This window comes from Camelus ferus, chromosome 27, assembly GCF_009834535.1.
Source record: "Camelus ferus isolate YT-003-E chromosome 27, BCGSAC_Cfer_1.0, whole genome shotgun sequence".
Classification (NCBI taxonomy): Eukaryota; Metazoa; Chordata; class Mammalia; order Artiodactyla; family Camelidae; genus Camelus; species Camelus ferus.
In genome coordinates this window covers 11,571,856-11,854,483 of record NC_045722.1, presented here as the reverse complement: position 1 = coordinate 11,854,483, position 282,628 = coordinate 11,571,856, and the positions used below count along the sequence as shown (strand labels likewise).

The 282,628-nt window shown below is 46.9% G+C and overlaps 9 protein-coding genes, 2 long non-coding RNA genes and 1 other non-coding gene across 30 annotated transcripts; 3 read left to right on the top strand and 9 right to left on the bottom strand.

Moving 5' to 3' along the window:
- Positions 1–39,667: 39,667 nt before the first annotated feature.
- Positions 39,668–60,297, bottom strand: RHCG (Rh family C glycoprotein). Of its 2 annotated transcripts, none has more exons than XM_032468924.1 (11): positions 60,070–60,297; positions 52,605–52,791; positions 49,248–49,398; positions 47,005–47,152; positions 45,963–46,129; positions 44,381–44,518; positions 44,046–44,182; positions 43,606–43,730; positions 43,323–43,396; positions 40,779–40,868; positions 39,668–40,160 (listed from the first exon to the last, which is right to left on the bottom strand). In XM_032468924.1, the coding sequence occupies exons 1-10, from the start codon at positions 60,254–60,256 to the stop codon at positions 40,803–40,805; spliced, it is 1,380 nt and encodes a 459-aa protein (XP_032324815.1). In that variant the 5' UTR covers positions 60,257–60,297; the 3' UTR covers positions 39,668–40,160; positions 40,779–40,802. The 2 variants fall into 2 exon arrangements, with proteins under 2 accessions (XP_032324815.1, XP_006192635.1); XM_006192573.3 differs by having other exon boundaries at positions 39,668–40,110.
- Positions 60,298–91,753: 31,456 nt separating this feature from the next.
- Positions 91,754–96,406, bottom strand: LOC116660292. The gene is made up of 2 exons (XR_004315745.1): positions 96,138–96,406; positions 91,754–92,286 (listed from the first exon to the last, which is right to left on the bottom strand). It is a non-coding gene; the product is annotated as an uncharacterized LOC116660292 (long non-coding RNA).
- Positions 93,456–93,559, bottom strand: LOC116660295. The gene has a single exon (XR_004315749.1). It is a non-coding gene; the product is annotated as a U6 spliceosomal RNA (small nuclear RNA).
- A 9,079-nt stretch (positions 96,407–105,485) lies between the features above and the next one.
- On the top strand, positions 105,486–141,579 carry TICRR (TOPBP1 interacting checkpoint and replication regulator). Of its 2 annotated transcripts, XM_032469435.1 has the most exons (22): positions 105,486–106,270; positions 109,772–110,051; positions 112,277–112,512; positions 113,416–113,650; positions 114,465–114,594; positions 115,734–115,873; positions 116,882–117,097; positions 119,679–119,830; positions 120,409–120,506; positions 120,801–120,894; positions 120,989–121,068; positions 121,239–121,475; positions 121,985–122,078; positions 123,823–123,880; positions 125,914–126,057; positions 132,737–132,827; positions 133,899–133,960; positions 134,750–134,884; positions 135,506–135,663; positions 137,424–139,602; positions 139,729–139,851; positions 140,703–141,579. In XM_032469435.1, exons 1-22 carry the CDS (start codon positions 105,608–105,610, stop codon positions 140,813–140,815), a joined length of 5,718 nt encoding a protein of 1,905 aa, XP_032325326.1. In that variant the 5' UTR covers positions 105,486–105,607; the 3' UTR covers positions 140,816–141,579. The 2 variants fall into 2 exon arrangements, with proteins under 2 accessions (XP_032325326.1, XP_032325325.1); XM_032469434.1 differs by having other exon boundaries at positions 137,424–139,851.
- A 340-nt stretch (positions 141,580–141,919) lies between these two features.
- On the bottom strand, positions 141,920–158,481 carry KIF7 (kinesin family member 7). 4 transcript variants are annotated; one of them, XM_032469437.1, is made up of 19 exons: positions 158,327–158,481; positions 156,198–156,549; positions 154,696–154,896; positions 153,912–154,305; positions 153,125–153,659; positions 152,494–152,610; positions 151,663–151,890; positions 150,670–150,815; positions 150,185–150,300; positions 149,852–149,998; positions 148,448–148,650; positions 147,154–147,351; positions 146,609–146,734; positions 146,236–146,412; positions 145,040–145,255; positions 144,119–144,325; positions 143,176–143,374; positions 142,946–143,092; positions 141,920–142,734 (listed from the first exon to the last, which is right to left on the bottom strand). In XM_032469437.1, exons 2-19 carry the CDS (start codon positions 156,523–156,525, stop codon positions 142,361–142,363), a joined length of 4,059 nt encoding a protein of 1,352 aa, XP_032325328.1. In that variant the 5' UTR covers positions 156,526–156,549; positions 158,327–158,481; the 3' UTR covers positions 141,920–142,360. The 4 variants fall into 4 exon arrangements, with proteins under 4 accessions (XP_032325328.1, XP_032325329.1, XP_032325330.1 ...); XM_032469438.1 differs by having other exon boundaries at positions 141,920–142,728; XM_032469439.1 differs by lacking the exon at positions 158,327–158,481 and having other exon boundaries at positions 154,696–154,979; positions 156,198–156,333.
- Positions 158,482–167,089: 8,608 nt separating this feature from the next.
- On the bottom strand, positions 167,090–179,704 carry PLIN1 (perilipin 1). Of its 5 annotated transcripts, none has more exons than XM_032469384.1 (9): positions 179,551–179,701; positions 178,816–178,874; positions 175,882–176,086; positions 174,099–174,181; positions 172,597–172,861; positions 172,106–172,278; positions 170,117–170,329; positions 169,468–169,713; positions 167,090–168,648 (listed from the first exon to the last, which is right to left on the bottom strand). In XM_032469384.1, exons 2-9 carry the CDS (start codon positions 178,861–178,863, stop codon positions 168,307–168,309), a joined length of 1,575 nt encoding a protein of 524 aa, XP_032325275.1. In that variant the 5' UTR covers positions 178,864–178,874; positions 179,551–179,701; the 3' UTR covers positions 167,090–168,306. The 5 variants fall into 5 exon arrangements, with proteins under 5 accessions (XP_032325275.1, XP_032325276.1, XP_032325277.1 ...); XM_032469385.1 differs by having other exon boundaries at positions 175,882–176,080; XM_032469386.1 differs by having other exon boundaries at positions 170,117–170,308; positions 179,551–179,699.
- Positions 179,705–182,996: 3,292 nt separating this feature from the next.
- Positions 182,997–188,302, bottom strand: PEX11A (peroxisomal biogenesis factor 11 alpha). 2 transcript variants are annotated; one of them, XM_032468884.1, is made up of 4 exons: positions 188,114–188,251; positions 187,525–187,608; positions 185,808–185,923; positions 182,997–183,882 (listed from the first exon to the last, which is right to left on the bottom strand). In XM_032468884.1, the coding sequence occupies exons 3-4, from the start codon at positions 185,902–185,904 to the stop codon at positions 183,311–183,313; spliced, it is 669 nt and encodes a 222-aa protein (XP_032324775.1). In that variant the 5' UTR covers positions 185,905–185,923; positions 187,525–187,608; positions 188,114–188,251; the 3' UTR covers positions 182,997–183,310. The 2 variants fall into 2 exon arrangements, with proteins under 2 accessions (XP_032324775.1, XP_006192636.1); XM_006192574.3 differs by lacking the exon at positions 187,525–187,608 and having other exon boundaries at positions 188,114–188,302.
- Positions 188,226–228,776, top strand: WDR93 (WD repeat domain 93). Of its 9 annotated transcripts, none has more exons than XM_032468880.1 (18): positions 188,226–188,360; positions 195,160–195,494; positions 196,134–196,326; positions 198,152–198,216; positions 204,674–204,752; positions 206,111–206,226; positions 207,544–207,582; positions 210,657–210,741; positions 213,799–213,970; positions 215,152–215,222; positions 215,800–215,886; positions 216,931–217,050; positions 217,406–217,619; positions 219,217–219,280; positions 220,753–220,909; positions 221,082–221,131; positions 221,343–221,467; positions 228,465–228,776. In XM_032468880.1, the coding sequence occupies exons 2-18, from the start codon at positions 195,168–195,170 to the stop codon at positions 228,562–228,564; spliced, it is 2,064 nt and encodes a 687-aa protein (XP_032324771.1). In that variant the 5' UTR covers positions 188,226–188,360; positions 195,160–195,167; the 3' UTR covers positions 228,565–228,776. The 9 variants fall into 9 exon arrangements, 6 of the variants coding, with proteins under 6 accessions (XP_032324771.1, XP_006192638.2, XP_032324773.1 ...); XM_032468879.1 differs by lacking the exon at positions 221,082–221,131 and adding an exon at positions 194,636–194,864 and having other exon boundaries at positions 188,298–188,360; positions 221,266–221,467; XR_004315532.1 differs by lacking the exon at positions 221,082–221,131.
- Positions 228,777–233,930: 5,154 nt separating this feature from the next.
- On the bottom strand, positions 233,931–237,191 carry MESP1 (mesoderm posterior bHLH transcription factor 1). Its single transcript, XM_032468975.1, has 2 exons — positions 234,588–237,191; positions 233,931–234,289 (listed from the first exon to the last, which is right to left on the bottom strand). Exons 1-2 carry the CDS (start codon positions 235,278–235,280, stop codon positions 234,218–234,220), a joined length of 765 nt encoding a protein of 254 aa, XP_032324866.1. The 5' UTR covers positions 235,281–237,191; the 3' UTR covers positions 233,931–234,217.
- A 9,129-nt stretch (positions 237,192–246,320) lies between these two features.
- Positions 246,321–250,042, bottom strand: LOC106730672. Its single transcript, XR_004315589.1, has 2 exons — positions 249,907–250,042; positions 246,321–246,784 (listed from the first exon to the last, which is right to left on the bottom strand). It is a non-coding gene; the product is annotated as an uncharacterized LOC106730672 (long non-coding RNA).
- On the top strand, positions 249,837–252,180 carry MESP2 (mesoderm posterior bHLH transcription factor 2). The gene is given in 3 exon segments (XM_006195827.3): positions 249,837–250,685; positions 251,543–251,780; positions 251,783–252,180. Coding segments are annotated over 3 exon segments (1,101 nt in total). The 5' UTR covers positions 249,837–249,851; the 3' UTR covers positions 251,812–252,180.
- A 4,978-nt stretch (positions 252,181–257,158) lies between these two features.
- Positions 257,159–274,860, bottom strand: ANPEP (alanyl aminopeptidase, membrane). Its single transcript, XM_006192578.3, has 20 exons — positions 274,023–274,860; positions 273,352–273,494; positions 273,102–273,241; positions 272,551–272,677; positions 272,312–272,466; positions 271,938–272,051; positions 271,695–271,838; positions 271,451–271,516; positions 271,260–271,325; positions 269,499–269,674; positions 269,160–269,239; positions 267,705–267,838; positions 267,529–267,584; positions 266,433–266,580; positions 263,132–263,223; positions 262,556–262,666; positions 262,261–262,428; positions 261,407–261,547; positions 260,912–260,993; positions 257,159–257,761 (listed from the first exon to the last, which is right to left on the bottom strand). Exons 1-20 carry the CDS (start codon positions 274,631–274,633, stop codon positions 257,612–257,614), a joined length of 2,904 nt encoding a protein of 967 aa, XP_006192640.2. The 5' UTR covers positions 274,634–274,860; the 3' UTR covers positions 257,159–257,611.
- Between the last annotated feature and the right edge of the window lie 7,768 nt (positions 274,861–282,628).

Sequence of the window (282,628 nt, the reverse complement as noted above, 5' to 3'; positions counted from 1 at the left end):
TCTCCTGGAGCGCCTGTTCCAGATCCGCCGGCAGAGGGAGTCCCGGGCCAGGGAGGAGCGCCTTTGGATACCTCTCCCGATTTCCGGGCGCCACACTGTGGGGCTCGGTGGTTCAGATACACACTGGACTCCCGCGTGTCCCAAACTGGCAAAGTCTCAAGGAGACAGCCACAGATACGCGGGGCTGAAGGTGGGTGGATGGGGCGGCAGTGCCACCTGCAGTGGGACCTGCGCAGATGCAGGCCACTGGACTTGCAGGCCGACCCTCTAGTCTCTAACCATGCGAATGGAGAAAATTGTTATTACGTACACCGTGGAGTGTGTGTGATGTGTGTGTGCGCGCGCAACTAAGTGTGCAAAGGCAGAGAAGGGGTGGGTGGAGTCGCCCCTAACACTTGGCCCCTTCTAATTTCCAGGCTGGAAGGGGTTTTCTAGAACATTTAGTCCAAGCACCTCCTTTTAATAATAGGAAACTGAGGCCCAGGTAGGGAAGAGACTAATCCAAGGTCCTGCAGCAGTTAGACAGGGTGACACAGGTGGCGCTGCAAAAGGCTGTCCCTTGGCTGTGTTCTGAGCTTCAGTTTCTTCTGCTGTAAGCACTGAAATTGTACTAGGCCTGTGGTTTGGAGGGGCTCATCTGAAGGGCTATGTATGTGCGTGTTCATGTCTGGGAAGCAGCATGAGGCCACTTGAGGAGGAGTGTGTGTCCATGCATGGATGTCTGTGAAAGTGTGATGGGCCTGTGTGTATTCACCCATGAAGGGGTACCTGTGTCTGCAAATTGTGTGGACTTGTATTTCTGCCTAGAAAATTGTGTGTGTGAAGGGGTGTGTGTGGAGGAGTGAAGGGGTATTTGTCCATGGTGTGTGTATGTGGAAAAAAATTGTGAATACTTGCACCCTCGAAAGGGGTGAGTGTGTGTGTGCACACTCATGCTCATGCACACTGGCACCCCCCCACCCCCACCCCATCCATGCTCTGGAATCTACTGCCAGGCCCTGAGCCTGCCCCATAGGAAAAAGGAGAGAGGGGTGAGAAGGCCCAGGGACACAGGCTCCAGGGTGTGGCCCTGCCCCAGTGCCCAGCAGGCTCTAAGGGGCTGCAATTAGGCAAGGCTTCTCCTGGGATCAGGGGGAGGAGGAGGAGGAGGAGGAGGAGGATTATGGCAAATTCATTTCTATTTTCCAGCCCACTAAGCCTGCAGTGTGTTCCTGGTGTTAGCATGAGAATGGGCCAGGGCTCTGTGAACCCCTCCCGACCTACTGACCCCTCCTCCCCCCCCAAGTGAATAGCGGGACTAGAAGCCTCCCCGGCCTCTCCAACCAGCTCCTGCAAAGCCACGACTTCTAATCAGGGTAATTTAATATATTTTAAGCCCCCGGCGGCTTTATTTTCCCTCCTTTTCGAGTTTGTTTTAGGCATTCACAGCTCTCACCCCGTCATTAGACAGCCTTATTTGACGGATGGAAGGAGCTGCTATGAGACCACAGCCCTTTGTGTCCCCCATATAAGCTGGGCTTCCCTGTAATTAGAATGGTATTCCCAGCCATTGAGGCCTTTCATGAGAAGGAACAAAAACTCCCTGAGATGAATATCCCCCAACTCTCAGCCCCCTGGCCAGGAATGGGGCTTCCAGTTAAAGGGACTCCTTAGGGAAGGCAGTCTGGGAGCAAGGACAGCCGAGGCCCTGCCAAGGTGAGAAACTTAGAGGCCATGGGGAGTGGGCAACAGACAAAGGCTCAGCAAGGTTGCCTGTAAACACCAGTCACCTATACACACCCTACACATTCAGCCAGCCTGGGGACCTGCCTGGCTCAGCCTGTGTAGTCAGAGCACCCATATATGTCGATGAGATTGGGCGATATGAAAGATGCTGGGGTGTGCATGTAAAACACACAGAGTCATCCAGACCCTGACCCAAATATGGCTTCACATCTAAACACACAAACACACCTAGTCATTCACATATGGCCTTGGGATTACATTGTAAACACACATATACACATGCATACATGTAAACATACATGCTCAGCTACAAGATCACCATGTCACAAAACCAGGTTAGAAATGCTTGTAAATATATACACATATGACACACTGTCAACTAGAGGTAGAACAAGTTTGTCTTTGTCTTTGTGTATATACACATACAGACCACCCAGATTGGGATTTGTTTGTGAACACACATATACTCTCACACACTCCTATATACATATGTATACACCCCTAGGGTTGCATGTGTAGGTTACATGTGTAGACCCCATTTCTTCGGTCGCCATAGGACATTTACCAACTGTGCACACTGGAGTGATGCCATGCCTCTCCCCCAGGATATAGATTTGCTCTGGTCACATTTTTGGATCCATGCCTAGCCTATATTCAAATATAGAGACTGCCATGCACACACATGTATAAACATATGCACATCTGATAGCTCATACTGACACGTGAAAACTCAGGAAAATACTATGGAACCAAAATGTCATTACAGTCTTTGAGCATTTCCTGGCCAGCCTATCCCAGACACCAATTCATGACCAGAAGTGCAAGAGAGTTTCAAGAGTAAGCCCCCACCAATTACATACTGTGTGTGAATTCAACCTCTAGATGGGCTGGATTCTTTTCTAGGGTTCTGGTTGGGTCTACCCATGCCATTTGGGAAGAGAAATCTTTCTTTTCCAGATTTCCCCTTCTGACTGGGCTCCAAAGACAGAAGGAAGGTATCTGGTTCTCTGGTACAATCTGTAGATTTTTCCAGGTCTCAGAGAGGTTCAGAAGGTAATACTAGCTCTGAGAGGCTACAGAAGGAAGAGCCCACCCTACCAACTGACCCACAGGGGAAGGAGTCCCACAGAGAAGTAGTGAGTGCCCCATTTCTGGGAAGATTCAAATAGGGGCAGGATAATCACCAGTCAGGGATGCTTTGGGGGAATTTATTTAGTTCAGCCCCTCCTGTGCTCCTGTATCAGATCTTGTGCTCAGAGTGTGGAGTACAGTGATGAATAACATATAAGCCAGTCTTCAAAAGAACTTAGAGTCTTAAAATAGGTGACCAGACATGCACAATATCCAGACCTGGGGCAAGGTACAGGGGCTGAGTGGAAAATGGCATAATAGGTTTCTAGTTTCCACAATGGAGTATCAGTATCAAGGACTAGAGTGGCTCATTTAATGTCCTCTGCCTGAGGCACAGTTGTGGCACCTTGGAAGTCCCTTTGTTGGATACATGATGGATTAGCTGGTCTCCAAGGATTCACTCCACTCGAAGATTCTTGGACTCCTGTCTGGGTTCATGGCTTCCTTACTGTAGCACTCTTCCCAGTGTGGGTGGGTATTCCCTAACTCGCTCTGCATAGTGTATTTTTATCAGAACACTTATCACCCTGCACCAAAGCTGTCCCCAGGCCCATGGTGAGGGCAGGGATGGGGCTCATATTAAGTCCCCAGGAACAAAGGAGAGGCTTAGAAAAGAGTGTGATGGATTCACTTTGAGATGGTAGTGGTAATTCAGATTCCTTCATGTTTCCTGGGTTTTTAGGAGTGAAGAACAGGCCACTGAATTTTATTGAGCCTCATTCTCTTCTCTTCTGGAAGGAAGTACAATTTTGAAGGGATAGAAGTAGGGATCTCAAACTGCTAGTGATTTGCATGTTTTTATTTCTTTTAACTTCACTTCTCCTTTGAAATGTGGGGAAACCATCTTATGCTGGTGCCACAAGCAAACACATACCCAGGAAGTGACCAGGAAAACCCTTACATCTCTCTCTCTAAATAAAACATTCATCTGTCTCTTTCTAGGAGAAATTCACCAGGGAAATTAGAGAACAAGAGAAGGTTTGAAGCCAATTCCAATGTCTTTTTTTTTTTTAACCACAGTGTTCTGTGGTTTAATATAGTGGTTGGTGGCCTGGGCACTGGGACAACCCAAGTTCAAAGCCACTTACCAATCTATGTGTGACCTTTGGCACATCTCTTGGTGCCTGAGTGTCTTCAGTTGTAAAGTGGAGACAATATCAGTACCACATTGCTAGGGCTGTTGTGAGTGTTAAATTAACTAATACATGTAGAAAAGCCCAGCAATGTCTTGTGTGCAGTAAGTACTCAACTAGTTTTAGCCAAGGTGATTAATAATGTGCTTGATACATTATCTGTTAGGTAGATGAGTGCATTTTTTCATTTTGTTTGCATTTAGGGTAAAGTCATAGGAAAATAAGATCTTCCCAGAAGCCTCTCACATGTAACTTTGGCTGGAGGCGGGGATGGGTTCGGGGTGGGCAGACAGTGGTTGGATGTCTCCCACAGCTTAAAAAGATAAAAATAAGCTTTTGGGCTTTCACAGCTGGTGCTGGCTCAGGTCCTTACCGCGGGTGCCAGCAGGGGGAGCCCGAGTCGCCGCGGCGTGGTCGGCTCCTGCAAGCTGAGCTAGAGGAAATTGCTCTTGACAGAGCACCTACTATGTGCGTTTCACCTGCCAGGCGCTGGGCCGTGCAGCACTACAGCCGGGAAGTTGGACTTGCGGGTGGAGCAGTGAGTTGCCGTTTCTGGAACAAACGCTGACGTGGAGGCCGGACTTCATGAGAGCGAGGGACCCAAGTTTGGGTCCTGCAGGGGCTTGGGCTCCGGAAGCCCAGTTGGTGGTGACCTACGCTGATGACCTACGCTGATGGGGGGCCGCGGTGCGCGCTGCTTCTCCGCTGCGCCCTCAGCACCCAGCCCGAAGTAGGCACCCAGTACTTCTCGCTTAAAGTCGTGGGGAAACTCTGGCCTGGAGGCGTGGGCGCAAGGACCTCCTTCAGGGCAGTTAGAAAGTGAAAACCATACACTTCCCCCAGTCATTCACGCCACCTCTGCGCAGAACTGGGAAGAAGTAAAACCTGAGCCTCCTTGGCACAAGGCAGGGTGCCATGTGGTATCTGGCCTTGACCGTGACATTCTTGATTCCGTTTTCTGCCGCGCTGTTTTCTCCACCACTACACTGCGGTGGCGGGTCGGAAGCTGAGAGAAGAGCTAATTTGGGAAACCTGATATGTGTATGTATATGTATGTACGTAATAGTTGTTTTCATAGATATATAAAAATATCAGAGCTGTTGACAGTCCATCACTGAGGCTAATTAAAAACCAGTTTGAGTCTCGGTTTGAAAATGCAGAAATCAGAAAGACGTTGAGAAACGGAATGACCTAAGATGATTTTCTCCTCGCCTCACTGCAGGAAGGTTCTTCACCCCCAGCGTCCCCGCCCGAAGGGTGAGTATGAGGTGGAGCGGTGGGATCTGGAGAGGGGGAGGCGCGCCTGGAACGTGTCCGCCCTGCTGCCTGAGCGCGCTCTAGTGGCCCAAGGAACAGGGTTGGAGCCAGTGACTCCAGCGCAGGTGCGGAGGCTTGCTGGGGCCGCGGGCTCCTCGTCGACGCCTTTGCCCGAGCAGACTGGTCTGGAGTCTGGCTCCTACCCTTCCAGGTGCTAGGAAAGAACGTGTGTTGGAGTCGTGGAGCTTCACTTTTCCATTTGTGTGACCCTCGTCGGGTCAGTTAATACCTCTGAACCATATGGAGCCAAAATACTAGCCCCTTAGTGGGATGTGGGCTCCTTTGGGGAGATTGTAAATCCACCATTTAGGACTGAATGCTGGATGCATTGCTGAATTTTTATCTTATTTAATTCTCATGCTTATCTGAAGAGTCTTATTCTCCTCATTTAAAGATGAAGGAGCAGCCATTGTTCCCAGGGCCCCTTTAGAAGTTCCTGAAATGGGGTGGTGGAGCCCCTGGAAGGGAGGAGAGGCACTTAAGGTAACTCTGGCTAAGGGTAGATGTCCATGTTCCCTTCACCTGCAGAAACCGAAGTAGGACCCTGGGCAGGGCAGGAGACCTTCAGGGCCTGACTTTTCCCATGTGTACGATGGGTGTGTCTACCCAGTCCTCAATGGAGGTCACAGTGGTCTAGAGATACCAGGAAATGAACTCATGGGGGGGGGGTCTCCCTTAATTCTGAGAATCTCAGACACCCCCCTTCTTGGAGGGCACCCACATTTTAATGAGTTTTTGTGGCTGTGATAAGAGGTTTACTTTTATCTCAGTGACTCCTGATAGCAGTCCCTCTGGGAGTAATTATATTCACTCCATTTCACAGCTGGAGGAACTGAGGCTGAGAGCCGTAAAATGAAAAGGAACTTGTCCAAGGTTACCTAGTGAGTGAGGGAAAAGAGAAGGAACTGGGGTCTGAATGAGGTCTGAATCTGGTCACATTTCACAGCAAGAAACCTACTTCCAGCCACACCCCCACTTTCTGTATTCATCTCTTTGTCCCTTGGAGGCAGGGTGGTTCTGAGGCACCTGAGCCTGAGTCCTTTTGGGGCCTGCCAGGCCTAAGGGCCAAGCCCCCTCCCAATGTGGGAAAGTTCCCAGAGGACTCCTGGTCCTCCACCCTGGAGGAAAAGGGAAGGAGAGAGGGCCAGGTGGGTGGCAGGGTGACCATGTGGAATTGGGCAGTTGTGCAGAAGGCTGGAGAGCCAGATTGATGCAAGGTTTAGCAGTGTGGGGCTATTTCAGAGGCACAGGGTGGCTCCTGCTGTGGTTTACCAGTACAGTATCCCTAAGGCCAGTATCCAATTCTCTGCTCTCCTTTCCCTTAGGTGAGAGAAAGGTCCTCCTTGGGGACCCAAAGCCCAGAGTTCATTTCAGAGAGAGAAATTCTGTGGCCCCCCCTTGTCTTCCCTGACCTGACAAGACTGCATCTTAAGGAGCCTGAGTTGGCACAACAAGGTCCCTTCAGTCGGCTGATCCCAAGTGGTCCTCCCCAACTCCAAGAGAAGGAATCTTGCCAATCTCCAAATAAGAAAAATCAGTTCAAACACATCAAGAGAAACTAGGTTTGGTTAGGGCCCCAAGAGGAGAAGGGCAGGACCAGAGTCTGGGACTCTTTCCACATTATCCCAGAGAAACTCTGCTGTTGGAGGGAGAAAATATGCACTGTCTGGAACGATTCAGACCGAGTGTCCAAATCTCAGAAAAGCAGCTTAGTTCTCCAGAGCTTTGTCAGCAGAGATGCAACTCCAGTGGTGTAGAAGACCAGGGGCTGCATGGGAAACACCCCAGATTAGGTTTCCAACAGCCCCTTCCCCCAACCCCCTGAAGACTTGGCTTCATTTTAAATTCTCCAAAGTCAGGGAAATAAACTGCAGAGTCTGTATGGAAACTCTTTAAAGAAGTCTTGCTCTCGGGCAGCCCCTTTGGTATGTTCCCAAAGTCCGTGGATTGCTGGCTCCCTCATGCTAACAGCGGCCTTGTAAGGCAGAGTGACGGCATTATTACCTCCATTTTAGAGTGTAGCAAATGGAGGCTTCCAAAGGAAGGGTATTCGCCTAAGCGTAGTCCACGGCCACTTCCCCTAGCCGCTGGCTTCTGCCAGAGCGCTGAGCGCGGGCCTAACCCCGAGGCTGCTAGTTCTGAAATGAGGCAGGAGCTGTCCACCTACAGGTGCTGAAACGTGAACTATCTCTACTAGGGTAACGGGAGCGCGCTGGTTCAGGCCATACCCTAGACCCGCCTTCCAGCCTTTGAAAACGGTTCCTCTGGGGCATCAAGGTGAGGGGATCTTTATGGAAGGAAAGTAAACGACACCATCATCATCCCACCTTCAAACCTCGATAGCTCCCTAATGGGTCTCACTACTTCCAGTCTTGCCCCCACAATCCATTCCCCACTCAGTATACAGAGTAGTTTAAGAGGCAAATCTCATCATATTTAAAGTCTTCCTATGGCTTCCCACACAATTCAGAGTAAAACTTAAAAGTTCTTGCCACAGACAAAAGACTTTCTTTCCCCTTTGGTGATCTAGCCCCTGCCTACTTCTTCCACTTTAAACACCTATCAGGATGGTAGTGGTGAGTGAGGACTGGCTGATTTCTCAAATATTTTGAAGACAAAACTGCTGTGATTTGCTGAGGGGTTGGAGGTGGAGTGTGAAAGAAATAGTGGAATCAAGGATGATCACAAGGGTTTGATTTGAGCTCCTGGGAAGACAGGGTTTCTATTTCCTAAACTAGGAAGATAGAAGAAGGAGCAGAGTTTTGGGATGAGAATATCAGCTTGGCTCTGGACATGTTAAGTTTGAGAGGCCTATTAGATATCTGGGTTGGGGGGAGTTCCCATAGGCAACTGGACTTATAGGCCTGGCATTCAGGGGAGAGGTCCAGACTGGAGTTTTAAACCTGGAAGTTGTTATCTTGTAGGTCTTATTTAAAACCATGAGGCAAGATGAGGTCACTTGGGAGTAAGTGTAGAAAAAAAGAAAAGAAATGTTCTAGAGGCTGAAGACTAGAGCACTTTTACTTTGAGAGAAGGAAGATGAGCAAAATCAGTAAAGGAGACCAAAAGGGAGAGTCTTTCAGTAGGAGAGCAAAGAAAGTGATTTCCTTGGGGCTGGGGGAGGGGGTCTTTAAAAAGGAAGAAGAGATCAAAAGTGCCCAATTTTCTGACAGGCCAAGTAAGACAAGAACTGAGAATTGAGCCTTGGATATAGCCCCAGAGAAATCCTTTTTGAGAAATGAGGGTTGAGGGAGGTGATTAGAGGGAAGACCAAGAGAGAGTGAGAAGAAATGGTAGCTAGTGTTGACATAGGCAGGCTAAGGAAGAGAAAAATGAACCAGGAGCTGGCAGGGAGACCAAAAGGAAGGAACCCCAAGAGATGGTGAATCCCTGGGCTAAACCTTTTCAGCCAGCTAAATGCCCCATTAGCAGACCATGCCTCCAACCTTTCACTTGCTTCTAATATGAGTTCAGAACCTACCTGAGCCTTAATAAGATGTTCAGGGTATACGTGTTTAGGGGAGTTTTTATTTTCCTCTTTGTTTTCATTCAAATTGAAGATCCCAGCTGATGAAATGGTTGGACATTTATCCTTCTGGGATCAGAACTTCACAGCCCCTTAACCTCCTGGGGACGAGATTGGGATGGGCACTGGGAGCATAAGGGCACATTCTTGCTTCCCACCAACCAATGATTAGTTCCAAGTGCCCTTGGACCACATTCTCTTTGGAAGACCCCATGCCCAGACTTGTGGTTCTCCAGAGCCACCTCCCTTGCCCAGCCTCCTGTCAGGATTGCAGTGAACATCTCTTTTTGCCATTCAAGCATGGGCATTCAAGTTGGGAAAGATATAATGTCCTCATATGTACCCTAGCTCTGCCTGGCCTGTCTTTTAGGCAGATGGTAGCAGGTTTTTCTCTCAGGGATCCTAGGCTCAGTGAGAGTCCCTGGACCTTAAGATCATGGTGAGCAGCCTTAAGGAGCAACCCTGAGAAGCAGAAATGTCCTCTCTGGCTCAGTGCCCACCTTTGGAACAGTGGTCATGAGTTCATTATCTAGTTGGGGAGCACAATGCCCCCGAGACTGGGCTACTCCACCAAGTACCTGAGGGTGGAGACAAGGGTCAACCACACTTCCTGGCATGATGCCTCAGGAATGCCCCTTGTCCCATAAAACATCTATATACACGCTAAAACCTAGAGATGCAAGTGTGGTATGAACACTGATGGGGGACCAGGAGTCTCTCCTCTGCCTCTGTGTGACCTTGGGCAAGTTACTGCCTGTATCAAGGTATCAGTTTTCTTATCTGTCAGATGAGGGTGGAAGAACAAATTGGAACCCATGATCTTTTTCTATCTCAGAGTCTCAAGGGCAGCCCCAGCTTGCCTCCTACTGGCACATGTAATTTGCTGCTTCTCCAGCTCAGGACTTTCTTTAGCCCAGGATAACAGAATGCCTCTTCCTTCCCTAGCCCATGTCTGAATGCACACCCTTTCCTGTCTATCCTGGTCATCCCTTCCCCTCTGACCCTAGGAAGGCTCTAGAGAGGAGGTAATATTCTAACTAAATGGAGACAAGAGAAAATGGCATTCAAGCATGGGCGGAGACATAGTCATGGAAGCATGACTGATTTAGAGAAGGCCAGTGGCCCAGTGTGGCTAGAATGAAGGGTATGTGGGAAGCAATGAGGATAGATTCTGCGTGGCTTTATAATCCATGCTCATACATTTATAGCTCATGCTGAAGGTAGTAGAGAGCCATTGAAGGATTTAGATGTGGTCAAAGTTTCAGTTGAGAAATATTACTCTGGGATTGCGTGGAGAAGATCTTGAAGGTTTGTAGCAAAGCTTGGATTGTCTCCCTTTCCCCATGCATGCCCAAAAGGATGACTGCATTTCCAACCTCTCTTAGAGCTAAATATGGCCATGTGACTAAGTTCTGGCCAACTGGATGCAAGCAGAAGTATTGTGTGGAACTTCTAGGGAATGTCCCTTGTGGAAGAGAAAGTTTTTATTAACCTGTCTTGTTTCCTTCTGGCTGGAATGTGCCTTGGTGGTTGTCACTTGGACTTCCTGATCTGATCTGGTTAGGCTCATATAAGCATGGTCAGTGGGCAAGGCCAGGGCAGGATAGTGGCTACCATCTTTGGTCCACAGCTATATTCTGATATTGCAGTGTGTTCTCCCACAGCTTCCTGAGCCTTTTGCCCACCTATCCTAAAACTGGTGGCAACTGGGCCATTTCCACTGCTTCCTTTTCCCCGTATTCCTGACTGCTAGCTCTATCCTAGAGGAAGTCTTTCTCAGGGCCATCTCCACATCTGGACAGCTGAGACCATTTAATTCACTTAGTGAAAATAATAACAGTTAATATTCACTGAACATTTACTTTGGACAGACACTGTGCTCAGAGCTTTGCATGGTTGATCACATTTATTATCTCTTAACCTTCATGCCATCTTGCCTCTGAAACCACACCAGGGTGAAGACAACAGGAAGGTTCTGGTGAAGCCAGGAGTCATTATTGAACAGAACTGATGAGGCTGTTCAGGTCCCCACCCCAACCCCTGACCCACTTTAATCACCCTTCCAGTTCTAGATGAGGAACCAGGCTCAGAGATGTGAACCAAGTCACTCACCCAGGGTCACACAGCTGGAAAGTAACAGATAGGAAACTCCAGGTCTTTATTGTGCTCAAGAGAAGCAGGTAACCCTGAACCTCATCTCCAGTGGAGGGACTAAGAGGGTAGCTCTGGAGCCAGAATGCCTATGTGTAAATCCCAGCTCTGCTACTCACCAGCTTAGTCTCTCTGTGCCTCAGTTTCTTCATCTGAAAAAGGTAGGTAGTAATAGTGCATCCCTCATCGGATTACGGTGAAGAATAAGAGATAATGTATATAAAGAATTTAGCATAGTAGCTATTATTATTTCTATTGTTGTTGTTGTTATTATTAGTATTATGGGTCTGAGCCCCTCCCCTGGCCATGCTAGGGAGAATCAGGAGGTAGAAAGGAAAGCTGGAGCTGAGAATTTTCTGCTCCATCACCTGTGCCAGAGGCCAAAGGACAGAGGAGGGACCGCGTGACTGCCTGGGCTGGCGGGCAATTTACTGAAGGAGTTCATTTGGTGACTCCGACTCCAAGTTAATTAAATATGGCCACTAGGGTCATTGCCATGGCGACAATTAGGCTGAGAAGGAGCCTCATTAAGGTGCGGTTTTAACAAGGCCATTGTTTTTAACCCAAGATCTTGTGAAGGAGGAATTCTTCAGGGTGCTTCCCTTTCTCCCTTTCTGTGTTTCGGAGCCATTTCCAGAGAGCTCGTGAAGAAGAACAAGACAGAGGAGAATTCCTGGGTTCAGTCCCTTGAGAGACTCAGTAGGGCAACAGGTTTCTCTTCCTGGTAATGCTCTGCATTTGAAAGGGGGTCGGGGTGGCAGAGGTTTAAAGGTTGGGGGGGCAGTGGAGGTGATGAGAGTAAAGCAGGAGGTGAGGAAATAGGATTTTATGAAAAATGGAACTGGAAGTCTTTCTGGGAACTTAGAAATGTCTCCTCTACCACCTAATCTCTTCCTAAACTGAATGGGGAGTAGGGGATGGTGTGGATGGAAGTGGTGGTGGAAGAGCACCAAGCCTGTTTCTTTGGAGTTGAAGGAAGGAGGGAAGGAAGGAAGGAAGGAGGGAAGGAAAGAGGAAAGGAAGGAAGGAAGGAAGACTCTCTTAATTCAGAGCACTTTAAAATGTATTTTTTATTATAGCCACAGTAATATATACTTACTGAGACAAATTAGAAATTTCAGAAAAGCACAGAAAGAAAATATCCCCTACAGCCCTGCCCCTAGACTAAACGACTATTAACATTTTTGGTGAGATAAGAAGCTGAGCAGAGGCTACAAGGAGTGGAACTGAGGGAAAGGGGAAGGGAATGTATATTTTTATGTTTATACCCTTTTCTACTGTTTGAATTTTCATCAGGAGAATGTCAAATAAAACTAAATTAAAATAGCACATAATGCAACACTTTTCTATACACTGAGATGCAGTGTACATTTTTCTTTACAAAAATAGGGGTCATATTGTTCTTAGGATTTTGAAATCTAAATTTATCACTTCAGCATAACAAGATATCTCGAATGCTTTTCTAGGATGTTGTGTTTTCTTCCTGACTTTTTAAAAAAAACACATTGTAAAATAGTCCAGCTGTACAAAGGGCTAGACCGAAAAGGTAAGTTTCCTGCCTGGTTTCCCCACCCTTGTTTTCCCACGCCAGAGGCAGCCACTGACATCATTTCTTTTGTATCTGTCCAGTAACATTCTATGTGCATACAAGTACACATTTTTTTCCATGTACCGTTTCATTTAACGTTGTTAGCATACTATTCTGCGCCTTGCTTTTTTCACTATAAGGTGTATATTGGAGATAGTCCCATAGCAGCATTTATACAGCTGTCTCTTTTTCTTAAAATTTATTTGTTTTATTTTTAGGGGGCGGGGGTTGGTCATTAGGTTTGTTTGGGTTTTTTTTGTTTGTTTAATATTTTTAATGGATGTACTGGGGATTAAATCCAGGACCTCCTGCATGCTAAGCATGTGCTCTACCACTTGAGCTATATCCTCCCTGCCTCATTTTTTTTTTAACAGTTGCATTCAATACAATTCTGGACTCCAATGTATTTAACCAGTACCCTGTTTGTGGACGCTCGGGTTATTGCCACTGACAAAGCTGACCTGCTGTATCTGAGGTTGGAGTTCTAAAGGAGAGTTGCTGATTTAGAATATTACCTCATCGTTTTTAATAGTTTTATAATATTTCAGAGTACAAATGGGCATGACATATTTAACAATTCTTTATAGCTGAACACTTAAATTGTTGCTGTTTCCCACAATGGATTACCTGTGAGGAGCCCACAGTCTGCTGGGGGAGTCAGACAGGTAAACAAGCCCATGTAATAATAATACATTGCATAGCTGCCGCAATGGTGGCATGTCGAGGAATGGTACAGCCCAGCTTGCAGAAGTTAGGGAGGAACCAGGATGGAAGTGAGAGGAGGGAAGGTGGAGGGGCTTTAGGCAAAGGTACTGAGCTCTGAAGCACTTGGCAGGCCTCTGGAGCTGGGAGTGTTCAGGTCTGAACAAGATGTGATCCTGGCCCTCAGGGGGCTCGTAGGGTGGTCTTGGATATGCTGTCATGCCCAGCATTCAGCATAGTGATCAGTACTTGGTGAATGTGTATGGATGAATGAATAAGTGGGGGATAAAAGGAGAGGGGCTGAAGCAGTGGGCAGGGGCTGTGGCTTTGATGGCCAGGCTGAGGGTTTAAAATCTGGTCAGGGATGGGGTCCCGCTGAAAGCCCTCACATGGGAAGAGGAACAGTCAGATCCACTTTCATGGAACGGTTCCTCTGGGAGCCCAGAGTACATCATGGTCTCAAGGTTCCCTTTCACTGCAGATATTCCACCCCTGTTTCTCCATGTGCCCCTCTCTTAAAAGAGCCTCGCTGCTGGGAGCTGCCTCATCCTGCCCCTGCTCAGACTCTTCACCTGGGCAGGGAGGTGCCATGGTGTGAGGATGTCTGGGAGTATCTGCAGCCCTAGAGATTTGCTTCTGGCCTAAGATGTGATTTCTAAGCCTCCTTGGTGACTGGCTTCAGCCCTGGAGGTACAGAATGGAGGCAGGTCCCACAGAGTGCCCATCAGGCATCCCTTCCCTCAACATATCAAACCTATTAACATGCACTCACATGGAATATAATTTACTCTATGAGCTATGTGGCAATTAGCTGGTTGGCACCAGTTCCATTCTATAGACATCTGATTAAACATTTGCTCATTTGGATGTTGCAGTTTTCTTTTAAAAAGCAATACTTTTGTTTTCATGCCTCTTGTATTTTTGTAGCCACAGAAAAATGAATAAGCTGAACCCCGTGCCTGTCACCAGAGAGGAAACCCCTAGCCCTGTGCTCCCTAGCTCTGTGCTGGCTCCCACCCCCATACCCTCAGCCTGGCCCATGTGGGCAACCTGAGGACCAGTGCCACAGTCTCCTGCAGGTCTCCCCACCCCCAGTCTCTGTCTCTCCAATTCATCCTACACAACGCAGACAAAGTGATCTTAATTTCTCTTTTTTTCAATTATAAAGACCTTATAATTTTCAATTTAATAGTTTTTGTTTATTTTTCTGAAAGGTGATTCATTTACATGGTTCAAAATTCAGTGTGAACAAAATGCACAGTGCAAGTTTCCTTCCCACCCTGTGCCCATTTACCAGTCCTACCCCCAGAGGAAACTAATGTCTATCATTTTTATGTGTCTTCCAGATAAATTCTGTGAATACTCAGGGGAGTGCGTATACATATTCTTTATTTTTGCAGCCCTCTTCCTTTTTTTTTTTTAAACACAAATGACAGCACAGTACTTTTCTAAGTGTACCTTCACCCGGACCTTTGTGTGGCTCCCTGGTGTCCAGCATCGCAAAGCCCACTCTTTAGGCTGGGACTAAAGGACCTCCACGATCAACCCCTTTTTTGACCGCTCCCCAACGTCCTTGCTCACCTCCAGGCCTGAGCTCACCTCTGCCTCGGCTCGGAGCACCCTTCCCCTGCTCCTGGCTCCTCCTGTTACTCAGAGCTCAGCTTCCCTAGCTCTGCACGCGTGTTCCTCCGTTCTGTGTGAGCATTCAGCGCCCGCCAATGGCCACTGTCACTCTCTGCTTCCTTGTGGGTCTCCTGCGCTAGACTGTGCAATGCTCCGGGACAAGATGCTGTACCTGGAATCCCCAGGGCGGGGCACGGTGCCTGGCACAGAGACGGCGCACCTTCCGCAAACATCGCCCAGTGGGTTCGGAAGGGGCCGATAGGCGAGGATCACTTTGCTACAGCGGCACCTCGTGGTAGACCTCGGAAGTGCAGCAGGCAGCAGGGAAGGGACCTTGGGACTAGGGGCGAGGGTTCCCCTGGCTCCAGACATCCCCTGGGGTCCGAGCCGGAGCCGGTCTCCCGGCCAATCATTCCAGATCGTACTGTGCCCAACGGCGCCCAACGTGGGCAGAGCCCTGTGGGCAGTGACCCACTTTTCCATCACTCGGACTGCTGTCCTCTATCCACCCCCCATGATCATTGGCTTTGGGCAGTTAGGAGAGAGAGAGAGAGAGTTGGACTGTGTTTCAGGGCGTAGCTAACATATATCCTGAGCAGATACTTAACACCACTTCTACAAGATAAAATTACTGGCAGTAATAATAATGAAATGAATAACAAATACATGGCAGGCAGCCAGAATTTTCTTTTATTGAATTTTGTATATAAACTCATGCCATTTCAAAACCAAATGAAATTAAAAATTCAATAATCATAGTACAAAAAAGGAAAAAATGGATACATACTTTTAAATTACATAATTTTAAAACGGGGGAATATATACCTACATATAGGTCTGTCCCAGTAATGAATACGATTACATTAGAATTAAATAAGAATAAAAGACTAATGACTTAAAAAGAAGAAATTTTAATTCTAAACAAACTGTTTAAATTTAGTAAAATATTTCCCATATAATCTAAAATTTGCACTTTCCTAACAAAACTATTATGGCCTCACAACTCAAGTTCTGATTCACTGTTTTAAATTTTAAATACAAAAAAAAATAAGGATTTAAGTTCTGTTTCCACAAGTTCACTATTACAGAGCTAGGGCTTGAGACACAAACTGCACCTGAAAACACTCAGTGAATTCCAAACACCAGAATCTGTATAAGGGGTCAACCGTGAGGAGCTAGGAGTTGCTGGGATTAACATCCATGTAGAATACAGAGAGTTAATTAAAGGATAAGTAATAAAAATGTGCTGACTTGAAGTCTACATATTTATTATTAAAGCCAACAGGTTGAGATACAAGAGGACACATGTTATATGAAACATAGGCTAGGCAAATTCATAGAAACAGACAGTAGAAAGAGGTTACCAGGGGCTGGGGAGGGGGAATGGAAGTTATCGTTTAATGGGTACAAGGTTTGTGACTGGGATGATGAAAAAGTTCTGGAAATAGATAGCAGTCATGGTTATACAACATTGTGAACGTGCTTAACACCATTGAACTATATGCTTAAAAATGGTTAAAACAGTCACAGTGAAAACAATAGAAAAATGGTTAAAATGGTAAATTTTATGTATATTTTACCACAATAAAAATAATCTGGATAAAAACCCCAACAGGTTATAATTAACAAAGTAATTTGTGAAGGGGAAGAAATATCTCATCAGTGACATGGTTAAAGAATTGCCAGTGCAAGGTGATAAAAAAGCAGACTGAAGGTGTGTTTTATTATTGTTTTCAAGTTCCCCACAGACAAGGTACTTGCCTGCCTCCAGGCTGGATCCTTTGGGACACCATTTGTGTGTTTATCTTTGTCGGTCCAAGGTACGTTTGTCCCTTTTTTTGTGTCTGAGTCTGTGAGGTGTTTGTCTTTGGGTTTCCAGTGTTTGTGTGTGTCTCTCTCTGTTTATGTCTCTTTGTGTGTATATTTGTGTGTCTGTCTACAATGAGATGACCAGACACCCATCACAGTGCCTTCGATGAGGATCCAACGACTGTTATCTGCTGTATGCTTGGTTGTGGCTGCTTGTCTTTGTGTCTCCATGGTTCTGCTGGCGGCGGGGTCTTAGTGTCTCTGCATGCGTGTGGTGTGTGTGGTAGGCACGTGGCAACTGTCTCCACCTCTATTCCTTCTCTTTGGCCTGGGGGTGTGGGTGGGGGTGCCACAGTGGATGGGCTCGTAGGGAGGGGTGTTGCTGCCCCCAGTTTTCTGGCTTAGTGTTCCCCCAGGGCTGGACTGATGAAGGAGGGCACCCCACAGCCTGCCTTTCCTGAAAGCCACGCCAAAATGTCTCTGACATTTTGTCTCAGGCTGTCTTCCTAGTGACTTCTATTCCTTCTAAAGTCCCAGCTAGCCCTGCACTTGCCCATCCATGGACTCCAAACAACACCAGCAGTGACCAAGCCCTCCTGAGGTCACCTCAGTTCAATGCTTATATGGAGCTAGGGGCATAGTCCTTTGAGCAAATGACCCAGGAGCTACATAGGACTCCAATCCTGTGTCTGGAGACCTGATCCAAGCCCCTCCCTTGGGCTCATCAGTCACCTGTCTGGGTCTGAGTTTAAAGTAGGCACAGTAATTCCAGTTGGAATCTCTCCCTCCCTCTAAACACAGTGCTAAGCAGGCTTCAATGCAAGCCCCTTTCAAGGCCAACAAGATGCGCCTTGTGAGAGGTCTTCAGAGCAGTTGATGAATAGGTAGGGGGTGGATGGGGGCTAGAGGCAGTGAGCCAAGTGGACTGGGAATCCTGTAGCTTCAGAGTCAGGGGGGAGCAGGCCCAACTCACAAAGGGTGGGGGGCACACTTCCCTTTCCAGTTCTGAGGTTCCCAAGCGGGGGGGCGGGTAGTGGGAAGCCTCAGCTTCCTGAACAAAGGTCAGCCTCCCTTGCTGCTGACGCTCTTTTGGGAGCCTTGGCTTTGGCCAGCAGGGAAGAAAGGCTCCTTCTCTCTGGGTGGGGGCAGGCCTGGCATGGGGCTGCCTGGGAAACAGAGTCCAGTGTCTGGCTCCAATGGGCATTCAGAAGCTCAGGGCCTGGCAGGCTCGCCCAGCTGCCAGAAAAAGGGGGCATTGTCCTGTCCTCACTGGAGCCAATGGGCCTTCCCCCCTCTACTCTTGGGGGCCCAGTGGACCCCCTGCTCCCAGGGTATGCTGGGATTCAGTGGTGCCCACCATTAGGCACCAAGACCCAAATCTAAGGGAGAAGTGGCAGGAGTGGGCTTAGGGGATGGGCTGGATGCCTTCTGGTTCTCATTCAAGTGCTCAAGGGGTGAGGAGAAAGAGTCCTGGATTCAGAATCACCCTCTGAGCTATAGGATGGCCTGACTTGGGGCTAAGGTGTCTGCGGGCACCAAGCAGCCAGGACACAGGGCCTCTCAGATGCCCCTGGGGTCCCAATTCACATCTGTGTGGTCCCGCACAGCTCTGAAATTCTCCCTGCAGAATTCCAAGCTAGCAAGGAGTCACCAAAACCCTTCATGAACGCAGAGCTCTGCTAAGGGCAGCCCTGTGTGCACTCATGAGTTCAGGAAATCCACACCCAGTTGGAGAGACTCTGAAGCATCAACAGGACAGGTTGTTCGGATCCTGTGCCCACAGTGGAGACAGGGAGCTCTGCCTTCGAGGAGTAAGTGAATTTGATGAAGAGTGACACTTCCATTTTTCATCCATTAAAAAACAGGTGGCTAAAGGCAATGTGGACTGGACCCTGGAACAAAGAACATTAGTGGGAAAATGGGTGCAGTGCAAATAAGTGTGCACTTTAGTTTATGGTATTGTAGGAATGTTAACTTCCTATTGTTGACGAAGGTACCATGGTCATATAAGATGTTAATGTTTGGGGAAATGGGAACTCTGCACTACCTGCAATTTTTCTATACATCTAAAGTTATTCCTAAAAAATAAAATTTACTTTTAAAAAGGCCAGGTGGATACTATAAAAGGAGTCCTTATTGCCTGTCGCTTTACCCCAACACACGACGTTTGTTACTAAGGTCACTGGAAGCCTTCGTCTGAGCCCTATTTTTGGATACCACTAATTTAGAATTAATGATCATTCCACATCAAATAGGACCTGAGAAATTTAGTTGCCCTTTATAGAGCGTATCCTATGTGTCAGGGCCTGATACCCATCATCTCATGTAATGCACACTCCATCCTACAAACACTATTTCTGGACAAGTGCTATTTAGAGGTGGAGAAACTGTGGCTCAGTGAATTACAAAGCCTGTTAAGATCACAGAGCCAGAACCACAGAGCCCAGGCATGCTGACTTCCGTGTCCAGACACTTCCAGAGTGCTTCCCATAGTCCCCTGTCCCCAGGGTGAGATTCCCATCTGACAGCTCAGTTGGCTAATGACATGGCTCTTGTGGATGTGATGGGGGCGGGGGGTGGTTCAGAAAAGGAGCTCTTTCTAAGCCTCCTGGAACTGCCCCCTGTTTGCAAACCAGCCACCCCTTAGGGGGTCCATCACTCACCAGAGATTTGAAGGCCTTTCTGAAGCCCACTCTCATCAGTCACCAGTTCCAGTTGCAGTCCTGGAAAGTAAGAAGGCAGCGCTTTAGCTCCCCCATGCGCCCCTGGTGGGAGCTCTTCTGGTACTTTCTGGGCCCCCTGGCCAGTGGGAGGGGGTGTTCCCTCAGCTTTGATTAACTCCCAGCACAGCTGCCCAGGCTGTGGGTGGCTGGGGCCCAGCTGGCCCCTTGGTGGGGCAGTGGGGGGTGGGTAGGAGGATGCCTGGGTGGGCAGCAAGTGAGAGCTGGCTTCCTGGGGCCTCCCCTGGGTGCTGAACAGCGTGGCCACTTCCGAAGGCCCCTTTGTTTGCCCCTTTATCCAGAAGAGCGGCTGTGATTGTATAGGGTACAAAGCCCTGACTTCCCACCCCTGTCTGTGGCCCAGCAGGGAGAGGGTTTCCCAGGCTTCTCATGAGTCAGCCAGAGACCCAGACCTTCTACTTCTGGGTCCAAGATCTGTTCATTCATCTAGCTCACATCAGCTCCCCCGCCCTTGGGACCTGGACATTCATTTGGGCACAGGCTCCCTGCTCCCCTTGTGCTCATCCCCTGACACACACAGCAAGCAGTTCCCCTGCTAAATGCTGGGGGAGACTCCAGGAAGATGCTGCTTGCTCCAATCACTGGCTACAATGTGTTTTTGGAGGGTGTACTGACATGCAGTTGTGGGTGGACTGTGTGTGTGGGCCTCCCCAAGAGGCAGCTGGAAAGTTGGATAGGGTGGGGTCCTTGCACCTGCACATGCAAGGCTGTCCGGGGCTAAAGGAGGGATAGAGTGAAGAAGGGAAGAGGAAGAAGGCAGGAGATCTTGACCTCCACTTCCTGGCCTCAGCCCTTTAAGCACTGGTTTGCTAAGCCCTGAACCCATATTACTGCGTTTGGTGCTCCCGGTAGTACCCCTTCCTGTGACATCTAAGGCTGAGAGAAAGCAGTAACTTTCTCAAGGACTCACAGCTTATAAGTGAAATTTAAGGCCCTGGGTCTCTGACCCTTAAGATCATGCTTTTAACCACTCTTCAGGAAAGGGAGCAGGAATGCCAACGGGGGGCGAACTACATGGCCATAGCTGAAGACGCAGCTCCAGGGCTGGCTGCTTTGGCCCCCTGTCTGGTCAGGCTACCTAGCCTCAGCAATCCCCTGGGAGCGGCCACCTTTGCCTAGTGGCGAGGTTTTGGTCCTTTCAGGAAAGAGCCAGAAAAGTCTTTGCCCTGATTTGATCTCTTGCCTCTCGCCTCCAGAGAAGGGCAGAGGGGACTGCTCCGGGCGCATGCGCACATCCTGGGGGGGCTCTAGTGGACCTGTCAGCCAACGGCTCTCACTTAACCTGTTTTTCTCTGGGTCGGGGGAGGCAGTACTCAAGGTCTGCTGTCCCTGGAATCCAGAAGGGCATCTCCAGTCCCAGGAGCCAGACATCAGCCCTCTAGAAAGAACCAACTCTGCCCCACCTCCCACAAGCCAGAAGTCCTTCAGGTATCCCCAGAGCTAACTCATTCCTAGTCTCCTCTGCAGAGACTGAAGCAGCGCAGCTGAAACTTCTTTCTCATTCCTCCTCTTCTCCTCCCTCCCTCTCTCCTCCTTTCTCTGCCTCCCCTTCTACTCTCCACATCTTTCTTTACTTCCTTTTGCTTCTCAGCCCTTTCTTCCTCTCCCTTTGCTTTTCCCCTTGCTCATCCCCTCTTCCTCATCCCCTCTCTCACCCCTCTTTCCCCCTCCTCCTTCTCTCTCTCTTCCACTCTCTCCTCCTACCTCCAAACCTTCCCCAGGGCCTAGCATGTGAAGCTCATATAACAGCCACCCCTTCATTAACCCAGAGTGCCCACAAACCATAAAGCTCACACCAGAAGGAGGCCTTGAGTTTCCTTTTCTCCAAGCCCTTCAGTTTACAAATGGCCCAGAGAGGGGATGTGATTTGCCCAAGGTCACAATGCCCAATGCACTAAATTACTATGTGACCACTTGTCCCACGGAGAATAAAAAGACTCATAGCAGCATTTATTGAGCACCTACTAGATGTTAGGTCCTGAGCTAGGTACTTTATATCTATTGCATGATAGCAAACCTTTAGAATAAATACCATTATTTCCATTTTTTCAATTAGGTTTATTTATTTATTTATTTATTTATTTATTTATTAGAGGAGGTACTGGGGATTGAACCCAGGACCTCATGCATGCTAAGCATACGATCCACCAGTTGAATATATCCTCCCCCCACCTCATTATTTCCTTTTATTTTGCACCAGGGAATTGAAACACTGAGAAGTCCAATCACTTGTCCAAGGTCACACAGCTAGGAAGTGGAAGAGCAGAGATACAACTCAGGTCTGCTCAAACTCTGACCATTAATGAAATCTGCTAGGATCACCTGCTCCAGCTCCCTCCTGCTTAGGACTCATTGGTCACTGACTCGCCCAGAGGTTGCTTGAGGCCAAATAGGGGCCTCTGTGTTATGCGCACATCCTGGGAGGGGGGTGGCTCTAGTGGAGGAAATAATGGCTTGTTCTCTGGCAGCCCAGCCCTGTGGCCCCGTCAAACATCTTGCTCCTGCCTGAGATAGTGCCATCAGTTCAAACCAGGGACTCTGTCCTGCTTGCTCAGGGCCTGCAAATGAGGGCAGAGGAGCATCCTGGGAGATCAGGAAAGGGAGCCTGGAGCATCTCTCCTTCCATCTGTCCACCCACTCAGGAGCCTTTCCTCTGAGATGTCACATGAAAGCAACATTGGCAGAAGCCCAGGGCAGAGGTGGGAGTGCAGCCACAGCTGTGGGAATGAGGCGGGGAAGGAGGGAGGCAGGCAGCCAGAGACCTCTCCAACTCCTGGCTGCCCCTTAGAGCAGAAGAGGGCCTGTCAGATGTGGGAGGACAAGGAGCTACCCCCTGCTGAGGGAAGACACTGAGCTCAGGCCTCTTGCTAGCCCTAAAGAGGGCCTGACCCCGGCTGAGCCAGTTTTGGGCAAATCAGCAGGGTTGCTTGGTCCAGCAACCGGGTTCCTTCACATGATGTCCCCTGCATTCATAGGTCACAAGCCCCCTGGCTGTGGGGAATTAAGGTATCCAGGCAGCAGGGAGCTCCTGTTGTTGGCCTATTGAGCACCCCATACTAAACAGGAGCAAATATCAGGACCTGAGAAGAGGAAGAAAACTGGTCCATTTGACAGATGGGGAAACTGAGGCCCAGATAAGGGCAGGGACTTTTGTGGGTTCACACATCAGGCAGTCAGGGCTCCTGACTCTTGGAGGAGAGGATTAAAGGAGGGCCACCAGGGGATTTCCTCCTTGTCCCACAGAGGGTCACCAGCCCAAGAGGGCTCAGAGTCTAGAGAATGGGAAAATGTGAGTTGAATGAACTGGTGAATAAACCACTAGGATCTGCACAGAGAGGCCCGGGGCTGGGTGGGAATCTGGGGTGCCTCTCACCAGAGGGTGGCACCAGGTCCCAAATCCAATCAGGGACTGTGTCTCAGCCCAAGGGGCTCCTGTACCTTCTGAAACTAGCCCTGGGCCCTAGCCTCAGCCTTGTTGGGTAGGAGATGTGTGAGCCTCATTCTCTGAGCTGCTGGGCCACATCTGTAAAATGGACGTTTCAGTCCTGCCCTGGCTCCCCTATATGCTTATTTGAGGGGCTCAGACAAGATCCTGGATGGGAATGTGCTTTGAAAATGGGAAAGCTTCATGCAAACAGAAATCAGTGTTTAGTATCAATAAATGCTACTGGCCTCTCTCTGGTTCCTGCCACCCCCTCATCCAAGGTCTGGAGCTCCCCAGACTGCTGGAGACAGGGGTGCTTGGGCTGTCCGGGGGTCAGCTGCTCCCTTTCCTGCCTGGGTCCTGATGCCTTTTCTCTGTCTTTGTGGGCATGGGTTGGCAGCCTACCAGGAGATGAGGACAATGGGTTCTAGGGCCTGGGGGCCCCTTGTAGCTGTGTGCCCTAGAGCAAGGAGTGTCAGCTTACCCATGTGTAAGATCACAACCTGCTTTAGGGCTAGTCATGAAGACCAAGGAGTGAATTGGATTTAAAATCCAGTCTGCACCCAATCCCCAAGCTGTATGCCCTGCAAGGACTGCCTCTGCCCAGAGGGGGCGCCCTTTCCTAATTTTCACCTAAGACTTGTCTGGGCTGGCAGCTGGGATGGGATATAGGCTTGGTCAAGAGAGAGGGGCCTGGTATCTGAAGCCCTCCAAGACTCCTTGGGGTTAGAGCATTTTTCCAGGTGTGGACATTCAGCAAGTCTCAGAGGCAGGCAGGGCAGGGTCCACATCCCCAGTGACTCATGAGGAACCTGAAGTGTGTGGAGGTGCCTCTGCTAGGCCCTGGGCCCTGGGCTATGACCCATGATCCACCCTGTGGTCTGAGCATCACCCACAGAGGTGGCTTCCAGACGCCAGGCCCTCCTCTTCATCCTCCAACCCTCCTCTCTTGGAAAGAATGAAACAGATAATAAAGTTCTTATTTCCATCACATTTGCCATTTCCTGGTCTAAGTAAAGAGCGTCAGGAGAGTGACAAGCTAAAAGCTGCTGATTACTGTGGCTTCAAGGCAGCTACCAGTGAAAAGAGCCAATATCAGAAATAATGTGGTCCAGCCTGTTTTGGGTGCCCAACCCTGCAATTAATCAGCATTGGCATTGCTGGTAGGGGGTTGGAGAAGATGAGTGAGGGTCTGTGCACTCACCCCCAGGAGGTGGGGAACCTGGCAATTAAAGGGACAGACACGCTCCCTCTCCTGGGTGGTGGTGGTGGGGTCTGAGCATGGAGGGCCAGGGGCCAGGGTAGAGTCATCATGAAATCAGTTTGGGCATTTTGAATTAAACCCGTATTGTGAGTCTGTGACTTGGGTCTCCCCCGACCTTCCCCCAGAAATCCCTGGGATTATCATTCAATCCGATTTAGCAGCTTGCCCTCTGGGGGCCTAAATGTTAGGACAGATGAGGCTGATGGACACACACACACACACACACACACACACACTCACACACTCACACGCCCAGAGGCATTTAATCAGTCTGGCAGGAGGGACTGTTTATGGAAGTGATTTCATTTCTTTTACTCCCTATATCAAGCAGGCTTGTAGGGAGTAAACCTTTCCTCCTGGTAGGCTGGTAAACTTTCTGACTTGTTTGCAAGCTTATTTTAAACATATGGTATCATAGGGATAAGGCTAGTTTGGGGCCTGGTTCCAGCTCACACTTGTCATTCTTGATTCATCCAAGTTATTGATTTTGATGGCACTTACAGCATCATCTGGATTTGGGTTTCTGGCATTCCTGTGGCTGGTCCTGCAGTGGTGGAGGCCCTTTGTTTCTGGGGCTGTTTTCTGGGATTCAGGAGCTGCCAGTCATGGCTCAAAAGGAGGCCTGAGGCCGCAGAGCCTGACCTTGGGGTCGAGCAGCAGTGACCTCTTCAGAGGCAGGAGTGTGCCCAGGTTTCAAGGTGGCCAGGGAGAGAAAGTTGTCCAGATCCCTTGCCATGGGAGCCTCTGGGGCCATAAGCAGGGGTGGGAGTAGGGGGTGGATGGAGGCTTGATCTCCAGATCTTTTAGTCCCCTGAGGATCAGTAAATTAATCCACTAAAGAGGCTGAGTTGTTTTTATCTCACTCCAAACACCACCCCACCCCCTCGGTCCCCTTTGTACACCCTGGGGGCTGAGAGACCAGACAAGACTAAAACCCACAGAGGGGTCAGAGGGGAGGGCCTGGCAATTAACCTCACATCCTGAGCAGGGTGGGGTCAGGGGTCATCAGAGTTGGGGGAGGGGCTGACTACCAGCTGCCTTGCCCAGGAGGAGGCCTCCAGGGGCACCCACAGGTGGGATTCCAGCCAGGCCGGAACTGGGCAGATAGAGGGCCAGGAAGTTCTAGTGCTGAACCATCTCCCTGCACCCTCCCCCAGGCCTCGGAGAAGCATCTTTCTCTTTGCTCCCATACCAGGCAGGGCCCATCCTGCTTTGAGTCAGGCCTCTTCCATGGCTGGGACCCTGCCCCCCACCCCATATTGGAGCGGCAGCTGATTCTCCCCCACTGCCCCTCCCCCCCTCTACTTTCAGAGGAGAATAACCTGTGATAATTTTTTCTTCTTCTTTCTGGCAACTAATGGACTCCTTAAATAGCAAAAATTGCGGCCTGTAATTAAGATCTTGCTTTTTAAATGATTAATCATTGTAACCCCTTTGAGCAGCATCCTACTTTCCACTCTTCTCACATTGAAATGCAGATCATTGGCAAGGGAGGGAGGTGCTCCCAAGCCACTGAGGAGCAATTAAACCTTCCCAGCTGTCACTCGTCCTTGTCTGCCTCCAGGCCTGTCCAGACGCCTTGGAGAGAGCACAGGGACCCTGTTCCGCGAGCCGCACTCGCCAGTGGCCTGGCTGGGAGGCCCTGGGTGGATCTGTCTCCAAGCCTGGTGGCCCTGGTGTGGCAGCCCAACTGCTGGTGTGGCTTTTGGAAACTCCCAGGAAAGCAGATAACTCTTGTTGAGCACTTCCAATGTACCTGGCTCTTTAGTAATAAGATCTCATTCAGTGTTCACAATAGCCACCTGAACGAAATGTGAAGGCAGCCCATTTCCACAAAGTGCCAACATTTATCAGCCCAAGCCTCTCCTTCCTTTGATACATACATGGACTGACCACATGATTTGGGGATGGTGCAGTGTCAGAGCTAGAAGAAGACTTGGGACCCCTGTGTCCATAAATATCATCTTGCTCAAGAGGATGCTGGGGCCCAAGGGTTAAGGCACATGGCCAAGATCACATGTCACATGCACAGCGCTTAGCAGGACGCCAGGCCCACAGTATTTGCTCATAGATTTGTTAAGTGAGGAAACGTGGGCAGATGAACTTCCTTTCGGGCTCTGCTGCTGCCTTTTTCAGAACCGACTTGTGTGTGTGTGTGTGTGTGTGTGTGTGTGTGTGTGTGTGGTGGTTGGGGGTTCCCTCCTTTGTGTTGTTTTCCGAGGAAAAGGCAGGAGAGAAAGAGAGCAGACACGAGCAAACCTGGCTGCCATGTGTGGTTGCATAAGATCCCTGCGCGGGAGCGCAGGCTGGCAGGGCTGACAGGCTCGTGCACTGCTGGCTACGCCAAGATGGGTGCATCTAATCAGTCAGTGACCCACCCTCGCTGAGGTCCTATCAGCCATATACTGTGGGTAGGGGGTGGCACCCACTCCATGAAGGACAATTTGGCAAGATACGGCAAAATGACAATGCACACAAATACACACAAACTCTGGCCCAGCAGTCCCCCTTCTGGGAATTTGTCCTACAGATACATTCACACTCGTGAGAGCTGACTTATGAGCAAGGTTATTTGTTGCAGTGACATTTGTAAAAGCAAAAGGTTGAAACAAGGCAAATGAGCCTCAAGAGAGGACTGATTAATGTCATACTATGAAGCTGAGTAAAATGAGGGGGAAATAAGGAGACAAGTTTGTATCGGCTTGTTTATGTATCAGGAGACTCTGAAAGGAGACATAAGAAGTGAATAAGAGTTATTATATTTTTAGGGAGTAGTGAGAATGGGGAAAATGGGGGCAGGATGTGAAGGAGGCTTCTCACCGCAAATCTTTTTAGTCTTGTACTAGGCAAAATTATCAGCTTAAAAAAAAAAAGATTAAATACGAATGATCTCAAATGCCCTCATTGGTATGGTACACACTCACCTATAGGCTCACAGATGTCACCACCCCCATGGGTTGGTCCTGGTTCTCTTGGGTGCACATTCTTGTGGGGGGTGTATACATCCAAGGATGGAGGTGGTGTGGACCTGCCATTCCCTTTCCTTCCTCAGTAATACTCCCAGTTTCCTTGGCTTCTTACTCCACTAGTCTCATGTTGGGACTCAACCTGTAATCCAGACATCATTGTGGGCCCACCTTTGTTTTGCACTTCAGAGAGTCAGGGTGATTCAAGGCCTCTGCTCCAGCCATTTGTGTCCGTGGAACACACGCACATACAATCACTCACACGCAGGCACACGACATGTGCTCACATGCACGCAGGCACTCCTGGGCACAGGCACATAGGCACACAGGCATTGCCTGGGCCAACATGCAGGTCACAGATGCCTCAGCCACAGTCAGGAACAGGGCACAGAGGAATGGTGAGTGGGAACTCAGGTGACGGGGGGCTGGAAGAACCCAGGGAACTGGGCTCATCCATCCTGCACCATCACCTCCCAGGGGCCTACACCCGAGCGGGGAATGAAGCTGCTCATCCCTGGGGACCGTGGGAGGCAGCAAGCATATGAGCTCAGGAATCAGACAACCCGGCTTCAAACCCCAGCCCTGCCACTTGCTCCCTGTGTGCCAGGTGCTGTTCTAGAATGTGTCATTAACACATTCAGGTTCTGCAGACTGAGAGGCAGGAGAAGCCAACTGGCATGCTCAGGTCCCACAGCTGCTGAGTGGCAGAGCCACGACCACACCCGGCAGGCTGGCCCGGCAGCTGGGCTCTTCCTCTCACCACCCAAGGTGCCACCTCTCAGCTTTAAGGGGCTTTTGGAGGTGTCTGTGCATGAAAACACTTAGTCTGGGGTCAGGCGCACACAAGGAACTCAGTAAGCAGGAAGGGCGTTATTAGGCCCCTTCTGCTCTGTAGTCCTAGAGGGATGGCTTACTTGCTTTCACTCAGAACATGACACGTGGTGGCCAAAGGATCAGTTGTCGAGCCCTGCTGGGCAAGTTTCAGGACAGGTGTCTCAGGGAGCATGGGAGTTCTCAGGAAATACCTTTGCTGCCCAAGACTCTAGGGATGAGGTTTCCTGGGGCAAAGGCATCTCAGAGCCACCACTGTCTGGGAAGGGGCAGCCCAGCTTGCTGTGCCCAGAATCAGTGCCTCTGTCGTGGATCCTCACACCCCATCATGGCTGTCACCTCCCCTGCAGAAGGCTCTGAGTGGCACAGCGTTTACTGTCATGCTGAATGTGCGAGACCAGGGCTCTCCCAGTGTGGCAGGTAGGACTGTTTCTGCTGCGAGTAACTGACAGCCCAACAAACAGGACAGGGACTTAACCAAATGCAGGCTTATTCATCTCACACAGCAAGGGGGTGGTGGTCCTCAGGTTGGCCTGGGGGCTCAGTGACATCAGAGTTCAGCATCTCTGGTCACCCTGGCACTTCAGCCTTAGGCTGTCTTAATGCTGTCCCCTCAACAGCACTTCACGCTAGCCCATCAGGGGAAAGGACCAGTGAACACTAATCCCATCCAGTAGCTGCCAGAGACACTGGGCTACCTTGGCATCGACAACGGCTTGGGAAGGGGTCCTCGCTCATACCGGGGGATTGTGTGGTTCCCAGGTTGCCCACCCTCACCCCCATCACCAAGGCCTGTCCTGGCCTGGAGGAGAAAGGACGGGAGGTGAGTTACTCCTTTCTCTCCCTCCCCCACCCCACCCCACATTCCAGGACACCTCCGGGAGCTGGGTCAGGCCAGCCCAGCCTGTTCCCATCCTCCCTGGGCGTGATGAATGCCAGGGCTGCTTATAGAGTCACAATTGCCAAATTAGGTTGCCAAAGGCATCCCAAGCCCAGCCTGGAAGCACCTCCCCAGCTGAAAGGAGGCACGTCTGGACCAAGCAGACGTCTTTATTCAGCTGTAATTGACGTTTCACAGACGTCTGTAACTCTGTCTGGAGGGACACAAAGCGCCCCCAAGCTCGGCCCAGGCAGCCTCTTTATGTCGCCCCCTTTCATCTGGCAGTCAAAAGTGTATGAGCCGCCTGGGCCGTCCTACCCAGTCCTGGGGCCAGGACAAAGGCAGGCGCTGCACACAGAGGCCGCCTGGTGGGGCTTTACCTCCCGGAGTGCGTTATGCTAATCAAGCGCCAGCCTGGAGGACCCCTCCTGCATATCGATGGGCGGCTGCCAGCCTGGCTAGGACGGCCACTGGGGATGCAGGGAGTCCCGGCTCACCCAGAGAATGGGCGGCCCCAGCCAGTCAGGTCTGAGAGGGTGGGTTCGCCTGGACCCAGACCCGCTGCAGCAGAGGCGGAAGGGATCTTGGTGCTCAGCGGGGGTTCTTAGCCTGGGATCCCTGCCCCAAGGAGGAGGGGCATGTGAAGCGCTCAAAGCATAGGCAAATCTAGGCACAGGTCCTTTTCTCTAGGGAGAGGGTCCATGGGTTTCATCAGATGCTCTAAAAGGTAAGTCTTACTGCTGGGCTCATCCAACCTCCCAGGTTACAGATGAGGAAGCTGAGGACCAGGGACCTGGTATGCCTTGCCCAACATCACACAGTTAGTTGGTGATAGCACTTGGGCCCCTACTCCCGCCCAGAGAACTTCCCTGCATCAGAGGCCATGCACTCCTGAGCTTACAGAGGCAGGTGGGTAACAGGGGAGGCATCCAGGTTCAAGGAGAGGGGCCAGCAGGACAGGGGAGTGTGCAACGGGCCACCAGAGGCACTGCTGCTCAGCCGCAGCCCAGTGTTGCCAGGTCCTCAAGAGAAAACATAGATTTTTTTTAAATGTGAAATTTAAAAATGTAAATTTGTATTTTAGAGCCATTGGGGTGCAGGGTGGTGGCGGCGTACATGGCCCCTGAGGTGCTGAGTTTGAGACCTTTGCCCATCCCCATCCTCAGTTCCAAGACTGCAGGCAGGGGAGGCTTGAATGTAGCCACCTGCACAGATTCTCCCTTTGCACAGTTGCCCCCTGCCCAGAAGTCAGGAGCAGGCTGCCATCAAGGGCTGGTGTCCAGAAAACCACTGCACCTGTCCTCAGTGCCCAGGAGCACATCTGCAGCCCTCTGATGGTGAGGCTTCTGCTCTTCATTGTCAGCCCTGGCTGAGATGTCCCATCTCCAGTGACTGCCTTTCCTGAGCCCCGCTGTTTTCCCCGCTGGAGACATAAGTGATAGGTTAATGACAGTCTGTACTGGTCTCCGCAGGGGGCCCTGACCTTCCCTCTGGGCTTGGCATGATCCCACAACACAGATCAACCTCCATAGGGGGTGTGAGGGAGGAGGAGGGGACCGACAGAGAGAGAGAGAGAGACAGAGAGACAGCCGCAGAGAGAGAAGAAAAAGAAGGCAAGGAGCAGAGAGGGAGAGAAAGAAATAGAAGAAGAGAAAGAAAGAGGGAGCATCAGGCAGATACATAGAAACAGCAAGGAAATCAAAGAGAGAAGAGAGATGGGGATGCATGGGGGGGAGACAGAAAGAGAGAGATGAGGAGAAACACAGGGAGCAAGACTTACACAGGTGGAGAAAGCCAGGGAGACACCAACAGAGAGAGATGGAAAAGATCGCCGAAGAGAGGAGGCAAGAAGGGCAGGAGAGGAGAGAAGGTAGGGGCCCCAAGACCCCAGATCCCCTTCCCTGGCCTCCTCTGCTCTCAGAGTCTCTGCAGTTCTCAGAGGCTCTGAGGGGCAAGGATCTGTGCCCTCCGAGACGATTTTGTCTTTGCTCTGAACCCTGGGGCTGTGCGCACCTGCATTGGAATTTCAGGTGAAGCCAGCACTACCTCTACGCTAGTCAGTGACAGACCCCAGGACTGACCTGTCCCCAGGGCTCTGAAAGGCAGAATGGAAGCCCTTACTAGCATCCAGGGAGGCCCTGCAGATGGGAAGCCCCACACACCTATGAAAGGAGTTTGAATTTATTTAGGAAGGATGCGACAAAAATTTTCAATTTCTTAAAAAATTATTTTAAAAAACATTATTAAGCTTTTAAGATGATAAAGAAAAAACAGGTTTGCTGTGATCGAGTGAAAAGAAACAATTGTCCCCTGCAACATCCCCAAGCACATTCTAGGGGACAGGATTCAAATCCGGAGTACTCTAAGCAAAATTCGCAAGGGATTCCCTTAGCCTTCCCTCCCCTTGGCCAATGGGTCTGCAGCTACTGATTGGCACTCATGCCAGCTCTGCCTGTGGGACCCCTAGGTGGCATCTCTAAGGAATGTATGGTCCTTAATGAAGCACATTTTCACAAGTACCCACATGTGTAAGTGCACGAGCACACATGTGCGTGCACACACACACACACAATCCATCTTCCAGGTGCGACTCCTGGTGCGTCCCAGGGGTCAGCTAGGTGACCTTTCATTACAATCAGTGGTAATGGTCAACCAGAGGAGCCAGACCCCGTATCAGGGACTGGTGTGCTACTTGTAAGTGTGGCTTTCGGGACACTTGACCTGTGTGCCTTGGTGGTCAGTGACTCAAGGGGGGAAATTTCAGGCACAAGAGAAAGACAAACAGTGCCGGGCCGACAGGGGAGAGGTTTGAGGGGAAAGACGAGCAGATGGGCCAGACCCATCCCTTTGTGTCTTCAGTGGTTGACACCACCTTCTAGCAAACATTTACAGTGATGTTTCTCTCATGTGCATTCAGTTATGTGCAGAAACACTCAAAATGTTTTTAATTAAAAATACTGTACAGATGCATTTGAATATGTACTCTTTCTTGTATCCTACACATTAGTACACCTACTTATAGATGTATATTACTGTTCAGAGTTGTATATACAAAACCATGTATACTGACTTGCTGGGCAAATTTTTAAGGCCCACTAGGGGTAATTTTAACTATATTGGACGTTCACCTTAAGTCCTGACTCTAACCCCACAAAAGATAAGACTCCACTATTACCTATTCCCTCCTCTCTGCCAAGCCCTCCCTTATGCCCTGGGAGAGACAGAAACAAAGGGCCCACCTTGTGGATCTGTATCCTTTGGGTGGGGGGGTAGCCTTATAGGCACATGATGAGAATATACTGTGATGTGTTCTATGGGAGGAAGGTCCATGGGGAAATGGCATCCAGGAAGGTTTTGTAGAGCAGAGGACACTAAAAGAAATTCTCAGAGGAGTAGGACAGGTTATGGCAGAAACAGTTTCAGCCTTGCTCTGGATGGCTGGGAGACAGCCTGGGTTCGACTCCTGGCCCTACCACAAGCCAGTGGTGTGATCTTGGGCCAGTTACCTCATCTCTGCGGCACCTGGACCTAACGTCCTCAGCAGATGCTGTTGGTCACCCACCAGCAGCCATTCCTTGTTCTTGCTGGCATGGCTCTAATTTTGTCCCTGGCTCAGGGAGGGGGAACCCCGCTCCAGCCCCAGCCCAGCCTCTGGAAGGGTCCTGGAAGGTTTCAGTCATTCATGGAGGTCCTTGTGCCCATGTCAGTGATTGGTTTAGGCATTGAAATGTGTTGCATCATTCGCACAGCTATCAATTCATAGCTCCCTAACAAACCACCTCAACACTTCAAACAACGACACTCATTTATTTTGCTCAATCCATCCAATACTGTGGCAGAAATCGGCAGGGCAGCTTGACTCTGATCTACATGGTATCCACTGGACAGTTTGAGTGGGGCTAGAGGATTCATCACATGGCTGCAAGTTGGGACTGGCTGTAGGCTGGTCACTGAGACTAGCCTGTGGGCCAAGGCCTCCATCCCTCCTTGCTTGGACTTCTTCAGACATGGCCGCCGGGTTCCCAGAACAGGCGTCTCAAGAGACAGGAAAGAGAAGATGTCATTTCTTAAGGTCTGGGCCTGGAAGCTGATACAGTGTCATTTTGTCCTATTCTACTGGTCAAACAGTCACCAAGCTCAGATTCAAGAGGAGGGCACAGACCTCACCTCTCAATGAGAAGAGAATGGAAAAACTTGGGGGCCAGGTTTTAAAATTGCTGTAACCAGTGAAACATAGGGAGAAGTCTGTTGGGGGGATTTCTAAGAAAGGTTTCTTTGCTCCCCAGAAGAGACATAGACATAACTGAATCACAATTGAGAGGCCAACATAAGAAATGATTCTATCCCAAGAAGAACGAGAGGATCATTGGCTTGACCCTTCATGGTTAGATCCTTAGTTTCATAAAATTCAGGGAAAGGAGATCATTATAATACCTCCTGCAACTGTTGTATTTGGGATCACAACAAAGCATGCCTAAATTACATATAATTATGTGAATTATACTTAAAATCCTGTAGAATTTCAATATTTGATGGGAAAACTCAATACTGTCAAAATGTCAATCCTTCTTAAATTAAAGAATATATACAATGCAATACCGTTGAGATGAGAATTTAGAAACAGATTCTAAAGTTCATCTGCAAGAGCAAATGTGAAAAATTAACCAAGAAAATTTTGAGAGAGAAGAAATGTTCTCACAGGACACAAAAACACATATAAAGGGATGTGTCATAGCACATACACATTTTAATAACAAGAAATTGGAAACAACTTGAATGTCCATCGGCTGGGAGTCGTTAAATAGCAAGTAGGTCTCAAACTTGAGCGGGTATCACCTGGAGATGGTCAGGCCCTGCTCTCAGTGTTTCTGTAGGTTAGGGGAGGGAAGGCTCCCCCAGCTTACAGAATTTTGCATTTTGAACATGTTCCAGATCACACTTTGAGAACCACTGAATTAGACTCTCTCTACTAGAGAATATGATGAAACTGATCAAAGGACAAGGGGGATGAGCTGCAAAATATAAAGAATATCATTGCTCTTCCTCCCCCAAAACACAAAAACTAAAACTAAATCAACTTATGTAGACATATAATTTCACTTAAAAAGACGACTGAAGGGAAAAAAGACACATAAGGAGGAGATAGATGGTTGTTCTTCTTGTCCTGGACATTGCTGGCTCCGCATGTGATGCTGCAGCTACCTTCATACTGGCCTGAGGCTGGAGCCAATAGCAAGAGGAGGGAAGAGCCGTGAGAATCACAGGAAAGCATGCCTGCAGCCTGGTGTCTCCCTGGAACTCTTGTTATGTGAATTAGTATGTCTCCATGTGGTTCAAGCCTTTTTTTTTTTTTTTTTTTTTTTTGCCTTCTATTCCTTACAGCCAAACTGATACAGTAACAATTATGCAGGGGTTTTGTAGAGATTGAATAAGATCATGCATTATTCTCATCCTGAGTGCTTTCTCAGGCACTTGATATGTAGCCCTCTTCCATCCAGCCACCTTTTACTGCACTTATTCTGGAAAAGCTTTCTGTGCTGAGCCATACTGGGAGATATTGTGAGGAGGCTGGCTGATTCTCTGACCTCCAGGAGTGCAGAGCCTGTAAGGGGAATCAAGAGAAGCAAAAAGAGGAATTTAATGGCTCATGCAATTGGGAAATTTAGGGATGGGCTGGCTTCAGGTATGACAGGGTCCTGTTACTCAAATGATGTCAATCAGCCTCTTTTTCAAAGTGTCTCAGGTCTCCTCTCTGTGAGCTAACTGCATTCTATCCTGCTGTGGAGGGCTTCTTTTATGCAGTAGGAGGTGAGCATGGATTTTGGTAACCATAAGGACCCAAAAGAATGAGGCTTAAACAAATAAACACTATGAAGAAAAAGTGCAGAGTAGGCATAAAAAAGGAGGTCCTGTCCTGGTCTAGTGCTCAGGGAATCTCCTCTGAGAAATGTTTCCTGAAATTTAAGGATGAGTAGGGACTACAATGAAGAGGAGGTCAATGCAATGGGGCAAAGTGTGTAGGACATTCTAGACAACGGGCACAGCCTATACAAAGGCCCTGAGGCAGAACTGAGTATGACTAAGTCTTAGAACTGAATGAAATCCCCAAGGCTGGCATCCCCAACAACAAGGAAGATTGGACAATGCTGTTCCTGATCCTGTCACCCCTGGAGCTTAAAACTCTTCAATGACTTGTTCTCATTATCCTTAGTATAATATCCAAATCTGCCCTTGGGCAGGCCCCTGCCTTCCCCTCTGGTCTCATGCCTGACCACTCCTGAGCCAGATGCTCTGTCACCTCCCAGATGCTGGTTTCTCCGCCCCCAGGCTTTTGTTTGAATAATTTCCTATTTGTCCTTTAGGACTCAGGTTAGACATCATGGCCTCTGGAAAGCCAGGCTGACCATTCTCTTGTTTGTCTCTCCAAATCCATGGGTTCCGTGTATGATTTGCCAGGAGGGTGGGGAATAAGAATGAATCATTGTTCTTTGGTCTCCTCATTCCCTCCCTTACAGTGTCACTTGGAGGGGGCTATGGCTCCTGAGCAAAGCATCCATTGCATGACTGTCTTTCTACCCGTAGCTCTACGCTGACTGTAGACTGTGATCGCAGCACGCACCAGGGTCCCAGTGCTCAGGGCCCCCGTGACCATGCACTTCCTGAGTCATCTTAGTTCTCTGCATCATCCATGCCTCATACAGAACCAAGTGGGCTGTTAGTTGTTGTCTGCTGCTTGAAGGAAGGAATGAACTCCTGTGGTATGGGGCAGGGCAGAAGGGATATTGGGATCAGACAGACCTGGGTCAAATTTCCGCTCCTCACCTACTGGTTGTGTGGCCTTGGACAAGTCATTTAGCTTCTCTGAGCCTCAGTTTCTTTGTGAAATGGGAAGCCCAGTGCCTACCTCCCTGGATTGCTCTCAGGTTCAGTGAACAATGGCACAGCGGCTGGTGCCTGCATAAAGGCTCTGTAAAGTGATACGAACTTTTTCAGAGTCTGCACATCCCTGAGTCTGTGCTTGCTGGGACTCACCGTTTCAGCATCCCATCTCTCTGGCACTTCCCAGGTCCTGTGCACTCCCAAACCGCTCAAGCCTCAACCTGGCCCTCAAAGAACCAGGCATGAGGACAGAAAGCTGCCCACCTTCACCCTGAAGGAACCTGGAGGCCACCTCTTCTGTCCTCTATGGGGTCCTTGCCTCTTTCCCCATCCTTCATCTTGACAGGCCCAAAAACACATCCCAGAGCACAAACCAAGCTGGAAGTTCCTGAATTCATGGGGAAAAGCCCCACACTAGTTGGGGGAGAGTTCCCAAGGCCTGGGTGCTCCACACCCCTGGCCTGCCTGCTCCCTCGAAAAGGGTCCGGGTCCCTCCTATTTTCCCAGCCAGGAGGCCTGCCCGTTCCCACATTACCACATGAATGGGCCACAAGCCCCCCTGTCCACTCGAGCAAACAATTTGGCTAGCAAATTGACATAATTACGAGAGACTGAGAGAGAAGAAAGCCGCCCCCACCCCCACGGCCCTCCCAGCGGGCGGCTCCTGCCGAGCTCCTCCTGGGCTTTGTGGGCTGGGCGCTCAGGGCTGATTAGAAACCTTGTGGCCTTTTCAAGAGCCCTAAGTGATTGCCCCCTTAATCTGATTACAATTTGCAGAGCCCCTCCAGCCGCCTCTGAAGGGCCGTTCTCAAGAACCCCGCTCGATGGTGCGCACACACAAGTACACACACACACACACACACACAAGCACTTAGCACCCACTCACGCCTGCTGGTGCGGGCGCCGCCTCTCCTCGCCAGGCCTCACCTCTTTAGGCAGGGGCCTCTGTGTCTACCTAGTTGCTGCCCTCAGGCCCCCTTCCCCTCAAAGCAGGCTCTAAACTTCAGACACTCACAGGGGGCTGACGCTGCTCCTAACACACTGGTCTTTTTTTTTTATTTAATTTTTTATACCATTTTAAAGGTTACTTTCCATTTACAGTTATTACAAAATATTGGCTATAATCCCCTGTTGTACAATTCATCCTTGAGCCCATCTTACACCCATAAGTTTGTACCTCCTACTCCCCTCACCTGCTCCCCATTGGTAACCACTACTTTGTTCTCTATATCCTTGGTCACCTATCTTTACAGAGTTCCACTCAGATGCACTGCCCAGGTCAAGGGCACATGGTACACTCACCCCATGGGCACGCCTCCCCACCACCCACCCCTCCTCAGAGTGTCCATCCCAAGGATCCAGGACCAGGATGCCAGACCCCACCCGAGGCAACCCTCTCCCCATAGCAGCTCTGTTTCCGGGGATTCTCGGGCTGCAGCTCCCAGGGGATTAGGCCCAGCAGGCAGCCTGGACACAGCTCAGGCACAGGCTGCTCGGGCCGCCCCCATGGGAACTCAGTTCGCAGGGCTGCCGTCAATGGCCTCAGCCCTCCTCATCCACTTTGTAGCTCTTAATCCCCGAGGCTCAGCCACAATGGCTCCTTTTCCCATACTTGCTTCTGGCTCTCACAGGCCCCAGCCTGGCCTCCCCTCAACAATCGGAGCTCTCCTGGGCTGCAGCTCAGGATGAGAGTAGGGTGGGGGACAAAGCTGGGGCCAAGACAGAAGGGCTTTGGCCTTGTTAGCTAACCACCTCCACCCCAGGAGATGCAAGTTGGCCAAGTATGTAGGAGGGGTGACATGTATAAGGCCCTCCAGAGTAACCCCCAGACTGCTGCACCCCTATCTTTCAGGCCGTTCAGCCTGGAGGCCCTGAGAAGGGTGTTCTGCACTGAGGAACCCCACTCTTTTCTCAGACTGTCCTGAAGAATTTCATCACCTGGCTGGACCAAGAGCCAGAGAGCAGGGAACATGGAGTCCAGGTTCAGACATTGGAATCAAAGGGATTTGGGCTCCAGTCTCATCCAAGCTCCACTTTTAATAACAGTGTGACCTTGGATGGTTTACTTACCCTCTCTGGACCTCAGTCTCCCCACTGGTGAAATGGGTGCCCCCCATTTCTCTCAGGGTTGCTGGGAGGTTAAATAACAGGGCCTGTAGGGTCAGCATGGTACCTGGCACATAGTCAGTGCTCAGTTCACGGCTGCTGTCCTCATCTGTTAGTCAAGAACAGGAGGGGACTTGGGATATAGCCACTAAACATGCAGATGCTGGGTGTTCCCCTGCAGTCCTGTTGGAAACCCCAGGCTCTGCAGGATCCTGGAAAACCTTTACAGCCTCGTTTTCCAGGACAAGCCTCTCGGGTGCCAACATTAAGACCGGATCTTTGATCACGTGGCCCAGAGCTAGTTACTGCAACAGGGGCCCAGACCCAAGTCTCTTCCTCCTGGGGCCTGGACTTGGGCTCCCAGTGCTGCTTCCACATGGCCCTGAGGCGGTTGCCCGACACTTGACCTCGGTGCCCTCCCAGCACAGCCACCAGGACCCCATCGTGTCATCAGGGGAAGGGGCCGGCTGCAGAGCCCTCAAAGCCTGGTCGTCTGCCGGCCCTAATACCGTCAGCTGGGCTGTTAGCAGGATCTCAGGGCAGGGAGGTTTCGGATCTCCTCCAACAGGCACCTCGCCCAGCGCCGCCGCCGCCCCTCCCAGGCCCTCCGTGGGCGTGCCGGGCTGGGCTGGGCCCGGCCGCCTCCGCGGGGGGGTAAGACTGGGGAGCGGATCAGCTGAAATCAAAGCCGCCGCTCCCCTCCCCGCCACGCCGCACCCCTGCCGAGCCGCCGAGCGCCTCCTCCTTTGTCACAATGTTTTTCAATCCGGTGAAGCAAACTGTCCAATTAGAGCCAGGGCCTCCGGCTTCCATCTTTGCCGACGTTTAATTAACACGCTCCTCTTGGCAGCTGCTGACAAGTTCCAGAAACAGGTTGTAAAGGGTTTTTGTCTTTACCCAGCATGGAAAATGAGGGGTGTTACATCGCGGGAACATGAATAGGTTGCATTTCAGCCCCTCCTTCCCTCCACCTCCTCCCGGCTCCTCTGGCAGGGGGAATGAAGGCCTGAGTGTGTACGTACGTGTGAATTGTAAGGGGGGCGGGGAGGGCGGGTTTGGAGGCAGGAGAGACCTTCTCCTTCCTCTCTCCTCATCCTTCTGCCTGGAGTCTTTGCTCCACAAAGGATCTGGATTCTGCCTCTTATTCTCCAGCTGGCACACTTTTGCCTCATCTCTCTTTTGGTCATACCAAATCTTGCCATATTGATTCCTATCCCTGGGTCTCTGCCCATGCTGTCCCTTGGCCATTCTTCTGCTAAACTCCTATTCAGCCTTCAAAACCCTGCACAGTGACCAGCTCTGGTAAGCCACCAGGGCATTGAATGCCTGCCAGAGTTAAGGGTGGGTTTCAGGTTGATCCCTCAGCTACACTGTGAGCCCCCTGAGGGCAGGAACTGTGTGTTATTCTGCCTAGGGTGGTGGCAGGCCTTAATAAGTGATGGAAGATCTGAATTGCTGAAACCTTCCTCCAGTGTGGAGGGAAAGCAGGGCTGACAGGATAGGGAGGTGGGGATTGTCTCCCCAAAGCCCTCCCTCCATACCCCCCACCCTGCCTGAACGCCCTGGAAAGAAGGCCGGGTCATGTGGCGGGCACGGTGGGCATGGTAGTTTCACTCAATGGGTGTGTTTCTGGGGTGGTTGATGTGAACTAAGGAGGGGCCTTGCAGAAAGACCCCAGTCCAAAGGCTGGGCCCTGCTAGGAGGACTCCAGACTCCAGCACCCCAAATTCTTCCTCTTCAGCCTGGGATGATTTTCATTGCCCTGTGAGTGGCAACTTGGGGTGGGAGGTCAGGACTGGGGCAGGAGGCCCAGGGTCTCCTAGGTCTTTTTCTCCCTCAAACCGGCCCTGTTGGGGCATTCACTTCCATTCTGCAAAGAACACCAAGAACGTTTATTCATGGAGGCCACTATCTGCATGGCACAGAGAGGTCCGGGGGACTCGGTGGGTGTGGAAGGTATTGGCTGAGGGGCAGGCAGGGAGTGGAAGAGCCCAGTAGTTGGCAGCCGGCAGTTAAGTTGTCTCCTAGAAGGGCTCGGGTCCACCTCCAGCCCTCAGCCTCACTCTGGCCTGCTTTTCTCAAGCTGTGGCCACCAAGGATCCTGATGGCAGGCCTCCTACAGCCAGGACCTGGCTTGGGTGCCCACTTTGTCTACAACTCCTCCTCCATTCCCAGGCAGGCCCCCTGGGATGAAGGGGGAGGGAGGGGTGGAGGCGTCCTGGACCAGGTCAGCAGCCAGGGCTTCTGCTCGCCTTGCACTTGTGTTCCCAGCTTGATCGGCACTGGCTTCTTGGGGAGCGCCAGTCTGTGGAGCCTGCAGGGAGAGCCAAGAGCAGCAGGCCACTGTCAGGTCCTTTTCCTCTTCTGGACAGATGGGCAACATTAGAAGCAACTGGTTACAGCCTTGCTTTTCTCTTTCCTTAAACCCCAACATCCTCTCCTGCCACATCACTCAGCCTTTCACCCCAGACACAGCTCTTTCCAAGCTTTGGCCTCCAAGGAGGACAGATAACAAGAGCAATGAGAAAGGGCTTGGTGCATTCCACAGTGGCAGCAAGGAAATGTTAGCTGATGAAAAGAAGGAAGGAGGAGAGGAAGGAAGGAAGGAAGGTCTTGCCTGAGCTGATCAACTGAATAGAGCCAGACTTGTCATCTCCACTTTTATAAATGAGGAAATGCAGGCTCAGGCTCTGGGGTGAAGAGATCCTCAAAGTCCCTCTGCCAGTGAGCAGCAAAGTTAAGTGTGCACCTGGTTCACCTTCCATGTATTCCTTCCAGTCCAGAGTGCCTTCCACAAATTTCTGTGTCTGTCCAGTAGGCACATAGTCTGACTCTGAGTGCCTCTCCCACCAACCCCAGCATGCTGCTCCACTCCAGGCAGGAGTGGCTCATATCCTCATTTCTTGGTGCTTTTTGCTTCTTTGCTGGTGGCATCTGATTCCAAGAGCTGGGCCCCCACTGACAAGCCAAGCCCACACTTACCTGCTTCTCACTTGCCCTGGGAGGTTAAGGTTCTGAGGGCTTGAGGGTGGGATCCTCAGAATGGTGGGTAATGTTCTGTTCCTTGGGCATCTGCAGAGAGAGGAGGCAGCTCTAAGGGCCCTGCCCCAGGCCGGGAAGGTGTCCCTGGTGAAAATAGAACAGCTTTAGAACGGCCTGGGCAAATCAGGAGCAGCAAATGGTGTGTGGCGGGCGCCACCTTGTGATCACTGTGCAGTTTGCGTGCTGCGAAGCGGGGCAGTCCTTCACACAGGTACCCTGCCCCTGCTTCACTTAGCCACTGTCCAGGGTGCTGGGGCACTGTGAGGCCAAGACAGTCTTTGTCCAACTAGAGCAATGGGCAGGTAGTCAAGTGAAGTGCACAGTGACAGTAAGAGTTGTATATACACACAAGAGGCTGATAACCCAGCCTGGGGAGATCCCGACTGTGCTGAACACACTTTTGAAAGAGGAGTGGTAGTATGCCAGGTGATGGGCAGCATGGCAGTTTCCCTGAACTGCGGGCAGGTCCAAAGGTGAGGTAGGGGGAGATGTAGGGGAGGCTGGAAGTGGATTGCTGGTGGAGTAGGGGCAGATCAGCCCAGCCTTGGCCTCAAGTCTCAGATTTGATCCTAAAGGCTCTCATCTGTGGTCCTGGGGAACATGTGCTTCACTCCCATCCTCTGGAAAGCCACATCACCTTCCAGGTAAACCACCCAGAGGTCATAGGAATGGTTGATGGTGATTCACTTCTATTGATATGGAATTATATTACTTGATACAGCGCAGAGAAGGTGTGAACTTAGAATAACTTATAAAGATCAAAACAGAACCAAGAGTGAACTTCTACATATCAGAATTGATAACGTTTTTTAGTTTATTTCATTAGCATTAAATCTGTGTGATTTAATAGTGTCTAAAATAGTTTAAGTTCTGACTTCAAAAATAGAATGAAAATAATTATGCTGCTAAAAAAGTTTATTCAGAATATAATAACATAAAAAGACTTCTTATGATAAAAGAGAAAGAGCAGGATACCAAATTGAGTATAATATCGTCTCAGCTGTGTAAGGAAAATCAGTGCAGATTTAAAAGACTGGAAGGACGTATGCCAAAAATATTAATAGTGCTTGAATTAGGGTGACAGTGTTTCTTTCTACTTTTCTCTATTTCCAGATTTTCTCTAATGAGCTTCTATTCATGTTAAAATTTTAAAAATAATTTAAAGAGAGTGAATTTAAAAGGCTTATTAGTTATGTACATGAAATTGATTTTTAGTAGACATTACTTAAGATTGCTCTGAAAACTTTTGGTATGGTTTTTAAAAAAACACAGCCAACTCATCATCAGAGAAATGCAAATCAAAACCACAATGAGTTATCACCTCATACCTGTCAGAATGGCTATTATCAGAAAGCCTACAAATAACAAATGTTGGTGATGATGTGGAGAAAAGGGAAACCTTGTACACTGTTGGTGGGGAAGCGAATTGATGCGGCCACTATGGAAAACACTACGGAGGTTTCTCAAAAAAAACTAAAAATAGAACTGTCAAATGAAAGACAGTGATGGGCAGAACCCTGTCTCAGGAGCCACAGACACAGGCTAGGTCCTTGCCCTTGTCAGAGGGGTCAGTGCAGGAGGCAAGAAGGACCCTCTGCCATCCTCCATCACCTAACTCAGGTGAACACCTCCAATAATGATTCATGGGGAGGAAGGCCATCCCGAAGTCCCCGGAGGCCCAAATTGTGGCATGTTTTTAAAGAAACTGAGTTCTGTGACATCCCACTACTTTCAGCTTCTAGAACAATGTTTCTCAAGTTAGAGTTTTGTACTGACACTTCTCAAGATGCTGGGAGAAATGTTGGTACAAAATCACCCAGGAGCTTGTTCCCATGCAGAGTCCCAGGACCTACGAAATTAGAACTTCTGGGCTGGCATCCAGGGGAACCTGAGTTTTTAACCAGGTGTCTAGGTGGTTCTCATGGATACTGAAGCAGAGCACTGCTCTGTGGTTCTTAACCCAGGCTGTATATTAGATTCACCTGAGAAGCTTTAAATACACTGGCAATGTCCAGGCCAATTAACTCCAAGTCTCTGAGGGCTGGAACCTGGGCTTGGAAAGCATGTAAAGCCCCCACGTGATCCCAATGTGCATGTAAGGGCCAAAAACCACTGGTCATGGGCAGTGGTTCACAGAAGAATTTCTCATCAGAATCACGTGAGGGGTTGTTAACAGAGTGCTGGACCCCACCCTGTGAGTTCTGAATTCAGGAGGTCTGGGTGGGACCGGAGAATTTATATTTCTCACAAGTTCCCAGGTGTTGCTACTGGGGAGCACAGGAGACCATGCTTTCGGAATTACTGCTCTGGAATGAAGCCTTCAACCCCCAGGAGACACAGCCTCCTGGATAAAGAGCAGGATGACACAGGCTCTGTCCCCCAACCCTCAGCTTCCAGCTTCTCAGGCCCCAGCCCAGCTAATGTGGCCAGGGGAGAGGGGAATGCACCTGCCCTTGTGCAGGGGGACAAGTCAGTAGGACTCACCTCCCAGTAGACTGCATCCTCAAAACAGTTTTCATCAGCGGCTTGTCCCCAGAATGGTAATTTCAAAATGAACCCTAATGAAGTTGAAAGTCACAAGAGATCAGGAACTACTTCCTCTCTGTCTATCCAGCCCTTTCCCTCTGCTGGAAAAATTCCCCCGGTCCCACAGCCATAAGCACAGTGACAAAGGATTCCTGGGAGCTCCGGCTGACTTCTGGTACACACTCTTGGGTCCCCCCACCCACAGAGCCCCACCTTCTCTGGCCCAGCCACCCCTACTCACCTACAATGAAGCCGCCTACCAGGGCCATGGCCAGTGACACGAAGAGGCCGGCAGCCTGGAACTTGCCCTGCAAGCTTGCAGTCCAGCTTGCTTTGAAACTTTCAGGGTCAAAGGCGTGGGCAAGCCTGGGGTGGAGACAGGGGGCAGATTAGGGCCCCAAGAGAGGCCAGATAACCAAGCTCAGTAACCAAGCTCAGACATCAAAGCTCAATTGCCCCTGGGCTGCAGCCTTCCCATCTGCAAAATAGGGGCATTGGAAAGAGTAGATGTCTCTGAGATTTTTGTGGAAGGACAGAGATTGAGGAGAGAGCTCATGAAATAGTGGTCCAGATTGGGCAAGAAAGGGAATAGAGACACAATCCTGGACCCCAGAGGAACAGTAGGAAGGAGGAATGGAGAAGGAAGGAGGGAGCACAACCTCCCCACATCTCCATTCTTACCCTTTCTGCCCATACATCTCAGTGTTGGCACAGGCCGCTGTCACAGCACCCACAATGCCACCTATGATGCCAGGAATGCCATGCAGGTTGTGAATGCCACATGTGTCCTGGATCCCCAGGTGGGACTCCAGGAATGGCTAGAAAGGGGAGATGGGTGCTGCTCAGGCGGGGAGCTGTGGCAGGGGTGTAGGGGGACACCAGGATTCTGGAGGCCCCAAATACATAGAGATCTAGGATTCTCTAGCCCCCTCCCCCACAGGGACGCCCCCCTTACTGTCAGGAACACAGAGACCCCAGCATTCTCCAGCCCCCAGCCCCTGGCCTGGGGCCCTCACCGTCAGGTACACAAAACCCAGGGTGGAGATGATGCCGCAGATGAAGCCAACGATGAGGGCACCGTAAGGCATGAGCATCATCTCGGCAGCAGTGCCCACGGCCACCCCTCCTGCGAGCGTGGCGTTCTGGATGTGCACCTTGGTGGGACAGGCAGAGGGGGCAAGAAGTCAGTCCTCTCCCAGAATGCCATCCTGGAGAAGCTGATCCAAAGCCTGCGTTGACTCCCTATGCGTGGGTGCCACGTGGGAGCCAGCGATGGCCCAGAGTGCACCTCAGCCAGCCAGGGGACAGCAGAGGGCTCCAGTCTGGGGCAGGCAGCCACCTCTGCACATATGCCATGGACACCAGCATCTGGACATCTTCCGTGTCCATGCCAGTGAGTTCCGTCAGCACGTCTGCATATTCTCTTTATATCTGGGTGCCACGCATCCCCGTGTGCCCAGGTTCACAAGTCTGGATGTGCATGTGTGCTGACATCAGGCACCTGGGAGGCCTATACATTCACACGCCCCCAAGTCAGAGTCTGCGGGCCTACACCAGCACCCGCTGACCCTCTAAGGGCCTACCTGCACCACGTACTGTGTTGCCGGCTGGTGGGGATTATTTTGTTTCATCTCTACAACAAGACCAGGAGGTTAACACAGTCATCTTTTGATGTTTGCAGATGAAGCAGTTGAGGTGCAGGGAGGTTAATGGGCTTGTTGAAGACCACACAGGTAGCAAGGGGCAGAAAGGTGTCCTGATCCAGGTCTATGTGGAGCCAGAACCCCTGACCTTGACCCTATTCCATGTGCCTCCCTGCATGTGCCCACATCAGTGTGTCTGATTCTTCTCCCCGGTGTCTGAGTCCCCACCTCTCTGCGCGGTGACTGTCAGTGCATCCAGGGGTTCATGGCTGTGTCCCAGGATAACAGGCACTCCTGGAAGTGTCTGAGGACACATATGCCTGTGTCAAGAAGTTAGTGTCAGAATATGAGTCAGAGAGAGGTGGTCTTCTTTTTACAGAAGGATCTACTGGCACCCATGGAGTTTGGACCCTTCCCACTAATGCTGGAAACACCTGTCCCAGTGTGTGATATGAAGGACACTGCTACACCACATCCCTACAAACCTCCCATGTGGAATGGACAAGGCATTGAAGAGATTCCCCTTTAAGTGTGTGGGATGGGGCAGGTGGAGGCAGCTCTAAGAATGCTGAGGACCGGTGTCTGGAGGATAAGAAGCTGGCAGAGAAGAGGTGCCCCTGGTAACCCTGCTGGGCATGTCTGATGTGGTGCTCTGCCCAGAACAGCTGTCAGCACCCAGGTTGTGGGGAGCAGAGCCAGGAGAAGGAGCCAGCTCATCCAGAGTAGCTGGCATAATGGAACCTACAAGAATCTGGTTCTGGGCTCTGCCAAAAGCCAGGTATGTAACCTGGACAAATCATTTCTCCTGCAGCCTCAGTTTCTTCATCTGCAAGATGGGTGCGATGATCCTTACACAGCCTGCTTCACAGAGTTGTTGACAGGACGTGGTGATCAGTGCCTACTGGGTAGCCACACCTCCCCCACAAGGTCCCCCGCTGCTCCCCCCACTGCTCACCATGTCCAGTTTGCCCTTCTTCTGCAGGGCGCTGGATAACGCCACCGAGGTGAGCACACAGGCTGCCAAGGAGCAGTAGGTGTTGATGACAGCTCGGTGCTGGGCATCCCCATGATTGGACACAGCTGAGTTGAAGCTGGGCCAGAACATCCACAGGAAGAGGGTGCCTGGCCAGACGAGATAGGGCCAGTAGGTCCAGAGGAAGAGGCAGTGGATGGGCCCAACAGAGCTCAGGCAGACATCCTGCCCTTTAGCTCCAGGGATGTCACATGACTCAGACACCCCAGGTATCATCACTCCCATAGCTTTATTCATGCTGGCGGCTCTTCCTAGAAGGCCCTCCCTGCTTTACTCACTACCTAATTCCCACTTAGCCCTCCACGCAGCTCCAGGAAGTCTACCCTGATCCCATAATTGAGCTAAATGCCTCCCACCCTGCTTCAACAGTGCCTTGAGGGAGAATGTTTTTCTCCACTGTAGGGAGATTACCTGGTGGCATTGCCATCTCTTCCACTAAACTATGAGGAGCTCCTTGAAGGCAGGGCTGGGTTTTAAGAGACCAGAGAGGGTGTCCAGAAACTAACACAACATTGTAAATCAACTATTTTTTAAAATGTTTTTAAAAAAGATATTCAGCATTAAAAAAGAAAGAGAGAGACCAGAGAGGGTGGTTGATATGTATTTTCTGGAATGACTGGACACAGGAAATAGGGATGGACACCTTGCCCTAGCCCAGGGACAAGTGAACAGTTCCTGGTTACCACTGTGTCTGCTCTGGGCATCCTAGGGAACACATGGGATGAGTAACCAACACCTAATGGGGGAAAGGGACAAGCATCTGGGATCCTGGGAGTATCTACTGGCAATCTCTCTCTGCTCTTCCTCCAAAGCAAACTGGCAGCCACCCACCAGACCACATGGGGACCAGGTGTGATCATGGCGGCCAGAACTCACGGTGACCCTCACCCATGATCGTGGTCCTCACCCCTCATGACAGCCCTCAGTCATTGTGGTAACCCTCAGTCATTATGGAAGCTCTCACCAATCATGGCAAAGAGGTCCGAGTGGTAGACAGAACTTTGCCTCTCCTTGCTCTGATATAGGTTGGGTCGGTAGAGGATCCGGGTCACTGTGAGCCCAAAGTAGGCACCGAATGTGTGGATGGTCATGGAGCCCCCTGCGTCCTTCACCTGGAGTACAAGGGGCCTGTCAGGCTCTGACCCCTCCTGTCCCTCCCTCCCCACAGCACTCCCCTGCCTCCCCAACACAGACAGAGATTCTGCTGTCTCTGACTCCACAAGCTGCAGGATGGAGCCCAGGGCCCCCACAGACCAATCAACTTGGAAGGGGAGAAAGTGGGGACCCCTGGACATCAACTATACTTCAATAAGAAAAAGAAAGTGGGGATCCCTGAACACAGGCAGTGAGCCTGTCAGCAAACACCAGGTCATCCTCACCCAGCAGATGGGATTATGCCCAGATGGGGGACCCAGGCTTGGAGAGGGACTTGCCCAGCCACACAGCTGGAAGAGGTAAAGCAGAGCTAGGACCCAGGGCAGCCCAGTATCTAGTTTGTCACTCACTAGCTTCCACCTTATCTGAAGTCCTGGGAATGCTCCTCTGCCCTCTGAACTCTCCCTTCTCCACATTTCCTTCTCCACAACACTCCTGGACCAACACCGCCCCATCCAGTCTGCCAATACCCCTCTCCCCCACATCCTATCATGCTTCTTGCCCTCCAACCTCCCAGCTAACCTCCCACCATCCACCCCCTCCCTCTCCTCTCCCCTGTCCCTCAAAGTCAGAGCAGGCCGACTTGGTGCACTCTCCATCTGTCCCTTCCTGGTCCTCAGCCCTACCTGACTCAGCCTATTGCACCTTTGAACTTTAAGTCTCAAGTTCTTCCTTTACACGGGGGAGACTATAGTAACTTAGCAGAGCTGCCTTGAGGATGAAACTAGACAACTTGTGTAAAGCCCTGGGCAAGCACCTGGCCCTCAACAAGTGCTTGATTGATTTAGCCTTCCTCTACTCCCCTCAACCTCCCCTCACTTCCGCTTCCTCTTCCTCCTGACTCAGGACATTCCCATCAGAATTACAGACTTGTTTCTTCACTTTAGATGGGGAAATCCAACCTCTGACGTAGGCACAATTATTACCTACATGTTACAGGTGAGAAAGCTGAGACTCAGGAAGGGTAAAGGGCTCCCCGAGGTCACATAGCTAGTAGAGGCACCCACCAGGCTGGGAGTCAGGAAACTCAGCTCAGTCAACAATTCATTCGCTAGCTCTGTGACCTTGGATAACACACTTAACCTCTCTCTCACCAGAGTGACTCAAACAGCCTCTTAACTGGGGTCTCTGCATCCGACTGTTCTCACCACTGGATATGGATTTTATTCGAAGTGAAATTTTAAAAACCATTGGAGGGTTTTAATCAGGAGAACAGTCTTATATGCATTATTAACAGGTCATTAAGGCTGCTGGTGGAGATTGGCTGAGGTGGTGGGTGAGGCAGTGTTGAAAACAGGGAGATGAGTCAGGAGGAAGAAGTATGATGGCTTGGACTAGTTTGGTGGCTGAGAAAAAATGACAGAATGAATGGTTGAATGTAAGGTGGTCTAAAAAATACACCTTGGGGGTTTCCAGGCAGAATACAAGTACAGAGGAGTTGGGGGCTAAGAAATGGATGGGGTCCTTGAATAATCCTCACTCCTGCAAATATACTAAAGACATGTCTGAGCCAGAGTCAGAGGCTTAAGGTGCCCCTTACCTGGGCCAGTGAATTGGCCAACCCTAGAGGTCATCATTCCTGCCATAGCCCATATGAATGGTACCTCTGGAGTTGTGCAGTGCACAATTTGTGCCGCTGTACATGTCCACCTTGGCCACTCCCCTGGGAACCTTCCTTACAGATGTGTCCTCTCAGTATACTGGGTCTTTTTCTTGGCAGAGCAATGTGAGAATGTGTGTGAGAGTATGTGCAGGAACATCCCATTCTTTCTACCTGATGTGAAGGAAGGAGAAAGGAGGGAGAAAGGACAACATGTGATGAACCCCTTCTCTGCCTAGTTTCTGGACTGATTTACCAGATGGACTATCATCCTTGTCTAATAAATGTCATTACTCCTACTTTAGAGATGAGGAAACTGAGGTTCAGAAGGTTAAGGGACTTGCCAAGTTTGAATTGAATCCAGTGGGCATGTCTCCCCAGCCCTCTCTCTATCCCCTGTTTTCCCCCCAAGAGTCCCCTCCACCTCCATCCCCATTCAGAGCCCTGCTCACCTCTAGCAGCTCGAGGAGAATGTACTCATTCACTGCAAAGAGGGTCACTTGGAAGAGAGTCATGATGAGAAGCTGGACAGGGCTGACTTTGCCCAGAACTGCCCCAAAGGCCACACAGACAGAGCCCACGCAGAAGTCCGCGTTGATGAGGCTGTGGGGAGATGGGTCAGGGAGGGGCTGAGGCAACAGCAAGAAGTGGCACTCCAAGCCCTGGGGCTGAATCTGGACTTTGGTCATCTGTGGGTTTGGGCCTGTGACCTAACCTTCCTGTGCCTCAGTTTAATCCTCTGTGGTAATGGGCACATGATACCTTAAAGCTACTCTCAGAATTAAAATAGCATGTGAGGGATCCATCACAGCAGTGGCAGATACTAGATGCCACACTCTTCCTTTGCAGCCGTATCACAGGCCCCACTCCTTGCAGGCAGCTTGTGCTCAAGGCATCCAAGTGGTCTGACCGATGTTGTTGAACATGGCCCATACTTGGGGCCTTGTCCTGCCCCCCATCTTCTACCTGCCCTTCCGGAACCTCTTCTCACTCCCTCCTCTTCAGGAAGCCTTCCCCAAATCCTCCAATCAGATGTGGTCTCTGCCTCCAGACCCTTATCTCTTACTCTCCTGCTGGCTACCAGGGCCTTGCTTGGGTTTGAGGTATCATGACCAACTCTTCACCTTACCTGGGAGAGAGGACCTGTGTCTAGAGAGAGAGAGGGGCCTTCCTGCAGCGGGGAGGAAGCTGGGGGCTGGGTGAGGGAGAGGGCAGGAAGGCCAACAGAGGGGATAGAAGCAGAGGAGCACAGAGGCCCTCCTTAAGGCTACACCCTGAAAGCCCAGCCAGCCGGCAGAAGCAGATGTCACACGGTCAGAGTAGACCCTGGTTGCATTCATGTGCCTGCTTCTATGTCACCCAGGCCTCCTTGTGTCCTGCCAGCAGCAAAGCTGTCCTGGATTCCAAGGCAGACTCTCAGCATGTCTCTCTGAGTCATGAGAGTTGGTGTAGGGACAGTAGGGGCTACTACTTCCTTAAGGCAGTCACATCCAGAGAAGTCCCCCTCTCCCATGCTCAGGGTGTGTGTGTGGGGGCAGAGGGGTGGGGGGTGAATCAGGAGGTGAGAAACAAGAAGTGAGCTGAATGTAGGGCCAGTGGGTGGAGTCGGGGCAGGACACTACTCCCTTAGGGTCCCTTCCAAGACAGAGGATGTTCACTGGAAAGTCGGCTTCACTATTGGTCACTGCTGCATCCCCAGGGCCTGGCTGAATGAATGATGATAGTTGCTAAGTGCCAGGCACTGAAATACCTTCTCAGCATTGCACATGCCCTCCTGTACGGCACCCAAACCAATGGGACAGGTACTAGTATTAGCCACATCATAAAGATGGGAAATCAAGTCTTAGAGAAGCCGAGTTATTTGCCCAGATTCCGATAACTGCAGCCAGAAGACCATCTAACAGAAGTGACCAGTAGGCAGGAGTGAGAGAAGCGCAGAAAGGCCCGCAACTGGGGCATCAGCTCCTGGGACATGGAGATCTGGCTGTCGCATCTTGGGCAGGGCCGGCAAAGGGACACCACCCTAGAGTGACCAGTGGGATCTGGAGGATACTTCAGCAGGGACACGACAGAAGCTATGAGAAGGGTCCACAGGTCAGGTCGGGGGAATGACACACTCATCTCAGCCCTGGGCACCCACCAGAAGTCGGCTCCCTGAAAATCAATTCCCTGAAAACCAATATGCCAAAACTCAGTTTGTCAAAGACTGATTTGCTGAATAACTGGTTCATCAAAAACCTGTTACACAGAAGTTTACAATAATTCCCTTTGAACATTTTTTAAAGTTGTATACTTTTGTTTTTCATTTAGCCATAGCTATTTTGCCATGGTGGCCAATTAAATATATTATAGGTATTTTTATACTTTGGGTCTATGGCTTTGGGAATGAGAACTTCTTGTGTATTTTGAACGGCAGGGTGATATGCAGGCCATGGATTTTATATACAAAAAGACTGGCTTATTGGTTCCAAAAAATTTTCTATCTAGTTGACTGTTTTTCCTGTTTCTCTTAATTCATGGATTTATTAAGTGGCTTGAATGAATTAATATTTTGCAAATATTGGACACATGTTTTAAATTTCAGGCACCTGGCCTATGATACTTGGCTGGTGCCCCGTATGTGACAACAGGGATTTGCACTTTAAACTTGGTTTTATACCAATTTGCCTCTAAACCCTTTCTAAGGACTTGGTTTTCAAGCAGGCTAATGAATGCTTGTTTCTACATACCAATGACAACTTTCTCAAATTACAAAATGTTTTTTTCTTTAGGCAAACGTGTCATATGTCTACAGAAATTGAAGACAGTCTAAACTGGACTTAAAGAAGAACCTCCAGTAAACCAAAACTTGACTAAAATTGGGGGGGGAAAAAGTCTCCCAAAGGCTGTTGATTTTGTCCCAGGCAACAGAGATTGCTATAGGTTTCCTAAGGTGCCATGGCCTAGAAAATTTGATAAATGAGTCATTCAGTGAGTTGACTACTTGGCAAATTGGTTTTGGGGAAGTTGGCAAATTTATTTTACAAGCAGGTGGTGGTGCTGGGGGGAAGGGCACGTTGAGGCTTCTAGGAGGAGGGAAGGACCGCGCTGCCTGATAGGAGAGGGTGGTGGTATTCATCAGACCAAAAGGTTATCACAGAGAAAAATGATGAGGGTAGAGTGAGAAGAAATGGGGATAGGGTGCCCCCTTGTAGATTGAAGCAGGGAGGGCCTTTCAGCCTTAGGTCTCCACACCCACACCTGCCTCACTGCTCTTTCCTATGCCCACTCTGTGGGTGGGATAGGGGCAAGACAGGGAGAGGGCAAGGCAGGGAGAGGCACCTCCATTTGACTGGATTCCCTGTTCAATGTTCTCTCCACAGTGAACCTCATGGGACTGGTGCAGGCAGCCCCACACTCCTCCCCGTTGCCTGCCACCCGCCCCAACATGGGCTGCGGTCTTTCAGGGCGATTTTCATGTTCGATGTGTCAGGGTGGAGGATCCGGACCCAGCCCACGGAGGGAAGGCTGGCCTTGTGTCCCTGCAGCCTGCGTCTTAGGAGGGGGTAGAATTTCCAACAGCACTTGGGCATCATCAGAATTCCCACTCTGGAGGTTCGCTGATCAGGAAATGAGTGAGTGGGTGAGTGAGTGAGTGAGTGAGTGTGTGTGTGTGTGTGTGTGTGTGTATGTGTGTGTGTGTGTCTCAAGCTCGGGTACCAGATGATGAGGAGCCAGCCCCAAGCCCCCGGGCCCTGCCCTGGCTCCGCCCCTTACCCGGGTCCCGCCCCATACCCGGGTCCCGTACACCCGGCCCGCACCCCGCTCACTTTTCCACGCCCACGAGAACGTAGTTTCCTTCAAAAGAGTTCAACCAGCCCTGCATGAGCAGCGCCCACTGGATGCCGAAGGCCGCCAGAAGGAAGTTGAAGCCCACGGCGCTGAAGCCGTAGCGCTGCAGGAAGGTCATGAGGAAGCCGAAACCCACGAAGATCATCACGTGCACGTCCTGGAAGCCTGCGGGGAGAGCGCAGCCGGGGTTCTCGGCGGCCTAGCGAAGCACTGCCGTAGCCCTCGGTCTGGGCCCTCGCGGCCCTCTACAGGGCCAGTGTCTTCCCTGCCAGTGGCCGGGCCTGGGCCGCCCCGCAAGGCCGGTCCCATCATCCACGCATCTGGGTGTGGGGGCTAGGTGTAGTACTGAATGGCTCTGCTGCGGGTAGAAGAGTCATAAGCGCCTCCGGAGGGGACTGGGCTGGAGGCACCAAGGTGAGCTCCCGACTTTAGGCCACTTAGACCACTGGGTTATAATGCCAGGACATGCCTGATCGCCCCCCTGGGGAGATGACAGCTCCCCCTCTCCACACTAACCCAGGGTTGGGGTGGGCAGCTGGGCATTTGAAACTGGGGCCAGCGGATTACATGCAGGGTCCAGGGTCTAGAACCTAGACTTTCCAGGGCTTTGCCCCCTCCACTCTATTCTTTTACTGTGGAGAAGTTAGTCTCATCTGGCGGTGGAGTCCCTTGACTGGTCAAGCACGTCAGTTGATCACCCTGAGGAATATCTCTACATCCCACCCTCCCTCCCAGCAAGTACACTTTCCAGCATCACTGAGACCTGAATTGTTTTGTTTTCTTTTTGTTTTGTTTTTTTGTTTTTGTTTTAAATGGAGGTACCGGTGAACCCAGGATCTTGTGCATGCTAAGCATGTGCTCTACCACTGAGCTATTACCCTCCCACCCTTGAGACCTGAATTTGAACCCCAGTTCCTCCATCTGCCGGGAAGATGATTCTGGAAAGTCACTTAACGAACATGGGTCTCAGTACCTTGTGTAATGCTTACTCATAAATGTTCCTGAGATTAAATGCAGATGTGTATGTAAAGCACCTAGCACCCACAATCCACGCACAAAATGGGCAAGCGTCATTATTTATTGTTACTTTATTATTTATTGTTACTCAGACATAATCTAATTAGTTCTGACTCAATCCTTCTACCAACTCAGTGTGGCCTTGACATGCTACTTCCCTCTCAGAGCCTCAGTTTTCTCAATGATAAAACTAAAAGGATGGCTTACAATGATCTTAACTGGCTCTCGCCGGAGAGGACAGATAGCTGAATTGGAGTTAAAGAGTATATAGTGTTCTTTGTACTATCTTTATTTTAGCAACTTTTTGTAAATTTGAAATGACTTCCAAATTAAAAAAAAAATTTTTAAGGGAACTGCAGGGCCCCAGCCTGGCCCCACCCACCTGCCTCCTCATTCTTCCTTTCCTCCGTCCTCTCCTTCCTCCTGTGCTCCAGCTGCGCTGGCCTCTCTTGTGCTCAGTCCCACCCGGGGTCTTTGCCTGTGGCGTTCCCTCTGCCTGGAATGCTGTTCCTGCAGGATGGCCAGCAACTTCTCTTCCTGCAGATCTCAGCAAAATGTCACCTTATCACAGAGGCCTTCCTAACCCCCCAGTTTAAAGTCGGTTCTCTCCCTCGTGGCACCCTCTTCTTTCTTTTCTATTTTTCTACAGTTTGTAGGTAGGTTTGTTTGTCTAGCTCACTAGATTGTAAAGCTCCAAGAAGGCAAGGCCATGCCTGTTTTGTTCACCCTGGTATTCCCCAGCGTCTATGAGTGGGCCCAGGTAGACTCTCCATAAATATCCATGAATGAATGAATAAATGATTATTGTCATGATCTTAGCAGCACCCAGATACGGCAGCTGAGCAGCAATCAAGGGGCCCAGGTGGGGTTTCACCATCAGGTGAGACGGCAGGCCCTCTCCAGGCCATCTCCTACCCACAGAGCAGATAGACCCTAGTGCCCACTGCAGCCTGTCCAATGGAGGGGCAGTGATGCTTGTGCTCCCGCTGCCTTAACCTTGCCTGCCCTCATCTGTCTCCCCTGAAGTCTTCCTTGAGGCCCAGGCTACAGCCCTAAGCACTGGGCTAGCAGCCACCTGGATGAGGCCCAGGACGGAGGTCCTGGCACATTGTTGGGTAAGAGCTGGGGGCATAGACATTGATGCAAGAGACCTGGGGGTCCTGCTTCCGTATGGTGCTCTGAGCTTTGAGCTTCCCGTTCAGACTTACACAAACAGCTCGCCTTAGGTTTAATGTGTGCAGCCGATTTCATGTATTACTGTGTTTCACGGTTTATCACATTTCCAACGGTTGTGGAGGAAATGGAGCGAATGTATGTGGTTATGGTTACTCTTGGGAAGAAGTGACAGGTAACAGACAGGAGGAGAGGTGTGAAAGAGGGAGGAGACACGTTCAGACCACAGTAGCAGAAGCGGGGAGGGGAACTGGCAGGAGGGCAGGGCTGTTGGTAAACACGGGGAAGTAGGAAGAGGTTGCCAGGGTGGGAGCGAGGTGCTGGGTCTAGTGCTGTCTGTGGGAGTTCGAGATGACCACGGGGAGGGTGGTGGTGAGTGTTAGGCAGGGCAGTGTGGGAGGAATGGAACCTGGCTGTGCAGGTTGGAGCTGGGGTCTGCCGGGAGATCTAGGAGCCACAACGTGGGAATGGTGAGGGAGAAACAGAAGCGGAGGACTGGCCTGCCTTGAAGCCAGCAGACCAAACAGGGAAGGTGCTGGGAGGGAGGTGGGAGGAACCCTTGGAAAAGTCAGTGTGTGGGGGGGGGATCTTTCAAGGTGAGAGGTTGTCAGCTGTTTGGTGGCAGAGGAACCATGTGGGCAAAGGTGGGGCTGAAGAGGACTGGGGGTCCCCCCAGGGATGATTTGTACTTTCAGGACTGCCTTCATTCTCCCTGGGAGCAAAAGCAGGGAAGCCTTGGCTTCCCAGGGCTTCTCTGAACCTGTGGTCCTCTTGCCAGTTCTCTGTCCTTCTCAGAGACTCCCTGGCTGTCCTGATCTCTGTCTCTGACCATCCCTGGGGTGTCTCTTTCTCCTCCCTCCACATCAGGCACACAGACACCAGTTTCCCTCTCCTTGGTCACCTTCCTGATTCATTCTCTGGCTCCTTACTCTTTATCTCCCAGACTGGTCCTCACTTAGAACCCAAATGTACCACTTTATTAATTTATGCTTCATAAAGCTTGGTACTATTGAAAATGTTTTTAAAAATAACAGTCTGAAGGTCCAGATTGTATGACCTTCAGCAAGGACATAACCTCTCTGATCTGCAGTTTCTTTTTCTGTAAAATGGGGGATAGTAACAGAGTTCAGAGGTGTGCGGTGTACATTTAACAGGTCATCCAACCAAAGCCCTGGGCTTGGCCTGGCTCTTTAGCAACTGCTCAATTATATTAGCTACTACTTCTCCCTTTCTCTTTCGAGACTGACCAGGTGCTTTGCATTCAGTTGGATTGAGCCACTGCCCCACTCCCCGCTCCTTCCCCAGCCTGGAGTGACTAGCCCAGAAGCTGCTCTCAGCCTTGTAGGGTGGGGATGGTGTTCAGCCCTAAGAGCTGCCACAAGGGGGCACCAGTACACAGCTGTTCTCCACTCCCTCACTCTTCCCTCTCAGGATGGGTCCCCAATGAGGCTGGCCTGAAGCTGGCCAAGTCTCAAAAATCTGAGGACAAGTTTCCCATGCCGGTGGGCCACAGCAGCTCTCTCCCCTCTGCTGCCTCAGCACAGGAGCAGTGCCCTGCAGTGGCCTGGGTACCAGCCCCTTTCCATGCTTTCTAGGCCGGCCCAGCCTAAACTGTTGCCTTTGAGGCCTACTAGCCAGTCCCTCAGTTCCCCAAGGCTCTGTGCCCACCTCTCCCACACCTCAAAGCCAACCACAGAACCACCCCATAACTTCAAAGTCTCCTGGGGAGATGATCGGAGGAGGGGATGGCAATGCTGCAGAGACCTGGGGAGACAGGTGGGCTGTGCAGAGGGAGGGCTTGGCCTCGTTTCTGCCTGTGCCACTGACCAGCTGAGAGTGTTGGGCAAATCTCTAACCTCCATCTCCTGTATCGTAAAATGGAAACAAATAAAGTCCCTGACAGGCATGCAAAAAAGTACTTGTAAGTGAGGAGAGCACAAAGGAATTTAAATGTTAATATTCAAGGAGACATTCCTTGGCCACATTTCTAAAGCGATGCTAAGCCTCCATTTAAACACCTTCAGTGGATGAGTACTCACTCCCTTCTGAGGAAGCGCGATGTCAGCATTTACTGTCCTCTCGTTTCATACCATGAGATATGCTGTCTCAGCCACCCGCCATCTTCGATCTGGGAGATCTTGTGCATTCCCTCTTCACAGATGAACATACTGAGGCTCAGGGTGGTTAGGGAGGTAACTCACTCCCTTTAGTGACAGGCCCAGATCTGTTTAATTCCAGAGTGGGCCACCAGGTTACACTGCCCTCTGCTTGTGGGAAAGCTCAACTTTAGCTAAATGGAGCTAAATCTGAGGTTCAGGTCCCCAGGAGGGCAAGGTGAGCCTTACTGCCTCAGTTTCATTAAACAGTCCTTCAGGTGTTTGAAACTGTGGCATCCTCTGCCTTGGGTCACCTTCTGGGAATGTGGACCACTCCCCCCTCAGTCTTCCCAGGAAGCTTCCTAGGAGCTCAGATGGCCCCTCCTCAGGACAGCCTACCCCAGACTCAGCCCCCTAGAGCACCAGCCCAGGAGGAAGTTTGTGTTCAGCAGCTGGTGTCTGCAGCATAGCCTCTGAGGGCACTGCCAGGGCGAGTCCTTAGCTGGCTCTACCTGCTGGCTGCCAAGGGGCCCACACCAGGGGAGCTGTCCTCAGGCCCCCGAGCCCCACCTGAGCCCGTTGGAGCTGGACTCCTCTGGAAACTGAGATGCCCAGCGGACTCCACTAATCCCCTGGGCAGAAATGAGGCCCGCACAGGTGTTGACAGCCTGGAGCCAAGAACCTGGAAAATACCACAAGGGCCTGCCCTCACCCCATGCCCCTGGGAATTGCCTTGAGGCCCAGGAACCCAGGTTTGGAGCCCCACCAGGGCCAGGAGGCCACGGGCCTCCAACTCCTACCCACAGCCACCACGACCAAGTAGGGCAGGAGGAAAGGTGAGACTAAGGGGAGGAGAGTGATCCAGGAGAGTGGGCTCGGGTGCCCAGGGCTCCTACCCTGGCTCGCTAGTTTCCTAGCTGGGTGACCTTTGCAAGACACTTCTCCTCTCTGGCCTTAGTTTCCTGGTCTGTAAAATAGGGCTCATAACATTGCCTTCCTCATTCAGCAGTGGTAATGATCAAGGGAGGGAACGCATGTTCGGTTTGAGTTGTTGCCACTACTTCCTGCCCTTGCCAGGGAATCCCGAGGCCAAGATTCTCTCCCTACACTACTCTTATCTCCGTCACTTCCTGCTTAGATGACAAAGAGCTCCCCATGCACAGAGGACATGGCAGGAGAAACTCAAGGCGGTTGTTGATGGCTGGGGCTGTCTCTTCCTCACGTAGTGGCCTCCCTCCTATCCCTCTCACAACCTCTGCACTCGGGCCACATCGAGCCACTCAGCCCCTCTCCCAGCACGCTCCTTCTGTGGGCCCCTCCCCTGCCCTGCTTTTCCACTCCTCACCATGCCATTGCTTTCCAGGAAGCTGTCACAGATCTCTTTTGCCCAGAGCTCTTGACCCCTCTGAGGCCAGGGGTGTCGGGGTACACCTCTCTGTCCAGGGTGGCCATAAGCCCTGGTTTGCTGGGATAGTCATGGTTTATGCCTATGTCCTGGCAAGTTACTACTAGCATGAATCTCCTACCTCTTCACTCTCAAAAGTGTCATTTGGTTGATAAATTATCTGGTCACCCTCTAGATAAAGTGATTGTTGAGTGAATAAAGGTCGAGCATGAAATGTCAGTGGGTGGGTGTGCAGAGAGTGGGGATAGGAGCTGGGGAGATACGATGCCCAATATTGGTGCTGGTTCTCTAGCTCCTATTTCAGGATCTTGAGACCTTCCACTGCCCAGACACAAAGAAGACCTATGGAATGCCCATGGGAGGCCTTGCCCTCATGCTTTACCAAGGGGCTGGCTCTGTGGCCATCAGCTGGAGGGAAGAAATGAAACAGGCAGGGGAGGGTCTCAAGCTTGCCTGCCTCACCATTTGCCAGGTCAGTTCCTCACCAAGGGGCATAAAGGTGGGCAATGTGAAGGGTATATTTGGAATCTAAAGTCCAAGGCTGTGACTGTCAAGATCTCTTAAAACACGGCCCCGTGTGGAGCCTCCTAGACGCCGTGGTCTCACCAGCACAGAGCACTCTCTTCTGTCACCTCCTTTCTTTTAGGCACCATATTTCCATTAATATAGCCTGTGGTTTTGCTAGCTTTTTGGCAGCCACTTAATACAGTTGTCTCCCACTGAGCCTGCAACCTCCCCCACCTCCAATTATTTTTTCATGCAGGCCGCATCCTGAATGTGTGCCGTTATTTAATTGGATCTAAGTTAAATGCTATTTCTGGAGGTAAAGAATCCCAACACGGAGGATATACAAGCCATGGAGGGAAGACCAGTTTGTATAGGTGGCCGCTGGAGATGAACTTTATGGTCCCTTCGAAAACTAACAGTCCATGACTATGTGAGCACCAACTGTTAGCAAGATTGTTACTGGCTGCTGGTAGATGGTATGGAAAACCAGAAAGCACAAGGGCAGTGAATGATCCTAGGCTGGGAGTCCCGAGGTTGAGCCAGCCCGAGTGACCTTGGACCAGTTCTTCTAACTCCTGAGTCCTAGGGCCTCTGTGTTTAGTGCTGTTCTAGTAACTGCTCTAAGAAGTGGGGATTCCATGCCCAGCACTGTGCCAGAACTTTCTGTGCAATGTCTCATGCCAGCCTCACCCCACCCCTGTAAGGTAGCTCCTAGTGATTTCCCCATTGGACAGATGAGGAAACTGAGTTTCCACAAGGTTGACGGTTGCCTGAGGCCACCCACGTGGTTAATGGCAGAGCCATGATAGAGGAGAGGTCTGGTGATTCCAAGGCCATACTCTTAACCACAGCATCACAGATACCAGAGAATTCAGAGATGCTTTTTCTCCCTCCCCAAGCCAAGAGAACGTAGATGTCATGGTCCCCCATGCCTCTCCCAGCAGCAGGGCTGGTAGGCCAACGCCATCTCTACAGCCCTTGACACTGGAACTATCCCCTTAATTTGGAGAGCATGGGCACAGCTGGACACTTCCCGAGCTTGATCTCCAGATCCTGGGGAGTTCCCCTGGTGGGGAGCCTAAGAGGGGCGGGGCAGGGGGCTGTGGGCAGCATTCCCTCCTCCAGCTCCCGCCCCGCCGTTGTTCTGGAGCAACAGGCCACGGAGGTGAGGCCAGGCAGGACTGTCGGCCCGGTGGGGACCGCTCGGATATGTCGCAGGTGGGCCTGCAGGGTGGCGGGACTTACTCGGGTAGCGAAAGTAGAATTCGTTGTCAAGGTCGCTGGACATATTCTTAGACAACCTCTCCTCGATCCAGTGGGCGTCGGCATCCGGGTCATAGCGCACGAACACACCGAAGAGGACCACCAGGACCACCTGCAGGAGCAGGCAGATGACCGGCAGCCGCCAGCGGAGATTGGTGTTCCAGCCCATGCTGCAAGGGCGCCTGGCCGGGGCGGGCGGCCGGCAGTTCGGTGGGTCCCAGGCGAGGCGGGAGCGGCTTATTAAGACCTGGGCAGGGGCGGGGCGGCCGCGTCGGGTTGCGGAACAGCTGATCCGGGTGCCGCCCACGCGCTCGCCCAACCGACTAGGGGACCCGCGGGCCCGGGATTCGCCCTTCACCCGAGGGCCCCTGAGGCTTCCCGAGTTGGGGTGGGGGGACAGTGGCGGGAGCAAGAGCCAGGCTGTGGGCAGGGATTAAGGCGCCCCAGCTTCGGTGGATCCCATAGATACTGAGCAGCACTGCCTTTCCCCTTTTGTTCCAGTGAACAGAGAAAGAAAAAGCCGATCATTTACCTCCTACCGAGATAAAATCGAAGGCATTCCTGGACATAAATCATCCTTATCATCATCATCATCATCACCACCATCCCTTTCTTCTTCTGATTACAAAATTCATACAGGGTACAAGAAAAACCAGGAAAGTCCAAGAAACTGTCACGGACCGGGGAAGCCTGAAGAGACTTGACAACTCAATGCGATGTGTTACCCAGGATTGTATCCTGAAACAGAAAGATGTTCATGGAACCCACCTGGTGAAATCCAAATAAAGTCTGAAGTTTCGTTAACAGAGATGCACGCATGTTGGTTTCTTAGCTGTGACTAATGTACTCTGGTTACCTAAGATGTTAATAGGAGGAACTGGGTGAGGAGATGCAGGAACTCTCTGTACTATCTTTGCAACTTTGCTGTAAATCTAAAATTATTCTCAAAGAAAAGAGTATTAAGAAAAAACATAGATAAAGGATTGCAGGAACAGTTTAAGAGTTTTTCACAAGTTCATTGAGCTATGATCAGGAATTATCTGTTGGTTAATATATGTGATCTTGATATGAGTCAAGATAAAATTTAACCATAGAATTCAGGTTAAATCCATGTTTAGTCTGTATTTTATCAAAATAAATTTGATTTTTCTAATTTTTCTTTAAAAAAGGTAATACAGAAAAGAAAATGCAGAAAAGCACAAAGAAGAAACTAAAAACCATCTGTAATCACATCACCTAGAGGCAACCCTAATATGAAAAACCGAGGGTGAAAGATTCATACTATAATAATGATTTACAGCTGCTTTACTCATTTAATATTTTGTAAACATCTTCCCATTTTCTTCTTCTACAACATCATTTTTAATGGCAGGATATACCATATGCTTTATTTAGCCAATCCCCTAGTGTTAGACAATGAGGTTATTTTTTTGTTTGTAAGTTTTTTGTTTGTTGTTATAAATAACGCTTTCATAAACATCCAGGTCCATAAGTCTTTACACAGGTTTCAGTGAATTCCCAGAGGCTGAATTGTTTTGGTACATATTGCTAGATTTTCCTAAACCAAGCATTTCATGCCTCGTGAGCCAGGTGTGAGAGTGGCACCCATGCACCCTCACCAATGCTGGATTTAAAAAAAAATCATTTTCAGTTTGTGGAAGGTTTTTTGTTTGGTTTTTTTTTTTTGTTTTTTTTTGTTTTTTTTGGTAGGGGAGGTAGTTAGGTTTATTTATTTAGTTAGTCATTTTAATGGAGGTACTGGGGGTTTAACCCAGAACCTCGTGCATGATAAGGATGTACTCTAACCCTTCCCCCATTGCCAGTTTGAATCTCAGATCTGTAAAAGTGATGAATGCTGTGTAGAGAACACCTGAGGCTGACTGAGTGCCCCATCAAGGGGCTGGGAACTGGAGTGTGGCTCCTCATGGGGCACCAGGGTGTCACGAGAAGCAGCCTGCTTCAAGACACAGCCAGACACCGCAGGAGCAATACCAGCAAGAGGGGCCATTCATTACTGCCTGCCTTGGTCAAACCCTTTAGACATCTAATTTCAGTGAAACTCTTGCAAGGTAGATACTGGAGCCCCATCCTACAGATAAAGAAACTGAGTTCTCAGAGAAGCCAGGGAACATGCTTGAGATTCAGACTCTGGGTTGTGTGATCTCACTACACCACACAGCTTGTCCATTCTGGGCAGAGCCTGAAGGAAGGTTTGCTTTCAGGTTTGTGCACTCACTGTTGCAGAGAAGATATCTAAGCATAGATGGAGGGGGTGAATGGAGGGCAGGGAGGCAAGGGCTAGGGAACTTTGGGGATGAAGTGGTGGGGCACCCAGGTGTCTGGACTCATCCACTGCCATGGGGGGCCAGGAGCTCTTTTAAGAGAGGAGTGAAGTCTTATGGATGACTTTCTCCCCCTGTCCACAGCACGGTGTGGGCCCAGAGTTGGCACTCAGGGAGTATTTCAGAAGGATGAAGGAAGGGGTGAATAAGGGGCACACAGTAGGTTTGAACACCTACTGTGTGCCAGGTACTGTTCTAGATGCTGGGATATAACAGTGAGCAAAAGAGGCAAACCCCTGCCCTCATGGACTGGAATTCAGGGTTTTCAAGGATGTTGACAAAAGCAAACACAATAGATAAGTAAAGTACATAGCATATTAGAGGGTGATCAGTGCCATGGAGAAAAATAAAATGGGAGGTGGGAAAGAGAGAGGGCTGGGAATGTGATGTAAACATAGTGGCCAGGGACGGTCACATTGGAGGAGGAAGGGAGGAATGAAGGAATGAAAGAAAGGAAAGAAGGAAGAGAAGATTCTTCTGCTGCCTCTAGCCCCAGCTCGCCCCTGACCTTGGGGGAAATGGCCTCCTCGGCAGCATTTTGATGCTACTGGCCTTTTCTGAATGTCCCAAGGCGGCTGTCTCCTTCACTAGCTGCCCTGGGTCTTAGTGGTGGATTGAGCTCTGTTTTTCCCTTGAATGGCCAGCAGTTTTATTTCCGGTGCGCCTGTGTGGGGAAATGGTCACTGTTCCAAAAGCCTAGGGAAGCTATCTCCTCCCAGAATATTTTCTCTCCAGCTAACATAAAGCTAACATAACACCTCAGGCGGGGCCCAGACTCTGCAGAGCACCTGTCCTCCCAGGTGATGGCAGGAGGATGGGAGCTCTCTCCCTGGGCCCTTCATCCACTTTCACCTCTCCCCAATCTTTACTTCATTCATTCATCCATCCACTTGCTCTTTCTTCCTAGTGTTGGCCTCACGTTATCTGTTTATTTATCTGTCTGTGTCTGTCTCCTTACACTAGAATGTCAGCCCCCGAGGGCAAGGGCCCCAAAGGAGAGCCTAGCTCAAGGTAGATGTTCTTAATGATTTTTTGAGCGAATGAATGGATGAATAAATGAATTCTTTCAATTTATTTAGCTAATCAAAGCATATACTGAGCACTTGCTGTATACACAGCTCAGTATTTGGCCCAAATAGCTGTACAAAGATGCCCCCAGTTAGTACTATACAAGAGGAGGCACAAATAACTTGCCCCAGTGATTAGAGCAGAATTAAGCACTTTCCTCTATACTTGAGGAGAGCTTGGTGGGCACTGAGTGATCAGGGTAGGATTCATGGAAGAAGTGAACTGATCTAGGATTTGCAGAGCAGGTAAGAGGTCATCTTTCCCTCTCTGCCCTCTGGCTTCCTTTATCTCTACCACCTCCCACCAGATGATCCCAGATCACCTCCCCCATCCTGGCCTGGTACTTCCTCTTACCACCAGCAGGCTGGGATTCTGGGTTTATCCTGAGTTCAAGAAACTGGCTGCTCAGGTCTGTCAGGCTGGGCAGGGGTTTACCAGAGCCAACCACTTCCTCCTAAAATGTGGCTGCCATGACAAGTAGGGATGATGAGTGGGGATGGCCAGGACAGGATAATTCCTTCCCCAGCCAAAAAGAGGCAGGACTTGGTAGCCACATGTCCTGCTATGAGGTTGCATCTCCCTGCTCCAGGCTGTGCAGGGGAAGTCACTGCTGTTGCCCTTCCTTCTGCCCATCCCTCTTGGCAGATCACCATTAGCACCCTTGGCATATTTTGCCTCAGTCCCACAAGCAGCCTGAGGTTGTGGCAAGGGCACTAGGTCAGGACTGAGAACTTCTTGGGGTCAGTCCCTATTCCACAAATTTAGTCAGAACATGCAGCCTCACTGGTTCCATTTCCTCCACCTACAAGTGGGTTCCTTCATATCTGCCCTGCTCGCCACCTGATCCGCCATGATGCTCGAAGGAGAACATGCAGCATTGTGCTTATCTTGACCCAGAGGTTCAAAGGGGCCAGTGCTTAAGGTCCAGACAGTGAGTAACAAACGGAGGGATCTTGCACAAGGATCTATCCCTCCACTCCCATGCAGGGCAGCTGGAGTTCACTCTGCAGCCCAGACAGAGATGCTGCTCTTCAGACTATTTTAAAAAGTCCCTAAGACCTTGGGTAGTCAGGTCCGTAGGAATTTGCCATTCTTGAATACGGTGTAGTCATTACACAGTGGTATGGCCATACCAGAGTGCCTGTCTGCCCCAGCTGATCAACACACCCTGGCTTCCCTCACCTCAGCCACTGAAGGGTTAACTCTCCTAACTGGGACCCTTCAGGCAGATCCTCCCCACCTCTTATCCCCCTATCCTACTGCTGTACTGCTCCGTAGATATTTTGACTATTCTATTCCCTCACTCCATTATTCAGCAAACATTTATTGCAAACCTACCATGAGCCAGGTCCTATGCTGGGTGCTGCCCTCCGTGTGGTCCTGGGCCCACTGGGGAGAGAGACATCCAAACATCACAGAGCACGGCAGTTGTAAAGGTAGAGGCCTCTACCTAGTCCCCTGGGAGCATCGTGGAGGCAGAAAGTTCTATATTTAGAGGAGTCTTAAGAGGTATGCAAACTGGATCTTGAAAGATAAGTGGAAGACTGTACTAAAGGACAAAGGGGAAGGGAATTCTCGAAAGAGGGACCAGCCTGTGCAAAGGCAAAGAGGTCATCCATAGGATGTGGAGAGAAAATATTAGAACTTGTATTTACATTCATTTTTAGTCTCATACTTCTACATTTTCTATTTTATAGACATTTAATGATGCACATGACATATTAACATAGTGATATATATGGCTTATTTTTTGTCAGTTTTTTTGTAGGGGGTAGGTAATTAGGTTTATTTATTTATACATGTATGTATGCATGTATGTATGTATTTAGTGGACGTACTGGGGATTGAAACTAGGACCTTGTGCATGCTAAGCATGAGCTCTACCCTCCCCCCATATGGTTTATTTTTTAATATACATATTTTGAGGCACACACCCCCACATTTTCTACTGTTGCATGACCAAAGATGTTGCCAAGGTTGGTTTGGGACATGCTGTATTTGAAGGGCCTGTGGATGTCCAAGAGGTAATGTCTAGGCTTGGAGCTAGATATTGGTGTGGGTCAGGGAGACAGCCTTAGAGATGAGGAAGGGAGAGGGATTTAGACTGTGAGTCCACAGGGACAATGCAGGGTGGAGGAGGGAGCTTAGCATAGCTGCATCCTGGGGAGCTTTTAAAAAGTATTCACACCTAGCTCCTTTGATTTAATTGGCCTGGAGTGAAGTCCAGGCATCAACTTCTTTTAAACTTCCCAACTGATTATTCTAACTGCAACCAGAATTGAGAACCACTGGCCTCGACCAGTGTTCTTCAAATTTTCATGCTGTGTATCCACTAGAAGAATTTTGGAAAACTACATACTCTCATAGTCTTAAGTTGACATCTACATTTTTTTAATCATAATTTTAATAGCTGCAAAAATATAATTTCCTGCATGTATGTTTATTTTCTCCAGAACCTCAGAGTTGCAGATTTGGTTTATTTAATTTATGGGAAATGTCTGCCATATAAGCTAATTGGCAAAGCCAGAATTCATTGTCAAACCAGTCAGCCCAATTAGACTTACTGTCTATCCAAAGAAAATCTGGATTCATTTTTCAATTCAAATAAATGTATTAATACACAGCCTCATGACAACCATCTCACTCCCATATTCTAATTCTAAGCCAAATAGGTAGATAGCACAGAGTCTTGTCACCTAGAAATTTGTCCCTTAGGTGGAATAAGATGCTGCCCCTTCAACATTTATAGCCGACGCTCCCTGGGCTTTGTTGAGCAGGTCACTCCCTCAGGTGTCAGCACTCTCTAATTGCTCCTTTGTTTGGGATTTCAGTGGTTTGCACTTGTCTAGATGACGGACCATGGTCCAACTGGGATTGAGTGAAAAGTCTTACTTGGAAAGGGAAGTGAGGCAGAAAAGGACAGCTGGCTTGATGTTTGACTGCAGAGGCAAATAGATCCATTTTAGAAAAGAGGACATAGAGAAGTTGAGGATCTGGAAATTGATACCTTTAGTTGTTCATGGTAGATCCATCCATATATGGTAACTTGATTTACAATAAAGACATCTATGCAATTCTGGGGGTGGGGAACCAATGTTTTTTTCTTTGAATACTCATAAGGGGAGAAAATGAGATCTGATGCCTTCCTCACACCATACACATTAATTCAAGATCGATCATAGACCTAAATGTGAAAACTAAAACAATAAAGCTCCTGGAAGACAACATGGGAGGGGATCTTCATGACCAGGCAAAGATCTTTCAAGCAGGACACAAAAGGCACTTACTAAAGCTGCCAAGAAGTTGAACCTAACTTACTTTAATTCTATCATTTTATGTGACTGGCATTTTTGTGTTTAAAATTTAATACAGCAAAACAGTATAAACTGGTAAAGTTTTTGTCTCCTTTTTAAACAGTTAACATGCTTAAAAAGTATTAATCCTTTTTTGGGTGGTATGGAATATTCTAAAATTTTATTGCTGGCGTGGTTACATATACACGGAGCGCAATAAAATTAAAATGTCATTGTGTTTCTTTTCTTGCCATTATTATTATTACCAATTTCATTATTATTGCTGAAAATAATTTTGTTGTATAGAGGACTGGAAACATTAAAAACAATCCATTCCAAGTGTCCAATAGTCTAGGTATGCCACAAGATATATTCAAGAAAACTGAATGTATATGTCCATCAAAAGATATGCACAAGAATGTTCATAGCAGCTTTATTCATAAAAACCTCAAACTGTAAATATCACAAATGTCCATCACTCGGAGAATGGATAAATAAATTGTGGGTTATTCACACAATGGAATGCTACATAGAAATAAAAAAAGAACTAACTACTTATACATGCAACCACACAGATGGCTCTCAAAAACAGAAATGAAAGAGGCCAGGCACAAAAGACTCCACTTCTGTAAAGTTCAAGGACGGGCAAAATTAATTGATGGTGAAAGAAGTCAAGATAGTGGTTACCTTGGGGAGGAGGAGGCAGTATTGACTGGGGATGATGGATACCCAGAGGTACATATTTATAAAAATTTATCAAGCTTTGCAGCTGTGATTAATGCATTTCACTATATGTAAATGCTTCTTCAGTACAAAACAAAAAACAGTGTTAGCTCCAAAAGGACAGCGACTTCTGTTTTGCTCAGCTCTGTATCCTCAGAGATTAGAACAGGGCCTGACACATGGTAGCACACAGTAAGCCCTGAATGAATGAACTTAAGATTGGTCTTATCACACTATCATGTAATCTTGCAAGGTTACATTCATTTGTATCTCCCCCAGTGGATCTCTGGCCTTGGGGATCAGGGACCTGGTGGAGCAAGGCTGTTCCGTGCCCGGGATTTGGGCAGTTTGACTATCTAGGTAACTTTTTTCCTCCGACTCCCTTTCCAGGTAGGTAGGTTGGGCTTTGGAATTGGAGAGCATTCAGGATGTGCTCCAAGGACTTTGACATGGACCATCAGTGAAAACAGAAGAAAGGAAGGAGAAAAATAAAGACCTCTGTAGCCTCACAGACCCCAACATCTTTTGCATCCCCCAACCTTAGACCACACTCTGTAGGCACCACTCCTTCAGATCAGGGTCACTTTCCCTACCGCCCCTGGTGGGAGATCTGTGCAGCCAGCTCCCTGGATTCTGCTCCATCCCACCCCATCTGATGCAAGCCCCTTCCAGCCTCATTCCAGCTTTTCTGATTCAACCTTCACGGTGGATGTTCCTTTTTGATTGCCTCCAGCAGCTTCCCCTCCAATCCATCTCTCTCTCTTTTTTTGAATATAATTTATTGAAATTTTATTATTTTTTTTAATCACACAAGCATGCATGTTTACTTCTTCTTCTTTCTTTAAACAGTTTCAGTGCCCTTGCTTGAAACTTCTCATTCTGGTCTCCAGCTCCCATGTCTGACCTTCAATGGTGACTCATCCTGAAACTGACCTCTTTAGGGTCTATGTTCACTTGGAGCACCTTGTAAAACCAGGAGAAATTTGGAGAGGTCAGTGGCTTTATCCACATGGACTAATAACCCCTGAATGGGTCTTTTATCAAATTACGGTCCAAACATGGCAAGTGGATCAGGACGTCCAGGAGGGATCCTTGGTAGAGGTGAGAATACAGAGAAAGATCTCAAAACATACTCCTGCTCCCTCACAATTTTGCTTAAAGTGGCTCCAAGTGCTTAACAATGACTGAGAAACAAACTTAATCACAGCTTTCTAGAAGATTGAAAGCTGTTCTCCTACAGAGAGAGGAGATCAGTATTTCTTTATTTTTTAAATTCCTGGGGATAAAACAAAGAACACAGGATTAAATACAGCAGGAAGGATCTGGGCTTAAAATAAGAAAGAACTGTCAAACGGACGGTGAGAACTGCAGAACGTGGGCATGACCTGGCAGGAGCAGTTGGTCCAACCCCTCTGAGAATCCTGAGCACAAAGACAAGGGCTGATTCAGTCACATTTATGGAGTGAACCTAAGCCAAGCCCTGCAGTCAGGGCTGACGCCATTGTAGGGGTGGGTGCACTGGGTTGCCAGGGAAGCAGTGGCATAAGGTGGCCAGGCAGCCTGCCCCAGCCAAGGAGGGATTCTGGGCAGGGCTGGTCTGTGGAGCAGGAGGGCTGGTTTGTGGAGCAGGAACCTGGGGCTACAACAGACTTGCCCATGAGGGTTGAGCTCTTGACCATTTTCTTTCCTGACCAATTCTTCCTCATTTGTTAGGATTCAGCATAGGTATCACCTCCTCCAAGAAGCCCTCCCCTGGGACTCTGAACTTACAGCAGTGAACTCTGGGACTCAGCTGCTTCCTTCTCCTTGTCCCTTGAAGGGTGACAGTGGGTAATTCATGACTGTGTCCCTTGTGCTTGGCAGGTGCTTGGAGATGTGGAGGGGATGAGGGAAGGAAGGAGCAAGGAACGAGGGGCAGGAGAAAAGGAGGGAGGATGAGAGGAACGGAAAGATAACAGAAGGGAGGAGGGAGAAGGAAAGGAGGACAGGAGGGAGGGACTCCTGTGCCCAGAGCTTACATAGACGCCCAAGGCTCACCCCTGCTAGAAGGGCAATGGTTTATCAACAGCAACACTACTCCAGGCTTTGCAGCAGCTGGGATTTAAGCTGCTACACATTTGCCACCCATTCAGGCTCAGCTGAAGGACAGGAGTCAGGCCAGGATGGTGGTTGCTGAGCATCAGAACTTGAGACCATGGGAGGTTGGGATGGGTATAGGCTGACCAGTAAGGGCAGACAGCTCTGGGGGGGCCAAAGGAGAGCCTGGAACAGCCAAGACGTGTACATTCTTATTAGATCTAGTTCTTGCTCATTTCTATTTGCTTCATATAATTTCAGAACTCTGTTCTTAGAGGGAATGTGTTTTCATTTAATTTTAATGATTTCCACAAAATGACAGCAGTATCATTGTTCTCCCTGAATATAAAGAAAGCTCATGATTACCAATACAAACAAAGGAAAGAACACTAAAATGACCTGAAATCCCAAAGATAACTATTGCCGAAGTTTTGTTGTATATCATTCTAGAATTTATATATATAAAAGATTTTTAAGGCAAATAAAAATTTGATCACACCATACACAGTGTTCTATAACCTGCTTTTTCCATTCAGTAATGGCTTATGAACACTTTTCTGTATCAGTAAATAAAATTTCACATTATTTTAGTGGCTGCAGATATTTTAGTGAATGAAGGTACCATAATGTATTTATTTAACCTCTTTGGACACTTAGAATTTTCCCCCAATTTTTTACTGTTAAAAACGAGTTTTGGAAAAACGTAGCCCTTGTAACATCATTTGAAAACAAACAGACACACAAGCACACTATAAAAGATAGCAGATTTTGAATCACAAGTTTTAGAAATGACTGCCTTGTAAATTAGCAGCAGTATCATTCATTAAGTCCAATGTTGTGGGGGAAACAAAGATTTGAGCAATATCTGAGATTGAGACGATGGATAGTGAGATGTGGAAAGGGAGCAGTTTTGTCCTGAAAGGAACACTGGGGACTGTGTGTGTGTGTGTGTGTGTGTGTGTGTGTGTAAAAATAGACCTCTGTGAATGTAGTTGTTTCAAACATTTTGCCTGTAATCATTCCATCTACCAATCTCTTTTTGTAATTGTGCCCTCTCAGGGCACCCATGGTACAAGCGTTAGTTTGTCAGCAAACACCAGGGATCCCTCCCTATTGCAAGCTCTGTGCTGGGCTCTGGGAATGGAGCAGCGAACAAGATCCACCTGCATCTTACCCGCCTGTTCTGGGTTGGTGGAGAGACCTTCAGTAAAGACAGGCATGCTGGGTTTCTATTAGCCAGCCTTCTGCCCTCTTTCTGTGGCCCTGAGCTGCAGCTGGGATTAAGGAATTCCTGGGTGCTGCCCTCTCCCTGGGAATGAGAAGATGCTTCTCCCAAACAGATCAGAATGTTGAAGTTCCCTGCCTGCTACGTGCAGCTGTTCCATGATCACCTGCCCCTCCCTGGACGCCACTGCACAGTACATACATGCCACTTGGACTGTTCGGGCACAAGGTGTTTGTACTACCATTCTTGAGATCAGGCACATTTCAGATTTGTTTCCATTAGGCTAGAAGAGAGCTTAAAGGTCCAAATGACCTTGTCCAAATGACCTGGCCTGCTGACTGATTGAATTTTCTCTCTGTCCATCATCGCCCCTTCGAAGGACACCTTAGGTGGTAGAGAAGCATTTTACCTCTTAAGGTGGCCCAATTACTCATTGGATACTGCTATTCATCTGTTCAATCAAATGGTATGTTTTGAGTGCTATGTGCTGAGTGTTTACTATGCACTAAGAAATAAATCAGTGAATAAAACAGACAAGTCTTCGCTGTTGTGAATCTTACCTTCTAATGGCATGGGGTGGGGAGGACAAACATTAAACAAAATAGGTAAATTACAGAATGCTAGAAAGTAATAAATGCTACAGCAAAAAAAAAAAAGTGTGCTAAAATGGAACAGGATGGCAAGGATTGGATTGAATGTTAAGTAATATTAAAACAGTAATAAGTGTTATTAACTAGTAATAACTAGTGTTAACTAATAAGTGAGTTTAGAAAGGTCACAGGACATGAGATCAATATACAACAATCAAAATTATTTCTATACATTAACAATAAACAATTGGAAACTGAAAAAAAAATTTAAATGTTATTTCCAATAGCACCAAGAAACATGAAATACTTAAGTAGAAATCTAACAAAATATGTGCAAAAGCTGTGTGCTGGAAACTACAAAACACTGATGAAAGTAATCAAAGAAAACCTGAAAAATGGAGCAGTAGATCATTTTCATGTGATGGAAGACAGTAAAATTCTCCCCACACTGATTCTGTAGATTCAATTTATTCTAATAAAATTTCATCAGGATTTCTTATAGAAATTGACAAACAGATTTTAAAGGCTATTTCGAAAGGCAATGGAACTAGATAGCAAAAGAATTTCAAACAAGAACAACAAAGTTAGAAAATTCACACTAACTAGTTTTGTGACTTCCTCTGAAGCTACAATAATCAAGACAGTGTAGTACTGGTGAAAAGATAGTATAGATCAATGAAACAAAGTAGAGTCCCGAAACAGACCCACACATACATGATCAACTGAGTTTTGACAAAGCTGCAAATGCACTAGGCATTTCAATAAGCAAAGGATAGACTTTTCAGCAATTGGTAATAGAACTATTGGCTATCCATGTGAAAATATATATTTTTTAAAAACCTCAATCCATATCTCATATTACTTTCAACATTTAACTCAAATGGATTATAAACTTCAATGTGAAACCTAAGATTATAAAACTTTTTCAAAGAAACAGGAGAAAATCTTTGTGACCATGGGTTAGGCAATGATTTCTTAAACATGACGCTAAAATCATGACTCATAAAAATTTTTTTTGATAAATTGTACTTCATCAAAATTAAGAACTGATTTTTGAAAGATGCTATTAAGAAAAGAAAAAGATAAAATGACAGACTAAAAGAAAATATTGGTGAGTTACATATCTGAAAAAGGACTTGTATCTGAATATAGAAAAAGAACTCTCAAAACCCAATAATACAATTACTAAAAAAAAAAAAAAAAAAATAGAATTATCATATTAACCAGTAATTCTACTTCTGGGCATATAACCAAAAGAATTGATAGCAGGGTCTTGAAAAAGTATTTGTATACCCAAGTCCATAGTAGCATTATTTATAATAGCCAAAAGATGGAAGCAACCCAAGTGTTCATTGATGGATGAATGGATAAACAAAATGTACAACGCAATATTATTCAGCCTAAGAAAGGAAGGAAATTCTGACGCATGCTACAACACGGATAAAACTTGAGGACATTTTGGTCACTGAAATAAACCAGGCACAAAAAGACAAATATTGCATGATTCCACTTTCACCGAGAGGTACCTAGAGGGGTCAAATTCATAGAGACAGGAAGTAGAAGAGTGGTTGCCAGAGTCTGGGGAAGAGGAAAATGAGGAGTTGTTGTTTAATGCATACAGAATTTTAGTTTTGCGAGATGAAAAAGTTCTGGAGATTGCATAAAAGTGTGAAGGTATTTAACACTACTGAACTACACACTTAAAATGGTTAAAGTGGTAAAAAGAAAAAACATTATTTCTTAAAGCAAATTATAGCAACAGATAAATCTATAAAATATGCATATTCAGCCCCTAGACACTGAGCAGCCTTAGTAAAGCCCTGGTTTATACAAAAGCCACAAACCAGCTGTCCAAGCATAAAGAGGAAGGAAATTCTGACATATGATATAACATGGATGAATCTTGAAGATATTATGCTAAATGAAATAAATCAGACACAAATACTGTATGATTTCACTTGTATGACGTACCTAGAATAGGCAAATTCATAGAGACAGAAAGTAGAATCATGGTTGCCAAGGGCTTGGGGAAAGGGAGGAACAGGGAGTCACTATTTAATGGGTGCAGATTTTTAGTTTGGGAAGATGAAAAACGTTCTGGAGACAGATGGTAGTGATAGTTGCACAACAATGTGAATGTACTTAACACTATTGAGTTGTACACTTAAAAATGGTTAAAATGGTAAATTTTAAGTTATGTATATTTTACTACAGTTAAAAAATAAATTTTAAAAAGCCCAAAAGGGAAAAAAGAAAACCCTTTGGGCGTATACACAAGGTACTATTAAAATGAATATCTGGAGTGTACGTGGGGAAGCAAGTGAGAGGTAGGTGGAGAGGGAACAGTAGTGGGAGGGAGACTTTCACTGAGTTCCTTTTTAATATTTTTTCACTGAGTGTACTGCCTATTCAAAACATTAAAAATAGAATAAAAAGTTTTTTTAAAACAGAAAGTTCTTTCTGATATTCAGCCAAAAATATGGGCTGTGCTATAACCATGCTGAACAAATCAAATCCTCCTCTAAGTGACAGTCCTTTAAGTCCTTAAGATAGTATTCTGCTCCCTCAGAGGATCTTCTTCAGCTCTCTGTTTCTCCTTCTAGGACTGGGGGCACCGATCACTAGTAGAGGGGTATTTGGGGCTGTGGGATCTCTGGTGGACACTTGTGGTTTGGGGATACCCAGCATCTACACTCCTTGTCCGAGAGGGACAAGGGACCCTACATCTCTCTGGAGACTCTCCCACTGTGTGTGATCTCTGTGGAGGACATCCCAACTTCCCACTATGAAAGCAAAAGGTGCCAACGAGTCCTCCCTCCGTCTACGCTCACCCGATCAGGAGCCAAACATGTAACTCAGCCCATCAACTCACCTTTCCTGGGCTTTGCTCTTCAGAGTGCAGCAAGGAAGCTGAGTGCCTGGTGGTTGCATTTATTCTGACAGTTGTGGGCTAGGCTATTGGGACTGGATAGTTCTTATGCTCCTCCTTTATGGGGGTACCTGCTGCCCAGGTCTCCAGTGGTTCTGGCCCACTGGCCAGTCCTGGTCTTCCAGCTTCCATCAATTCTGTGAGCCCAAAGTGTCTTCTTCTTTTTTTTTTTCTTTTTTCTTTTTGGCTTAAGCTAACCAAAGCCAGCTTCTTCCGTTTATGACTGATAACAGCCCTGATTTATATATGAATTTGGAGGAATGTGACAGATTGTATTTTCCCAAGATGGCCTCATCAATTTTTCTTATCCCATAGACTGATTGACAATATAACCTTGCTATTTTTTCCATGGAGAGGTGGGGTCTATGCCCCCTCCTCTTGAACCTGGGCAGGCTTCCACTGCCAATAGAGCATGGCAGAAGGGATGCTACGTGACTTCAAAAACTAAGTGACAAGAAGCCAGGCAGTTTTGGCCTGGTCCCCTTGAGATGCTTGCTCTGGTAGGGAAGTCAGTCCCCACATAAGAAATACAACTACCATGAAGCAGGGCAGGCATGTGTAGGCAGTCTGGTTGGCAGTCCCAGATGGAGCTCCCAGCCAATGGCCAGCATCAACTGCCAGCCGAGCGAGAGAGTCATCTTGGACATCCAGCCCAGCTGAGCCTTCAGATAATGGCAGGTCCATTCAACAACTTCCTGGGATACCCCCAGCAAGAATTGCCCAGGTGAGCCTTCTCACATTTCTGACTCAAAAAATTATGAGCGAAAAAAAAAAAAGAGAGAGAGGGAGATTGTTTTAAGCTGCTAAGTTTGGGGACCATTAGTTATACAGCAACAGAGACTAGAAACTCTGGCTTGCTTGTTTATTTTGCCCCACAGAAAATGGTATAGTTTCAGCAAGAACAAAGAAAGAGAACAGGATAAAAGGTAATGAAACCTGCATGTACTGAGACCTGCCATAGAACAGATCTTTTTTATAAACCACCTCCTATAACCCTCATGATTCTGTGAGCTGGGGACAATGATCCCCTGGTCAAAAAGAGGAAATCAGGGCTCTGAGGGGACAAGAAGGGTTCGTTAAGTGTCAGACTGCAGAGCTGGTGTTCTTTTTGTTGGAGCAAAGCACCTGAAAGCAAGACTAAAGGAGCAAATGAGAAGAAAGTTAAATTTGACAACATGATATCACAGGAATAAAGCTTCCTGAAGCCATGTGGTCATTTTAAAGGGATGCAAGGACCCATAATGTTTCAGCCCACGCATCAGTGACAGGTGGAACATGTAGTCCATGAGGTGGGGCTGAGGAACGAGAGGTTTCACAGACCCTTCCAGTTACAGAGAGTGACAGGGAGTGACCTCTGGTGCCTTCACACTTGTACATCACTATCTTTGGCTCTCAGACAACTCTATTAAAACCTTCCAGCACCTGGTTAAGTTTAAGATGGAAAGAGATAATGCATTAACATTACAGTGGGGACGATGAGGTTTAGTATTATCTTGGCAAGTTCCTACTATGAGCTGGGGGCTCTGTGAACATTATCTCTAATCCTACAGTATTGACATCCTGCCTCCTGTGACAGGTCAAGATACAGTTGCAGGTGATATAATTATTTGTCTCAAACATTACACAACGAGGAAATGCAGGCTAAAGAAGCATCTCTCCTGGGTGGGGTATAAGGGAGGAGAAGGTGACTGACAGGCAGTGAGGCCCTGCTGGCACAGAGCCCTGGACAGAGACACCAGCCTAGGGCCCCTGTGAGCCAAGGGCACAGAGATAGGACCTGGAGGCAGAGCTAGCAGAATATAGGTCCTCAGAGGCCATGGAGTCAAAGATGCTAGAGAATGGGCAGTGTCATCATCAACCCATTGATGGGGCAGAACCCCCAGGGACCCACATCTCACATTCACTAACTCCCCAGCTAGAAGGGGGCCTATCTGATCCAACACCTTCCATTCAGAGATGAGGCAACTGCAGTCGGAGGGGAGTTGCCCAAGGTCCCCCAGCTTGTCAGCAGCAGGGCAAGACAAGAGTTCATATTCCTGACTCCTGGACCAGTACTCTTTCAGAGTCACCTTCACTTAGTTCTAGAGATCAAACTTGGTTATAACTAGGGTGACCCTAGTTATCATCCAAACCAGAGTGAGAAGGGGCATCATTAATAATTATACCAGGACAGCAGGTGTAAACAGGACTGCTCTGGGCAAGTGGGATATATGATCACCTGAGAAGGACAGCTAAACACCACCCACCTGCCCTCCAGGAAAGCTTCTTTGTAGCCTTATTGCCGAAGGGGCCTGAGAACTCATCATCGTTCTCCACACTCAGTGAGGGGCCAGAGGACCAAGCAGCCTCAAGGATCTGGCCTTCCTAGGGAATATCAAGGTGTCCCAGAACTGGCAGCCCCATAACTAGCCTCCCTCCCACCTGAAGCTGTGTACGGATAAACAGAGGCCCATTTGTATTGTCCGCACCCATCAGAGGGCAAGTGCCCTGCTGAGGCCAGCAGAGCTCCGGTTTCAGGTGCTTCCCTCTGGAAGATACTCAGTGAACCAAAGCCCTTCTCACCGCAGAGCTGTGACCATGGGGCCCTCCAGTGGGGCCCTGGGCAGTGCGGGAAGGGTCTCTCCCAGCCTGGTATCCAGGTCACAACAGGAACTTTAGGACTGAGGAGCACACCTGAGCGTCTTGGGCTAGCTGTGCTGTTTCCTTTCCTCTTTCTCACACCTCTGCCTTCTCTCTGATAATCACAAACTTCTCAGAGTTTATACTGTATGTACGAAGGCCCTGGGGAATCTTGTTAAAATGCAGATTCTGATTCAGCGGGCCTGGGACAGAACCTGAGTTACTGCTTTTCTAACAAATCCAAGTGATACCAATCCAGGGACCACTTTGAGTAGCAAAGTCATACATGTCCTCCTTTCCAGTCCTTTCCCTGCATTCCTGTGGCTTCTCCTTCTTTAGATATCAGTGCAAATGGCCTTCTTCAGAAAGGCCTGCCCTGACTACCATCTAAATGAGGTCCTTCCTGTTATCCTCTCATAGCATCCTGCTCCCTTCCTTTACAGTAGTAATCAAAACTTGTCCTTGGAGGGTGGGGAGAGGTATAGCTACAGTGTGTGCTTAGCATTTACGAGGTCCTGGGATCAATCTCCAGTACCTTCATTAAGAAGAATAATAATAAATAAACCTAATAACCCCCCCCAAAAAAAACCTTAAAAAATAATAAATTTAAAAAAAATTGTCCTTGGTTTATGTGTTTGTTACTGATTGTGGGAGATTGTTACAGTCTGTCCCCAACAGATCATATATCTCCATACATTCTTGGGAAGCTTCTCATTGTAATGACTCTGTGCCTGGCCCTGTGATTTGCTTGGGCCAACAGCACATTTGCAAGATGATGTAATCACAGGCTGGAAAAGCACATGTGCATTGGGCTTATCTTCTTGGAACACTGCTGTCAAGTGAAGAAGCTTGGGCTAGCCTCATGGAAACCCCTGGCCCAGCCAACACCAATGGCTGTAACTGGGAGTAAGTCCACCCTAGATCAGCCAGCACCAGCTGCCCCACAAGCTGACTGCAGACACAGAAGTGAGTCCAGAAGAATCACTCAGCTGAGCCTAGCCCAAATTTCTGACCCACACAACGGTAAACAAATAAAATGGTGGTTGTTTCTTAAGTCACTGAGTTTAGGCGTGGTTTGCCACACAGCATTAGATAACTGATACACCGGTTTAATGTCTCCATTAGGCCTTGGACTAGGTCTGTTTTGTTTGGTACCTTATACCCACTGCTTTGATTCATGAATAAATGAATTAACCAAGATCTGTCTGATTCTAAAGCCCATGAGTTTCTGCTCCACCACTTTGTTCCTAGACAGGTTGCTCATCCTGGGACCAACAGGGTCAAGGGTAGACTGTGTAATCTAGCCTAAGCCAATCAGTGTTTCCTAGTTCACAGTGACTGGTTAAGGGATGTGTATGTGACTTAAGCTAAGGCAGTCAGATCGAAACTCAACACCTCAAGCTAAGGCAGTCAGATCGAAACTCAACACCTTTGTTGAGGATGCTAGGGAAAACACCTCTTCCCCAGTCAATATAAAGGAAAAATATAGTTAGGGATAATTTGCAAAATATGACTAATCAGAACAAGCCAGATAGTGCAAGAAACAAGGGTTTAAAGGCTCCTGGCTATGCTGGGCGTTAACGCTTTAGTTGCATTTTCGGGACGTCTGAGGTGTCTAGGTGTATTAGTCAGAGTTCTCCAAAGGAACAGAACCAATAGGAGACACACACGTGCGCATGTGCACACACACACACACCAAGAGATTTATTATGAGGAATTGGCTTACATGTCTATGGAGGCTAAGAAGTCCTACAATCTACTGTCTACAAGCTGGAGACCCAGGAAAGCCAGTGGTATAATTCTAGTCTGATTTCTAAGGACTCAGAATAGTGTAAATCCCCATCCAAGAGCAGGAGAAGACTGATATTCTAGCTCAAGCAGGCAAGTAGGAAGCAAAAGGGGTGAATTCCTCCTTCCACCATCTTTTTGCTCTATTTAGGCCTTCAATGGATTGGATGATGGGGAAGGCAATCAAGTTTACTGAGTTGACCATTTAAATGCTAATCTATTCTGGAAACACCCTTACAGACATAACTCATAAATAATATTTAACCTACACACCCTTTGGTCTAGTCTTGTTGGACACAAAATTAACCATTATACTAGGGAATACTAAGATAGCTTGGGATGGTGGCTTTTTACCAATGAGTGTAGAAATTTTCCAACATTATAACTATTTGTATCAATGTAACAGTATGGCGTGCTGTCAGTTCTGAGAGTTGTTGGATCTGTCTAAGCAAGGAGCCAACACCAAGGAAGTGGTCCTGAGAAATGTAGAGAATGAAACTAGGCCCTGCTCAGAGCACTTAAGCCCTGAGTAAAGCCTTGTCTGATGCTAAAGCTACTGCCGATCTTTGCAGTCACAGGATCCCAGAAACGTCACTTTGTTTTAGTCATAGGTTTGGAGTTTCTGTTGCTGGCAAATGTCAGGATCCTAACTGACTTCTTTTTTCTGAAGGTCAACCAGATGATCCTGATTCTCTAAAATTTACCCAAGCTTAAACCAGACAACAGGGGAATGAATAACACACCACTCCCTGCAGAGTCATCTTTACTCTGCTGTGCTTTGCCAAAAGAAATGCTGTATAAAACTCGTCACTGAATCTGCTGTAAAGCTGCTATTGAAGGGGTAGCTCCCTACTTTACACAGGTCATTCTGGTCTTTAAACTGTGCCTCCTAAGCAGTAGATTCACTTTTTACCACATGCACAGTATGAAGTAACTAACTAGTTGGCTCTTTTTCTCGTGCCTCCCTGGAAACCTAATACATACCCATTTGCAGCAAAACTATAGAATTCCACTGTGTTTTGCTTTGTTTTTCAATAGTAACCTTGTTTCTGGTTTAATTTTTTGTCCCTAATCGTATTTTCTCTATCACATTCTTACTTACATTTACTTATACAATCTTGCTGCATTTCATGTATCCCTATATAGAAATAGCAATTATAAAGCTAAGAAGAAAATCACTTTGATTTAGGTTCGGTTAAAATGAAAAGATAGTACAGGGGAGAATCCTGTTATTTCAATTACTTTGAATTTCAGTAAATGAAAAAGAAGGGGGATGGAAGAATACTTAAATTCCAGGGATCTCAAGAGCATAAGGAATCAAGACACCAAACAGGTGGGAGAAAGCTCCCATTTGCATTTTAACCTCTGCCTCATTTAGGTGCCAAGAAGAAGCAAGACGTCTCCCAAGCAAATTAATACAGAGTTCCTCCTGAGACAGTTGTTTAGTGTTAAGTACAGAGTCTCCACACTGGGGAAGCCCAGGAGACAAAGTATTACTCATTTAATATATAAAATGTTGCAGGAACTAGAATTTGCTAACTTAGGTTATAAAAGAAATAACTATAGGCCCTTCTGTTATAGAAATCTCAGACTCCTGGGTGTATTTCCTTCCTTTACTGGCTGTACAAGTTAAAAAAAAAGAAAAAAAAGGAAAAAAAAGTGGCTCTGGTAGATTTAAACTCAAACATAACATAGAGCTTGGGTTCTCTAATAATCTTAAACTGATTTAAGGCCTTTCTGAAACAAGACCTAATACAAATAAGTAAAAAAAAAATAATAATTAAATGAGCAATATTGTCAGTTGGCATAAAAAATGTGAACACTTGAGGGAAACGGGCAGTAGAAAACATGGAAGGGGAATCCATGAAGCGCTCTAGAAGGAAGTACTTTCTGAGGGTTGGACAGGACCCAACAGGAAGGGAGAAGAGAAGGGAGAGGAAAAGGGAATCAGGAAGGGTGAGGTTAAGATGCACAGAATCAGAACAGAGACGGGAACATCCCAGGTAGTAGGTCCAAAAGGCAGCAGTCTGCAGGGAGATGAACCTTCCAAACACCACCTGTACAGCATGAGGCCTTTGAAGTACCGTGTAACATGGCCTCTGTCCTCATGTAGGCGCCCATCTGAAGCATCCCAGGCATTAGAAGAAAAAGATTCCAGAATCCTCCATCCTGCCTGTGACTTAAATTGGCTGAGCCTGCTTGCTCCCACCTTAAGGTGGGTCTCCCCATGTGTCACATCCAAAAGAAACATCAACCTTTGAATGTCTTGTTTGTGCACTTCCTGGAGGCTTTCCTGGGCTGGGGGCAGGAGAAGCAAAGGAGAAACCATCTCTACCAATGTCACCCAAAATCCTCTCACCCAGCTCTACTCCCGACTCATCTGGGGAGTTTCTAAAACACATGAACATCCAGTGCCATCCCCAGGAATTCTGATCGAATTGGTCTGGAGTGGGGCTCAGGCACCCCATTTTCAAAAGCTCCATCTCGGATTCTGTGGCAAGACAAGAAAAACTTAAACATAGAAAATTCTCCTCTGCCCTTTTGCCTCCTCTCCCCACACTGTGCATTGTATATCTGCATAACACGTCGACCAAACCTCCCCCATCATCAGGTATACCTGTTCAACCACAAAGAGCAACATTCTCTCTAACGTCAACAAGACAACTCCTTAAAATATAACATTCCTTCCTGAGCTTTACAGGGGTCACATGACCCACTAGGATAATGCTTAGATCTGAATTATGTAAATTGTCAATAATACATCATTTGATGTACAGCCCTCTGTCTCAAAAAAATTATATAACTGTGCCTTGATTTCTAACCTGTGGAACAATTCTCAGAGCTAAGATGCTCTTCCCAGGTTATAATCCTCAAATTTGGCTTGAATAAAATTTTCCATTTCTTTCTTAGATTGACTGATTAATTTTTCATCAAATATATACACACACACATATGTCACAAACCCAAGATTGCAGGGCAGGGTGTGGATTTAGTCATACACTCCTAGAAGAAAGGATCTTGGAGAGCACCTGGTCCAGGCAGGACCACACTCTTCTGAGGCCCAGAAAGTGGACATGACTAGTCCAAGGTCATACGAAGAACAGAGCCTGAGACAAAACCCTAGTCTTCCATTTTGAAGCCATGGTCCTTCCCTCTCTCCCCTATTTCACTCTGACTCTGTTCCCTGAGTTGGAAAGTGGAGGACTCCAGGAAAGGATCTGGCTCTTTAAATCCCTCTCATCACCTCCTCAACCCCTTCCTGCCACCCCCCACCTCCCCACTCCCTTACCCCCCAACCTCCTCTCCACCGCCATCCCCCCAGCCCCTTCCCTCCTTGCCACCTGCCCACCCCGTTTCCAGGCAAAGGGGGGCCTGTTCAGTGAGCAGCCACCAACTCCCCTGGAGGTGACCTTGGGGTAGGGGGGAGCGGGGAGCTGGCAGGAGAGATTCTGATGGCCCAAGATAAGGGAGATCTGTAGGGGGAAGGGAGGCAGCCAGCTGAGACTATCCCTTGGAAAACAGAAAGCAGTAGCCCTGCTCCCAACCACCCACCCACCGCCCTGGGTAAAAGGGATGGAGAGAGGAGACGGGGAGGGGCAGGGAGGCTGGTGGAAAGGGGAGGTAGCGGCATGGTGCAAGGACTTACAAATAAATAGCTTCCTCCCCACTGCAGGGGCCCTGGGCTGACAGAGGCAGGGAATCGGGGTGAAGGTGAGTCAGGTCAGTGCCCCTCTTCACCCACGCCCTAATACTTGCAGATCTTTCCCTCCTGTAAAGGGGTGAGTTGAGGGAGGAGGACTGGGCAGGAGAGGACTCAGCTTCACTGCCAAATGGCAAGATTGGGAGCGGTCAGCCGTGTGGTGTCCTTAAAAGCACAGGCAGTATTTGGAATCACGAAGACACAGGTTCAAATCCCAAATCTGCCATCTCTTTCAACCACGTGATCTGGAGCACGTCTCTGAGTTTCCCTTCGTATAAGACAGGGATAACAATGCCTGGGCCTTGAGAGGATTCTGAGAAAATCCATGTACACGTATGTACATGGAAGGGCTCAGGAACTGGAAGGCAGCATGAGGAAGGGTTGCAGCTGCCTGGGGTTCAGATCCCAGCTCCGTCCCTTTCTAGCTGGCACAGGACTGCCTGGTGCCTATTTCCTCTAACAGAAAGTGCGGCAGCTTCAGCATATAGCTAATGGGAGTAAGTGAATTCATAGATGTGAAAGGCTTCGGACACTGGGGCCTGGCTCAGTGGGTGCTCCAAAGTGTCGGCTTAATTTTGTTGCTGCTTCTGCTCTGTGGCGGGCACAGCCAGCCTGCTGTGTCCTTCAGAGATTCCGGACAAGTGCTAGGGCCTAGGAGCTTTCCCTATCAGTAGAAACATTCACATGACCTGGAAAAAAAAATTTGGCCTCGAAATGTGAAAGGAAAAGTACAAAATCAAAACTAGTGAGTGCTTTGTTAAATGTCCACAAAATACTATTATTTTAACTTTGTTAACCGTCTTTGTAAATGTTTAATAACATTTGAAATCCATCTATAGGTTAGATTTTCTCATTCTACAGGAATTTAAGTGAGTGATGATGACTAAGAATCAGAACCCATCAGAGTTTAAGTAACTTGTGACCAAATAACTTCAGGTGCAAACTTTTAAAAATTATTTTAGTTGATCACTGAGAGTTGAAAATGCAAAATTTTAAAACATGTTTAAGAAAAATATATACAATTTAAGGAAATCAATGGGAACAATACAATAGAAGCTCAGGATGGTAGTTTCTTCTGCAGGGATGGGAGGGGGTCAGAGAGGGGTTTCAACTACCTCAGTAACATTTTATTTCTTAAGCTGGGTGTTAAGTACCACAGGTTTTTATTATATTATTCTTTATTGCTTTTATGAAAAGTGTAATAAAAATTTTAAATGTTTTTGTAGCAGAAAGAAGAGAAAGAAATATCCTCACATCATTTCAAGTGATTTTATGGCAAATTTATGTTTAACATGAAATGTGGGGCTATTTTAATATGTTCTGTGGGGTTCCAGGATAAGTAAGAGGTCTCATAGAGAGCCAAAGGGGCTGTCACAAGATGCTTGCCTGCGCCCTGAGAAAACAAAAAGAACATTCCTCTCTCACCATATAATTGCTTTAGCCCAACTAACAACACTGAGTTATGACCTAACAAACACAACCCTGAGTTATGACCTAACAAACCCCCTCCCAAAAATTCCTCAAGCGTACCAGACTGCCTACCTCCTACCTAAAGAGACACTTAAGCTCTTAGATAATGAATCAACTAACATCTGGAAACTTTCAACATCGATCCCCTTCCTCAAAGCACATAAACGGTTAGACCCTTCCTTACAAAATAAGCCCTAAACAGCCTCCCTGGTGGCACACACAGGCACCTCTTGTCTGCGTGGCCCGCTGTTGTCTGTGGCAGAGTACCCTAATAAACTTTTTCTTTCACTTTGCTTTGTCTCTGGTAAATTCTTTTACCACCTGTGGTACCGGACTGTCTTGTCCCACAACATGTTCTACATAACGTAAGGCAGGGTTTACAAAAGTCCAAGTCCCCAAGGCCCTGACTCTACCAACGGTCCTCCAAGCTCCAGACCCCTTACCTGGGGGTGCCCACTGTGGACCCTGCAGAACCCAGCAGGAGTTCAGTTTCCTTATTAAGCATATGTCTGTCTATGAAGTACAGATATGTATATCTCTCCTTAGGTACTAACTAGGGAGGTCTAGATACATGGAGCTGTGAAAAGGCAAGAGAAAGGCCATGAGGTCTGGGAGACACACATTCCATAATGTGGGTCATCTTACTCAGAAGGGACAGCATGGGTTCAACTAAGAAAATGAGATCAGCCCCAAGGTGTGGGGGTTGTTAGTATTTATGGGCTCAGCAACTTCATATGCTAACAAGTGGGAGGATTATTCCAACAACTCTGGGAAAGGGACTGGGATTCTCTACTGCCCACTTTTTGACATTTTATGGTCAGCCTCAGAACTGTCATGGCGCTTGAGGGAGTGCCATTTACCATGCTAATATATTACAATGAGTGTATAATGAAGCTCAGGGTCTACTGGAAGTCAAATTCTGCACCATCTTGGGCCTCAAGGTCTACTAGGAATGGACTCTTCCGCCATCTTGGTATAATTGCTGTGTTACTGTTTTAATGGTTGTGCCCTGTCCCCTTCCTTCCTGTCTCAGGTCCAGCTTTGTGACAAGGTGCTGGCTCAGCCAAATGGCCTGAGAGGACAAGTTCCTTCACACCTGGGGAGAGGAAGCATCTGCCTGACTCTTGCCAATTATAAAAAGACTGATAGGCATGCAGGGTAAAGCGTGAACTGTGAAACTTCAAGGCCAGGCCATGATGGACAGGGAGGCAGAGAGGGGAGGACTGTGTAGGGGTGAAGGGCCTTAGAGTTGAAAGAGGGAGAGAAGGTTGTTTATTATCTACAGTGTAAGCTGGACTCCCCAGAAGGACAGTGGGTCCCACCCAGAACCTCACCTGTTGGAGCTCCCAGGAAAAGGAAAAGACCTCAAATAAGAATTTGAGGAAGACACCAACTGACCTCTGGGCCATTCCTCTTGGCTGGATTTGATTTGGGGCCTCAATTGGCTTCAGATTAGGAGTGTTACTGAACAAAATTTCCAGTGCCCGACAAACCAAAACGTCGGAGTTTGGAGCAGAGAAAGGTTTATTGGATGGCCAAGCAAGGAGAACAGGCAGCTCCTTCTGAAAAATTCTGAACTTGACGGTTTTGGGGGAAAAGTTTTTATAGGTAAAATTTGTGGTGAGGGCAGCAGGGTATGTGACTTTCCCCTGATTGGGTGGTGGTGAGGGAACAGGGTGGTACTCCAGGGATCTTGTGCTCAACCAGAAGCTTCCATTCTTCACCTAGGTGGGGGACCTTAGTTCCTGCAGAAGGACTCAAAGATATTGTTATGTATATTCCTTGAGGAGGAACCAAAACCCTGCCCCAAGGCTACACTATTGACTCTTGGCTGTTTCTCCCTTGTTCTGCATTTCTTTCCTTCTCTGATTAACAGCTGTTTTAATCTGCCCTTTGGAACTCAAGGAAGGTCAAGGAGGCTGAAAGAAGCCTATGGCATACTAACAAGAAATGGAGGCCACAGGAAATATTTGTACCAGGGACCACCCCACAGGATTCTGCTCTGTTTCCGGAGCCAGCGTCCAAGGAAGAGGTTAGCCAGTCCCTGATCCCTTTTGGTCATCTACTCCTGGGTGTGAAAAGCAGGGTAAATTGGTCTCTGCCCCTGCTCCTGACACAGGGAAACCCTTGTTAAAAAACAAACAAGCAAAAAACCCTTGTAAAAAAAAAACTGGTAAGAGCAGTAGGAGTATCTTTTGTTCTAAAATTTTGTCTTTGACCTGTCCCTGACACTGGGCTCCTAAATATCTTGGAATTTTTGGGGTGATAAGAGTGTCCTTTGTTCTAGTGAGGTGACTCTGGGTGGGCTCCTGGGTGGGGTTAGTCACCAGAGAGGCCAAGCCATGATTAGAAGCTTGAAATTTTCAGCCACACTCCCCACTCTCTAGAGAGGGGAGGGAGCCTGGAAACGGACTCAATAATTGATCATGCCCACATGAGGAAGCCTTCATAGAATCCCAATAGTGAAGGAGGGTTAATAAAATGGCCGCACTTAGGCTAACAGATGGCTTATTTTTATGCTTGCCCTTAAAATGGTCAACTGAACTGACTGTCCGGTTGCTACTCACAGTTCCAGGCCCGTTGTATAAAACTAAAGCTATTGATCTTACTGTTTCTACTTTATTCCAGTAATCAAAAGCTATAATCGTGCTTGGTCTCTGGTCAATCTCCAGGGAGAAGGTCATAGGACTTTAACCTTACGAAATAGCCTGAATTACCAAGAGGACCACACCTTTATTGCTTACGAGATAAAGAGATCTAACTGCTAAATTGGTCGCCTGGTGGCATCATGATGCAATTCTGTCTTCTGATGAGAAAATGGTTCTGTTGATTGTTATGCTTTATTGTTTGAGCTATGGCTATATACCCACCCCACCCCATCCCCAAAGTGGGTTCACAGTTTTGAAGGCACTAGCCTGCTGTGAGTCCCCTTTGCCCGGCAAAGCAATAAAATTGCCTCTTTTCTTCTAAGCTCCAAGACCTTGTCTCTGGGTTATTTGGCTCGTCAGGGATGGGGGCCGATCCTTCGGCAACAATAGTATGGGTTTGGGGGAGCTTCTAGAGTGGTGAATACACCCCAACTCCACCGGGACAGAAGATTCTGTGTTCACAATCCTCCCAGAGCTCACCCTATGTATCTCTTCATCTGGCTGTTTATCTATGTCCCTTATCCTGTCCTTTAATAAGCTGGTGAAAATAAGTAAGTGTTTTCCCAAATTCTGTGAATCACTCTAGCAAATAATCGAATCCAAGAGGGAGGAGGTCATCATGGGACCCTCTAATTTGCAGCCAAGTAGGATAGAAGCTGTGGGTAACCCGGGGACTGACTACTTGCAGTTGGCACCAGAAGTAGGGGGCAGTCTCACAGGACTGAGCCCTTAACCTGAGGGATCTGAAGCTATTTCCAGGTAAGTAGTGTCAGAATTGAGCTAAATTGTAGGATACCCAGCGGGTGTCACCGAGAATTCCTTGGTTGGGGGAAAAACGCACATATCTGGTGTCAGAAATATTTTGAGTGTGGTAGTAGTGTGAAAGTAAAAGAGAAGCACAGGAGATGGACAGAGGTTTTCTTTACCCAAAAGGACAGGTGAAATGAATAAACAAAGTCCTGGATCTTAAAATTCAGCTTAGTGCCCTTACCTGCAAGTCACTGGAAAGTATCAGTGTGGTAGAATGATTCTCCCAGTGAGGAAAAAAAAAATGAATGCTGAATAAAGTATTAAACAAAATATATTTTAAAATGCATCACTGAACTGATACAAAAAGGAGTAATCCATGGATCTCAAAACTGGGGTAAGGGAGCCCCAAAGCCAGTTGGTACTCTGAGGGTTTCTGATGGACACTGGAGCCAATTTGATGGCTGCCCCAGGAGAGAGATCAGAAGACAAATCTTGGGGTCCACCCAGTAATGTGAAGAAAAAGTGTATATAGATATATAAAGGCTGTAGAGTACATAATTTACAAATAATAATAAAACATACAATTCTCCTTATTGTAAATTCAATATAGAAAATTGATTCACATAAAACACTTGTTGATTTTCGCCAAACTTGTATCCATAGCCAAACCCTATGCTTGCAATTCACCGTAGTTCTAACATGAATGTTGGCTGACACTTTTATTTACATTAAGGAGGGAGATAAAATGAAACAACAAAGACATATGTTGGCACTTCATTCATTAGTCAATAATATGAGCTACTTCTTTGCTAAATCAGACAATTTTAAATAGTGGAAGAATATTTCCTCAGTTTTTTTTGCATGTTATTCTCAATGTAATGGCTACAGACACAACACACTTTTAAATTTACTCTGAATTATTAACATTTTCCATCACCGTTTTAAAGGCTAGACAATTAATAAAACATTAAACCAAACCTTAGTTTGTAGCATTTATTGATGTAAGGAAGTTGTAAGGAAGATTTAAAAATGGGACTCTGCAAAGGACAGGGGGTGAGCCATGCTAGGCGCCCTTCTTCAGCATTGAGGTCTGCAGCCTCATTCGCTGTCCTGTCCCCTTTGGTTCTCCATAGATGGGGATAGTGTCTTCTCTACACTCTGACCCTACAGTTCCTTATCCATGGTGCAGGGGCCTTTCTAGAATCCTCTCACTGCTTTGTTTTGTCTCTCTCTTCCACTTTCACTTGTCTTTTACGGTTCCCAACAGCAGGCCATCATCCTGAAAGTGTTTGTTCAAGGCCAGTGCTGTCTGGTGACCTGTGTCTTCCCATGGTTTGCGGAGGTTTCCCAGTCTCTCGTGGGGTTACAAAAGAGTTACACAGCTCAGAGACTCTCCATCTGTCCTGCAGTCATTACATGGAATGTAACTCTTGTGTGTGGATATGGACAATAGGGAAGACAAAACATCTAATAACTACGTGAACATTCAGCTCATCTGTATAAACACCTGGCGTGCATTATCTCATTTAATCTTCACAGCAACTCCATGAGCTGAGCAGTAGTATCATTCCTAATTTACAGATATGGAAACTAAGGCTCAAAGAGGTGGGGGTGGGGGGTGGGGTGGGTATAGCTTGGTGGTAGAGTATGTGCACAGTAGCATGCGTGAGGTCCTGGGTTCAATCCTCAGTACCTCCATTAAAAAAGAAATGTTGTTATGTTATGTTAATAAATAACAACTTAAAATAGGAAAAAGAAAAAGAGTGAGCTAAGGCTCAAAGAGGTTAAGTGAGAGGGGGAGGGTATAGCTCAAGTGGTAGAGCTCATGCTTAGCATACACAAGGTCCTGGGTTCAATCTCCAGTACCTCCTCCAAAAAATAAATAAATAAGTAAACCTAACTACTTCCCCTTGCAAAAAACAAAACGACAACAACTAAAAAGAGGTTAAGTGAGGCCGCACACGGGGCCAGAGGAGAGCCAGGAAGTCTTACCAAGATGTCAGGCTTCTCTGGCTCCTTATGTGTGCTGGTCCAGGAAACTGAACACCCAGAGAGCCACTGAAAGCCCTTGAGGATCATGAGAAAAGTCCTCTCATGTGTTTACAGAAAGCCCAGAGAAAAGTCCTCATCCTCCAGACATTCTCAGAGTAAAAAGGAATTCCTCCCAGGAATTAGGGTACAATTCTACAAACTCACTTCCCACTCTGCTTATTACCCTTATGAATAAGTAGACAGTGGAGATTATGTGAATGAGATGATGTGACTTTGGACAAGCCACTTAACCTCTCTGTGCCTCATTTAAATGGAGATTACAATGGTACTTACATGGAGTTATGAAAATGAAATGTTAATGTATGTGTAGTTCTTAGGATAGTGCTTGGCATATAGTAAGCACTATGTCACTGTTGGCTATTGTTAAGTTATCATTATCTGCAGTCCAAGTCACCCAGTGACTCATCCCGAGTTTCAGTATGTCTGGCTGCTGGATTGTCTCCACATGTTCCTGGGAGTTAAGTTCCTGCATCAAGTCCCAGAGGAGGTCAGGAGGATGGGCAGACCCAAGTGGTTAAGGAAGAGATTGGGCTGGGTGAGCTGAAAATTCAGTGAATTCACCAGGTTACAGAAGTCTTCCTCTTTCACTCATTTTTTTCCTGTTCTTTTTTAATTTTCGTGCAGCCCCCAGTGCGGTGGGAGGGAAGGGATAAGACTGAGCTGCCTGGAATAGGCAGAGGGGCCCCGCGAGGTAGGGTAACCCAGGGGGCGGTGGAGTTGAGGAGACTCTGACAGGTGACCGCTCAGAGCCGGCAGAGCTCCTCTTTCACTCATTGTGTGCTATGAAGTTACCCCTGGATGGATGGCTGGGGCCCAGGATGTGCATTGGTTTCATTCCCACAATGGTATCAACAGAGTTGAGTCAGAGAGCATTGCTTAAATCATCTGACTGATTTGGAATCCTATGTACTCTTTCTCAATATTCTGAATTTATGAGTGTGGTTCTCTTCCTTTTTCTTCTATTTCCCCCCCAAATCCGCTGCACTTTGTCTCTGGGAATCATGGGGATCAAAGGATCATGGTGTCCTGGGACCAAGGTTGTCCTATTCATTAAGCTCTGGGAGCATCTGGACAGATGTATTCATCACAGGAGATTCTTAAATTTCAAAGAGACCCAAGGGAAAATCTGCTAGGCTGGCTTGAGGAAGTTCAGCTTTCATTTGTCTGATCTAAGTAGTGAGAATAACACTTCCTAGCCAAGAAACATGACATTAATTGCCAAGGTAGATAAGACAGTGCTCTTTTTGCAGACTTCACCAATGGGACAATGACTCCCTCACTAAGCACCTCTCTTGCTGGAGCCTCCCCAGCACCCTGGGGCTTCACATCTCATTGGGGGTTGACTCCTTAAATGGCCTGGGGTTTGGGGAAATGGAGAGCTTGGGTGAAAAGGGCTCTGAATGCATCCAGGCAATGCTATCTCTTTCACTCCTCAGTCACAGACCTAGAGAGATGAAGTGGCAAATCACTCAGGGTTCTAGGTTGCAAACAACACAACCCATTCTGAGGAGCTTAAGCAGAAAAGGGTTTAGGTGCCTCTAAGAATCTCTGTGAGGGCATGAGGCCAGGCTTAGGAGTTGTGACAAAGCAGAAATGCTGTAAGGAGAGACCACTGCTGCCCCAACTGAGTGCGGGCCAGGTATGGCCCCTTTCAAGGCTGATGCTGGGCTCTGGAAGCTGGAGATTTCGGCAGCCACCCTCGCCATACTAGGTGGGGCTCCCTTCCCAAATCATAGGCTCTGAGGTTGCATCTGATTGGTGGACACCAGGTCACATGTCTGGGCCCTACCTGCAAAGGAAGTTGGGAAAGTATGTTTCTGGATTTCTATTTTATGGATGCACAGAGTAAAAAGGTGGAGGAAAACTTTAACATAAGAAGAGTGTTTTGGGCAGCCAAGAATGAATGTTCACGTATAATCAGCAGCCTAAAATCACACAGCTAAGAACGTCCCCAGAACCAACCACACTGCCTTGAGAAAGGCCTTTGAGCCCTGACCTGCTACGTGGGTGTGAACCCACCTTACGTGCCCTCAGGTTCTCACTCTGCCCCAGCAGTCTACAGCATAAAGCTGGATCCTCCTCTTTCCCAGGGTCAGTTATCCCCTATGTATCCCAGAAGCAATGGTTTAATTGTTGCTTTTATGTTGACTGGCCTTTTTTAGGCAAACTCAAATGCCTTCAAGGGCCAGGCAGGTAAATAAGTGGGTGAAGTGAGCAGAGGGATGGCCATGCTGAGGACAGGAAAGGAACTGTAGGAGCAGCCACTGCTCAGTGTCAGATGTTCCTATTGGGAAATATGGACCTAGTGGCCAGATACTCTGAAGTTTCCAGAGAAGTCCAGAACCTGGATTTCATTACATGAAATCTCCAGACATTTGATCAAATATTCTTGATCATTTAAAAAAATTTTATTAAAGAACTTCAAATATACAGAAAAATAGAGTGATGTTCATCACTCAGACTGAATACTTTTGACATTTTGCCATATTTGTTTCATCTATTTTTTTCTGCTTAGGTATTTTAAAGTAACAAAATCAAAAAAGCTAATAAAATACTTTCACCCTTCAATAGGTATCTCTTCAAAACATATTTTCCTGAATAGCCAACAATATTTAAGAAAATGAACAAATACCTTGTCTTTACTCAAATTTCTTTCACTCTCCCCCAAATGACTTCTTTAGATGGATTGTTCAGACCAGAATCCAATAGAGGACCAAGAATTCCATTTGGTTGTTATGTGTCTTAAGTGTCTTTAATCTAGAAGAAACATTGGTCTATTTGTTTGTTATTTTTGTGTTTCTACTGACATTGATTTGAAGTAGCCAGACCAGTGTCTTGATGACTGTCCTGTCTGTTTAGACATATGCTGATTGTTTCCTTGTGACGTCACTTCAGTTGTTCCTTTATTCTCTGCATTTCCTGAAACCTGGAAGTTATAAAGGCTTTGATTAAATTTGGCAAGAATCTACCCAGGTGATGCTGAAGCTGCCTAATTCATCACCCAAGAAAGCATGGGTTGACACCCTACTAGTAATTATGCTAGATGAAGGACGAGGTTAAAATAATCCCTCCCTTTATAACTTTATATTTTCTTCCTTAGACCAGTCATTTCCCCAAGAAAGGTTTTACCTAATGGTTTTAGCATCCATTGATGCTCCTTGCTGAATCATTTTGTTTCATTAGGGATTGCAAGAGGGTGTTTTTCTAATGCTATAATTTCTTCGACACTTATTAGCTGGCATTCTTCTGTAAAGAAGAACTTTCCCTAATGAATTGGGGCTACTAGGTTATCCTGAAATGGGAAATATTGGCTCCTACTGGAAGGCATTGTCAAGGAACCACATCACAGGCTTCCAAGAGGTTATCCCTGGGTGATTATTTCAATTCATTCAATTTGCTTATCTAAATTTTGCATAATAAGCAATATTACTTTTTAATAAGAAATAATATTTAAGAAAAGAAATCAGGATAAACACACAAGGTCACTCAAAGAGTAGTCATACTAGGTAAGGAAACAAGAACTGGGCTGACCCAGGACCACGCCAGTAAGGTTAGAGATGCTTTGACAGGAGGACACCAGGCCCATAGTTGCCTGTGGGGACATTAGGCACTTACTCATCAGCTCTGACTCCCACAGTATTCTCTGTCATCCTCGTCACTCAGAGTTACCACACTAATCACAGGGAGGGAATGAGAAGGATGTGTTGATGGAGGCAGGAGGCCACTGGCCCCTAGCTGAAAGAGACAAATCATCTCCATCTTTGCCTTTGAGAGCCTTTTAATTATCTGGCCCTGCCCATGAAGAAGGGCTTTTCCCAGTCAGCCCTACCCAAATCCAGCCCCTGCTAGTTCTGACAGGTACAGTGCTGTCAGGTCAACTGAGCAGTCACCCAACCAGGTAGTGAAAGCCAGTGGGCCAGGGGGCAGGGTGGTGTTGCAGTGACCTGTGGTTTTCAGCATGTAAGTCTTGCACATCTTTTGTTAAATTTATTCTTAACTATTTTCTGGGTTTGTTGTTGTTGTTGTTGTTGCTGTTGCTGTTGTCATTGTAAATAGGAATTTTTTAAAAATTTCACTTTTCAATTATCTATGCTAAAAAATATGGAATGCTTCATGAATTTGCATGTCATCCTTGTACAGGGACCACGTTAATCATTTGTATCATTTCAGTTTTAGTATATAGGTTGCCAAAGTGATGTTATATGTGTTTTTAATAAAAACATAACATGAACCCCTCCTGTGAATTTTACCTTTTACCTGAAGTGCAGGTAAGTACCTTCTCTCCTGCGGACTCCCACACCGTCCTAGACCCCTACTCGGGCGTTACGGGATCTCTGCCCAGAGACTACACCTTCTGCCTTGTTATTATCTGGCTCTTTCAGCCAAGGTGGAGCCTGTATTCTCCACTGCAAACTTAACACACTCATACTGGCTGTGATTCTGTAAATTGGTTCAGCAGTCCTAAAGCAGTGTGCAAAATGCCTGGAACCGACTTATTGCCTCAGTCCTCGCATTCATTCCCAAATATTACTGGAGAGGAGAAAGAGAATCCTGTCTCATGGACCTATGGACAGCCAGAGAGGCTTTAACAATCCATTTCTAACCCAGGGGGCGGGGGGTTCTGAGCCTTGAGGGGAAGATGCTGCCTCCCCCGGAAACCAGCAGACATTTCTGGAAACCTCTCCTGAGCCTCAGATAAGACTGGCCTGATGTGCTTTCTAAGCTAACCACAGTGTCACCTTTTTTAAAAATTGCACTGAAATACACAAAACATAAAATCTGCCATTTTAAAGTATACAGTTCAGTGGCGTTAAATGCATCGACACTGTTGTACAACTCTCACCACCATCCATCTCCAGAACTATTTTATCATCTCATATCACAGTTTCATCTTACAAGATATTTTTATCTGATGTTAGGCTTTACTTATTTAAATATTTATTTATTTAAGAATGAATTATGGTCAATTAATCTACAACAAAGGAAGTAAGAATATACAATGGAGAAAAGACAGTCTATTCAATAAGAGGTGCTGGGAAAACTGGACAGCTACATGTAGAAGAATAAAATTAGAACATTCTGTAACACTATATACAAAAATAAACTCAAAATGAATTAAAGACCTAAATGTAAGACCAGATACTATAAAACTCCTAGAGGAAAACATAGGCAGAATACTCTTTGACATAAATTGCAGCAATATTTTTTTGGTTCCGTCTCCTAGAGTAAGGGAAATAAAAGCAAAAATAAACAAATGGGACCTAATTAAACTTAAAAGCTTTTGCACAGCAAAGGAAACCATAAACAAAATGAAACGACAACCTACAAAATAGGAGAAAATATTTGCAAATAACAAAACAGACAAGAAATTAATCTCCAAAATATAAAACAGTTCATACAGCTTAATATAAAAAAAAAACCAAACAACGCAATCAAAAAATGGGCAGAAGACTTAAATAGATGTTTCCCCAATGAAGACATCCAGATGGGCAACAGGCACATAAAAAGATGCTCAATATCACTAATTTTTAGAGAAATGCAAATCAAAACTAGAATGAGGTATCACCTCACACTAGTTAGAATGGCCATCATTAAAAAGTCTACAAATAATAAATGCTGGAGAGGGTGTGGAGAAAAAGAACTCTCCTGCACTGTTGGTGGGAATGTAAATTGGTGCAGCCACTATGGAGGACAGTATGGAGGTTCCTTAAAAAGCTAAAAACAGACTTACCACATGATTCAGCAATCCCACTCCTGGGCGTATATCCAGAGAAAACTATAATTTGAAAAGACACATGCACCCCAATGTTCACAGCAGCACTATTTACAATAGCCAAGATATGGAAACAACCTAAATGTCCATTGATAGATTAATGGATAAAGATGTGGTCTGTATACATATGTACACACACACACACACACACACACACACACACTGGAATATTACTCAGCCATAAAAAAGAATGAAATAATGCCAATTGCTGCAACATGGATGGGCTTGGAGACTGTCATATTAAGTGAAGTAAGTCAGACAGAGAAAGACAAATATCAAATGATATCACTTATATGTGGAATCTTAAAAAAAATACCAATTTTATTTACAATCCAGAAATAGACTCACAGACATAGAAAACAAACTATGGTTACTAACAGGAAAGTGAGGGGAAAGGATAAACTGGGAGTTTGGGATTAACAGACACACGCTATATACATGTATGTATATATACACACACGTATGTATGTATATATACACACACGTATGTATGTATACATATAACATTACTGCTTTGCTGTACACCTGAAACTAAAACTGTAAATCAACTAGACTTCAATAAAAAATAAAATTAAAACAAACAAACAAGCAAACAAAAAAGAATGAATTAAAAGCAGGTTTCCCCAGCCTTCCACTCCCAAACCATTTGGCAGCCCCGTGATAAAGGATGTGATAGAGATCTTTCCTCGTGGCTCCTATTAGCTGGTCCAGACCTCACTGACTTAGCCCAGCTGGGGGTTGTGAAACTACAGGTCTACTCACCTAAGTGGGGGTAGGTGAGTTTCCAGGGGAACAGGGCCTCCGGATTAGCTCCAGCCCTCCCCTATGCTCTGGCCAGGGCTCCATTAGAGAGGCTGCAGTCCTGCTGACCCCTCTAAGTTGTCTAGGGTCTGCATTACTTCCCGCCCTCCACCCGGGACCCATGGTTTCCCGAGCCTCCACAAGCCCCTCTGAGTGTAGTGAGGGGACTCTGAGCCCCTTCCTCAAAAGTGAGGCGCTCTCACCTTGAGCAGAGCCTGAGGCTGGTGGTCATCAGGGTGATGACTGGGCCCATCTGTACACACACTCTGGTTCTTGGCGGCATAACTGGCTTCAAAGAAGGAGTTTGATCTTATAAGGAATTTCAGCCCTGCTTGACAGCCCTGGGGCTCCCCATCTGCTCTTGTCTCATCTCCTGATGAGCTTCCATGAGGATCCTGGGCTGCCTCCCCTGGGGACCTTCCTTTCATCCTTGGGTTCCCACAACAGTGAATGAATCCAGTGTTCCAGACCGTTTCCACAAGACCCAAGGTGAGGAATTTCTGGGCTCTGTGCAGTCCCGATAAGGCAGGCCTGGGACACACCTCACTGGCTTCAGCCACAGCTTGGCTCTCCGTGCCAGAATAGGGAGGGCCAGTTCCACGGGGCTCTGGGATTATACTGGCCCTCAGACATGGTTTGCCAAAGGACTACTGCTGAGTGGGAGTGGGGATGGGGGTTTGAGCAAGAGACTAGGGTCCAGGCGTCAGGCTAGCAGGGGTCAGAGAGATGATGGGACAGAGGTGAGGCAAGCACCACCTAGCCTTATCCCTACACATCTGTATCCCACTCCACCCTCCATCACATCCCTGAACCACAGCACTGCCACTCCAGTAAATAGAGGGATCATTCAATCAGCTGTGATGTCCAGCAACTTAACTTAAGTTTTCTGAGCTGTAAAAATAGGGATTCTATAAACTATTTATCCAGAAGGGTTTTGGAAGACTGAATATGAATGTTCCTAGTGTAATACTAGATACTCAGAAAGTGTGTAATACACATTATTTTCCTTTCTGCTTTCTTCTCTGGTTGAGCTTTATGCACATTGCTTTGTCTTTATCAAGGAAGCTAGACAAGCTGGCAGTTCCCAGAAGGGGTGGGAAAGCCACTGTTTTCTCTTTGTGCCCAGAAACACTGCCCCAGATGGATGGCTTCCCCCAGAGACCACCAGGTACCACTGGAGTATTGAGACCCTGGAGATTGAGCTGAGTAGAGTGGACAGTTGGGTAAACGGGTACGGTAGAGGAGAAACAACGTTCCCGGAAGACCCATCCCTTACCAAGACCCACCAAGGACACTTATTCTTTATGTCACTGCCACTAAAAATTTCCAACCTGAGACCTCAGTCCAGTTCAATTAGAACCTTCGGGGGTGGGGCTAGCTTTGGGTAGTGTTTAAAAGTCCCCAGGTGTTTCTAATGTGTAACTTGGGTTAAGAACTACTGGTCCAGTCCAACCTCCTCATTGTAGAGATAAAAACACACATTTACAAGCAGTAAAATATTTAAAGTGACAGACAGAATTTAGTGCAAAGTAGGTTCCCCAAAGAGGGAAGCTATTATTATTTCATTATTTCTGTTATTGCTCTAGACAGAGCTGGTTTTCAAGGGCAGGTGACTTGTACCGTCACATAGGTCCTCATGCTTAGAAGGGCCCTATGCTTGGTTTACTGCTCTGCTGTTGCTCTTTTGAAACTATGATTTTTTTTTTAACAAGGGGCCCCACATTTTTTCACTTTGCACTGGCCCTGCAAGTTGTGTAGCTGGCCATGGCCCTAGGTCACACAGCTCTTAAAAGCAGAGTGGATTATCACCCCATTAGAGAAAGATGAGGGACACACACAGGGCTCAGAGGCTTGCTGGCTGTGGGGCTGGCCTGGGTTCACTGTCCAAGGAGGTTCCTTCTCCTGTTCATTCCATCACAGGGAGGAGGCTGTCTTTGCATCTCTTAGGGGAAGCAGTGTAAGAGCCTCAGAGCTCCTTCTTACCAGCTGTGAGAGGCCCTCTGAGCCTCAGTTTCTTCTTCTGTAAAAGGGGGGAACAATGACTGTGAATTATGGTGAGGAGTGCCCAGAATTATGACTGTCCCTCTAGATGCTACAAATATGTGACTTCTTGTCCCTTTATTGGGAAGAGGGGGACCCATGCGCTCCAAGTGCCGCCTTGTCAGGTCTTTTTTCTTTTTCTCCTGGGAGGCCCAACTACATTAAGTTCTCAGATTTCTGCTTTTCCCATAAACTAAGACGCAGTTCTGGGGAAAGATTTCATTCTGGAGCAGGGCATATAGGCTTCAGAGCCATTAGTAAAGAGTTGCTGCTACTGCCCTCTGGTGGTAATGTATCTGTATCTGCACAGATTCCTAACATCCTTTTGGGAATTACAAAAATGCTTGGTAATACACTACAATTCAATTAAAAAAAACCTTGCTACTCTACTAGGCACTAGGGATGCAAAGACAAATAAAACAAAGTCTTGTTCTCTAATAACTCACAGTTTAACATGTACCCCAATGTTCATAGCAGCACTATTTACAATAGACACGGCATGAAGCAACCTAAGTGTCCATTGACGGATGAATGGATAAAGAAGCTGTGGCATAAATACACAATGGAATATTATTCAACCATAAAAATGATATAATGTCATATGCAGCAACATGGATGGACCTAGAGATTATCATATTAAGTGAGGCAAGTCAGAGAAACATATATCATATGATATCACTTATATGTGGAATCTAAAAAAATGATACAAATTTACAAAACAGAAAGAGACTCACAGACATAGAAAACAAACTTATGGTTACCAAAGGACAAATTTGGGGAGGAACAAATTTGGAATTTGGGACTAACAGATACACACTACTATACATAAAATAGATAAATGATAAGGACCTAATGTATAGCACAGGGAACTAAATTCAACATCTTGTAATAACCTATAATGGAGAAGAATCTGAAAAAGAATATATATATATATATAACTGGATCACTTTCCTGTATACCTGAAACATTATAAATCAACTATACTTCAAGAAAATAAAAATTTTAAATGATAAAAAAAAAGAACTCACAGTTTAGAAAGTGAAGCAAACTCTTAAGGAGATAGCTTGAACATAGGACGATATGATAAGTTTTAATAAAAACAATGATTCCTGAGTTCTGGTCCCAGACAAAAGGGAGTAGACCTGTTTATTCTTATCCTTCCCACTAAGGAGAGCTAAAATTCCCCTGCAACTTCTATATAAACAAACATAAGACTCTGAGAGTTTGGGAGAAGAGGCAGACTGCTTAGGGATCACTTGAGACCCAAGAAATGTCACGGCAGTGAGTTCCCTGGGTTTTCTTTTTGCTTTTTATATCTGACTAGACACTGAAGAAGTTAGCAATCTAATATACCAATGGATGCAGGCAAAAAAAAAAAAAAAAAGCCCCCAGAAAAGTTTGCTCTGTCTAATCCAAAGACTGGAAAGGGGCAGACTAGCAAAACATAAAATGTTTAGACAATAATTAATAACTCCAGTCCAGCCAAACTAAAAAATACATATATATGTGTGATAAAAATATAATACATATAATTTATACTTCTAATCATGTTTAAATGTACAGTTGAGTAGTGTTAACTATATTCACATTGCTATATAACAAATTCCCAACTCATTTTACAAGGCCAGTGTTCCATGACACCAAAACCAGACAAAGATAATGTAAGAAAAGAAAACTATAGACCAGTATGCTTTGTGAATATAGATGCAAAAAATCTTTACAAAATATTAGTAAGGAGAATTCATCTATACATAAAGAGACTTACATACTATGACCACGGGGATTTATTCCTGGTATGCAAAGCTGGTTCAATATTTAAAAATCAGTCAATGTAATTTACCATGTAAACAAACAAAAATCTCACGATCATATCAATGGATGCAGAAGAAGCATTTGACAAAAATTCAAGACCTACTTCTGATAAAAAAAAACTCTCAGGAAAGTAGAAATAAAGGGGAAATCTCTCAGCTTGGTAGAGAACATCTATAAATCAGCTAACAACATATTTAATGATACAAGGTTGAATGCTTTCCCCCTAAGAAGCAAATATGTCTGCTTTCATCACTCTTATTAAGCCATCTCAATTAGGCTAGAAAAGGAGATAAAAGGCATATAGATTGGAAAGGAAGATGTAAAACTGCACCTATTTGCCCGATGCGTTACCTACAAAATCCCAAGGAATCTACAAGAAAATTAAAAACCCCCAAAGCTCTCATAGAACTAATACATGAATGTAGCAAGGTTGCAGGATACAAGATCAACATGCAAAAATTGATTGCATTTCTATAAGCTAGCAATGAACACACAGAAACTAAAGTTTAAAAAAATGTGCAGTTGTTCAAAAAAAAAGACTTCAGGTATAAACTTAATAAAACATGTACAGGATTTGTATGTTTAATAACAAACCCTACAAAACAAATCTTTTTTTTTAAAGAAAAAATCAAAGAAGATCTCAGTAAATGAAAAGACATTACCACATTCACATATGTATTGGAAGACTTAGAGTAAAGATGTCAAATTTCCCCAAATTGATCTATAAGTTTAAAGCAATTCCAGTAAGGTTATTTCTAAACATAGACAGGCTTAATCTAAAATTTATGTGGAAAGGCAAAGGAACTAGGAAAGATAAAACACTAGGAGAGCTGCCACGTTATCTTAACAGAGAGAGGTTGCCTCCTCCCACTTTAGGCCAATACTCAGTGCCCTGTATTAAATTCTTCCTGCTTTAAATCCTAGAATGGTTTTTGAGTCCTGCACTGAATCCACCGCCCTTTTTTCCCCAAGCCTCCCAAGTCATCCTCATCATCTGGATTTTAACCCCTTACAGCTCCCCTAAGCTGACCCCATCTCTCATCCTTCCTTGACCTTCCTACAGTGTCTTCTAGAATGGCAGTCTCCCAGAAATAAACTCCCTTATGTCCTCGCCCTTCACCTTCTTTCTCTATCAGAAAACTGGCTAATGCCTGTATACATCATGTCCCCTACATTCTCCTCAAGTAACGGCTGTTTACCCTCTCACAACCCTCATTCCACCTGGCCTGCAGGTTCAGGTAGCTGTTCTCCTTTTTCCTCCTCCATAAAACCCCAGCCTCTTGGTCATTAGACTATACCCTGCCTCCTCGTCACAGTCATCTGCAGATCTCTTCCTTACTTACTAAACATTTTGACCACTGGCTCACTGTCTCTCCACCACTGCCCCTGTCATCATTCTTGGTAACTTCAGTATCTGTATAAATGATCCAACCAACACCAGGCTCCTTTGCAGCTAGAGGTAGAACCATGTGACTCACTGAGATTTACATCAAGATCTGAAGATGGAGGTGGTTTCTGTGAAAACTTTTCTTTCCTGCTGGGGCACCTGCTCTCTTCTTCCTACCTTGAATGCCAATGGGGTGTATGCAGTCTTCTTGTGATTATGAGCATGTGGAAAAGGCAGGAGGATGGCACACTTGTCGGTCCTGACATCATTCAACCAAGGAACCCACACCAGCAGCCACTTACCTCCAATCTTCTTGTTAGGTAAGGGAAGAAAAAAAAAAGGCTGTATATGACACTGTGGTCAAATTTTCTGCCCTTGCAGCTGAAATAATTTCTAATAAGTACAACCTCTTCCTGGCACACATAAATCAAATCTCTCACCTTTCTCTTTTACCTATTGTTCTTGCCCAGCAACACCAAATCCTGGGGTGTCTAAGGCTGCTAGTTATTCCCCAATACCCATTCTCATCTTTTCCTTTTAGTAACAGAATGCCAAAGTTGTCACAGAGCCCATGATCATCCAGAAAACAGGTGGAGCCCACTCACCTACACAGAGCTGGAGATACTGAATCACCTTCTTCCTCCATTCCTATTTTTGTTTCATCAGATTTTCACTCACTTCTTGATCACTCCCAACCACACACACACAATGTAGTGTCTCTTACCTTAAACACACACACACATACACACACACACATACACACACAAAACCTTTCCTAAACTCCTCACCTCCCTTGGCTTACCACCTCATTTCTCTGCTCTCCCTTATGAGAAACTTGTTGGCCAGTGAGAGGCAGTGAGGTGAGTGTCATGGTCAGTGGGGTGTGTTTGTCAAAACTTGCAGAATGGATGAGAATGGCTTGAAAGTAACAACCAGAGGCAGTAGTGGAGCACTCTTTTGAGAAATGTCACATTGCCAGCACCCCTGATGGCAGAGAGGATGATATTTTATGAAAAAAGATGGACATTGATGAGTGAATTGAAAAGTGATTGAGTGGGATTCTGAAGAAGTTTTAGGAATACTTCAACAAATTAATTTTGCTTATCTTTTTTTTCTTTCATCTATGCAAGAGAGATAAATGATTTTTTAAAAATTATTCCTTCATAAACCTAAAGGAGATTTTTCATATATAAACCAAAAAATTTGAAGTGATTGGGTTACTGTAATTGCCTGCATTTTTCTTTCAATGACATAAAATAACTAGTATCTTACAATCTATATTATCTTATAGTTGATAAACTATAAAAGCCCAGATAAATGTTTACCTTCACTATGAAACCTCTGCAGAACACTGTCTAGTACATAATGAGCACTCAATAAACTAGCCTTCACTATGATGGTATCTTCTAGGGGAAGTATGGGACTGGGAGAGGGGGAAGTTTTCCTAGTATTTAACTGAACAGTCCAGTGCCTTAATCTTTTGTCTGATAAAAATTTTTTAAAAGATAAGAAGAGACATATAAATCTCTATTTTTAATCATGATTTTGTACTTGGCCTCAATTTTGGATCATCTTAATCAGCAGTGATGTGGAACATTTCCTCTTGTTTATTTCCTGGTATAGAAATGAGCATTTAGTAAGTTGCAGTTTCAATTGATTTATGACCTCTTTAAAATAGGAATCACTTGATTTTTGTCACTAAAAGAAAGGTGCTCAGCTGCTAGTTTTTACTTCAATTAAGCAGTGTGGCAAGGAAGTTTTTTTACTTTTATTTTAAGTAAAATGTCTTCTATTTTAAATGTCTTATTTTAAATAGAAAGACTCTGAATGTCTTTGGGCCACAAACTCACCCCCTCCATTTCCCATTTATCATTAATGCCCACCATGTCTCATTTCCTTTACATGCCTAAAAGCACCCAAATTTTCCACCAAAGATGAAATGTTTTTCTTGCCCTTCCCAGTCTGGCGTGAGTGTTGCGTATCTCGAAACCTTAACTCAGTGTGATGGTTTCTTTTTGGATGCTTTCTTCTTTTGGCAATACTAAACATTCGGTTTACCATTGAACTGTCTCTAAAGCATTCTGTGTATTGTTGCTTTTAATTCCCCTGCTTTTAACAAATATTGGGACAAATATTAAGCTTATTTCTTCTTAACATTGATTCCTCACTGCCACTAACAGTGGGCAGATAGGCAATAACTTTACATTAACTAAATAAAAGGGTAGAAGACAGGGAGAGAAAGAGAAACAGATATTAAATAAACAAATAAGCTTTAAGGGAGATTGCTGAATGGAGAGGGGAGAAGAAATGCAGATTAAATAGCCAGATCCATGTCATTGTTTTAAATGAAGACCTGACCAAATTTTACTCTTAAAAAGTGTTCTGAATGGGGGAGGGTATAGCTTAAGTGGTAGAGCACACACACACAGTCTTGGGTCCAATCTCCAGTACCTCCTCTAAAAATAAAGAAATAAACACCAAACTACCCCCCCCCCCAAAAGTACTCTGAGTCCCTCCTTTAGAGGCTGGTTTTTCACTTGAGGTTCCAAGCATTGTGCCCTGGGAACCTGCCTTTTGGAATCAGAATCTGATTCTATTTGTGGTTCTGCTATCTATAAAATCATTAAGGAGATTCTTCAATTGCTCTGAACTTCAGTTTCCTCTGTTTGTAAAAGCATGAGTTTAATAATAACTCTTAAGAAGTTAGCTTGGTGAACAGGGAACAAATTCCTGTCTCAGGGCCTTGGCACTTGCTGTTCCCTCTTCCTGGAACCCTCTTCTCCCAGATGCCCACAGGGCCTCTCTCCCTTGTGTCTAACAGTCTTTATTGGAATGTCACCTCACTGTGGCTTCCCTGACAATCTATTTGAAACTGTATATTCATACCTACTTCTTACCCCTTTTTCTGCTTAATTTTTCTTCAGAGCACTTTTCATCGCCTAACATACCACATCTTTTACCTATTTATTTTATTGTTTGGCTCTCTCTACTAGAATCTAAGCTTCCCAGGGGGAAGATAGTTAATCTCTTTTACTCCCTGTAATGACTGATGAACGATAAACAGCATAACTGGTGTGGGCATTTTTACCAAGCGCCTGACACATTAAGATTCACAAATATTTGTTGTTCTAAAATGACAGTGGGTGGATCAGGAAATGTCAGTTTATTTTATTCACAGACAATCTACAAAGTATCAGTGGTAGTCTTTCCTGAAACAACTGGCTCAGACAATCTCAGGATTGGAAGGAAATTTAAAGGTAGGTCAGGCCTTGTTAGAATTTAAATTCTCCTCTGCTGTTACCAAGAATAGGAATTGTTCCCATCTAGAGTCACAACCTTTTCTACAGTTGAGGATTCTTCTATTTGCAACAAGAGGATCCTTTTCATTAAGAATCTCCCCCCCTCAGTATAGCACAGGGAACTATATTCAGTATCTTGTAGTAACTTGTATGTTCCTATATGACCGAAGTACTGTAATGTACACCAGTAATTGATACATTGTAAACTGACTATACTTAAATAAAAATATATAAGAAAAAAAAAACTCTCCCAAGAATATAAAAGTAAAATAAGATTGTAGAATACTTACAAAATTTTAAAAAAAATTAATCACCATAATATCATTACTCAGTTAACAGTTTAAAAATACACACAGAAAATTTAGGGCTCTCACTACATGTGCTGTTTTGTAGGTTTTTTCCGGTCGAACATCACGTATAAAAACATTAAAAGGCTCTGCGATGTTCCCCTTGGGGGTTTACCATACCTTATTTAATCATTCGCAAACTGTTTCCTATTTCTCTCAAGTTAAATTTTTATACGATCTCCGATACCTTCTTCAGAGAAACGCCTAGAAGTTACTGAGGCAGGGTAAGTGAACTTTTACTTTTTTAATAGTTTTTTCTTATATTACTGAAGATTAAAGTCTTCACCATCGGATCGCACTCCACAGAAAGTCTAGGGTGGCTTTAAACCAGTTCGATTCAAACCATCCCAAATTCTCTTCCGGTACTGTTTTCAATCACACACGGTCGCAGTCCTCCTTCGGAAAAGAGAAACTTAAAGACAGCCCCAAGCACCACCTCTTTAAATTTTAAACCGGAGGTCCGGGCCAATGAACGCTAAGTTTCTCCGACAACACAACGTCCCGCCCGCAGCCCCGCCCTCCACCAATAAAGCAGAGCTCTTCTCCACCGCCCTTCCAATCATAGCCAAGAATGGAAATGACTCACGTAACTTACGTAAGGCAAGCGGCCAATGGGAGCTGACCTTGGGAGTTACCTCCGCCAATGGCAACAGCCCTTGAAGAGCGCGGGAGTCTTTCGACCAGGGTTCCTGAGGGAAGCAGAGAATGGCGCTGGTTCCCTGAAGCAAGAGCCTAGGGAAGAGTGGCACAGGCTCCGGCCGGAGCCCAGAGGCGGCGGCGCGGCCAACATGGCCTGCTGTCACAACGTAATGCTGCTGCTGGACACCGCGGGCGGAGCCGCTGGTCAGAGCCCCGTCCGGCGGGCTGCCCTGCGCCTCCTCACCTACCTGAGTTGCCGGTTCGGCCTGGCCAGGGTCCGCTGGGCCTTCAGATTCTTTGACTCTCAAGGGGCGCGGAGTCGGCCTTCCCGGGTGTCTGATTTCCGCGAGCTGGGGGTCCGCTCCTGGGAGGATTTTGAGGAGGAGCTGGAGACCAGGCTTAGGGAGGGCGCCCGCGGCGCTCACCTGCCGGGCCCGGCACCCAGGGCCACCCACACGCACAGCGCTCTCATGGAGACGCTGCTAGACTATCAGTGGGACCGGCCCGAGATCACATCGCCCACGAAGCCGATTTTGCGCAGCAGCGGGAGAAGACTGTTGGACGTAGAGAGCGAGGCCAGAGAGGCCGAGTCTGCGCTCGGGAGCTTTGTGAACGCCGTCTTCCTCCTGGCCCCTTGTCCGCATTCGCAGAGGGAGCTGCTGCAGTTCGTGTCTGGCTGCGAGGTCCAGGCCCAGGGCCTGCCGCCTACTCCTAAGCAGGTGATGGAGAAGTTGCTGCCCAAGAGAGTCCAGGAAGTCATGATCGCCCGAAAAATCACTTTGTACTGGGTGGATACCACCGAGTGGTCTAAGGTAAGATGAACTCAGATTTAGGGAGTGGTGCTAGTTCTGGTGAACCAGAACTTGGCAGCGTCTGCAGGGCAGCCGGTAGACCCAGAATGAGACTAACATGACCAACAGGTATCTCTTCAGAAGGAAAGTTCTGTGGTCACAAGCAAATAGGGACAGCCATCCCAACGAACTAAGTAAGGCCCTCGGTACCTCCTGAGTCAAAGCATTTGTGGTCCTTAACAATTTGAGACCCATCTGCCTTCACAGGCTTAATTTTTCCTACACACAACCTATATTCTATCATATTGAAATATAATCTAGTTGGCCAGCAGGTCATGACTGCTTGTTTTGTCTTATCCATCACCTGAAATGCCAGTGCTCACTCTTTTGTGCCAATTTAAACTGCACTCTTTCTTTAAAGCCTTGCCCACTTGGCAGCTGCTCAGTCTCAACCTCTGAATTTCCATACACTTTCGTGGCGTTCACCCTTTTCTCCATTATATGTCCCGTTTGTGCAGTCTCTCACCTTCCATCTAGGCTGAGTACTTCAAAGGCAGGTACACACATCTTTGTATCCCCTGCAGGTGTGTTTCGACTATTATAGGTGTTCAGTAAATATTTGTTGACTAAATGAATAAATTCTTAGGCACTTACAGGCCTAAATGCCTAATTTGGATCTTTATCGAAGCTGTGGAGCCCCTGATCCAGTTAAGCACTATGATAAGTGTATCTTTTTACCTTCATCATTTTCTTCTTTTACTTCACTTTGTCAATAAGTACTAATTTGAGGAGCCACTACATTGAGTACCTACTACATTGATCTAGCTGCTGGGGATGTGGTGGTCAGCAAAGTGGAGTTTACCTTCTAGGGGGAAACAGATTAAACAGGTAAGTGATAGGATTTCAAGTAATGCTCTAAAGAAAATAAAGCCAGGTGAGGAGCTGAGGATGGGACAGAGGAGGTAGAAGGGGGAGGCAGTTGTACATCAGGGGTTAGTCAGGGAAGGCCTTTTTGAACAGAGAATTGAGTGGTGAAGGAGGAGGTACCTGAAGTTTGGGAAAGAACAGTCCAGGCAAAGAGAAGAGCCAGTGTAAAGATTTGAGCTGGAAATGAGCCTAGTTTGTTTCAGAAACAAAAAGGCAAGGAATGCTGAGACCTAGTTGGCAAGAGCACAGTAGGAGAGGAAGTCAGAGGTAGCAGAGGCCTATCTGTAGAGCCAAAGTAATAAATGTTAATTTTGTTCTTGTTGTTGGGAATGCGATTGTACCTATTGGAAACACATGTTGCTAAACTAGGAGTGGGTTAAACTGCAAGATTACAAATAGAAAATGAGCAGGTCCTTTATGAGCTATATAGTGTGTTGAATTTTCCAAATTACTTTCACAGACAAAGCCTGAGAAAGGTGTACCAAATACAAAATAAGACAGAAGTGGTTAAGGGAATGGTAAACATTGATGGAGAACACAGAATCCTAAAACTTAAAGCTTGTTAAGGCAGCAAGTCAATTGTTGGACATAACACACAACACTTATGTGCTTAATTTGGGATAAATGATGTTCAGTCACCTCAGAGACTATTCTGGAGTTAGGTTATATCAAATACTGGCTAGCAATAAGTCTTAGCAAATAGGGCCTGGAGATTCTTTTTCTCTCTTTTCGGAATGATATTAAAATCAGTAGGTTGACAGGATCTTTTTAAAGATTCCTTCCTGGTTTCACATTCCATCATCTGAGGAGATGTGTCTTCTCATATCTGGTATGTTGCTTCCCATAAGAAAAAGCCCATCAGACAATCTTAGGCTTTTCAGGAATTTTTTTTCCTGGTGAATATCTGTCTTTTCCTATTCAAAAGCCTCTGCCTAGCCACACTGGAGGCAAAAGGGAGACTTGGGCTCTGCCCTTGGGGAACGCTCCTTATGAGGGTGGAGAGAAGGGAAGAAGAGATAATCCAGGGCCAGCCTTTCAGAGCTCACCGTCTGGGAAGTAGAACTGAGGGAAACAGACTGGGGGAGGAGGGATCCAAGCACGTAGAGCTCTTGCAAAGATACAGGATAGAGAGGAGCAGAGGAGACCCCTGTCACATTGTCAACTTTATGCTTTTGACTTAATCAGCACATATCTGCTGTTGAATAAACTGCTAGGTGTGCTGGGTGCTGAGTGCACCATTAGTGAACCAGACGGGTGTGGTCCCTGCTCTCTTGGAGTTTATAATCTTGTGGACATTTATAAATCCCCAGATTTGAAACTACCACTAGGACTTCTCTGTTACTTACTCCATAATATGCATAAAGATGAAAAATACAGCTATACTCTATATACTGATTGTGAGTTTTTAAATAATATTCATATATTATTTTTTAATCAAAGCTAATTACCTTTTCAGCTCATTTTAAAGTTTTATGTTTTATTTGCTAAGCACCTTTTTTTTTTCCTGGCTGGACCTCTGGCTGGAACAATTTCAACAAATTTTTTGCTTCCCTTTGGAAGAAAATCCTAATTGGGTTCTGTGATATCTGAATTAGCTTACCATTCTCCCACACAGCAGTAAGCACAGGTGTGGACACATAAGTGGTAACAGCAAACTACTGATTAATCTTATCACAGTATTTTCCAAACTGATATACATAATTGAAGCAAAAGTTCTGCAGTACGTTGCTTATCTTCACTACATGTGACACTTTATATTGTGCTCTGATATTTTTTGTTTTTTCTTTAACACTGATCTTAAACCACTCAATTGATACAGAGTCCATCCAAGTCCATCAGAGGGCCACGGCCCTCATTTGAAAGCATTGTCCAAGAGACTTCTAGGTTCTTGGACTAGATAATTATCATTGCCTTGCTGTGAACTTTGGCACTCTTATGCCCCTCTTTGAATTTTAATACAATGGAAAGTTTGGAGATGACCTAGAAGACACTTCTAGTTCTAATTTTTCACATTCACATAGCAATTTAAGGTTTACAGTTGTTCACTCACCTGTGTAGTAGGCAAACCAGCATGATAGATGTATTCTAGGGTAGGTGCTCCTTCATCTTCCCATAGTACCTTCACTGAATATTTTCATGGTATATTGTGATTCTAAGTTAAATATTTCATTTTATTGCTGTTTTACTCCACCCTTGACTTTAAGATCCTAGAAGACAGGGACTACGTCTTGCTAGTTAATTGGTCCTTCGGACTTTTCAATTAATAAAAATTGGTAAGAGGCCAGACAAGACTAACATTTTATGATTTATCCCTAGTGATTTGCATCACTTCTGTTCCTTGGCAGAAAATCGAAGTGCTATTTTCACTAAATAGATGCTTTCTTGGAGGCGTATTATATAGTAGTTATATTCGGGGGCTGTACAGTAATGGGATGCTGGCCATAACTTGTGTTTGGTTCAACAAATACATTAATTGTGTAATTTGATCCTTTAATATATGTATCTATCAACTTTACTTTCTCCTGATTTCCCTTAGCTTTATTTAATAATGCCTAACTTACAATAACCCAAGTTTCTTTGTAACTTTAATTTTAGCTGTGGGAATCCCCAGACCACCTTGGTTACTGGACAGTATGTGAACTGCTCCACCATGTAGGAGGTACTGTCTTGCCATTTGAAACTTTCAGCCAGGATTTTACCAAAGTTGGGGAAACACTTCTTGGTAATGAAAGAAAGCTGTCAAGGGAACCTCACCTCTCTTCATGGATTTCAGCTCTGCCAACTGATTCCACTTTAAACTGTTTGCTCTATAATTCTCCTGAGTATGAAGCCTCATTTCCACGGATGGAAGGAACGTTATTTCTCCCTGTTGAAGGTAAGCAAATATTATGGGGGGCATTTGGTTAGTCTCGGTTTCATTCATTTCTTCAAGGCAGGCCCATGCTTTTAACTTCTGAAAGATTTCCAGCAGCCTAGGCATTCAGTTAATGCTTGTAATTAAAAGGTGTCTGAGCAAAATCAAAGATACTGCAGGAAAGGACTAAATTCTGGCACAACTGCAAGTCCATGTAAATAGGGCCAGTGAATGATTTTAAAGAGTTTCCCAACTTTTTTGCAAAGAAGGATGATGTTGTTCAGGTGCCCAAGCAAATGGGTGGTAAGATTTCACTGCCTAATAGAAGAGATTGATAAATTGAAGACCATCTAAAATCAGCGACTCAGAAGAAATAAATTACTCCATTGAAGCTGAAAATGGTGCTTGTTACCAGGAAGAGCCAGCATATTGGAATCTTCATAAATTTGCTTTGTCATATGATTTGCTATAGTGAATCTAATTTCTGAGTTATAGATTCATACAAATAATACTATATAGTGACATATACATAAAACTATTATTATACATTATGGGCAATTTAAGGAAATTTCAAGAATAGTTTTGTTTAAGCATTTTGTCTTATATGGTCTTTAGAATTTAACTTCATGAGATACAATGCACTGTTACAGATTTAAGAGACAGTGGGTTTTTTAACATGTGTGTATTGCTTGAACACTTACTTCTATCATAATTATTGAGTTCTGACATCAAGTCACGCCCTTATAATACCAGTCTTATACAGCTTTTCCTATAGAACTAAATGGACTTACTATGAGAACTTCGTGGCAGTAGAATGAGGGTTGAAGTGTGAACTAAGTGACAATACTAGTGCTTCAACTGACATCTAATATTTTTCTTCTTACTATTAAATCTCTTTTTAGGAACTGTTTTTGGTTTTTTTTTTTGAAGTTACAATGTGTCACTTTCTGGTACAAAGCATAATGTTTCAGTCATACATATACATACATATATTTCTTTTCATATTCTTTTTCATTATAGTGCTACAAGGTATTGAATATAGTTTCTTGTGCTATACAGTATAAACTTGTTGTTTATTTATATATCGTAGTTAGTATCTGCAAATCTCAAACTCCAGACTTATCCCTCCCTCCACCTCTGGTAATCATAAATTTGTTTTTTATGTCTGTGAGTCTGTTTCTGTTTTGTAAATACGTTTATTTGTGTTTGGTTTTTTTAGAGTCCACATATAAGTGATATCATATGATATTTGTCTTTCTCTTTCTGACTTACTTAGAATGACCATCTCCAGGTCCATTCATGTTGCAGCAAATGGCATTGTTTTATTCTTTTTTATGCCTGAGTAGTAGTCCATTGTATATGTACCATACTTTTCATCCAGTCATCTGTTGATGGACATTTAGGTTGTTTCCATGTCTTAGCTATTGTAAATAGTGCTGCTGTAAACATCGGGGTTCATGTATCTTCAAATTAGAGTTCCCTCTAGATATATGCCCAGAAGTGGGATTACTGGATCATGGCAAGTCTATTTTTAGTTTTTTAAGGACTCACCATACTGTTTTCCACAGTGGCTGCACCAAACTACATTCCCACCAGCAGCACAGGAAGGTTCCCCTTTTTGCAAACCCTCTCCAGCATTTATTGTTTGTGGACTCCGTTCTGACTGGTGTGAGGTGATACCTCAAATAGTTTTGAATTTTTAGTTTTGATTTGCATTTCTCTGATAATTAGCGATACTGAGCATTTTTTCATGTGCCTACTGGCCAATTGCTTGTTTAGATCTTCTGCCCATTTTTGGATTGGGGTTTTTTTGTTGTTATTAAATTATATGCACTGTTTTGTATACTCTGGAAACTAAGCCCTTGTCAGTCTCATCATTTCCAAATATTTTTTTACCTGTTCTGTAGGTTGTCTTTTTGTTTTTAGTTTCCTCTGCTGTGCAAAAGCTTACAAGTTTAATAAGGTCCCATTTGCTTATTTCTGCTTTTGTTTCTGTTGCCTGGGTAGACTGCCCTAGGGGAACATTGCTAAGATTTATGTCAGAATGTTTTGCCTATGTTTTCTTCTAGGAGGTTTATAATGTCTTATGTTTAAGTCTTTAAGCCATTTTGAGTTTATTTCTGTGTATGGTGTGAGGGAATATTCTAACTTCATTGATTTACATGTGGCTGTCCAGCTTTCCCAGCACTAGTTGCTGAAGGAACTATTTCTTATATTAGAATTTCAATATTCTTTATTTTTAACAGGGAAAGAGATTCAAGAAACATGGACAGTTACCCTACAGCCCTTGGCCATGCATCAGAGACATTTTCAGAAACCAGTCAGAATTTTTCTAAAAGGCACAGTAACCCAGTGGTCTCTCCCAAAAAGCAGCACTTTGTGCACTGACAGCTGGATGCTACAAAGTCCGGAGGAGAATAAATCAACTCAAAGGATATTTCAGCAGCTGGTAAATAGGCTGACTGCTGAAGAGTTACATCTGGTAGGTATCTTCCATGTGGTAGATTATTTTGGTCTAATAACACACTGGTAAAGTGAAATACATGCATTTATGAAATGCCAAGGATTGCCCTACATAATACAGCCTCAGTGAAACAGATGATGTTTTTGCAAATATTTTAGCATCATGACAATGCTCATTAGTGAAGAAACAGTTAATAAAATTGCATGTACCTTGAACCCAATTAAGTTAAATTATATTCACATAGGGAAAAGGCAGTGGGCCAAATGGAATATTAGGGCAGTGAAGTGATGAGTGAGTTCTTTCTTTTGGGGGAGGGGTGGGTAACTAGGTTTATTTATTTATTTATGTTTAGAGGAGGTACTGGATTGAACCCAGGACCCGTGCACTGAGGTCAGGGAGTCAGGTGACCTGAATTTGGTCTCAGCTCTGCTGCCCTCTGTGTGATCTGAATAAATCCTGTAAGTGGCAGAATCGCCTTACGGTTACGAGCATGAGTTTTTGTTTTGACTGTCCCCCCTTTTTTAATTACAGTACAGGATTTTTAATTCATACACACTTGGCTTCTGCCTCTTATTAACTGAATGACCTTACTCCTCAGTCTCAATTCTTCCTCTATAAAATGGGGATAATAATAATTTTTACCTCAGTGGTTGTGAGGATTCAGTGAGTTATAAGTACATAATAAGTGCTTAGTAAATATTCCTGGTAACCTTAGGTTTTTCATATTTGTAAATTGAAGGCTTAGGATTATATGATCAGTAAGTTCAATTTAGCGCTAATACCCATCAAGCCTGTCTTTTCCACAGTTTTCTCTTTTATATTAATCATCACCAGAGGAAACTATCATTCTGGCTTTTAGTAAACTACATGCTTCTTTAGACATGTCAACATGTTCTCAACTAATTAGAACTTCTTGTGTAGGTTGCCAGTGTGGACCCTGGTGAAGGCTGGCCCCCCGTCACTGGAGTCATTTCCCCCTTCTCTACCAGTGCTACAATTCTCACTGTGTTCCACACCAAGGAGGCTGAATTTCAAAGACATTTTCTCCAAACAGTCATGACAGAGAGCCCCCAAGATTCAACTTCCCTTTTTTCTGAGGTTATGGATGGTGTATTGAATCAGATTCACAATTCACTTGAAGATTCTGCTACATCTGGTAAACTTTTTAACCAATAACTACCATACTCTAGGGCAGTGTTTTACCATCTTTTCCAGCATCATAGCATTTTTTCAATATGCTCTTAATAGAACCTGATACCTGTTATAGAACAAATAAAAGCAAGCTACAATATTTCTGATAGTTTAAACCACCATTATTTATAGAAATCCTGAGGTACTTCTGAGGAGGCCAAAGGCTCTGTGAAACTGGTTTGAAACTGAAGGTATAAGATGAAACCTGGTTTGAATATACTTAATAATAGAGTGTGTAAAACCATTATGATTCTACCTACCACTTCATTGTTGTTACTAATATGATGAAAATCTTATTTATGCTAGATAGAGATAATCAGTTTGATATTTCTTCCACTCACTTACTCAACAGATTTATTGAGTGCCTGTTGTGTGTCCAGCACTGTTTCAGGTACTGGAATATATCATAGAACAAAACAGACAAAGGTCTGTGTTCTCACGGAGCTTACTTTCTAGTCGAGGGAAACAAGACAGTAAACTAAATAAGAACATTTCAGGTAGAGGCAATAGCAGATGGCAAGGCTCTGAGAAGGATGTGTGTCTAGTGTGTTGGAGGAACAGTGAGGAAGCTTGTGTTTATACACTTCCAGGGTTGCATTTTTCTTAGACAACATGGGCCTATTGGAGTTGGTGGTACAGATGAAGTAAGGTCATTAATGATGCCACTTTGTCCTTTGGAAGAATGCCATCAGTCCAAGGGAGGAACAAGTGCTTGGAGTTCTCTGCTTTGGTTCTAATGACTTTTTAATTCTTCCATCTCTGCTCCTTTGTTCCTGTAGCTCCTCCTATTCCAGAATGGGCCCAGCAGGAGCTGCGCCGCTCCATTCCCTGGAGTGCAGCTGTTCTGGAGAAGTGGTTTCCTTGCTCTAACCTGAGTGGCGCCAGTTCAAATTTGATGGAGTCATTTTGGTAAAATGTTTTATTTGGTATCGGTTATTGAAATCAGCTCTCACTGAATAAACTAGAATTATTTATATGCATGTGAAAAATATGTTGAATACAAACAGAATTGCAAAAGGATGATGTATGATACCATTTTTATAAAATTTGCAACGAAGTGGCAATTTATATTGGTTTTGTTACATGTGTATGCCTCTGAGTAACAGACATACAAATCTAGGAATACCTCTGGGAGGAAGGAATGGGAAGAGATTGGGTGAAGCTTTCTCTGTGTTTATGATGCTTTATTTTATCGGAAAAAGATCTGAAACATATGGCAAATTATTAACAAGTATTTAATCTTGGTGGAAGGTACATGCTTATCTAATAACTTTCTCTACTTACCTGTAACCTTTGAAAGATTTGTAAATTTGAAAAAAAAACTAATAGAAAAAAAAATGGCAAAACTTCCTCACTGTTAAAGGAAACACTAATATACTTAGAATTCATCTGCTTCATGAACTGCATGTATGAACTAATTCAATTAATGTCACCATAACTTTCTCCTACTTTTAAATCAAATGATATCAGATAATATAAAATAGTGAAATACAAATAATATATTTTGAAAGCTGTGCCATTTTCATAATTTCCTTAGTGACTCATATTTAGCTGTAGGTGGAGAAGTATTTAATAACTAATCATCTCCCCTGCCCCATTTCCTCCCCTTCTCATCAGTGCCAAATTAGTTTACTAGAGTGTGAAAGAATTATTCAGGAATCATTGTGATACTTACTATGCTGTATTTGCATCATCTTGCACTTTAATGTATGGACACTGAATGATAACTGACTATGGAAATCTGGAAGTGAAGTAGTTGCCATAATTAGACATGTACCCTAGGATGTGAAGAATCTTATTATTAAAAAAAATCACTGTTGTATGTAATGATTAAAGGTTTGGTGAACAAGTAGCTTCTGCCTCTGAGTTTGTTCAAATCTTAAGTGAGAAGGAGATTTTTCCCTCCTGTGAAAATATTTTTGAAGGCTTCTTGTGGGGACATCTTTTGATTAGTTTTTAAAAGGATAATGAATTTTGTTGTTTGTTTTTAAAGCTTTTTAGAGAATCAGAATTTTGGCTTTATACTAGGTATCTTGACTTGTTCACAGGTTACTACAGGCTGCCTCATCTAATAAGGAAGAGTCTTCCAAAACTGAAAGTGAATTAACACGTTGCCTCTCTGAGTTCTACCAGAGAAAGTCTCGTGAAGAATCCACTGTGTCCAATCAGGAAGACAGCAAAAAGAAACGTATGCATATAGAAAGGCTGTTTCTTGCAGTCCTTTTTGACACTGTATGTTTTTAAAAGATTGACATTCCCTAAAATGAGGTTGAAACGGTAAATGAATAAAGGACACGTTCTTATATTTCAAATTTGAAAATAATTACATTAGTATAATAGTGATTTTTAAAAACCACCTACAATTTACCTCTTCTGAATAAATCATTTTCATTTTTAGTTGTAACTTAATTTAAATACATCTTTATATGCTGCTTACAAATATTTGTTCATCAGCTACTTTGCCTTTTTAGTCACTATTCTACCTCATTGCTTAACAATTTACAAATTTCTTTTTTCTTTTTTTAATATATTTATTTTTATTGAAGTATAGTCAGTTTACAGTGTGTCAATTTCTGGTGTACAGCATAATGCTTCAGTCATATGTGAACATACATATATTTGTTTTCATATTCTTTTTCACCATCAGTTACTACAAGATAGTGAATATAGCTCCCCATGCTATACAGCATGAACTTGTTTACAAATTTCTTATGTTGTTGAGTATTTAGATTGTTTTCAGTTTTTATCATTATAAATAATACTATAATGTACATCATGCATGTGATTTATTCTTTGGGTGATTTCCTTAGCATAAATTTCCAGGAATAAATTACTATATCAAAAAATGGGAAAAGATAGCTCTGGATGCAGACTGCTAAATGCCTTTCAAAAGAGTTTTATTACAAGTCTCTTGAGTACTGGGTAACACCAAAATAAGTCTGTTTGGTATTTGCCTTACCTAAAAATCATCTAATCACATTGATTATTTCCTAAACTTCTGTTAAAAGCAGAGATCTCTTTCTCCCTGTATTGTAGGTAGAAAGAGATGCAAGAGCTACCTAATTCAGATCATTCTGAAGGGATATACTTCATTTCAGTACTCTTACACAGGATATTTAATCTGAATTAAAATAGTTCTTGATTCCACAGAAGTAAAAGTTATTTTACTTTTCTTCCTATGACATTGTTTTGGTAGGAGGTGTCCCTCGTACTCCAGTGAGGCAGAAGATGAATACCATGTGCCGTTCCTTAAAGATGCTGAATGTTGCAAGACTGAATGTAAAGGCTCAGAAGTTACATCCAGATGGCAGTCCAGACACAGCTGGGGAGAAAGGGATCCAAAAGATGGCCAGTGGAAGAACAGATAAATTGGAAAACAGAGGGAGAACACAAAGGAGTTCTAAACCCAAAGGTATTCCTCAGTTTCATTACATTTTGGTGTCTGAATCCATGTTTACTTTTAATACCCTCATATTTTTATAATTTTTAATTATATTCCTTAATGAACATTTATTCAATATCTACTACATGCCCACAAGTGTGTTACAGGGAAGATAATAAATAATAAGATAATGTCCTCCCTTGAGATTTATGATCCAGCCACAAATAACAGTAATACAGATACACACACCAGAAAACACTTGCTCATTTGGGAAGTAAAGACATATTAGGAGAAACATACTAGGAGAAAGGGAAAGTCAGCTTTGGGCAGGAGGAGGCTGAGAAGGCTTCTAAGGAGCCACTGGAGCTCAGGTGAGACTTTGAAGAATGAGCAGAGTTCAGATGGCAGGAAGAGTGTGCTAGATGGGGGATTAGTATAAGCAAAGTCACAAAGAAGGAGGACTGTGGCTTGGCCATAGGACAAGTGGTTAAAGAAATTTTATACATTTGTGAATAAAAGAGAAAAGATTCATGAATAATCAAGGGTTAGGTTATCGAGGTCATTCAAAGTTGGGCAGAAGAATTTATTCCAGTAGCTTTTATTTTCCTATTCTTTTTTCTTCCTTTTTAAAAAAATGTATTGAATTGCAGTATGTTTCTCATTTTTAGGACACATTCTTAGCTCACACTGGCAGTGCCAGTCCTGTGGGATGATTGTGACAATAGCTTATGAACTTGGGGCAAAAATTGAAAGGTGACATCTTTGAGGGTTTTTTTTTTAATTCTGAAATAAAAGTTTTCTGCCTCTTTAAAGATTTGTTTCCTGTGGAATGCTAGATCATAGATGATAATCAGTTTAAGTGAGACATCTTTGAGCTAATAAGGTATATAAGAATGTGAATGATACATTTAAGGGAGAGCAAAATTAACAATATGTAAGGTGATGTGGTATTCGCACAATTTCTGGACTAGATTATCTTTAGAAATAGACCTGCACAATTGTAGTTAATTGATTTTTGACAGCAGTGGCTCCAATAATTCAATAGGACAAGGGTAATCTTTGCAACAGATGGTGCTGAAACAACTGGATACATTCATGGAAAGAATGAACCTTAACCTTACCTCTTAATAGTATTTCAAATTTCTCCTCTATTTTTTGACTTCTAATATTGTTTATACCTTTTGATCTCTTTTTAAAAATTGCTTAGTCTTGCTATAGATTTCTCTCTTTTATTTGGCTTTTCAAAGAATCATCTTTTGTTTATCTCTTTTTTTTTTCCCTATTTTATTTTTTGGATTTATTCTTTTGTGTTATTTCTTATGTTGAACTCTTAGCTATTTTGGTTTTTAATTTTTCTTCTTTAAAAAGATAATTTAAGTCTACAGATTTTCCTTTAAGTCTAAATTTAGCTGCATTATATAAGTTTGCTGTATTCTGTTTTCATTGATATTTAATTCTGAATATTTTCTGACATCTATAATATAAAGGAGTGTTTTATTTTTGTCATTAGCTATTTTTGGCCTACCTGCAGACAATGTGTTCTGTAAAATATAGACTCTCTAATATTTGCTGAAACTCTTATGGCGTAAAGTGTGGTTAAGTTTTGGTAATATTCTGTGTGTACTTTGAAAATAATGTGTATTCTCTAATTCTTGGGTAGTTGGTTCTATATATACCCATCAAGTTTATTAATGTTTGAATATTCAACATTCGTACTAATTTTTTCCTACCTCTTATCTATAGCTGAGATGATTGTATTATAGTCTTCCACTGTGTAGTTTTGTCTAAATTCCCTTGTAATTCTGCCAATTTTTGCATCATATATTTTGAGGCTTTCTTGTTAGGGCCATACAAATTCAGAATTATTTATATCTTCCTTGTGATTATGTCTTTTGTAATTATTCCTTTTCTTTATTCCTAATAACTTTATGCCTTAAGGTTTGTTTTGGCCTGGCAGTGATATAGTTATACTAGTTTTCTTTTTGTTAGTGTTTGCCGCAGCACCTTTTTTTATTCCTTTATTTCCAATGTTTCTTTATTGTGTGTTTTGGATATGTCTCTTATAAACAGTATAAATTTTTTTAATCCAATCCGACAGTTTCTACCCTTAAAGCAGCAAGTGTATTTGTAAAATAAGTATTTATGAATACTGATAAGCTTGGGCGTATTTTAGTGTCTTATTTTATGCTTTCTATTGTTGTTTTTCCTTTCTAGCAGGCTATGGGATTAATCAAATTTTCTTTATTCATCTTTTTCTTTTTTTGCTAGGTTTGAAGGTTGTATAGTTTCTTTCTTTTCCATTTTTAACTACCTTTAAATTTATAATATGTATGCTTGATTTGCAAAAACTTAAAATTAATCACTATCTCTGTACTTTCCCAGCCTGGGCACTTTTGACATTTTAGACTGGATAATTCTCTGGTATTTAGCAGTATCCCTGGCCTTCACCTATTAGATGCCAATAGTACCCTTCCCCTCCCCACCAGTCACGGCAACCCAGGCGTAGCCAAAAATCCCCTTGGCAGCAAAACTTCCCAGTTGATGATCACTGGCCTAAAACTGCAATGACTTCAGCTGGATCTGATAATCAATTTGACTTTTTTCCCCACAGATTTTAAAACTGAGGAGGAGCTACTATCTTACGTACATGAAAATTACCAAAAGACCTTGGCTACAGGAGAAATTGTGTTGTATTCATGTGCTCAGAACATGATCTCAAACATTAAAGCATTCCTAAAATCCAAAGGCACCAAGGAATTAGAAGTAAGGGAGTCTGGATGTTACTTGTCACAAATGTAGTGGTTGCTGCTTGTTGGTGGGTTTGGCTTATATGTCTTGGAAAATGTCTGTTATGCAGTGAGTACATGGTTCAAAAATAATAAGTGAGGGAGGTGAGCACAATGCCAGGCCTTGGAAGGTGGACATGGTGAACTGGTAAGGCAGAAATCAAGGAAACGGGCTAGGTTGGGATAATTATACATACTTCTCTTCTGATGAAAGCTCTAGCTTCGTCTGAGCTGCATGTATTAAGCCAGTGTTTCTTAACCCTGACTGCACTTTAGAGTCACCTAGAACATTTCTTTGAAATATGAATGCATTTTGCTTAGACTTCTCAGTCACCACTTTATGAAAGTTGAAATTTACAGGCTTGCTATATACATGCCCACTGCTCTCAGATACTTGTTTTACATGTTCTTTTTAAAGATATAAGAAGAATATTTCACTGTTTTTCATTCAAGTGGAAAAAGGGGGGATGTAATTCCCTTCTTAGAGCATTAGCTGTGAAGAAATTAGAAATAATAAATAACGTAATATTCTGTGTAATAATTTTGTATTTGCAGATGAACTGCCTACATCAAGTGAAAAACAGCCTCTTAAAAACTAGCAAAAGTCTTCGACAGAATGTAGGAAAACTGAATAAGGAAGACAAAGTGAGAGAGTAAGTAACTACTTTTTTTAAAATCATTACTCCAAACAAAGCTAAAATTTGTTTGTATCAGTTTAAAATAGATTGCCAATTGCTCAAAGAGGCTTTTGTAGCTGATTCTTTCTGAAGTTCTAATGTGCAGTTTGTCACCTGTTTACCTAATAACAATATCATTATTTGGAGAAAGCAATGGCTTTTGTCCTTTTTGATTGTTATTTACAAATAGATCTATGCATAAAGAAGAAACTTTAATTTCAGTTAGGTAACACTGCAAGTAGGTATGACCAAGTATTTTTTTCTCTCAAGGTGCCAGCTTCAGGTATTTATTCGTTTGGAGATGTGTCTGCAGTGCCCTTCAATACATGAAAACATAGATGATATGGAGCAAGTAGTGGAGGAGGCAAGTATACTGCTTAGTGCCACTAGGAATATGCTATAGATGCTTGCAGCTTCCCTGCAGAGGCCATGTAGTAATCTTCTAAATTCTTGTTCAGGTGACAGATCTGCTGCGCATGGTGTATTTAACTGAAGACTCAGCATACCTAGCAAAGTTCCTGGAGGAAATTTTGGGATTGTAAGTTTGATGATTACTAATGGAAATTTAAAATGATTTTACCAAGAACTACATAGGGTGTTGCCTCAGAATTATGGAATTGTTAGGACTGTTTCTCATGTTGGATGGGAAGGGAGTAGAGAGGTGGAATGGTGACTGTCTGTTCCATGTTTAACCAATCTGTTCCACAGGTATATTGACTCAATCCCAAAGACACTTGGAAATCTTTACAACAGCCTAGGGTTTGCGATTCCTCAGAAGCTGGCTGCTGTCCTTCCTACAGATTTTTTCAGTGATGACGCCATGACACAGGAGAGCAAATCACCCCTTTCTGTGCCTCTTACATCAAGTGCTCATAGATCAGCATCGGGTGGCACTGAATCTGACCAACTGGAGGAGATTCGTACCAGATCAGCTAAGAAGAGAAGGTAGGAGCCCAAGGAATTAAATTACTTGCACTGTTACAATTCTGACATAGGGCATGTTGAAGCCATAGTCTAGTTATCTTTGTCTATAATTTTTTGAACTAATATTTACCCTTCTGTCTGAATCACAGAAGCCAGTTATTGGAGTTCCTAACAAGGAGCATCTGGCACTCTTTATATTATCTGGGGAACATATAGTATGTATTGTGTAGTCCACAGTGCCCTTCTTGACAGTCCACGTGGGGTCTCCAAGAACTAGGAGCCTTCCATGAGATAAGCTTAGAGTTTCAGCTTTTTATATTTTCCATGATGCTTTATTGTTTCATAACAATATAAATCTATAGTAGTTACTCTCAGAAATTCTAGAGTTGGCTTGTTTTGCTGTTAGTTCAGGCCCACCTCATGATAACTGACTTTTATTTAAGTGTTTTGTTTCAAAATTTAATTCCATTCTAATCTATTTGTAACCTGTATCGAGTGTATATTGACTTGTTTCTTTCTATTTTTAAAAGGAAAAATGCAATAAGACATAAAAGTATTGCAGAGGTTTCACAAAATCTTCGACAAATTGAAATTCCCAAAGTGTCCAAGAGAGCTACAAAAAACGTGAGTCATTTCCAGGAAATGAGAAATGGTACTACCAGAGTTCTTCCTTTGTGCATGAGTTCATACAATAAATAATGAAAGACATTGTCTTTACTTTTAAGAAGCAGACATTGGAGGATACAGAAATAAAATTAGGATGAAAAATAATATGAAAACAAATATATGTATGTATATGTATGATTGAACTATTATGCTGTACACCAGAAATAGACACAGCATTGTCAACTGACTATACTTCAATTGAAAAAAAAAATCTCTTAACCCCACAAAAAGAAAAAAAGAAAATTAGGTATCTCTATGAATGTATATACAACTGTATGGAGTAAAGAAATAAAAATTTGTTAAGATTAATCATTTTACACAAAAATGTGACAGAAGTAATATTTTTTAAAAAGTTAGGAATCAATAAGTTAATTCAAAACCTTTAAGGTAGTTTAAAAAACTCATGAAATAATAACTAACATAAGCAAAGAGGCCATTGAAAAATAATGTACAATCACAATAGGACTTTGTGTACCAAAAAGTAGTTTTCAGTACATACGTTTTACTTCAATAACTAGTTAAAAAAAAAAAACTCTCATGAAGCCAGGTGGTAATTATTTTTCTGCGGCAGTAGATGTTAGGACTTGCCTGGTTGCAAAACAATCCAGCTGTAGTCTACATTAAGTAGAATTAATGTCTTACTAAGGGAGGAAGAAAGACAAAGAATGTGTTGAAACTTTTAAACTGCATGAATTATGGAAAGAGTTAAAATTCTTTGAGAACTAGCTCTAGAAGCATTAATCATTATAATAGTGTTTTGCTCTGTTTCTGGAGACTTATAGCTGTCTTTAGAACTGGAGGTGGGATTTCTGTTAAAGAATTTAGTGGTCACTTTCTTACTATATTTTAATACATGGAAGTGAATTAGACACAAATCTTAAGTACCTTGGAGATTTTGTTTGAAGAGTGTGAAGTCCAAAAGGTGTCAGACCACCTTTCTCACTAGAATTTACACAATTTGTAGCCCTTTCTAGCACTTCTTTTTGAAAACTTCTGTTTCTGATTGGCCACGAAAAAAGTTTACTTCTTTAAAATCAGATTTACTGAGATCAGGATTTGATTTTGGCTAACAAAGAATACCATTTATTAAGTTTCTGCTCCTATATGGCAGTTCATTCTTCAATTATTACTGTGGCATAATTGAAAAAAACAACAACAAAAATCTTTAAAAACAATTCTGTTGTTAAGATGCTATTTGAGTTTAGGCACTTGAATCCTCTACTATGATAGCAAAAAATAGCAGTTTAATACAGAGAATTCCTAAGGATATAGCCATCCTCTAATTAATTTATATGGTTTTTCCTCTTTTTTTTTTAGTTATAAGAGGTATACATAAACATCATTTAAAAATTGAAATTATATAAAGTTAAATGTTAGTGCCTCTTCAGCATCCATTCTTCAGAGGTAATCATTGATGACCCTATGTGTAGTATATTCCCAGGCCGTTTTTGTGTATTTTACAACTATTTATGTTACAGATTCCTACAAGTGGAATTGCAAGGATCAAAGTGTCTCATGTAGAATTTTTATTCTTTTATTTTAAATGAATGCCTGTTTAAATTTTGGGGGTAGAGGGAGGTTATAGCTCAGTGGTAGAGTGTTTGCCTCGCATGCACGAGGTCCTGGGTTCAGTCCCCAGTACTGCCATTTAAAAAAAATTTTTTTTTAAGTAATTTCCTTACTGGATTTTCTTGTGTTTCAGGAGAATTCTCACCCTACTCTTCAGCAGCCTCCACTCCCAGTAAAAGACACAGTACATGGTATACTTGTTTTCTTGCTGTACACAATGACAAATTTATTTTGATTGCATGTATTTAAGCAGTTGCATGTGGTTAAAAGTTACAGTTTTGTATAATTGTTAATGAAATACGTCCAAATACCATGTGCTAGAGGAGTAAGATGTTTGCATGATCTCAAAATACTGCATTTTGCAAAATAGCTGGCCTGAAATATTTTTCAAAAACACCATTAACATGAAAGCCAAAAAAGAAAAGAGGCAGAGGAACTGTTTTGTATGAAAGGAGTGTGACATTAATGCACTACATAATCCCTACATGGATCTAGATTTAGGGGGTTAGGGGGAAGCTATAAAGGATATTACTGAGATGATGAGAGAAGTTTGAAGATGGATTACATAATATGCTCTTGTTCTTAGGCATTACATGCTGAAATACAAGAAACTGAAGAGTTGTGATGCCTACAACTTACTCTGCAGCATTCAGGGGTGGGCAGTTGTGTAAATGTAGCAAGGTCTGGGGAGAAAACAAATTTTGACAGTTGGTGAATTTTAGTGACAACTCTGTTGTATTATTCCTTGAAATTTTCTATAGATATTAAACTTTTCAGAAACTTCAAATCAAATTTGCCTGTCAGGTTATGAATCAGTTTCATAGACAACCTAAGGCAGGTAACAGAGACTTTTATAATGGAGACAGAGAAACGTTTTTCAAAACTTTGGTGTGCATTGTTGGTGTCCTTAATGTTAATGTTTATATTGTTGATGGATAAACATAAGGGCTTCTCCCAGTTTGTGGAACCTGATTTATTTGGTTTTTATTTAAGTGACTTGCTCTTAGAAGAATTTTTTAACCTTTGGTAAATTTTTGAGTAGCCTCCTCTAGGCCGTCTTGCTTACGCTTAAGATGGCTGTCCTGCTAGCTTTGTCAAGTATTTCTTGACTCTTCAGCTATTTTTCCTAACTTTGAGTTTAGATGGTTATAACTCTCTTGCTCTGGAGTTAGGAAGAGGATTTAAAATACAGCAGTTCCCCCCTTATCCACAGGGTTTATGTTTTAAGACCCCTAGTGGATGCCTGAAACTGCAGATAGTACCAAACCCAATACACACTATGTTTTTTCCTATACATACATACCTATGATAAAGTTTAATTTATAAATTAGGCACAGTAAAAACTAACAATACCTAATTAACAAAATAGAACAGTTATAACATACTATAATAAAAGTTATGTGAATGTGGTCTCTTGCTTTCAAAATATCTGGTACAAATTTAAGGCCTTTTCCATCTTAACTAAGCACTTCTCATGCACTGTTGCCATAATTTATGCAGTTTTGAAGTGTGACAGCAAAACTAGCACGTATTTTTCCTTCACAATTTCACAGATAAATGATTCATTCCTACCATAGGTCTTAGCAACCTCAGCATACGGTTTTTTCCTTAGGAAACTTTTCACTTAATGGAAGCACTTTACAACTTCTCTTCAGCATATCTGAATTGCCAGCATCACTACTTTTGTGCTTTGGGGCACAAGAAGTGTTTTAAGTAAAAGAAAGTTTACTTAAACACAGCACTGCCGTCACAGCCGATCTGATAATCCTGCTAAGTGACGAACAGGTGTTATACACTGGACGGAGGGATGATTCATGCTTTGGGTGGGACCGAGCAGGACGGTATAAGATTTCATCACGCTACTCAGAAAGGCACACGATTAAAAATTTAGAAATTGTTTATTCTTGGAATTTTTCCATTTAATATTTTTAGACTGTGGTTGACTGCAGGTAACTGAAACTGTGGCAAGCGAAACCACAGATAAGGAGGGACTACTGTAACCCAGCAAATTAGTAAAATACACAAAAGAAGAAGAATGAAACCTCTGGAATTGAAAAGAACAGTTTTCCTAGTTGAGGCTGAATACAAATCCTGTTAGTAAATATGAATATAGCAATCAGTCTGTAGAATAGTTTCCTCAAGCAAATTCTGTTTTGGGTATCTTTCTTCTCCCAGATATGGCATTTATTAATGATAATATTTGACTTTTTAAAAATGCTTTTAGAAGTGACCAAAGTTCGAAGAAATCTCTTCAACCAGGAAATGATTTCTCCTTCAAAGAGAATAAAGCGGGGGTTACCTAGAAGCCATTCTGTGTCAGCTGTAGAAGGTCTGGAGCATAAACTTGACAACTTCAAGAGCACCAAAGGTACTAAATTTTAGTGTAACCAAGAGAAGGGGGTTCTTGAACCCAAACCAGTCCTCATTTATACACAAGATTTTGTGTAGACATGTTTTTAATTCTCAGGCATATGCCTAGAAATGAAATTACTGGATCATATGGTAACTATATGTTTAACTTTTTGAGGAATTACCAAATTGTAGTCCAAAGTGGCTAAACAATTTTACATTCCCACTCCAGTGTATGAGGGTTCTAATTTCTCCACATCTTGCCATCACCTTTCAATTGTCCTTTTTTTGATTCTACTAATTCTAGTGGGTGTGAGGTGGTATTCCTTGAAGACTAATGTGGAGCATCTTTTCTTGTGCTCACTGGCCATTTGTATATCTTCTTTGGAGAAATCTTTGCCCATTTTAAAATTGGGTTGTTTGTCTTTTTACTGTTGAGTTGTAAGAGTTTATATTTTCTAGATACTAGTCTCTTACTAGATATATGATTTGCAAATATTTTTTCCCAATATGTGGGTTGTCCTTTCACTTTCTTGATAGTGTCCTTTTGATACACAGACTGTTTTTAATTGTTAGTGTCATAGCTAAAAATCCATTACTTGATCCAATAGTTTAAACTCTTATATTTAGGTCTTTGATTCATTTTGAGTTAGTTTTTGTATATTATATAGTGTCATTCTTGTATGTAGCTATCTGGCTGTGCCGGCCCCACGTGTAGAAAAGACTATTCTTTGCTCATTGAATTGTCTTAGCATCCTGGTCAAGTTGTTACAGTGTTAATTCTTTTTTATTTTTATTTATTTATTTATTTTAATGTAATAACACCATGTTCTTTTTTTTTTTTTTTCATTGTCACATTTTTTTTTCGCTATGAGCTACAACCAGATCTTGTATATTTTTCCCTGTGCTATACAGTATAATCTTGTTTATCTATTCTGCATTTTAAAATCCCAGTCTGTCCCTTCCCACCCCCTAGTGTTAATTCTTTTTTAAATGTCAGGTAGAATTCAGCAGTGAAGCCTTCTGGGCCTGGGTATTTCGTTGTCAGAAGCTTTTTGATAACCAATTTCATCTTTTTACTTGTTACAGGTTTATCCAAATTTTCTATTTCTTCTTGAGTCTGTTTGCAGTAGTTTGTGTCTTTCTAGGAATTTATCCATTTCATCTACGTTTTCTAATTTGCTGTTTTACAGTTGTTCTTAGTATTCCCTTACAATTCTTTTTATTTCTGTAAGGTTGGTATTTATATTCCCTTTTTTGTAGTAGTTTGAGTGTTCCGTCTTTTTTCTTGGTCATTCTAGCTAAAGGTTTGTCAATGTAAAGGTCTTTTCAAAGAAGCAGCTTTTAGTTTCATTGATTTTTTTCTATTGTTTTTATTATTTCCTTCCCTCTGCTTGCTTTGGTGTTAGCTTGATCTTTTTCAGTTTTTTAATGAGGTTTTGTTATTATTAATTTTTTTTAATGCAGACTTCTTTTTTTAATACAGGCGTTTATAGGTACAAATTCCCCTCTAAGCACTGCTTTAGTTGCATCCTGTAAGTTTTGGTATGTTGTGGTTTTCAATTTCATCATCTCCAAATATTTTCTAGTTTCCCTTGTGATTTCTTTTTTGATCCATTGGTTGTTTAGGAGTGTGTTAATTTTCACATATTTGTGAGTTTCCCAAATTTCCTTCTGTTACTAATTTCTATTTCATTCCATTATAGTTGGAGAACATACTGTGTATGATTTCAGCCTTTTTAAATTTTTCAAGACTTGTTAACACTTGGCCTGTTTTGGAGAATATTCTATGTGTGCTTGAGAAGAATGTGTATTCTGCTCCTGTTGGGTAGAATGTCCTATAGATGTCTGTTAAGTCTGGTTGGTTTATGGTGTTATTCAAGTTTTCTGTTTCCTTGTTGATCTTCTGTATAACTGTTCCATCCATTATTGAAAGTTGAGTATTAAAGTTTCCAACTATTATTGTTGACTTACCTATTTTTTTCCTTCAATTATGTCAGTTTTTTGCTTCATATATTTTGGGTCCCTATTGTTAGGTGTGTATATATTTATAATTGTATCTACTTGATGGATTGAACTTCTTTTTAATCAATATATACTGTACTTTGTCTTTTGTAACCTTTTTTGATTTAAAGTCTATTTTGTTTTATAATAGCATAGCCATGCCAGCCCTCTTTTGCACAAAATATCTTTTTCTGTCCTTTCACTTTCAACCTCATTGTGTCTTTGTAGTGAAAGTGAGCCTGTAAACAACATATAGTTGGTCTATATTTACAAAAAAAAAACCCTTCTGCCAATTTCTGGTTTTTAATTGGAACACTTAATCCATATACATTTAATTAATTACTGATGAGAAAGGACTTTTGCCATTTTCTATTTATTTTTTAGATACCTTACACCTCTTCTGTTCTTCCACTTCTGCATTACTGCCTTTTGTGCATTTAGCTGATTTTTTTTGTAGTGTACCATTTTGATTCCCATCATCTTTCTTTTTCTGTATATTTTCTAATTATTTTCTTAATGATTACCTCAGAGAGTAAAATTAATATCTTAAACTTAAAACTTATTGAATAATACCAGCTTAGTTTCAGTAGTATGCACCCTGTTTCTATATATTTCCATCATATTTAGCAAGTTTTCAACCATTATTTCTTCAATTTTTTTTCTGCCCTTTTTTCTCTTCTAGGACTCGAATATTTGTATGTTCTTGATGGTGTCCCACAGGTCCCTCAGGTTTTGTTCATTTTTCTTCATCCTTTTTTCTTTCTGCTCAGACTAGATAACATTGATTGCCTTATGTTCAAGTTTACTGATTCTTCTGCCTGCTTGGATATGAAGTTGAACCCCTCTAGCAAATTTTTCATTTCAGTTATTGTACTTTTTATCTCTAAAACTCTGTTTGGTTCTTCTTTACAATTTCTATCACCTGTTTGATATTCTCATTTGTTCATACATTTTTTTCCCCCGAATTTAGTTTTTTGTTCATGGTTTCCTTGAGCTCACTGAGCATATTCAGAATATTGTTAACTCTGGAAATCAGGTTCTCCCACTTCTGAGGGGATTGCTGATCTTTGCTTACTGAGGGCTGTCCATTTGTGCCTTTTCTGAACTATTTTTACAAAGTGTGTATACCTTGTTGTGTGGTAACTGAAGTTTCTGTTCTGTTAATCTCTGTGGTTAGCCAGTGACCTGATAAAGATTCCCTTAAATGTCTGGCTCCAAAAAGGAAAAAACAAAAAGGTGTTCCAGTCCCTTAAATCTTCTGATAGGTGGCAGTTGGGGGAAGCTGCTGCAATGGGAGAGAGCAGAAACCAAGGCAAGTGTCTGCACCGGCCCCACTGGGCTCCACTCTCCAGGGCACGCTGACTGAAGCACATAACCCCAAATTTCGAAGACAGGATTCCCACTGTCTGCCCTGCCACCAGCCAGCTGCTCCTAGAATGTGGACCCCTGTCCCCACAGCTGCAGTGGGGCTGAGGAAAGGAGGACAGTAGCTGGTTTGTGCACGTCATTCCCTTGACTGAGGATCAGACTCTCCCTTCATCAAGCACCTCCCTGATTGTCACAGTGTCCAGTTAGGTTCCAGAGTTCCAAAACAGTTTATTCTGATCATTTATTTCCTAGTTTACTAGTTTTAGTGGCGAGATCAAACCCTAGAGCTTCCTATTTCACCATTTTGTGTGATACCACTTTCCCTGGGGATTACAATTAGTATCATAATTTGTCTAGTTCAGATTAATACCAATTTAATTTCAGGAGTACAAAAACTTTGCTCCTGTGTAGTTAGATTTTCCTTCCCCTTTCTTTCTGCTATATTGTCATACAGATTACATCTTTATACATTGTATGCCCATCAGCACAGATTTATAATCATTGCTTTCATTGCTTTATCTTTAACTCAAAGGAGAAAGAATTACAAACAAAAATAGTGTTATTCTGTTGTTTGCATTTATATATAGAGTTACCTTTACCAGTGCTCTTTAATTCTTCACGTGGATTCACCTCTCCAGTGCCCTTTCCTTTCATCCTGAAGGACTCCCTGCAGTCTTGTACTTGTTGGGCTGGTCTGCTAACGTCTCATTCCCAGTGTTGGTTTTTGTTGTTGTTGTTGGGGGCGGGGTGTGTGTGGTGATTTCTCCTTAATGTTTGAATAATTTTACAAGATACAGAATTCTTGGTTGAGTCTTTTTTCTTTCAGCACTTTGATTACATCATCACAGTATCTTTTTGTTATTCTATATTTCTGATGAGAGATCAGCTGTTAATCTTATTGAGGATTCCTTGTACATGATGGATCGCTGCTTTCTTGATTCTTTCAAGATTCTCTTTTCCCTTCTGACTTCTAACAGTTTGATTATGATTTGTCTAGTGTTGGTCTCTTTGACTTTATCCTGCTTGGGTTTATTGAGCTTCTTGGATATGTAATGTCTTTCATCAAACATGGGAAGTTTTCAGCCAGCATTTCTTCAAATATTTTTTCTGCCACTTTCTCTCATCTCCTTCTGGGACTTCTACTATGTCTATGTCGTTACGCTTGATTGTGTCCCATAGGTGTCTGAGACTCTGTTCATTTTTCTTCATTCTTTTTTCTTTCTGTCCCTCAGATTGAATAATCTCAATTACTTCACATTTGTTGATTATTTCTTCTACCACCTTGGATCAACTTCTGGGCCCTCTAATGAATATTTCATTTTAGATAATGTACCTTTTAGCTTTAGAATTTCTTTTTTTTTTTAAATGATTTCTGTCTCTTTATTGATATTCTCTATTTGGCCAGTTATCAGGCTCATATTTCCTTTAGTTCTTTAGAGGTTTTTTGTTAAGTTCTTTGAACATATTTCCGATAGCTAATTTAAAGTCTTGGGCTAATAAATCCAATGTCTGGACTTCCTCAGGGATGCTTTTAATTGAATGATTTTTTTCCCCTGTGTATAAGCCATGCTTTCTAATTCCTCGTCTCATATCTTTTGCTGACAACTGGCCATTTTAAATAATATAATGAGTCAACTCTGACAATCAGACCTCTCCTGCTTCCTAGCAGGGTTTGTTATTAACTGTTACTGCCTTTGTTTATTTTCCTGAACGAAATTTTTTTTCTTAAGTTAAAATTATTTATTTTGTGGGGGGAGGTAATTAGGTTTATTTATTTGTTTGTTTGTTTTTAATGAAGGTACTGAAGAATGAACCTTGTGCATTCTTTTTTTTTTTCTTTTTAACTTTTTTTTTATTGAGTTATAGTCATTTTACAGTGTTGTGTCAAACAGGACCTCATGCATTCTAAGCAAGTATTCTGTCATGTGCAGCCGCCAAGGTCTCTGCTTGCGTAGCTTAGTGGTCAGTTAAGGGTTGGACAGAGATTTTCTTATATGCCTTTGCTGAGGGGCCCTGTGTGTGCATTGGCCCATGTCTTCAGTACTCAGCTACACATTTTACAGCTCTACTTTCTGTTTTCCAGAGCCTCAAGGTCAGCTAAAGGTGACAGCTGAGGGCCTTCTTGGGTCCATCCTGGCATGCACATGGCCCTACAGCACATTGACTTTTCTGACACACTCCTGGGAACCTAAGTTAGCAGAGTCCCCTATGGACATCTCATTCCCCAGTTTTCCCATCTAAACTTTTGGTCAGCTTATTGTTTGCCCCAAGTGTTATCACCACCTCAAGCAGCTGTGATGTTGACAATTGCTGCTGATTGTTTTCAGTAAATGCTCCCTGGGAAAAGGTTGTTTGCGCTTGGTGAGTTCTGAGTCAGAGTCAGGTCAAATACAGAGAGGCCTTTTGAGTGGCATTTTCCAGGGAAACGCCACATAGGAAATAATGACAGTTATCTGGGAATGAGGCTTTGGAGGAGCTTGGACCCCATTCTGCCCCATCCAGAGGCTCCTGGACTGTTGGTTTTTGCTGTAATTGTGGGCTCTTAAGGCTACCATGGGGCTGGGAACAGGAGGTTGGGACTGGAGCAAGTTAAAGTTCCACAGAGCTTGCTATTCTTAATGAGATTCAGCTGTTTTGTTGAGTGACTACTCCCTGGATTGTTGCAAACTGGTTAAATTTCCAAAGTTCTGGAAAATTTGATTTTGACCATTTTTGCCAATGTTCTCATTCCTTTTATGGAGGAGAATTTTTTCAGAGGTCCTTACTCAACATTCTTGATGACATCACTCTTTTAGTCATTTTTATCTTCCTTAAAACCAGTCCTCCCATGAGAAGCTTGTCTATCTACCTTGTTGAGAAAATTTATGCCAGCTAGATTTATCTTTATATTAAATATCTTAACATTGCATGGCATATCACCATTTTCATCTACTTTATTTCATTTAATCATAAATAAAAGAACCATCAACTAGGTAGACAGATGTTGTAATAAGTCAGCATTTTTCATTTTTTCAGGGTTATTATTTTTAAATCTTAGAATATTTTACATTGACTTATTATTAAACTCTAATAGTGCTGATACACTGTTGTATCATGTTAAATTGAGTGCTATTATTACACCTTGGTCCAAAAGAATTAACTTAGCATGCAAGAGTACTGGTTCAATCCCCAGTATCCATTTAAAAAAAGAGAGAGAGAGATAATCAAAAAACCTTTAAGAGCCCCTCTAGCTAAGTTATAAACCATATTTAAGTTCTAACTGCTCCCTTTGCCTTGCTTCTCCTCCTTGATAAGATTAAGTGAAATATATATTGTTTACATTTTAGGTTATCGCAAGCTGCTGACTAAGAGTGTGGCTGAGACTCCAGTACATAAGCAAATCTCCAGAAGATTGCTTCATAGACAAATTAAGGGCAGGTGAGCAAGCAACATCCTTGTCTAGCTTCTTCATACACCCACACAGCCTCCTTGATGATCTTGTGGGCCACCGTTTCCCTTCTCATGACCTTCATGACTCAAGTCTTAACTGTGTTGCTTATAACCAAAGACAGACATTCCATAAACTCTTTGCAGGTTGGAGAACCATACAGGACATATGCTTTGTGTCTGTTTTCTTTCACTTGACGTAATTGTTTTGAGATTTATCCATGTTGTTGCATATATCACTAGTTCATTCCATTTTATTGCTGAGCAGTATTCCATTGAATGGATATTCCACAATTTAAAAATCTGCTCGTGTGTTGACAGAGGGAAGGAGGGAGTCTCACTGCCAGGCAAGGCTGGAGGTCTAGGATCCCAACTTGGCCTGTTCAGGCAGGTGTGTGATATGGGACCAGTTTCCATAACATTTGGTTTGGAGTAGGGCAGTTCTTGCCTGAAAGTTGGTCTTGCTTGGGTGCCCCTTTCCTGCTTTGGCTGGAGAGAGCTAGCTTTCCTTACGGCAGTTTTTGCCTGCACTTCTTGGTGTTTTGGGGTTTTCAGCTTCTTCAGCACCCAATCCAGGATCTTTGAAGCAAAAAGGATACTCCGGGAGCTCACTGCCTTGTCTCACCTTAGTCCTGAGGTCCCAAGCCTCTTCTCTCCACCTTTGAGAGTCTTCTGTTTACTTTATATATAACGTCCAGGGTTCGTAGCTGTACATAAGATTAGGGAGAAGTGCGTCTACTCCTTGTCAGGGCTCCATCTGGACATTATTTGTGTGCGGAGTTTACACACTTGTGCAAATTCATCTACAGGGTAAATTGCAAGAAGTAAAATTTGTGGGTCAGAAGATACACATATTTTTAATTTTGTTGGTGTAAAACTGCTTTCCAAAAAAAAGTTCTAACCATTTCACTCTGGACGTAATGTGTGAGAGTGCTTGCCAGCAGTGGTGTCATTAAGACCACGTGTGGTCTCTGTTACCTTGTGAGGTGAGAAGCTGTATCTCTTTGATACATGTTGATTACAAGTGATGTTGAATAATTCTTGTGCTTGTTGTTCCTCAAGATCAGCTGATCCTGGTCCTGATATTAATGTTGTTGAAGAGTCCCCAGAAAAAGGAGAAAATGGTATTACCTACTTTTGTTTTTGTGCTTTACCTACTTTCTGTGAAAGCTTTTCTGTTCTTGTGTTATTGCTCAGCATATCCTAAGATATTTTGCAGACATTATGATAGCTCTGGGCCCACAGTGTACACTAGTAAATATTTATTGGTGAGTGGTCTTTTACACAGAATGTACTGGACAGTTTCTGGAGAAGAAATATTTTTAAACGGTAGAAATGGGATTCAGAATGAAAACTAAATTACTATGTTAATATAAAGTACTGTGGCTTATTTTTAAACTATACATGATGAAGGAGGGGTTTCCAAACACTAGCTTATTTTTTTAAATCAGGTAGTTTGTTTATTGTAGGAAAACCAGAAAACAGAGAGAAGACAAAATTTTAATTATCACTTGGTAATCCCATAACTCAGAAATACTTTGTTAACATTTAGCTTTAATAATATAGGTGTTGTTCCTATATAAATATATGTAACATAAATATGAGAGCTGTGATTTTTAAGTTTTTTAAATTTTTAACAGAAGTCACAGTATACTTTACAAATCTTTTTCCACTCTACATCATGCTTAAGGGCAGCAGATTATGAGACTTGTGCAGGTTACAGACTGGTGGATTGGTGTTTTTTGTGCTTTGTTGGTGTCACCTCTTATATCCCCCTTAGCTTTGTCACAACACTTCAGAGATCTCAAAGCTAATAGCTTGTCAAATTTCCATCTTGTACATGGTGTTACATGAGTGTTGCCTATTTCATATGTGGGGAAATGCCAAGCTTGCATCTCTTTCTGGTTTTGTAGAAGTAAGTTTGAGACGAAGTCCTCGAATCAAGCAGTTGTCATTCAGCAGGACAAATTCTGGTTCCTTCTACTCTGTGTCTCAACCAAAGTCTCGAAGTATCCAAAGAGTTCACTCACTCCAGCAAGTCAAGTCAGGTAACACACTTACCTGCCTGTTTCAGAGGTCCACGTGAACTTTGTGGGAAGTGTTTTTGGGAAAAGTATGAAGTTTGACATTTTCTTTCTTGACACTGGAGGAGTAGAATAGGTATATGTACATATTGGAGGTTCAGGGTGATGATGACCAGATGAAGAATCCATTGCCACCATTATCAGAGTCATCCCTTTGAGGGGCTCCTATGGTTAGTTATGCAAAGTATCTTTGTAGGTAATTCATTCATTCAAGAGGAAATACCTATAATTTCTACCACATGTTCAGATACTACAGCAAGGTGTCCTCAGGCAGAAGATGTGTTTGTATGTGCTTCATTCTTTTATCCATTATTGGCTTAGATCGTCAGATGTGTCTTTTTATATTTGTCATTGCAAATTCAATTATTTCAGTTGCCTACATCTCCTAACATAGGGGCTGGGCTTAATGTGCAGTCTTAAAATTCAGGAGAGCAGCAGTCATTGCCCTTGCTTTCATAATTAGGTGGGATTTCCCCCAGTTGCTCTAAAAAATTGTCATCTTTTTTGTATGGACTGGCTGTTTTATGAGTATTGGGAAGGCAGGAGTTGAAAGAATTAAATATTGTCACTGTTTTTGACTTGCAGACCAAAGAGAAAATTCCCTAGTCCAAAGTATTCGGTCTCCCAAGAGGCTTCTTTTCGGGGCAATGTCTGAGATGATCAGTCCCCCCGAGAAGGGTTCAGCTCAAACTAAAAGGCCTTCAAGAAACGCATTGGGTTCTGAAATACCTACAGTTTATCAGGTACAAAACTACTATGATGTTTAAAATAGTATAGTTTGGGGAACATGGAGACATGGACAAGGAAGCCCACTGAGTCCATCAGGGAAGAGAAGGTAAAAGAGATCTGAAGTGGCTGGGGTGACTCAAGTGAGTGATTACTGGGTGTATGGGGACTTACGGCAGCGGTTTGGCTGAGGCCAAGGCGGTGGTGAGAAGAGAGAAAGGTTTCATCTGCTCTCTTGGCTTCATCTACCATTTATGTTAGGCAGTACATATATATGTTTCTGAAACGTGCAGTATCGTTTTTATCTGTTGGATTGCCCACTCAACCCAGTCGCCCGTGTTAGAAACCTGGACTTCTCCCTCTCCTCGGGCTTGGCGAATCAACCGGTCCTGCCCATTTTATTGACAAACTATCTTACACCCATTCCCTCTTCTCTATCCTTGCGGTACTTGCCCTTGTTCAGTTCTGCCTGGAACAACTGAACAGCCTTTTCCCTCTCAAATCCATCCTGCCCCCAGAGGTCAGAGTGACAACTTTATGACCCCAATAGATGCTCCTCTTACCCCATCACTTTGCTTGGAGCTCTACCACATTCTTCATCTGTTAAAACTGAATATTCAAAGTTTTCCGAAAATGAAACCTGTATTCAAAAATAATTTTTGTTTGGAAACCCAAAAAAACTGCTTCGAGAATGGGGGAAGACGTGGAGGGAACTGTGGGAAAGGTTTGAAAACCACAGTTGTATAGGACAATGTTGTCTCCTCCCTGGGTAGGCAAGGGCCTCTGTGGGCTGGTCCCTGCTGGCCTGGCCGGCCTCAGCCCTCACCCCTCTCCACTTCACACTCCACCTTCCCAGCAGCCTCGGGATGCACACAACTGTCTTTGGCTTTTGTGCGTTTGCTTATACTGTTTTCTATGCCCAAAGCTCCCTCTCCCCCACTTTCCCATCTTTTCTCTTCAGGTGCTGACACTCATTCTTTAGGACATGACTTGCTATTCCTGTTCCCTGTTCCCCTCACTAGGTTAGACAGCCAGCCCTCCCTGTGCTCCCATGTTGCCTCGTGCACGCCCCTGTTGTTGCACTGGCCACACGGTATTATCATCTGTCTATACCCCACATGAAATGCCAACTAGACCAGGATTCCCCTGAGCTGATCAGATAAGACTGTATAAACGATAGGTGTCTGACCACTTTCCTGTTGGAATATTTAACTGCATTTTTGCAAGAAGGAAATTTGGGGGGGGGGTGTCCTTTCTGAGATGTTGTCTTTGTTGCTGTGCCTTAAATATCCGTATATTCCATGTTCCACCTCATCCCCCAGCCCACTCCCACACACACACTGCCTGCCACATAGTAGGTACTTACAAGCACATGTTGAATGTGGGTGAACAGCAGATGATGTGGCACCTAGAGGCTACTGTAGACGAAGATCAGAAATAGTTGTGGTGTGATATATTTAGAGACAAAGCATGTTTTAGCTGTAGTATGTGAAGTGTTAAAATTACTTGTCTAGGTGGGGAGGAAAAAAAATATTTGTCTTAGGAGAAGAAACTAACTGGATACAGTGCTTGGTGCTAGAAAAAGTGGACAAGTAAAATCTGGGTCATGTTTTGAAAGTGGAAACGTGTCACCATATGAAATCCAATTTAAGGTCATTCCTTTGGCTGACTATAAATCTCCCATTTGCCTTTTTAATCATCTTAGAGATTAATAAAACACTCTTTAGAGATACAGATTATGATGTTCAAGCACTGAAATAAGCATCTTTCTTTACAGACTCCTGAGAAGAGTTCCTGGAAATCTCCGAGCTCTTCCAAAGCTACACCAAGAAGATTCCCTCATACACCGCCAACTCCATTGTGCACCCCTGAGAGGATGCGAAAATCCCCTGCAGAAATGACCCCTGCCAAAAAGGTCATTTTTAAGGAGTCCATAAAAGACTCCTCACACAGCTGGGATTCACCATCTCAACCAAAAGTCACTCCCCAGAGAAGACGCTCCCTGGCAGAAGGGGGCACCTCTCCTCTTGAAATGATACCGAGAACTCCCCAAAGGCCAGGCAGTCAGCCACCTAGGCTTTTGCAGAACTCTCCTTGGCCACGTTTGATGAATTCTAATCCAGAAAGCACCTCCTGCCCAGCAGCCCTGGTTTCGTCAGCTTCCCAGACCAGGAGTGAGTGTCTGACTCCCGTCAGATACTCTCAAACACCTCTGAGGGGAGCAGCCTCGGGGGTGCCAAGAGAAGCTGCCTTCGTGGGCACACCTCCAAACCAGAAAGGCCAGCTCCTCTGTGGCCCCGGAGCTTCTCAGGCAGAGGAGCTGGCGCAGAAGTGGAAGGATGCAGCTATCAGAACCCCAGAGAGATCAGGGAACACAACTCTGACTTGTTCCCCACCGATTTCCACAGAGAATTCTATTACCTCTCCTTTATGTGGTATTTCCAGGAAGAGTCCATTTGGGAAATTTTCTAGAGAGTCTCCTTCCCCTGGAGAACTGGATTGGAAAGAGGCCCGGCAGTCATCCAGCGTAGCCACATCTCCCTCCTGTCCTGCTCCCTCAACTCCCCTCAAAGCCTCACAGATAGCTAAATCCGACCCCCGACCCCCTCCACCCCCTTCTAAAATTGGCAAAAGGCACAGAAAGACCACTGATCCTGAAAGAAGCTTCCTGGAGGGCCAGCCTAACAGCTCTGCTGCCTGGAGGGTTGCCGTAACCGACAACCCAGTTGCCGTCACAGACACTAGAAAGAACCGGAAGGAAGTGACCCTCTCTCCTGAAAGACATAGTTACCCTGCGACTGGCTTCGCAAGTGACTGGTGTACATCCCCTCCTCTGCTTATTGCAGGAGACTCGGAGTATCTTACTCTCTTGGATGAAGCTGAGCGCCATGGCGGTGATAACTTCAGTAGTAACACTTCACCAGTGGAAGAAGGTGAGGGGTCAGGGACATTGGCTGCAGATGAGAAGCCTTCTCTGTGCAATCCGGGGATTCCTCCCTCTTCTCCTTCCTCTGAGCCCTGCTCTCCCTGGACACCCTCCTATGACCTGCGCTGCACCGCAGACAGGAGGCAGCGCCAGGCTGCTGCACAACTGGAGAATCTGCAGGCGTCAACCTGGCTCTCTGAAGCCTCTGCTAGCCCACAGACCTACGAGGTTGAGCTGGAGATGCAAGCTTCGGGCCTTCCCAAGCTTCGAATTAAAAAGATAGACCCCAGCCCTCTGTCAGAAGCTGAGCCCCTGCAAAGGGAGGAGAGCTTTCTGGGAGAGGAGAGTTCCCTCCGTGGTCTCGGCATGCCCAGGGCCAGCAAGTCCTCAGGCAAACCCGAAGCCACCTACCTGTCACCTCCCTGCCTTTGCCCCTCGCACAGCACCCCTGGCAAGAGCGGGGGACAGACCTACATCTGCCAGTCCTGTACCCCAACCCGCTGCCCCTCTAGTACCCCCTCTCCGTTTCAGACAGATGTTGGGGTTCCTTGGACACCATCCCCCAAGCACAGCGGGAAGACAACTCCGGACACAATTAAAGACTGGCCCCGGAGGAAGAGGGCGGTGGACCGCAGCCTCGGTTCCTCTGCCGGGAGGAGCGAGGTCAGCACAGAGCTTCCTGGGGCTGTGTCACTGCTGGAGCTGGAGGGAAAGGAACGAGGCCTTGAACTCAGCATCACCAAGACTGCCATCCTGGGGGATTTTGAGCTCGAGGGAGTGTGTCAGCTGCCAGACCAGTCGCCTCCAAGGGACAGTGTGCCTAAGGCCGAGGAAGCCTTCTTCTGGGGACAGTCTGGTTTGGGATCCAGGAAGAGACTGCTTTCTGCCAAGGAGGAAGCTGAGTGTCAAGCCAAAAGAGTCTGTGACAAGCAGAGAGTAGACTCTGAAGTCAGTAGGAGTGAAGAGAGGTCCCCAGGCACGGGTGTGCGACAGCTCCCCTCTGTGGCAGATGACGAGGTGTTTGTTTCAGGTGAGTTAGCTGCCTCATGGCTCTGTCCGTGGTACTGGGGAGGAGGCGGTGAGGAGATGCCTCTCAGGAAGGCTCGGGCTTCCGTCCTGCGGCTGTGGGGCTGTGCTGACTGTGCCGTCCCTTTAGGTGCCACCCCGCCTCCCGGCTGTGCCATGCGGAGCTGCCTCTCTGCCAGCGGCCTGCAGGCGCTGACCCACTCTCCGCTGCTTTTTCAGGGGAAAACGCCCTCTCAGTATAAAGACGCCAGAGGTAATTTGTTGAAGGTCCTGGAGGCTTTACCAGGATCAAACTTGAATCCTTTGGGTGACTCTCAAGTTAGCGCAGGGTTTTTATTTTTAAGAAGTTGAATCTTGGAGTCGTAGGGACTGCCCGAGTGTGGGACGGATGATTTTTATCCCTGCAGTGACATGTGCCCTTCCCAGAGAAACTCCATTATTAGGGCTTCTCTGCATCTAAACAGAAACCTCCAAATCCTACCGAATTACTTCAGCTTCTTGAAGACAGTGACAGAAGCAGGCACACAACCACTTAGTGCTCGTCTGCGGCCCCTGGGAGCTGAGGGGGGAGAGCAACGCCAGTGATAGGTGTGGAGCCAGCTGCTGCCCCTCGGGGCTTATACTCCCAAGTTTCTGTGTGTTCAGGCTGAAAGGCCTGGCTGCTGTAATCAGTCTTCAGACTAGGATTCCCCTGGACCCCACCTGGAACAGAACAGTACTGAGCCTGTTAACTACACCGGTTAGAGAGGTTTCCTGCTGCTGCTAGAAGGGAAGCGGGGGGAGTGCAGGAAGCAGGGGGTCTTCGGTGGTTCTCTTCCCTCAAGACCATGATATAAATCATGCAAAATAGCATAAACCTCACACATCTGAGACAAAAAAGAACGTGCCAACTATCAAACCGAAGTGCCACGGGTACTCTGCGTCTGCAGTTACGTGTTGCTGTCGGTGTCAGGGTGGAGAGCCTTATAGAAAGTAGAGGTAATGTTTCTGCGGGATGAGAGCCTACAAGCAATGCTGGTTTTCTTAAGTCCATCTTCACATGTAACCCTATGCAGTTCAAGCCCATTTTCTTCCTACATGCTGAGTCTTTCTGCCTTTTTCTAGATGAGGATGTGGATGTATTTCCTCCCACCACAGAAGACTCTCCTTTCAGCCGAGCATTCTCCAGGAGACGCCCCATCAGCAGAACTTATACACGGAAGAAGCTGATTAGCTAGTTAGGATGGAACTGGTTGGGGGACCTGTAACTACAAACACTACTGAGCTTGCCCAGAGCCACAAACAGTGCACTCCCCGACAGGAGAGGTTCTCTGAGAGCAGTCTTCTCTGGACGTATAAGGAATTCCAGACACATACCATAAGGGAATTCTTAGCAACGTACCCAGAAACTGGGTTCATCTGAGCCATGGCACCACTGGTCTGCTCATCATATGTAACTCTCAGCTTCCTGCACAGAAACAGGAATAACCAGGGCTTAATGGAACTGAGGAAATTTAAAGGATGAAGGTAAGGTCAGCCAGATCCCCAAGGGCACAAAGAAACTGGGGGCCTGGTCCCAAGCCTCCTTGACTGTGGTCAGCTTTCAGATTCCTACTAGAATGCCTTCAAGTTTTCAAATCCCCCTTGTGGGATCCATCCACCCCCAAGCCCAGCCCTAATCCACGATGCCTGCCCTGTGTCAGGGAAGTGGTACAGCTGGTGGTAGAACCCAGAGGCAGCCTGGGAGTCAGGAACCAAATAAGGAACTGAGACCAAGATCCCCTTCTAGCCCCACCCCAACCATGACTGTGGTAAGTCAGACCACACTGCTTCATTTGTGAGATGGGAGGACTGTTACACAGGTCCCTCGCAGAGCTGCTGTAAGCCTGGAACCCCAAGACAGAGGCAGTGCTTGGAGATGGAAGCAGCTTACACAAAGTAAAAGACTGTGTCATGGGGGCAGAATAAATGTTTTGCATTCTCTGTCTAACAATAAAATCATTTCTAGCTACTTAGCATTCAGGGTATTTCTGCATACTGTTCCAGCCTGAGCTTAACTACAACACCGGTCCAGCTCCAGTGGTTTCCGGAGCAGTCACATCTCAGCGTCTGCCCTGGAAGCCAGCCAGTCCATGGCACTGTTCCCACCATTCACAGGGAGACTCACTTGAGTCTTGGACCCACCCAGAGCACCAGCTTGCTGTCGAGTTTGGCCAGGTGCCTGGCCAACCATGAAGGCTGATTCAGAGCTGTCTCACCGTCTCTGAAAAGCTTTCAAGCTTGTTGTGTCCCCAAATCTGAGTCCTATTCTGCTCTTGTAAATCAGACCCTAGAAACTCCCATTTCTCCCTCCAGAGATTATTGTCATTTATTACAAAATGGTTTTAGAAAATCCTAAAACTGCTAAGCTTCCCAGCTCCCCCCATATACATAAGACCATTTAAACCACAACCCTGTTGCCACTGACTGTTCTGTGACAGGCCTTGGCTGAACCGCAGAACCAATGCATACACATAGGCTTAAGACTGGAACAGTCCTGAAACTCAAGCCAAAAGGTGGCAATCGGGTACCGCAGCTTAATGGAAGTGAGTGGTAGGAACCTGCATCTTTTTTAAGAAGTGACTTGAGTCCAGTTCTGGGCTGTGGCCCAGATTTGTTAACTCCAATTAGATCAGGACCTGATTTAGAGTTTGAGGTAAGGACACCTTCACAGAAGCAAGTGCAGGTGGCACAGCTGTCAGCAGGCTCCAAGCTCCCTCCAAGGCCAGCTCTGCCCCAAGAGCCTAGAGGGGGTTTTTCCTGACGTCAATCATCCCTGGGCTGGTCCTTCGCAGGTCCCGCCGGGGCTTGGGCAAGGATCCGAGGTTCCAGGGGAGACCCACCTCACCCACAGGTAGCACTCGCCCCACCAGGGGCTCAGTGGCCTCCCGCTGCCGCAGCTCCTCTGCAGAGCCCTGCTCCTCGCTGCACAGGCTCGAGCGTTTCCATGTCAACGGCAACGGGGCGTGGACCAAGTCCCGCGTCTCCTCCCGGGTGCGGGGGGCGCCCTCCATGAAGGGGGGATGCCAAAGTGGCTCAGGTGCTGGGTGGGGCTCGTCTTCACTTACAGGGGCTGGTCTGTTCTCCAGGCACAGGGTCCTCTTCTCCCCACCTGTCACTGGGAACAACAACACCCTTGTCAGAAATGGAAGTAGCAGCACCTTCCTGAAGTCCTAGCCTCCCAAAGCCCCAGCATGATAATTAACCTATGAAATGACCCAAGAGCTGCAATTAGAGTGGTTTCTAAGCTTTGCTCAAAACAAAGAGAACCTGATGTCAAAGGAAGGCAGAACAAAGCATGAGCCAGCCTGGTGATGGCACACAATTACCCCTGCTCTGGCCTGCAGCATTCATGCCACTCAGCTTCTGTTTCAGTTCCTGGTTTATCCACATGTGGCGACCCAGCTCCTTCTCCAGAACTTGAATCCTGGCCTCATATTGCCTCTTGCTGTCTGCTAACCCTTCACCAAGGTGGTCTAGAGGAGAAAGGCAGAAAGAGGGTGGTGAGGGGCTGTGGGCAGGCGGGGCCCATGAGCGAGTCCGGCCGGCGGGGCCTCACCTCGACTCTGCTGGAGGAGGAGCTGGATGTTCTGCTCATGCTCCTTCTGCTGCAGGGTCAGCTGGCGGTCCATCTCCAGGCGCTGCCGCTCCAGGGCCACCTCCAGCCAGTAGACCAGCCTCTGCTGCTCCTCCAGCTGCATCTCCAGCTCCGAGAAGGCAATCTGCTGCTGGTGCTGCTCCTCTCGGAGTGTCACCACCTGTCTCAAGACAGCCAGCTCAGCTCCCAGTGTTGGCTCCCTTCACCCAGGGAATCCTCAACCAGGGACAGCGGGTATTTGGCCAACTTGCCACCACCACTGTCCCACTGCAGATGTCACTGAGAAATCACCAGGCTCTCCTGCTGAGCCAGGATTTGGCCTCAGACGCCTTCTCAACAGTGTTCTAGGCAGCGATTTCCAAATGATTAGAGTTGGCTCTCAAGACGAATCTTTTTTGCCATCCCTGCCTCAAAACCCTTAATCACACACTAAGAAGCTTCAAGGCAGAGCCTCAAACTGGGATTTTAAGGAGGCCAAGATTTCTCAACCTCAGCACTAGTGACGGTTTGAGCCTAATATTTCTTGGTTGTCAGCGCCGTCCTGTGTGTCGGGTGTTTAGTGCATTGCTGGCCTCTACCCTAACTATTGCGACAACCAAAAGTATCCCCAGACATGGCCAAATGTCCGGGGCGGGGGCAAAATCATACCCCTTTGACAACCACTGTTTTGGGCAAGAGCCACCCTGAAGGTGGCAATCAGACCGGAAAGGGAGGTTGGAGGAAACCAGGTCTTAGTTTCAGTAAGTAAAATAGGCTTGAAAGAGGAGAGTCTGAAGGAGCCCCGAAGACTAGAGTTGGTCCTGATTCTGTCCTCCCACCCGGGAAGAAATCAGTCATTCTCTGGAGCTTGCTTCCCTCACACGAGTTCCAGAAGGAGGCAGAGGTTTGTGGACTGGTGACCCACCTTGTCGAAGTACTTGCAGAGAAGGGCTCTGGTCTCCGAGGACGAGAGATAGCTGAGCTTGGCCATGAGGTTCATTTCGCACTGGGACAGCAAGGAGGCCGAGGCCCGTAGCACCCGCTGGCGGCACGTGATGGCCTCGTTCTTGTACTCGATGGCAGCATCCAGGGCCTCGATGGCCTCGTCCAGCTGGAACAGTGTCCTCTCCTCCTGAAGGGACACAGGGACGTGTGGAGGGGGAGTACTGGCCTCCTGCACATGGGATGCCTGCTCCCTGAAAGACAAGAGCCCTAGGCAGACTCATGATGGTCTCACGTAGCCACAACCAAGCCCTGTGTATCTCCTTGTCCTGAGCATGCAGTCAGCAAGTCAAGCTAGGCGCCACTGCCCCCGATGGCAGAACAGGGATGGTGCCATCACAGCCTGGACCCCGGGGTTGGGGGAGGCCGGGGCTTTCCTAAGAGGCTGCTCTGAAGTGCGAGGCCTCTGGAGTGACCTGCATTCAGGAAGCTCGGGACACTCTGCACTGAAGAGATGGGATCACAGAGTTGGTGGGATCAGAGGCACACAGGGTCTGCTGGGGTAAGTTTCTCTTAACACAGGCCTTCTCTGCCATCAGGAAGGAAAACATAGATGGCCACGAGGTGCGCTGATGTAGCCCCAACTCTCATCCTGTGCAGGGAGTTGAGAGGTGTGAGCACACAGTCAACATGATGCAGGACAAAGGAAGAGTCTGGAGTCCAGCTGGGCGGGACTGAGAGGGCAGTGAGGCCCAAATGTGTGCCAGACAGGTGGACAGGAGGGCAGTCCCCATGCTCTTTGTGAGCTAGCACACAGGAGGAATGTACATCCCAAAGCAGCAAGGCAGACACTCAGCACAGCGGGGGCCGGGGGACCAAGGGAAGTGAGTGGATGGGGACGCACCTCGGGCGACAGCAGGCTGCCCTGCCTCAGTTTGCCATCGATCTCCAGCCGCTGCTTCAGCAGCGAGTCCTTCTCCTGGCGTAGAGCGTCGATCTCCCCGCGGATCTGCTGCTGGCTCTGAGCGCTGCCCTGCCGCAGCTGCCCGCTCTTCTCGGAGAGCTCCTTCTCCAGATGCTCCAGCCGGCTGGACACTCGTACAATGTCCTCACTGAGGGCCTGGGGGGGCCACCACCAGCAATTAGGGAAGGAGTAGGCCCCATCCTTAAGGGGGCCCAGTCTGGCCATTGGATGCTAAGGATGAGGTGGGTCCTTCCCTGGAGAATCCTGCAGGCCAGTGGAAAGGGGAGTCCTGACAAGGAGGGGATGACAGAGGCAAAGGCAGAGTGGGGTGGTGGAGGCCTGTCACAGAGATGACACAACATGAGTTTGTGATGGGAATTATGGGGAATTAGTGGCCAAACCCCAAAGGTCCTTCCAGGAACCTGATGTGGGAGGAAGCGAGGGCTCTAGCGGCTGAGGGAAATGCCCGATAATCCAGCAGCACCTGAACCCCCTCGGACTCCATGATGGCAGGAGAGGGTCTGAAACCCTGTGGGAATCCAGCCCAGCGGAGCACCTGCTCCTGGGACAGGCTCTGGGCTTTGTGTGTGACACACCCTCTCTCTCTAATCCTCATAGCAACACTGATTCCATTTGACAGAGAAGGACACTGGCTCAGAAGCTTCCTACTTAAGAGGGAGCAATGAAGTAGAGCTGGGGCAGGGGGGTCCAGGTTCCTCTGCCTCCAACGCCAGTGAAGGCCCTTTCTCTGGCCGTACCACCTGTCTATGCCTGCAGCTCCTTGTTCCACCTGCACAGTCCCAGAGCAGGAGGGTGATGAGGTGAAATGAACTGTGGGATAGGTACTTGCAGAAGTTCCTCTACCCATACATCAAAATCTGCATCACAGACACCTTCAAACCCTAGAATTCTTGAGGAATCCATAGGATATAGCCCAGTAGGACACAGCTTCACCTGTCTGGAACTTACCTGGAAGGGCCACCACCTGCAAGAACCTCACCTGTCTAGACCTCACCTGGCAGGGTTATTACACAGAGGGACCTCACCTGATGGAATCTCACCTGGCTGGATCTCACCTGGCAGAAAGTCAGCTGGCAGGCTCTCTCCTGGCTGGACCTCACCTGACAGGGTCTCACCTGGCTGGACCGCAGGCGCTTGCTCTCCAGCCCCGTCTTCTCCTGCATCAGGGCCTCCTTCTTGGCCAGGATGGCCTCCCGCTTGTGAAGCTCCTCCCCCAGCTCCTCCAGCGCCCGTCGCTGCTGCAAGACCTTCTCCATCTCCTGGTCCAGCCACTTCTTCTGCTCTTCAATCTTCTGAGGGACAGCGCGGGAGGTGGGGAGGGAACTCAGCTCTTGCCTCTGGCTGTGTGGGTGGTGTGGGTGGCCACCCGGGTCAGATAGGGAGAATGGTATGCCCACCGGCTGACCCCCAGGGGACCCTAGCAACTGGCCAGGCTGCCCAGCCAGGCTGTGGGTGCTCCTGGGGGTGCAGGCTCAGCCCCAGCCCCACCTGCTGCTGCTCTAGGCTGACCACAGAGCCGTTGCTGCCGCTGCGCCGCTTCCTCTGAAACGCCGCAATCTCTTCTGTTTTGATTTTCAGGATCTTTTGCTGCTGCTCGTGCTTCAGCTCCAGCTCCTGGGGATATGCAGGGTGAGAAGCTCAGTGGGCAGGGCCGTGAGTGGTGCCAGCCTCTTCCCAGTCCCTGTGATCCCCGAAGCCCGCAGGAGTGCCTGCCCTGCCCCCGAGATAGCCCTGTGCAGAGTCCCCCAGCCTCGCCACCGCTCACTGGGGGCCAGAAAACGGAAGCAAATCTTTACAAGATGCCAGTCCCCTTGTATTATTCACTGAATTCTCACCCTAGCCTTGAGTTTCCTATAACTCTCCTCACTTTCAGGTGAAAAACAAACTCAAGGAGGCGCAGTGACCCCCTTAGTAAGGTCAGGTGGCTGTAAGCACTGGGACCAGGACAGAGCCTGCCTGGGCTCCCCTGGCTGCGCCCCCAGCTTGGCCTCCAGGGCCGGGACACAGGCACCGAACTCGGCCGAGCACCCGACCTTGACACGGTGCTGCCGCTTGTTCATCTCCATCTCCAGGCGCCGCTTCTGCTCTGTCTCCTCACGGAGCCGCCTCTGCAGCTGCCCCTGCTGCTGCCGCATGAGCTGCACGTTCCTCTCGAGTTCCTGCAGCCGCTTCTCGCTCTGGGCCGACAGCGACACCAGCCGCTCCGTTGCCTGCTTCTTCTCCTTCAGCACCTGGGACCATCACAGCCTCCGCTGGGCCACGCACAGGGGCTGCTGCGAGCCTGGCGCCACCTGCTGCTGCTCAGGGCTCAACAGGGACTCAATAGGGGTGGGCAGGATGGAAGGATGACAAATAGGGACAGACAGAGGGGAAAACAGGTGGATCAAAAGACTACTAATAGTAGCTACCATGACATGGATTGTGGACCAGGCACTATACCAAGTGTTCTCTGTATGCAAAATAAACCCAACAATCTTATGGAAATGTGTATTATTCCTACTTAACAGATTAGGAAACTGAGGCACAGAGAGCTTAGGAAACTTAACCAAGGTCACTCAGCTAGTAAATGGCAGAGCCAGGATTCAAACCCAAGCAGTCAGGCTCCAGGACCTGTGCTCTTTTTTTTTTTTTTCCAGAACCTGTTTTCTTGACAGCTCCACTGTACTGTCTCTTGGACACCTGAACTGAGAAAGAAGGAATGAGTGATGGATGGACAGCTGCAAAGATATGTGGATGGAAGCGTGGATGGATGGACAGGATCACATAAAGGTAAAACACAGGATGGACCGATAATGCAAGGATGATAGAAACGAACAGTAAGACAAATGGATAGACATGTAAATGGACCGTTAGTCACATCAACTGATAAAGGGATAAACAGATGGGTTAGACAGACACATGGACTGGTGGGTGGACAGACAGAGGGATGATGGGATGGAGAGGGGAGTGAATGGAGCTAGAAGGGTAGACCCATGGGATGGAGGGAGGGGGGCTACATGATGGAGTTTAAAAAAAAAGGTGCCATTTCTTTCGATGCCCACCCCTCACCCTCTCATTGGTCTCCTAGATTGTCTTCAGATAGGCCCCTTCCCCTGCTTCTGCTGTGTTTAAAGCTGAGCCAACCTCTAGCACTGCCAACATCCATCTAATACCAGCCTCACCCTGGGAGACCAAGAGGGCGTTAGCACCGGCAGCCAGGGCTGGGGCGTGAGGGCCTCAGCATCCACAGGTTCCACAGTGAGCTCGGGCTCCAGGACTCCCATGTTTTGATCTCAGGACCCCAGCCTGGGAGGCTGCAACCACCACCCCTGGGGTCCTGACACTGACCTGGACTTGGCTCTGTGCGGCAGCAACCCTCTTGCGGAACTCCTGGAGCTGGGAACGGTCGCAAGCATCCTGCGGCTCCTTGCCCTCAAGCTCCCGCAGCTGCCTCTGGCCATCACTCAGCTCAGCCCGCACCCGCTCCGCCTCCTGCTCCAGCTCCTGGATGCGCTGGCTGTGCTGGCGGTTCAGGGCCTGGGCCGCCTTCCCTGGAAGAAAGGAGGGCCGCGTCAGCACAGGCAGCCCCTCTGCCCGCAGGGGATCATTGGTTCATCCCTCTGGGCAGCCTGGACACCTACGTGGATTCTACCATGCCTTTGTACCCCCGGGAGTTACTTAATATTTTTCTTTAAATTGATTCATTTTTAAAAATAGCCTTATCCACAGCCGTGGCCCAGAGAAATTACGAGTTAACTAGTTTTATTTTTACCTAATATATGCTAAAGTAAATATATACCTTGAGCCCATATACAACTAAGCCTCTAGAGCTAACTACCATTTGCAGGAAATATGGAAGACAGAGGAGCAAGCTAAATGGCACCACAAGGAAGGTAACAGGCAAACCCAGAACATTCGAAGTTTGGAACATTTACAGGATGACTGTGAAGAGGTGAGAGAAGGGAGATTTCAGAGACCTAACGAGCAAGTACAATGTGTGGACAAGTCTGGAGCTGCACACAGACACTGCTGAAGAACTGCTTCTGCTCGGGGCATTGGGAGGCTATTTGTTTTTTAAGATGTGCTGATGGCATATTGGTTAAAAGTCCAAAAAGAGGCAAACTGAAATGTATAGGGATGAAATGACATAATGTTTGGGATTTGCTTCAAAATATTTCAGCAAAGGCAAAAGGGAGGGATGAAACAAATGTGGGCAAAGCTTGGAAATGCTAAATCTGATGATGGTTGTGTAGGGCCCCACTGCAGTTGTCTCTCCTTCTCTTTTGTCTGAAATTTTTCCCAAAGCATTTTGTAGTAAATAAATACATAACTACTAAAATAAAAATGTTCAACTGGTCACCACCAAAAATCGTCCCCTGCCTGTTCACCCATATCACCAGTAGTAGCTGTAGCATGATCTGAGGTTATTGTTTGCTCCCCAGAACTGGGAGATCCTGTGCCTAGCACAGTGCCTGATACAGCAGAAAACTGATAAATAATAATAATGGGTAATGCTTCCTGAATGTTAGTCTAAGCACTCTACCTGAATTAACTAATTTCAACAACCTATAAAGCAGATACAATTACTATGTCCATTTTAGAGATGAGAAAACTAAAGCACAGAGGGGTTGTCCTACCTGTTCAAGGTTACACAGCTGGAAGAAGCTGGGCTGGTTACCAAACCTGAGCCATCTGTACCCTGCTCCTAACCACCCTCATGTGGGAGGCCCACCCCAAAGCCCACCCCCTCACCTGTGCGGACCAGCTCGCCAATGAGCTCCTCCTTCATGCGGATGTTGATGGCCAGTTCACGGATCTTCTGCTGGGCCTGGGCCAGCCGCCATTCAGAGGCAGCGGGGGCCTGGCGGGGCCGAGCTGGGGCCTTGCTCTCACCAACCACTGTAATAGTACAACTGTCAAGGCCACAGCCCCATCTGACAGTTGGGGAGACAGAGGAAGAGAGAGGAGGGGAGGGGCATGCACTGGCCAGGGGCAGCAGGGATGTGTGGACTATCCAAGGTGGCCAGTCCAGGACCATGAAGGGGAGAAGGGGTCAGAACCATCTATGCACCCCAGCCAGCTCACCTCTGGGCCCCAGGATGGCTGCACCCAGCTCCTCCAGGCAAAGCTCTGGGCCCTTCCTGTTAAGTAGACTGCCTGGGTGGGCCCCCATCCTCTGGCTCCACTTACTGATCCCGTTCCTGGAGGGCAGAAGAAGGAGTCCGTACCCCTCCCCAGACCCTGCCCAGCTCAGCCACCTCCTGGGCCCAGGAGGGGAAGAGACACCACCAGGCCTTCCATCCCCCAGGGTCACTATAACCCCAGGGTACCAGTCTGGCAGAACTCTGAGGCCAGCGGCTAAGCTCAGAGGACACAGGGCAGCTAGGGGCACCAAGGGCTCAGAACCAGGAGGCCTGGGCCCACCCATCCCAGCGACAACCCTTGGTTCAGAGCCCACAGTCCCTGCCCAAGGGCCAGCCATGGTGATGTAGGTGAGGGCACCCTGAGACCACAGTAGGATCCTCCTCCTTGAGCTGGTCGTTGTCAGGTGGGCAGCAGGTCCCACTCACCTGCGCAGGTGCAGAGTCCGTCGAGGCGGCTCCTCCTCCCCTTCCTCCTCCTCCTCCTGCTCTTCCTCTGATGCAACTGAAGAGCCACTTCCCAGCCTGTCTACTTCTGCCGGCAACTTGGCTCCAGCCTCCCTACCATTTGCCACCTGTGAGGGGGATGCCAGGGTTTCAGGCCAGGAAGCCTCCAGGGCATTCTCCATCAGCCATTTCCCATCATCAAGTCTTTGCTCCCACTTATGCCCTACATTGCATGACCTCCTCACATCCCTACCTCTTCACTCTCCCTTACCTTTAAGATCTAGTTCAAACGACACCTTTTCAGTCTCAAGTTGGAGCAGGAGCTTTCTCTTTCCTCCTTCCCCTTCTCTGCTCCCATAGCACCTGGCCCTTCTCAGGAGACAATCTGCCCTTTCAATCTTGTGTACAGGTCATCAGCACCCAAGCCTTATTTCACCAACAACACCCCCCCAGAGTGGAGGGGGCATAACAGACTTCTACAAACCCACATCCTCCCTTGCCTCAGTCCCTCTGGCCTTTAGAGCTCAGATGACCCAGAGCTTTCAGGCAGATGCAAGAACAGCCTTTGTCCAAAGGCCCCAAGTGAGAGAACTAGAAGCAGGACACCAGACTCAAGGAGAAGATCAGAGCTCATGGAAAAGTGAACTTGCAAAGAAAGGCATCCAAAGACAGAGAAGATGGCCTCAGAGGTGATAAGCTCCACATCTTTGGAGGTATGCAAGCTTTCCATTCAGTACTGGAAGCCAAGCAATCTCCAGCTACTCCAGAAATCTCAATGAAACCAGATCCTTCTGAGAGGCCCACTGAGTTACCCAAATTTTGGTGCTTCCTCTAGGGACACCAAAAAGGGGCTTCTCATGGCTGGTCCCATGTGAACATGGGATGAGGAACACACTCCCCAGCATCACCTTTCCCCTGCCCAAGCCTGCCTAGGCCAACAGGCCCAGCAAACACCCAGCCTCACCATCTCCTCACCTCTCTCCAATTCTCAGAGCCAACTTCATCTCCAGAAAGGCAGGCAGGGGGCACCATGCCCAGCACATGGTTGTGGGTACCCCCCAGAGGGGCTGTGTGGGGCCGGGGCACATAGGACCCAGGAGGCAGGCCCTGCAGGACCCCTGGGGCCCCCAAACCAGGCCGCACCAGCTCTAGTCGCAACCTCAGCTCTGCCATCTCCTCCTGCTGCTCACGAAGACGGTCACTCTGTAAGACACAGTCAAGGTGCTGATGAGGGATGCAGATGTGGGAGAGGTGAGGTACAGGGATGCTGATAGGTAGAAGTGTAAGAAACTGAAGAACACATCTGAGGCCACCCCGCTCTCTCTGGGCAAAAATAGAGGAGGACCAAAAATACCTCTGACCACCTCATGGTGTCCCTCCTTCCCACACACTGTATTAGGTCAGGTTCAATCTCATTCATCCTGCCACATCCTACCTAACTCTCCCTCCACACCAATCCTCCACGTCCATGCCACTTATTGCCACCAGAGGGCGCCAAGAGCAACGCTGACCCAGTTACTTTGGGTAAGGTTAAGTACCCCCTCCAAAAAGGGAGCGCTCTGGAGTTTCACCCTGCTGTCTCTCGAGTCCTGCCTCCCGTCCATGCTCAAAACCACCCCGCACACCCACTTGCACCAACCTGTTCCTCATCTCCACACTGTTGCTCATGTTGTGCACCCCGTATCTCTACTCAATCTGCCAGAATCCTGCCCTGGCTAACTTCCTCTCATCCCCAGGCTCAGCTTCTTAGTTTCAACTCCTAACGGAAGTGCCCCTCCTCCCACTGTGGAAGAGGGGTGGCTTCACCTGCAGTTTGTATTGCTCCATGGCATCCTCTAGCGCAGCCAGAAAGTCTCGGTTCTCCTCTTCCAGTCGGGCCACCTGGCTTTGCAGGGCCAGCAGCTGCAGTGCCCCTTCGTCTTCCTATGGGGCAGGGAGAGCAGCTTCAGGGACAGAAGTTGGCAAGACAAGCCTGCCTGGCCCTGGGACACCTCCCTGCCCTGCCAGGGGCTCCTCTAGTCCTGCTTGCTACTCTGCTCCAAGCCCTGCCTGCACTAGGGGTTCCAGAACCCACCTGGCTTGCGGTCCCCTCTGCAAGCCATTGGGCCATCTTTTGTAATTATTAACCATATTTTCATTAGCAATTATTACATCACCACTATTATTAAGAACACCTTAGCTTTCACCAGCGTGCTGGGCACTTGTTACAACTTCAGCCCTTACAACATCCCCAGGAGGTAGATACTAATGTTATCCCTACCTTTAGATAGAGGCCCTGAGACTCGGTGAGCTTAAGGAAAGTGATCAAGATAATCAGCATAAGAGCCTCTAAATCCTGAATGTGCTCTGCTAATGGGGCACAGCTGGCTGTGTGAAGATCTTTTTCCCCATCCCTCCCACTCCCCGCCTCTCCATCCCCGGCTCCCAGGAGCCACACCTGGCCCTTGGCCACCTTTCGCCCGCTGGGCCCCTGCGTGGCTTGCTCCTCCGCCGAGGCACTCTCGATGCCACTGTCGGGCCCAGAGGCGGAGCTCAGGGCACTGCGCTCGCCCTCGACGGCGCACAGCCAGTCGCGCACCTTGCGGGCAGCGGCGCCGGGCAGCCCAGACTCGGCCTGCAGCTCAAGCAGGAGGCTGTAAGCGGCGTCGGTGCGGGCCCGGTAACGCGCGCACTCAGCACCCAGGCGGGCAGCGGCCTCGGCCTCGGCGGCGGCAGGGCCCGTGGCGCGCCGGCCACGGTGGATGATGCGCGTCTCCGAGCGGTGCCGTGGCGGCCCCCGCGCACCGGCCACTGCCTCCTCCGGCGCCCGCTCCGCCTCTGGCCGCCAGTTGACAGTGGCGCGGTTGCGGATGTTCTGGGCGCGGCTGGCGTAGTTGAGGGTGTTGAGGGTCTCATCGAAGTCAGAGGAGGAAGGGCTGACACAGGCGACCATCACTGTCTTGGCATTCCCGCCCAGTGAGTCTTTAAGGATCCTGAGGACGCCAGGCGAGCCGTGTCAGGGGCCCCAGAGTGCCAGGGCCAGAGGTCCAGACCGCAAATCAGGTCTGACCCTCGGCGTGGTTCCCCGTGGGCCAGATACCCCGTCTGGGTGGACAGCGAGCCCCAGAAGCCAGGTGGGGATCCATCCCACAGTCGCCTCCCCCTACCCCCAGATGCCAGACAGGAGCCATGACAAACTAGTGTGGCGCTCGGGGCCCCTTCTCCATGGTCATCTGGCGGCTCACCGGGTGATCTTGGAGTCCCGGTAGGGGATGTGACTGCCGCGGCGCTGGGGGTCACCCAGGGCGCTGATGACGTTGCCGAGCGCCAAGAGGCTGCTGTTGATCTGGATGCTCTCCTTGAGCCGCTCGCCTGTGCTGCCCGTCTTGAGCACCCTCTCTGAGCCCGCCAGGTCCACGAAGTGGAACTTGGAGATGAGCAGCTGGCCCGCGGCAGGTCGGGGCAGGCGGCTGGGGGCGCGCCCCCGCTGCTCCAAGGTCACGGTGAAGACAGTGTGTGAGCGGCTGGAGAGGCGGTTGAGGTGTGTGGACCCCGTGTGCCGCGCTGCATTGCCCATCTCCAGGAGGCTCAGCACCTCGTCCAGGCCCTCCACATCGACCTCCTTCACCCCACACAGCACTGCAGGCACAGAAGGCAGTGAGCTCAGGGCAGGGGCAGCCTGAGACTCACCAGCTAGGACAGCAGGCAGAGCAGGGCTGGTCCTCTACAGCTCTTCCTGACTCAAGGGCCCCTTCCCCACGCCTGGGGAGGGGGTGGTTCCTGCTCATCCTGGTTGGGGCTTAAGGGGCTCCAGATTCCCCCAAGCCCACCTCAATGCTTCTCATTCTAGGTACACAAGTATACCCTGAACTCAGTGGAGACAAGGGAAACAAAAGCAAAATCTTCCAGGGCTTGGGTTTCCCAGTTAGGAGGTACCCTGCGCAGGACAGATAAGCCACCCTAAGTAGGTGAAACCTCCTCAAGCCAGGTACCCACTCCCAGCCAGTGGAGGACCAAGGAGTTCCTCACCAACATTCCCACGATCATCTTCTCGAAGCTGGATGTCACGGCTGGCAGTGCCCACCTCCAGCAGGTCTCGGAACTCCTCTTTGTACACTTCCAGGTAGGACACGTGCACCAGACAGTCAAGCAGGTCATTCTCATCAATCAGCTTGAATGCCTCAGCCATGGCCCGTGGAATGATGCCCTGCTCATCCTCGTGAAGGGAGGCTGGGGAGACATTGCAGGGCCTCCTGCCACCAGGCCTGCAGCTGGACATGGCACCCACAAGGCTCAGAAGCTCCTGCCAGCAACTGGAGGATGGGGCTCCAATGTGGAAGAGGCAGCAGCAGAGGGCAGGATGGGCTCGGTAGCCCAAGCCAGGCCATGCTCCAGGGTGGTCAGGCAGAATTTCAGAGTTGGAAGCAACCTCTCAAGACTCAACTATCCCCTTTCATGATGTAAGCATGCCCTCTACTACAACCTGCCAGACGGTCACTTACCCTTTGATTACTCCTGGGGACTCATTACCATAGTCTATGCTCAGTTACCTAAAGGACCTCCTAAGTTTATTCCAAGGAATTAATAAGAGGATGTTCAGAGCACACTCTTCTTCATGACTTAAAAAAAATGCAAACATTCTAAGTGTCCATCCTAACATCCAATAGGGGATCTGGTTAAATAAGTTACCTTATATTCACAATGGCATGCCAGGCAGCCATGAAAATTTGATTGAAGAATATTTAATGATATGTAGAAATGTTCGTGATGTATTGTTAAGAAAATAAAAAAGGATACAAAAGAGTGGGTAAAACATAACACCATTTTTCCCTTGTCTCTTTTTCCCTTTTTTAAATTTTAATACCATTTGTTTAAAGTATAATAATTTTCACCAAGAAAGAAACTGAAATGCTAACAGGGTGAGTGATTTCTGAAATGCAATTAGCAAGTGAAGTTTTATTTTATATATCTGTTTTTCTGCATTTCCCTAATTTTCCACAACAAACATGTACACTTTTATAACCTAAGAGAAGGCACTACTCCTGAAAAGGAGGCAGTTCCTTCAGTTAGCCCAAAGCATCTCTCCCAAAACTCTGCTCTAGAGCCTCATGGAACCAGCCCGCTTCCCTTCTATGCAGCAACCAAAGCTCATCTCTTCCAGGACAGTCCCCATTCCAACCACTCCAACTGGAACACGGATTCCTGACCCTCGGCAGCCATCCTGACAACCTCCAGAGACAAGGCAACTCCCTGTGCCCTTCCTCCCCGTGAGGTCCCCAGAACCGGACAGTGTGGCCCCATCTCTATGGAACCAAGAAGGCCACTTGCATCCAAGGACTCTTCCTTCCTGCCTTGCCCAGCCCACTGACACAGCTGGTCCCATCCTGGGCTGCAGATCTTAGGAACCCTGACTTCCCGCCCCCAGCATCCCCATCTTCAACAGGGAATGGCAGCAAGAAGGCAGGGGCAGAGATTCAGGAGACACTGAGGCCCCTCAATATGGGCATGGGGCCTCAAGCAGGGTCACTTACCCACACTGGCCTCCCCCATGGTGTACGTCTTCCCGGAGCCTGTCTGACCATAGGCAAAGACGGTGGCATTGAAGCCCTCAAAGAAAGCCTCGACAAGAGGCTGCACGCAGGCCTGATACACAGCCTCCTGCCCGGCATCCTCATCCAGCACTACGTGGAAGCCAAAGTGGCGGTCTCGGCCCAGGGTGACTCGGCCATGCCCCGGCTCCACTCTCAGGCAGCTCTGGTGTCCGTGCAGCAGCTCCTTGGGCAGCAGCGGGCGGACTCGAAGGGCCACTCTCACTGGGGCCTCCTCGGCCCCTGGCAGCCTCTGGGCCTCCAGCCCCATGTTGAGAGACGGCTGCTCCCAGCCCTGTGGAGAGAGGAAGAAGTCCTTGCCATCAGCACCTGGACTCACCTTACAGGTGACCTGGAGCCAGATCCTATAGCTCCTGACCTTGGAGGGATAAAAGAGAGGGTGCTCAAAGTTTGGAACATCCTGTGCTCCATCCTGGTGCCCAAATGCCGCAAGGGCCATGATATAGTCCTCCACAGTAACATTTCATGGCCCCCAGCACTGGCAAAATAAGGTTCTAACTCCTCTACTTGACATCCAAGGGCTTCTGTGTTCCAGCTGCATCCTTCCCCTGTGACCCCATCTCCTAGAAGGAAGACACAGACACACATGCATACAAGCAGCACCACACCAGGGATCTCTTTTCCCCAACACCCACTTTTTCATTGTCTCTGCCTTTGTCACCTCACACCCTCTGCTCCACCTTCTTCAAAAAAGTCAGCAGATCCTTTGAGACCAAGGCCCCACCATCAAATATTGCCAATTCCACCTCCTAAATACCAAGTTCACCTGCTTCTCTCCATCCTATTTCCAAAGCCCTGGTTCTGGCTGCCGCCATCTTGACAGGATGGCATTGACCTCACTGACCTGAGTCTCCCTGCGCCCTCCTACACGGCAACCAGGGGAATATTTTAAAAATGTAAATACAATCATGTCACTCTCCTGCTTAAAATCCCCCCAAAAGAAGCAAAAGAGGCTCCCCAATGCCCTAGAGATTCAAAGCCTTAACAGGAAAAAATACTTCAACAAGCCCCTTCTGCCTTGACTATTTACCTCCCGTACGCCTTTCCTCACCTTTCTCTGCCTGCAACACACTCAGTATTGCCCAGGACTCCTCAGCCTTCGTGGTTTAGATTGGTCCCATCTTTTTCAGGGAAGGGCCTCTGCTCTGTGCCCCAACCACTACACACACACACACACACACAATTGCCTGAGGTGCTGCCATCAGCCACTGACCATTCCCTTCCCTTGCAAATGCCGGACTACTCCCTGGTCTCTCCCCACCTCCCAAAACGGGAGCTGTGAGGCCGGGATCCTCCTGTCCCCTTCGTTCTGCATCTTCAGCACCCAGCACAAGATCCGAAGCTTAGTAGCTGCCCAATAGTGATGAATAATCTTCACCAAGGTTATCCTCCCTTATCTTACCGCAGTCCTCAACACTCCCCACCCTCAGGATCATAGCACTTTTTCACTATTTACCTTCTCTAAGCAAAAATAACGGTTCGTTCTTTCATTCAATCATTCAGTCCCTGTTGGGCGCCCAGCCCTAGGGACACAGAAGTAACTGCCACGCACTACTGTGGGCGCCTTCGCGCACCCCTCACCCTGAGCTTTTCCAGTCCCGTATGGCCCCGGCTTCTCCGCTGCCCGGCTCGGGCCACCGCGTTCCCTGCACCGAAGGCGCCCGAACAACACCGGTGCGGTCGGGCGCCCGGGGTAGGGGATAGGGATTCGGAGGCGACTGGCACAGAAGGAGCTCAAGGAAAGTTTGAAGAAGTGATTACAAATGAGGATCCGACTCTCACAGCGCGGGGGCTCGCTCCTCCGGGCCAGGCCCGGAAAGCTGGCCCCAGGCCACGGACTTAGGGAAGGGGAGGCTCCTGCTCGCCCAGAGAGGGGCCTCCAGAAAGCTCGAAAGCAAGGATGAGGGGTCCTCGTGCTCGGTCAGGGCTCCCCAGACGTTGCCGACTCCCAGTGCCACCCGACCCCGGCCTGCATAGGGGAGGGGGCGAGCGTGTGCCTCGCCCCTTCCATCCCGGTCCTCGACCTCCACCCATCTGGGGCCCACACCCACCTGCTAGGGGGTGAGCGTAAGCCCCCGGCTGTGCAGTCTAGCTCCAAGCCCCAGCGAGGCGCGCTCGGATGCCGTCATCAGGACCCGGGCCCACCAAAACATCCCGCCCCTCGTCAGCAACCCCGCCCGCCCGGCGCTCGGGGGCGGAGGCGCAAGCCGCGCGGCGCCGGAGAGTCTGTCCGCAGACGGGGCGGGGCGGGGACATGAGGGGCGGGGAATTGGGCGTGGCCTGGGCTGAGGATGGGGGCTCCCCGCCCTGGGTCCTCCAGCACCGCCCGGGGTCCCAAGCGCTGCGCGCCCACCCTGAGACAGACTTGCCGAATTCTGGGGACACAGCGACCAACAAGGCCGGCCTGATTCTCTGAGCTGGAGAAGCCCACCAGCTCATGGAGCGGGGCACCTAAGTCATAATGCAAGTTGTAACAAGTGAGATAATGAAAACCAACCAGGAGACTTATTCGCTCCGCGAAGGGAGGGTGGATTTTCGAACCCTGAGACTGGTTAGCAGTGGCCTAAAGATAAACCGCTATTCGTTCGTTCATCTGTTTGTTCTTTCTCTCAGGTGCAGACCGTCCCTCTTCCCGCCATTGCTACCTCTCTATCGCAACACTCTCCACGCCCCCCAGCATCCACCCACAATCCACTCCATCATCACTCAAGCTATCTTGACTGCTCTCTTCTCCTACCATCAAGCCCTGATTTCCCCTCCTCAGTAGTTCCCAGTCCAGGCAACTCTGTCCTCCACAGCCTTGCTGCCCAAGCCACCACTGTCTCTTGCCTGGGCCACTGCAAAGCCTCTTCACTGGTCTCCCTTCTGCCCCAGTAACACATGCCAATTAAAAAAAAAAAAAAAGTATTTTTAAAGAGCACTAAAGTACAGAAGGAAACAGGTAAGCACAGTCAGTGTCTTGGAGGGTACCCTTCCAACTATTATCCTCTATGTGTCTTGGTCCATTCAGGCTGCTATAACAAAATACCACAGACTGGGTGGCTTACAAACAACAGATATTTATTTCTCATGTTTCTGAGGGCTGGGAAGTTCAAGATGATGGTGCTAGCAGTTTCAATGTCAGGTGACGGCCCACTTCCTAGATGGCCATCTTTTCACAATGTCTTCACATGGCAGAAGGCACGAGCTGGCTCTCTGGGGTCTCTTTTATAAGGGCACTGATCTCAATCATGAGAGCTCACCCTGGTAACCTAATCACCTCCCCAAAGCTCCGCCTTCAATTATCATCACAGTAGGGGTTAGGATTTCAATATACAAATTTGGGGGACTCAAGCATCAGACTACAGCACTGTGATATACAAGCATGTACATACATATACACAAGTATATTATATACATTATAACCTGTCCTATGAAACCGTGAGGTCCTTGAAGGGAATGTGCCTTATTTATCTCCGAGTCTTTCTCCCTTGGCCCAAGACCTGACATAGTCACTCCATAAAGTTTTCTGGTCAAAGTTATTGAAGAAAGGAAGGAAAAACTGACTTTGCATTAACAGAAATATGGATAGGGATCAATATGGCTCATATTTAGGCACAAATGCCAGAGTGGTGCATAGAACATATTTGGATAATGAAGGATCCTCATGATGGCATCTGCTTATGTTTCAGAAGTCAAGTCCCCAAGCTGGATACCAGATAATCCTGTCCTCAGCTCAGAGTCCCTTCTTCTCATTCTTGGTTTCCACTTAATCCTAAACTACCACTTCTTCCCCCAAAAAGGAAAAAATAAAATAAAAAGCATAAACTTGCTTCTCCTCGTATCCAAAAATGCTTCCTTCATTTTAAGACTCACATTTTCTCACATTTTAACATTTCTGAAATTGAGTCACATCTGGCAGTCATTGCCAAGGGAAACTTGGCACCAGGAGAGGCAATATAGGAATGTCCACATGCTGCCTTAAAGAAATGGTGTCTTCACCTCTGCGACCTCTGATGGACTGGTTGCATTGGGAGCATCATGCATGGCTGATTTTAATTAAAATCTAGAAACATATTTGTCGCTTAAAAGGTCATTAGAAAAACTGAATTCTGAGATAGGAATGAAATTTAATTTATTATGTATACAGAAGATTGCCTGTCACAAACAGGCAGTGTAATTAAAGGCTGCAGAGATTGCCAAGTCTCTGAGGATAGATCTATATTAGGAAACCCTCAGTCTCAAGGAGCAGAAACCACAACTTGAAGCGGCTTGAACAATAAAGCCATTTTTTATCTCAGGGAACAGAGAGACCAATGGGAGGAGGGTGATGGGGCAGGTTGAGTCAGTGGCCACGTGACAAGGGACCTGGCTTTTCCATTTCTCCCCTCTGCCATCACCTTCAACCAAAAAACATCCAGAGGGGAAAGAGAGCATTGTGTCACACAGCACTCTCTTTGATTCAAGGGAACTTCTCCTAGGAGCCCTATCATTGGCTTTCGCGCACATCTCTTGTACCATATGGCTTAGGATGTCCATCCTTGCAGTAAAATCACTGGCAAGGGGGCAAAATTACTATAGCTGGCTTGGAATGTGCACATGAGATGAATATGCAAGGGTGTACAGAAGTGTGATGGTTAATTTTATGTGTCGACTTGACTGGGCTGTGAGTTGCCCAGATTTTCAGTCAGATGTTATTCTGGATGTTTCTGTGAGGGCGTTTTTGGATGAGATTAATATTTAAACTGATGAACTTTGAGTAAAGCAGCAGATGCAGAACTAGGGATGTGGAGGGCAGATTGTAAGCCTCTACTCAGATTGCCAACTATGTGTAACCCACATGTCGTCCAAGGGTCAACTGTATATTTATTTCCTACTGATATAAATTTATATACTTCCTATTGGTTCTGTTTCTCTGGAGAACCCTAATACAGGAAGTCATACATAATACCCACAACCACCTCCCAGAATTTTCAAAGCTAAGAGAGGTTAATCAACCAATTCATGTATTATGAAGGACCATCATTCAGATACCAAACATCTATCTGTCAGAAGCTGTGACCCTTCCTACAATATACGATTCAATTAAGGAGAAACTAAAAATGCGAGAATTTGGGAAAAGTAGATCAAACTCTAGTATTCTCTGACATGCTGTGGAATCACACTGTTGGTCCCAAATATTCTAAAGCAGTTGGGGTCCTCAGCTGGGATGATAGGGAGCAGCCTGTTACCATAGTGGTAAAAAAGAATCATTTAGACTCTGAATGCGAAGAAGCCCAAAACTAATCTCAGATCTTTGTACATGTAAATGTAACAAAAGGTGATGACAGTTGATGAAATCTCCTATTTAAGAGGAGGTACAATTATCATTACAAGTACATAGTAATTAAGTTTAGAGAAAATAAAATTAAAACTTTGTTACAATAAAAAAATTTTTTTTTAATTTTGTGATGTTAGAATTCACTGGAACTATCTGTATGAATTCAAGTCCTTGGAAAGAAATACTTTTTTTCTAGCTCTCACTAGAGGCTCTGCAATATTTTTCTATCACCAGGATTCAAGGGGCACGGGGAGGGTATAGCTCAAGTGGTAGAGCACATGCTCAGTGTGCATAAGGTCCTGGGTTCAATCCCCAGTACCTCCTCCAAGAATAAATAAATAAACCTAATTACCACCCCTACCAAAAAAAAAAACAAAAACAGTATTCACATGGCACACTCAGATACACATAACCCAGTGTCCAAGTCATGCTCTCTTTCACTGTTCCCCATTAGAAGTAGTTGATTCCATAGATTAGGTCCAGAACTGGAATAATGTTTAGTGGTCAGAAAACTCAGATGCTTTTAAAAATGTCTGTTGTAGCCCTCAAAGGACAAAGGCTCCAATTTAAAAAGGGGCAAAATTGTGACAATTTAAGCATCAAAAGAGTAAAGAATAATTATAGTTAATTGAAACAAGCTGAGTCTGGAAATTTATCTTTTCTGGAATTTGACAAGCTGACTTTACTATTTGCATGGGAAAGCAAGGAGCCAGAAGTTGCAAAGACGCTCCTACAGAAGAGCAGTGTAGGGGGTTTGCCCAACCAGATATGAAAACATATTTAAAGCTATTGTAGTCAGACAATGTGTTAATGCCACAGGAATAGACAAATAGAACACATCTGGAAACTTGATCTGTGACAGAGCAGAGAGTTGGGGGAAGCCAGACTATTCCATACCTGAGTCAGAACCTGGTCCCACTGCCCCACCTAGATGCAAGAAAATATCATTTAGGCATCAGACATCAAGTCAGAAGCTTCCAACTGGCTTCCATGAGAAACACTTAACCTTCCCACAGCACATAATTCAGTTAAGGAGAAACCAAAATTCAAGAAATTAGGAAATGTATAGAATATACATTACAAATTGGATACAAATAGGAAATGTATAGTTACCCATATGGGAGAAAAATATTAAATTCCAACATAAACCATACATAACAATTAATTAAATGTAAAAAGCAAAACTATGAAAATATTTAAAGAAAATATAAAGAAATATCTTCATGATTTCATGGTAGGGAGAAACACAACTCAAAATTGCAAAACATAAAGGAAAAGAGCTATAATTTTGACAAAATTAAAATTAAGAAGTTTTGCTCATTTAAAGAAACCATAAAGAGAATGAAAAGACAAGCCACACTGGAAGAAGGTATTTGTGACGCACAGAGCTGATAAAGGACTTGTATCTTCTAAATATCTATCTGATAAAGGAGCATATCTTCTAAAAATCAGTGAGAAAAGGAAAAACTACCAATAGAAAATTGCTCAAAAGTTTTGACAGACCCTTCACAGAGGGGAAATACAAATATTCAATAAGTGTAATAAACAACATTCACTATCACCGCCTATCAGGGAATTAAATCTACGGAGATACCATTATGCACACTTCAGATTCGCAAAAATGATTAAACCAAACAATATCAAGTGTTGGTAAGAATGTTGAGTGAGAGGACTCATATGCTTCTGGTGAGAGTGTAAATCAGAACAACCAAGTTGGAGGACAAATTGGCAATATCTAGTTAACGACACACATACCTTATGACTTAGCAATCCCACTCCTAATCGTATTCCCTAAGCAACTCATAACAATGTTTATTGCCAAAAGTATATAATAGTAAAAGTAACAGAAACAACCCAAGTGTCTGTTGACAGGAGACTGGAGTGGCAGAGATGGCAAGTTGCCCCTCCCGGCTAGGATACACTTCCCCTCCTTTTAAGACCTCTGATTTTTAACTAGATTTATGGTCACTCCAAGTATGACTATATTTCCCAGCCTCCCTTTCAGCTAGAAGTGACCATGTGGATAACTTTTGCCCAATAATTTATTAGTGGAAGTGGCGCATTTAATTTCTCCTTCCCCCTCGCTCTTGTCTGTGACTGGAATATGAAGTTGATGGCAGGGGCTGGAGCACCCATCTTGGCCTATGAGACAACTTGAGGAAAGGAAATCATTCACAGCAGAACAATAAGACAGAAAAAGCCTAATATCACTCATATGTGGAATCTAAAAAAAAAAAAAAGACAAATGAACTTATTTATAAAACAGAAACAGACTCACAGACATAGAAAACAAACTTATGATTACCACAGGGGGAGGAGGTGGGAAGGAATAAATTGGGAGTTCGAGATTTGCAGATACTGACTGGTATGTATAAAATAGATAAACAGGTTTATACTGTATAGCACAGAGAACTATATTCGATACCTTGTAGTAGCTTATGGTGAAAAAGAATATGAAAATGAATATATGTATACTTATGTATTACTGAACCATTGTGCTGTACACCAGAAATTGACACAACATTGTAAACTGACTATACTTCGATTTTTAAAAAAGTGAAAAAAAAAGACAGGAAAAGCCTGGCCTTCTACCTGCCACCGTAGAAGGCTATCCCAGCTCTGGACCACTCATCTCTCAGCTTTTACATGAGAGAGAAAAAAGCTTCTATCATATTTTGAACACTGTGTGCTAGTATGTATTATTGTTCAGCAAATATTTGCTCTTCTCCCTCTTCCCCTTCCTTGAGGACTTGCCCACATGACAGGCTTTGGCCAAAGGAAGGTGAATAGACATGCAAATGGAAGCCTTGTGGTCTCAGTTCTTGTGTGCCAGTGATTTGTTATGGGAAGAGCATGCCCCAGATAGCCACTGGAGATCCGAAACAGCACATCTGGAGCAGATCTGAACCCACACACAGCCAAGAGCCAAGTTCAGCTTGCAGAGCCTCTATGAGTGCCACAGTGATGAGCTGAACCAGAGTCGACCTGCTGGCCCACAAATGTAAGAATAAATGCACGGTGTTGTAAGCTGCTGAGTTTTAAGATAGTTTGTTATGCAGCAATACTATAGCAAAGGCTGACCAATACACACCATTATTTAGGACTTTCAGTTTCTCAAAACTGAATCAACTTTAACACAAAAAGACTAAATAAATTATTGCATATTTATATATACTTATTAAATATAAAATATATTTGTCTTAGTCCTTTTGGGCTGCTATAACAAAATACCACAGACTGGGTGCTTATAAACAACAGAAATTTATTTCTTTCAGTTCTGGAAGCTGGGAAGTTCAAGATCAGGACCCCAGCATCATGATGTTCTGATGAAGGTCCTCTTCTGGGTTCATATCCAGTGCCTTCTTGCTGTGTCCTCACCTGGTGGAAGACACAAGGAATCTCTCTGGAGTCCATTTCATAAGACCTAAGCACCTCCCAAAGGCCCCACCTCCTAATACTATCATCTTTGGAGGGTTAGGATTTCAACAAATGAATTTGTTGGGAGGGATACAAACAATCAGGCCATAGCAATAGTTGCATAATAAAAACTCTAGTGAAAATGAGTGATTCTTAAGAATTTAATTTCGAGTGGAAAAAAGCAGATCTCAGAAGAATGCATATAATTCAACTTAAAGTTCAAAGCATACAGAACTACATAATATTGGGATGGGTTATATACATAGGAAATAAATTTATAAACAAAAGCACGGGAATAGTAAACACAAAATTCAGGATTATGGATTTAGGAGGCAAGGCCAGGGTGGGAACATAGATATTACACAGGACGTTTTACCGGTTCTGCTCACGTCCTAGCTCTTACGTTGGGTGGTGGGTAGGAGAAAGGTCCAACAGCAGGCCGTGGGAGGAGGCCTCACTGAGCCTGTGCAGGGTCAGTCCCCTCTCTGCAAACAAAGGAAGCTCTGGATGCCCGCTAACTGTAGAGAGATGCCAGAAAGACATGCAGGAGCTTCCATTAACTCAGAGTTTATAGCACTGTTTAAAAGAAATCGACTTTTCAGTTTGTGATCCACATTTAAATATTTAAAATAATTTGATTAATGCATTTCATAAGTTTTGATTTAGTATGAAGTGCTTAAATGTTAAGGAAAATTATGCTTAATGCAATGAGCATTAAAACCCAAGTTGTAGAGGTCTCTTTCTCCAGGCACAGAAGTCCTTTGGATGTTAAGATCCCAGATAAGTATGGGGGTAAAAAGTAGTAAATGATTGCATGGATAAATGTATGCTATTATCTGTAATGGTTCTTTTTCCATTTCCAAAAGCTGTGATTGAATTGGCAGTGCATCTTGTGAGCTGGAGTAGAAAAGGGAGGACAATGTATTTCTCTAGAGAGGGACCTTGGCATCCCAGTGTGAAGCGGAGGTCCTCCTGAGGTCCTGAGCTACCAAAGATGAGCATGGGTGAGGCTTCACATCCATGTGAGCAAGAACGCTAGAGTGATGCCTCTCAGAAAAGAGAAAAGTCCCACATCCAGCCTGGAGCCAACGAAGCAAATTCCTACCATTTAGAGGAGATGATTTGCTCTCATTTCTCACCAGAAAATGTTCAGAAATACTGAGGGCCAATGCTCAGGGCACTTTGCTATCTAATTAGGAGATGTTTAATGATAAAAAGAGACTTTCTTAACACATCGTTTCTTTCCTAGGCTGTCCTGTTGCATATACTGGTCCCCAGCATCCTGGGGTGGGATGAGGGGTCTGAGCCTGGCAAGCAGGTGTGCTGATCGCTACGGTCCTGTCAAGGCCCCAAATGTCCTGGCTTGCTGAGAGGGGTATGGCCCAGGCGGAGCCATAGGATATGGAAGAATGGACAGTTAGGAGCATGTTTTCCAGAGCTCCAGGGGCAGGTGAGGTCCAGGACAGTTGGGCATTTCTCTATACACATCCAGGCCTGAGGCCAGTTCTCCAGCAGCTGCCCAGGGGAGCCCTGCCAGAGCTAGGCTGGGCTCTGTCTTCTTAGCCATGTCATATCAGCTTCTAAGAGACCCTCTTGCCAGACCCACACCCCCTCCCCAGGGAACTGCTAAGTGTGGTGTGGATTGAGAGGGTAGGGTGGGGGGCCAAGGCCAGTTCAAGGTCCTGACCATGTGTATGTCCATCAACCCTCCCCTCTCCTCATTCTGGGCATCCTCAGATTCCCAAAAACGTGGGTCAAGGACAATGACTCATTATACCAAATATCTGCCAGTGCCCAGAGTCAGCGTCAGGGACTGGACTCTAAGGTGTGCAACAGAGTGGGGACTGAAAGGGTGTTCATGGACCTGAGGTGGACCTATAGGGAATGAGTGTGTATTTATAGATGTCTAAAAGGACTGATGGAAGTGTCATAATTATCTGTGCAGCTGCAGATTACAATAACAAGAAAAACAAGTTTGGTTTGGAAAGGCTACTTGGCATTATCTATCAATATTTAAAATGCACATTTTCCTTCAGTTGGCATGTCATGGTTCCAAGTTACAAATTTACTTGGAATATGCACACATCTACATGAAACATTTTGTATAAAGACATTTATTGTAGCACTGTTTGCAGGAGCAAAAAGCTGGAAACAACCTAGAAGTCCATGATTAAGGAACTAGTTTAGTCAAATATGGCACATTTATATTATATTATGAAGTGCTTACTATGTGGCCATTAAAGAGTAAGGAGGATTTATGATACTAATACAAAAAGATTTCTAAGATGTATTGTTAAGTGAAAAAAGCATTCCACAGTTTGTGTAAACAGACTGGGGAGTATATACATGTGTGCTTCCACATGCACAGCCCACAACTGGAAGGGTACACAAAAGACTGGTTGTTTTGAGGTTGGGGAACCAGAGAACTCAGAGAGGAAGGCACATACCCTTCTGCAATGTTTGAATTTTTAAATTATATGTATGCATTTCCTAGATTGACCAAATATTAGCATTTTCAAAAATAGGGCTTGGAATGAACTGTGGCTATAGAGTCTACATATATGGTCTATAATGAATGGTCACCATTGTCCCCCAGCACTGAGGGGGCCAGCATTCAAGAGGCTGAGGGAAGGGGGAATGTGCAGGTGGAAGGCAGTAAGGGTGGAAATGGAAAAGGGGCTGTGAGCAGGGAGGTGGCGCTACAGAGCACAGGCCAGGACTCAGCCTGTGGAAAGTGCAGGGGACTCAGAAAGTGATGCTAATACGCATATAAATACTCAAGAGCTTTTGCGCTGTTCCCTTCAAAGTAGTCTGCTGAGAGCCTGCATACTCAGAGGAATCTCTGCACTCAGGGCTTAAAAATGTGTCAGGATCTCCCGCTCGGACCCTCAGGGTGGTGACGCGTTACTCACTGGTGGCAAATACTTGTCTACAGAGGATGAATGTAAATATTGGAAACAGTTAGATGTCATTTGGCCACACATTTGGTTGAAGAAGTGAGAGGTCAAGGTAGGCAATTAATTTTTTGGTAAAAAACAAGGCATAGCATCAAAGCAGACTGCTACTCTGATGCTTCTCGAAAATAGGCTCTGACAGCTAAGGCCAAAAAGGATGCTCAAAAGATGATGTGTGCCTTGTCAGCATCCTTGGAATGAGGCTCAGGACCCAAGGGGACTACTTTGAATAAGTCAAGGCTCACTTGGACGTGTAGGTTCTGTTTGTTTGCTGGAGACAGCGGCCCTGGCCTTCGGTGGGGACGCGCCGGCCGTGCGGGGTGGGGGACAGGGGGCGGGGAGGGATGGGGGCGCGGTGGGCTCAGCTCTTCTTGCGCAGCTGGCTGTACTGCGCGCGCCCCAGGATGGGCTCCATGACACTGGGCCGGAAGAAGCTGTCGCTGACCCTGCGCGTGGGCTTCTCGCGGGGCATGGCCGGGAAGGCGGGGCGCGGGGCGGCGGGCGCTTCCACCCTGTCCTCGGCGCCCGGGCCCCGAGCGCTGCGCAGGCTGCCACGGGGCTGTGCGGGGCGCGGCGCGGGCTCCGGGCTGGCGGGCGGCGCCCCAGACCCCCTGCGCTCCGCCTCCTGGCGCTCCGCCTCGGCCGGCGGGTTGTCGATGTCTCGGAATTCGCTCTCCGGCTCCATCAGCGACAGCCTGGGGAGCTGAAGCCCAGCAAGCCGCGTTAGGGCCCCTACTTGGCCTTCGTCCCTGCACCTCCCACGCACCGCTTCCTCTGGGGCTCTGGCCTCCCCGGAGCCGCTGTCAGGGGGGTACAGGCGGGGGCGTGGGACAGGAGCGGATGGTGCAGGGGGGACCACTAAGGTCCTGCCCTCACTGACAGTGTGCACAGTCCAGACCCCCAAGGCAAGGAAGACAACCACCCTCTACAGCTGAGGAGACCTCGGGTCTCCCTCAGAGGTCCCTCAGTGGGAGGTCTGTGACTTTCCTGACCCTTCCTTGGGCCTGAGTTGTGGAATAAGGACGGCTCACACCTTGCCCCCCACTTGGGTCAAGGTACCCACTCCTGGTTCTGTTTTGGGCCCAAGGTGAACACCTGGCTGCCAAGACCCCTGTCATGCCTCTTGCTGAGAGTGACTGTGTAACACCCCCTCCCCCTAGCTCTAAGGGGCCTCCTGCCCTGACCGGCCCTCCTGGTGCCTGCATGACCTGTAACTTGCTCTGAAAAGGGACCCAGAGATTCCCAAAGTGATAGTATTGACACCCCTTGGGTTCTTCCTGTTGGTGACAGTTGTTAGAATTGGTATGGGGGCAGCTGCTGTCCCCTGGAACACAACCCACCCTCCAGCCACTTCCCAGGGAGTAGCATGCAAACCTGCCAGGTCCTTCAGTCAGGAGCTGAGGGGTGTGGGCTGTCCCACTGGGGACACCCAGACTGATGATGGGAGACCTCTCCAGCAGCAGGTGGGAAGGATGGATGTGGGGAAAGGTCTCAGGCCAGGGCCACAGGTCTCTATACTCACTGGCACATAGTGGACCACGGTGTCCACCACGTTGTCAGTAACACCCTTCAGGGCGTCGGACAGGGACATGGCCCTCCCTTTGGTGGAAGAGACAGCACGCGCCGGTGTAAGGTGCAGCATCCTCCCCGCCGTGCCCAGCACAGCTGCAGGTGCCCATGTCACGACTGAGATGGTACTCTGGAGGGCCTTCTGCAGGGTGTGTGCCACACTGCCCAGGAGGCCTTGTGGGCCAGGCAGAGCTGCTCTCTGGGGGCCAGAGCAAGGTCAGTGCTTCTGCAGCTGTTCCACGGCACCTCCCCAACCCTTCCCCTTCCCACCATCCCCAGAGCTAGAGGGGAAAGAACATGGGTACCAAATTGAAAAACTATCGGCCTGGCTCTTGGGCAGGTCATTTCTATTCTCTGAACCTCGGTTCCTTTATCTGCAAAATGGGGATGACAATCTTTGTCTTGCCTATTTTATGGGCTTATTGTGAGGGTCAGCTGAGAGAACTTTGTTAGCTAGGCATTTAGGGATGAGGTGAAGAGTTCTGTACTCATGTACCACGTCCCTAGGCCTGGGGACAAAAGACCCTGTTTCACCCTGTGCCTCTGCTTCTCACCCCCTCCAGGCTCCCGCATCCTCACTCGGCTTCCACTCTCTCCCTTACCTCACTGAGCTTGTTCTCGTCAGTCTCTGATTCCTCCTCCTCCTCTGTCTCCTCCCCGTCTGTGTCCTTCTGGTCATCATGGTCCTCCTCCTGAGTGGCAGTGAGGTTGTGCAGCCAGGGCACCCGCACCTCGCTTTGCCGCCGGGACACCACCTGCATGGCCGCTGATGCGCCCCACTGAGCCAGGCTGCTCTGAGGGCGGGAAGGCAGCAGCTACTGGCTTCACAGCCCCTGCTAGTGGCCAGGCAGCCCCAGCAAGCAAAGCCCCTCGTCCCCAGGGTCAGGTGGGGGCAGGTGAGCAGGGCCTGGCCCCAGTAGACTGTTCTTCAAACTTTTTATGGAGTGATAACTTACACCCCCTAAGGTGCACATAGCTTTAGCATATAGCTCTGAGAATTTTTAGAAACACTCCTGTGTAATCACCACAGCTGAAGCTATAGACCATTTTCAACACTCCAGAAGACTCCCTATGCCCCTCCATACCCTCCAAGGGTGACTACATTCTGGCCTCTGTCACCAAACTTTGATGTTGTCCATTTTTGAGCTTCATGTAAATGGACCGATACAATGTGTTTTCTTTCACGAATAGCTTTTGTTCAACTGTTATATCATGAGATTCATCCATATTATTGAATGTCAAAGTAGTTCCTTCTTTTTCATTTCTGCACCATATTCCATTGTATAAATATAACACAATTTACTCTTTCTACTGTTGATGGATGTTTGTGTTGTTTCCAGTTCTTGGCTAAGAGTAAAGCTGATAGGAACATTTTGAACATGTCTTTAGGGGGACCTAATCTCTCATCTCTGTTGGGTGGAATTGCGGGGTCATAGGAGATATATATGTTTAGCTTTAGTAGCTATTCCCTGCAGATCTTTAATAAAGGCTGAAAACAATCAAGCAGGCCTGAGGGTCCCATGGGAGGAAACTGACCTGGGAAGGTGGGTTAGCATGGCTAGCTAGAGGCACAGCTTGGCCTGTTTCAGACCTCCAGAGAGCCCTACAATCAGGGCCTCCTTGTGACACTACTTTAGAGGACACTATTATTTCCTATGTGAACAGTAGTGTCTGAGGTTGTGCAGTACAGTGGCCCCACCCACTAGGGGCTAGGACAGGACAGAGGAGTTAGTCTAGCCTCCATGGGGAAGTGACCACCCTCCCCAGTGCAGGGGACAGAGGAGAACTACTATTGCTGTATCTCAACTGGAGCTACCAAACCTGCACATAGTCGGTTCTCAGAAAATATTTGCTTGAATGAATGAGCCAGTCCTGATGATGCTTTTAAAAATACCACCTTCATGATGGCTGAAAAGGGATTATCTTGTTTGCTGACCTTTTGGCTTTAATGTTGTTTTTATTTCCTTTTGGTTTTTTGGCCTTGTTTCTTTACTAAAGTTCCCATGAAAAAAATCCAGGCTATCTCTCACACAAAGAGGTGGGTGTGGGGTGTGGTGGGGAAAAAGCCTGGGCCTAGAAAGGCAGCTTTACCTTGGGTGCAGTGGGATACAAATTAGAAGCCTCTCAAAGGGAAACCAGAACCCTGGGGGCAGTCAGGGACACAGCCCAGCTGGGGCTGTCTTCCTAACAGAAGGAATTTTGTGCCTTGCTTATTTACAGGTGACACTCCGTAGTGCCTAGAGAGCAGATTGGGGGCTCTCTGCTTCCTTTGCCTGGGAGGATGAAGGCTGGGGCGGGGTGGGGGTGGGACTCAGGGGCAAAATGGGAGAGATAGAAGTGGGTGGTGGGGCAGGACCACTGTAACAAGCGGGACTGCCCTCAGCTCAAGTTCTGTCCTTTCTCTCCCCTTGCATCCTAAAGGACTAGCTCTCTGCCCACCCCCACCCCTATCCCCCCACCTTAGACCTAAAGTCCCAGCCCAGGTTGGAAGAGAGGATGTTCCCAGGACAGGAGGCAGAGTCAGGTAAGGGATGGGAGGGTCACATGGCTCCCAAGCCTTGGGTCAATCAGAGCTCAGGGTAGACACTCACCAGGGGTGCCACACCTGGGATCCACATGGCCAGGGCATGGCCCTGTTTAAGCGCCCGGGCTGTGGTCTGCAAGGTGTGTTGAGAGAGGGTGTTGGCCAGGGCTCCAACTCTGCTCATGAGGCTTGGTTTGGCCTTGGGAGGTTTCTGGGAATGCTGGTGTCCTGGAGCAGGCACTTGGTAGGAGTTTGAGGGAGAAGGAAAGAAAGCAGATCAGAGAGGGGCTGAGGAAAGCTGGGTTGTGTCTAGGGATGGATGGTGGTCATCCTAGCTCCACCACAAGCTCACTGGTGACTTGGGCAACTTACTTTCCCCACTTGCAAGTGGGGAGACGGGCTAGATGAGGATGGGTCCATCTGAAAATCTCGCTGGGCCCTCCCTGTCCCAGAGCAGTAGCTAGGTGAGCCCTGGCCACCTCTTGCTAATTCCCAGGCAGCATGGGTGGCTAACTCTGTCCCCAGGGTGGATCTGCCAGACCCCCTAACAACAAATACCTGACTCTTCCTTGGCTGGAGGAAGGAGGAACTCTACCACCTTCTCAACACCACCCAAGGCCAAGTCGGCCCCTCCAGAGGCCAGCCGGCCGGCTCGGGTGTTGGCGGCATATTCGGCAGTGTCTTTGGCCATCCCCCAGGCGAGCTCACAGCCGGCCAGAGCAGCCCCTAGGACCTTATCTGAAGTGCTGGCAATGGGCACACTGATGCTGTTCCTGGCACTGCGAAGCCGGGTGGAGATGGTGTCCTTCAGCTCAGAGGCGATCTGGGAGAAATGTGGAGGGGAGTTAGGCGTGTGGATCTGGCAGGCCCTAAGCCCAGTTTCAGGAAATCCTCATTTAAAAGCCCAGGGGACTGGCACCAATATTTGGGCACTTTGATTAAGCTAAACTTTAAAGAGAAAAAGCACAAGCCCTCCCTGTGCCAACCACCTGGATCTCCTGGCTTCTTTGTGCCCCATTTCTCCCTGGCAAGATCCTGACCATCCTTTGAAGACCCCAAAGACCACCTCCTTGATAACTAACCTGTCCTAACATGCACACAAGGCATGTCCTCTTCCAAATTCCTCTGCTGTCTCCTCTGTCTTTCTCTCAGAACTCACATTCCTATCTGCATTTATATTGACTTATAGGTGTGGTTGATCTACCTACAAGTTCTGCATTGAAATAACGTCTTTTTCTCCTATTAGCTTGGGAGCTCCTTAATGACAAAGATCTTGCCCTTTATCTGGAAAAAATAAGTGAAGAGCACAGGCCTCAGAGCCAAATAGACCTGCTCTCACGTGGCCTCCACTTAAGGCTGTGTGGTGAGGGGAAAGTCACTAGTTTCCTCATCTATAAAATAGGGAAACCCACCTGTATCCCAGAGGGCTGACCAGAGGGTTAAATGAGAGGGAGGAGGGATCTATAAGTCACGTTATGACCCCTGGCACAGGGCGGGGCTCAGTAAATGTTTGTGGGATGGATGGTAATTTGTCAGTGAGATGGATGAGGTCTGACACTGAAACATATCCCCCCAAAGCCCCTGACATGGGCCTTACCATGACAAATACCTAATGAATACATATCCAGGTGAAGTGACTTTTTCAGTCTCATGGTCCATAAAGTGTTGGATCTTGAGGCCATGGAACTACAATTCTGGGATCGGATGAGTGTGATCCATGATCTTAGGTGACTGTAGTCACCAAATGGTCCAATGTAGGCCCACAGGGTAACTGGTAAAGGGGAGATCAGAAGCAGTGGACCCCACCCCAAGCTCCTGTCTGAATTTGCCTCTGGGCTATGTCTGATTGTTTCAGAAAGCCTACCTTCATTTGGTGCACAGGGAAAGGAAGAAGCCCATTGTGTGGTCTTAGGGGCAGGCAGCAGTCACCTGCCTTGGAGGGTGTGTGCCACAGAAACGAAAGACTCACAGTCGTGGCATCATCAGCCCATGCTCTCTCCTTCCCGGAGAGGCAGTGACAGCTGCATGTGGGAGCATTAGAGAAGAGGGGAGGGGCTCACCTTTTCAGGAGGATACTGAAGGGCTGGGATCTTTTCCTCCAGGTGGTCTAGGCCTCGGCAGGCCAGCTCATTGGCGGCTATGACTGGAAGCAAAAGGCCATGGTGAAGTGAGCCCTGATCCCACTATGAGAGCCTAGCAGGGGCCTCTGTGCCAAAGAAGGTGCCCTGGAGCCCTCAAAACCTCCAGGCCTGCTACCTTCAAAGCATCTGGGAACCTGAGGCCCTCTGCCATCTTTAGCCCCATCCACTGTGACTCCTTGGGACCAGGATGTCTTCCCTCTGAGTAGAAACTTTGGACTCCTGCAGAGCTGCACGCAAAGCCCAGAGCCTGCATCTCCAGCATGTGGCTCCAGGCAAGTCACACCCTGGCTGAGCCTCAGATTCCCCCTTTGGAAAATGTGGATTAATGTGGGCAAATCTTGCATGGTTGTCGTGAGGAGAAAGTGACAGAAACTATGTGAATCACCAAAAGATACTGGTCTCTCCCCTCTTCTCCTCCGTCCCCTCTCTGGGTGAACATGAGAGGGGAGAGCAGAGGTGTGAGGGGGAAGGGGCAGCATGGCCCTGGGATGGGCCTTGGTAGGAGCAGGGCTGGCACTGCTTAGTTCTAGAGCTGACAGGCTGGTCTAGAGTTTCAGATGTCTGTGGCCCTTCCTTTTAACCTCTGGGAGTGAGATGGTCAACAGTGGGAAGCAGGTCACAGGGAAAAGAAAGGGGTGAGAGCAGGAAGATGCAAATGCTCCTGGGAGAGATGCCCAGGGGCTGCTGACATCATCAGCCCTGCGGTCATGACCGTGGAGATCACAGTTTTAAAGGACATCCATATATTCTCTTTCATATATTCTTTCTCCAGATATCTTAGGTTTCTTCACAAAATTCTCAAGCAGCAGAGAGCCCAGGTGACTTCCAATTGGGCAAAATGAGACCTAGGGAAATTACTGAAGGAGCCTGCAGGCAGAGAGGCTGGCCCAGGCCCAGGTCTTCTTTACATCTGTCCTCTCCTGTCTGCTGTGCCGACCCCTCAGATACCCATGATTCTCTAATTAGGACGGTGGAAGGACCTAGACTTCTGGAACTTCCCTTAGCCCTGACAAGAGCTGTGCCTTGGACACCGTATTTTCAAATGAAGCAGAACAGTCTGAGCAGGGGCAAGACTGGTAAGGTCCTCCGGCTCCTGGTCCTCCCGGTCTTCCCTGACTGGTAGCTCTCTGCTGCCCCTCCCTGTCATGGGGCTGGTACCATCAGCTGCTGGACCCCACAGGCTTCCCCTCCTCCTCCATTCCCCCCAGCCCTGCCGGGCCAGCCCCAGTGCCTCCTGCCCTTGCCCTTGAGCCAGACTCTGCTAGTTCCTGCTGCTGCTGCTGGATTTGGAGCTAAAGTGGGTGTGTGGTCTGCCATGGGCCCTACTCCCACCACTGCCCGCATAGCTCTGCCCATCCCTTCCCCTGCCAATCCTTTGTCCCATCATTGTCATCCTAGGAAAGTGCCAGCTGGGCTATAGATGAGGCAGCTATAGATGAGAAGAGACCTATATTTATATTTATATCTGTATTTATATCTATATCTGTATCTATATTGTCTATATCTATAGATGAAAAGACTATGTAATAGGATGTAGGTAGTTAGGAAGGCAGTCAGACAGACAAACAAAAAGGCAGACAGACATACTGGCAGACAGACAAACAAGCTATCAGATAGGCTGACAGATGGGCAAACAGACTGGCAGGCAGTCAGTGAGCATCAGTGAACAGGCAGGTAGCCTCCGAGTACCACAAGGACTCACACTGGGTGGATAGCCTGCGGACCACCGGCTCCATGCTCCAGGCGGCCAAGCTGCTGGCGCCTTGCACGCCCTTCTCGTAGGCATTGCATACAGAGGCCACCAGGGGGTGGGCTTCCTTGGTGCTGGTGTAGGTCTTCTGGAAGCACTCACAGGTGCCACTCACCACCGGCAGCTGCAGGACCCGCTGCAGCACGTTCTCCTGCTCCTGCCACGGGAGGAAGGCAGGCACTGAAGTCATTCCACCTCCTTCTCCTGCCTCCTGGAAGACAGCCCACTCGGGCTAGCCTGGGTCCAGGAGACCTAGGAGGAACCCAGACTAGAGAGGTCTTTGGATGCCCCACAGGAAAAACAAGAGCCAGGCTGCGGCACTCTCCTGGTCACAGTCCTGGCTCTGGAAGGCTGCTGAGGCACTCTCCATCTGCCAGGGGCCAAATGCCACTGCACTTTGCAGCAACCCCACTTAAACTTAATGGGAGAGAGCAAGTGTGCCAGCAGACCTGTCTAGCATTGCAGTCCACCTTGGAAGCTTCAGCTGAACATTTTTCTGGTCTTTCTGGGAGACTGCCTCCCTGTCTGTGTATGCTGGTCCCACCGCCGAGATGCTCCCCTCCCCTCCCCTCCCCTAGTCCTTTCTGTCTGGTAAAATGCCACTCCCTCAAGACACGGCTTGAGTATCCCGGCTTCTGTGAAGCTTCCTGACTCTCCTCCTTCACAGCAGAAGCCATCACTTCCCTCCCTGGAATGTCTCCATACTTGTCACATGGTGCTGTGCTTGTCCTGGGCATGTGTGTACTTGTCTCTCTCCCAGCAGACTGTTATCTCGGTATCTCCAGGGCTCAGCCTAAAGCTTGCACAGTAATGTTAGTCGAATAAACGAATCACGTGAGGGCTGCACCTACTAGAAGGTGGAAGTTTAGATCTGCCCAACTGCACAGAATCACAGAATCTTAGGCCTCCAGGGGCCTGTGCAGCAAGAGTGCTTCCCACAGTCCCTCTGGGAGGCTCGTATTTGGACGTCTCCTTGGATGGAGCTCACTGGTCAGAGTGGCTTATGCCCCTTGTTGGACAGTGTTGCTGAGCTGAAATCCACCTCCACCCACTGCTCCACCCTCTGCCTTCTGAAACAACACCGAGTAAACCTATTTCATCATTCATGGGCTGGCCTTTCACATATTTGGATACAAATATGTCTCCCTTTAGTGGTCCCTTCTCCATGCTAAAGAGCTCTAGTTCTTAACTTAGTTTACAAATGGCTCAGCACCCTGATCTGGTGATTTCCTCCTCTGCCCACACTACAGTCTGGAGTTGCTATTCTTAAAAATATAGCACTCAAACTTGAAGACAGCATTCCAGGTATGGTCTGAACATATGGGATATATTGAAACCATCACTTCTCATTACTGGGGTGCTGTGCTCTTATTAATGCATTCTAACTATGGCAGCAGCCACATAATTAAACTTCAGATCACCTAGGAATGTAAGTGAAAAAACAGTTTCTGAGTTTTAAAAAAATGTGGACTCTAGTCTTGCAGAGGGAAACAACATTTACTCAGTGCCATTATGCTCCAGGCACTGATCGGGGTGCTTTGGTGGCATGACCTCATTTAATTCTAACAGTCACCCTCTGAAGTCAGCATTATTACTACCACCTTGCAGAACAGAAGACAAAGACTCAGAGATGTGACGTGACTTACCTGAGATCACACAGCTAGTAAGTGGCAGAGCCAGGATTCCAACTCAGGCCTGAAAAGGCATAGCTGGGGTTTGGTTCAAAATAACACAGGGTCAAGGAATAGATGGAATGAGGATGAGGCAGGATTGTCCATGGATTATGGTTGTTGGGGTTAGTGAAGGATATTATATTTTTCTGTCTATTCTTACGAATGTCAAGAACTCTTCACACAAACTTCCCAAGTCTGACTCAGATGCTCTAGCTCTCTCTGTGGCTTTGAATATTCACTGCTGCATGGTTCTTCTCTGGATGTGAGGACCTAGCCTCTTCTATTTGTAGGGGGCTGAGTTAGAGGACCCACCAAGACTTGTAGGTACACTAGACAGGAAGCTACAATATTTTAGCTTCTGGTCTTGCAGGTGAGTTTGAAATTTGAACTAGAAGAAGACTATGACTGTAAACAAGAAAATGTTTTCTTTAACATTTTGGACAGAGCCTTCAGGGCTTGTTTTAGGCAAAGCCAAAGAGGGAGAAAAGTCCTGGTAAGGGAATAAACTACCACGCGTTAGGATGGCTCAACTACGCACTTGACCATTTTATGCTTTTTGTGTTCTGTGATTCAATACAAAACTTAACATGGTGATTCCTAGTGCAAAGGTTAGTTAAATCCTAACTTGGGACAAGATGGGTGTTGTATGGGTTCACAGTTTGTAAGCTTCACTATTTTAACTGTGCCTTAATTAGAGAGGCCTTGCCAGGAGGCATCCGGTACACCTAAAAGTGTCAAACAACTTGGAGTCACAGTGAAAACCAGGCTAGACACACAACACTGGACACACTGTCCCTCTACCTCCTTCCCACGTATAGCAGCACAGGCAGTGCACCGTGTAACTCCAAGAGGGCGCCATTTACACGGACTACAACATGCACGCCGCCTCTGGAGTTATGAGTGCAGTGGCTCAGTCTGAATATTCCACCTGGGTGGACAAAGCATGGGCTTCTGCATCTGGGTTTAGAATTCAGTGGTTCTCCTCTTCTCCTTTCCCTTCCAGCCAGTTTTAATAGGCACCCCTCACGCCCAACCCCACATCCTCTAACAGCCTCCTGCAAAAGGTAGTAAGGACAAGAATAACAAGACATCATAGTCAGTGAATTATGAATATAATTTAGATGTTTCTTGCTCTAAGTCCCCTGACCTCTTCTCCCAGCTACTTCTTCCCCCCTCAGTTGTCCACTGCCTCATACAAGCCCACGTTACTTACAGGGAGATCTCCATCCAGCAGGGTTGGGCCCTTGTTGACTGCCATCATAGCTCTTCAAGCTGCAAAGCAGAGGGTCACAAGTCCATGAGAAGCCCTCAACTTGAGATCCACAGGGCCAGTCCCCTACTGCTCATGGCCACCAATGGGGCCCAGGCTGCCTGGGAGCTCAAATTTCCTGAACAGAAGGCATTGTGTTGGAGGATGAATGTCACAGACAAGTGACCATTCGTTAGAGCCTCATAGGGACAAAATGCCCCACAGCTTACTTGTCAAGACTGATGTTTCTTACAAGGGTTCAGAGTAAGAAACACAAAATGAAAGTAGTTTTAAGAGGTTTTAGATGAACTTTAGGAGCTCTTAAGTGAGGGTCCTACAGAGACTAAAGTAAGAAGTTTCAGGTATAATCTTTTTTTTTTTTTTTAACAAAAAAGTTCTGCATTAATTCCTCTCTTTTTAAGCAAGCTCTGTGCTCAACCAGATGAGAAAGTAGTCACTCTTAAAACCAGCTATTTCAGCTATGTTCTGGAAAAGCTAGTGGCCCCGGAATATTTACTCTACACTCTTGGTCATTCACCTTGAATAATCTCTCCCTCAGTGGTTTCCCTGCAGCCTCTTCATGCTCAGAAAAATTCCCAGGAGATCCTTACCCTCAATTTATTTTCCTTAACTCTCAGAAACAAACCAGGTAAGGCAGATGTCCCAGGACTGCCCCCCGCCCCTGGCCCCGAAACTTACTCCAGCTGATGCTGCCTCAGTTCCACAAGCCCAGGCTGCAGAGCGTCTCCTCTGGCAGAAACAATTCCAGTTGCTCTGGGGAGACAAGCAAAGCTACTAACACCTCCCAGCTGGAGGAGGGCAGACAGGAAGAGAAAGCTGGGTCAGCCGGTTGTCATGGTTATTTTTGACCCAGGATCCCCCGGGCATATCCTAACTTCTGGAAGGAGATGCAGCCAACTAGGAGGTAGATCACAGAGCTGAAGGAGAACTGGGGGAGTTATTATTCCAGAGTCATGAAACATCTGTTCTGTAACACATTTCTGGCCCCCAGTTCTCAAAAAACTGTTTTCTAGAAAGGTGTTGGGATATATATATCGTTAAACTCATAAGCTCTGTAAAGTTTTATAATCTTTGGCTCCTTTTCCACAGAGGACACTGTGGGACCATTTTCAACCCATTTCCCTCATCCCTATTTTTTCTTACTATCAAGAAGGAATTTTGAACAGTTAAGATTTAAACCCACACAGGAACAGAGTTCACCTAAATGTACTAGTCTTTGATTATGAAGATAAATTGCTTTCAGTGAAGAAGAGATCCAGAGCTGGGGCTGACTCCTTGACAATCTAGCCTTTGAAGGAGCAATGTCAACCTCTGTAAATCCTAGATTTCAAGAAAGTTTACTGAACTCTACCTGGTCTTAGATGCCACCAGAATATGCAGTGGGAGAACCAACTGGATTTTGTCCAGTATGAAAAAGTGACAATGTTGACCAAGAGTCTGTTGCAGATCAACAGCCTCCAGACAACCAAGAACTATCATTTCTCATCCCTTCCTTAGCAATGAATCAGGCAGGAACCCAAGTTCTAATTCTTGGCTTCAAAGATGCTGGAGGACCATGGTGTAAGTCATAGATTTCAGATTGTCTAAGAAGAGCCTTTTAATTAAAACAGGTAATAGGACAAAAGTTAATTTCCTTATTTTTGGTAGAATCATATCTATTGTTGACTCTCTGCTAAGTTGTATACTGTGGGCAGCAGGAGAAAGGAAGCGGGTGGGAAGAAATGTTGATTTGTGACAGATCCTTTGTAATCAATTCTGTACCTGAGAGATGATAAAGCAGGAAATGAGAAGGAAAGGGAGGAGAGAGTCAGGCAGAGTCCCCCAAAGGACTAATAAATATGTGATACCTTTAATACTTATTGATCCAACCTGGGCTTTTAAAATGTAAGACAGTAATGAAGAGGAAGGGAAGTATCTGAAGAAGTGGCCTCTGCCCTCAAATCCCTTTCTTGATTGGTCACCTCGTTTCAAGATACAGGACAAGTTATCTATGAGGCTGTGTTGGGAAAGGAACCTGGGCCAAAGGGCAGTTTTAAGCCTCTGAAGTAGTGGCTTTGGGCCAGACGGAGTAGAGGGCTCTGTGCCCGAGAGCTCTGCTGACAAAGCTGGTTCTTTGGCCGCTTCAGCTGGGAGTCCAGAATGTGGGTGAGAGGTAAGAAGTGGTGAAAGGGTCTAAGAAAATCCCCTTGGGAAGAGTCTGTTTTCCAGCAGCAGCTTGAAGGACACAGTCATCTTTTCTTCCCATCTCTGCATGCACCCACTCCCTCCACCCCACTACCACATGGGTGCAGGGACCTTATCTTATGCACAAATGGATCCCCAATCTAAGAACTGCACTCAGACATTCATTGTTGCATAAATAAATTCTCAGGCAACAATGTTCAGTTGCCAATGTGCCATCCTGTACACCTATTAGAAATCTTTGGTTTTTAGAGTCCCTCATGAATGAATGTGGAGGCTTGGAGGTGGGGAGGGTTAGAGAGAAGAAAGAAGCACAGGGAAGGAGGTACCAGGGCACCATTAAGGTTTTCACAAATTCTAGCAGAGGTGGCATTTCCCAAGCTCTCTACCACCCACCCTAACTTGCAGATGACAAAAGTCCCCAGATGGACACCTCTCTAACATGCCTTCGCAGATTCAAGGCCAACTTCTTCAGAAGAATCGAAAACACCACCAACACAGAAGATACAGAGGACCCTCTCGCACGTAGCAGTCTGGATGAGATCATCTTAGAGGTTTTTCATCCCAGACATTCTACATCTAAAGCTTTCCTCACTCTCCTCCTCAGCTCAGACCTTCCAGGCGAGGGCTCATTTTACCAAAACTCACCCTACCAACTACGCAGACTGATTAAGATTATCTTTGGATCGCCCTATTTTAACTCTTCTCCATTCCCAGAACACATTCACAGATATATGAGTCAATTTTGTCTACAAATTTATTAGACATAATTAATTTATTACAGTAGAAGATCTGGACAAAGTAAAAAAGTTACATTTTTATTTGCCCTGATTTAGCAGCTTTCATTTTTCTTAAAATTCCCAAAATGTTCTTTCTCAAATCCCTTATCTTGATTGGTCACTTTAAAAATAGACAGCCAAGGACCAGAGTCTGCTTTTTAAGAATCTCCATCACATTTATGGGAAATTTATTTAGTGCACACTTCTTTTCTCACTTCCATTCAGATAAATGAGATGGCTTAATGAGCAGGACTGACACTGACCTCTTACCTGATGGCATCCCATTTCTCTGCCTCACTTGCTTCATGTTAAGAGGATCTATAATCACAAGTAAGACCCAATACGCCAGATAGGAAGCAGGAACATATGAGCAAGCGGCATGGACTCAGTATTCTAGTGTCCTTTTCACTAGCCCCTTCCTGCTCTTTCCCACCTCCCCCAACCACTCTACAAATACCAAGTCTGATTTACCATAGAACACTAAGACCCTCCTACATGCATAGTATTCATGAAGTTTCTTGGGAAGTGCCCAAACTGTTATATGGCTTTAAATAAAACGATCCAGCTGATAAGTCTAGATAGTTTTAACTTTTATAAAATATAAACCACTGACCAACACAGGTTCTAAACAGCTTTTTGCACAGGATCCTGGAGAGTCTCACACTTCCACTCAATCAGGAAGGCAGTGAAATATCATGGAAAGCACTAGATGGGAGTCAGAGAAATGAGGTTCGGTCCTCAGTTTTAAGCTCAGTCTCCTCACCTGTCACAGGCTAACTCACAGGCACCAATTATGAATTTCCAAGTTATTTTTACCTCAGGTCCTTTCTGTCTGCTTTTGACTTTTTGTTTCCTCACTGCATAATCTAAAGACATAATTTATATCATGAAGGTGTCAGATGTGTTTCTAATTTTACTTCTGGACAGAGGAAGGACAGTGATGTAAAAGCCAACAATTAAGTCCGGCTCGCCTTCATCCTGCCATTGGCTTCTGTAGAGGAAGTGGGGGTTGGGGGGTGGGAAACTGGTCAGAGAATAAGGGGCCTCTACTAAATCTGAGAGAGGGCTGTGCATCAGACCTACTGTAGTTGTGCAAAACTAGTCAGGCACATGGCCCAAAAGTCACTGCATACTAGTGTTCACTTGTTAGTTTGGATCTTTTTCAATTTTTCTCTTTCCATTTTTATTCATTGAGCAAATACTAAGTTCCTCTATGCACATAAGAAATGCTCAATAAATGTTAGATGAAGGAAAAATACTCAGAAATTCAGAAGTGACTCCAGCACTTGAGAAAAACAAATCTTCATGCTCCCCCCTCCACCATTCTTGATCCCACCTCTGTTCACATCACAGGTCACTAAACACTCACGTGGATAACTCCTTAAGTACAGTATGGCATAGTTGTGCCTAATGCAAATGTCCATTCCACTAACAGGTTGTCCTTAAAAGCAAGAACTCGTCTTTAGCCTGAAACCACGTCAGTGGGTCTTCAGCTTCATCTGAGGATATGCCACAGTGATGATGCCTGCTATAGAGGACACGAGGCCTCCAAGGCCTATGATGCCAGGATTAGACTTACAGATCCCCAGCTGGTCCAAAGGGTTCAGGATATCACAGATGTTCTTCACTGTGTCCAGGAGCAAGGGAGGATGCTTCTTCAGAGATCGGAATAAGAGAAGGAGAAAGGACTGGAGCCATTCTGTCTCCTCATCAGCCACGCTATACCCAAGAGGCTCCCGGGATGGTGACTTCTCCCTCTTTGCCCTGTCATGTGCAACCTGCTCCATCTGCAGGGAGATTTCATACAGATCCCTGACAAGGCTCAGCAGGACAGAATAGTAGTAATGGCGGGCAGCCCATGTTCGCCATTTCTCTTTGTTAATGCCAGAGGCGAGCCCTATGCTCCTCACGAAGAGGATGGTGTCACAGATGAAATAAATCACACGGTTCAGGCTGGCTAACGTTAGGCACAAGCGGGGCACCGGGTCAGTGGCATGAATGCTCTGCTGAGTCGCCTGTAGAGCATGCACCACGTTGCCTAGTCTGAACCCTGCAAGAAGAACCCACAACAGTTAACAGTTATTTAATTAGTATGGAATAGGATTTTATAAGCAGAATGCCTGTATCAGGGTGAGAGGTCAGCACTGGTATTTTAGTAACTGACCATCATTTGAGGCTCAGTCTTGCTCAGGAAAGAAGGACTTTACAGTGTGTTAAGGACACCTAAAATGATCCTAGAAGGCAAAAAAGACAGTGACTCTGTAAAATTATTACCTCCATTCCAGTGACTACATTAGCAATTACTTACAACATACTTTAAGCAAGATCAGTCATGAGTGTAATGATTCAAATCATTACATTTGAATATTAGATGCTACATTCTTTTGGAGAGTCTGATACCTTACATTTGATTTACTTTCCAGATAAAAGATTGCTTAAAAAAATACTGTTATCATTTTGCCATTTCTCTGGTCCAAACCCCCTTTGGCTCCCTACTGTTGAGAAGACAAAGGAGAGATGGTAGGATTCAGTGGACAAGACAGCTAATAATATTGTCATATGTGAGTCCTAGTTGAATTAAATCAACCACTGCAAGGGTATGTCCTTATCTGAGTGTGTAATTCAATTAATCAAGGATGCATCAATCAACAAATACTTACTAAGCACCTATTCAGAATAAGTTATAGTCCTAAACATCATAGAGGATACAAAATAAGTACAAAAGAAAGACTATATCTTAAGACTCAGCAAATGCTCAGAAGTAGCTATCCTCAGGAAGCTTAAAATCTCAGAAGAATGTTTGGTATTATTTTATCAAAAATAACACAAAACAAAATGTGTAATGAATAATCCTGGCTTCCAGTTCTGGCTCTTACACTAACTGGCTGAGTGACCTTGGGTAAGTCCTTTCTGGACTTCAGAGACTAGTGACCTCTGAAGGACCTTTGAGCTCCAACATTCTAAAGAATCTGAAAACTTCTAATCTTGCTCTTCCAAGCCAACCAAAAAGCTCACTCCACCCTTCCCATCCCTCTGCGTGACAAGTCTTCATCAAACTTGTTTCCTCATTGATCCTCCAATACAATGGTTTGTTCATAACAGTTTTAAGCCTTCACTAGAAGGAACCACCCTTCAAGAATGTTCTCCTTCCGTCTCTCTCTAGCCACACCTCAAGTTCCATCTCCTCAAAACACCTTTTTTTCCCTCTACCCCAACAAACATATTTGGCACTAAATCCTATATCACTACTTATATCATGTGATCTTAGTCCTCCCATAAAGCTCAGCACTACACCTGTATGAAGTAGGTGCTCAAAAATAACTGATCAACATCTGATGTCTACATTCCATTACCATGCCTGTGTTCATCTACTACAGCAGCCTCTGGTTCTCATCAAACAACCAGGAGTTGGACATGCAACTGCTATTAGAAGTATGAGATTTCCCGGTATGCTATATTGTTAAAATGAATTAAATGAGAACACAACACAAACCACTTTTTGCCTTTAACATAAAACAACTCCACAAATAATTTAAGAAAATGTATCCTTTCATTTTGTTTGAGCAATCCTCAAGGGAAGGGAAAAAAGGAAGGGGGTCCAGGATATAGCTAGTCTGTTCTTCTAGAGAATACAAAGGGATACCAAAAGCCAGAAATTCATGTCAGGGATTGTCAGAACATTTTTTGATTCTAAGAACTAAAGGTGAACTAATATATTATATGTCCCACTGGTTATGATTCAGCAGAAAGATATGGTATGGCACCAAATGAGAACATAGGAGAGTGTTTGTGAATGGTCTGCAGCAGAACGTTCAACCTTTTTGGCTTCTTGTTCCATAATGGCAGCCTTACTGGTGAACTTTATCAATAAACTTGATTGACTAAAAATTAATGATCTAGGAAATATTTTGTGAATTACAGGGTCTGAGGATTCTAAACCAGGAGCCACTGTCCCTCAGGGGACAGGGTACTTACATTTACGGCCAGTGCTCACACTGGACTCCAGTTTCTTGAGCTTCATTACCACCTTCTCTTTGTCAGCTTTAGGCTCTAACAAATATCTAAGCAACATGCATGAGTACTGAGTGGCTCTGAAATGCAAAAAAAAATGAGAATGATTTACAAACCAAATAAAATTTGATTCATGAAGTAAAGGAAGGAGAAACATGTTTTGCTAAAGGCAAGGTTTCCAAGACAATTTCTCATGTAGCAGCTCTTACAAGAGCAAAATTCTGCAAAGGTCACTCCATAGGGTCAAAGGGTAGAACATGTGATGGAAATGCGACACAAAGGTAATGAAAGAGAACTCTGCAATAATACAGTGAATAGTCCCTCAAAAAGCCTTTTGCTGGCACAGAGAAATGGATATAGTCAAAGCAGTAAACTGTACAAAAATCCACCTCATTTAAGTCTGCAAATACATATACTCTTTATTTACTGCAGTGTAAATTTCTAAAAGATTTCCAGATTTCTAATAGGGAATTTTTTTACCAGCTACTTATGTGACAGGACACATACTCAAACCACAACCAAATGAAAAGTCCACAGTTTGAATATCGCTTAATTTTTTATAAGAGGACCAAATACACACCAATACATACATAAGTACAGATTTGTCTTTCAAAACTAACTGGTATTTTATATAAAACACAGACTCCTGTTTAATAATACTCAATACTCAATACAGTGATTATTGTCATGAATACAAATAACAATGTCTTACCAACAGAAACATAACAAATGAAAACTCTTATCTCACATAATCAAACATCTAAATGCATTTGGAAGTCTAGTAAAGCAGGTAGGTGCCTGTTTCCCACTGTCCTGTAACTACACTGAAATCCCTTTATGTCATAAATATTATTCTCAATAAAAAAAGTGGCATGTTTTCCAAAATGGTGAACTTGTTACTGCGGATGAAGTAAAAAGAAACAATCTCTCTCTCTTTTGAAGTATACTTCCTGGCTAGAGGGCTCAAGCTGGTCACATCAATGAATCCCCCTTTCTCAATTTGGTCTAATAACAGAAATGTGTCTAAAAACAAGGCACTATTTCATGAATTGCAGTCTATTTACAGAAGCTCTAGATCACCAAAAGGGTTGGGAAATAAATACCAGAGATATCAGATATTGCTGAATAAGGGTATTCTAAACAATTATTTACTAACCAACCTCACTGATAAGCCTTGCCGGGTAGATTTTAATTCTATTTTAATGAAGCTTGTATATAATACAACTATTCTGAAAACCTATCAAATTAATTAGAAAAGTAGCATGGCTTGGTAGTAAAGAGGTGGGTCCTGGACTCAACTGTGGTTTTAAATCTCTCAGCTCAGCCAATTATTAATCTCTTTGTGCTTCAGTTTCCCCATTTCTATGAAATGGGGACGATTTAGAGTACTTAACCTCACAGGATTGTGATGAGGGTTAAATGGGTTAATAGCTGTAACAAACTGCCTACAATTTCTGGCATAAAGTCAGCTTCCAAAAGTCTCATAATTATTGGCGCTACTATTGGTCTGTGTCAATTAGCACTTATACATCCAAAAGAGAAAGAAATGCTGTTAAAACGGCAACTATAACTAATTTTTTTTATTATTGAGCAAGACTCAACCAAATTTCTAAAAGAAACATTATGAATTACTATTAAAATCTCAATCTCTGTTTAATATCTTCAGTAGCACAGCGTGTACCTTAGAGGTGCAGTCAGTTCTTTCTGAAGCTCTCCACACTGTACTGTATCTTACAGTTCACAATACTTTTTCACATGCGGTTATCTAAATGAAGTAGACAGAACAATGGAATTGTCCATTGGAAGATAAATACAATTTCTGTCACTCCCTAAGTATTTCATGGAGTCTTTTAAGCTACAACCAGTAGTTGGTTTCCCTAGATAGAAATGTCAACCCAGATTCTCTTAAATAATTCTTCGAAGAATGTCGAGCGGAGAAAACCCAGTCTTCCTCAGCTTAGGAGAGGGGGGGTTCGCCGGATGTTTTAACACAGCTAGCGGCCAGAGGATTTGGGGTGCCAGGCACCTTGGCTTTGGTGCACGAGGCTCGGGACCGGATGGGACAGGACGCGGTTCATTCGGCCCAGCCTCATTGAATTTAGCGTGAGGAGGGGCTCCAGTACCAACCCTCCTCCAGGAGCCAGCAGCGTTCTTCCTGCTTCCTTGCACTGGGCTACTACCTCCTTCTCTGGGTGTCGGATAACAGGGAACCGTGTACCCGGAGGGTCGAGGGACGGCGAAGGGGTGAAGGCCGCGGGCACCTGACTCACCTGAAGAGTCGGTCCCGGCCCTGAGTCTGGTTGGTGAAGCGGATGAAGGCGTCCATGGCGCCCACCCAAGGCCACGTCGCACTGGGATAGGTCGCAGGTCCTCAGGGGCACTGCCAGGTCCCCAGGGGAGGGTGGGTCTCGGCCCGCCCCCGTGGGGGCGGGCACACTTTTGGAGGAGCGACTTCGCGGGCTTCCGGTTGGGGCCGGAAGTTGTAGTTACTAAGGCGACGCCAAACTGCTGGCCCAGGTGAGCGAAACCCCCGGCTTTTGCCTTCGGGTGCCGCCGATTACCACGTGTCCCAGGACTCCCCTCTACCTCTAGGATCTCCTAGAGAGGGATCTGAGGGGGCCTTTCTCCCCAGCCTCAGGGGTCTGCAGAACGCCCCATACCTCCCAGCAGATCCCGAGTACCCAGGAAACCCCAGGCGGAATCCCAAGTGGAGATTCCCAAATGGAGATTCCCCTGAGCTTTTGCTTGGGAATTTAGGGGCCTCATCATTTCCCAACTCCGTGCCTCCGTTTTCCTTGAGCAACACCAGCTCCAGGTCTGGGGAGGTGTTAGAGCAGAAATAAGCCAATTCATGGAGTGTATTTCAAACATTAGAGCTGGGTAAAGTGAGAAAATTTTCTGTTAGGATTATTGAACACTGAAAGAAGATTGCTACTTGAAATTCTAAAAGGGTACATAAACAAATGGGGACCAAAAGAGATTACAATGAAATTGCACCACTGTCGTTTGTTTTGTGGGGTTTGAAGATATGAAGTGCCACTCATTCCATAGCAGTAATTTGATAAAATGAGCGCCCTATAGTCACAAAGTAGGGTCATCTGTTTTTGTAATCTTTACTCCCTTGGTCAGGCCTGCCCCCTGATATTTGCAGGCCGACGGTAAAAGTTCAAATAGAGATCCACAAACCATATAGTTAAATATTTAAAGTTTTAAATCAAGGTAACAAATTATTGAATGAGCTATGTTCTTTTCTCCTGCCTTGACAAATATACCATCATAATGATCTGGAAGTCTGGTTTCACATTCAGGATTCTTGGGCACCGTGGAATACCTGGAAACACAGCTGGAATATGTACTGTGAGGAGACCTGATCTCCAGTCCTTTCCCAACTCTTTACACACCACTTCTGGCTCCCACTATATCACTGAGAGGGCCTTGTCTGCAGTGTGTGGCTACTCCAAGCCACATCCAAGTTCTGCCCGTTACCCTGCAAACAGCCATGCCCTGTCCACCGTTCAGGTCTAGGGGTGCAGCTGGGTTAGCAGCTGGGTCTGCCCTCAGGAGAAAAGCAAGAAAGGTGCATGTAGGCACTGGAATCTTTAGGGCTATAAATTACAAGGGTACAATTACCCTGAACATAGTCTAGATCCAGAAGGCAGGAAGTCTAAGCTTTGAGTGGGTATATTCTCTTGATCCCATGAATTTCTCATCTTTTGCAGAGGGAAGTCCCTGTAAGAAAGCCAGAAGTATTCTCTAAGTTCATGTCCCAGAGCAGGGCAATACTGCAAGCAACACGAATTTGTTAAGTGTCAGCACTGTACCAACCTCTGTGCTAAGCTCTAGCCCAGGGAAATAGACAAATGAGAGAAACAAGTAAACAGAAAAGTACAACACAGTGATATATTAGATGATAAGAGGTGAACACAGGGTGCTTCTAAACACAGATTTAAATAGTCTGTGTTCTATAGCTATAATTCTGCCTTTTCCACAGTACCGTAAATTGAATTATATGGTATGTAGCTTTTCTATCTGATTTCTTTCACTAGCATAATAACATTTGAGTTTCATCCACGTTGTGTATATCAATAATTTGTAATTTTTTATTGCTGAGTGGTATTGCATTGCATGGATATACCATAGTTTATTATTTCTTCATCCACTGAAGCACATTTGTGTTGTTTCCAGTTTGAGGCAATTATAAATTCAGCTACTATAAATATTAAGTATAGATTTTCATATGAAACATAAGGTTTAATTTTTCTTGGATAAATATGTAGGAATGGGATTGCTGAATCATGTTAAATGTATGTTCAAATTTGTGAGAAACTACTAAATTGTTTTCCAAAGTGGCTCTACTATTTTGTGTTCCCACTGACTATAAGATATGAATGAGTGGGAGTTTATCTGTTCTTGTTGATTAGCATTCGGGTTATTTCCAGTTTGGAGCTGTAAACTCCAAGTAAAGCTGTATTGAATGTTCCTTTACAAGTCTATGTATGGACATAATGTTTTCAGTTCACACCTAGGAGTAAAATGACTAGATATTGTGGTAAGTGCATGTTTAACTTTTCAAGAAATTGCTAAACTGTTTTCCAAAATGTACTATTTTACTTTCCCAACAGCAGCTGGGAGAGTTGCAGTTTCTCCTCATCCTCAACAACATTTGGTGTGATCTGTCTTTCTAACTTCAGGCATTCTAACACATGGGAAGTGGTATCTCATTGTAATTTTAATTTGCACTTGACTAATGACTAACGTTGAATATCTTTTCATGTGCCTACTTGTCATCTGTATATCTTCTTTGGTTAGGTGTCAGTGCAAATCTTTTGCCCATTTTTAAAAAGTTGGGTCATTTTCTTATTACTGAGTTTTAACAATTTTCAAAATATTCCAGGCCCAAGCATTTTATCATATATATGACCTCCCAATATTGTCTCCCAGGCTTTCTGGACTACTATGTATTCTCTTTAATGTCTTTTGAAGAGCGTAAGTTTCATTTTGAAAGTGTTTCATATGTCAGTATTTTTAAAAACTTGAGCCATTATAATAGTTATGTAGTAATGATTGATAAGTTATTAAGAAATATTTCCTATAAACAACAAGTTTATACTGTATAGCACAGGGAACTACATTCATTATCTTGTAGTAACTTATAATGAAAAAAATATGAAAAGGAATATATGTATGTATATGTATGACTGAAACATTATGCTGTATACCAGAAATTGACACAACATTGTAAACTGACTATACTTCAAAAAAGGGAGAAATATTTCCTAACATTTTGAGGTTTTGTATGTTTCTAAATAGCTTCCTGTTATTGATTTCTAAAACAATTCTGTGTGATCAGAGAACATAATTTTTACGACTTGAATACTTATAAATGTATTAAGACTCGGTTTATGGCCCAGAATATCATTTGTCTTGATAAATATTTCAAATGTACTTAAAAAAGAATTGTATCCTGCTGTTGGGTAGAGTGATCTACAACTGTCAGTCAGATCAAATTTGTTAATAGTGTTCAAGTTTTCTGTATCCTCGCTGATTTTTCTGTCTACATGTTCTGTAAATTATTGAGAGAGGGTTTTGAAATCTTTGACTATAATTGTGGATTTGTCTATTTCTCATTGATATTCTACCAGCTTTGCTTCATGTATTTTGAAGTTCTGTTATTAGGTTTATAAACATTTAGGATTGTTATGTCTTCTTGATGAACTGACTCCTTTATTATTATAAAAAAACCTCTTTATCCCAAGTAATATTCTTTGCTTTGAAATGTACTATATGTGATTTTAATATAGCCACTTTAGCTTTCTTTTCATTAGTGTTAGCCTGGTAAATCTATTTCTACTCTTGCAGTTTTAATCTATATGTATCTTTATATTTAAAGTGGAATTTTTGTAGGCAATGTTTTCTGTCTTTCTCTTTAATCTGACAATTTCTATTTTTTGATTGGAGACTTTAGACTATTTACATTTGATATGATTATTGATATGGTTAGGTTTGCTATTTATTTTACTTGTCTCATCTGTTTTTTGCCCTTTTCTCTCTTTTTGACGTTTTAAAATTATTTTTATTACTCCATTTTTTTCTCCTTCGTTGGCTTATTAGCTATAATTCTTTGTTTTATTACTTTAGTGGTTGCTTTAGGGTTTATAGTATGCATCTTTAACTTACCATAGCCTACCTTCAAGGGATATTGGCATACTTCCATTTCTCCCCTCCTAGCTTTTGTACTATTATTATTACATATTTTCCTCTACATATGTTATTAACCCCATACTACATTATTATTTTTTGTTCAAACATTTTAACTATCTTTTAAAGAGATTCAGATAATGAGTCTTTATTATTTAGCTACATAGCTATCATCCAGTGCTTTTCATTCCTTTGTGTAAATTCACATTTCTCTCTGATGCTGTTTTCCCTCTGCCTGAAGGCCTTTAATATTACTTCTTGTAATGCTGGTCTGCTGCTGCTGAATTCTTTCAGTTTTTGTACGTCTAAAAAGTCTTTATTTCCCCTTCAGTTGTTGCAAGGTATGTTTTTTAGCCTAGAATTCTTGATCGGCAATTTTTTTTCTCAGTGCTTTTAAGATGTTGCTTCACTACTTCTCATTCGTGCTGTTTCCTTCAGGAAATCTGTTGTCCTTTACTTTGTTCCCTTGTGCATAGCTTTTTCTCCCTGGTTGCTTTTCACATTTTGTCTTTAACACTAGTTTTAAGCAGTTTGAGCATGATGTGCCTTGGTATAGATTTCTTCATGTTTAATTTGCTTAGGATTTATTTTTCTTTTTGAATCTGTAGGTTTATAGTTTTCATCAGAATTTGAAAATTTTTGTCCATTATTTCTACAACTTTTTTTTTGGTCTCTTCCCTCCTCTGAGGATTTCAGTCACATTTATATTAGGCTATTTCAAGTTATCCCAGACCTCACTCTCTTCATTTTTTTTTTTTTCAAATTTTTTTCCTCTTTGTTTCATTTTGTTTCTATTGCTATGTTTTCAAATTAACTAATCTTCTCTTTGGCCCATCTAGTTTGCTTTACTCTGAACTCTTGTTATAATCTAATCTAGTGTATTTTTCATCTCAGACATTGTAGTTTTCATCCCTAAAAGTTTGTTGGGTTTTTTTTTTTAATATATTCTGCATCTCTGCTTGACACATTCAGCATTTCCTCTTAGTGGTTGGTTGCTTTTTGGTTTTTTTGTGTATTTTTTTTTTAATTGAAATATAGTCAGTTTACAATGTTGTTTCAGTTTCTGGTGTACAGCACAATGCTTCAATCATACATGAACCTACACATATTCGTTTTAATATTCTTTTTCACCATAAGTTACTCCTCTTGGTTTTTGAACATGTGGAATAAACTAACCATTTGGTTTGCTAATTCTAATATCTGTGTCGTTTATGAGTCAGCTTCAATTGTTTGAGTTTTCTGTTTATTATGGCTTGTGTTTTCTTGCCTCTCTGCATACCAGTTAATTTTTATTTATTGCATCCTAGACATTGTGAATTTTACTTCATTAGATGCTAGATATTTTTGTAACTGAGCAAGGGCTTGTGTGCCTAAGGCACAGAAAGCTGAACTCTGACAGCAGGTGTTAGCAGCAAAGTAAGGGTTTATTGGCAGGGCACCAAGCAGGAGGGTGGGAGACAGATCTCAAATCCACTCCCTCTGAGTCTTTGAATTAGGGGTGTTTTAAAGAGGAAGAACAAAGAAACGGATTAATCATTGTCTTGTGACATTTCTTAATCATGGTTTCTGGAATGAGGATGTCCCTGGTTTATTATTCTCTGGCCGGATGGTCCATGGCTCGGGGGTCTGTGAGCTCATCCTGCCCTGGAGAAACAACCTGATGTTTAATGATGATATCTGTAACAGCAATTTTAGTCCCTTTACGATGTTATCAGCAACTGCAGTCTTAGTCATCTGATTTTGGTTGATTAGTGTTCAGTTAGCACAGGACTGAGGTCAGAGGGGACAAGCAAGGGAATAAATTTTGAATAAAAAGATTAATCATAAACTCAGTAAGGGAACTCAGTTATAAGGGGGCTGTTTCATATTTGTATTCCTGTAAGTGTTCCTGAGCTTTGTTCTGGTACGTAGTTAAGGTACTCAGTAAGTTTGATCTTCTGACTCCTAAGATTTGATGGGCAATACCAGAGCAGCGTTTGTCATAGGGTTCATTTTTCCCACTACTTGGCTAGACTATTCTGAGTACTGTACCCAATGTTTGTGAATTATGAGGTTTTCCATTCTCGCTAATGGAAACAGGCATTATTCCTGGCCCTGCGTGAACTCAGGTTACTGTTCCCACTTAGTATTTCAGGTGGTTCTTTTCTCCCAGACTTAGACTCAGATAGTCTCCTCTCACTTTGCACTGGAAACATCACAAATGTGCAGGTGAGAAAAGTTGATGGCAGCAGGGCCTTTATAAGACTTCCATGGTACTCTGACAGTGCAAGGCCCTATTCCACTACGCAATAAGCATCTTCAAATGTACTCTGTGTTCCACATTAAATGCCTTTTTTTAAAAAAGTAACATTTGAAACCCTTTTTGTAGTTTGTACAGTTCTGAGTTTTGTAAAGTACAAATTACTCATCCTTTTCTTATAGACTTAAACATTGTGTCCATACAGAGTGGAGCTGATAAGTTGTAAATATTTTTGTAAATACTTCATTATTTTGATTTTGTGGGGTTTTTTTCAGTCAAAGATTTTTTTTTCAAGTCTCAGACATTTCTGTATGCCCTTGAAAAATCTCATAAGCTCCGGGCACCCTGCCTGCAGAACTCCCGAGTGGCACCAGTGGGAGAAGAGAGGAAGGAACAAACAAGACAGCAAGGATTGGAAGTGCTTGAGCTGCATCTGATTGGAAGTGAGGGAAAAGAAAGCAGAGAAGTCATGGCTCCCTACCCAGCCGGCCTGAGCACAACCATTTGCAGAGATAGAAGAGCCAGGAGAAGGCATAAGTTGTAGAAGAAAGGGTGACTTCTATCTGGGACAGAAAGACAGCCAGGTGAAGAAAGGCAACAAGGATGCCAAATTCCTTTCCTTCCATCATAGCGCACATCATCTTGGCCTGGCCTGGAAGATGTGATAGTCAGTACCTGTCTCCACTGATACCCTTATTAATATGAAGAGCATATCTTAGTTATGTGTGAACGATCCTGTGGTAAATAAGGAAGGTGCCAATATCTAGAATAAATAGTTTCCATAGGCTATTCTGCTAAGGAGTAGGATGTACTGACTTCCTCTGATAACTTCTTCTTTTTCTCAAAGTACCTTGACTGCTAACTTTATCAACTTTTCAGTTTCATAGATGTTCTCAGCGCCACCTTCTGTGATGACATCCCCCAAAGGAAATCGAGCCCATAAGATGAAGCTGCCCATTTTTACCCAAAAGGGGATGCTGGAAGTGCCATCCCCAACAGAGAAAGACTGGTCTAAGGATGATGAAGACAATTGCGTCTTCAGTGATCCAGAGCAAGAGGTGGATTCCCTACCTCAGCCTTATCGAATGATCAACAAGCTGGTGAACTTTCTGTTTGACCGTTCTTGGGAAATTATTGAGGAGAGGGACGTGTTGAGGACAGCTGAGCTCAGCCGGATCCAGCCTACCATCTACTCTCCGTTTATAGAAAGCACGGTATGGAGCAGCTGACCAGGAGGCCTTGTCTCTCAGCTGAGTGTTAATAAATGAAAGCACCTGATCCTGGGAAGGAATTCCTACTGGGAACGTTCATTCAATAAGACAGGGGCATTTTTGAAAGATTATAGGCACGCTGAGGTTGATTAAAATAGATCTAGTAATTTGCCTAGGGAAATGGGCATTCTGGTTAATTAAAGATTATTTAAGAGGTCTTTTATATTTTGTTATTTTAAAATCTTTCTGAATGTATTAATCACTCTCTTAATTAAGCATTAATCTTGGTGGTTGAGAATCTGCCAGTGCCTCAGCTATAGCTCTTTCCACAGTGTTTTAGACGAATACAGTACAGGAAAGTGGGCCACTGGTCCACTCATCACAGGGCCCATGGTCACACTGAGTGTTGTGAATGAACTTTTATTCTCAACGTCTTTGTTTTCTCTGGCCCTTTTCCCCTAAAAGCAGAATGCTATGACTTTCTTGATGCTTAGGCAAGGTATTTAGATGGACACTATGTTTGGGCATGATATTATATCTAGGAAGGGCCTGCATGCCTCTTTGAAGAGTTAGCTCATAATACTTGCAGATGGTGATAACTGAAAATCATTCCTTTTTTCTTCTTTGTTTTTCTTTTCCCAGCTCAACAAAATGCCAAATTGTATGGCTGTTTCTCAAGACTATGTGTTTATTGGAGGAACGAAAGGATTCTCCATCTATAATCTGCACAATGCTAAAAGAATATATGTTTGGGAGAAACTTAAGGTTGATGTGACTTCCATCTGGGCCACAGATTTGGGGAATGAAATACTTATTGCTCCTGTGGATGAAATGGGTACTTGTTCTTCATCTTCCTTTTTAGCCTGATTTACAGGAAGCTGTAGACTGTCATTCAGTTTAATCTCCTTTCCAGGTGTGGGCAGGGCCGGACACTGAGAATTCTCCCTGGTCATACTGTTCACTAACATCTGCAGGACAGTCTGCTGTGCCAGGCATCATTCTAACATTTCACATATGTTGGCCCATTTAACCCTCACAACAGCCCTAGGAGGTAAATACAGTTTATTATTCCTGTTTTTCAGAAGAGGCATGGAGGTTAAATAACTTACCTGAGGTAACGCAGAAGTAAGTGGCACAGGCAGAATTCAAAGCAGGCAGCATGACCCCAGAGTCCACACCCTTCGGCCACTCAGCAGTCCTGCTGCTCATATAAACCAGGGCTTGCTTCTTCCCTCAGCCTGAGGATGAGCCAGGCATGGGGACTATAGTATAGAGAACTATGGACTGTGTCCTAGAGGATACTGTGTCTGCAGGAGAGTGACCTGACCCACTTGGCATTTTAGGAAGAGCACCCTGGTAGGAGTTTGAAAAAGTCAAAAGTAAAGCAGAGAGACCAAGAAGAGCTAGTGAATTCACTGAGGAGAGAAATTATGAGGGTCTGAACCAAGGCAGGGGCTGCTAAAGTGAAAAGAAAATTTTATTATGGTTATGAAAGATGTTAACACTGGGGGAAGTGAGGTAAGAGGATATAAGGGAACTCTTTGTACTATTTTTGCAATTTTTCTATAAACCTAAAATTAGTTCAAAATAAAAGCCTCCAAAAATAAAAAGGAAAATATAATGGAAAAACTCAGTGAGTGATGGAATATATGTATGGGGTCAAGGAGTAGGGAGGTAGGTAAAGAAAAATGACTCCTTTCTGCCTTAGATAATGGGGGTGATGATGATGCCATTCCTTGATAAGCAGTTATAGGAGAATGAGGTTTCAGGGGTCTGTGAGCTGAAAAATTGCACTTGAGCACACAGACCTTCAAGGCACCTGGAATGGGGATGTTGATACTCAGGAGGAGTTTGGTGTAAAGATAGGATTGCATTTATCACATTGCATTATATCTAGTTTGTTTCATGTCTGTGTGATTCCCAGTGTGATGAATTTGAGGGTTCAGACTGCCTTGGTAGCACATCCATAGTCATAGAGCAGATATCCCGTGAATGTTTGTTGGGCTGAGTTAGACTTTCACACACAGTGGGCCAGATGCCTTTACAAGGTCTGTATGACGGGTGTAGGGGCAGGTTATGAGTGCCTGGGAGGCACCAAAAGAAAGAGATAAAAAGTCGTGGTGGATGATGATCATATACTGGAGCCCTTAGTTTAAATGGGAATTAGAATGACAGAATTACTTATTCAATCAACAAAATTAACTGCATGAGGAGCTTGTTAGGGCTTGAGGGATGAGGCACAAAGAAGAGTAAGGTATGATCCTTTCTCTCAGAGAATCTGTGAACTTGCTAGATGAATAAAAAAACACTCACAGGAAGCAACTGGGTAACAGGGCAAAGCAGTATGGGATGATGTGCTAAAACAGGTGGAGAGAAACCAGGAGTGGATTGGCGTAGCCAAAGTGCTTTCAAGAGGCTTCTGGAAGAAGAGGGTAGGGCCAGAGTAGGCAGAGAGGACCCATGAGGAAGAGTAACTTGAACATTTCAAGGGAAGGGTAGAGGAAGGCAACGAGACCAAGGTATTCACGGGCAGTGGAGGAGCCGGGAAGGAAGCCTAATAATGCATGAGCTTGTGATTGTATTTCAGGACGTCAAGTATAAAATTCCAATTCTTTGGCTCAATTTTCTATCTTTCATTCTCACTTATTTTTCTGTTTCAGGTATCGTTAGACTGTTTTATTTTTATAAGGATAGTCTTTTCCTCATCAAAGCCATCAATGAAGTGGTAAGTTCTGTTCTTTTATCTATAGCTGGGCAAAAGCTGTAGCAAATTGAGTTTACTTTTAACATGGAGGCAATGACAGCCATCCTAGAGTAGAAAGGAATAGACCCCTCCCTGGCCAAAATACTCTCTTCCAAAATACCCAGTTAAAAGATCCCCCACCATCAGAGGGTACATGCTGAATGCCTTGGATTTATTTAGAGAATAAATAAATTCCCTGTTGTCAAAAGAAGAAAATCACGGAGAAACTCCAGTCCAGATTGAGCACCAAACCAACATATCTAATAACTACTTACAAGTCCCTAAATTCTCCAGGCTGCTTCACATCCTGTTCCCTTGCTCGTGCTGTTCCCTCTGCATAGAATGTTCTTGTCTCCCTACTTACTATATGTGCCTCTTATTAAATTTCTCTCATTCTTCAAGACCACCTCAAATATCTCCTCCTCTGAGATACTTTCCCTGATACACCCAAGAGGGGTTGATCGCTCCCTCCTCTGTGCCTCCAACATATAGGACAGAATATCTTTTCTTTTCTTTTCTTTCCCTTTCTTTCCTTTCCTTTTCTTTTCTTTTCTTTTCTTTCCCTTTCTTTTCTTTTCTTTCCCTTTCTTTTCTTTTCTTTTCTTTTCCTTTTCAGGGCTTATGGTACCTCTGCTTTATTTGTTTTTTATAAATACATACATATATATTTTTTCTTTTCAAATTCTTTTCCATTATGTGTTATTATAAGAAATTGATTATAGTTCCCTGTGCTATACAGTAGGTCCTTGTTGTTTATCTGTTTTATTTATAGTAAAGCATGTCTGTTAATCCCCAACCCCTAACTTATCCCTCCCCACCCTTTCCCCTTCAGTAACCAGTTTGTTTGCTATGTCTGTGAGTCTGTTTTTGGTTTGTAAATAGAATTTGTATCTTTTTTAAGGTTCCACATATAAGTGATATCATGTGACATTTATCTTTCTCTACCTGACTTTCTTCACTCAATATTGATAATCTCTAGATCCATCCATGTCTTGGCTATTGTAAATAGTGCTTCTATGAACATTGGGGTGCATGTGTCTTTTTGAATTATAGTTTTCTCTGGGTATATGCCCAGGAGTGGGATTGCTAGACCATATAGTAAATCTATTTTTAGTTTTTTAAGGAACTTCCATATTGTCCTCCATAGTGGTTGCACCAATTTACATTCCCACCAACAGTGCAGGAGGGTTTCTTTTTCTCCACACACTCTCCAGCATTTATTATTTGTAGACCTTTTAATGATGGCCATCCTGACTGGTGTGAGGTGATAACCTCATTGTAGTTTTGATTTGCATTTCTCTAATAATTACCAACATTGAGCATCTTTTCATGTGCCTGTTGACCAGCAGGACAGATTATCTATCACAGTATTTTCTCCATCCTCCGTACTTGTTTATATGACTGCTGCTTCTCCTAGGTATAAGTTCGTCAAGGGCAGGGGACATGTCTTACTCACCTGTGTATTTCTTGTTCCTAGTACACTGCTTGCATATTATAGATTCTTAGAAAGTGTTTTTTTGAGTTAATGAATCCAAAAAGGGGAAGTTATTGCTCAGAGTACATTTTTAATTGAAGTTTGTTTTGTAAAAAAAAAAAAAATGTTATTGATGGGCACCAAAGCAGTTCAGCAGGGAAAAAAAAGTATTTTCAACAAATGATATTGGAATGCTGGATAAACAAATGGGGTGGGGGAATGAACCTCAACTCTACCTCACACCATTTTTAAAAATTAATTTGAGGTGGATTATAGACCTAAATATAAAGGCTAGGAACATTATTCTTCTTGAAGAAAACTCAGGAAAATATTTTTGCAACCTGAGGCAGGTAAAGATTTCTTAGAATGTAAAAAGCACTAACCATAAAAGACAAAAACGAAAACTGGACTACACTGAAATTAGAAATTTCTCATTTCTCACGCCTTATGCAAAAATTAACTCAAAGTGGATCATATGGGGGGAAGGGTTTAGCTCAGTGATAAAGCACAGGTTTAGCATGCATGAGGTCATGGGTTTGATCCCCAGTACCTCTGTTAAATAAAAAGAAAATAATAAGTAAACCTAGTTACTTACCCCCAACAACAAAAAAAGATTAAAAAAATGGATCATATGTCTATATGAAAAATCTAAAACTATGAAAATTCTAGAAGAAAACATAGGAGGAAGTCTTTGTAACCTTGGGTTAGGCAAAGATTTTTTAACTACAACACCAAAACCACAATCCATATAAGAAAAATTGAAAAAATTGGAATTCATCAAAATTAAAAACTTATGTTCTGCAAAAGACACTGTTAAAAGAATGAAGATGCAAGCCACAGACTGGGAACAAATAATTACAAATCACAAATCTGATAAAGGACTTGTATCCAGGAGATACAGAGAGCTCTTATAACTCAAAACTCAGAAATAAGAAAACCCAATTTTTTTTAAATGAGCAAAATTCTCAGGGAAAAAAGAACAGCTCACCAAAGAATTTATATAGAAGGTAATATGTTCACCATCATTAGTCATTAGGGAAATTAAAATCATGAGCTATCACTGCACATGTATTAGAAGACCTCAAATTAAAAAGACTGACCTTACCAAGTGTTGGCAGAGATATGGAACAGCTGGAACTCTCCTACACTGCTGGTGGTGAAACAGAGTGCTACAACCAGATTGACAGTTTTTTAGAAACGTTAAGCATACATCTATGATACAATGTGACCATTCTGCTCCTAGATATTTCCCCGGGTGAAATGAAAGCATACCTCCATACAAAGACTTGTACATGAATGTTCATAGCAGCTTTAATAGTCAACACCCAGAAACCACTCAATACCATCAACAGAGGAATGGGTAAGCAAATTGTGGTACATACTGCTCAGCAGTAAAAAGGAATGCACATAACTACATGGATAAATCTCAATTATGCTGAGTGACAGAAGTCAGACAAAAAAAGAATACTACATACTGTTATGATTCCATTTATATAAAATTCTAGAAAACACTAACTAATCTGCTGACAGGAAACACGAAACACCAGCTTTTGCCTGGGGTGTGGTGAGAGAGGGGTGGAGGGAAGGTTTACAAAGGGGCAAGAGGAAACTTTTGAGGGTGATGGATATGTTCACTGTCTTGATTGTGGTGCTGGTTTCAAGGGATATACATATGTCTAAACCAACCAAATTGTACACTTCAAACATGCAGTTTAGTATATGTTATCACACCCCTAATAAAGCTGCTAAAAGATTTAAAACTTCTGCTCATCAAAAGATGCTACTACAGTTTGATCAGTATCGGGGGCAGAGAGCAGACCCCAGAGGGCTCTGAGAAACCCCACCGCTGCCCTTCCTAGTGGCCCTCACACCCTAGGAAAAGCCACAGCTGTCACAGGTGGCCCCAGTCACCATGACCACAACCCTGAGCAAGGAGGCAGAGACCCAGCAGCCCACTGCTCTCAGTGCTGCCGATACCTGGACCACCCTCGCAAGGAGCAGTGCCTGCTGGTGGGGACAAGGAGGTCATGGCAACAAAGGTTTAGGAAACAGTCAGATGGTCCCATGTGAACAATGAATATGGTTTCACCAACAAGAAGAACACCAAGGAAGATGTATTTGGACCACAAACTGCTGGAAAGAATAATCCCAGGAAGTGCCTTTGTGGTGCAGGAGTTGGAGAGACCATAGAATGTGATGTTGTTGAAGGTAAAAGGGTACAGAGGCTGCTGATGTTACAGGCCCTGTCTGATTCCAATCACAAGAAATTTAAGAACGGGCAAAACTAAGCTAAGGAAGATCAGAACCTTGGTTGCCTATAGAGATGTAATTGAAACAGAACACTAGGGAACTTTCTGGGGTGATGGTAATGTTCTATGCCTTGACAAGGCAATCTACAGATTCAGTGAAATCCCTATCAAAATACCAATGGCATTTTTCACAAAAGCAGAACAAATGATTTTAAAATTTGCATAGAAACATGAAAGACCCCAAATAGCTAAAACAATCTGGAGAAAGAACGGAGCTGGGTGAATCAGGCTCCCTCACTTCAGACTGTACTACAAAGCTACGGTAATCAAATCAGTATGGTACTGGCACAAAAACAGACACATAGATCAATGGAACAGAATAGAAAACCCAGAAATAAACCCATGCACTTATGGTCAATTAATCTACAACAAAGGAGGCAAGAATATACAGTGGAGAAAAGACAGTGTCTTCAATAAATGGTGTCAGGAAAACTGGACAGCTACATGTAAAAGAATGAAATTAGAACATTCTCCAATACCATACACAAATAAACTTCAAATGGATTAAAGACCTAATTGTAAGAAAGAAACCATAAAACTCCTAGAGAAAAACATAGGCAGAACACTCTTTGACATGAATCATAGCAAGATGTTTTGGATCTGTCTCCTAAAGCGAAAGAAATAAAAACAAAAATAAACAAACGGGACCTAATTAAACTTAAAAGCTTTTGCACAGCAAAGGAAACCATCAACAAAACAAAAAGACAACCTACTGAATGGGAGAAAATATTTGCAAATGATATGACTGATAAGGGGTTAATATCTGACATATATAAACAACACCAAAAAAACAAAACAAAACCCTATTTAAAAGTGGGCAGAACAACTGAACAGACATTTTTCCAAAAAGGAAATGCAGATGGCCAACAGGCATGTGAAAAGATGCTCAACATAGCTTATCACCAGAGAAATGCAAATCAAAACCATAATGAGATATCACCTCACACCTGTTAGAATGCCTATCATCAAAGAGAACACAAATAACAAATGTTGGAGAGAATGTGGGAAAAAGGAAACCCTCATACACACTTGGTGGGTAATTTGGTGCAGCCACTGTGAAAAACAGTATAGAGGTTTCTAAAAAAACTAAAAATAGAACTACCATCTGACCCAGCAATTCCACTTCTGGGTATATATCCAAAAAAAACCCCCCAAAACTCAAAAAACCAAAACCACTAATTCAAAAAGATAGATGCACCCCAATGTTCATAGCAGCATTATTTACAGTTGCGAAGATACGGAAGCAACCTAAGTGTCCATCAATAGATGAATGGATAAAGAAGAGGTGGCATATATACACAATGGAACATGATTCAGCATAAGATAGAATGAAATTTTGCCATTTGCAGCAACATGGATGGACTTGGAGGGTATTGTGCTAAGTGAAGTAAGTCAGACAAAGACAAACACTCTATGATATCACTCATATGTGGAATCTAAAAAATACAACAAACTAATGAATGTAACAGAAGGAAGCAGACTCAGATATAGAAAACAAACTAGTGGTTACCAGTGGGGAGAGAGAAGGGGGAAGGGGCGATACAGGGGTAGAGGACTAAGAGGTACAACTATTATGTATAAAGTAAGCTTCAGGGATATATTGTACAGGACAGGGCGTATAGCCAACATTTTATAATTGTAAATGGAGTATAACCTTTAAAAACTGTGAATCACTGTATTGTATACCTGTAACTTATACATCAACTGTACTTCAAGTAAAACAAATAACATGAAAAAATAAAAAATGTTTAAAACGAATCTCCTTTAATAATTGAGGGGGCTTACCAGCCTAACTAGTCTAGCCACCTTATTTTGCTGGTCTTAGAGCTCTGTAAAGGTGTAGTGCAACCATACACATTGAGTCTTTCTTCACCTGACCTGAAATTTGAGCAGGTTTCATACTAGGGTTACATTCAGTATCTACTTAATATAGACAGAATGTTTGTGTTTTCCTAAAATTTGTGTTGAAATCCTAATCCCCAATGTGATGGTATTAGGATGTGATTAGTTCATGAGGGCAAGGCCCTCATGAATGGGATTAATGCCCTCATAAGACCAAGAGAGCTCCCTCAGCCCTTCCACCATGTGAGGACACAGCCAGAGGTGGCAGGCAGTCTATAAGCCAGACAATGAATCTGCCAGAAGTCCTCGGAAATCTTGCACTTCCTGCCTCCAGAACTGTGAGAAATAAACGTTCATTGTTTATGCACCACCCAGTTTAGGGTATTTTGTTAAAGCAACCCAAACAGACTATGACACTACTGTAGTCTGGACAGAGCCTTTTTCAAGCACTGACCATAGAGAGTCATATAGAGCTTACTTCAACTCATTTTAAATAACTGAGCTCTGGCCTAGGTATGTAGAGTTTCAAACCTGACCAGGAAATCAGGTAATATGAAACCGCCACAAATCATCAGGACTATTTCAGACTCCAGGAAATAAGTCCAAACACCTTTAGACAGAAAATTGAGTTCCGCTTCTTTACAAACAATCTTGTCCAATTCCTGTACAAAAAATGGAAAGTCTGAGGCACCTTTTCACATCTCAGGCTTTAAAACGATTTACATTCTGTGGTGTAAACCACAGAAGGCCCTGAAATACATTCTGTTCTGTCATCAGGCTGAGCTTACTCCATCAGCATCTCTCTTCTTTTCAGGATGATACCAGCAAGCAAACCACCTGTATCAAGATGGAGATTTCTGAAGGAGGGGACTTTGCAGCCTTCCTTCTACAAGGCAAGATTAACCAAAGGCTGTTAAGAAGGTTCAAATTTGCGGTCTCTTCCAGATAGTCACTATTCCCTCAAACCTTTTATTTAGAAGTAATTTACAGAAGTGTTGCAAATATAGGACAGAGTTCCACTATACCCTTCATCCAGTTTCCCTAATACCAACATTTAACATAATCAGGGTACATTTGTCAAAATTAAGCAAATGACATTGGTATAATACCATTAACTATAGATTTTTTAAAAAGATTTTACTAGTTTTTCTTCTAGTTTTTTTGGTTCATGGTTCAATTCAGGATATCATATTGCATTTAGTCATCATCTTTTTAGTCTATACCTATTTGTGACAATGTCTTAGTCTTTATTTTTCATGACCTTGACACTTGAAGAATTCCAGTCAGATATTTTGTGCAATGTCCCTGAATTTCAGTTTGTCTGAATTTTCTCATGATTCAGCTGGGGTTAAGGGTTTGGGAGGACAGCACCATAGAGCTGACGTGCTCTTTTTGTTGCATTATCTCAGGGGTACGTGACAGCAGTGTGATGCACTGCTGCTGCTGCTGACCTTGATCACTTAGTTAAATCTGCTGGCTTCCTCCATGGCTGAGCTACTCTTCTTTCTTTTCCATATTCTTAAGTCCAGACCACAGTCAAGGGGAAAGGATTTAAGCACCATTTCCTGGATGTAGGAGGATCAAAGAATTTTGAGACATATGTTGAAGTCCAGAAGTCTGAAATCAAAGTGTCTAAATGATTACTTTTTTAAGGAAACATTTAACCAGAATCCCATCATGGGAAAGTAATCTTTCCCAGGTTGGTAGGTATTTGGTATAGAAGCTGAGCATGTTTCTTTGACAAGATAAAGCCTCACAAACCACCCCCGCCGTGGGTTGTCACCTCCTCAGCTATTGGTCAGAAGAATCCTCTTGGGGCACCTCTCCCAATTCTAACCCTTTCTCAGCCATACCCCTCTCAGTTATTGATTCTGCCCATGCCACCTCCCTTCCCAGTTGGGAATAGCTGCTGTAAGACAAAGTATCAGTGGAATTTACCATTTGGAACCTGGAAAATATGGGGACCAGGCAGAGCAGGCGGTTTGGTTACAATCTGTGACATTGGCACTGTGATTGTGAGAAGCCCCTCTTTCCTTTAGCTTCAGTGGCTTGAGGAGAGGAGCTCTGCAGCTCCCCATGAGTGAGGACTGGCAGTAACTACCACAGAACTACAGCTCCAGTTTGCAAAGTTGCTGCTCCGAGCGTGCCTGCTGGTCTCTGTGCCAGGGTTTCTGAGAAGACAGGCTGTTTCTTAGGAGAAGCTTGTTGCCTGTTTGGGGTTGCTCAATAGTTCCTTGGTTTCCCAATGCAGGAGCTGGAGATATTTGTCTGGATGTGTATAAATTGCCTAAGGAGTCTTGGCTCAAGGAAGTGGAGTACCCCCAACTCTCTGCAAATTCAAAGAAAAAAGTCAGACAGCTGCAAATGGTAGGAAACATCTCTGTTTTCAAAGGATACTTTTCTCCCTACCCTTGACCCACCTTTAACCTAAATCTTCCTTGCAATTTCAAGATGAAGGAGGCCTTCTGGAGGCAGTAAGAGAGGACAAGAGGCACACTGGCCATGTCTCCCAAATCAATTTGCTTTGGTTAAAATAAGATATTAAAAAGTAGAGATGTCTTAAGTGGTGAGAATCCAGTATCTCTCTCCAAGACCACTCCCAGGCATTTTTCTGGGAGGAGAATCTTTTATCTGGACTTCAAATCAGAGGTAATTTTTTTTCCCCTCCTGGGCAGAAACAGTCCTTTCATGCTTTGCATTCCACTATACTTCCCAGATTGTGGTATAAAGTGGTTGTTCTCAATATATACGAACACATGGATTCTTCATGTTGTTCTCAGAAGGTAGGAACTCTACTATTTCAGGTTAATTATATGTGTAGGAGGGTTCCTTTTTCTCCACACCCTCTCCAGCATTTATTATTTGTAGACTTTTTAGTGATGGCCATTCTGACTGGTGTGAGGTGTAGTTTTGTAGTTTTGATTTGGACTTCTCTAATAATTAGTGAAGTTGAGCATTTTTTCATGTGTTTACTGGACATCTGTATATCTTCCAATAAATACATTTTTTTGAGGGATTAATTTATTATCCAAGTGGGAAAAGCACCTTGGAATGGGGATGGTTTCTTGCCGTAATTCATTCAGTTTCTATACAATGAGAAACAATCAATTAATACCAGTTACAGTGGTATTTCTTTTTTTCTTTTTAAAATTTTTTTATGTTTTATTTATTATTGTATTATTTAATTATTTTATTTTGGTGGGGGGAGGTAACTAGGTTTATATATTTTTAGAGGAGCTACTGGAGATAGAACCCAGGACCTCATGCATGCTAAGCAAGCACTCTATCACTTGAGCTATACCCTCCCCCCTACAGTGTATTTCTTATATTATGAATTATGCTTAGAGTTTCTTAAATATAACTGTCAACATCACTGATGTTGCCCATCAGACATATTCACTTCACCTTAAATCTTTGTAATAGTCTCCTAACTGATCTCCTCACCTCTATTCATATTTCCTCTTATTGTCACTAACTCTTGCCTGTTTCCCCAAATACATTTTAAGATCCCGGAGAATAGAGATCATGTGTTAAAATCCTGCAGGCCGGGGGACCACACAAATGTTGGTCCTCTGGGTCTCTGGAATGAGCTCACTTCTCACGAGAATAACTGGGGGAAAGAAAGAGCATCTCAAAAGATTAAAGGAAACCTGTGGTGAATTAATTTCTCATTTTTCTCCTCAGAACACTCTTGACCCTGTAAAGACTGATAGTTTTGAAATGGTAAGAAACTTTAAAGAAAATCTCAAGAGATTTAAGTTGCATGTTAAAACTTTTATTTTGATTTAAAATTTACCTTAAATATCAAATACAAAATGTTCTATCAGGGCACTGTTTTCAGATTCTCTGTGACTTAGTTTTGTGCCTCATGTCCCTTGAAAATGGCCCCCATCCTTGAGGGTAATTGACCCAGGTCATTTGTTCAGAGATGGATTGCCCTGAAGACAAAGGAGGTTAAATTTCAGGGCCCCTCACTTGTATGGCCCCCTTCTAAGGCCCTAGGAGGGGCCCTAGCCATGTGTTGGAAAAAGTGACATCTTTTAACCATAATCACTTAAGACCACCATCTCTTTTCACTCAAACTTCTCCTCCGTCAAAATTTCCCCCAAATTGAGTGGCGTTAGGGTGGTCATGGACATTTTGTGTTCAAAATTTTATGTTCTTTTTCTTACAGAAGTCCCCAAATTATATATACTTCAGGCCCCATAACGTCCAATTTGCCCCTGCCAAAATAAAAGCCCAACCCACCAAGCCGAGGTGGTCTGTTTATTTGCTTGCTTGTTGGTTTTTGCTGTTGGGGAGCTGCCTCTATATTGGGATACCTTAGAGAACAGAGTGGCTTCCCTGGAGCTTCCTGGCCCTCCCTCTGGGGCAGAGAGCACACCATGCTTCCTAGAGGCTTAGCTCTCAGAGGGGTCAGGCCAGTCGGTAGAGAAGCGGTGAGCGTCGACATGGAAGTCTCTTTCTAGAGCCCTTTCCTTTTTCTGTTTTTGAATTACTTTATGTTTCATATTATACAAACCATATGTGAACATATCACTCTGGGAAAAGCCAGGTAATTCAGGGAGAGCAGCCCTCTCCAGAGGTCATCACCATTATTAGCTTGGTGTGTGTTTTCTAGATATTTAGTGTGTATCTGTATTCTTGTATCAGTTTATTTTGAAAAATGTAGTTTTGTTGTATGGGAATTTTCTTCTATACAAGTGGCATCATATATATCTCTTACAAAATTACGTTTTAAAAAATCAACTTATTGGCAAAATTTTTTGGCAAAATGTCAAATGAAGTTACCTTGTTCTTTTGACCTCCTATTATGGAGGTACCCTGGTTGATTTGGCTTTTAGGCCTTGGATGATATTGAGGGTGTTCCCAATTTCCCAATTTGTGGCTTTTACATAATGCAATGGAAATCTTTGTAAATTCTTCTTTGTATACCCAAGTGCTTCTGCAAGGTATGTGCATTTTTAGTTCTGATACAGATACTATTAAATTGTCTTCCAAAAATGATACAGCAATCTACATTTAATCAATATTTCTCCACAGCCTCACTGACCTCGATGTTATTAATTTTGTGTGTGTGTGAACTGATGAAACAAAATGGCATCTTGTGTTAATTTTCATTAATCTCCTCATATTCTTATTGGCCATTGAGGTTTTATCTTCTACGAATTGCATATGAATTCTTTGCTCATTATATATTTTCTTCCAACCTGTTGTTTCCCTTTTTATTTTGTTTATGTGCTTTTTGTTGTAAAGAAGTTTTAGATTTTGATATAGTCAGAATTTTCAATCTTTTTTTAATGGTGAATACACTTAAGAAGGCTTTCCCTGTCTCAAGGTTATAAATAAATTCTCCTGTGTTTTCTTCTAGTACTTTCATAGGTTTTGTTTGTTTTTTGCTCATATTAGACATTTCACTCTTCAATTCATTTGGAAGTTTCTTTTGTGAATGGAGCAAGGAAGGGATTGATTTTTATCTATTTTTTCAATAGCAATTGCCACACAAATTTTTTTTTAAATTTTTCAAGGAAGGCAGGTAATTAGGTTTTTATTTCTTTTTTTAATGGAGGTACTGGGGATTGAACCCAGGACCTTGTGCCTGCTAACAATGTGCTCTACCACTGAGCTATACTCTCTCTCCCAGCACAAATATTTTTGAGTAATCCATCTTGTCCCGTTTGTTTTGTGATCTTTATCATTCCTTTGTATATTTCTATACTTTCTATCCTGTTCCATTAAAATATTTGTCTGCCTACACCAAGAACTTTGAAGCATTATATAGGCATTTAGTGCTATAAACTTACAACTAAGTACTGCTTTAACTGCTTCCTTTAAGTTTTGATATGTTCTCATTTTCAAAAATACTTCAAAATGCTTTCTAATTTGCTTTTTTATTTCTTTTTTTGAGCAATGGATTATTTAGAAGCATGTTATTTAGTGTCTAAATACTTGAGATGTCCCAGATAGCTTTCTTTCTTTTTCTTTTGGGGGTTTCTAACTTAATTCCATTGAGATCAGGGAACATACTTCATATAATTTGAAACCTTTCAAATTTATTAAGACTTGTTTTATGGCCAGAATATGGTTTATCCTGCTGTCCTATGTGCACTTGAAAAGAATGTGTATTCTGCTGTTGTTGGTCCATGATGTTCAAGTCTTCTATATCCTTACTGCTTTCCCTTCCATATTCTTACCGATTTTCTGTCTACTTATTCTATCAATTATTGAGAGAAGAGTGTTAAAATTTGAGATTTATTTATTTCTGCTTTTACTTCTATGAATTTTTGCTTCACTTATTTTGAAGTTCTGTTATTAGGTACATAAACATTTGGACTTTTATGTCTTCTTAAGAATTGACCATTTAATCATTATTCAACGACTCTTTGATCACTGGTAATATTCTACGCTCTGAAATATGTTATGTTCAGATATTAGTACAGCCACTCCAGCTTTCTTTTAATGAGTTTACAAGACGTATCTTTTTTTCTGTACTTTTACTCTTAACATATTGGTGTCTTTGTATTTAAAATGAATTTCTTTTTGACAGCATATAGTTGGGTCTTATCTTTGTATACATTCTGTCAATCTCTACCTTTTAATTGAGGGGTTTTGGCCTTTTGTATTTAATGTGATTATTGATATGTTTAGGTTTAAATCTGCCACTTTGCTGTCTACTTTCTATTTGTCCCACCTGTTTTTCTCCCATTTTCCTCTTTTTTCTGCCTTTTTTTTAGAATGAGTGTTTTTAATGATTCTGTTTTATCTCCTTTGTTGGCTGTGCCCTTTCCTCATTGTAGGATATAAACATTTGTTTTAGAGGAGATGTTAAACTGAGTCTTCCAGTTCACATAATGAAGATCAAACCACCCAAACCAGTTACAGGTCAGTATAATTCAATGAATACTCTTTCCTTTTGCATTGATTTCTCAGTTTTTTCTGTCTTTGCCTTCTCCACATTTCCCATCTTTTCCATTTATTATCTACTTTACAAGTATAGTTCTAAAGAGAATTGTTTTAAGTCAGAGCTCTGGGACTTAAAGATAAAAAAAAAATCTTTAAAAAATGTGACAAGGGTACACTTAACTAACAGAATTCGGAGATCGGGAAAGACACATCTTTCCTAAGTGTTTGTGGAACTCCATTTTTGTATTTGTTTATTCATCAGTATTTGCTGAGTGCCAATAATGCATCAAGCACAAAGATGAGTAAGACTTATCTCCTATGTTCTAAAAACTGAAAAATTACTGGCGTACTAAGGGAGAATAGGAGGAAACCACCATAATGGGACATGATAAGCACAGCCATGGGGAACATCCAGGACCATGAAAACAGAGGAAGGAGTGACTGATTCTGCCCAGGGAATAGGCAAGGGCTTTCCCAAAGGGAAATTTGGGAAGGTTTGAAGAATAAGTGGGAGCTGATCAAGAGGAGCAGAAGGGAAGTCCATGTAGACAGATGATATAGGGTATATCCTCTCAATATTCACACATGACCTCAGAGGTATACCTACAGGAATGTTCACTGCAGTGCTGTTTATAGAGGCAAAGAGTAGTTAGATAAATATGGTACACTCACACAAGGGAATACTTTGCAACTATTAAAAACAAGAGAGAAATGCAAAAGGCCAGGAATAGCCAATTCACTCTTATGTGAATTGGTGATATGGTTTGATCCATCAAGATTTATTATAAAGCCACAGTAATTAAGACAAGGTAGAAAAATAGACGAGTGAATAATAGAAATGTACATAAAATATAGAAATATAGGTAGACAGAATATAGTAGAAAAATAGATGAATGAAACAGGATAGAGAGGACAGGACAGACCCAGGCATAAATGGACGCTTGCTCCCCGGCAGAGGTGTCGCTACAGAGCAGTGGAGAAGGGATGGTCATTTCAGGAAGTGGTGCTGGTTGTCCAAATGGACACAAAAGTGAAACTTGACCTTTGCCTCACACTATACTCAAAAATAAATTCCAGATAAATCATAGAAGTAAATATGAAGAACAAAGCAATAAAATTTTAGAAAATAATATAAGACAATATGTTTATGATCTCTGGGTAGGGAAAGACTTTTTAAACAAAACACAAAAAGTACTTTGTAATAAAAGAAAATTTTGATAAATTTGACTACATTAAAATTAAGGGCTTCTAATCATCTAAAGACATCAATAAGAGCATGAAAGAGCAAGCCACGTATTGGGAGAAGATATTTGCAAAACACATGAAACTTATGAATGGTCCACATCCAGAATATATAAAGAATTCCTACAGATTATTAAGAAAGAGACAGATAATTCAGTATAAAACAGGCAAGAGATTATTCAAGTGGCCAGTAAACATATAAAAAAGTGCTCAGCATAATTAGTTGTCAGGGAAATGCAATTAAAACCATAATGAGATACCACCCCGCACAAACCAGGATGGCTGAAGTTAAAATATATTGATCACACCAAGTTGGTGAGGATGTGGAATACTCAGACTTCCCATATATTGCAGTTAGCAATGAAATTTGGTACAACCACTTTGAAAAACAGTTTAGTATTATCTAGTAATATTGAAGATAAGTTATATTGTATGACCTAGCATTTACACTCCTAGGTAGGTCAGTCATATCAACTTGCCTGGGACTGAAGGGTTTCCTAGGGTGTAGGGCTTTTGGTGCTAAAACTAGGAAACTCCTGAGCAAACCAGGACTACGAGTTGGTCACCTTAGTTATAGGTATATACCTGACAGTCTGGCATGTAAATGTGCACCAGGAGGCATGTACAAGAATGGTAACAATGACATGATTTCCAATAGCCCCAAAAGTGAAACAACTGAAATATCCATCAACAAAAGAACAGATAAATAAATTGTAGTTTATTCACTCCATAGAATACTATACAGCAATGAAAAGGAGTAAGTCAAAATGCAAGGGGTCTAGTGTATAACAGCAATTCTCAAACTTTAGCTGGATCAGACTCACTTAAAACCCAGACTGCTGGGCCCCACCCACAGAGTTTCTATTTCAGTAGGTCTGGATGGGGCCTGAAAATCTGCACTTCTTAACCCTGTCAGATCCCTGCTGATCTGGGACCACATTTTGAGAACTGCTAGTTAATATATGCTACCATTCATTTATAAAATATATACAAATGTATATGTAATACATATAGTAATATATAATACTACAGGTATTATATAATGTTTTAATATGCTACCATTTGTTCATAGAAAGGGATCTCTTTCTAGAAAGTTGTGCAAGAAACTGGTAACAATGGTTGCCTCTCAGAAAGGGCCCCGGGGAATCGTGGGACCTCCTGGGCAACTTAAGGGACCTGGGCACCTTCCATCGAGAACAGAGTTCTAAAAGTTGGGGTGTGAACCCAGAAAATAAATCACCTAGTTTTACTGTGGATTTAGGAACAGATGGAAAAGAAGGACATGAAAGGTTATTGGGAAGAAGGGTGATAAGAAAAGTGATTGGCAGAGAAAGGAGATTTTTTTAAAGGAAGGTAGCTGGATAAAACGTAAGAATGGGAGGAGGCTGGGACTGTCTGGTGTGGTTCCTCAGCAGTGGCTGAATAGTGAGAGGAACAGGCAGGTCTGGGGCCTTGCTGGGCTGGAGAGACAGTAACAGTGATCTGACACCTATAGTGACATCACAACATTTCCTTGGCCTCCTTTGGGGATTCCGTAGTCTGGGAACAGGGAATGATGGCAGGAAAGAGATGGAGAAGTGGAAGGAAGGAGAGCAGCTGCCTTTTGCCTGTGCCCTGTGAGCTGGAGGAGTAGGAGAGAGGCTGGGGGGAAGACTGATCACCTGGGCAAAGTGGGAGCAGATCTCTGAGGATGAGGGATTCTGCAGGAAACTGAGAAGCATGAGGGAGAAGGGGATTAGAAGGAGGAAATCAGAATTCTGGAATATGACCAATTTTGGAATATTTTCAACCTAGGTACCACATTTAAGAGCCCTCTGGAAGTCTTTGCAAAGATAGAGGACTGCTGCGGGCTGGGCTCCGGGCAGAATCACTTCATCAAGGACAGTCAGTGGGAGCAGCAGGTGGCAATCTTCAACGCCACCTACAAGAAGTACCTGGATGGGGAGTGGGAGGAGGAGCTGCTCAGGTGAGCTGGGAGGAGGCCCAGCCAGAACACCTACTGCCTGGGAGCTTCCCTTTCTGGGCACATGCAGGAATCAACCCAAGGACCCGAATTAGTCCAAAGTTTCGAAGCTCTTGATAGTTTGTGAACTTTAGAAAAATGTTTTGAAAGTTATAATGAGATTGTTTAAATATAGTTAGAACAAAGGCTGATAACATGGATTTCAAAAAAGGAATAGACATCTATGAAGATAAATAGAGGTGATTTTACAATTTTATATATGATAGCATCTCTTTAAAATATTTTTCCCTGGTTATCCTAAACACAGAAGACCTAAAGATGGAAATAGAAGTCACTACTGTTAATATTTTTCTCCATTTTCACCCAGTCTTTCTAAACATAATACTGCATAATTATCAAAACACATGACTTTCTCATCTCGGTCATCAGGTAGACCTCATTAACGCCACGGTGTGATTGTAAAAACTGAGTTCAAGTCTTTGAAGTATCTGGTGGAGCTGGCTTAGGAACTAGCTCTCCTCAGTTACTGTGGATCTCGGGAATGTTCTTGCTTCACATGGGAAGTGAAACCTCTCATCTTGCCGTCAAGTGAACTTTGAACTTTCTCACTTCAGGACACAAAGTCCCAGGGCTAAACCCTAACAGCAACCACCTGAAGCCTGAACTGGAACCCAGTAAGGTTCAATAGTGTGCTACCTAGCAAGATATTTCGGAATTTTGCAGGCCAGTCATTAAACCACTGGTTTAATTGTCCCTAGTAGAAGTATTTATAGCACAAAAGCTATAAATCCTAGAAATCAGAGCTTTTTTTCTTTTTTAAAGAGTGCCAGTTTATCAGCCCACCACTGGTTGTACTGGTCCCAGGATAAGGGCATTTATGCACATCACCCAAGTCTGGTCATTAAGGGATCTTCCTCAAGGACAGAGATGGTTCTGCCCATGCTGGGTGCTGTTCCCGGCCTGTTGGTAACTCCCACTGCTCTGCCCGCCCTGCCCCCACCAACTTCCAAGGTCTGCACTCATCAGGACCCGCACATAGAATGTGATTTGCCTAGTGGTCCTAAACTCCTGGAAAGGTCCCTCCTAACTACCCATTTCTGGTCTTAGTACCAAGACTCTACCAGTATCTCTCCTTGCCAAGGAGTCTGCCGTGGCTCTGACCAGCGTCTTTCTTTCTTTCCCAGTATGGCTACGTTCCACTTCCTCCTTCCTAGCTTCATCATTGCAATGCCAGCAGAAGTCAAGAACCCACCAGGTAATGAACATAAAGTAGGTAGTTGTCCTGGACAAGTGGTCATCTTGGGGGAATGCCCCAGCAAGCCTCCTAAAGAAGTTCCGCGCTGCACACCCTGCATGCTGGGGGGAAATGAGATGGAAAGTTGGTTGCCAGCTGTAGCTTAATGGTTTCTGGTTGGACCTGTGGCCCCCGAGTCCAGATTCCCTGATGATGGAGGCTAGCACTGTCTTCAGGGAGTGACCTGCCACAGAGGATGGTATGTGCACACACACCCCACCAGGCTGCTTCTGGACACGAATTCCTTTTGTAGAAAATGTCATTTAAAACACTGACAGCCAAGTAGACATGAATTACCTAGAAAATGTGAAAGCAGCCAAGGGGCGGTTGTGACCGTCCTCTCTGCACTGGAAGGCAAGTTGGCCCTAGGAACAGCCCTTCTGGGGGTGCCCAGCCCCCCGTCTGGAAGCTCCCTCTTCTGTTGAGTGCTGCCCATTAGAACAAACCACTTTTGACTTCCTCTTGGGCAAATCCCTTCACACAAACCAAAGGCCACCTGACTCCTTACACAACGTCCCTTTCCTCTCTCCTTTCCCAGGGGTGGCCTGTGTCCTTGGCGTGCACTGGACTGGAAGTCACAACTTCTTCCTCTATTCACTTAACCGAACGCTGAAGGATAAAGTTGGTACTTTACTGCCGAGATGGGAGTTGCCCAAGCTCAGGGCTCACAGACCATGTTCTTCTTCAGCTTAGCTGACAGCATGTGACTACACATCAGCATGCTTTTAGGGACCAGAGCTGGGCAGGCAGAGTTGGGTGGCTCAGTGGCTCTGGTGTGACCCCAAGGCTATGTCTCTAAACTGTCATGTTTCTTAAGATGACAGGTCAGTAGGGAGAAAGCCCAGCCAAGTCCACAGGGCTCCTTAGGCAGCTAAAGTAAAAAAAAAAAAAAAAAGTGGGCTTGGCATTGGAAGGCCAGTCTCAGCACAACTGTCTGCAGACTGTGTAGCCTCAGGCCAGACATGTCATGCTCCAATCCCCTGTTTTCTTCTCTGAAACAGAAAGCTACTCAGTTACACCATCCCTATCTACTGCACACATTTGTTGTGAACAGCAAAATCCAGAGAGTTCCTGTATGCTAGAGCTCTTTGAAATTGAAAGGCGCTTAGGAAATATGGGTGGTGGTTGTTTGGTTTTTACAAATTCATGGAGGCTGTTACGTGAGCAAGTTCACTTTGTGATAATTCCTTGAGCTATACACTGATGTTGTACTTCAGAATTATACTTCAGAAGGAATGTTTAAAAACTCACAAAGGAAGAACTTCTTTCCTTCCAACCCTCTCCCAGGCAGCCTGGCTTCTAATCTCAACTTCTGTACTGACTGGCTCCGTGACCTTGGGCAGGTCACTTACTTCTCTGCCTCAGTCCCCTCATCTGTAAAATGGGGCTACTAATGGGACCCACCTCATAAGATCCTTGTGAGAATTAAATGAAATGATGCATGTAAAGTGCTCACCGCAGTGTTAGCACCTAGTAAGTACGCACTCACTGTTAGCTGTAGTATAATACTGGTGTGACTTATATTATCCTGAGGAAGGAGACAGCATTGCACAGAGACGGGAGAGATGGTGAGTCTAGACAGGCAGGCTAGTCTCAGGTTGTGCAGGTGGAGGTGATGCGTGGGGGTGGGGTCTGGGGGCAGCCTGTTGAGTGGTGTCCTCCCCACCAGACCCCGAGAGCACGTGGCCCTGTGCTGCGCCCATCACGGTGTCTCAGCTCAGCTGCTGCTGCTCCTACCTGGTGCTGGCCTGCAAGGACGGTGTGCTCACACTGTGGGACCTGGCCCAAGGTGAGCCCCGCCCCTGCCCAGCACCGCTTCCCCTCTGATACACCTGGACAGCTCGCAGTCGGCTGTAGGTCAGTACCTGGCTGGCTTATAGCTTCCTTTCATCCACTCCAGTGCTGACTCTGTCCCCCTCCATGGGTTTGGTTCCCCCCCAGCCCCTTTCCAGACTTAGAAGCAGTTGCCCTTTGGGGGTCCCCTCTCCCCTTGGGCATTGGGGTTTACTGCTTTCACTCTCGGGGGTGCTCGTTGCTTGGTTTTGCCTTCATGTCCCTCACATACTTGCTGGTCAGAGACCCTGCGCCCATGGCTGCATCCCTCTACCCTGTTTTCTGACCCACTGTGCCATTGCTTTCTCCAGGATTCTCTCTTGGGGTCATTGCTCTTCCTGAAAGATGTCTCTGCCAAAGCATTCACTTCCTGAAATACTTCTTGGTCCACAAAGGACAGAACATGTATCCCGAGGGGCCGGTGAAATCCCAGATGAAGTGTGTGGTGCTGGGCACAGATGGCTCTCTCTACCTGGTGGCAGCCTCGGGGACCCAAAGACCCACCCTCAGTTTGCTTGTCGAGAGGTCAGTGGCTTGAAGGCAGGGCAGGATAAGTGATCTGCCAGACAGATGACGCTATTTAACAGTAAAAAACTGACAATCTCTCAGACTAAAGTCCACTTTCCCTATAGTCATCACTTTCCTAATGAGCTTCTCAAGATCACCAGTGTCTTTTACATGTGGGCCTATATATAAAAATTTTCTGGGGGTAGGGCATAGCTCAAGTGGTAAAGTGCATGCTTAGCATGCATGAGGTTCTGAGTTCAACCCCCAGTACCTCCTCTAAAAATAAATAAGTAAATGAAAACCTAAATACCTCTCCTGGACCAAAAAAAAAAAAAAAAAAACACTCTTCAAAAAATAAAAATAAAAAAATTTTTTCTAACAAAATTGTATGATGGCACAAATGACATGTTTCATATCCTGCATGACCAAGGAGAGGGTCATTTCTGCCAAAATAGTTTTATCAGTTTCTCTAAGGGTCTCTCTTTCTTTTAAACTGTGCAATATTTTATGCATGCAAATGATCTCTACAATGATCTGTGTGGAGGGGTTATTTAGCATATATATATATAGAGAGAGAGAGAGAGAGAGAGAGAGAGAGAGAGAGAAACTCCACTGTACCCATCACCAAGCTGAAGAAATAGATCATCTCCAATTCCCAATTCAGTTAAGGCTCTCTGTGTGCTTCTCCCTATCACATCCTTCTCTCTCCTCCTCAAAGGTGACTACCTTTTAATTATTTGTTGCTACAAGCTACCCCACTACTTAATGGCTTAAGTAAACAGTCACCATTTAGCCTCTGATGCTGTAGGTCTGCAGTTTGGGCTGGGCTCAGTTGGGTGATCCCTGCACACTGGTCTCGCCTTGGCTCTCACATGTGTCTGCGGGCATCTGGCAGCCCGGTGAGGGGCTGGATGTCTAAGCCGGCCTCACTCACGCACCAGGCAGTTGGCAGCTGTTGGCCAGGGCATGCCTCTGGCCTCTCCCGCAGGCTGTCTGAGGCTCCGTCACCTAGTAGCCTAAGGGCTCTCAGAAGCCAGCAAGGACAGCAGGATGCACTGCTTTCCAAGCCTCTGCTCGCGTTACCCTGGACAAAGCACGTCACATGGCCACACCTGCATTCAAGCAGGGGCAAAACAGACGCCACCTTTTTATTGGGAGTTGCTACCAATATTTTAGCCACTTTTTTTCAATCTACCATGTTGTTTTCCTAAATTCATCATTTCTCTGTTTTCCTTTGAGAATAAGCCACATCCATATGACTGTATCTCTAAGCAACATATTGTTTAGCTGTGCATATTTTAGGGAACTTGTAGTGGAATCATATTGTCTGTGTTCTCCAACTTGTTTTTCAATGCTTTTATTCTAGAACTTGCTTTGCAGTATTGTTCATGAGAGTTGCACATGTTGGTGTGTGCAGCTCCAGTTCCTTCATTTTCGTTGCTATTGTTGAATTTTATCCCACGGTTTCATAACACAATTACTTAAGCTTTCTCCTATCAATGGATATTTAGCTTGCTCCCAGTTTCTGCTACTGTGAGCAGTCTCTGACATATCTCCTGATGCAAAACTTGAAAACTCTTCAAGTCTGAATGTCTCCGTGTCTTGTTTCCTGTAGGCCTGTGAAGCACCCAGAGGAAGCCATCTGTGCAGTGGCCCCAGTCCGAGCCTTACCCGGCATGGTAGGTTCCTCAGGCCTCTCATTCCATTACTCTTTCCAAAAATATCTATTGAAGGCCTATTGTCCACTGGGCAGACAAGCTTTGCAGTCCACAGATACAGAGAAGAAAGTCCCTGCCCTCACGGAGCTCACAATTCAGCTGGGAAGACAGATGGGTCCCCCTAGAACCTGAGACAGACTGTGATACATCATGCAAAGGATGCTGTGGAACAGAGAGAGGGGTCTCCTAACTCAACCTGCGCAAGTCGGGGTGGGGTGGGGAGGATGCTTTCTGGAGGAAGCAATGGGACAGCTGAGCTGAGGGAGTTAAGAGGGCAGCACCATGGAGGCAGGAGGTCACTGTGTGTCCCGGGCACTGCAGGAAGTTCAAGGAGCTGCAGGATTGGACTCTTGTCGGGTGTGCAGAGGGAAGGGGATGGGGGTTGGGGCGGAAGGCCCTTGTATGGGGTGGAGATTGAAGCTTAGAGGGGTCTAGGAGCTGGGCAGCAGTGTGTTCAGAGCAGGATGGAGAGTGGAGAAGTGTCAGTGGGGAGATGGATCCCACAGCTCTGGGCTGCCTGGGGCTGCAGCCAAAGGAGAGGGAGGCTTTGAGGTTGATCCTGGCTTGTGGAGCTGGTTCTCTGGTCCTGTGATTCCCAGTGTGGCCCTGCTGGGGTGAGGGGCCTACAGGGACCCCAGCGGAAGCTCTGAGAGCCCAGGGCTAAAAGTACGGGTCCAGTGCTCCCCAGCTGGTTAGTGGTGGTTACAGCCAGAGGGACCAGCATGGCCGGTCAGAGCAGGGAGGTGAGCAGCGGTTCCCAGGGCACTACCACCACTTCCAGGACAGGGGAGATGAGCTCATGAGGTGACTGAGAGGGACACCGCAGGGAAACCAGGAGGGGGCTCCTGGCAGCTCCGGGAAGACAGCTTGAAGAGAGTGAGACCAGTGTCCTGTGATGAAGAGAAACCCAGTACTCTGTGGAGACCAGTGTCCATGGCAAGGGCGACGGATGATGAGCAGAGGGTGCAGGGTGCAGAGAGGGTGAGGAAGAGGGAGGGGAAATGGTGTGGCAGCCGGGAGAGGAAGTGGGGTGCAGGAGTTTAGTATGTTTATCTACTGAGGGGAAAGAGCCCCAGCCAGAGAGAGGCCCCAGCTCCCTCTCAGGTGAGGAGGGGCCATTGGCTTGAACAGCCCCGAGGAGGTGGGGGGAGAGGGTGTCTGCACCCATGCAGAACTGAATCCCGGCCACGCGGTGGGGGAAGGGCGGCGGGGACCAGCCCCAGCCCCGGGGGAGGGTCTGTGGCTGCTGGAGGTGCCAGAGGAGTAGGCATACACGGTTCTGCAACCCCTAAACGCTCTGGGTGGATCCAGAGGCTGGGTGCCCAAGAGTGAATAAATTCCCTGTTGGTTTTTTATTTCTGGCTGCTTTTCGTATTTCACGCTGGGGTGACTGAGAGTGGGGGAGTCTTCATTCACCATCTTCTTGTTCCCAGGTACTGATCTTTTCCAGCAATGGCTCTGTGCACCTCATGGACGTGGCCACGTCACAGATTATCTGTGCCTTTGCTCCGCCCAGATCCTACCATCTGGCAGTCCCCTGGAAGCCAGTGTTTGTCGTGTCTTCACACCACCCATGTTTCCTGCTCCGAGGTAAGAAACGGGGGCCGTGATGGCTGCTGCCCAGACCTGCGGCCCACTGGCCACCTCCCTGCCTCAGTCCTCTCACAAAGCATAGGGTGACCCCACCCAATCTCCCCCTACCCCTCGCCCCTCCACCACAGACCAGAAGGGCGCTGCCGCTGAGTCCTCTCTTGGCACTTAGGTAAGACGCCAGGCAAGGTCTCCTCTCTGGACTCCTGCTCCTTCTGCCAGGTGAGCTCCCCACAGCTCCACCCCAATGACCCAGCCTTTGTGAGCAGAGAGCAGCCCCCTCGTGCCCACCCCAACCGCAAGGCCCAGGGGAAAGTAATCTCTGTACAGAACATGGTGCTCCTGTTTCATTCCAGGAGACCATCCCGATGAACTCGGATCCGCCAGCAACGCCGAGGACATCCCAAATTCTATTTTCTATTTTAATTTCAAGGCCTGTCCACTCCTAGAAAACATCACAAGAAATTGCACCATTCCTCAAACTGACATGCTGGATAACGCGGCTTTCCCCCAGGTGTTGCCTTTGGAGAAAAGATGCGAGAATTTCTTCCAGAAGAGGTAGAGTTCTGGGTCTCTTCCCTCCCTGCACCTGGGGTGGTCTCTGGAGTAAGGAATAGTGGTTTGCTTGATGATAAGATATTTTGGACTTTTAAATCCAAAATTGGTAGGCAGATTAACACACGCAGGCTGGTAAGAGAGGGGCTGCCACGTGGTGCTTTCTCCCCTTCAAGACTGTCTTTTCCTTTGCTTCCTCAATTCTTTTTTTTTTTTTAAGCATATTTGGATTACCAGACACAGCCATCTAAGACAGGGGGTGGCAAACTGTGGCCTGTGAGCCAAATTTGGCCCACTGCCTATTTTTGTAAATCAGGTTTCAGTGGCACACAGTCATGCCCGCCGCTTTACGTCTCGTCTGCTTGTGGACATGCTACAACAGCAGAGCTGAACAGCTGCCACGGAGGCCCTGGGGCCCATAAAGCCTAAATCATTTACTCTCTGGCCCTTGATAGAAAATGTTTGCCAGCCCCTGGCCTAAGTCCCCTCTCCTCTCTCCATCTTCCAGGTAAACAGCTATGTGATACATCTCTCCTCTTCCCCTCTCTGCTTCCCCCCGTCCTGCTGGGACTCTGCTTGTGTTCCTTCCTGCTGAAAAAGCATAATTAACGCCACTCAGTCCATTCTGGAGAAGCAAGTATCTCATCTAATCCATCCACAGCAAACTTCTAGGGCTTTGCAAGTTCTTGTTGACGATTTCGGCCGTGATCTGGCCATATATTTCAGGTGGAAGGGGTCATCAACAGAGCCCTGGAATCTTGCCCTAGGCCTGCCACTACACAGCCAGAGGGCTTTGGTGGGCCCTCCCTTCCAGGGCCTCAGTGTCCTTCTGCAACATGAGCTCTGAGATGCTGTGATCTCTCCAATCTCCATAATATCCCTTCATGACCATTTCTTCCTTTTCACTCTTTCCTGAAGGAATGAAGTGGAATGGCTAAGATGCTCAGGTTTGAATTCTGACTCCACTACTTACTGAGAGACCTTGGCTGAGTTACTTAACCTCTCAAATCCTCAGTTTCCTCGGTCATTCAAAAAATACTTATTGAGCACTTGCATACAATGTGCTAGACTGTGTTCTGGACATTTCGATGATGCCTGATCTCTAGGTTTTGTAGGTTTTCAGTGAGAAAGTACATGTAAAGTGCTAGGCACAGGGTGGTCCCTCAGTAAATAGCAGGTACAAAAATGGTGATGGGTCCCCTCCGCGTTGGTTCAAGTTCATGCCTGGGGAGATTGCAAATATCACCACAAGGTGGCACCACAGCTCTCCTCCACCACCGAATTTACCTGTTGTATTCAGGTCCTTCCTGGGTTGCCCTGCATCGCTCAGGCAGTTTCCAGGATCTCATGGCGGGGAGTGCGCTCACTCAACAGGAAGGGAATATGGTCCATGGGTCTTGGGGGAGGAGGACAGTGAAGAAGGGGCCAGTTGATGTTTCCTCTGTTTAAAGATTTGCCAAGAATGCTCAGCTATTCCTCACACGTTTTGAGCCCCGATGACTTGGCTTGTTCTTAGGAGACACAGCAGGAGGAATTAAGGGTGAAGTGTCATGATGCCTACAACTTACTGTCAAGTGGTCCAAGAAAACATTTGTAGAGAGACAGAGAGAAAGAGAAAGTGTTAACTGCTGAAACCCAGGAAAATATTTATAGAGAAAGAGAGAAAGGGAGGGAAGTGAATGTTAACAACTGGTGAGTCCAGCTGGAAACTCACCGTACTACTTGCAACTTTTCTGTAGGTTTGAAATTCCCGAAATAAAAGATAGGGAGAGGCTGTAAAATATTGCTTACAGTATAATCCTGATTCTGAGTAAAAAGAGGGAAGACTGGAAGTGTGTTCATCTATAGTAACACTAATTATGTTTAGGCAGTGAAGCGTGTGTAATTTTTTTTTCTTTGTATTTTCCCTATTTGTAACTTTTCTACAAAAAATATGCATTAGTTTGGAAATTTTTAAGTAACGGTTAGAAAAAAAAAAGTCGAGTATGAGGTTAGGTCACGGTTGCAGCAAGGCCGTTCTCTGGGGTTGCAGGTCATAGCATGGAGCCTTCTGGTGCTCTTGCTTGATCGGGCCCAGAGAACTCACTGTTTAATGAGTATATTTCCATTTCTGTCCTTTCTGTCTAACCCCCTCCTTTAAGTGGCCTAGGAAGGGTGAGCCTTCCCCCTTCACCTAGAGCCAACTGGCTGCCCTCCTGTGGGAACGGACTACAGGTCAGCAGCTCCAGCCCTGGCCACTCACCTCCTGCCTGGTTGCCCAGGGCCTGAGCAACTCAGGATGCCTCAGCCCCTAACTGGCAGTCTCCCTCCCTCAACCCAGGTGCAGGTAGAGGTTACTCCTCAGACACCTGCTGAACCCTTCTTAACCCAATGAGTGTAGAACTACAACTATAACAGAGCAATTCCCTGCTTTAAAAAAATGTTAGTATTTCTGATATATGTTATATATGCACTTGTAGAGATTTGGAAAACAGGACAATACAAAAAAGAAAATTTAAATACCCTACAATCCATCACCCAAAGTCAGCACTGCCATTGACCTGCTAGTTTATTTCCTTCAGGTTTTGTCCTTAGTGCTTTTCGCTAAGTTGAGATCATGTTCACTTTTTTAAGCTGGCTTTATGTTTACTCCAGAATATAACTTAAGTGACTTTTTAATTTTAAGAAAAACTTCCTTGTCAATATGTTTTTAATGCCTATGTGTTTTCCATGGAAAGGGTGTCTATGGTACACTTCCCCATCCCCCTGTTGGGTCTACTCTCATAAGGAGAAGACAGTCCCTTCTGCCCCGATCTGCTCCAGTCTCTGGAACCCCACAGGCCATCCTGGCCCCCAGTAGGAATGGGAGGGACTCCTCCACCTCTCCCTTCCCATCTATCTCTCTTCCCCTGTTGGCACAGCTTAGCTCCACAATCCCACACCGCAGCCCATCCCTGGGAAGGACCCCCAGTGGCTGGGTGAGGTGGAGGGCCCTGGGGGCCGGGGGCAGGGCTCGGGGCTGAACGAGCAGTTGGAGTTTGGGGAAGAGAGAAGCTCAAGGAGGCGCTCCCTAGGTTCAGGGACCCAGCAGAGGCTGGGACGGGTTGCACTGTGTGGTGGGGACAGGCCCAGCTGAAAGAGACGTTTACTTGGGCCTGATCACAGTATCAAATCATACCCCTCACGGCAACTCATTTTCTGAATTGGGTCCCAGGAATCACTTAGGAAACATTGATTTAAAGAAGGCTCTTCCTGTTCTACCTCCTCTGAGGTCTGATATCCCAGGGTACCCCACCTCCAACATTTTATTGTGTTAAAACATACAGCAACTTTGAGAAAAACGTCAGTGAACACCCACAGACCCACAAGCTAGATTCCGTCATTCACATTTTACTCCCCTTGTTTCTCACAGCATGACCATAGATGTCTGAAGACTAATCTTACATTTTTTTCCCTCTATTTACTCCTTGTATCTAAAACAGTTTCCAGTGGCCCTAAAACTAGGTGAAACTTTAAGGCGATGGATTCATGTGGCAATAGATTCAAAGTTTCAAACTTGCATTAAATAGTCTGCCCAAGTTGTTTTCACAAAACCTGCACTTGGGACTTAAAAATAGCCAGTGTGAAATGGAGCCTGCCTTTAGGGCTTTGAAAGGGGGCCAGTTAGCACCAAATGTCCCCCGCCAACTCCCTTGGCAAGCTGGCTTCTGCTCCCATCCAGCCTGGGCCTCCAGGGCACCATTTCCATCTGGTTCCACTCCCTGTGTATTGTCTGCCATCTCGGTTGGGTCAGACTTTTGATCACAAGACAGAAATTTCAGGACACAGGAAGCTGACAGAAAGTGCTCTGTCTCTCACCTCACCCCCTTTATGCCCCGTGGCCAAGCAGAACATGGGCTTCTGGGCTGATCTAACAGTCCCAGGTCCACACGTTTCCTTGGCAAGGGGGTGGGCAGGCCCCGTGTGGACACTAGGTGACATTTCCCTCGTCAGTGGAGGGTAAGGGATGGTATTCTGACCCTCTTCTTTACTTTCCCTGGGAGGGAGATTGTGGGCCTATCCTAACCTTTCTTGAGAAACAAAGGGGCAAATCCCTGGAAGATTATTTATAGACTCATAGAACCCAAATGTGCATGCAGTTCACTACTGGAATTCCGAGGCTTTGCACAAGGCCTCACAGATGTTCCATCTCCTCTCCCACTTTGCAGATAGGCTGCCCATCTTTTTTGGAAGAGGTACGCACACACTTTGCTTCAGAACAATAGACAGCAGTCCTATTTGTTGTGCCATCCTGGGAAGGAAAACCCTGTATTTGCTGATGGTGGAGGGAGAGGGTCTCAGGCTCCAGACAGGGCCTTTCCCAGAGGGCTGCTGACAGTCAGTGCCCAGCCTCAGATGAACAGGCATCCTCCCCTGTCCCCCATCGTGGCCCAACACCAACTGCCAAAGGGAACTGCTCTGCAGACGTGCTGGTACCACGCAACGCGCCCCACCCAGCTTTGCCTGTTCCCTACACGGCAGGTGTCCCCTGTCACCTCTGCCCTGCCATTGGTGGATAACCCCGCTTCCCACTTCCCAGAGCACCAGGCCCTTGGCTGCCCTTTCACTTGGGTCTCCCGGGTCACCCCCAACCCCACGCCCTGTCCCCTTCCTGATTCAGAGAAAGAGGCATCCTGCTCATACCCAAGGCCATTTCCCCTGCAGGACACCCAGACCTTCTTGTCCAGCTGGTTGGCGACCTCCTCCCCTCCACTGACCTAATCATGGACATATGTCCCCACCACGTTCTCACATTAGAAAACAAGCAAGAGCCTTCCCAGGTCTGCAGCCGCCTTATTTCTCCTCCACCCAGAGCCCTGCCCCCAGCAAACACAGTCCACACCCCCTCCTGTGTCCTCTTCTTCCATTTGCTCCCCAGCCCACTGCAGATTTACCATGGTGTCACCCTGGCCCCACCTCCCCAGCCCAACATTCTCACCCAGTCATTTCCATGAGTTTTTCCTCGTAGTTCCGTGGGGTAAGTTCTTAGAGGTGGACCTGCAGGGTTATGGGGCAGGCACATTTGAACTCTGGGATATTTGTACCCACCTGCCCTCCAGTGATGGTGGATTCACTCCATGTCCTCACTCCTTACCCACATGGCAAGAAATGAGGGACAAAAATTGACAGCTCATTACTATTTTAATTTGGAAATGAAGGAGGTGCAGCTTCTTCCTGTTACACAGAAACGCACATTCGTCCTGCTGCCTCCTGACGGTCACTCTGTGTTCCGACCCCTCCCCCAGCAATTTCACTTCCACTTACTTAGCAGCAGCAGTGTTATTATAATTAACCTTTACTGTGTGCCAGGCCCTGTGCTAAGTGCTGTGCAGGCACATCTTGTTTCTTATTCTGATTATTATCATCCCCACTGTACAGCAAGGAAGCTGTGGCTGACAGAGGTGAAACTGCCCGTCCACAGCCACCAGCTTATAAGTGAACGAGCTGGGTTTGGACACAAGCAGTGCAGGTCCAAGGCCCGAGCTTCTAACTTGCACGTGCTCCGCCTGCCCTCTGCCTGCCCACTCCTACACTCAAGCAAAGATGCCACATGCAGAGACCGGAAACCCCAAAAGTGTCATGAACAGGGAAAGAGAAGGAGGCAGGGCTGGGTACCGCCCAGAAGCCATTGCTAGGATGTATTTTCAGTGAAAAAAACCAGGGGCACAACAGTGTGCTGCACACTTCAAGTTTAAAAAGAGAAAGATTATATGCATGTCTGTACTTGTGTGTGTGTGTGTGTGAACAACTTTCAAGGATTTACAAGGAGCCATTCATTATAGTTGTTTTTGGAACAGAAAACAAGGATTTGAGGAGAGAAGAAGGTTGGTTTTTAATTGTGTACCCACTTGAATTCTTTGATTTTTTTTAAGCACAGCATAAATTACTTTTTTAAAGTTAAAAAAATGCTTTTTAAAGTTAAAAAAATGTGTCATGTGGAGGTGGAGAGATTCTATTAGCCCAGGGTGGGCAGCGTCTGGTCAGCATTGAGTACCAGACACATCTCCATGTGACTGTCCCACAGGCAGAGCCGCAAAACAGACCTAAAGCAGCAGTCACTGTCTTTCTCCCCAAAAACTTCCCTCCTCCCATCTGCCCTAAGCTTTTTAACATCGCCTGCTCACTCAGGCATCGAAGGAGAAGGCAGAAACCTGGGCGGCAGCCTGCACCCGCCTTCTTCAAAGGCACCTTCTGCCTGCGCACAGCGCCAGCTGGACATGCAGAATGAGGGGTGAAGAGGGATGAACCCCAGACTTCTCTGATTCTTCCATATTGAACATGCATTTATTTGTTATTAAAAAATAACCTATTATCTTGTAAGACCCAACTGAAAAATCTTACTTTCTAGGAGCGCTCCTCAGGCAGGGAGTGCCCCTCTGCATGGTCCCTCTATTGCACTTAAATGCCTCCGATTACAAATGTTCTCTTCCTCTTGTCCCCCGTACTAAGCTGGGGTGAGCAGGCGGCAGTTTTAATCACTTTGATCTTTCCACACTTCCACCAATGCCTGTCACTAGTCAATGTTGTTAAATGGAACTATTGGCATTCTGGTGTATTTAATGTTGGTCCTGCCCACAGACTTTTAGTTCCTAATTTCACCATGTCTTCTATCTGTACATTTCCTAGTTTATTTTTTTAGTTAACTATTCTTTTTTAATGGAGGTACTGGGGATTGAACCCAGGACCTGGCACATGCTAGGCGTATGCTCTACCCCTGAGCTATACCCCCGCCCCCTGTACATCTTCTAGTTTAGAATGCTAGACCTATCATTCCTTCAGTAAAGCTGTTTTGAGTGCCTTCTGTGCACCAGGCGGAGTCCTGAGAACACAGACAGGAGTCAGATGTGTCATGTGGAGAGATTCTCATATTAGCCCAGGGTGGTCAGCATCTGCCCTGGGGACCTAGGAGCCGGAGTTGGGAGGTTGTAGGGGAAGGTGGCACAAAGCAGGTTCCTCTCATCTCCAACTGTGTGGCTCACAGGCTTCAGAAGCTGGAGAAGAACAAAGCGAAAGAGCAGGAGCACTGGACCCGGCTTCGGAGGTATTCCTTGCTTCTCCAAAGAGAGAACTTCAAGAAGTGACTGGGCTGCTGCCCTGGGCTCTCTGAAAAGGTTGGCAGCAGGCAGGATTTGCCCTGGGATGCACATGGTGCGAAGGGCTGCAACTCACTAGGCCTAAGGGGCCTGGACTTGCAGTCTGGGACCTCTGCAGAGCCAGCAAGGGGAGAGAGCCCTCAGGCAGGCAGATGTATCACCCAAATAAACAGTGACATTGTTTCCAGACTTCAAAGTTACTACAGTGTGTAACCCTTCTTTCCCACCCAGTCTAGACCCCAGCAGGGCCCAGGCCATGGTGTCAACCTGAGTCCCAGGCCTTGTGAGGACCACTCGTGTTATAGGCACAGGAGACACTTTGCTCAAGTGAGCAAGACGCCCAGTCCACCCCAGCTATTGTGTGGCCCCCTTTTCTCTCCACCCACTTCTTTTCCCTCTCTTTGCTGGCTCATAAGCTTTATGGAATCACTTTGGAGAGGCTGAGGCTCAGAGTGGTTGAGTGACCGCCTGAGGTCACACAGGTATGAAAGGCAGAATAGGGGCAGGTGAGGAGGCAGGCAGGAACCATGCCATGATTGCCCCTTGCCTGCTGGCTTGGGAACCCTGGCAGAGTATTGGGAGCCTGGGGACGCAGGAGGGGGCAGAGAGGTGTCTTTTTCTTCTCTAGAATCTTCCCTTCTCAGGAAAACTAGGTGGAGGGGTCCCCTGCAGTTCAAGGCCTACTCCTGCCTCTCTGGGGACACCGTGTGGTGCCTTTGAGAACTGCAGGTGGTTATAGCCTTCCAGTTTTTCCCATGATGAACAGCCCATTAAAGCCAACAGCTTGCAGTGTTTGTGACCACAGCTGTTTTTGTGTCCCCATCCACCTCCTCCCCTGGGTCACACATGCTCCTCATTGGCACGACACCTCCCTCGTGGCACTGATACATGGAGCTGAATGTCCCCTGGATGAAGGGGTCCCCACCTGAGACACTGCCCCTCACCCTCCCCACCGTGGGAATGAAGACACAGCAGCAAAAAGAACTCTTTGACAACAACCCTTTTCCTCTCACAGTAGGCATGGCGGCAGCTCTCTCTGAGATGCGGAAGGAAAACAGGATGATGGTCTTGGCCTTCCACGCCACCTAAATGTGACAAGGCATCTCCATGGTTTATGTGTTTCACATGTAAACCTTAAGCACCTCGTACAATACAGATAATCCCATCACCTCCATTTCACAGACATGAACTTGAGACTCAGTTTACACAACTTAGAACATCCCATATCAAGTCCTGATTGACTTTGTCAACAGCAAATGTCAGAAACCCAACTCCAACTAACTTTAGCAACAAAGAGAACTTGTTGGCTCACAGTGTGAAAGTCCAGGCGTAATGCCTTCCATGTGGCTGGACCAGGTTTTGTATAACATCAGGAATCTCTCTCCACCTCTGAGTTTTGATTCCCTCTGCTTGGGCAGCAGCATGACCACCAATAACACCCACAGTGAATGTCCCTTTCTCAATGGTTCCAGCAAAGTCCTGAGCCTACTCCTCACTGACCTGCATGTAGTCACATCACTGAACTACTGACAGTGATGACCAAGCAAGCCTATGCATGTGCCCATCCCTGGAGGGACATGGAGGTCATGGCCACCCAAACTAAGGAAGGTAGAGCTGTCTGGAGAAAAGAAAATGACAGGCTGCAAGGGACAAAGGCAGGCGAGGTGCTGAGCAAGCCAAGACAAGGGAAGTGCCCTGTCCACACTCTCCAAAGTCATGTGCTGCCAACACCAGGCTGCCTCCCCATTTCCTAGTATGTTGGGGGAGACGAGCGAGGGGGAAGAAGGGAGTTGGCGCATTCACGGGGAGCCTTATATGCCAGTCCCACCAGAGGGATGAGGGAGAAGGAACCAGGGCTGGCAAAGGGCCAGAAGATGGGAAGAAGAAGCCTGGATGTTAGGCTGGGAATCCAGGGCTCTAGCCCCTCTTGGGACTGGTGCCCTTTGGGGGCTGTGCCAGTGGCCACTAAAGAGGTCCTTGCCCACTGGGAGATGGGGCCCCTTGGAAGCACCAAGAACCTCGGGTCTTCTCAGGGGAGTGTTAGAACTAGGAGGAGGCTAGGACTAGGGCGAAGGCAGCATGCAGAGTTTAGGAGGCACTAACTCTCAGGGTTGTGCACCTGGTTCTGGGGGGGAAGGATGGACAAAGTGGTCCTAGCCTCGCCCTGAGATAATTAGGGGCTTTGAAGTTAGAGCTCACTTCCCTCCCCAGCCCTATGCAACCCCGGTTCTCCAGGTAGGTGGTGTTTCAGAGAGTATCTATGTGCCCTTCAGATGGACCTGTTTATTTAGCAATGCATGACCAATTCACGGCCCTCCTCCAGGTGGATCACTTGCCCACCCAAGGCTGAGCCCAGCTTTCCAGCCCTGCTCCCACAGAGTCTGCCATCCACCAACGCAGGCAACTCATGACCACCACTTCTCTGCCCCTGGGTTCAGATTGTGACCTATGTGGCGTGTCCTTGAATAAATGTCTTGAATGTAGAACGATCAGCTTAGCTGATCCTCCTTAAAACACTGGCCCACCCAGCATCAGCATCCACACAGTACAGCTGTCTTGGCGGGAGCAACCTGCGTGGTCAGCAGGCAGAGGCAGGTCCCTACGGGGGACAGCACTGGTGGCCCACGTGCTTTAGGAACTTTATTTCACACCCCTCAACATGTGCACACACACTTGTCCACCACCACCCACCGTTGTCTCCACCCCAACAGCTGCCTTCTAGCTTTGTGAAAAGTTCCTAGACTTTTTTCTGTGCTCCAGGATCCTCATCTGTAAAGTAGGTATAAGCACCACCTGCCCGCCTCACCTGCGGCCCTGAGGCTAAAACGACTTGAAATTTGTTGGTGAATTTAAAGCCCTCAACACTGACCTGGGCCATCTAGCTGCTCCGTATATGTCCGTCTCTCCACCACGTGGGTTCTGACCGGTTGGGCTGTGAAGGCAGCTCTTCGGAAAAGGAGGGGAGGGCTGTTGACCAGCGGTGACCAGAGCGCAGGTGGGATCAGCAGACCGGCCAGCCCGCAGGTGCTGGTGCCATCCTCTCACGCCTCCCACTTCCAGCACGCATGCGCCCAGACTGCTTCAGACCAGGCCGCCTGGCCCGGGGCCCAGGTGAAGTGAGACGCCACCCGGTACCCTCTGTCCTTGTTCAGCTGTCACAAAGGCCGTGCATCTGTGGATAAGCACACAGGCTCTAGAGTTGCACATGGGTCCCAATCCCAGCACTGCCCCTGAATGTCTGTGCAGGCTTGTTAGTTAGCCTCTTCCTTACCTAACTTCCCCATCCTTAAGATGGCCCTGCTAACTGTGCTTACCTCACAGGTTAGCTGAGGACTGAGAGGGAGCACTCGCTCAGGGCTCGCCCACCTGGACGCTGCTCATGGTCCTCCTCCCTCTGAATGTGTACACAGTTTTCTCCTGGGGGCTGCGAGCAGAGCTGGCCCAGGAAGGGGGTGGGGGCGTGGGAGTGGTGGGAGGCGCCCCCTTCCCGTCTCCAGTCCTCTCTCTTATTAGCAGGAACATGTTAATGAAAATTCACACCCAGGTGCCAATAAACAGTGGGCCGCTCCTGGGCTGGGAGAGGGAGGAGAAGCTCTCTGCAGGAGATGGGGCTGGCCGAAATGAGCCTCACTTATCTGTGAAAAGACTTGCTAATAACTTTAATTCCTCATCCTAAACCACGGAGCCTTTGCCATGCAAACAGATTTTCTAAACCAGGCAGGCCCCGGGAAAGACTCCCCGCTTGCTCCAGGTAGTGTTCTGGGACAGGGGACTGAGAGGGGGTGGAGGTGCAGGAAAAGGGGCAGAGCAGTGAAGGTGTGAGGTCCCACCCCTTGCAGGGCCTCTGCTTTTGGATCCCTCTCTCTATAGCCAAATGCTGGCCAGGGTGTGCCTGGACTCTTGAATTCCGCAGCAGTGCCCCACCAGCCAACTCTGAATTACTGCCCTTTCTGGCCTGGACCAGGGCTGGGAATGATCTCTGAAGTCGTTTCAAAACAACTTATCAGTATCAGTGGGTAAATAGATAAACTGTGGTATAGCCATACAATGAAATCAATGAAATATTATTGGGCAATGAAAAGAAATGAAGCAATGATACATGAGAAAACATGATGCTCAGTGAAAGAAGCCAGATACCAAAGGCCTCGATATATGACTCCATTCATACGAAACGTCCAGAACATAGAGATAGAAAGCAGGTGAGCGGGCTGAGGGGAGGAGGAGGGGTATGGAATAATGCGGAGCTGCTGCTAATGGTTGGTTACCATCTTTTGGGGGTGAACAGTGATGATGGTTACATAACTGTATGAATATACTAAAACCACTGAATTATGTACTTCAAAAGGGTGAGATTTATGGGTACATAAATTATATGCCAATAAAGCTCTTATAAAAAAATACCAAGGTCAGCATTTCAAAGATGCTTGAGGGGGGCAGAGGGAAGAACTGAGTATCTATAGATGGTGGAGGGACCCTCAGGCAGACAGGCTACACCTCCTTGCACACCTACCCCCGAGGCCTGACTGCTCACCAGATTCCCTGACTGAAGCCAGCCTCCTTCTGGGCTCAAGGGTCCCCTCTTTCCCACACAGCACTTCCCTTATCTGAATCCAAGCCAATATAGAGAAGAGTGTGGCAGCTTGGCCTGGTTCCAAATCAGCTGTGACTCTGGATGCAAACTTAATGGATCTCTCATCTCACCGTAGCCACAGGTCTCTCGGAGGTCATGGTTACATAAACTCGGGACTGACCCACTGGTGTTATTTTATGTCTCTAAACCACATGGAAGAGAAGCCAGAGTGAGGGGAGATGGGAAAATCCCAGGGTCCAGGCCATGATGCTTCAGCACAAGGGGAATAAGGACTTCGGATACATGCAATGAACCCTCGGAGCTGGTGTCCCCTCAGGCCCCAGAATGAATGGAGCTGGCAAAACCCTACCAGGGCTGAGAGCTCAGATCCTGAAGTCATCCTGAGTGCTGATCTTTGGTTTATTCTTCTGTAAAATGATCACTTGAGCATAAAATGTATAAAGAACCCGATGCACAGGAAGTACTCACTAGTGGAAATGTATTTTCTATGGAGATGGTTGGCTTTATCCTCTCCCCACCAAGTTCAAAGCAAAGATGGACAGACTCCACTGGATGCCACTTTCTCACATGAAGCTCCACACCCTTCAAGCTGACCTATCTGGAACAGGAGGTGCTAAGCCAAGGCTGGGGGCAAGAAGAAAGGGGACTGAGCCTGTGTGCTTTGAGAGCTGAAGATAGCAAGAAACCCTCCCAACTCTCCCACGTTCTTTGGAGAAGGGGAAAGGAGCTTTGTGTCCATGTAGCATAAAAAGAACTTGCCAACTGACACCAGAACATAGTTTATTCACAAATAAATAAATACATACTAGGCAGAGCCTCCTGCCTGCCTCAAAGTGTCTACCCTATGGGTCTCTCCATCGCGGGAGGGATTGGAGAGAGCCATCCTGGATGGGGACAGACTCTCACGTTCAACAATGCCCATGCCAGTATCCCCGGTGCCCTCTTCCAGGAAAGGGAGCCTGGAGAGGGACCGCTTCGAAGGCGCGGCGGCCAAAAAGACGTCGGTGCTCACAGAACAGGGCGCCAGTTGTCCGTCGTCACTCCAACTGTTCAGGCCGGTGGCCACTCCAGGGGCATCCAGGTCTCCAGTAGTGCCAGCACGTCCCCGTCGCCGGGAAAGAGCTGTGGGGAGAGAAGGGACAGCGTGGACCTCAGCGTTGCCCGCCGAGCGTGGGTGTCCGCCCTCGCGAGCTCCACTCTCGGGGCATTCTGGCGGGGAACGGGACCCCGTCCCCTACGTGTCCTCTCCCTCCCCTTGCCGCTTGAGCGTCCCAGGCACGCCAACTATGTTGCCCGGAGAGGCTGGGCCACCGGTGGCGGGGCAGGTCTCCGGAGTGCGCGCCGGGAGCACAAGACAGTAGGTAGCGCCACCCACCACGGTGCAGAGCGAGGAGTTCCACGCGAGCAAGGAGGTACTAACCGGAGATGCGTGGTCTGGCTCCATCGCCTGCCCTTCGGGGCACGCCGCCTCGTGGTAGAGCACAGGCGGGTCGCGCGGCTTGGGCGCCTCTAGGGGTGCTGGGCAGGCGGGCGGGGACCCCCAGCACGCAGCGGCGCTGGCGGCTGAGCCCAGGCCGGGGCCGCACGTCTGCGTCTGCGCGGGGCCGCCGTCGGGGCACAGCGGGCAGCCCCGAGGGAGCGCAGAGTCGTTGCGTCGCCGGCGCCGGCGCTGCAGGCTCTCCTCGCTGAGGCCCAGCACGGACGACAGGTGGCCGATGTAGCGGATGGCCAGGCGCAGGGTCTCGATCTTGGTCAGGCTCTGGCCGGCGGGTGCCACGGACGGCGGCAGAAAGCGGCGCAGCTCGTGCAGGGCGCGGGCGAGCGTGCGCATGCGCAGCTTCTCGCGCTCGCTGGCGCTCTGCCGCTGCCCGCTGCCCAGGCGGCTGCTGCGCGCGCCGCGCCTCCCCGCGGTGGGGGCGCGGAGGGCCGCGCGGGCCACTGGCCGCCCGGGGCTAGGCACGGGACTGCCGGCCGGGGCGCTGTCCCAGGAGTCCGGGGACGAGGCGGGGGAGCAGCCGAAGTCCCTGTCGGAGGTCGGCGGCGGCCGAGCTGGGCCCCAGCTCGCAGAGAGGATCCAGGACTCAGTGAGCGGCGGACACAGGAACTGGGCCATGACAGCGGCGGCGCTTCTTGGGGCCGGCGGCCAGCGACCGCTTTATCCCGAGCCCGAGGTGTGAAGTGGCCCCTTCCAGGCCGCATCAGCACTTCAAAGCGGGCTCGGGGCCTGGCGGGGCGGGGCTTGACCCTTTGAACCAACGGCGGGGAGGCGGGGGGAAGGTGCCTGCCCTTTAGCTGAGCCAGGTTGCCCAACCTGGGCCCTCACGTTGGCACCTGACCCAGCCACTGGAGCCTCCTGCCTGCGCCAGTGGCCAGCGCTGTCTAGGGTTTTGGGCAAGCTCAGCAGGATAAAGGAAGCAAAATCAAGGAACTGAAAGTCCAGTACCTAGGTTTGGGGCTGCCTTCACCTTTTGGAGACCCTATGCAAATTCTTAAATTTTCTTGCATCTTTGTTTCCAGTTTGTATAACGGGGCATACTGCAGCCAGGTCTGTGGACTCGGGTATGGACGGGATGGGGTCCTGAATCCTGCCAGAAGGGAGAGGAACAGTAATCTGTTCCTCCTCTGAGGCAGGCTGGTCCTGGATGTGCCCTTCCCTGGTGGTGTTGAGTGGGAGGGACACCATGAGGAAGCTATCCCAGGCAAAGCCAACTAGCTGGCTGAATCTGGTAAGGTTCTGGATCGTCTTAGCCAAGAGAGGGGAAGCCCACTGCCCTCTGGGACGCCCTCAGCCTGGCAGTGTCAAGGGCTTGGCCTGGTGCCACAGCTGCCACCACTGGCCCCTAGCTGATACTCTGCCACTTTGGGGCAGGTAAGATGGGCTTTGCCAATGAAATGTGAGTGAAGATGACATAGAAAAAGCATTTAACAAAATTCAGCACCCCTTCCTGATAAAAATTCTCAGCAAACTCTGACTAGAGGGGAACTTTCTCAATCTGATGAGAGGCATCTAGAAAGAACCTACAGCTAACATACTAAATAGTGAAAGACTGAAAGATTTCCCCCTACTATTGAGAACAAGGCAAGGATGTCTGCTCCTACCCACACCTCTTCAACGTTGTATTCGGGGGCCGGGGGGGGGGTGTTCTAGCTTGTGCAAAAAAGAAAGAGAAATAAAAGGCATACAAATTGGAAAAGAAGAAATAAAACCATCTCTACTTACAGACAACATGACTGTCCACATGGGAAATCTCAGAGAATCTCTATTGCCTGGCTGACCCCCCCAGGGGTTTGAGTTTGCACCTTGTCACAATAGCTACTTCATGCCTACTCTCCAGCTAGACTGTGAAGTACCTGGTGTCTGGCATTATGTCCTCAAGAGAAGTGGTATCTAGGGTCTCATTCAGTGTCGGAGGGTCTGGTGTTTTAAATCCCCCATGTTTTCCAGTTCTGTGAGACTGATGGGTGAGCTGGTTTGTAGCAAAGAAAGCTAAGTGGCTTGGTACTTTCCCTCTGGGCATCTTTGCTCACCAGGGCCTCCTCCCCTTGTCTCTTTTTTTTTTTTTTACTGCCTTTGGCCTCCTTTCACACCCTCTACACCCCCTCCTCTGCAATCTGTCCCAGCAGCCCTAGATGCTTATGCCCATGGTCACATTAGGAGAGGCAATGCCAGCCCCTCTTTGGGGAGAAGTGGAGGAGCCCACACTGTGGGCATATGCCATAGGACCCATCATATTCCCAAGGAGAGCCTGGCCCAGGAGGACCCTGCTCAGCCTCCAGCTGTCAGCAGGGTCTGCTCTGTCTGGACCCTGGCTGATGGATACCTTCCTGGGCTTCTAGATCCAAGCCAAGAACCAGGCATTGAAGCCCAGTGATGGGCCTCTTCAATCCCACTGGACCAGAGGTAACAAACAGTGGGAAATGGTTGTGCACCCAAGCAGAAGCGGGTGCAGAGTAAAGGCTGGACAGGCCAGAGGGGTGTGATCCCAGAGGTCTCTGGGCAATCTGCTGCCAGCCTCTGAATATAAAAAATTCCTCCAATTCTACATGATTTTGATTTCAACTTTGTAGCTAATAATTGAGAAGACTCGGGATGACCCAAATTCCTAGGCAATCAGCCATCCTTTTGTTTTATTGTCATATCTTTATTTATTTGAAAATGTAATACATGCACATGATTAAAAGTCAAGAGGTGAACAAGTAGAGAGGGTATAACAGATCTCTTTACTATCCTGCCTCTGAGGCCTCCAGTTTCCAATCCAGAGGAAACTGCTATTAATGGTTTGTTGGGAACAATGCTCTGAAGTGAATTTTTACTTAAGGACAAAATCAATCAGACATTCTATGGATAAGAGACCATATGTGTGGGAGGCCAACTATATATCCTGAAAACAGCTTGGCCCCTGAGGATTCTCAGATCTGGGGCCCAACCATTCATATTCACTGCTCACTTACGTGGGAGCCACCGAGAGACCTGGAGCAGGAGCAGGGCACCATGAGCGGTACATGGCAGGAGGATCTCTGATGTCAGGTCTGAGAGAGAGGTACAAGGACCCAGGGGTGCCTGTGGAAGCAAAGAACCCACAAAAATGGCATGAGAGAGGCAGGGCAGATGGGAGGGTTCCACCCCCAACTCCAACCTTGGGGTCTTCAGCCCTAAGGCTGACAAATGGAGGTGCCACATGGGAGTCCCTCCTCCTGTTGCTCCTGGGTCTCGGGGGCCAGTGTGTGCAACAGCCACGCAACAGCTATGGTCAGTGGGCCTGATGAAGCCAAGTGGGGGCAGAGGAGGGACCCCCCAAACTGGAGCCTGGGCTCTACCCTCTCCTGTCAGCCAGCTCCCTTTTCCCTCTCCTCACGCCTCTCACCTTTGATCTCCTTATCACCAGCCTCTCCGGTGGGTTGGGTTCATTAGGGAGCTGCCCGACTTAATGAGTTCTCCGGGCAGGGCCCACATGCCCTCCCGCTGGGGTGAGGACTTCACACCTCTGGGGCCTGTGTTTTGACAAGTGCCGGAGCCAGTGGCTCCTGCTCCCCTGGCCCGAGCCTGCCTTCTCCTGCCAACGTGTAAGGCTGGGAAACGAGGCCTTGGGGCAGCCCCACTGAGCAGAGGTGGGAGTTCAGTCGGGGTCTGTGGCCAGGGTTGGGGCAGGCAGGACAGAGCAGCACCCTCTCGGGTTTGGGCTGGGTCTCAGCCTTCCTGATAGGAACCGGCCAGCTTCCTCAAGCCAGGCCTGGGTCCTGGGCGCTGCCCTCCTCCCACCTCATGAGCCTCAGTGCCCTCATTTCCCGGCCAGCCCCTCTGACACAGGAGTGCTAATCAAAGGTGCAATGTCAGTGCTCCCCTTGCAGCCCCTAATCCCCATCCCCGCCGGAGCCAGAGGCCCCAGGAGTAGGAAGCAGCTCTCTCCTACCGCCAGCCTGTTTAGCATCAGCAGGCGCACCTCCTGGGAAGCTCCTAATCTGGGTGTCCCCTACTGCCAGGGGTCTTCCTGCCACACCACAGTACCAGCCCCAGGGGCAAGCTTTTTCAGGGGAGCAGTTATTACTTATGTCCCCCACCTTTAGGCAGCCTAGGACACCCCTTGGGGGTGTGGCCAGTGTGGCTCAGAATAGAATCCCTGTCCTGTCACGTACCACCTGTGTCACTTGGGTAACTCTCCATCTCTGGTCTCCAGCCTCTGCTTCTATGCCATGAATAATACCTACTGTGCTGACAGTTGCAAGGATCAAATCATACTGCATGGACTGTGCTTCATGCAGCGCCCACATGCATGTTCCTGCTGTCACCTGTGGCTTGGCACTGTGCTGGGGCTTGGCTGGGTCACAGCTCACAATCACACTGTGATGTGGGTATCACTGCCTCACTTTATAGATGAGGAAATGAGGTGCATAGAGTTGGTCTTGTGCCATATGGCTCAGAGGGGCAGAGGTGGGATCTGTCTGACTCTGTCTGGGACCAAAGCTGGTGTTCTGTCCTCCCCACCACCTCCCCTGTCTCTTCAGGAGGACTCCAGTGGCTGCTTTCCCCCTGGAAGGCTGCCCTGGGGTGGGGACACTGCTGGGACCTATGGAGATATAAAAAGAAAAAGGTTTCCAGACCCACCCTGGACCTGCTTGAACCAGAATCTCTAGAGATTTGGGGTATTAAAGGTAAAATCTGAGAATTACGAAGCTCAGCCACTTTTAAGCAGTAATGCCCTGTAGTGAACACCTTCTCCCCTATCCAGAGAGTGGAAAAGGCACAGGGAGTGCCCAGCCCCCCACCATGGGTCCTAAGCCCCCTTGGGTCATGGATAGATGAGGCCACGCTGGTGCCGGAGAGGGGGCTGCAGCCACCTGGAGCTCAGAGCAGAGGGCCCAGCAAGAAGGCTGTCAGCTTCTCCTCCAGCTCCTCCTTCCCCATCAGCCTCCCAGCTAAGGCCTCAAGTCTCCCAGGAAGCCCCTTCCTACTGAGATCACCCCCACCCCTCACACCTTTAGCTCCTGGAGCCACCGAATTGGCAAGCCATATGGAATAGATTATTCTGGACCCACAATAATCTGATTATCTTGGTCATGGATCAGCTGGATGCGCAGCCAGTGGAAGTCACAGGAGGCAGAGGAGTGACGAGGAGGGAGGGGGTGGGAAGAGAGGAGAGAGATTTGTCAGATTCTGGTAAAGGCTCAAGAGGAAGTGCCAGAATCTCTCAGGTTCTGGGAGCCGGGCTGAGAATACAGGGTAAGTAGATCATGCCTCTCTCCTTAGGGCTGTCACATTGATGCTCCTTCACTTCACCTGGCTTCGTGGAGTCTAAGTCTAAGCCTTAGAGTGAAACATGGGAAAACCGAGGCGGAAAGGGGTTATGCCCAAAGCAAAGACGCAGACATGTGAATGTGGGGAAACTTGTCACACAGCCCCTCAGTTTCTCCAGCTGTAAAATGGACCAGGGACTCCCAACTGCTTGCTGAGACACCTTGGGAGACTGCATGCCTCGGCTGGAAGGCACCCTTCTCAGGCCAGAGGTTTGCCCCTGGGTGTCTGGTATCCTTGCATTCCCAGTCACAGACAGAAGAGGGCGCTGCCCAACCACCTGGGATCTTGGGATCTGAGCTGGACAGCGCTACCTCCAACCAAAGGCCCTTTTTTCTGGGTCCAGGATAAGGAGGTAATGAGCACCAGGAGCCAAGTAGATGTGGAGCTGGGTTAAGAAGTGTGTGAAACTGGCTCAGTGTGATGGGCTTTGTGACTCTGGACAGGCTACTTGCTCTCTACAGGCCCCAGTGTGCTCATTTATTCACTGGGGAAAACATGCACCTGTATGCAGAGAGGCAGAGCAAGATGGAGCCCAGAGGAATGAGGAGAAGGGGAACAGGTTCAGGAGGGCAGGGGCCAAGCAGGGCTTGGGTCCCCCTATCTTCCCTACACACCCCTGGGAGCAGAGGCTGGGACTGATCAGCCCACAAGCTGACCAAAACTCTAGGCAGGGGATGCCCTGAGCTCCATGCCCTCGCCAACTCCCCAGTGAGGATTTGCAGGCCCAGCTCAGTCACCAACTTGGGGCGCCTCCAACACCAGCCCCTGATGAAAGCACAGGATGGAGCTCTCTCCAGGCAGGATGCACAGGTTTCTGGCCCCTTCTAACCCCACCCCTGCCCTGGCTGACGGCACAACAGCACAGTGAGGTGCCAGGACAATGGTGAGGTTCCTGCAAAGTCTCTGGGTAGCTCAGGCCCTCAGCCAGCTCCAGGTCATCTTTCCCAAGAGCAGGGGAAGGAGCATACCCCCATCTTACTTCCCAGAGGTATCTGATTTCAGAGCCAATAAAAAGCAAAGTAGGGGCTCCTAGGACTGAGCTGGACTGCCTGGGCAGGCCCTGGGGGAGTGAGGGGCCTCTGGGCATAGGATCCTTTGCCGGGGTGGGGGTGACAGCGGCATCCCTGGACAGAGTGAAGAATATGTAGGGGGAGGGGACAGAGCATAAGTTGGCCAGATAATCAATCAAGCAGAAGAAGGGTCTCTCACATGACCAGTACTGATTATGTGCCACAGCCTGAGGACAGGATGAACTCAACCCTCAGCTCTGGAGGTTTCCCCACCAAGAGAAATCCAAGATCCAGCCCTTGAATGAGCCAAGGAAGTTTCCTTCACCCTTGGAGATTGTGCCCCACCCCAGGCCCTGGAAGTGCACAGTCAGTGCCCCGCACAGGCGGCCAGGCTGGCTGAGGCCCCCGGGAGGGCCAGCACTGCTGCTGGCCACCCACAACCAGGTTGGCCTCCACAACCCACCTCCGGGGCTCCCCAAGACTGGCCTGAGGCTTCAGAACAGCCTCAGCATCCTGATAAGAAAAGATTAAAAGTGTAAGTGAAGACCTGCTGCTGAGTGACAGAACCAAGTCCCAGAAAAATCCCTTCAGTATGACTCCACTGATAAAAGGAAAAGCAAAAGAAAACAAAAATCAGGAAACCAACCCCTACACAGAAAGGCATCAAATGATACCACACATTTTGTAAGGGTCTACTGAGTGTATGTGCGTAAATGCATGCTCAGCGAATCTATGATGATGTACCAGGACTTACCTGGTGTGGGGAGTGGGGGCAGGGCTGGGTTCTGAGGGGTGAAAAAGGGAGACTTTAATCTTATATGTAATGTCTAAAAATATAGGTATAAGGTTATACCTATGTGGAAAACTTTAAAGCATCTGTATACACTAGAGAATTTGTTACCTAAACTGTTATCACCACACTGTGGAGTACCAGGCATGCCTTAAAAATCCCACTGCAGAAATACAGCTACTGATATGGAAAGTTATTAATACTTTAGAGAGAAAAGCTGGTCACAAAACAACATGCTCTTTTTATAGCCAACGGAATTGAATGCAGGGACTAGAACAGACATTTGTACACCAACATTCATAGCAGCATTATTCATAATAGCTAAAAGGTGGAAACCACCCAAATGTCCATCAACAGATGAATGGATAAACAAAATGTGGTATATTTACAAGAGAATATTATTCAACCATAAGAAGGAATGGAGTTTGGGCACACATTACACCATGGATGAACCCTGAAGATATTATGAAATAAGCCAGACACCAAAGGACAAATACTGTATGATTACACTTATGTGAGGTAACTAATTAGACAAATTCATAGATACAGGAAGCAGACGAGAGGTAACCAGGGGTTGGGGGGCTGGGGGTAAAGGAGATTTTTGGCTTAATGGGTATAGAGTTTCTACTCAAGGTGATGAAAAAGTTTTGGAAAAGTGGTGATTGTTGTACAACACTGAGAATGTATTTAAAGCCACTGAATTACACACTTAACAATGGCTAAGATGGCAAATTTTATGTTATGTACATTTTACCACAGTTTAAAGGAATTTTAAATGTTAATATACAAAAACTATTGAATTGTACTCTTTAAACAAGTAAATGTATGGTATGGGAATTATATCTCAATAAAGCCATTATAAAAAAAGAAACTATGTATTACCAGAAGTTTCAAAATATGGGGAAAAAACTCAACATGCTCTCTCAATATCTCTATCTCCATGTTCTGTATTTGTAGGGATGCTCAGAAAAGGTTAGAATGCAGAGACAGGGACCAATGTGTTAACCTGGTTCTCTCTAGGTGGATGGAAGTGGGGGTATTTAAAATTCCCTTCTTTTGATTGTATTTTCTCGCTTTTCTGTAATGAGTATGCATTGCTTTGATAAAAAAGAAAGAAAGAAAAGGAAGGGAGGGAGGGAGGGAGGAAGGAAAAGACTTTGCAGCCTCCTCCCCCCCCCCTTTTTGCATTCCAGCCGTAAAGCCTGCAGACCCAAGCCCCCTTGTGACTTTCAGCGATCAGGCTGTGAAGGCTGGCTCTCCCCTCCCAGAGCCTGCAGGAGTGAGCACTGCTCATTCTCCCACTTTGGCCCTCCCAAGGGGTGCAGGACCACAGATGGTCACTCCTCTCCAGCAGGGAAGGCAATTCTCATGGAGTCCCATATGCTGAACACATGATGCTGCATCTAATCCTCCCAGCAAGGACACGTTTCACAGATGAGGAGGTTGAGGCTCAGATGTGGACTGAGCCCAGACATGGCTGTCCCTAGGCATAAGCCGCCTCTGCCCTAGGACCTGGACCAGGCAGTCTTGGGGCCTCTGCAGGCCCTTTCACACCAGCCTCCTTAGCTCAGCCTTCTTGTTGAAGGAAGAGCAGCAGGTCCACCTCCAAGCCCCTGGCCTGCTAAACAGCTCCATGGATGCCTGTGGCCCCAGTCCCTCCCATGTACCCCCAGCCAATAGTGGCCACATCCTCCCCACCTTTTTCCACATTCCCTCCCGTCAGATCCTCCGCCCATTCCCAGCACCCTGATCTAGTCAGCTCTTGGAGTGAGGTGACTGCTCTCTCCTGACTGGTTCCTGCCTCCAGCTCTTCACCTTCCAACCCCTCTCCTTCCTCACAGTTTCTGTGAATCTCATTGCCTCCCTGAGTCCAAACCCCTCACTCAGCAGGACTTTCCAACCCCATCTGGCTACCACCTGCTTGTCTACACCCCATCCCACCCTCCCCACCCCGATCCCAGGGTTCCAGCCGGCTTGGCATCGCCCAAATTAGTCCTGGGCTTCCATGCTTCCAGACTTGCGCTCACACCTTTCCCCTCTGCCAGGAATGCCCGACCTCCACTTGGAGAAAATCCACAATTTCAGGTCCCTCCCTTCCTTCAGGGACCCACCCTAATCACCCGGCCAGGTAGCTGATCTCTGTTACCCACGGGCTCCCAGCACATCAGGCCTCCACAGACTCAGAGCCAACTTGTCTTTTTCCTCCAACTCACAGCTCCCAGGGAGCAGCAGAGACTTGGCCTCCCTGGAGCCTCAGCCCCCTGATCCAGAGTGGTGTTTCCCAACTGGGCTACATGGCCTTTGTGGGTTTGAATTCTGCCTCTCGGGGAACTAAGGCAAAGGAAGTGGCCTCTCTGGGCCTGGGGTTTGAGCACTGAACAGGCACTGCGGGCGTGGTGCTGGGTGCTGTGCAGGGTAGAAGTGCTGAGGCCCGGTCAGGGTGAGTACAGTTCCAGGGGCTACTCTGTGACCTTGCCTGGTGTCTGTCAGCCTCTGGGCCCCCGGTGACACTGATGGCGCTCTGCCTGGCAGGGCCTGGTCATCGGGCTTCCCTGGCTGTGCCGAGTCAGGTACCTGCCCCTGGGGCCAGGGGAAGGGAGTATCTGGGCAGGCTGACTTAGCACTCCAGGAATGAGGGACTGTGCAGCACCACCCCCATGGCCTCCCCTGCTCCCTCCCTCCCCATCCCAGGGACACAGGCCCTGCCTTTTCCCTGGGCCTCCCAGGGTGGGGACCTGCAGGCTCCCACCCCCACCCTACAAGTGCTTTCTGGGGTTTCTGAGGGGACCTGCTGCCTGCTGTTTTGGAGGCCCCTCCAAACCCTCGTTCCCAAGTCAACACCTTCTGCCCTGGGGAGGCAGCCTTGTGTCAACAGGCAGAGGGGAGGTGTGAAGGCAGCCACAGTGGCCAAGGGGGAGGCTGGGCTGGTCCTCACTGCTGGCTGGTAATGAGAATACCACACAACCCCTGCAGCCCCCAGGCAACCTGCCTTCCTTCCTCCCTCCCATGTTCCCACAGCCTGACCACCCCCAGGGCCTGGAAGGGACCCAAGGGGAAGGAAGGGAAAGAAGACCTACAGGGCAGAGACCAGCCCTGAAGCTGGCTCCAGGGCCTTGGGCCTGTTCCCTGGGGCCCTGCACTGCCCATCCTGGGAGAAAGAGCAGGTGGAGAACTTCTGGGAGCAGGGCTGGGGGTAAACAAACAGTGAGGCTAAGCCACTGAGCACAGGCTGACCAGAGGCACTGCTCTCCCACAGCCTCTGGCAGAGCCAGAGCTGAATGAGCACATTCTGAGTCCAAGCTGGGCCTCTGCCTTGTCTGGGGCAAAGTCTTGTGAAGTCAACGAGGGGATGATGGGCCGGAGACCTCCATTTCCTCACCTGTATAATATGAACATTGGCATGGATACTGCCTGCCTCACAGTGCCAAACTGACTAGTGCCACACCGACAAGCTGAGCCAAAGGCCACGATGGCCTTGTAGTTCCAGCCCTGAGAGCAGGCCCAGCTGAGCCAGAGCTGCAGGCACAGAGAACAGGGGTGGGAGTGTCAGAAGCGCTGAAGCACCTGTGAGGCCTCATTCTGCCCTTCCCCTGCCCAAGACGTCCTGAAACCAAGGTCTCCTGTGGCTCCCTCACAGAGCCCTGTGGGGGCAGCTCCTATCCTCTCCCTGATTCTTGACCTCAGCTCTGAGAGCACCTCAGGGATCATAAGGTTCAATTGTCTTGTTTTATGGTACTTATCAGTGTTGGCAGAGGCAATAACAGCCATACACTCCAGCTCCCACCTGTTCCTAACAGGTACTCATCTGACCTCTTCCTGATCACTTCCAGGAACAGGCCACTCACTCCCTCACAAGACAGCCCATGTGATCTTAGAAAGTCCTTCAGACTCTCCTTGGAGTACTCCCATCTTGGCGTCTGGAGACAACTCCCGTGTCTTTTCTTTTTTGGATGAAACATTCCCAAATCCTTCAACTATTTCTCTGGTGACCTGGCTTCAAGTTCCCTCACTAACCTCCCTCCCCTAAGCTAGGGCTTGTCCCCTGCCCTCATAAACTATGGCCCCCCCAGGTTTGACCACTTACCCCGAATAGGTAATAAGACACCACTGCCTCCTTGGTGGAGGAACCCCTGTTTCTTGCAAATGTGAATGGGGTCACATGTGTCACCATTGGTGCCTGGAAGGCAAGAACTACCACGTCCTTTCCACAGTTGCTGCTGGTTATATGATGCCTCCTGACCATGAACTTAGAGGGAGGGTACAGAGGGCTCTATGGATTCCACCTTATTAGTAATTAGATCTGATGAGTTTTCCAGCCTGCCAGAATCTCTTTAGATCCTGGCTGTAACCTAGTTAACTTCTTGAGTTTGGATCCTACCCCAAATTAAATCAGTTCACATATCTTCTTTCAAGATCATAATGCTGCCCATGACAAGGTTGGGAATAGAGCTGCTGTCATATCACTAGAGACCTTCTTCCAGGTGACCATCCATCCACTAATCTGTGGGAACACTGAATCTGTTATAAATTCACTTAACTTAAGCTCACATGGCCCACGTGTTAACAAGGATACTCTAGGAACTTCTTTATTATGTGGATAGGAATTATTATGTGGCTGCTCATAGCACACATCCAAAATGACAAGGACTTAAACAAGATGGTAATTTTTCTCTCATGTTAAAGAAATTCAGGGTTACACAGTTCTGGGCCAGAATGGTACTTCCATGTTGTCATCAATGCCTCAGGCTTCCTTTTGCTCCACCATCCTTAGGTATGACTTCTGTCCTTGAGATTGCCTCAAGGTCACAAAATAGTTGCTGAAGCTCCAGCCATCACATTTGTTTTCCAGGATGACAATATAAGGATGTACAGCCACAGGAGTGTTCCTCTCTGCTTTAAAGAGCTTTCCTAAAAGTCCCATACAATATTTCTACTAACCTCTCATTGGCCATTCCATCTGCAAGGGAGGCTGGGAAATGTAGTTTTTTAGCTGGGCATATCACCATTCATCATAATATAGAGCCCTGTTATTAAAGAAGAAAGAATAGAGGCTGTAACAGATGCTGTATGGGCAACTGGAAGTGTCTGCCACACTAGTGAACATTCTACTGACCATGTTTCCCTGATCTAGCTATCACTTTCTCCTATCATGGGAAGCAAAGGGTAAGCCCAGTGTCACTCACAATGAGGCCCAGAAGTTAATCACCTTATCTAAGAGCACACAACCACAGATGTCCCTCCTTTTACCAGGTGAGTCAAATGAAAGAGAAGCAAAGACTGTCCAGTTGGAAGCCCCTATGGGCTGGGGCCCAGATGTAACTTGTTCATGCAACACCTGGGGCTGGTTCTAGCACACAGGAAGGAATATGCAAGGTTCCCAGGGCTAGGGACAGGCTGGACAAGCATCTAGGCCAGGACCCAGCCCACCAGGAGAAGCTGGTTCAGATCCTCTACTTCCTAGGCTTGAGGGGCTGGCTGGCTCTGGCCCCAGCTCCAGGCATTTGGAGTCTCCCATTGCCTTGGCATTGCAGCTCTGGTGACCCCTTCCAAAGGGAACCAGGAGCTAGAATGCCCTGCTGAGGATGACCCCCATGTTGGGTCCACAGAGAAGAAGGGCTGAAGATGGAGGATAGGGCAGGATGCCTGAGGCCTGGTGCTAGGGTGAGTCTCAGAGAAGGAAGGAATCACCCTCTAAGGCCAAGGCTGCAAATGTCAGCCTTCTTACCCACAGCCTGATCTAGTCCTTTACTCACTTCGTTCTGCTGCCCCTGAACTTGCTATATGCAAGACTTATAAACATAGGCTCTCTGCTAAGCTCTGTGGCATGTATATCTTACTTGGCCCCAACAACTGCCCTGGAGATCAAAATCCCCACTTTATAGAGGGAAAAACTGAGGTTAAGTTGCCCAAGTTCTGACAGCTGGTAAGGGGTGGAGCTGGGACTCCAAACCTAGGTCTGATTCCATCACCCAGCCTCCTAACCATTAAGCAACACTGCCTCCCTGTGCTAAGTGAGTGGGGCTGGCAGACAGTGTGCCCTGTGCTCCCGGAGCCTGGCTGAGGGGCCTAGTGAAGGGCCAGTGGCCATAGCAAATCAGCTCCAGGGGCCCACCTCCCAGAACTTATGCTCTGCCATCCCACAGTCAGTCTGAGGGCTGGGCTCCAGGGCTAGTTCAAACCAAGATAGGAGGAGGCCAGGCTACCCTAGAGAGGAATGGACAGCATGCAGGGCTTTGTGCTGATGGCGAATTCCCGTAATTCAACAAATCCTTTCACAGGAAGGCCCTCCGGGCTTACTCTAATGAGTAGGGTGTTGAGGGAGAGGAGGATTAATTCTAGAGATTCAGAACCTTCCTGGAAATCACAAGGCCATTCCACAACTCCATATTAAGCTACCTGTACACAAGGCAGCACTCTTTGGTAAGTAAAACCACATTAAAGGTGCATCAATAATGGACTGACTATGGTGTGAGCACACTATGGAATATTCCACTGCAGTGAAAAGGAGTAAGCTGGAATGCTCAATATCAACAGAACAGCAATCTGAAACTTCAGAATCCAGATAAAAAAAATATATGAAACCTGATGACTCTTGTTTAAAACTGTCAGTTACATTTATATAAATTCCTTGATGGTACAATATGTCAAGATCTTTATATTGTATTGTGCAGGTTTGGACAAATAATGGTTTATTATAAATGATTTGCCATTATTTTAATCCTAAAAAATATAAGACTGTTTTCTAAGTCCCTTGCCCTTAGGAAAAAGGATTATCTTTTTTTTTTTACCTTAGTTTAAACACTTTTAAATCATGAAATATTGCATAACTAATTGCTTCTTTCCAAAGACTTTGAAATCAAGGCCATTGTTAATTGATTCCACCTTCTTTTTGTGGGATGGACAAATTAAGAATGTCCCCTCCTCATTCATAGCGGCTAGAATAAACTAAACAACAGTTGCCCAGACCAATGTTATTCAATACCAATTATTGCTTCATCATGATATTAGAGTAGTAACTTGGCATATCTCCTCCAAAATTTAAAAAGTAAGTTCTGAGGAGAAAGTGATGCAATTTCATCTTTGAAGGTTTATCTGTACCTCCTGCCATTTAATTTTTTTCCAATTGAAATTATCCACTATGATTTAAATGGATGAATATTTCAATCAAGACCAACTAGGAGTCAGCTAAATACATGCCAAATACATTTTGACATGGAATGCTATAAGATATGCTGTTGAATGGAAAAAAGCAAGTTGCAATTATTATTATTACCATGAGGATGAGGCAACTTGAGCCTCAAAGGAGTTAAGTGAACTGTCCAAGGTCACACAGCAAATAAAGAGGGTCTGACCGAGGCCTGCCTGGGGGCCCACCTTCTCCCATTTTCATCACTCACTACACTCTGTGCCTCTTCTCCAGGCTGCTCTGTACTATTTTTCAGGGAAAGAAACTAACTATGGACAGTGAGATGGCCTTCTTGGTGTCAGCAAAACAGCAAGTGCAGGTTCTGGGAACCCAGAAATGGTCCACCTGTATGTCCCCTTTCCCCAATTGCCCACCCTCCTGCCATCACTCTGAGCAGGTCCCTCAGGGCTTGTCTTGACGCCTTATCCAGCACACTTGCAGGCACTGGGTTGGAGTTAACTGGGCACAGTCCCCCCGGGGAGTGATGATGAGGGAGGCGGCCACTCTATGCGGGGGTCCATAAGTCATTTGAGGGCCAGTCCGGCTGCCCCCAGACAATGGCACTGCCCACCACTGTCAGGCTCCCGGGCACTCACCAGCGCAGTGGATGGGGTGGGGTGGGTGGGAACACGGTGAGAAGCTTAGCAGCTCCATCCAGATGCGAATTGTCCCTCCCACACTTTCTGGGCTGCAGGGACCTCCATTAGAGCCCTTGAGGGGTCAGAATCCACACCTCCGCAAATGGGCCCGCTTTCCCAGGACCCCCCTGCCCAGACCTTCCCTGGGCTCTGTGGGTTTTGACACCTTTCTGTAACCTGGTGGGGGTCCACCTCGCACCTTGGGCCCAGATAAAAGCTCAGTCCTGGAGGTGGCCGGCCCAGCTTCCCAGAGCCCGCAGCCCGGCCATGGCCCAGTCCCCTCCTCTGCAGAGCCTCTTCAGCCACGACCAGTGGATCTTACCCCAGGGTTGGGGCTGGGCCGGCCACTCGGACTCCACGTCCCCGGCCTCCTCCTCAGATTCGTCAGGCTCATGTCCCTGCGACGGTGGCCGCGGCCCTTCGCAGCCCATGCCCCCAGCCCGCAGCTCGGCAGAGGCCTCCTCGACAGCGCCGGGACGTGCGCGGACCCGGCCGGCAGGCGGGCAGCGGCAGAGCGCCAGCGAGCGCGAGAAGCTGCGCATGCGCACGCTCGCCCGCGCCCTGCACGAGCTGCGCCGCTTTCTGCCGCCGTCCGTGGCACCCACCGGCCAGAGCCTGACCAAGATCGAGACGCTGCGCCTGGCCATCCGCTACATCGGCCACCTGTCGGCCGTGCTGGGCCTCAGCGACGAGAGCCTGCAGCGCCGGCGCCGGCGACTCAGCGACGCGGTGCTCCCTCGGGGCTGCCCGCTGTGCCCCGACGGCGGCCCCGCGCAGGCGCAGACGCAGGCATGCGACCCAGGCTTGGGCTCAGCTGCCAGCGCCGTGGCGTCCTGGGGGTCCCCGCCCCTCTGCCCTGGATCCCTAGCAGAGCCAGATGGCCTGGGGAGCAGGGTCCCCGACATGGGTCCCTGGGTGACACCCTCTTACTGCCCTGGGATACAGTCGCCCCCACAGCTGTCCCAAGGGAAAGCCCTTGACGCGGTGCTTTGGACGCCATCCCAAGCTTGTTCCGGAACACAGACACCCCCAGAGCACGGGAACCAGGCCACGCCCTGGACACCGCCGCCCGCATCTCTGGAGCTGGCTACAGTGTACCAGGTACGCGCCAAGGTTCTCTTCGCTTCCCTTGGTGTGGTCCCCAGGCTTCGATTGGAAACAGAGGGGGTGGGTAGGCTCTAGTTTGAAAAGAATCTCATACTTTTTACATCCAAGGTTATCTAATCCAGCTGTGGTTAGGAATGGAGAGAAGCTGAAGGAATAATGAAGAGTACCCTGACCTCCTTGGGGAAGGAGGTGGGGCCCTGGAAAGTTAAGGCCATCACTACCTCTGTCTAGAAGCCTTCACAGCCATGTGGAAGAGGGGTTGTTCCTAGGACTTACTTTAGAGTCTGGGAGGAAGGTAGCAGGGGCCACTTTCAAGAAATTCGCTCCAAGTGTTCCATTAAGAGTTGTGGGGGACGAGGCCTGGCTGACCCTCGCAGTAGGGGCTTCCTAAGTAGATGGGCCTGAATCTGGTGACCTTCATTTCTCCTCAAGCTTCATTCATTCATGAGGCCCATGGATGAGTAAATCATAGTCCATAAAAGAATATAGTAATGACCAAATTTATCAAACGCTTACTATTTGCCCAACACCATTCTTGGTACTTAACATGTTTTAACTTATCAGCCCTCCAGCAACCCTATGAAGTAGGTTTTATCATCATCCCCATTTTACAGATGAAAAAAACTGAGACTAAAAGAGGTTATCTGAGTTCTCATAGCTAGTGAGCGGCAGAGGTGGGATTTGAACCTAGCAGTGTTATTTCCGGAGCCTGTACTCTTAACTATGCTTCACTGCATCCATGGCACCAGGACAGTTCAGCAGCTGCCAGCCACACTGTGGGGAACATCCGGGTTCCAGGTCTCAGAGCATCAGGCAGTGGCTCACTAACCAGCTGCTCTTGTCTCCCTCAGGGTATCTCTGTGTCTACGGAGTCCTGTCTGTTGCCAGAAATCCCTCCCCTCCTGCCCTGCCCAGCAAGCCAGAGACTCCAGCCTCAGACCCAGTGGGGATGCTGGAGCCACAGTGCAGAGGTGCTGACCAGCTCAGAAGACCAGGGACCAGGCCCCGCCTTCCAGCTCAGTGATGAAGTCCCTCCCCAGAGCTCAGGCTTGCAGCTTAGTGGCTGCCCTGAACTTTGGCAAGAAGATTTAAGGGGGCCCACCTGGGCATCTTCTACTAATGGCCTTCCCTGCCCCCTTTTCAACCAGGAATCAGGCCTGTAGTGTATGATGCCCTCCTCACCTGCTATTTCATTGGTTATCAGGCTTTCCTTTAGCCAAGGATGTCTTTCCCAAATGATGTCTTTCCTGGAAGCAATGTTTTAAACAGATAGAGGGGTGGCCTCCCTGGCTGAAGTTGGGGCTGACATGGTCTGTCCACTCCTAGATGTCCCCAAGAACGACCAGTGCTTAGTAGAGCACAGCCCGAGCTGCAGTGGGATGGTGGCTGCTTGACCACAATAGTTGGTCGGGCTGGGACTGGCGGGGGAGTGGATTTTGAGGGGTGGGGTTGGGAAGAAGCCTTTATGCTTAGATTTTGTATGTCTTAAAAAACAAAAACAAAAACTTGGTTTGGTCTGTTTTTCTTCTGTCCACCTGGGTTTTTATTGCTTCTGGAAAAGGCAAAATGTTCCTATCCTGCAGGGAACAAGTCATGCTGTTTTTCTTCTGGAATCCAGGCCTACCAAGGTTGATGTTGCCCTCACTTGCGAGTTTGACAGTATTTATTGCCTGAGGGCTCCACCTGGCCTGCTGTGCCTTGTGGCACGGGTGGGCTAACACTTGGCCCTGTACACTTGTCTCAACCCCATCGCCACTGCCCTTTTCCATTCTTCTGGGTGCATTCCTGCTGACCCAAAGGGCTCTTTCACAATTATGTGAAATTGTTTCCAAGGGTCAGTAGTGGCTCCCACGCGCTAGGCCCAGTGTATTAGTTTACTAGGGTGGCTGTAAGACAGTACCACAAGTAGGGTGGCTTAAACAGCAGAAATTTATTTTCTCACAGTTCCGGAGACTACAAGTCCAAGACCAAGGGGTCAGCAGGTTTGGTTTCTTCCGAGGCTTCTCTCTTGGCTTGCAGATGGCCGCCTTCTCGCTGTTATCCCACGGCCCAATCTGTGTGTCTGTGTCTTAATCGCCTCCTTTTATAATGACACCAGTCATATTGGATTGCTCCCTGCTCCGTATGATCTCATTTTACCTTAATTACCTCTTCATAGACTCTATCTCAAAATACTTTTACATTCTGAGGTATGAGGAGTTAGAACTTCACTGTGAATTTGGGGGGGACACAGTTCAGCCCACAACACCCAGTACTAGGTGCCAGAGAAAACCTTCCTCCATTGACAGGGTAAATTACAGGGAAAGAAATGATCAGCAAGGGGGTTTATACACTTTGTGACCAGAGAGGCTGTACCAGCCTGGTTGGAGATGGGATTGACAATGCAGTTTGATTCCTGAGTTACCTGACCCATTAGTCCTGCTGCATTGATTTATGCAGCCTTGAGCAAGACTAAGAGGCACCTTAGATCTTGGGGAAAGTGTGCCATGATCCATTAGCAAAGGCTGCCATGGGCTTTGGAGCCAGCAGTGGTGGTGACTTCATCCTGTATCTGCTGACTGAGGAGGGGAGAGTTACAGGATGTTGGAACTGAGCATTGAAGGATGTGCTGCAGGAGTTCGCCAAGAGTAGGCAGAAGAAACAGTATGACCCTGGTGATGGTTGTACAGCAATGTGAATGTACTTATGCCACAGAACTGTACACTTAAAGTGGCTAAAATGGTAAATTTATGTTATATACATATATATATACATATATATCCAGATAAAATACTTTTTAAAAAGGTTTATCCTGAATAAAACCAAACTTGAAAATATTCTCTAAAAAAAAAAAAATGAAAGAGAAACCATATGAGCCAAGTTGAAACAGAGGTGGCTACAAGAAACAACAAACAAGCAGAGGTGGCTGAAGTCCAGAGCTGATGGAGAAAAGTGACGAAGTGAGTTGGAAAAGGAGCTCAGAGGCAGGGTTGTGGGCAGCCCCACATGGCGGCGTGGGGAGGCATCTAGCTCTGTGTCCTGGGTAGAGGAAGTGGTGATGGTTGGGGATAGGGGTGAACTGGTCAGAGCCCCTCTTGGTCATTTTGGCTGCTTCATAGAAATGCAGCCAGGCAGAGGCCTCTGTAATGGTGCAGCGCGAGAGAAGAGGGAGGTAGAAGACCGGAGCACGAGCTGCCACATGCAGGACCTCCCATCTGAGCCTGCACGGTAGCCCCGTTGCCTGGGGACATTCCCTTTGACATCAGGCAAGTCACTCCCTTTCTGTGCCTCAGTTTTCCCATCTCTTAAAGAGGAACTGGCTTAGGTGACCACTGAGGTGCCTCCTTCTCCTAACCTTCTAGAAGTGGGTTCTAGTTTCTGCCCCAGGGCCCTCTGTTAGAGACTGCCAGCCACAGCGGAGGATGAGAAAACCTCATGCAAAGTTACATACAGCAAGGAGACAGATACACGGCGCAGCCACCCTCGGTGCCCATTCTCCCTGCCTGTGCATGCTGCGAAACCTCCCTGAGCCTCGGTCTTGTTGGCCGTGAAGTGGAGGCAGTAATAGACGCTACCTCTCAGGGTTCTTAGACTTGGTACATAGTAATTGCTCAGTATATAACAGCTGATGGTCCAGTCCAGTGGTTCCCTAACCTGGCTGCGTGTTGAACCATCTGGTTCCAGGGTCCCACCCAGAGAGTGTGGTCCACTGCATCAGGCTGGGGCCTGGGAACCTTGGGTTGAGGCCCAGTCAGATTCAGGAGCAATGGATATCTTTTGCTCTATTTTACAGTTGAGGAAACAGGCCTGGGGCACGGGGGAGATTGGGGGAGGCATGGGGAGCAACTTCCTCTAGCTCTCCAGCTAGATTTGGACATCAGGCCCTGACTCCCTTTGTGCAGTGCTCTCTCCTTCCCAAGAAAACCCAAGGTCTTGGCTCCACAGTCCCACAGCATCTGCATCAAAGGCAGAACTGAGCAATGCCTGTCTCCTTCCTTTGGCTCCCACCTCTCTGGGTCTAGTCCTTACAGGGACAGAGAAAGGTTCTCGCCGGTCCAGTCCCTGATGGCCACGGCAAGGGCTAGAGTGGACCCCGAGTACTGGCTTTCACCAGCAGAAGTTAGAGCTGAGCATCTTCTGGAATTTGTCAGCCTTGTTCTCCCAGCTCCCCACAAGGGGTGCTCCTGTGGGAGGTGGAAAGGTGGAGGCAAGAGGCTGTCCTCACCCTAGCTGGAGTTGCCTGGGACATTTCGTAGATGCTGCTGGAGTGAGGGGAGCAGGGCCCAGGGAAATTGGACTAATGCCCCACCCCTGTCCTCATCCTGCGAGGGAAGGCTCAGCCCTGCCTCTCAGGGCAGCAGCTCTTGGCCTTCGTTTGTGGCTCCATCGCAGGCAGACTGCTGTTGGCTGCACATCTCTGCTAAGTGCCTGGATGGTGCCCTGCCTGGGATGACCCATCTACCCCCATCTTCATGGGCACCCAGTCACCATCCATGAGTGATGGGACATTTGCTGAGTACCCCACCCAGGCCTTTCAATGACCCTGCAGTGCAGAGGACATGCCCCCTGAGGAGCCTCACAGAGGGTGGGAGAGGGCACCACCCTCAGCTGCTTCTGGCTGATCCTCGGGGCCTGCCATCCCCTGCTGGCCATGGGAGATCAACCCACCTGCAGACAGAGCACTGGACAGGGCATGAGCAGGCTGGATTCTAGTCAGCTTCTGCTCTGTGTGCCACCTTGACCTAGGTTCTGCAAGCAGATCTCTGGCTCTGCGTGTCCTTACTGCATCCCTGGAACCGATTTCCTCCAGACATACAGGCCATTATGAATGCCTGCATTGTAAGCTGTGAGGCGATGCATGTGTCATGTGAGGATGTCACAGACCCGCCACAGCCCCAAATGGAGAACCGGCTTCCACTTATGTGCCGGCATCGGAGTCAGAGTCTTAACCTCCCTGCACCTCAGATTCTTTATCTGCAAAACTGAGATAAAGACAGTCCTTATCTCCTGGGACTCTTGAGAACCAAATGAGATAATGCGCATAAACGCTTAGCCCAGTGCCAGGCACAGAGACTAGGATCCCTGCTGATTCTCCTACCTGGAGGCCAGCCCTTCCCCAGGGACCCTAGGTGGTGGGGCTGGCCTCTTTCCCAGCTGGGACCACCTGAGGGGGCAGCTGCTCTCAGGTCCCCAGAAAGTCAAGTGCCAGCCGCTGCTGCTGGGCCCCGGCGACAGGAAGGGCTGGTCCAGAGGGGCTGGGCTGGGGGCCTGTTCCTGGTTGGTGGAGGGACCCATAACCAGGGCTGGGCCCGCCCCTTGGCCCGCCCCATCCTTTGATGTGCAGAAGGCAGTGGAGCACAGAGGAGCCTTCCTGGCCCCTGGCCTGCCGGCTAGCTTCTCACAAGAGGAAGGAGGCTGGGAGGGAAAAGGGCAGATGGGGCCTTGAGACAGGAGACAGGGCTAAGGATGATAGTAATACTCAGCTCTCCTTAAGTGTCAGACTGCATGCTAAGTATGTGAATCTCCTTAGATCCATACACCAACCCTATAATAGATTGTCTTTATCGTGTAGATGAGGAAACCAAAGCCCAAAGGTTTAGATCACTTACTCAAGAAACAATGGCTGGACTTCAAGACTCTAGCTAGAGCAGCTTATGGTGATGTCAATTGGAGGTGACCCCTGGGCTGTCTATCTGTTACCTCCCTCCTTCCCTCCCACAAGACTTGGATGCTCAGCTGGACCTTGTTTGCCAAGAAACTTCCACCAAGGCTGACGTGGGCCATGAAGTCCTGAGGGTCCCAGACCTTCTCAGAGTTGGCTCTTACCATTGGCTGACCTGATAATCTGGAAGGTACCTGCCTTTTTCTGTATGCTACTCTTGAAAACAACCAGTTTACAAATTGGTAAGTCCCCCATCTACCAGGGATCCTGGAGAAATGGTTCGGACATGTCCTTAGCCAGTGAGTGGTCACACCAAGCCTGGATGCAGGGCTTGCTATCCTCACTGCACGCCCCTTTCTCTCATTGTCCCAGGTATCCTGTGTGTGCTGGCTGCAGTACAGGAAGAGGGGCCCAGCCAGCGCCCCAATCCCTTGCCTCACATTAGTTCAGGTGCAGATTCTAGCTTCTGAAACCACGGAAACTTCTGCTTTCTGGAAAAGCACTCCCTCCACTGTCAGGACCTGCTCTGTGCCTGGCATCAAGCCCCCCTCTTCCTACTCCACCACAGGGACCACTGTGTCCAGGTCCCTCCACCTCCCCGTGGTTCCCTAGCACCCAGGGTCTCAATCCTGCCAATGAAATGACCACTGCAGGCAGACACTGCCACACAGGAGTTCTGTAGGAAGGGCCACCAGGCTGGGTACTTCTCCCCTCCTATGCTTCCTAGGAGTCCCAGACCACCATGTGCCCCAGGTTCCCTCCATCCCAGTCTCTCCAGCTGTTGTGCAGACCCACTCCTGTTCTAGTTTAGTAATGAGTCTGGAAGCTCATCTAGAAATCCTTTATTTACATTTTCTCTTAGAAAAAAAAATAAAGATCTGGTGCCCTGTTGATCCCTCAGGTTCGGGGTCTTTATGGGGAGGAGAGGGAGGGCACAGGGCAGCCTGCCAAGGCCATCCATCACCCCCTGAGGGCTTCTGTTCATCTGGCCCTGGAGCTGGACTTCCCTGAGATCAGTCCCAAGGCCTTGGGCGACAAGAGCCATGCCAGGCCTGGGGTGGGTTGGCACAAGGAGCAGAGGCTGGGAAGAGGCACTTGGACAGTCTGACTATCAGAAACTGGATTGGCCCCCAGGGCAGAGTGGAGACAACAGAGGCTGTTCCTAAGGGGAGGACGCTGGTGCCTCAGGCTTCAGGAATGGGAGCCCTGCTGTGGGCCCTGGGACACACCACACAGGCATCTCATATAGGGGCCAGGTCACTGTAAGGACCAGGGTCTGTTAGCTGTTTTCTGTGAACCACTGTAAGACCACCTCCTTGTTCTCTTTCACCCATTTGATGTTGGCTTTGGTCTTCTCCAGCGCTTGCTCCAGAGCCCGGGTGCCTGAGCCGAAGCCTACGTCCATGTTGTTCTGCTTGAACTGCTCCAGCTGCCAAGAGAAGGATAATTCTGAGCGCCAGGCTCGGTCTCTAACACAGCCTTGAAGAGAGGGCTGCCAGGCCCTCTGTCCAACCCCTTCACATTAGGGCCCCTGGGAAGGGGGACCATAGCCTGTTCTCCAGGACAGGAAGAGCCAGTCCTTCCCTCTCCTGGGCAGAGGTCAAAAATGACAGCCCCAAGGTTAAATCTGGCTCCTACGTGTATTTGGCCTTCACTCTGTGGTTCTTCATTGGGTTGACCCTTAGTTTTTAATTGAATTACAGTCTCAATCCAATCAAGGGAGGGGAGAGGGACAAATTAAACAGACACCACAAGGAAGCAACCAGCCAAATTCACTGTAGCCATTTCTGTTGTACAAATTACCTAGTTACTTGAACAAATAAATCTTCTTTTTTTAAATAGATGCTACAAATTAAAAGATACATTAGTATTGGAGGTTGTAGCCAGGGCAATTAGACAATAAAATAAAATTAAAAAGCATCCAGAAAGGAAGAAGTAAGCGATTTCTATTTGCAGATGACATGATTTTGTATACAGAAAATGCCAAGGAAATAGAAAAAAAAAAACACAACTATTAAAACTTATGAGTTCAGCAAAGTTGCAGGATATAAGAGCAATGTACAAAAATCAGTTGTATTTCTATACACTAGCAATGAAAAATCTGAAAATGAAATGAAGAAAACAGTTCTGTATACAATAGCATCAAAAAGAGTAAAATACTTAGGAATAAATTTGACAAAAGAAGTGCAAGACTGGTATGTTGAAAATGACAAAATGTTGTTGAGGGAATTAAGAAGCCCTAAATAAAAGGGGAAAGGGACTCAAATAAGTCTAATGGATTGGAAGATTTAATAACATTAAAATGAAAATACTCTCCAAATTGATCTACAGATTCAGTGCAACCCCTATCAAAATTCCAGCTATCTTTTTTTTTGCAGAAATTGACAAGCTGATCCTAAAATTCATAAACAAATGCAGACTCAGAATAGCCAAACAATCTTGAAAAAGAACAAAGTTGAAGGGCTCATAATCCCGATTTCAAAACTCACTACAAATCTACAGTAATCAAGACAGTATGGGACTAGCATAAAGATGGACAGATAGATCGACGAGATACAATTGACAGTCCAGAAGTCAACTCTCACATTTACAGTTAATTGATTTTCAGCAAAGGTGCCAAGATCATCCAATATGTGAAAGAGTAGTCCTTTTAATAAATGGTGCTGGGGCAATTGGATAGCCACATGCAAAAGAATGAAACTGGACCTCTGCCTTACACGATATACAAAAATCAAGTCAAATTTGGTCAGTCCTAAATGTAAGAGTGAAAATGATAAGAATCTTAGTAAAAAGCATCAATATAAATCTTTGTGACCTTGGATTAGGCAGCTTTCTTAGATATGACACATAAAGCACAAGCAACAACAACAACAAAAATAGAATTCATCAAATTAAAAAACTTTGGTGTATCAAAGATACTATCAAGAGAGTGAAAAGACAATCCACAAAATAGGAGAAAATACTTGCAAATCATTTCTCTAATAAAGGCCTAGAATCCAGAATATATAAAGAACTCTTACACCTCAACAATAGAAAGAGGTATATACCAATTAAAAACTGGGTGAAGGATTTGAATAAACATTTCTCCAAAGAAGATATACAAGACATTCCTCAAAAAAGCACATGAAAGGATGCTCAACATCATTAGTCTTCAAAGAAAGGCAACTCATAACCACAATGGGATACCACTTTTCACCCAGTAGGATGGCTATAATTAAAAAAAAAAAAAGGAAAATAACAAGTGTCTGCAAAAACATAAAGCAAATTGAACCTTTACACATTTCTGGAGGGAATGTAAACTGGTGCAGTTGCTTTGGAAAAAAACATTTTGGCAATTACTCAAGTAGTTAGACATAGTTATGAAATGACCTAGCAGTTCCACTCTTAGGTGTACGCCCAAGAGAAATGAAATCATATGTCCACTCAAAATGTGCACATAATGTTCATAGCAGCATTATTCAGAATAGTCAAAAAGTAGAAACAACCCAAATGTCTATCAACTGATGAATGGATAAACAAAATGTAGTATATCCATGCAATGGAAAATTAATCAGCCATAAAAAGGAATGACACATGCTACAACATGAAAACATTATACTAGGTGAAAGAAGCCAGACACAAAAGGCCACATATTATATTATTCCATTTTATGAAATATCCAGAATACGTATATCCATAGAGACAAAAAGTAGATTGGTGGCTGCCAGGGGCTGGTGACAGAAGAATGGGGAGTGACTGCTAATGGGTATGGGATTTCCTTTTGGAGTAATGAAAATGTCCTAGAATTAGATGGTGGTGACGGTTGTCCAATCTTGTAAATATATTAAAAACCACTTAAAATGGTAAATTTTATGATACATGAATTGCGTCTCAATTTAAAAATAAGAATGAATCAACCTAATGCAATGAGTTACCTTTGGCTTCTGATTCAAACATACAAGCCAACTGCAAAAAGAATTTTTAACTAATGACAGAGAATTTGAAAATGGCCTGGATATAAGATGATAGTAAAGAATTGGTAATTTCCTTGGATTTGCTAATGACAGTGAGATTATGTTTTAAAAATTCCTTTATTTTAGAAAGTAAAGTATTTATAGTGAAATTACATAATATCAGTGATTTGCTTGGAAACTGTCTGCCCCAAAAAAGTGTTGGCAAATATTGACAATTATTCAGTCTGGGTAATGGGTACATGGAGGGTCATTATAGTATTCTCTTTACCTTTTGCCTATATAAAAATTCTAAGATGAATATTTGTGAGTGAATCTTAGCTAAAATATGAATGTCTAGATTGGATTCCCCAGAAGCAGAGTCTGAGATAGGGTTTCAAGTGTCATACATCCTCCTTCAACTGCTCTTGGATTACCTATTATATATGCAATGCACAATAAAAAAAAATTGTGATTGAATTTTGACATTTAAAGAGTCTGGATACCCAGCTTCCCCTAGAAATGAGGAAGGCCAGGCCACATGGAGCCCTGCTCCACCGTGAACACATGCTGTGGGAGCTGAGTGGCGGATGCCCCTTGAGACTGGGGATGGGCCCCTGGGCACCACCCCAGGGTCTGGGGCTTCTTACCTCCTGCAGCTCTTGCTCTGTGGAGAATCTTCGGGTCACAGCCTGGATGAGGTTGGAGAAGGAGAAGGAACCACCACCATAACTGCAGGGCAGGGAGAGAGAGGAACTGTGAGAGGGGCTGGGAACCAACAACGTTCAGTGACTGGCAGGCGGCCCCGTAGCCTGTGCCTGTCTCCATCTCGTAGGTGTGATGAAATGACGCTCTCAAGGAGACACCTCTAGGGACTTGAACACAAGTGTCCATTGTCCTTGCTCCCATCTCTTCAGAGAACACTTGCACCATCAGACTTTCTTTCCCCCAGGTGGGAAAAGGGATGCCCGGCTGCCCTGTCTTTCGATTCCTGCCCCTACTCACACTCAAGCTGGGTTCTTTTTTGACCACTCCTATGCAGTGTCTACCCTCCACTCTGGACCGTGTGGGGTCCTATGCACACAGACCAGCCTGCGCACCCAGCCTTGGTGCTCCTTCCCCTGACATGCTCTTGGCCGACTCACTCCTGAAAGAGCTTCTTCCAGTTGCTCTGGACAAAGTCCCAGGCCAGAGGTTGCCCGATGACATTGCTGGCAATGCTGTTAATAGTGGAGGTGGCATCCTGCTTCCGGATGAGGTCAGGGTTCAGGGTGTAACTCAGGTACCTGGGAGGGCAGCATGCTGCGTTATAAAAGGACCCTGCCTGCCCCCTCCCTGCCCCCCATCTCTCCGGCATCCTCTCCTCAGCATGCTGAGGGTTGAAGACCCCTTGGTCCTACCTCCCTCTTGTAGATGGGACACTGAGTCCCCTAAGCAGGGTCACTGACTATGCCAGGTGTAATAATTGACAGAGATCTGGTGCCTGATAAATATCTTATGATGAATGAATGAAGGAAGGGGTGAGCCCTGTACCAAGTAGGGTGGGCACTCCTGTCTCTGACACTGGAAGTGACTCTTCTTTCCTTAAGTCTAGGAGATGGCATATGAGGCACATAGTGGGAGCCAGGAGCCTCATCCAAGGGTTTTGGAAGGTTGCCTAGCTGGATGTCCAGAAGGACTCAGGTCCAGCTGCACCAGAGCCCTTGACAGAGAAGAAAAGGCTAGGAGCCTGCAACAGTGAAAAGCACAGGGCGTGGACTCCGACCAGGATTCAAATCTTGGCTTTTTCATTTAGTAAAGCTTCTGCACCTTGGTCAAATTGTTTTGCTTCTCTGAGCCTCAGTGTCTTCATCTGTGAAATGGGGGAACATACTGCCCCACATCATGAGTTTGCAAGGATCCCACGAAAGAGAGTGTGGAGACCTGGCTGGTTCTTTCTCCTACACACTGAGATCCCAGTCCCTGGTAAGGAGGGCAATTCACCCAGCCCCATCCTCACCTGTTTAGGAGCCAGACCTCATTGCTGCAGGCCAGCCCTGAGCGGAGTTTGTCAGCCTCATTAACCAGTTGGGCTTTTTGGAACTGCTCCCAGGCGAAGTCCCACTCCTCCTGGCCACCCTGGGCGATGGCGTTGCAGTAGATGGTGGACCGCAGGTTGGGGTGGATCCTGGCGTGGGGTGGGGGTGTCAGGGGTAGAGCAGCAGCAGGGAGGATAGGACAAGGGTCTGATGAGGACAGAGCTGTGGGCTTGATGGACAGATGAAGATCAGGGGAGGAGTAGGGGACACACTCACGGGTTATTTTCAGGGTCTTTCATCCAGCTGCTGAAAAGGGTCTTGGCCAGCTCCTCACACTTGGACAGCCCATTGGAGCAGGCAGTGCTGATGGCATTAATCTCATTGTACCTGCCCCAGGGGTGACACTTCATCAGCATGCCTGGCCCTGACTCCAGCAAAGATGCCCCCACTGACACACAACTCTGGCAGGGCAGCAGCGCTGGGGCTCTGAGGCTGCAGCCCCCTGGCCCTCTGGGTCTCTGTATTTGCCTTGCCTTGGGCAGCGGGAGGAGGGCTTGCACAAGCTCCAGCCCCACCTTCAACAAGTAGAATCTGAATGACCAAGTCAGTGAGGGTACCTTGGAGTTTCAGTTTGGTCATTTGCACGAAGAGGCCAGGTGGGTTCACAGGCCACACAGAGCCTCAGCGCGGGGCCTCCTACTCCTAGATGGGGGTCTGTCCTTGACTGGTGGCCCTGGTCCAGCCAGGAGCTGGGAGCTCCAGAGGAGGATGCGGCTGGGGCATTGCTCTGTTCCCCAGGTCAGGGTGCCCGGGCCACCAGTAGTCTTCAGACCCAGGAGAGGTCATACTCACTGGTCCATCAGGTTTTGTGGGCGCTCTGTCCAGTTTTTGGTGATACTTTCAAAATGTTGGAAGAGGGGTTCGACCTGCTTCCTGAGATATTTCTGGGGAAAAAAAAAACATGAATAGCTTCAAAGAGGAGACTCATACCCGACCCACCTGGAGCCCCGCAGAGTCTCTGGTGTGAGTGGGCAGGTGTAGCAAAAACTAATGGTTACAGAAGCAAGAGACCAGAGGCTAAGGGCCTTGCCCAAGGCTAGACAGTGCTCAAAGGGGCCAGCACTAGTCCAGGTTTCAGATGACTGATCTGAGATTCTTTCTCCTTAAAGCCTCAAGCAGCTCTGACACTGTGTGCCTAAGTGTCACCATTTCCTAATATAGAGTTAGGACCCCCTCCCCCACTGCCTGACGAAGAATTCTGCCTTTATTGTGGGGAATGTAGGAAACACAGTAGAACACAGGCAGAAAACACTAACCACCCTAGAATTTACCAAAACCGTGATTTCCACATTGGTGAGCTGGCCCCTTTCTTGCTCTTTTCTAGTGAGCATATCTACAATTCTGCATGCTGCTCTTTACCTGGCATTGTCACGTAAGCCCCATCCCATGTTATTAAAATCCTTTGCAGACTCTGGTTCAACATAGTAGATTATCATGTGTGTCAACAAGAATCCACATCCAAACATAAAAGGAATAAACCCCTAAGAACCAAGAGAATAGGAGAGGAAACAACAGTGGATGAGACATCCACACAGTTGGGAGGCAGAAGGCAGAGAGAGGGAGATGTCACAGACTTGGCAGAGTGGGAGAGTCTGCAGCAGAGCACCTATCGTGGGGGATATGGGGACAGAGGCAAGGAGACTTGCTGTGACCAGGCTCAGAATTAGAGGGCTGAGTGTGTGAGGGACAGGAGTGAGGCAGGGCTGTGAACAGGGCGATGCAGTCAAAGTCTATAGAAGGACCAGTCAAACCCCCAAGCCCCTGCTTATCTCTTTGCATCAAGCAATACCCTTCCTTCCCCCATGGGCAAGGCTGAATCAGAGGCGCTCAGAACTAGGGTCCCCAGACACAGTGGGAGGGTTGTTGGACTGCATAGAGGGCCATAGGGGAAGGTTTCCATGAGGAATGGGGGTGTCCCTGCTTTCCTTCCCTACCCTGATCCCGGAAAGTGAGCCTCATTCTGTAAGATAGAAGGTCACTCTCTGAAGACTGAATGGTCTCAAGGGAATACATTCATGGATATTCTTTTTTGAGGGTCCCCATGAGGAGTTACTGGGCCACCGAGTCTCCCCACAATGAGACTAGAGGTGACAAGCTCCTCCTCCCCATGAAGCTTTCAATCATGTTTTATTGCCTCACTTTCAAATCCGAAGGGGCAGCTCAGCCTCCAACTTGAAAGAGGAAGCCAAAACAAATAGAAGACTTGGGGGAAGTGAGTCAATGGAAGAAAAAGAAAACTTTGTAAAAGCCGGTGACAAATATCCTCTGAAGGTTCAGAGAAGATATTGCACAGGACGCTGGAGCCAGGAACAGCAGTTGGAAGCTTAAAAATATGATAGAAAAAAAAAAAAAAACCAATCTGCAGAGGAGAGGTGGTGTGCTAAGCTGAGGGCATAGCCCAGAAGGCAGAACAAAAGTCAACAAGCTGGAAAATAGGCGACAAGAAAACTAGAGGGCCAATGTGAGAGCAGTGAGTTGTATTAACAGGGGTCCCAGAAAGAGAGAACCCGGGGGGCGGAAAGGGTGGGGAAGAAAGTTTAAGGGGGTAATGCAAAATTACCCAGATTGAAAGAGTAGAAGGATGAGAAAGGACCACAAGAAGGACCACCAGGATTGAGAGAAGAGCCCACAAGCTTCCAGAAGGAGGAATCCGGCCACATTCAAAGAACTGGGAGTGAGAAAGACTCTGGGCTTCTCAACAGCAGCATGAGAGGCTTGATGCCAGTGGAGCAAGATCTAATTTTTCTGAGGAATAATTTCCAACCTACAAACTTCTAAACCCAAGTAAACTCTCAATTTAGTGTGAAGGTGAAATGAAGACATTTCAGAAAATCTACCTGAAAAAATCTACCGCTTACGAATCCTTTCTCCAAAACTCCTTAAAGATGTGCTCCCCAAATAGAGAGAAAACTCAAGGAGGAATCCATGGATTCAGGAAGCAAGAGATGCAACAAGGGAGAGCCTCCCAGCATGGGAGCTGAGTAGCAGTTCTAGAAGGGAGCAGGTGGACAGAGGGCTCCAAGAGGGAAGCCTCCAGGAAAAAGCAAAACTGCTGTATTGTCTGATACATTTGTGTAAGATGTATAAAAAAGGAGACATCTATGTGGCTCAGCAGAGAATGATATTTAAATAATCACATAAAGTGGGGGGAGGCTATAGCTCAAGTGGTAGAGTGCATGCTTAGCATGCATGAGGTCCTGGGTTCAATCCCCAATATTTCTTCTAAAAAATAAATAAGTAAACCTAATTACCTCCCCTTTGCAAAAAAAAAAAAAAAATCACATGAAGTAAATTCTGAATACTGAGTTGACCAAATATTGTGATTTAACTACATCAGGAGGATGGGGTGAATCCAAGGTGTAGGTAGGTTAATGAGTTAAAATAAGTTAAAACCTCATTAACCATAACAGGAAGTTAATAATGTGAAAAAAATTTTAATGATCTCTTCGAGTAGGATCTAATGGCTAATCTAATAATATTCCATCAAATGGATATTCTAATTTACTTAACCAATCCCCAAGTGTTGGATATTTAAGAGTTTTTGCAATGAACACCCTATGGATTCAGCTTCATCCAGAGCAAGCAAGTTTCCCTCTGATCTGCGACCCCCCTACCCTCCCCATCATGCTTCAAAGCCCTTAACATCTGCATCTCCCTCCAGGCCCCTAGGGCAAGCTAGGCAGGCACAGTCCTGCTCCTTTCACAGAGGGGATCACTGGGGCTGGAGAGGATTGCCCCCCGGGCGACAGAGCTGGTGAAAGATGGGCTTTCCCCTCCACCTCCACGCCCTTCCTATACCGTGGCCTTTTCGGTTGCCTTCTGAAGGTGTTCGTTTCCAAATCTAGCAAATTCTGCTAGAAGTCTGTGTTCTTGCCATGTCCTCTCAGCCTGCTCACCTTTTCAGTCCCTGCTCTCTTCACCTCCACGTCCCTCCTGACCTGTCACCACTGCCAAGCCCACTCGCAGCAAAGGAGCTGGTGTTGTGTCAGCCTGGACGTTTCACCACCCCAGGCAACATTTCTATTTACTTCCCCATGGTATAATTTGGGGCACTGGGGAATTCGTCCTTGAACCCTGCCCTGTCCCTCTGTACCTTCATGGGGCCGTAGATCTCGGAGCGGTCGAACATGAGCTTGAAGTAGCTCAGGCTGTTCAGGGCGGCCTGCCAGGGCATGTACTCTGTCTCTTTGTTCAGGAAGAGGGTGTTGTTCAGTGCCAGGGTGACAGAGACAATATGAGCACTAGGGACAGATAGAGGGGCTCAAGTAAGCACCCCCACCCAGCCCAGCCTCACTGTGGGAACCCCAGCCTGCTCCTAGAGCCTGAGGTCCCAGAGTCCCAGCTGAGCCAGCTCCAGCTTTCCTGGGGAAACGAAGATCTGGAGGGAGGGGGGACGTGGATGCTGGGTGGTGCCACCAATAAGGCCAGCCCAGGATTGGCCCTCACCCACTGCCAGTCACATTCCTTTTCTTATTAACCCCATTTTACATATAAGGAAACTACAGCTCAGAGAGGTGAAGTGCCTTGCCTAAGGTCACACAGCCCATAAGAAACAGAGCTGAGATTCAAAAAGACAAGAGGCCTGTGCCCTTTACTCTGAACACCTCTTCTCTGATTTGTTTGGTCCTCTGGGCTTTCCTCCCTCCCCCTCCTCCTCAGGCCATCTGTGCACATTTGGTTCATAAATCCCCATGTCTATGGGTGACATCACTTATGTCAAGAACTTAGCACCTGCCAGTGCTTACACACACAGCAGCTGCTCAATAAATATTTGTCTATTCATGCTGCATCTCTCCTGTCCTGTCCTTTCCAGATTCTTTTTAGCACCTAGCACTTGCTAAGCACAGTTAGCCCTCAGGAGAACCTTGGTGCCATGGAATACAATGTGGTTTGGGAGTTGGACAGGCTTGTGTCTGGCTGTCATGGGCTACTGTGTGACCTTGGGCAAGGTATTCAAACTCTGAGTCTTAGATTTCTTATTTGGGAAATGTGGGCTGTAACACTAACAATCTCTGGGGAAGTGAGGCCAAGGGAGAGGTGTCTGGAGCACTTGGAGCCTGCTGCGCTATGCCGGGCACACAGTGAGGACACTGGGAGGGAGCACTGGCTCTCACTATGGAATTGCACTTGCCAAGTCACCAGGCTTCTGTGGCTGAGCAGGCAGGGCCCGAGGAGGAAGGAACACTCACTTGGCCAGGTTGAAACCATCGTAGATGACCTGAGCCCGATTGATGACAGGGATGGCCTAGAAGGGGCAACAGAGTGTGTGACCTTGGGCTGGCAGTGGGGGCAGGCCCTGCAGTCTGGGGCACCCCCCTGTGGCTGGGCCTGGGGCAGGGGATGGGGTGGGGAGGCAGGTACCCACCGAAGGGTCTATCTGCAGCTGAGACTGAATCATCCTCCAGTTGTTGTCATCGTAGTTCACCTGGTAATAGCCTGTCACGTTGACATTCAGCAGGACCCATTCATTCGTTCCAGTTTTGAACAGATTATCCTGGGCTGTGGGGAGAGACCAGAGCTGGGGCGGGGCTGCTCAGGCCACTGGCTGATCGGACCCTCAGCCCTCCTCTCTCCAGGCTTCTGTAGAGCAGCCTGGCAGCGGTGGGCCCTCACACCGCCCGGGCAGTGCCCAAGGAGAGGGGCAGAGAGGAGGTGCAGGACAGGCTGCCAGGCCTCTGGCTGGCCGCTGACCTCGCACAGAACAGTTGCCACCTCTGAACCTCAGCGACTGCCCTGCCTCCCACAGGCTCCGAGTGGCTGGGCCAGTGACATCTGCTGGACAAGTACATCACCACCACCACCTCTGGGGCCACTTAGACTCAACTCCCCAGGCAGTTGCTCCTTCTCCACCCCACCCCTTCTTCCTCCCATCACACCCCAGTCACAAAGTGGGAAACCCAGGCAGAGCCTCCCACCCAGCAAGCCCTGCAACGCTGCTCATCTGTTCCTTGGGGCTCCACGCCCCCTCCTCGCTGCTCTCCCGCTACCCTTTCTCCTGGCAGCCAGAAGGCATCCTTCCACATCTGCAGGTCAGACCCAATTGCTCGTCCACTTCCCACCTACCACCTACTCGGAATCTTCCTAGCCTGAGGACATGGCCATTGTCTCCTGCAGCCTGCAGGGACCCACTTCACCTGGAGCCAGGATACACCTCTGCCGGAACCACACTCAGTCCCCACATTCTCTCCTACCTCATGCCTTGTACTTGCTGTTGACTGCCTGGACTGCTTCTCTTTGCCGCCATTAGCCTGGTGGACTTCTACTCTTCCTCCAAGACTAAGCTCGCCTCCTCCAGGAAGCCTTTCCTGACCTCTCCATGAAGCTGAATCTCCCTTATTCCCAGCTCCCTGCCCCCCTGCCCCAGTAGCTCAGAGACCATACGTGCCTCTCCTAAAGCGCTCAGCACAGCTCTGGAAAGTTTGAACTCCTTGTCTTCCTTCCCTTCATCGGCAGCCTTGGCCTAGGCAGAGGGTGACTCACCTTGACCTTGATTTCCTCAGTGCCTGGCAGAGAAGGGCTGCTCATATTATGTATCAGGCACTGTTGTAAACATTATGTGGGAATCCTCTCCTTTAATCCTCACACAACTCTATGGGGCAGATGTTGTTCTTAGCCCCATTTTATAGATGAGGAAACAGAGACAAGAAAGAGATGGTAACTTGACCAGAGTCACACAGCTGGGCAGCAACAAAGTAGAGCTTAGAACCAAAGAAGCTGGCTCCATCTGTTGAATGGAGCAATGAAAGAAGCCCCCCGGAGGCTGCCAGGACCCCTGGGATGCGGGCCAGGAGCGGCTATCCCCCAGGGCAGGCCAGGCTACCTTTTTCCTGGCCCTGCAGCCAGTAGTGGGCCTGCGGTGTGCCATTTCTGATAGACGAGATGGGAACAATCCACAGATAGCTGCAACAAGAGACCCAGAGGCCAGGTGTAAGAGATGGCGGCTCTTGGCCACTGCTGGCAAAGGGCAGCCCTGCCTGGGCTCCCAGTTTCTGCCTGACTCTGGCACCAAGCACCCCCATCCTCCTGGCCCAAGAGGGAGACTGTCTACAGCCACCAGGGCAGGGGCCACAGCAGGCCAGGCCCTGCTATGGTCAAGGGCCCCATAGCAACTCCCCCTCATCCTGCCTAGGCACCTGTCTCGGTGACCCCATCTGCTCACTTGAACTCTGAGGGGCGGGTGACGTTGGAGTCGGGGTCAAGGAGGAAGTGTTTCTGTGAGATGTCCCCTGTCTTGGTGTCCACAGTGATGACAGGGAAGCCCATCTGCAGGGTCCAGCGGTCCATGATAGCTCTCACAGTGTCTGGCAGTTGGATGGACGTCTGATTGTTTACAGCCTTGGGCAGAGTGAGATGGTCCAGCCATCAGCAGACTGCCATTCTCCCACCCCACCCATCCAGGGCAGCCCCTGCACCCCTGGCCTCTCCCTAGTGGCCCCACTTTGCTGGAAGGCAGTGGAGGAGCACTGGGCTGGGAGGCAGAAGCTGGGGTCCTAGGCCGGCTCTCTCTCTCCTCGGCTGCCCAGTGCTGGATAAGCCAAGTCTTCTTGGCCTCTGGTTCATCCTGCACTAACTGAACAAATCTATATGGTCCCTCCATTCTATGATCCAACCTGGGGTGGGGGGCTGTCAGGGAGGGGCACCCAGGATGCCCATGGCTCAGCCTGAACAAACCTGGGAGAATGGGCAGGGAAAGGAGGCAGAGATGAAGGAAAACCAGTGTCCCAGTGTCACAGGGAGGGCGAAGGAGAGAGCTGTGGGTGACGTGAAGGAAACACCCCTGGGTTGGGGTCTGGGGGTAGGCTTAGGGTGGTTGTTATTGTCTTAAGTCTTTTTTCATCTTGTTCCATGTGTGTGCCTCGCTTTTGTAATAAACCAAACACATCTGTTAAAAACTGAGAAAATAAAAAACTAAAAACAGCATACAAAGAGGGCAGACCATGTCAGAAAGTGCAAGCCAGTGGGGAGAGGAACTCTGGGAGGCTGCAGAGAGAGGGGGCTCAGGGTAAGAGGGAGCAGGAGGGAGAGATGGAGCTGGAGGGTGCCGGCATCGAGGAGGACTCAGCTTTGGAGGAGAGGAAGGACAGGACAACTGCGGCAGGGCAAGAAAGACAATGGAAGGGGAAGGGAGGGACTGAGGATGTGGGAGGTGGGGAAGGTGGATCAGGCTCATGGCAGATGGATGTTGGGCTGGAGACCGGCCAGGAGGGCACTGGAGCCCACCTGTGACTCTGTGACAAGGTCCTGGGCCTCCCCTCCCTGTTCAGGCTGGTCATGGAGCACAGGCACATTGAGGGGTCAGTCGGGCTGACAGGGCCACAGAGAAGAGGGGGCAGCTATAAAGGAGAGGATGTGATGGGGGAGGATGGAGAGAATGCAGACTCCAGTCTCAGGAGGGGCAGGGCGGGCAGGAGGGTGGGAGCGATTGGAGGGTTTGCCCCACAGGCAGGGGCTGTTAAGGGTCTAAGTGGATAGGAATGAAAGGTGGGGCTGGATGGGAGGGTCAGAGCATGCACTGAGGGTGCTAGTGTGGGCAAAGTCAGGCCTGGGAGGGGCCAGCGGGGCACAAGGCAGCCAGAAGTGCTGAGTAGGCAAAAGACTGGCTCCAAAGTTCCAGGCAGAGGAAGGCCTGGGCTTGGGCTTGGGAACATGAGAGCCTATTTCCTCACCCCTCAGCTCCCATCACAGAGCTCACTGCAGCGGGAGGCAGGCTGCCAGCCAGGACTCCTGACCCAGGCTCCCTCAACACCTCCCCCAGGAGTCATCATTCTGCCCATTTTACAGATGAGCAAGCAAGGCTCCCAATGACCTGCCTGGGAGGGTAAGCAGTGGAGCCGGACACATTCTCTTACATACTCCCCAGGGACTTTCAGCATCTCAGGACCCCCATAGAATGGCTTCAGTGGGGCTGGCTGTTACTGACCTTCTGCAAGTGCTCCCACAGGTCTAGGTAGGTGGTGTTCTGATAGGCAAAGGCATTCAAGTAGGACTGTGGAAAGACAGGGCATGGTGAGGGTAAAGCTGATGCCCCCAGCCTCTACCACTCAACCTCTGTGGTAGGCTGGGGCCTGGAGGAAACGCCCCCCACCTCATGGCTGAACCAAGGGTACTCACTGCCAGGCCCTTCTTGAACAGTTCCTCAGTCAGGAAGTCAGAGAGCATCCTGATGACCGAGGCTCCCTGGTGGAGGGGAGGGGGCTCAGAAGACTGCACTGAGCCAGCCGGACCCTGTGTCCCCACTGGGTTGGGACAGGTGCTCCCAGAGCCCCGGCTTCAGTGGGGCCCCTGTGGGCTGAGTCCCCACCTCCTTCCTTATGCCCCCCACTGTCTCAGGACCAGCACGGAGGCTGGGCAGCACCTTGCTGTAGGAGATGGTGTCGAACATCTCGCTAATCTGGGCAGGTGTGTTGACCTCCTTGGCAGGGGTTGTCAGCGGGTGGGAGGAGGCCAGTGCGTCCACAGCCATCACAGGGTACACGTCATTCGTCACTATGAGGTCTTTCTGCAAATCCCCAACAGCCATTAGGAGACTGGCCTGGGAGGGGGTGACCCAGGTTTTCCCCCACCCCAGACCCTAGGGGCTCCAGGGCAGTGGGCTCACCAGATTCCAGTTGGGCTCTGCATAGTCAGCACCCAGGTACTCCACGTAGGAGGCAAAGCCCTCGTTCAGCCACAGGTCATTCCACCAGGCCAGAGTCACCAGGTTCCCAAACCACTGTGGGGGAGGGAGGTCAGCCCGGCAAACCACTCTGGCTTGTAGTCACTAACAATACCCAGGGCTACCGTTCACCAAGTGCACCCCGTGTGCCAGTCTTGAGCTCGAGACTTTACTGGCATCACAGTGACGCCTCCCTGCTATCTTGCCAGGTGGAACCCTCTGCCTTCCTCAGCTGCGAAGGGTAGAGTCACAACATATGCCATCTCCTCTCAAAGCCCCCCTCTTTCTTTGTCTGCATTCCCCATGATGGGGGCTACCTGGTGGGCCAGCTCATGAGCAATCACAGTGACCACCCGCTCCTTGTTGCTGATGGAGGAGGACAGTGGGTCGAACAGTAGCGCATTCTCCCGGTAGGTCACCAGCCCCCAGTTCTCCATGGCACCAGCATTGAAGTCAGGCAAGGCAATCTGATCTGGGGAAGTCAATGGCATTGGCAGGATGGTCTCTTGGTATAGACACCCATCTGCTTCCCCCTAGCACAAGGCCCCTCACTCACCAGATTTGGGGAGTGGGTATGATGTAGCATAGTGATGGGCAAAGAAGTCTAAGATGGGACCTGTCTTGTTCAGGGCATAAATGCCATGGCCCTCCGCAGTTGCATTAGGCCGAGCCCAGATCCTGATCTGCAAAGAAGATAGGGGTATGTCAGGGGCTCCTCTTGGGTCATGGTATAGGTGGGCCAAGTCCCAGGGCACAGCAGGCTAGGGGACCAACCAGGTTAAACCAAGAGCTTGGTCACGGGGTAGAGGTGCAATCTTCACCAAGCTTTTGAGTTGTAGGGAGGAGTTTTTGGAGCATAAAATAACAAGTCTTCACCATGAGTCTGGCACCCAGGGGCTGGGAACTCTTTCTTTGTGAGGAGGGTCTAATTTTTGAGATGCAGAGACTGAGAGTCAGAGAACTTAAGACATTTGCCCGAAATCACTCAGAACTGGGATTCACTGTCTAACAACTCAGGAGCTGCGACAAGGATGAGGATAAACAGGAATATCCACTCCCTAGACCAGGACCAATCCCGGGGAAGGACAGGTGGGCTCAGCTCCGTACCAGGACATCATTGGCTGACTTTCCCTCCACACACGTGAACTCGCTCACGATGAAGGCCAGTAGGTACGTGGACATTTTAGGTGTGGTTTCGAACTCAGTGACGTTCCAGTTGGGGTCTCCCTCAAGTGGGACACTGGGACCTGGGCAGGGAGTATGCAGGCATGTCGGGGTGTGCCCTCTCCCCTGCCCTGAGTCCCAGCCCTAGGGGCCTGCTTCCCAAGGCTGTGTGGTCCCAGCCAGACCCACTCACCTTTGGGCAGCATGTTGGACAGGGCCGTGAGGTCCTTGGGGTGGATGAGGGTGATGTTGAACGTGGCCTTCATGGCTGGTTCATCAAAGCATGGGAAGGATTTCCGGGCATCTGGAGCCTGCATCTGTGTCGTGGCCAGCACCCTGCCCAAAGCAGGGGGTTAGAGGGTGTGCAGCATAATGTCTGTTCCCGTGGGAGTAGGCAGGATGGGGGCTATAGGGTGTTGCTGGGTGTCCACAGGATGGGGTGCACAGATGGCTCTCCGGCCTAATCCCTTCCCTCCCCACCTCCCCCAGGCCGCCTCTGGGCCCACAGGCCAGCTGACAAGGGGGACAAGGCTCCTTCTGGACTGAGGGTCAAAGTCCTGACAGTCTCTGTCACTGTATTAGCTGGGAGACCTTGGGCAAATTTCTCTCCTTGGAGCCTGTTTTCCTATCTATCTAAGAAGCACTGTCATCACTAATCCCTGACTCCCTAATGTGGTGTAGAGGGGCCCTCTGAGAAACGGCTCCATAGCTGCTCTACCAGAGCTGTGGATGGAGCAGTGGACCAGCCAAAGGCTCCAGAAGGTTCAAAGGCCTCGAGTCCAAGCCCTTCCTTGGCCCCCAGGATCCAGCTCTGCCTCAGCATCAAGCATCTGCCCCCACCCGGCAGACCGAGCTCCGACTTACTTTTTAACGTTGCCTTCCATGTACTCGCTGCGGTAGAAGCCTGCCAGGTCGTCGGCCAGCTCCCCTTCAAACTCAGTGTCCATCTCATACATTCTGCCTGCCTCCAGCGAGCCCTTGAGGTGCACCACCAGGTACTGGGTGAGCTCTACCAGCTCAGTCCTGTCGATGCTGGGAGCCTGGGTGCCCCCCACGCCCCGCAGGACAACCATGTGCTCCTGGGTGGTGGTGTAGTTGAGCTTCTTGCTATGGATGATGATGACATTGGTGGGCTCCTTGCAGATGAAGCGGACGGTGCTCGTGCCCTTGAAGATATACAGGCCCTTATCGTTGGGGGTGAGATAGGGCCTCAGCTTCACATTGTAGGAGTCGGGCAACAGGGTCGTGGGTAGACGGTATTGGTTCCACGGCTTGCTCTGGTCCAAGGTGGTGGCTGAACTGGTGGAGGGGGTCGTGGAGGGGGTCGTGGAAGGGGCCACAGTGGCACACTCGGCATTCTTGTTCTTCTCCTGGGCGTATACCACAGACAGAGCAATGATGGTGGCCACAGCCGCCACGCCCAGGAGGATGCCCAGGATGCCCAGGGCCTTGGAAATGTAGAATCCCTTTCCCATGGTGAGGGTGGGGAGGGAGCGCGGGGAGGCTCAGGACAGGCGAGGAACAGGGCAGCCTCGGGCCAGGTTTATATCCCTGAAGGGGAGGAGCCCTGCAGCCTGCAGACTGGGCAAAAATTAACCAGGACTCAGACAGGCGAAGGTCACTGGATTGGGTACGAACACACTCTGCCCAGGTTCCGGAGAGGAGATCCAGGAACAGTGTGCGGAGTGCGGCTCAGGGGTGCCTGCTGGGAGCAAACAGTGTCTGGTTACAGGCTGCAGGCTGCCTGTGAGCCCACCAAGGACTGAAGGGCAGGCTGCGGGCCCAGCAGTGAGAGGGAGCAGCCAGGTGGCACAGCTCTGCCTGCGAGCTAAGTGGGGGCAGGAGCAGAAGGACTGAGGTTAGATCCAGGAAGTTAGAAGGACTTCCCAGGAACAAGAGATGGGAGGTGAAAAGAAGAGGAGAGTTGGTTTCTGGCTTGGGTCAAGAACACACTGGGTCATCCATGTGGTTACATCCTGGAAGGATGCCCAGGGCTCCTCAGCAGCATGGTCCCAGCCTCCCTTGCATTCTTCCAGAGCAGGGAGTTCTTCCAGGCTCCCCTCCCTTTCCCTTTTTTGCCAAAAACTTTTCCCTCAATTATCAGCTCACTGAGTAGAATGAAGTAAGTTGTTTTGCCTTTTTTTTTTTTTTTTTTAAAGAGAGGAGTCTGGTGGAGGCTTAACCTCTCCCCAGCCATGACCTTGGGCAGGATATTCACCTTTCTGAGACCCCTCTCCTCATACAAATAATAGAATTTACTTCTTATATTTGTTGAACAGATTTAATGTGAAAACATATTAAACATCATATGGTAAAAACTAAAAATCCTTCCTTTCTTACCAAGAGCTCATTCATTCTATCCTTAAAAGGAACATATTACTTATACTCAATACAGTATGTTTTTACAGGAAAATGATGCTCATTGTCACCCTTCCCATCTACCAGCCCAATTTCTCAGACCTCAACACCACCTGACCCTCACCCCAACATCCACCTCAACCTGTCCTCCAGTCTCACCATGTCCTTGGTCACAGCCACTCTCATTGTTTATGTGGGCACTGCTGGATCCTCATGGACTCCTCATGTCCATTGGGGCCCCTCAAATCAGTTTGCCACACAAATTGGATCATTTTACACCACTTCTTAAAACCTTTTTGCTCTTGGAATCCAGACCAAACCTTCTAAAGACACCTACAAGTTCAAGTGCTATCACTTCCTAGCCTCATTCTTACCACACTCCCCTGTGTTGCAGAACTCCAGCTACTCTGGGCTTCTTTCTGCCTCTCCACCACAGGGCTTTTGAATATGCAGTTCCTTCTGCTTGGCTCATTTTCTCCCCCTTCTTGCCCTGTTTCCTAGTCATCATTCCTATTCATCCTTCAAGTCTTTCTCAGAGAAGACACCCTGACCTCTCTGACCTGGTCAAGCCCCTTAGCACCACAAACCTCTTCTTCAAAGTCCTATAACTCAGTGCAGTTTTCCATTTGATCTGCATGGTGGTGACTTGAGTGTTGCCTGTCTCCCCCACCAACTGCAGGTCCCGTGAGAGCACGTTCTTAGCGGCTTCTGCTCACTGGCACTAGACACGGTGACTGGGACACAGTAGTAGCTCAATACATACTTGATAAGTGAATGTACACATGCATGAACGAGTGAATGGGTGAATGAGTGAAAGAGTAAGTTAATTCAGGAATCACTCCTTATTGAAGTCTTTCTAGTCCCATTTCCCCACCCTCCCATCCCCACTCCCACTCTTGCTTTGAGAGAATTGTCTGCCTCTTTCTCTCAGCTCTCCTCCCACCATGGCAGACAGGCAGGACTCTCACTAAGGCCAAATGCATCTCAGGGCTCATGCCTGTCTCCTCCATTAGCTTGTCAGCTCCTTGAGGGCCTCATTCAACTCCCACTCCCTGCCTTGGCTTGGGCTGGCCACCCTCCGAGACTGCTTGAAGGCTTGGTAAATTAATGCGTGCTTGGACTGACTGTATGCATAGATTAATTCATTCAGGCATCCCTGCAAGAGTGAACGATTGCCACCTGTCATCCGGCCATTGGAAGCCAGGGTCTGAGTGTGGGGTCTTCAGGGGAGTCCTGGATGCCCATCTTTGAGCTTGAGGGTGCTCTGAGCCCTCAGCACATCCCTCCTTCTCTCTAGAGACCCGCCCCTAGGGCCCCGGTCTGGGCAGTGTGGACTTCCCACTGCAGTGACCTGCAGCCACCCTCATCAAGCCTGGGCTGATGGCCAAGGGGCACAAGTGTGAAGCCAAGTACCTGGGGAAGGCTCCAGCTTGGGCACAGTGACAGAGGGAACTGTGGCACCCGCGGCTGACTGAGGATGAGAAGTCCGTGCTTCCAGTTTCCTTCCGTGAGAGCTAAACTTGCCAAGGGAGGCCGTCTTTATTGCATCGCTGTAGGCTGGCACGCAAAGACCATCCATTTCCCTGCACTGAGTTTCACTCTGTAGGGCCTGCAGCCCACTTTCACCTTTGCAGCAGAAGGACGCACAAGCCTCCCTGAGGTAATCCCTACTCCAAACAAAGAAAGAGGCCCTGCCTGACCCACTATGGCCTTTTCCTGTTTGCTTTGGACACAGACCACTGGCCCAACTGGCTGGAATCTTTACTCTTTTGGAAAGGGCCTCTGGTCTTCAAAGTTAGTGCAGCAGGCAGTTCATTGCCCTGTAATGAGAGGTCCCTGTTCTGGGCACCAGGCCAGCCCAGGCTGGGGGCACAGAGAGGGGCATGTTCCACAGCTTCCGCTTCAGTGATAATGAAAAGGGACCCCTCTTCTAACTCCCTGCTGAGGCCCAGGCATGGCCATCTCCACACCCGACTGGGCAGCAATAACCATGCTGTCCTCCCTTGTCACCCAACCTGCCCACACACCTTGGCACAGGGATCTCCCTAACCTGCTTGAACCTGGTCTCTGGCTCCTTACTGCTTGCAGAATGAAACCTCAACTCTGGATTGAACCTGAAAACCTTCTGTGAACTTGACCCTCTGACCTTTCCTCTTTCCAATGGCCAATGTGGCTCCAGCTGTTGCAATTTCCCTGAACTCTCTGGACTTTTTCATACCTCTCTGTTCCTTTACCTATGCAGCTTCCACTGCCAGGAATGCCTTTCCTCTCCCTCCTGTCAAACTCCTACCCATTCTTTAAAACCCAGCTCAAATGTCACTGCCTTCTCATGCACAGGCAGCCCCTTTCCCTCAGTGCTTCTCTGGCCTCTGGTCCACACCTCTATCACAGCACATATTAAAGGCCATTTATTTGTTCAAAAGCTTTTCAACAGACCTAGGCACTTCAAGGGAAGCCTCTGTGACTTTGTACACCCCTCCATGCCTAGAACAGGGCAGAAGCCCAGTGCTAGCTAAATGAATGACAATGTCCACAGTCCTTGCCATGGCTTATAGGTCCAGTGTGATCCAGCCTCTGATGATGCTCTGGTTTCATCTCAAACCCTCTCCCCCTGTTACCTTCTGTGCTCTGGTGGAATGGATACACCAATAAGAAAATGAGAGGCAGTGGTTAAAGATGGATCTCAGCATAATTCAGACCCTTAATCCTTGGCACAGATTTCCCACCCATGCCTCATGCTCCTTCTTGGGCTCCGAGATTGTGCATACAAATCACCTTTGTGAGTTTTGCCGCATCTGTGATCCTGCTATATGTTACTCACTTACTAGTTTTCTTCAAATCAATTCACTACTTACTCCCCTTCTGAGCAATAATGATATTTTAACTTTTCCAATACACATTTCAATTTATGACTGTTGATTTAAAAACTATTCATCCAGGTAGCTCCTAAAATCATCTTATACAGCTGCACTCACTTTGGGAATCACTGTTCCATTGTGTATGATTCTGGGGGTGGCATCACCTGCAGGCTGTCTGGCGTGGAGCCTTTCTGTAGGTGAATTAATGTGTGTATTCCTTTTTCTGTTCATCTCTTGATGTGGGAGAAGCTGAGTCCTCAGCCTTGGTCTCAACCAAAGCAGCCTTTCTATCTACGGGTTTATATTATTTCTGCTCTGCTTATGTTTTGGTCCAGAGAACAAAAGTTCTAAATTAAGAAAAAAAATTAAGGTTGACAAAGATCATGCTAGAGAATATTTAAGGCATAGCCTCATATGTAGAAGATATCAACTGAATAGGAAAAGATGGGGCTACAAGTTGCTTTCTACATAAACAAGAAAATACCAGGAGCCTGGGAGGGGCCGTGGTGGGGAGAGTTGAGGACCAGCTGACAAACAACTGTGTGATCCAGGCTCCCTCACAGATCACAGGTCTTGGGGTAGGCTGCTGTTCATGCTCACTCAGCTCCTCCCTACTCTTGCCCTCCTGCCTATCAGCCACAAGGCTGGGCAGGCAGGGAGCTAAGGAACAACCTGAAGTCCATCTGTCTGCTCTGAAGGAGCAGTGAGTAGGGAGCAGGGATGAGGCTGGGGCCCCAGCACAGGCTTCTGAGGTCTCTACTCACAGCTGCATGAGGCTGGGCCTGGGCCAGCCCCTAGGGTGCTTCCTCTGGGAGCTTTGGACACTGTCCACCCTGTGAGAACCACAGAAGGCCCCTATGGGAAGTCAGCTCCTGTCTTGTCCTCTGGAGCCAAAATGCAGGGCACTCAGGACAGAAGGAGCAGAAGGGGCCCTCGCGGAGTTGGAAGAAGTACACCAGCCTTAGAAGGGCAATTCTGGGCTGCAGATCCTCCCTAGCAACTCCCAACTGTGTAACTGAGCAGATAGTCACCACCAGGATAATGGTGGTGACACCATTTGGCTGGTTCTATTGCTTAACTGTATATGCCTCCTAAAGCATCTTCCCACACAGCCCACAGTTCCTACTGTGCAGTGCCTATGAGGTTAAAAGACCAAAGGAGGAGACACACACCTTTCAGCATAACACATGATAGCAAGTTATAGAAGGCTGATCGGAAAAGGATGAAAGGTCTTATCATCTTTTAGAGGAACTTTGTGTCCCTCTTCTGAATGTTATAGGTACACTAAGGGGCATGGAGTGGGAATGGCTGCTGCAAGGGACGGCTGAGAGACTGGGAACCTGGTGGAAGCCAGCTTGGGGCTCTGCAAAGGGGCCATGAACTCCCTATCCCCAGACCAGGACCTGGAGCTGGTGGTGGTTCTAGGAAGTAGAACTCCTTATCCGCAGGGGAGTGCTGGGTGTTGCTAGCAGACACATGCCTCTGTGGAGGACCCTGGCCTGCCTCCAAGGGTGCAGCCGGACCACTGTAGCGTCTCGGATGACAGACACCCAGGGTTGGGCCCAGGCAGCCTAGAGGTGATGACTGTTGTCCTATGTGAAGGAAGGCACCCAGGAGCCTCAGTGTGAGCAGCTAGCCCACTGTCCATGCCATCCCTTGCAAAATGTCATAAATAGCCTTCAGCACAGGGTCTGGATCTTCCACCAGAGTCACAAGCCCAGGAACAATTCCAAAACACTAGCACCTTCCCACATGGGATCCTCACCTGTCTCCTCAGGATGCTTAGTGGTAAAACTCTTGAAGCAAAGGGGCTGGAGGGCTTGGCTTAAGGGTTGTGGAAGTGGGAAGAAGCCAGTGCCCCACTCCCTAGAAGGCTGAGGGAAGCAGAGGGCAGGGAGGGGACTGGGCTGCCTCACACAGCTGAGCTTGTTTCTCCATCTGTGAAATGGGAGCAGCTCTCCTGGGTCAGCTTTCTGCCACTGACAATCTAGCCTTAGACTCTAGGGCTCTTTAGGGAGGTGGGCAAGTGGAGGATGCCAGCCCACTGCCAGAGAGGGGCCAGTTGCCCTGCCATCCCCAGCTCCCCTGCCCTCAATGTGTCGGGCCAGTCTTTGGTGGATTGGAGGCCCATTTCCACATCTTCTGGGCCATGCCCTCATTTCTCACCTTCCCCACCTCACATATCTACTGCCAACTCCAAATACAGACGACCAACCCAACGGCCAAACTGGCCCAAGACTCCCCTTTTACGTGTGAATAAAGCAAGGCTCGGGGAGGTCCAGGTCATTTAGAGACTCAGGGACGAAGCCACAATCAAGCCTCAAGTCTGAGTGAGACCAGTGCTCTTATCTCAGTCACACTTCCTGGTAGGAGTGGTCCCTGGGCTGGGATGGAGGGAGGAGGCAGATCCAAGTCACAAAACCTCAAGGCATGACCCAACTGGGCCCTCCTGCCCACTGCACTGCTAGGGGTTTTGGAGGTGCTGGGGAAGGACCCCACTGGCCCCATTTGGAGGACTCCTCCCCAGAACAAGTGTGGGTTGCAGTAGGAACATTGGTCTGTCTCGACTGCTCCCCAGGGAGTGCTGGAGAGCCTCGGTTCCCACCGCAGGAAAACCTGCATTCCAACAGTTGTTGTAAAGAGCAAGGGAGACCACGATTGTAAAACGGGTGCTTAAAAATAGTAATTTCCTTTAAAATAGGAGTCCGGTGGAGGGCTTTGGACAAAGGCAAACTGTCCAAGGTTGGTGAAGGGGGACTCCTGCTGGCGCCCTGGCCCCGGGCGCCCTCCTCCTCTGGGGCCTGTACAGACCCCTAGGCTGGCCGGGATTGCGTTCATGTTTGGCTCCGCCCCACCCACTACAAGACTGAGCAGCTGTACCTCGCAGTCACCATGCAAGCAACTTTAGTCCCCAGGCCAAACTGCCTCAGACCCCAGCAGGGCAGAGTCCTCTGCACCAGCGGGGTCTCTCCATCCATCCTCCCCAAGAGGCGCCAGCAGCGCCCCTCCCCACCCTGGGGGCCCCCTCTCCAGGTGGGCGGTCCCCTGACCGGCTGACCGGCCTGCTGCGGAGCCAACCTGGTCGGGAGATCCTAGCGGGATCTTGGCCAAAAGAATCCTTCGCGCTCCCTGGCCCTCAGTGTACCCGTCTGAGAAGGGGGCGTCAGCAGCGGACGTCGGGGTTTCTGCGCGCTTGCGTCAAGGTCCCTTCCTCACTCCCGCTGCCGCCCGGCAGCCACCCCACAGCCCCTGCGCACCCCGCAGCCCCTCTCCACCGAGCTCCACTTGCCTGCGGCCGCCGGGTCCCCCAACCCTGGCCCGCTCGGATCCTCCTCTCCGGAACGACGAGCCGGGCCAGCCACCGACGCTGCCCACCAGGACCTGGCTCCTCCTTTCCCCGTATTTTTAAAGGGAAGTAACCTGACCCGACCACTACTCCTCTCGGGTTAACCCCTACCCTCCCGCAGTTCCGCCCGGACTCCTCCTCCACCCGCCCGCAGGCTCCCTGGAGCCCCAGGATAGGGAGCGGCTCCAGCGACGGCCGGGCCCGCAGGCGCTGTCCTCGCTCTTGGGTTCCAGGTCTCCTGCTCCCTCACCAGCACTTCTCCACCCAACCCCGCTGTGGCCGCAGCCCCAGGGCCCGCCCCTCCACACCGCCACTGCCCCTGAGAGAGGGGCACAGCCTTGTCCTTCTTGTTGGGCCGGGGGGGAGGGGTAGGGTTGGGTGGGGAGCCCCAGTCATTCAGCAAAAGAAATCAGGCATCCCCGGGCGATGATTGTTTGAGATAAATAAATCTAAGAAGGACATCATTTAACTTTCGTGATACCTGGGGCTCATCACTGAGAAGGCAGAGAAGTAGCAGGACCTAGCCAAAAAAACCTCCAAAAGACTGGAGACAGGAGTATGTGGCTTCCAGAGACTGTGCAGCCAGAGGCAGGGCAGTCCTCTTCTCTGCGCATCTTTTTACTGGGCAGTACCAGATGATATTTGTAGTCTTTTCCTATGGCTGCTGTAACAAATTAACACAAACATAAAACAACACAAATTATCTTACAGTTCTGTAAATCAAGTCCAAGATGGGTCTCACTAGGCTATATTCAAGGGTGTCCACAGGGCTTCCTTCTGGAGGCTCTGCGGAACATCCATCTATTTGCCTCTTCCAGCTTCTAGACACTGCCCACATTCCTTGGCTTGTGGCCCTCCTACCATTTTCAAAGCCAGCAGTGGCCCATCCAGTCTTTCTGTATCTCTCT

What these genes read in the sequence shown, in the direction of transcription:
- RHCG (XM_032468924.1), bottom strand. Translation starts at nt 60,256, where the DNA reads ATGGGCTGGAACACCAATCTCCGCTGGCGGCTGCCGGTCATCTGCCTG. An exon ending in TGGGTTTTGTGTACCTGACG is followed by an intron (nt 44,183 to 44,380) that starts GTGAGGGCCCCA and finishes TCCCCTTTCTAG; the next exon opens with CCATTCCTGGAGTCCCACCT. An exon ending in AGGATGCAGTCTACTGGGAG is followed by an intron (nt 40,869 to 43,322) that starts GTGAGTCCTACT and finishes CTCTCTCTGCAG; the next exon opens with ATGCCCAAGGAACAGAACAT.
- TICRR (XM_032469434.1), top strand. Translation starts at nt 105,608, where the DNA reads ATGGCCTGCTGTCACAACGTAATGCTGCTGCTGGACACCGCGGGCGGA. An exon ending in CTGCTGAAGAGTTACATCTG is followed by an intron (nt 112,513 to 113,415) that starts GTAGGTATCTTC and finishes CTTCTTGTGTAG; the next exon opens with GTTGCCAGTGTGGACCCTGG. An exon ending in AGTAAAAGACACAGTACATG is followed by an intron (nt 123,881 to 125,913) that starts GTATACTTGTTT and finishes AAATGCTTTTAG; the next exon opens with AAGTGACCAAAGTTCGAAGA.
- KIF7 (XM_032469437.1), bottom strand. Translation starts at nt 156,525, where the DNA reads ATGGGGCTGGAGGCCCAGAGGCTGCCAGGGGCCGAGGAGGCCCCAGTG. An exon ending in GAAAGGTGGCCAAGGGCCAG is followed by an intron (nt 152,611 to 153,124) that starts GTGTGGCTCCTG and finishes CCTGCCCCATAG; the next exon opens with GAAGACGAAGGGGCACTGCA. An exon ending in AGCGGCAGCACCGTGTCAAG is followed by an intron (nt 146,735 to 147,153) that starts GTCGGGTGCTCG and finishes GCATATCCCCAG; the next exon opens with GAGCTGGAGCTGAAGCACGA.
- PLIN1 (XM_032469384.1), bottom strand. Translation starts at nt 178,863, where the DNA reads ATGATGGCAGTCAACAAGGGCCCAACCCTGCTGGATGGAGATCTCCCT. An exon ending in CCGCAGGCTATCCACCCAGT is followed by an intron (nt 174,182 to 175,881) that starts GTGAGTCCTTGT and finishes TTTTGCTTCCAG; the next exon opens with TCATAGCCGCCAATGAGCTG. An exon ending in ACGAGAACAAGCTCAGTGAG is followed by an intron (nt 169,714 to 170,116) that starts GTAAGGGAGAGA and finishes TCTGGCCCCCAG; the next exon opens with AGAGCAGCTCTGCCTGGCCC.
- PEX11A (XM_006192574.3), bottom strand. Translation starts at nt 188,169, where the DNA reads ATGGACGCCTTCATCCGCTTCACCAACCAGACTCAGGGCCGGGACCGA. An exon ending in GGCCGGGACCGACTCTTCAG is followed by an intron (nt 185,924 to 188,113) that starts GTGAGTCAGGTG and finishes TTTGCATTTCAG; the next exon opens with AGCCACTCAGTACTCATGCA. An exon ending in TGTGAGCACTGGCCGTAAAT is followed by an intron (nt 183,883 to 185,807) that starts GTAAGTACCCTG and finishes TTCTTCTTGCAG; the next exon opens with GGTTCAGACTAGGCAACGTG.
- WDR93 (XM_006192576.3), top strand. Translation starts at nt 195,168, where the DNA reads ATGTTCTCAGCGCCACCTTCTGTGATGACATCCCCCAAAGGAAATCGA. An exon ending in TGCTCCTGTGGATGAAATGG is followed by an intron (nt 196,327 to 198,151) that starts GTACTTGTTCTT and finishes TTTCTGTTTCAG; the next exon opens with GTATCGTTAGACTGTTTTAT. An exon ending in ACCACCCAAACCAGTTACAG is followed by an intron (nt 210,742 to 213,798) that starts GTCAGTATAATT and finishes TTTTCAACCTAG; the next exon opens with GTACCACATTTAAGAGCCCT.
- MESP1 (XM_032468975.1), bottom strand. Translation starts at nt 235,280, where the DNA reads ATGGCCCAGTTCCTGTGTCCGCCGCTCACTGAGTCCTGGATCCTCTCT. An exon ending in AGCCAGACCACGCATCTCCG is followed by an intron (nt 234,290 to 234,587) that starts GTTAGTACCTCC and finishes CTCTCCCCACAG; the next exon opens with CTCTTTCCCGGCGACGGGGA.
- ANPEP (XM_006192578.3), bottom strand. Translation starts at nt 274,633, where the DNA reads ATGGGAAAGGGATTCTACATTTCCAAGGCCCTGGGCATCCTGGGCATC. An exon ending in TGTGGGAGCACTTGCAGAAG is followed by an intron (nt 269,675 to 271,259) that starts GTCAGTAACAGC and finishes ACTCTGCCCAAG; the next exon opens with GCTGTAAACAATCAGACGTC. An exon ending in CCACAAAACCTGATGGACCA is followed by an intron (nt 262,667 to 263,131) that starts GTGAGTATGACC and finishes CCCCTGGGGCAG; the next exon opens with GTACAATGAGATTAATGCCA.